Below are 288358 nucleotides of genomic sequence, written 5' to 3' on the forward strand. Positions count from 1 at the left end.
TTTCTTGAACTTTCAAATTATATTGATTTTTTTTGATAGAAATCGGATGCTACTTTTTCAAGTTGTGTGTTTGCTTCTCATCAGGTGATTTTGATTTGTAAATTATGTTAGCACAGATATCCTTTCAAGCCTTCTTTATGACACGGCAAAACATTTTCCTTTGGTCCTGTCTCATTGCTCGTATCATTGTGAGCCCGGCCAATGGATCCTTGCGTTTGTTTCTTTAAGTTTAATGGTATCTGAAGGATCTTTTACTTAAGAGTACATGGTTTTATGATAACTGCCAAAAATACAGCTGAAGTTTAAAAGATCTAAAAGATCAAGATAGCTTTTCTATTTACCTTCACAAAAGTAGCAGATAATATTGTTTTTTCAGCATTTGAAGTGAGTACTGCAAAACCAAGCCAACCCCCAGGAAAGAAAACAAAAACCTGGCAACATCGATCACACTGGATTGACAAACATAACTACTACTGTTGAAAAATCCAAACACCTTTGCTACATTGTAAGTTCTTAAACTATATTTTCAGAATACCGATGAAATATGTCTACATTCCTAAAGTTAGTTTTGGTTCTGCACGAGTGGCTTTTCAGAACTCATCAGCAGAGGAAAAAGTCACAAAAAAAATGCTGTTAAGTAGCACCTCAAAATACTCAGACGTGTGCTTCCAATGGAAGCTTTTGGTCAACAAGCAGTTTTGTCATGTTGCCAACTCTGGTAATCAAGGACATGGGAATATTGATAGTAGTCCTGGGTATTTGTCTATCTGATTGATGAGTTGAAGGAGTAGGAGGCAATATTACTCAAGACTGGGACACATGATACATGTTCAGCTGGCGGCAACATGGCTACTGGTAAGCAAAAAGCAGTGGAAGGTAAGGGTGCCTAACAAAAAAACTACCCTGGTTTGAGGAACTGTCTCCACAGGAGATGGGATGGCACCACTGGGAAGAAATGGAGATGGCAGGAGTGGGATGGAAATGGCAGATAAAATGATAGAATTGGTCAAGTGTGGGAAAATCACAAGGATAATTATCTGATCCAACTTATTCCTTGGATAAGCATATGGATAATGATGGGATGGTGTAGGGGGAGGGGCTTAGATTAGTTCACAGGTTGGCACAACATCGAGGGCCGAAGGGCCTGTTCTGCGCTGTACTATTGTATGTTCTATTCAAAAATGACTCCTTGTTAAACAAAAGAAAATCACTAGATTTGAACTAAAGGAAAGAATTTTCCCATTTTTTGGTGTTTTCAAGTGGGATTCATTACAATTGATTCACCATGACCCTTGGCGTTTTTCATGCAATCTTCTGTTCTGCATCTTATTAATTTGGGAACTGGCCTTTTCGGCATCAACCTTACATGCAGGGAAGGCAGAAGTGCTCGCTGCTGCCAGTACATCCACTGTCCATGCCACTGGCACCACATTTAAGTCTCAGTTGCATAGCACTTCAGTTGCTACAAACAAGGAATTGGCCTTCATAATGGGGTTTTAACATTGATCCCAGGAAAATGGCCCAGTAAAGCAAGTTACCAACATGCTTTGCACACAGGTATCTCAAGATGCCTAGGATGGGGTGGAGGTAAGGACCACCTTCTTATGATGAACAGCAAAGGAGACCAGACCACCAGACTCAGCCAGGCTAGACATGGATCACAGCCTGGATCAGTGCAGTGACTGGGATTAAAAGAAATGCCCAGCAGCGCAGCTATAAGGCTAATATTGGATTTTAGTAAATAGTTAGTGCCATTGTTTTCGGCTACCTCACAAATCAGGGCCACTGCGCCTGCATCTCACAAAGACTGAATGACTTTAACTCTATCTAATGTAGTATGTCCTCACAACCACTCATTCCTTTCATTCTACTCTTTCTTACTATCACTCTTGTGCTCAGTCACCAACATCTCATTTCTTCTGCACCTGCATTACAACTAACTGGCCTTTCATTATATTCAAAACCCTCCGTGTCTCAGTCTAGGTAAAAGTGGTCCAACCTTGAAAGTAATGTCTCCAGAGGACCTTGACTGACCTAGCTGTAATCCCTCCACTGGTTGGTCAGTACTGCAAGAAAAGTGCATTGTCCAATTGGTGGACTGTATGGATACAGATATCCAGACTCTGATCAGACAGAACCCCCTTGACCCAGTTTCGATGATCCTCTTAACTGGCCATATTCCCATTTGACTTTCAGGCATAACCATCAGAGTTGAGCTACTGACCCACGCTGTAGGTATGACATTGATGTTGCTGTAAGACTCAGTGTGACATACCAATCCCAACTAACGTACAGAGCTCTGACCTGTGACAAGCTGCCTGCTTATCTATTTCCCTCTGCACTAAAGAGCAATGCAATTCAGAGCGGCTGGTAACCCCCAAGTAAACATAAAGTGAGTGAATGCTAAGAAAGTAAGCCCAAGAACCCTAAGATGCATGAGATGTGTCTGTCACTGTAGGCAAAATGATCTGTCAGAAGCATGCAAGCCATTTATACCCCTGAACTCTAAAGCGATGTGTTGAAGGTTTTAAAGTAGCTGTGATGAAGCAGTGACACTGGTGGTTTGGCGATGCTACTTGTGTGGACTGAAGCTGGAAGACGACGGTGTCTGTGGACCATGAAGGGACATTGCAGTGGATAGAGTTGGATGGGTACCCAGAGAAGCAAAATGCTAAGTAACCATTCTTGATTTTAATGTTGAGAATTGACACTGCTGGAGGAGAGAATTGAAAGCTGCATAAAATGGGCAAGTCTAGCTAACAATGAGAAGCAAATGTATTGAAATAAGATTGTCATTGTTCATTAGCGAGATTCTGAACTTGGCATTTAAACATTAAGGAGAAAATCAGAATGATTTTTTTCTCAACGTAAAGAATTTTTTCTTGTATATTTGCCATATTGTGTTAACTTTCCGTTGCCAACAACTCCGAGGAGGAAATCATACCCAAAGTTTTAGAAAAGCTGACAGCGAATTGATAATACATCAGCATTGATTCTACAGCAAGGATAATGTTAATATTTTATATCCTGTTGAGTTTCTATACAGTCAGATTCCAATAAGCAGACCACCACACAACTTTAAATCCTGATCATTTTTGTTCACAATTTAGGAATGCAAAGGTGAGATGATTGCCTAGTATGAAAATCCAGCCTTTAAAATGTCCTCTCTGATGAAGGATCTAGGCCCGAAACGTCAGCTTTTGTGCTCCTGAGATGCTGCCTGGCCTGCTGTGTTCATCCAGCTCCACACTTTGTTATCTTGGATTCTACAGCATCTGCACTTCCCATTATCACTTTAAAACGTTTGTTTGCTTTCCCAGTCCTAATCTGGTGGAATGAGCTGGATTGAAGTTGGATGAGGAAGAGCTGGGGAGACTGTCAGTCCCCTGGTAGATTGGGCAAAAAAGCATGCCTTGGGGTGCCACTACTATGGTCAAAGATCAAAATGAAAAAAAAAATGCAAAATATTCCTCCAGCCCTCAGTTTTCACCCCCACACATTGCTCAAGTTCTGTCCATAGCCATTGCTTACACCATCTCTACCCCTCCATTCTGTATACTTTCCTAATTCATCTATCATGCCAAATCACCTGGTATCCACAAGCATCCATGTAATTCACGAGTAAAATTATTTAGAAGTTCCATATTGCAAATTAAGGCAGATAAAATGATAGAATTAGTCAAGTGTGGAAAAATCACAAGGATAATTATCTGATCCAACTTATTCCTTGGATAAGCATATGGATAATGATGGGATGGTGTAGAGGGAGGGGCTTAGATTAGTTCACAGGTTGGCGCTACATCGAGGGCCGAAGGGCCTGTTCTGCACTGTATTGTTCTACGTTCTATTCAAACTCTATCAAAGTAAGCATTCATTAAAAAAAAATGACAGTTCAAGGTCTCAACACTTTTAAGTAGGTCTTTTACACATTTGATCATTCCCAAGGTACCATTTTACACACCATCTTCTTAACAGATAATCCCCCCAAAACAGAACTGAAAGATCCCGCCTAACAGCAACATAAAACATCAGTTCCAAAAACTTTATCAAGCACTGTAGTTAATAATAAAGATTTTAAATAAAGTATTTCTTGTGAGCAATTTTGTTTGCCTTTTATCATATGACTCAAAGTTGCGTTTAACAAGCAATCATGATAGCGAGTTTTGAGAAGATTTGTAGCTCAGGTTGAGGTTCTGGATGTGAGTTTGCTCGCTGAGCTGGAAGGTTAGTTTTCAGACGTTTCATCACCATTCTAGGTAACATCATCAGTGAGTCTCCGACGAAGCGCTGGTGTTATGTTCCGCTTTCTATTTATCTGGTTAGGTTTCCTTGGGTTCCCAACCCAAGGAAACCTAACCAGATAAATAGAAAGCAGGACATAACACCAGCGCTTCGTCGGAGGCTCACTGATGATGTTACCTAGAATGGTGACGAAACGTCCGAAAACCAACCTTCCAGCTCAGCGAGCAAACTCACATCCAGAAGCAATCATGAATTTGAATTCATCTTTTAAACAAATACTCTTGTAAAAGGGAATGAATGTGTATATTTTATGCAACTTGGCTCTCAAATTTCTACATGAAAGTACAAAACAACATTTCATCTTGGCTTTCTCCATTCCAAAGACAATACTCCCTAGCCTTTGACTTTCAATGTAATTATAATTTCCAATTCTAGTTTCATACTAGATTTCATTTTCCCTCTCAATTCTGTATTCAGTTGTGCCATAACGATGCTAGACATTTTCTTAAAATAGCCTTTCCAACCTGCACTCTCCCTTAAGAGTCATGAAGCTCTACAGCACACCTGGCTGTCTCTCTTTTCATACTTTTGCTCCCCCCCCCCAAACTATTAAATCACATATCTGCCACAGGCACAGCTTTCTACACAATAGAATTTCTTTTTTTCAGATAACTATTTTCTATAGTTTCTACCTTTGGACAGTCAACAAATATATTGACTATGCTTCCCAAACCCAAGACATCTATTAATTTGGAAAACACAATTGACCACACCACCGATTTCTTTCACACTTTATTTCTAAATCTTCTCAAATTGGAGCATCCGCATATTGAAGCGCTTTGCTTCCAGTTTGTTCATTCACATTCCCTCTGTTCTTTTGGACAATTCCTTTTTCCTTAAATCCCCGAGCTTTCCAATAAACTACGAGGACTGTCTCATACTGCACCGCAGGATTGGAGTGGGTGGAGGGGGGGTTGATCAAACTTGCTCATCTTCTTAATGCTTTTGCTGATATGATCACAATAAAATGTTAGAAAAACTGCTATGACAGTTAAAGCAGGTGTGGAGTTGGACAACATGTTCCAATTCCTTAATTTGCAATCAACATTTTGCAGGAAATTCCCTTCAATTTTGTCACTGCAGATGTTGATGCTGATGCTGTTTGGGCAATATGTGTCCTTTGTTAAAACAGCGCTTTATTGTTCACTACTTTTGTGTTATTTACAACATGCTGCATTAAGAATGAGATTTTAATTTCTTGAATTATTTTGAGATCTTGTGATGAAAATTCATAAAATTGAAGGCTGGAGAAATTTTAAACTTTTACTTTTGAATAGTTTGGTTTAAAATTACAATATTAATAATCCATTCCACATTGTAAAAACTACAAAAAATTACATTTTAATATTGATTTACAAAGATTCTGCTTTATTTTTATAACATGGTGATAATGTACATCCAAAAGTATTTACAAGACAAGAATTGTTAAAACCATGTACTGTATATAGACCACAATTGGGTAAACAGCTACTGGTGGTCAACTTTATTTAAGAGGTAGTTACCATTACTTAAAATGAGTACATAAAAGAATACCCCTTTATATTTTCATCCAATAATTTACAATACAAATTTGAAAATGTGTCATATGCACAGTATCTACAACCCATTCCTGAAATTTCAGTTTGGAAGTAATTTTTGGCATCTTCTAACCTCCTGAGGAACTACAAGTGATGAATCCGAAAGAATGGTATTCACATTTGTTTATGCTAACTGAGTGGAGCTTCTGTTTATTCTTCAATGCAGGCAAGTGTTAAGTTACTCAGCAGGGAACATGTGAAGAAACAGCAAATACAATCTGGCAGTGAATTTTCCATTAAGAGACACAACTGTAAATATAAGCAAACAGCTACTTTAAAGGACAAAAACACAGCAAAATTGCATGTCTATTAGACAGAATGCACCATAAAAATAGTAGCTATTTTTAAAAAATAAATCTTTCTTGTCAATAAGTTTACAAACACCGTTGTTATATACCAAACACACACACACAAAATTAATCTGTTTGGGCGATTCTCTTTTTGTAAGAACAGATGGCTCAAAATAAAACTGACTGAATGTGATTCCCTTTTCTTTTGACAACTGTCAGATTGAAGAAAAAGTGCTTCCCAGAATAAAAGTTCACACGAGGAAAAGTTAGTTTGTTTCTAAGTGTTCATACATGTACCTTCCTGGCATTTAAGTCTTCTGCAATTAGTCTTTGATCCTTGGGTTATTATACGCATAGTGAACCAAAGGAAATCCCCGGCTTTGATAGAAGCAGGCTCTCCCACAGGCCTGTACTTGGTCGGAACTATCTGAAACAAAGGAGTCTCCCTCATCAGCATATTCTGAATGAGCAGACTGAGTCCCACAGTCTGACCAGTAGCCGTTGGGCCGCTGGCAAGGTACCACAGCCAGGGCTGGGCAGCTATGTGACTTCACTAAGTGTTTGCATGTTGAAGGTTTCGTCAATAACAATGATTCGCAACAGTCACAAACAGTGAGATTACCCTGTAGGTGGGTATACACTCCACAGTCATAGAAGAATTCCGGTGACACACAGCTGCTTTGAGCATTTACTGCGACTGCAACAGATTTGTCTTTTTGTTTTGGGTGCCATTTCAACATATTCCAGTCTTCTCTGAATCGTGGGTTGAAGAAAACATACAGAACAGGGTTCAGACAAGCAGGCAATGGAAAGAAGATTAGTGTTACGGATTTCATTATTTCAGGGCTGATGGAAATTGCACTGATAAGAGGTGCAAATGAAAAAAAAGCAACAGGACAGAAGAAAATGCAGTTGGTGAAAATTAACCAGGCAACATGCTTAATCAGACTTGACTGAGAATTTTCTGCAAGATCCTCTTTTTCCAAGTTGCAGTAGAGCTTTGTGTAGACAACTGCCATTAGCAGGAAGGCTAGTGAGTTTAGCAACACCAGAGTTACTGTATAACCCAGGGAAGGAGACTCACCAGTGGGGAAGGGCAAACAGAGCGGAGATGCTGAAAATTCTCCAATATGAAACCATGGAAGGCAAGCTATCACTGCAGCAACCAAGACAGCAAAGGCAGCAGCTATCTGAAAATGTATCAAACGATGGCTTTTCCCTTTTTTGATTAAGTCACGTGTAGTCAGAGTCCGTTCAAAAGATGCCAGAGTAAGGAAGAAAATGGATGCTTCGGAAGAGAACATGGCGAGGAATCCAGCAACTTTGCAGCCACTTCCTGTCTCCCACCAGGCACCAAATCGAGCAAACTTCCCCCAAGAGACTGAATCTAGAATAGTCAGGGTACCAGTATACACTCCCATTAAGAGATTGGCTGCCGCAATTAGACCCACAAACAGCTTTGCAGAAGATAGTGGCACACGTGATGCAAACGTTGTTAGGACAACAACTATGTTGAAAATTAGTGCCACTAGAAAGATGAACCATACAGTCAGACGAATCATCCAGCTTCCCAACAATTGTTGACATGGCTTGAATGCACCTGGTGGAGATAAAATTAAACTCATTACTAAAGAATAATAGGTTTACAGAAGTAGGTTTGTTGACATATATTCAAATAGAATTGCATCTTTTAGGGAAAAAATTCCATAATTTTCTAAATACAATAATTCTGAAATGCTAGCATATTTATACCATCTTGAAACTACAACGTTCTTTCATGTTCACAAAAATAACCTCAGAAATAATTCCACATCTGTCTGAAGTGGGCCACCTTGTACTCATAGATAAGAGGAGCAGAACTACAGTATTCCAGCTGCGGTCTTTTATCGTACTGGCAGGACTTTATTATTATAACCTATTCTCCTTGAAAAAGGCCAATTTTCTTCCCAATTACATGAACGTGGATGCCTGCATTGTGATTCATCCACGAGGACACCCAAATTCCTTTGTGCCACAACATTCTGCAGTCTTCATTGATTTAAACAATATTTAGCCTTTCTATTCTTCCTGCCACAGTGCACAACATCACATTTTCCCACATTATATTATATTTCCCAAGTATTTTTTCACTCACTGACCCATCCATATCCCTCTATAGTGTCATTCTCAACAACTGCTTTCCAATTTTTGTGTCACCCTCAAATTTGGCGATAATACATTCACTTCTGCCATCCAAGTCATTAATATATATTGTAAATGATTGTAGCTCCAGTAATAATCACTATGGCACTCTACTAGTTACAAGCTGCCACCCTGAAAATGCCCCCTTAAATCAACTCTGTCTTCAATTAGTTAGCCAATCTTCCATCTATACTAATGTACTAGCCACAACACCATGGGCCTTTTAAAAGAAAAAAAAAATCACTGGTGGAATGTGGACATCGTTGGCAGGGCCAGCCTTTACTGCCTGTCCTTAGTAACTCTTGAGAAGGTGGAGGTCATTTGTCTCCTTGAACTGCTATAGTCCATGTGCTGGTCTTACTAAGTAGTCTTATGCATGGTAACTTATTTTTGAAGTCCAAATATATTACGTTTACTGGTTTCTCTCTATTTATCTTATTTATTTGTTGCTTACTCAAATAATTCTCTGATTTGCCAGACGTAACTTCTCCTTCATGGAGCCATGTTGACTCTACTTAATTACCTTATGCATTCCTAGATTTCTAAATTTCTAGACTTCTAAATTTCTATTACTTTCTTTACAATCAACCCTAGTATTTTGCCAATGACAAATGTTAGGCTAACTGGCCTATACCTAGCTGCTTTATCATCTTTTGCCCTGTTTCAATAAGAATATTATTTTTCCAGTACTCTGGGGCTTCCGAATCTACCAATTCCTTGGGGATTATTACTAGTGCATGAGATCAGTTGGCTGAGCAGCTGCTTCGATACAGAGCAATGCCAACAACCTGGGTTCAATTCCTGCATCAGCTGAGGTTATCATGAAGGATTCTCCTTCTCAACCTTTCCCCTTGCCTGAGGTTTTCTGACCCCAAGGTCAAACCACCACCAGTCCTCTCTCTCTGAGATGAATGTAGGCCTATGGTCTGGAAGGATTATGTTGACTTTACTTTTACTACCAGTGATTCCATCAATGTTTCCAGTTCCTTTAAAAAATTTGGTGGATCAAATTTTATTGGAGTGGATGAAAAAGAAATTCAAAACACAAACAAGATAACAAAGTGTGAAGCTGGATGAACACAGCATCTCAGGAGCACAGAAGCTGACGTTTCGGGCCTAGACCCTTCATCTAGGCCCGAAACGTCAGCTTTTGCGCTCCTGAGATGCTGCTTGGCCTGCTGTGTTCATCCAGCTTCACACTTTGTTATCTTGGATTCTCCAGCATCTGCAGTTCCCATTATTTCAAAACACAAACAAACCAGTCATGATTTTACTGAATGGTAGACCAGGCTCCAAGGGTCAAATGGTCTACTTCTGCTTCTATTTCATATGTTTCACTAATGCTGCACCAAAGGGAGCACAAGCACAACAAGGAAATTTTGAACTCAATATGACTGACTGTCCTCAGGTGAATACTTGTAGGTGGATAATCAATGTTCCTCCTTGGATAAGATACATGAACTATTTTAGAAGAATTCAGTGCTTTCTCAACTTCAGACCTAGAAAATTGGTGTTCTTGCTGCATTTTCTTAGCTGAACTGAACAAACAGCAATGGAAGCACAACCGGCTTCAGATTTTGTTGAATTTGACTGAATTAATTGATTACTAGCATTTGACAACAAATGTGCTGTGTTGTAAACAGTATAAAATTCTCAAATGTGGTTAAGATAATTACTCCAGCTGCTGTCTGGAGATGAGCTAATTGAAAGTGTGTTGGATTACTGCTCAGTATCGTTCTTAATTGAGAGTACCATTTCCAACCAGCTCCTTTTAAAATATTCTCCTTATGGCACATGACACCTTCAATTATTTCAGGTCAGACCAGAAAGTGTCACCTAAAAAACAAATCAGCTTCAGAGGAAAATAGTTTTAAGTGATTTAAGTATCTGTTATGAAAGCATGCAAAGAATTTGAATATATAACTTTGTGAACAGTACCTGGAGATGGAGTACAGTGCACTGTGGATGGAATTTTGTCTTCTTCATTTTTAATCTCAACATCCACACTTTGACCTGAAGAAAAGATGAGAAAGTTTCATGATTTTTCATTTCAATACCATAAACACTTGCATAAAGATTAACTGCAATCCATTTTTGCAGGATTGGGCATGCTACTGAAGTCATTTCCCCCACCTTGCAGCTTATGCAAACTTGTGTCATCAATATCTACAATTATGGTAGTTCAAGACTGCCCGTCATCCAGGGACGAAATTTTTAACAGCAAATGGAAAAGATTTGGTAATTGGGGGACCAGTAATTAGACATTATTATTTATGTGAGAACAGAAAACTACAGGCCAGTTAGTTTAGCATCTATCAAAGATGTTACAAGTTGTTATTAAAGAAGTTATAACAAAGCAATTAGAGAAGTGTCACAGTTTTATGAAGGGGAAATCATGATGAAGCAACAAAAACAAAGTTGCTGGAAAAGCTCAGCAGGTCTGGCAGCATCTGTGAAGGAAAAAACACAGAGTTAAACGTTTCGGGTCTGGTGACCTTTCCTCAGAACTGACAAAGTATTAAACAGACTCAAAATATTAACTCTGTTTTTTTCCCCTTCACAGATGCTACCAGACCTGCTGAGCTTTTGCAGCAACTTTGTTTTTTTTTTCCCTGATTTACAGCATCTGCTTAAACATGAAACCCGAAAGAACTGCAATCAATTGTATTCTTTGAGAAGTAACGTTTGCTGTGCATAAGGGGGAAATTGGTGGATGTACTATACTTGGATTTCCAGAAGGTATTTAATAAAGCACATGTTATTGCGAAAGTAAAAGTTTATGCTGTAACAGGCAACATATTGCTTTGATAGAAGGATGAATAAATAATAGGATCTTCTTTCTGCTTATCAGGATGTGACAAAAGGTGCGCTAGAGGATCAACACTGGGACCTCAACTTTTATAATTTATCTAAGTGATTTGGAGGAGGATAGGGAAGCAATGGTTGCCAAATTTGGTGTTGACAAAGATAGATAGAAATGTAAGTTGGGATGAACAGGATAACAAGGAGGCTATAAAGAGACATAAGTTGGTTAAATGAGCAGGCAAAGAACTAGCAAATGAAGTATAATATGGGAAAACGTGACTTTACCCTGGCCAATTTTGGCAGGAAGTATAAATAAGCATTTTATCTAAATGTTGAAAGATTACAGAGATCTGAGATACAGAAGGATCTAGCTGTTCTAATGCATAAACCACACAAGGCTAGTATGCAGGTGCAGCAAATAATAAAGAAAGATAATAGAATGTTATCATTTATTGAGGTGCATTTAATGTGAAAGTAAGGAAGTTATGCTTCAGTTATAGAGGGCGCTTCAGATCATATTTAGTGTATTGTGTATAGTACTAATCACCTCATTTAAAGAAGGATGTAGGTGTGGTAGAAATAGGTCAAATAGATGACTGACTAATACCTGGAATGGGTGGGTTGTCATATAAAAATGTTGGACAGGCGAGGCTTATATCTGTTGGTATTTGGTAGAGCAGGAGATGATTTGATTTACACATAAGATTCTGCGGGGTCTCGTCAAGATAGATGTGGAGAGAATGTTTCCTCAAATGGGCAAATCTAGAGCTAGTGATCACTGTATTAAACATGTGCCACTTTATTTTCAGTGATTTTTTGGGGTGAGTTTGTTTTCTCTCAGTTGCACATTAGTCTTTGGATCTCTTCCTGAAAAAGTGGTAGAAGCAGAATCTTTGAATATTTTTAAAGGGAGAGATGCATAGATAATAACAAGTCAGCGAAAGATCAAGACCAGTAGGTGGAAATATGGATTTCAGATTACAACTAGATTAGTCGTCCTTATTCAATGGCAGAATAGTCTTGAGGGGCTGAATAGCCAACTCTGGTCCACAAACGTTCACACATTTGTATGTCATCATTACCAGGGAAGAGATGCTAGGGAGACTAATAGATCTCAAGTTTGACAAGTCAAGACTGCATGCATCCAAGAGCTTTTAAAGCAGTGGCTAGAGAGATAATACTGCTTAAAATCTTCAAAAATTCCTTAGATTCTGGTAGGGCCCTAGAACATCAGTAAATAGATAACTTATTAGCATTATTCTAAAAGAAGAGACAAAGACAGGAAACCATATGTCAGTTAGCCAAACATATGTCAAAGGGAAATTGTTAGAGTACTGTATAGTAGAATACTTTTTAAAAAAAAATATCAATGTGATCAGGCAGAGTCAATATGGGTTTTGTGAAAGAGAAAGTATGTTTAATTTGACAGCTTTTTGAAGGAAGTAACAGGCAAGGTGGATAATGGAGAATCTAATCAGATGGATGTTGTAGAATTAGTAGGTAGTCATGGTGAGCTTAGTTTACTTATAATCATGCAATCCAAGTCAAGTCATTCATTAACCCAACATATTGCTTAACTGTAATCTATAAAGATTTTAGCACTTAGCGACCATGTGACTGATTAGCCTCACCTGACAAGGAAATGCACGTGATTTCACAAGGTTAAATGGTAAGAACTTTCAACCTTCAAGGCTGAACAAGCTCACACCCTCCGAACTTGTTAATTGATTATGAAAAACCCTGGTGTTATCAATAAAAGGAAGACTAGGAGGGATCTATCGTGGGATGGAAGAGAAAAAATCAGCTGTGCTCTAAATGAGCTTTGTTACAAAGTATAACTTTTAGAAAAGAAGCAATTATATTTAGCTAAATGTCATCTTTGTATTATAGAGATAACTTTGTACTGTGTGTGTTTAAGTTTGTAACTGTATAATCATTTAGAATTCTATCACTCAAGACTATATAATTACTGAATGTATTAGGATATCTTATATACTTTATTATGCACTTATGTTTTATAAACACTCAGTTTAACTTAAGTACTACCTACTTTGTAATCTTTGACATTAGTAGTCTGTGATTTTCCATATCAGTTTCATATAGTTTTAATTTCTGAGCAACTTTCCCCACCATATTCTGTTTTAAAAGTTAAGAAATACATTCCAGGCACAGACAACCATGGAATGAAAAATATCACCAAGCCAATGCCTCCAAAACACATAGGCACTGATAAGGTTTCTCGTACATAAAAGATTCTCACCAATTATGCAAAAACAGAGACAGTGTGCTTATAGTATCAATCACAAGGCAGCATACAAATGGTTGACCTGACAAATTGGGAAGGAAAATATCATAATACCCTTTTATGAAGGCAAGACCATAATGAAAAGGATGGGCCCACACTGAGAAATCAAGCAGAAGATAGTGGGAGATGGCAGTCAATGTCCAATACTTTTGAACCAATTAAAAATAGATCTCATCTCACTGAGTCCAATCAGAATGTTATAATGTTAGGGATCATGCTGTGGGTTGTAGCTTGCAAAGAATTAATAAGCAGCAGTTTTCAGTGACTGAAGTGCAAGCACCAAGATTGAAACCAAAGTTAGTAGAGCAGGCTGTCAAATAAGCAGCAAATGACCCAGAGGTGTTGGAAAGAGACCAAAGACAGACTGTTAACTGCTTGTTCCAAGCTGAACTGGAAAGCAAGAACTCCAGTAAGTCCTAAAGTCACCACACTGCTTTGGTAAATATTGTCTTATAACTTAAGTGAATTTTCCTGAGTTACCTCACCACACCCTCTCCCATTACCTTATTGGTAAAATTTTCAGAAGTACAAATAAATTGGGATGAAGGATTTTTAAAAATTGTAACCTAAAACTTACAACATAGTGCAAAAGGTATTTGACTAAGTGCTACATCAAAGATTGCTTGTTAGTAACACATATGTAAGAGGTAACATTGGCATGGAGAAAGGATTGGTGAGCTAATAGGAAACAGATCGTAGGGATAAACTGGTCTTTTTCAGGATAGCAAGCTATAACAACTAACACTTTTGGAAACGTTAACTCTGTTTCTCTCTCTCCACTGATGCTGCCAGGCTTGCTGTGTTTCTGCAGAAATTTTAGCTTTTATTCAAGCTTTATAAAGCTGAGCTTAGATATCTTTCATCTAGAATTCCTGACCAGTTGGCTTAAAACTGCGAATTCCCACATTGATATTTTCAGCTAATGTTAGATCTCAAAGGGGTGGAAAAGAAATTTTTTAAAGAAAGGTTTCTAGGGAAATCACAAATCTATAGGCCTCATTTTGACTGTGGAAATTGTATCTATGGTGGGGATAAAGCACAGGATCCATTTATTGGGATAGGGTTTTAGGAACAGCACTTGAGACAACTCTGTCGATGCTATATACATGGATTTTATATTTGTTGATTGAATTAGATTTAGAAACAAGTACAGATGGCAATACGTTAGACTGGATTTTCGGTGGTTTTATCAGTGACTTGCTATTATGGATCTTGACATGATTAAGATTCTAAATTTGCATATATTTTCCAGTGCATTCAATTTAATCGTCAATTATGTACAAATCTGAAAGGTAATGGAGAATCTAAACCTGATCTTAATCTAACTGCAGTGTCAGAATATGCAGATTTGGATCAGACGTTCAACTTTATTCTTAGTATCGGTAGGGTAACAAGATTAAGTTTCCTGTTGATATATCAGAGCAGTGAATATTCAGAGGTATCAAAGAGAGGTAAACAGCAATTGTAAGAAGGATGATCTCACACTGTCTAGCTTTCTTTTGATTATCCTGGCTTGTTACAACTGACTAATTGATTTTTACAACATAGGTGGTAGAAGAAACTTGATGTTGGACAGCTTTAGGAACTATATACCCAAAGTTACCTATTTACCCCAAAAATACATTTACTAAACATTATGACTCCAATTATTCATGTGTTATATTCCAAAATGTGATGATCTGAAATGCCAACATTAAACAGTCAAGAAAATTTAACTCAGCCACACAACTCTGATAAATTTTAGCCTGGACACAAGACTGAACAGTTTACAACAATCTCAAATCAGCAAACTACAAATTAACATCTATTCTCAGTGCAACATACATGATATAGCAGGTAATTAAACTTTTGGTTGTTCATTCCTTTAGTGGTCATTAACAGATATGTTATTTAAGCAATTTAAAAAACACACAAAACACCCGAAACATGTAAGAAGTTGCATAATCATAGGATTAAAGCATCTATTTACTAAGTCTATCAAGTTGGATTAATTTTCTTTATAAAGTCCCCATCATCTGGTACTCCGTTATCTGGAATTTTCATGCCATCAGAAATTGCCCTGGGAACTGGCTATGTTGTCATATCTCTCTCTCTCTCTCCTTTTGATGAAACTTCACTGACAATATTTGAGCAGTCCACAAGTGGCAGCCCCCATTCCTGGTGTGTGATAGATACGGGGGAGTTTACTGTATCTGCTTCAAAAAAAAGTCCTATAAAATCAGCAATCCTCTTAACAGAAAGGTTAAGTAGCCTGCTTCACATCCTTTATTAGTCAACAGCCTTGTTTTGCTACTAAGTAGTACTTCTGCAATTGAGCACATCAGTTTCTTTGAATGGTTTCGTGGTTGTTGACCATCTGATAATGGCAATTTGCCATCTAAACACAGGCTATGTAAATCTTTAGCAACTTGTGAATGGCACTTACCAGTCTTCTTTTCTGATGGTGGAATATTTGTTTCCTGGTATTTGATGCCTTCAGGTTTTACAGCTTGATAGGTTTCACAGCTACCAAATGCACAGCACTGATAAGCATATGGAACCATCAATGTCCTGTAAAGAGTTAAGGCAATAAAAACTTATTTCAAGTTAGATGTGAGCACATTTCAATAACATTAACTTTAAACTTACGTACTGGAACCAGAAACTGTGCACTGGGAAGTATCCAATGATAAGGAATCAACTATTACTCTGAGTTTGCACACAAAATGTCTTACTCTTCTAAACTGTACTTATGACAGGCAAGTTAGGTTGCTATGTCATTCTCTAAGAATTATAGGTAAGTTGGTACACTCCGAAAATGGCAAGGAGGAATTGTATGGGTCACTGATACTTAGCTATTGAATTATGTGCTCTTTTAAAGAAACACAAAGTTTATAGTCATTCATGTGATTTTAGCTTTGACAGGGGTACAATGTAAGACAAATGTGTGTTAGTGAGAAGGCATTAATCTATCAGGGACAAATTAAAGATAAAATGTTGTTCTGATCTTACAATTAAGCATTCAATTTTGCAATGCAAGTCACATGGAGACAAGCAGTTTGATATTCAAACTTTCTTCTAAGACAAACCTTTGCAATAAATCACAAGAAAGATTTCAGATTAACTTGGGCATAGACAATAATGTTAACTGAACTATTCTGTAGTTTATATTACACACATGATATACTGTAAGAGCTATGCAGAAATGAGGGACAAAAGGACATTGGTAACAAAAATAATACTGGCCACAAGTTAGTAAGGAACCACTGACCAAGCATTTGCCAATACCACTTGGCAACTATTCAGGTAGTTTTAAAATGTAGCACTAGTTAACATATAATTATGGATTAGAGCATAGTTGGTCCACTGTGTTGGTGCTGGGTCTTCAACAACTTTAGTCCCATTTGCCTGTACCCTTTCATATTATTTTTCAAATATTTGATTCCCTTTTAAATTGGGATGGAATGTATGCTTGAACAGCTATTTCTGATTAAGTGCATCATTTTTTCCTGAAATTTTACAAAAAATTAATTTGGTCTCCCTTTGAGACTCTTGTCAGTATGCATCTCATTACTGGATTCTGAAAACTTCATATCATCTTAAATCACAGGCATTTCAGCAAAAACCAAAAATTCTGAGGAAGGGTCACCAGATCCGAAACGTTAACTGTTTTCTCCTCCGCAGATGCTGCCAGACCTGCTGAGCTTTTCCAGCAACTTTGTTTTTGTTCTTGAAAACCAGAAGTCACGTTGGAATATGGTCACAAATGCACAATTACTTCATGGCAGCATCAATTACCACTATTTTCTTTTTGAAAAACTAAAGTATCGGAAAGTTATACCAATACAAAATCTGGTGTAATGGGCACAGCACAGAGGTAAGAAAATCGAACTGATTTTTAAACCACCACTGTTCCCAGGCCTACAAAAACAGAATAAAGTTCAGGGCGGACTTAAAAACTGAACATGACCATAGGAAAGTGCCCACAAACAAGCGTGGTCTCCACAACTCTGCTACACCATTCAAATTTGATAATGGCTCATCCGCATTTTCACTCAATTCACCTGCCTTGGTTCCACATCTATTACACTTTAGCTAACAAATGCTACCAATCTCAACTTTACATTTTCAACTAACTAGCCTCAATGACTGGTTCTGGACAGCATTTCAGAATTCTTCAAACCTTCACCTGAAGGAGTGCTTCCTAACCTCACCTTTGAACAATTCAGCTCTAATTTTAACATAGTGCTCTGTTGTTCTTGACATTCACCAGACAGCACATTTTCTCTCCATCTACTCCAGCATATTACTTAATCATGTCAGATATGGCACAGACGCAGGCTATTCTACCATGCTGGTAGAAAGAATTAATGTAAATACTTCTAGCATCTCTAATGTTATATACTCAAGAAAAAAAATCTACAACACCATATTAGTTGTTCTCTTCATTTAAGCCTGAGTTCTAATATCATTCTGCTGAATCTAAATATCACTTACTCCAAAGCCAAAGAGACATTTTCCCCCCTTGAACTGTAGCACTCTGAACTGAATGCAGAACTCATTGCTGTTTAACAACTGATCTATACAACTGCAGCATAACTATCACCTGTTTTTAATTCTTAATCCCCTTAAACCACAGTTTAACAAACCTGAGCCGAGGGAGGTCCTCTGGTATCAGCAATTCCTTCAGGCCAGCATTCCCAGAAAGTTTAAGTTGATTTAGACCTATTAGCCCGGCTGTTGGGAAATAACTTAATTGATTGGAACTTAAGTCTCTGAAAACACAGAAAAACATATGAATTAGTGCATCCTAAATCAATGAACAGAGAAAACACAGAAAATAGGATGTGCCATTTGTCCCTTGAGTCTGCTCTACCATTCATCATGATATGATCACCCAAATCCTCCTTTAATCCCTTTAGATATTTCCAACTCCTCCTTAAGAACATAAGAACTAGGAGCAGGAATAGGCCGTCCAGCTCTTTGAACCTGCTCCGCCATTCAATAAGATCATGGTTGATCTTTTCATGGACTCAGATCCATTTTCCTGCGCTCTCACCGTATCCCTTAATTCCTTTATTGTTCAATAAAAATCTACCTTAGCTTTAAAAACGTTTACTGAAGTAGCGTCAACTACTTCACTGGGCAAGGAATTCCATAGATTAACAACCCTCTGGGTGAAGAAGTTCCTTCTCAATTCAGTCCTTAAATCATGCAATGTTTTGTGTCCTTGACTGCTTTCTGTGGTTGTGAATTCCACAAGGTAACCACTTTCTGAAGAAATTTTTCCTCATCTCAGTCCTAAATGGTTTAATCGCGTATTCTTAGACTGTGACCCGTAGTTCTAGACTCACCCACCATTGGGAACATTCTTCCTGCATCTACCCTGTCTAGTCCTGTTAGAATTTTATAGGTTGTGATGAAATTCCCCCTTCATTTTTCCCCAATTTCAGCGAGTATAATCCTAACCAACTCAAGCTTTTCTCATAAGTCAATCTCATCATCCCAAGAATCAGTCTTGTTAAACTTTCACTGTACTCCCTCTATAGCAACAGCAACTTTTCACAGACAGAGACTAAAACAGCACACAATATTCCAGGTGTGGACTCACCAAGGTACTGTACAATTGCAGCAAGACATCCCTGCTCCTGTACTCAAATTCTCTGACTTTGAAGGTCAACATACCATTCTGCCTTCTGTACTGCCTGCTACACCTGCATGCTTGCTTTCAGTGACTGGTGTATAAGAATACCCAGGTCTTGTTGCAGATCCTCCTCTCTCAATTTATAAGCATTCAGATAATAATTGGCCTTCTTGGTTTTGCTACTAAAGTAGATAACCTTACATTTATCTGCCATGCATTTACCCACTCATTCAACTCCAAATCACCCCTGAAGCATCTCTGCACTCTCCTCACAGCTCACCCATCCCACCTAGCTTTGTATTACGTACAAACTTGGGAGATATTGCATTTAGAGACAACAGGAACTGCAGATGCTGGAGAATCTGAGATAACAAAAGTGTAGAGCTAGATGAACACTGCAGGCCAAGCAGCATCAGAAGAGCAGGAGGCTGACGTTTTGGGCCTAGACCCTTCTTCAGAAAAGAAAGATTTTCTGAAGAAGGGTCTAGGCCCAAAACATCATCCTTCCTGCTCCTCTGATGTTGCTTAGCCTGCTGTGTTCATCCAGCTCTACATCTTGTTATCTCAGACACTACATTTAGTTTTCTTACTGAAAATCATTAACATGTTGAGAATAGTTGGGGCCCTAGCACCGATCCTGGCGTACCCTATGAGTCACTGCCTGCCATTTGCGAAAAACAGACCTGTTTATTTCTTCAGAAATGAGCAGATAGAGGCCATTCAACCCATTTCTGAGGAAGGGTCCCGACCTGAAGTATCAGCTTTCCTGCTCCTCTGATGCTGCCTGGCTATCTTCCTTCAGCTCCACAACGTTATCTCAGACTCCAGCACTGGTAGTTTTTTACTATCCCTGTTTGTTTCTACTTGTTGTTTCCCATCTGCCAACCAGTTTTCCATCCAACTCAACACACCACTCCTAATCCTATGTACTTTGATTTTACATGCCAATCTCTTGTATGGGGCTTTGCAGAAAGCCTTCTGGAAGTTCAAATAAATTACACCTACTGGCTCCCCCTCAAACTCCACTCGTTACATTGAAGGAAATCTGTAACAAAAACATCACTGGCCACAAACTCGAATTCCAGTATATTTGTCAAGCATGATCTCCCTTTCATAAATTCATGCTGAATTCGTCCAATTCTGCTACTGTTTTCTAAGTGCTCTGTTAATAATACCTTTACAATGAACTCCAACATTTTCCCCACTAGTGACGTCGGGCTGACTGATCTATAATTCCCACTTTTCTTTCTACTTCCCTTTTTAATTACGGGGTTATTTGAACTCCAGTCCAATCCACAGGAACTGTTCCAGAGTCCATAGAATTCTAGAAGCTGACCAAAGAATCCACTATTTCTAAGGCCACTTCCTTAAATACCGCGGGATGTAGATTATTAGACCCTAGGGATTTATCAGTCTTCAATCTCAATCCTCCCAGCACCATTTCCCTACTAATGCTGATTTCCTTTAGTTTTTCCCTCTCACTAAACCCTGTGCTCCTCAACATTTCTGGCATGTTATTTGTGTCCACCTCCATGAACATTGAACCAAAGTATACATTTAGTCGGTTAGCCATATTTTTGTCTTGCAATATAAAGTCCCCCATTTCTGAGATGCTTTTCAAGCTTATGTTGGGAAGACAAGGTTAAAATTAAAAGCACAATTAACATATCAGTTGTTTAGCACAAAGTTCAACATTTAAACTAATGACCATAATGTAAAAATCAACATGAAGGAAGAGCTTGAGCCTATCTTAGTCACTTACAAGTTAGCAAGTTCAGTCAAAGAAATTAATGCATTCTTGTCAATTGTAGAGATCTGGTTTTTACTTAGGTCACTGTAAAGGAATAATGGGAAGGAGAGAGAGGGGGAGAAAAATTATTATATGCATACAAAAATATACAAAAAGTTCTGATCTTATTTCATCCAACAGTATGTTATTACTTTTAAAATTCAATGACATTACAGCATATTACCCCTACAACTGTAACTCAAGTCATTTTCAGCATCTGCTTTTATTGACATCCTAGAAATTCAATTTTCTTAGATTTCGTAGGAACATTATGCCAGTGTACAGACAGGAAATGCTGCATGATTAGAAATCATCCTCTATACCCAGAGACAACACAGTGTGGAGCTGGAGGAACACAGCAGACCAGGCAGCAGAGGAGCAGGAAAGTTGATTTTTTGGGTCAGGACCCTTCTTCAGACATGGGGAGGCTGAAGGGAGCTGGAAAGGTGAGAGGTGAGTGCAGGTAGGGAGTGCTGAGGTTTGGTCAGTGAGCTGGGAGGAGCGGATAGGTGAAAGAGAAGATGGACAGGTTGTGTTGGTTCAAGGAGGTGGGAGGGAGGATGGGTGGGGCTGGGGAAAGGTAGGTGGGGTGGTGATCAGTTGGATACAAGTAGGGGGCTGTGGGGATTGGTCGATGGGAAGGGAAGGGCGGATGGGTAGGGAAGATGATGGACAGGTTGTCAGGTCAAGGAGACGGGAAGGAGAAGGATGTCTGGACGTGGGATGAGGCTGGGGGTGGGGAGATTTTAAAACTGGTGAATTCTACGGGAAGGCCATCGGGCTGTCGGCTCCCGACGCGGCATACAAGGTGTTGCCCCTCCAGATTGCATGTGGTGTCGCTGTGGTACTGGAGGTGGCCCAGGATAGTCATGTCATCAAGGGACTGGGAGGGGGAGTTAAAATGGTTGGCGGCCGGAAGGCGTTGTCGTTTGTTGCGTACAGAGCACAGAAGCTCCACGCAACGGTCCCAGAGTCTGCACTTGGTCTCACTGACGTAGAGGAGGCCACTTTGGGAGCAGAGGATACAGTAGACCCAGTTTTGAACTTGAGGTTGGGGTGAAAGGTGTTAGTACAGTTGAACTGTTCAAGTCCCTCACAGGAACATGAGGCAGCGCCAATACAATAATCAACATAACGGAGGAAGAGGTGTGGGATGGTGCCAGTGTAACAGCAGAAAAGGGACTATTCCACATATCCAACGAAGAGGGAGGCATAGCTTGGACCCATACGGGTGCCCATTGCCGCCTCTAATTATTTCCCAGTTCCTTTCCCCTCTCCCCATTTCTGAAGAAGGCCCCGACCCGAAACGTCAACTTTTCTGCTCCTCTGACACTGCTTGGCCTGCTGTGTTTCTCCAGATCCACACTGTCTTGTTTCTGGCTCCAGCATCTGCAGTTCTAGCTCTGATCCTCTATACCCATCCCCGTTCAGTTTCCAAACAATAATTTGCATGGGTGCTGAAGTTAAGTTTAATCAAAAAAAGACATTGGATCAATGTTCAGACATTGCAGTAAAAATTTACAGCCATATTCTTCAGTTTACACCCTTTAAGATGTGTAATCTGCCAGATATGACGACTGAAAATCCGGATCTGGCTTTGGCAGAATTATTAATATAACTGGGGAAAAAATACAAAATCTGTACTCACAGCAAATGCAGAGACACCAGTCCCTGAAATGTCTCTGTTTTGATCTCTTTGATTTCATTGTGCTTTAAGGAACTGTAAAGATAATGTAACACAAAAACACTGGGGTTAGTTAAAAAGCTTGATCTGGAAATAAATGTACTTTAATTACACAAGATGATGAGATTTAGTTTCACTGCTCTCAATTTATTCTATGCTTACATCCAACAGGGAGGTGTTGATGGCCCAGTGGTATTATCCAGAGACACAAGTAATGTTCTAGGGGACCCATGTTTGAACCCTGTCACGGCAGATGGTGGGAATTTGGATCCAATAAAAATCTGGAATTAAGAATCTAAACGATGGCCACTAATCCACTGTTGATTGTCGGAAAGATACATCTGGTTGACCAATGTCCATTAGGGAAAGAAATCGTCATCCTTTTCTGGTCTGGACTACAACAAAGTGGTTGACCCCTAATTGTGGGTAATTATGCATGGGCAATAAATGCTGGCCTAGTCAGTGATGCCTTTATCCCATGAATGAATTACCAAAAGACCATTACAGTAGATTAGTATAAATTGCAGACATGGTGGTGGGGGGAGTGGAATAAGAGAAAGGAGCATGATATCTTTACAGGTTATCTCAGGATATCTTGTTAATTGTTCTTGATAATCAAAGTTAAATATTGTTTATTGTAAAGTATTTAGGCAATAATTCAACTGTTCAATATGAACCAGTCATTTAACTTTTACTGTGGGGGAGTTGGTTAACTCAGTTGGCTGGATGGCTGATTGCAATGTAGAATGATACCAATAGCATAGGTTCAATTACCACACTGGCTGAGGTTACTATGAAGGACCCCCATCCTCAACCTTGTCTGACATGGTGACCCTTGCATGAAACCATCGCCAGTTGCCTCCCTTTAATGAGAGAGAAGCTTATGGTGTGCTGGGACTACAGTGATTTTACCTTCATTGTGCCATAAACTCTTGGAAGCTACACGAGAGCCAAAACAATTGTGCATTCAGTAAACATCTTCAAAATATGTCAAATTTGAATCTATTAACTAATATTTATTATGACAAATAGATTTTCTTCATTTCTATACCTGTGTATTCAAGTCCCATTTTATGAAAATGGCAAGTTCCAAGAAGTCAAAAATATATTTTACATTACAGATACAGTTCACACAAATCTGCTGTTAATCAAATCCAAGTTCCACAAATCCTACTCAGAGCAAAAATGTATCCATTTCACAAACAACTGTAAGTAAATGCCTTAGTAATACTGTATAACCATATTTCACCTCATTACCTACCCCTCAAGGTCTGCCTACCATCTACAAAGTACAAGTCAGGAATGTGAATAGAATATTCCCCATTTGCGTGGATAAGTGCAGCTGCAATAGAACTCGAGGAGTTTGATAACACCTATGACAAACCAGACCACGTGATTGGCACCATATTCACAATTCCCCAAACCTCCTTGGATAGTATATCCCAAACCCATGAACACCACCACACAGAAAGACAAAGGCAGATCCATGGAAACATCGCCACCAACAAATTCCTCTCCAAGCCACTCAACATTCTAACTTGGGAATATATTAGCAATCCTTCAGTGTTGCTAGGACAACGTAATGGAACTCTCTTCCTAATGGTATTGTGGGTCTACCTACACCAAATGGACTAGTAGTGTAACAAGGCAGCTCACCACCACATTAAGGACAATTTGGGATGGTCAACAAATGCTGGGCAGCCAGCTATACCCACATCCACTGGGGTAAAAAAAACACTACATATAGCTTGTATCACTTACAAATGTGAGACAAGTCAACAAATGAATGCAAGACCACTAGAACGCTGCGTGCAAGTTGACTCAATGACCCATCACTTCACAGTATTAACTTCATGCATCTTTCTCTGGATTTGTTTTAATCTGGTCAAACAGTAAGGAGAACACATTTCAGAAATGGACATACTGAACACAACTGTTGTTGCAGAGCTGAATAATTGCATATGCCTCAGCTTGCCTCCTATTTCAGCTAAGGGATTTAATAGCTATGTTAGGCTGAACAGTTCTACTTAGCCTACAGCAATGAGTAAACCTACCTTGGCAGAAAACGCAACCAGTTTGTCCCCCTCCCAGCCCAAGAAGAGTTCATAAAAGTTGCACAAAGGATTGACAATGGCCACACAAAACTGTGAACACTTCCAAGTTTGCATCCAGAATGCACAGGAACTACAACTTAAATTATTACACATTTTTTTGTCTAAATTTAAGTTCTGTGATAGAACAACATACATTATATTGCTGCATAAACCTCATTATTACGTTAGTATAAATATATTCACAAGAAAAGTCATCTCAACTCTGGGACTATTATGAAAAAAAATCACTAAACACTTCCACTGGCATTTATTCCCTTTGTATGTATGACTTACACCTGCTTAGAGTGGAACTCGAATGAAAGGTGAAACCAGCTGACCTTTGTAAATCAAGAACATTTTTTAATCTTTCCAAATATGCAACATATAAGCTATCAATCACAACAAAACAGTCAGTTACAAAACCTAGAAGAAAATATATAACTGGCACCACAAAGCATATTGTATATCTATTTGTAAAACCCTACAGGTTCCCAAATGTATGCATAAAAATATCCTCATACAATCCATGACAAGACACAACTAAATGATGTAATAACCACTGTTTAATCTCTAGACTCCAAATGTCTATGACAACCAATTAAGCGGACACTGCTGGTTTCAATGCATTACTCAGTATAATTTGCACTACTTATGATAGGTGTGATGTCAACACTGCAACCACAGTTTCTAATGCATTGACAGAATATTTGTCCTCCTCTCTCCATATTTACACCTTGGTCGTTGAATGACTTGCATAATCAGAATCTACAATCTTTTTGAAAAGATGCCCTTGTTTCAAGCTGCTACAAAATCATTTCAGTCAATAACTACTATGGTACATTGTAGCAGGTGGTGCGTTATAATGCCATGGTTGTGAACCTCAGTCCTTGTGTCAGGCACCTAAATGTGACCTGGAAAGCCAAGGATCAACAGAGATTAGATTCACCTAGAGGGGTCTGGCTCCATACAGCGGGGAACATTGGTACAAATCCTCAATTTCATTGAGCCCTGATGGTGGAAACGATTGTGGGTCTGGTTTAGGGAATCTGCTGCTTGGAGGCACATCTTTTCAAGCCAGGGAAGAATCCGAACACAGAAACCACAGCATCTCTTTCCTGGGATTTGCTTGGCAAGGACACAAACTGTTGTAATTGGTTGACTCACTGAGCTGGTTTGTTGTTCCACAGATATTTCATTACCTTACTGGGTAACGTCATTAGTGCAGCCTCCAATGAAGTGCTGTTATGTTTTCCCGCCTGGTATTTAAACTTGGGGTCCATTGCGTTAAATTGCCTCACTTCCGGTTTTCCTTCACTTCAGCACAGTATATGTAGGGTGTAGCTCTATGTGTTTGATGGCCTTCTTAGTAGAGAACCAGGCCTCTAGAAATTCCTGTGCTTGTCTCTGTTTGGCCTGTCTTAGGATCCTCGTGTTGTCCCAATCGAACTAGCGGTTTTCCTTTATCCATGTGCTTGGAGATGAGTGAGTATCGATCGTGTCTTTTTGTTGCTAGTTGGTGTTAGTGTACTCTTGTGGTGAATTTTGTTCCTGTTTGTCCAATGTAAGGTTTGTCAGTCTTTGCAAGGAATCTTGTGTATAACATTGGTTCTGTCCATAGTGGGTATCAGGTCTTTGGTTTGGGTTAGCAGTTGGTGTAGCGTTGATGTGGGTTTGTGTGTTACTCTATGTCCAGTGGTCGTAGGAGTCTTGTGGTAAGTTCAGATATGTTTTTGACGTATGGTAGCATGATGAGCGTGTTAGGGCATGCAGCATCTTCCTATTGTTATTTGTGCAATAGGCATCATCTGACCCAGTTGTTCAGGTATCCGTTGTCCTTGAATACTTGGTGGAGGTACTCTTCTTCCTTTTGGTGTAGTTCCAGGTTGCTGCAGTGTGTTTTTGCTCCTTTAAATCATGTTTTCACACAACTCTTTGTGGGTGTTAGGGTGTTGCCGTTGAAATTCAGGACTTGGTCAGTGTGTGCGTCTTTCCCGTTTAACTTGGTCAGGAATTCCCCATTGGTCCTGCGTTCTACCATGACGTCCAGGCATGGAAACTGTTGTTCTTTTCTTCTTCACTGGTGAATTTGATCCTGGTAAGTGTGTTGTTTATTAGTTCATGCGTCTCCTCTAGTTTGGTCCATTTAATGCTACCGAAGGTGTCGTCCACGTACTGGATCCGTAGTTTCGGTCGGATTAGCAGAAGGGCCGTGCTTTTGAGTCTTTGCATCACTGCATCAGCTAGTAGTCTGGAGACAGGTGATCTTATGGGTGTCCTGTTGGTCTGATCGTAGATTTGGCCGTTAAAGGTAAAGTGGGCCTTGAAGGATAGGTCCAGTAACTTCAGCATGTTCTCTGTGGAGGTGATGCCACTCAGATCTCGTTCTTGTTTCAGTGTCAATCGATGTGAATAGGGGAGTAACGTCAAATGATACCATGGTCTCGACGTCTATTCTTATGTCCTTGAGGGAACTGAAGAATTCTTGGGCTGAGTGGATTGAGTAGGGTGACTTGCTGACGAGGTGCTTTAGTTTTCATTGTGGGGGGGGGGGGGTTTCCGTCTTTGGTAGTCCATTTTGTTGATCTGTCTGGTCTGTTTGAGTCTCTTTAGTGTGTTAAGAACCTTATTGCCCAGTTGTGGTGTTGGGGTTACCTGCACTTGCCAGTACGTGTTCATGTCTGCTAGCAGTGTCTGTGCTTTGTTGAGGTACTCCCATGCGCCCTTGGTCCGCTAGTAGTATTATGATGTCTTTGTCCTTTTTCAGTCCTTCTAGGGCTTTCCTTTCGGATGTGTTAAGTGTTATGATCGCTGTCTGTCTCATGGCTTGTTGTGTTTCTTCGTTGATGCCCTTGGTCTTCAGTGTGGATTCTAGTGCAGCTAAAAATTCTGCCTTGTCAGCACCTCTGTGGTTGTAGTTGAGTCCATTATTTAGAACAGTTTTCTCTGTGTCTGTCAATTTCCTGTCTGAAATGTTTCTTCTCCGGGTGTCTGCTCTACGGTTGTCATTTTGGTGGGTTAGTTTCGCTAGTTTTTCTTGAAGGATCTGCCTTTTCTTGGTTCTTGTTATCTGTTAATCAGTTTGATTGGGACAACAACCAGGATTCCAGAATAGGCCAAACAGAGACAAGCACGGGAATTGCTAGAGGCCTGGTTCTCCACTAAGGCCATCAACAAACACATAGAGCTACACCCTATACATACTCCACTGCAAAGGAAAACAGGAAGTGAAGTAATCGAACGCAACAGACACCGGAATTTAAATATCAGGCAGGAAAACACAACAGCGCTTCATTGGAGTCTGCACTGATGATGTTACCCAGCCGGGTAATGAAATGTCTTCGGAACAACGAACTAGCTCAGCGAGCGAATCAACCACAGCATCCACAATCTGAGCTACAAATCTACTCAAATATCTCAAGGACACAAACTGTTGCACATTCCTGAATTTCCTACATGCTGGTGGTCAGCCACTTTCTTCAATAGCTAAAAACAATTTGGACCACACTCCTCCAGACAAGTCAAGAACATTCGGGTCACACTCCTGGCATACATCGTGTACTAGAAGATAAATGTTTCTGAACAGAGGCTTTGAGAGAGAGCTTTATTTCAGTTAAGCACACATCATAATACCATCAGCACACTGATTACAAACTCCCCATATTTATACAATAGGCTTACCCAATTAACCATTAACTAATATATCCATCACCTGTTCCCTAAATCCCAGGAATCCCTTCAGACCATACTAAATTGTAATGCCTTGTCGATGATGATCAGGCTTTGAAGGTGTGTTAACTGCCATAGAATTCTCAGTTTCTGACCTGGTTTTGTAGGCCCAATATTTATATGGCTTATCCAGTAAAGCTTCTGATCAGTTGTAATCAGCAACAGATTGGGTAGCCATTGGAGTTGGAGGCTCCATTTCATTGTCAGTAAGACACGCACAGAGATGGCATGACTGAAGGATTTTTCATCCTGAAAGCCCCATCCCTTTCAGACCTTATTTCTCACATTTATAATCAGCAAGAGAAGGTGCAAGCTATCTACTCCAACAGCATCCATCTCAGAGCCATCTATTTGCAATTCTGCCTTGGAACCCAATAGTCTACTCCAGAATGTACAATTTGTCAATTAGAAAATTAGAATAAATTTCAAACATTTCCACCAGATTACAAGACTTAATTGGCTAGATTCAGCAAAACAGAACAATTTTCATTTTCTAGATGAGTTTTTTTCTGGCTAGTCTGGCATTTATTGTACAATTCTAATGCCTCAAAGATGATAATAGTAAGCTGCCTTCTTCATCCGCTGCAGTCCATGTGTATAGGTACACCATTAGGAAAGGAGTTCTAAAATTTGACCAAGTGACAGTGAAGGAAGGTGATACTGTTGCGGTTCAGAGAATGTACATCTTAAAAGGAGATTTTACAGGTGGAAGCATTCCCATGTATCTGCTGCCCTTGCCGTTCTAGGTGGCGGAGATTGCGGGTTTGGAAGGTATTATCAAAGGAGCTGTGGTGAATTTATGCAGTGCACCTTGTAAATGGCACACATTGCATCGATGGTGGAGTAAGTGAACGTTAAATATGGTGAATACAGCGTCAATCAAGTAAGCTGCTTTATTTTGCATTGCACTGAGTTTCTCGGGTGTTATTTGAGTTGCAGTCATCCATGCAAGTAGTGAGTATTCCGTAACACCACTGACTTGTGAGGCTGCCTCATGATCAGAGACGGTGGTAAAACAAACTTGTAGCATTTCCTGAACAAAAGCAGAAGTGGCTGGAATAGCTCAGCAAGTCTGACAGCATCTCTGAAGAAAAAAAATATCAGTTAACATTTCAGGGTCCAGTGGCCCTTCCTCAGAACTGTTGACTGGACTTGAAACATTAACTCTGACTATGTTCCTTACTGATGCTGCCAGACCTGATAAGCTTTTCAGCAACTTCTGTTTTTTGCTCTGATTTACAGCATCCACAGTTCTTTCAGTTGCAACATTCCCTGCCTGATCAACATTTAATACTGAAGCAACAGTACAAAACTCACTTTATACAAAAAAATCTATTGATAGATTTTTGCCATGTTACATTTCCAACTCTGTGTCACAGTTTATTATGCATTCAAAAACTCAATTGTATTTGGTCATTCATATATTCTAACTTTGCTCCCAACATTATTTCATTTAAGCATTTTTCTATGGTCATTCATCTTGTACTTGATTTGGCATGGCTAGGCTAATGGAAAACTTGCTACACAGCAAAACTAAAAGCTACTTAAAATATATTACAAACGTAAACGTGTAGGCTGCATTTGAAATTACAAGTCAACCTTTATTCCTACTAAGTTCAGCATCTTTAATATTAAGAGACAACCTAATGAGTTTGTAAACAGCACGTAGGCAGTGTCAATGAAATTCATTGTTTCAGAACAAGTTCACAGCCAGAATCAGTGATTATTTAATGATCCAAAATCTTGAAAGTGACAATGCCGTTTTTGTTTTTCTTAAAACACACCAAGTATTGTGGGTACAATTGTAGGTACTGTACCAGCAACCTATAGGGTAAACTCAAATTCCACTACGGGCACGCTGTGGAACTGAATTCAATAAATCTGGTATCAAAGATGTACAGGTTTGGTAGATTGGCCATGCTAAACTGCCCCACAATATCCAAAAATATGTATAGTTATTGGGATGGGGTAAGGGAGTGGGTTGGGTGGGATGCTCTTCAGAGGGCCAGTGTACACTCAATGCATCTTTCTGCATTATTGTGATTCTATGATTTTATGAAAGCAAAGTGCTGAAAAAACTCAGCAGATCTGGTAATAGCCATGGAGAGAGAAACAGAATTAACATATCCATTTGAATATCACTCTTCTTGAGAAGTCAGTAACTTCATGGGTTAGTTCAAGTGACCATAACTGGTTCACCTATGTTCTTCAGGGAAGCAACTTGTGCCTATACTTGATCTTGCCCACCTATGATGCTCGTCCCCAATTATAATCAGACACCTTTTTACTCAGAGAAAACGTAATGTTGGCTTTCTTGTCTGCATCTCTCATAAATCAAGAACAAAGACTTAAAAAAAAACACACTCCTTTGGTTACTGGAAGCATGAATTCAAAAATATAGAATGTATTGGTTCTGGGAGTGTTAATTTATTTAACAGAAGGAGGAATTTTCATTTTGAATTTTAAAATCATGAACTTACATTTCTTCCAATGCTGAGCAGCCCTGGAAACTTGGCAGTTCCTCTATCTGATTATATGACAAATCCCTGTGAAGAATAACATATTATGTAATGAAAAGGCTTAAAAAATACATATATTTCCATTTGATGCAAGTCAAATCCAATTTGGCAATTAAGTATACAAAGTCACCAGAACTTTCAGCAAAGTCCAATGTATTTTTCATAGTTCAGGAAAGCTCGGATCAAGTTTTCAATTCATAATCGCATAGTGAGTGCTGGAAATACTCAATTGCTCAGGCAGTATCTGTTAGCCGGAAACAGTTAATATTTCAAGTAGTCTTTGTAACAGGCTGAAGTGTCAACAATTTCTTCCTTTTTTTCCCCTCTTTCTATGTACATTGACTAATCTATCCAGTATTTTCACCTTTTTTTGGTTTCTCTGTTTCAGATTTCCAACATACACAGTAGTTTGCTTTTATCTCAGGTCATTGATGTTGGAGTTACCAGTGCATCATCCTGAGCCATTTTTTATAGCTTTTTTCAGTGACATTTTTGTCATTGTCTCTTTTTTTTTTAAGAGCAGGGTGATAAGGTACCCTGGGGTAAAAAAGTGTGGAGCTGGATGAACACAGCAGGCCAAGCAGCATCTCAGGAGCACAAAAGCTGACGTTTCGGGCCTAGACCCTTCATCAGAGAGGGGATGGGGTGAGGGTTCTGGAATAAATAGGGAGAGAGGGGGAGGCGGATCAAAGATGGAGAGAAAAGAAGATTGGTGGAGAGGAGAGAATAGGTGGGGAGGTAGAGAGGGGATAGGTCAGTCCAGGGAAGACGGACAGGTCAAGGAGGTGGGATGAGGTTAGTAGGTAGGAGATGGAGGTGCGGCTTGGGGTGGGAGGAAGGGATGGGTGAGAGGAAGAACAGGTTAGGGAGGCAAAGACAGGCTGGACTGGTTTTGGGATGCAGTGGGTGGAGGGGAAGAGCTGGGCTAGTTGTGGGATGCGGTGGGGGAAGGGGAGATTTTGAAGCTGGTGAAGACCACATTGATACCATTGGGCTGCAGGGTTCCCAAGCGGAACATGAGTTGCTGTTCCTGCAACCTTCGGGTGGCATCATTGTGGCACTGCAGGAGGCCCATGAGGGACATGTCATCTGAAGAATGGGAGGGGGGAGTGGAAATGGTTTGCGACTGGGAGGTGCAGTTATTTATTGCGAACTGAGCGGAGGTGTTCTGCAAAGCGGTCCCCAAGCCTCCGCTTGGTTTCCCCAATGCAGAGGAAGCCACACTGGGTACAATGGATACAGTATATCACATTGGAAGATGTGCAGGTGAACCTCTGCTTAATATGGAAAGTCATCTTAGGGCCTGGGATGGGGGTGAGGGAGGAGATGTGGGGGCAAGTGTAGCACTTCCTGCAGTTGCAGGGGAAGGTGCCGGGTGTGGTGGGGTTGGAGGGCAGTGTGGAGCAAACAAGGGAATCACGGAGAGAGTGGTCTCTCCGGAAGGCAGACAAGGGTGGGGATGGAAAAATGTCTTGGGTGGTGGGGTCGGATTGTAGATGGCGGAAGTGTCGGAGGATGATGCGTTGTATCTGGAGGTTGGTGGGGTGGTGTGTGAGAACGAGGGGGATCCTCTTTGGGCGGTTGTGGCAGGGGCGGTGTGTGAGGGATGTATTGCAGGAAATGCGGGAGGCGCAGTCAAGGGCGTTCTTGACCACTGTGGGGGGAAAGTTGGGGTCCTTGAAGAACTTGAACATCTGGGATGTGCGGGAGTGAAATGCCTCATCCTGGGAGCAGATGCGGCGGAGGAATTGAGAATAGGGGGTGGAGTTTTTGCAGGAGGGTGGGTGGGAGGAGGTGTATTCTAGGTAGCTGTGGGAGTCGGTAGGCTTGAAATGGACATCAGTTACAAGCTGGTTGCCTGAGATGGAGACTGAGAGGTCCAGGAAGGTGAGGGATGTGCTGGAGATGGCCCAGGTGAACTGAAGGTTGGAGTGGAGGTGGTGTTGGTGAAGTGGATGAACTGTTCGAGCTCCCCTGGGGAGCAAGAGGCGGCGCTGATACAGTCTTCAATGTAACGGAGGAAGAGGTGGGGTTTGGGGCCTGTGTAGGTGCGGAAGAGGGACTGTTTCACGTAACCTACAAAGAGGAAGGCATAGCTGGGGCCCATGCGGGTGCCCATGGCCATCCCCTTGGTCTGTAGGAAGTGGGAGGAATCGAAAGAGAAGTTGTTGACGGTGAGGACGAGTTCGGCTAGGCGGATGAGGGTGTCGGTGGAGGGGGACTGGTCGGGCCTGTGGGACAGGAAGAAGCGGAGGGCATTGAGGCCATCTGCATGCGGAATACAGGTGTATAGGGACTGGACGTCCATGGTGAAAATGAGGTGTTGGGGGCCAGGGAATTGGAAGTCCTGGAGGAGGTGGAGGGAGTGGGTGGTGTCATGGATGTAGGTAGGGAGTTCCTGGACCAAAGGGGAGAAAATGGAGTCCAGATAGGTGGAGATGAGTTCGGTGGGGCAGGAACAGGCTGAGACAATGGGTCGACCAGGGCAGGCAGGTTTGTGGATTTTGGGAAAGAGATAGAAACGGGCCGTGCAGGGTTGGGGAACAATGAGGTTGGAGGCTGTGGGTGGGAGGTCCCCTGAGGTAATGAGTCATGAATGGTGTTGGAGATGATGGTTTGGTGCTCGGGGGTGGGGTCATGATCAAGGAGGCGGTAGGAGGTGGTGTCGGAGAGTTGGCGTTTGGCCTCGGCAATGTAGAAGTCAGTGCGCCATCCTTGTCTGCGGGTTTGATGGTGAGGTTGGGGTTGGAGCGGAGGACTGCCCGTTCTGCGGGGGACAGGTTGGAGTGGGTGAGAGGTTGAGACGGTTAATGTCTCGACGGCAGTTGGAGATGAAGAGGTCGAGGGAAGGTAGGAGCTGTCTGCCTTAGCTGGAATGGGAATCAAATATGAAATAATGGTATTACTCCGAACAACACATCAACCAAACCACCCACAAGCTTGAAAGATATCCTTGCTAAGTATCTATGCAAGTTCTTTTTATTTCAAAAGTAAAAGATTATACAATAAAGTGTTTTACTGTTACTTAGGGGACATGGAACAGTCACTAATGTGGATGACTCAACTACTTGCTAGCTCAACTAGCCACATTATTGAACTGGGTTATGAAGGGGACACCTTTGTTTTGAGTGGTGACCTATCCACTTTCAAATTCTATTCTACACAATATCCGAATTTTAGAGTACTCCATGCCACGAAGAGGCAAATGGCTCAGCTCCTTGACATAATGAGACACTGTAAACTCAACTAACATCAACACTGTGCTCTGTAACTGTGCTCCTGAGATGCTGCTGGGCCTGCTGTCTTCATCCAGACTCACATTTTACTAACTATTAGACAATCTTGGCTTTCATGGCTACTGTTAACTCAAGACACTCTAGCTCTCATTAAATTGTAAGTCTGCAGGAAGAATTAAGCGTTTTACATTATGCAATTGATATGAAAACTATATAAAACATTGGTTAGGCCATAGTTAAAGTAATGTGTGAGTGATAATGGGAACTGCAGATGCTGGAGAATCCAAGTAATGTGTCCAGTTCTGAAATCCATATCACGTATGAGGAATGTGATTACACTGTTGAGGAGATTTAACAGGATGTTGCTGGGCTGGAAAGTTTTAAGTAGGAACAGAGATTAGCTAAGATTAGTGTTGTTTTCTTTGGCGTGGAGGTGGCTAAGTGGGGACATGATTGAGATGTATAAAATTATGGAGGATATACATAAGGGAAGACAGGAAGAGACTTTTCTCCTTAGTGGAGGGATCAATAACCAGGGAACACAGATTCAAGGAAAAGGAGAGGAGGTTCAGAAGAAAGGTGAGGGAATTTATTTTTCACCCAGAGGGTGGTGGGAATCTGGAACTCACTGCATGTAAGGGTGGTAGAGGCAAAACCACTTAAAACATTTAAATATTCAAACAAGCAGTTGCGATGCCAAGGCAGACAAGGCCAGGTGTTGGAAATTAGAATAATTAAGCACTTATTTCTGACCAGTGAAATTTGATGGGCCAAAGGGCCTTTTTCAATGCTGTACATCTCTATGAATCTACAAGTCCCAAAATAAACATATTAAAAGGATTTAACTTTATAAAATGTTAATTTGCTTTTCAAGATATGATGGAAGCCAAACTTACAAAAATCTGAGCATCTTCAGTTGTTGGCACAAATCAGGTGGGATTTTGCTTATTCTGGTTCCTGTCAAGGTGCTGAATCATAGAAATATACCAAAATAAATATGTAAGTATGGCATTTCATTGTAACTATACAACTTGGTATGAGCATTCCAGAGAATAACAAATATTGGTACTTTAGCCTTAAGGTCTTTTTGAACAATTTCAGTATCATTTTTAAGATCAGGTCACTGATCACTCATTAATACTATTTATCTGGATGTGGGAACTCTAAAGTGACAAATACATTTTCATTGTCTATGGTAATCTGAATTACTTTTAATTACAGTTTCAAAGAGGAAATCAAAATATACAAATTTCTATTGATGCTGTAAAGTCTTCAAATTAAAAGATTTCATGTGACAATATAATTGCATGCTATCAAAGACTTATGCACTTAGTCAGATTGTTCCCCGTACCTTTATAACAACTACTTAAATGGAATAGCAGTTTTAAAGTACTGAAATATTCCAACGTGACGATGAAACACACAAGGTGACATTTGTTCAGAGGACGAAAAGTTTGGTCAGAGAGGTTTTACAGAGTGTCACAAGGGCAGAAAAAAGTGAGGTAAAACAATGAGGGAAACATTTTGCAGATTATGGAACCTAGGGAACTTAATGTGTGACCGTCACTGGTGGAGCAATTACAACTGGGTGTGCAGAGGAGTCCAGAGCTAGAGGAGTACAGATATCTCAGAGGGCAGTGGTGCCAGAGGTGTTTATAAAGTTACACAGGTTATGGAAGCACCCGAATGGTCTACATCTGTTTTGCTTTTGTATTCTCAGTATTGCATCAGATGCACTTGGGTTTTTGGTCAATGGTGATTCCCCAGAATATTGTTGGTAAAGAAATTTTTGGATTTGATCTGATTGATTTATTGTCAAGTGCACAAAAGTACAGTGAAAAGCTTTGTTTACTGACAGTACAAGCAGATCATTGGGTGAAAAAAAATTACACAGACATACAAGTTACATTGTATGCACTAGGCAAAATCAACATTAGTAAAATCAACATTCGCAAGTTCAGCATTATTTGAAGTTAGTCAGTTCATCAGATTACTAACAGCAGGGAAGATGCTGTTCTTGAAGTTGCTAAGGGGGCATGTTCAAGCTTCTGTATCTTTGGGTCTTTGATGATGTTGGCAGCCTTTCTGTAGCAATGGGCCTTGCAAACAGAGTCCATGGATGGAAGGTTGGCTTCTGTGATGCTCTGGGCTGTGCACACCACCTTCTGTAGTTTCTTATGATCCTGGGCAGAGCAGTTGCCATACCTAGACAGTATACTTTCAATGGTACATCTGTAAAAGTTGGTGAGGAACCTCACGGACAAACCAAATTTTCTGAGTCACTAGAGGAAGAAGAGGTATTGCTGTGCCTACTTTACTGTTGCATCTATGCGGGAAGGCCAAACTGTCACTCCTAGGAACTTGACAATATCCACCCCCTCAACCTCAGCACCATTTGATGTAGACGGGGGCATGTTCTCCTCCCTTCTTTCTGAAGTCAATGATCAGCTCTTTAGTTCTGCCAGTACAGAGAGGGGGCTGTTCTCATTGCACCATGTCACCAAGCCCTCTTTTTCCTTTCTGTATCCTGTCTTGTCATTGTTTGATATCAATCCTACCATAGTGGTGTTGTCAGTAAACTTGTAGATGGCATTCATTCAGAATTTGGCTACAGTCATGGGTATACATGGAGTACAGTGGGGAGCTGAGAACAGCTTGTGGGGGGGGGGGGGGGGGGGCTTCAGTGTTGATTGTTAGCGTGAAGGAGGTGCAGTTGAAGATAGTAAATGTGCTGAACTTTGGAGGAAGTCACATTCTCTTACTTGTAGATAAGTCTTGCATGGCACTTGAATGGTACAAATGCTATTTATTAACCCAAGCTCGAATGTTGTCTTGGCTTTTCACATGGGGATGTACTGACTGATTAGGTGAGCAATTGTGGGTATAATAGACATTGATCAATTATTAGTGAACAATTTTACTCTGACTTCATGTGCAGTGGCAGCTGAATGAAATGCTAGATTAAATGGCAGTTGTCTCCAGTTGTGTAGTGTGGACTACTTTCTTGCTTCGTTACTAGTGTCCACTTTCTCATACTCTAAGCAGATATGCAACTATCATCATGCATGGAGCTGATTATGAGCAAATAATTGCTACATGTGAAGCAGCTTCAACACATTGAAAAAAATGTTAAAGAAAAATCAACATATACAAGACCGTAACATCAACATTTGTTAATATTTAAATAATTAGACACGGTATCTTACAAATGTCCACAGAATGAGAGTTTAGTTAATACAAAACTTATAATCAAATTTTGGCATCAAAGCACACAGTTTACAACATTTAATGTTTCCTTTCTCAAAGGCCTTTTTTGGCGTAATCAGTGATGCTTCATAATTAGCTAACTTTAACCTAAAGAGTGAAGGGGATAAAAACAGCATTCAAATTTTCCATAAAAAGTGGATTGTCAACAACCTTTATGATCATTGAGTTTCTCCATAAGCTTAGCAGGTTTAGAGTGAGCACATGAGTTAAAATGACAAGAAATGCCAAATACCTAAACTTCAGACTGTGTTCAGTTAACCGATCTTCCCTGATACAGTAATAAAACCACAGGCAACTTCAGAACTCCAGCAAAGGAGGAATAAAGATCAAAGATTCCCACTGCTCACTGCCATGCAACAAGCTACAAGTTGGTGAGGTCAAGATTGTCTTGAGCTGCATCACTTCTGCTAAGTATCTGAAATCTAGTTCAATGATTAGATTTTAAAATGTGCCCTGAAATTGAAAATAAGTACGCTAGCTTTTGGTTAGATACTCAGGACTATACAGGATATCTGCAAAATCTTTCACACTTTACATTTCAGCCCAAATTCTTTACTCCTTTGCTTTTGTATCTAGATTCCTTGGCTGTGTCATCAGTCCCAATCTTTCAACTGCCAAGTTCTAACCTACGGAATTCCTTTTCTAAGATGCCACAACTCTCCCTTTCTTTAAAAATAACCCCTCTATATTCACATTATCATTAAGAGACCAGCCCTTCATAAATCATATCCACGTTTGACATTTATATACTGAATTTTGTACAAATCCAAATTTTATACGTACAGTGACTGGAGCTCAGATAAATTTTGAAAAGCAGAAATCCCCACAGAAGAGATTGGGTTATCATACAGGTGTCTGAAAAGTAAGAAACAGGTCAGTTAGCCATCAGGATAAGAGTATGGAACAAAAATATAAATATAAGTTTGAAACACATAAATGGGGAGAATTCTACTTACACAGTCCGAAGTAAAGGATTCCCACTGAAAGCTTTATCTGGAATTACTGCAATGTTGTTACTGTGGAAACCACTGTATTAAGAAGCAAAACACCAATCAGTTTTAAGGTCATTAAAGTCAAAACAAAATGCCATGCCAAATATTTGTCAGTCTCCAATTTCTAGCTGATTACATTTCATAATTTGGACAACCAGTTTTCTCTTGCTTTTGTTTGACAGGTAAAATGAACCAGAAAACTGACAATTTTGTTTAATTCAGTAATATGATTCGTTTTCAACTCTACATTTTGGTTTGATGTTTTAGGTCATAGACTATCAGACAAGCCTATATTCAGGTTTAAGGGCAGTCCTAAAGTCAATCTGAACATAAGGGTCTAGGCCCGAAACATCAGCCTTCCTGCTCCTGTGATGCTGCTTGGCCTGCTGTGTTCATCCAGCTCTCCATCTTATTCTCTGTGAACATAGCACATCAGGTGGTAAAGACGACACCAGGAATATTTTCCTTAAATCAGATCAGGACTTGAACTCAAGGCCAGAAATGTAACGCTGGAGCTGTAGAAGACACTGTTTAAGCCAAAACTGGAGTTTTGTGCAGAGTTCTGGTCATTACATTACAGAAAGGACATCACTGCTCTAGAGGAAGTGCAGAGGAGCTTTCCAGGAATATTGCCAGGGCTTGAAAATTGCAGTTACGCAGAAGAATGGGATAAGTTAGGGTTGTTATCCCTTGGAATGGATAAGGCCAAGGGTGACTGAGATGTACAAAATAATGAGGAGCTTGGAGACAGGGGACAGCGAAGACCTATTATCCCTAACAGAGATGTCAAATTCCAGGGGACACAGATTTGTGGTGATTGTTAGAAGGATTAAAGGGCATACGAGAAAAAAATCTTTTCACCTAGAGGGTAGTGGGTGTCGGAAATTTGCTGTCCAGTTTGGCAGCTGAAGTAGAAAGTTTCAACTCATTGGAAAGGAACTAGTTTATTCAGTCAGAGCAGACACAGTGGGCTGAATGGTTTATTTCTGTTCTGTAACTTATCTATGAACTACTAGGGATGGGCAATAAATACTGGCCAAGCCAACAACCCCACATCGCATGAATGAACTTAAAAGAATAGAAACTGTTAGATGACAATGTCCACTAATTTGGTTTCTACCAAGCTTTTTATTTGCATAGTACACTGAGAACAAAACATTTCCTTTCATTCTATCAGAGACGTGAAGGAGTTTTCGAAGTTATTTTCAGTCACTTAAAATTGGATCAGTTAAATTCTTAAATCAGTTATAAATCTAATGCCTAGCAGATTGTTTTATGTTGTTCAATAGATTCACAATTAAGTTTATTAGTCAGGATCACAATTTGTGCTTGCTATAAGCTCAACACATTCATGTGCAGAGACCCGTTCTCAGCAGGCCAAAGGATCTGATCCAGGCATTACACGTCTTTTGAGGTGAACAAAAATATAGGAAACAAAACTTCTCCCAATGCATTTGCTATGACAACACTTTGGTCAAAGTTAACTTCTCAACCAATCTGTACCCATTTCACCTGTAGTATAAATTGTTGTTCCCTTTGAAATATGGCATTTTTGCATCAGTGCTGACAAGTGCACTGTGAATAGCTTTGATAGAATGTCTCTTTTTACACAAATACAAAGAACGTTAAACCAATTATTTCTTCAAATGATGTTTTAAATGCTGCCTATTTGCATTGATTCATGACAGATTATGGACGTGAGCTTAGTGGAACCTTATATGGTGGTTGTGGCAGTAAGATGGCAAGACATTTGATGATCTGTAACTATAATGTTGTGACATTTGTTAGCTCTGGCAACATAGATATATGAGATGTGGGTCATGTAGCTCTCAAAGATGGAGTGAACATTTATCACAGCAGCTGGTATTTAGCTATGTATACAACAAGCTCAGATATAGACAGTCTGGGCTGAAGCTGAGCAATTCAGATGTATTGCAGCATGCCTCCCTCAGTATTTCATGCTGCAAGTGAACACTTCTCCAGATGGGAGACAGAGAGCTTTATACATGAGGTAAAATATCGTGCTGACACCACAATCATGCTCCTTAAACATATATTGTAGATCAGCCAGGGGCAGAGGGATAAATCACAGTGCAACAGTCGCAATTTGATTACAACTTTTTCCAGAATCACTGAATGGGCTTAAAGTCTATCCTCAGGCACATTTCTCCTATTACTACAATTTTTTTCTTATTTCCAAAACTTTATGTAACCCTCTTTTACAGATTACTCTTCTTACTAAACTAAATTATTTTTGTTCAGATTTCTGATATCAGCTTTGAATTTGTCAATTTATTTTGCACTTCAATGATAGTTTTCCTAATCTTGTAATATAGTTTTCTAGCCATCATTTTGATGAAATGTCCTAAACAATAGTTTACATGTCTCTAATCCTAAAACTTGTGACAGGAAGCTACATAGATCCTTTGAGGTACAAGTTAGGAGATTTGTTCTGACAATCACACACACTTTGTATTTAACATGCTAATAGTTGGTCACACTGCAAATACTCGAACAGTCTTATTTTGTTAATATAGTACAGAGTCAAAGCAGCAGTCCAACTAATGTAAGAAAGAAACAATTATAACAAGCTATGGAATAAAAATCATGAACAAAAAAGATTGCAGAAGACTATGTAGAACTTCGACATATTCAGATTACATTCTGCTATAATTATAAATCAAGATATTTTAATCCAAATATTTGTTATCAATCATTCTATAACTAACATGTGAACTGCAATTAGAAAAAGGGACAGGCAGCCACTGCAAGTTCAATGCATTGTTCAATATTTCTTTAAGTTAATACGATTAGACAAGGTCACATATACCGGCAAATACGAGATATTAGAGATAAAGGAAATACAGCTCTATCCCCACCTTATCCTTATCCTCTCTTCCTGCCCTTTCTTCTGCATGTAAACCAACACTTTCCTAGTTACAGAGATAATGGGAACTGCAGATGCTGGAGATTCCAAGATAATAAAATGTGAGGCTGGATGAACACAGCAGGCCAAGCAGCATCTCAGGAGCACAAAAGCTGACGTTTCGGGCCTAGACCCTTCATCAGATGAAGGGTCTAGGCCCGAAACGTCAGCTTTTGTGCTCCTGAGATGCTGCTTGGCCTGCTGTGTTCATCCAGCCTCACATTTTACTTTCCTAGTTACCACTAGTGCTGAGGAAGGGACACCGAATCCAAAACATAACTCTCAATTTTTCTTCACAGATGCTGCCGGTCCTGCTGAGCTTTTCCAGCAACTTCTGTTTTTGTTGTTAACGTAATTTAGATTAGTTTCAAAAAGGACCACTCAAGATAGTAAGGAGCTTTTCTTAAAAAAAAACACTAAAATTTCATACGTGCAGCATTCAGGACTTCAGAAACAACTCTGAACTCCAATTCAACAAGTAATTTTCCAAGGACTGAAAATCCCTGTCAGTGAAGACCACCGAATAGTTTACATTCAGTAAATAGCTTCAAGCACTGAAAAATAAATACAGAAATTTTAACTCACAGCTCTTTCAGATTCTGAAGAGACTTGATAGCTTCAGGAAACTCCTTCAGATTATTGTAATTCAAATCCCTAATGAATAAATAAATACATAAGCTAATCAATCAGGCAATAACTTTAATTTTGCAAGCTTTGGGAACAGTAACTAACAAAAAGAAGAAAATCACTTGCAGGCAAATTTTCACTGAGACAGACCAAGTATAAAAGTTTAACCTTCAAACAATTGTAAATATTCCATGATGCATAAATCATCATCCACAGTGCACATTTGGTTTACAGTATAGAGACAGTCCATGTACTGTCACAAATGTATTCATTCCACAAATCTTTTTTACAGTCATAACTGGCTACAAATTTATATTGGTACTTACAAAAATTTTACAAAAATAATCAAACTGAAAACCAGGAAATAAGTACCATTGGGAACATGTAAAATGGGCACAAAAAAAAATCAGACAGGCAAAACTGCTTTGCAGAATACGGAATTCAAAGCACAAATTTACATCAAAATACAACTGAAGTGGAAGTAAATCTCTGCAGAAGATGTGGGAATGTATGAAATTTTAAAATTTAGAAACCTAGATATTGTTGCCGTAATTTCATGGGTAGTGGATCCTACACCTTTCGACAAACTACTCGTAAAAAAAAAAATCGAAAAATCATTAGATAACAAGTGGTGAATTTTGATCACTAAAAGAGACAGAAGTAGCTTCAGCAAAATTTGATTATACAAATCTGCTTGAACTGTATAGGCAGTTCAACTGCAGTTTAATTTCTTATTTAATTAATTAATATGATTCAGACTTATGCTTAAGTAATAGGTCAGAAGTACAAAGGCAAAAAAAATACTTACAGTGTCTCCAGATTGTCAAGCCCAACAAAGCAATGTATATCTACTTTATCAATTTTATTATTGTGAAGATGTCTGGAGAAAAATGGATGAGGAGAAAAGAAAAAAGGTTTGTGTCAGATGAAAAAAAGTTGTGTATTAACAGCATGTTACAAATTACCTTATCACAACCCAGAAAAAGATTCTGAAATGTCCACACGTGCAATAGTTACTTTGACGCACAAAGCCTTTTGATGTAGATAAAACCTTCAGCCATTCTGAAATAGGCAAGATTTCATAAACAGCAACTGGAGTCAAGGTCAGTTCTGTTTTTATTTTGTGATGTTAGAAAAATTACTGGTCAGGACACTGTAACTTACTGCTCTTTAAATATTTCCATCTGAACCAGAGGAACAAGACAACATGGTCATAAAAAGTGCAACACCTGCCACAGTTGGTACTGTAATGGAGTAACCAAACCATGTCAATGCATCTAGAAGTATAAAGCGTGTTAAATATTTTGCAAATATCCATCAGATTAAAGATTATTCTCGGATAAACTCATTTTAAAAGATTTCCATTCATGTGATGTAAAAGTGCATAATAGAATTGGGAGCCCATCATAAACTTGGCAACTTTATTTTTTCCAGCATACAATCCAGCTCTTTCACTTTCAGTCACGATTTGAAATTGTGTTCTATGTTAACCCTTTTTATTTTATATAACGTTATGGTCTACTTTCATTCATGTCATCCTAATACCAGACTTATTAACCCTTCTTACAAAAACTTAATCCATTAACTATAGACTTCAGTCTTGTCGAAAAATTAAAATTGATACCTAAGTTAGAAATGTGCAGTACTTCAGTGGGAGGTCATTCAGAAAGGATTTGATTTTCATTCATTAAGGCGTTTAAATGTAATTTAAACATAAATTGCAGTAAACTTCCACTAGTTCCCAGGGGGCAAAATTCTCAACTTGCATCAAAGAATTTTATTGCCCATCAATTCTTACCAAGTAACATTAATGCACATGGCAGAGAACAAATATATGCACTGTCAAGCAACCAGTTTATAAGATATGATTGTTCCTTTTTAAAGGCCTTTGCAGAGCATTTCTCGGCTGGGGTTGCCAGAAGTGAACATCTCCACCTTGAATTTGCACACTGTTCCAGACTAATCATTTGACACAACAACAGTAGGTTCTGAGGAAGGGTCACCGGACCCAAAATGTTAACTTTGTTTTCTCCTTCACAGATGTTGCCAGACCTGCTGAGCTTTTCCAGCAACTTTGGTTTTGTTCCTGATTTACAGCATCCGCAGTTCTTTCGGTTTTTAGTCATTTGATGCATTCAGCGTCATAAGATTTTTTTATAAATTTGTTCCAAGGGCATTGATTAGGTTACCCACACCAGCATTTATTGCCTAAATCTAATTGCCCTGCAGAAGGGGATAGCAATCTGCTATCTTGAACTGCTGCAATTCTTAGCATGTACAGACATCAGCAACACAGTCCTGAGCAGAGTCCCTCATTTCCAATTTGTTCAGCTGGGAAACAGCTTTTAAATAGTTAAAAAAAATAGCTTTTAGACATGGTTACTTAGCAATGCATATATTTACTCCCTGACGTGCATCCGATGTCACAACACACGGCCGCATCTAAAAGCTATTAAAAAAAAACTTTTAGTTGTAAACAAATACAGGATTACACCTTCAGGAGATAATTGGAAGGTTAATGAAGAAATTTCAAGCGTTTATTTACACAGTGAGATCTCCAAGGGCGGAAGCTTATTACACTAGGCACTGCACAAACAGACAGATATCTACGCCATAAAGAGCTCCAGCACCACTGAAGACTTGGATGCATGAAATTATCCCTAGGCAAATATACTGTATGAATAAAGAAAATCAAGGAGGGTGTACAAAGATATGACATGATGCAAGATGTGTGTTATTTTACTGTTCTTAAGTGATGTTTGAAGGTTAGCTGCAGTTAATAATCTCACCTGAAGCTCTGATTGTGCTACAATCTATAACCACTTCTTAGCAATTGATTTTATTCTCAAACAAAATGTAAACTACAGGCTATTCTGCATGTAGTATTTTACTATTTTCATCCAATAAACTAGAATATTAACAGTGATTCTGCAGAAAAAAATGTACGGTTCTTTTAAGAGAGGTTGGGTTAAAGCAAGTCATAAAGCAACAAAAGACTGTAATGATATACCTCTTTTGTTGCTTGAAAACCATATTTGACTCTTCTATTGGCACTGAAATAAATACAGTTTTAAAATTGCCATGAGAAAGCTACTTACAATACAACAAGACTGGAGAGATTTGCAAAGGCAAAGTTGGGTATGTGTGTAATTTTGTTCAACGCCAGTGTTAGAGCTTGTAGTGAAGGTAGTTTGCTTAGTTGATAGATGGGAACTTCTGTTAGACTGTTATCATCAAGCCAAAGGTGCCGCAGTTGAACTAGACCCTCAAAGCTGTCTTCAGGAACAGATGTGATGTGGTTTGCATCCAAACGCCTAAGGATTAAAGCACAAAACTATTAGAAAACATGCTCAGCCTTGTTACTTGCACTTTCTGTAATGTCCAATCATTTCCTGTTTATAACAGTACTGTCTCCATGAAAATCTTTTTCAGTTGTATGAGAAAGACCTGGAAAATTAAACTTCAACTCCATTGCTTAAAAAGTATGCCATGCCAGGTTATGAGCAGTTCCAACATAGTTAAGCCGTCAAATTTAGAAATAAATGAGGAAAGTTGATGCAACAACTTTTTTTAAAAAAAACAGAAGCCACCGATGAAAAGTTGAATTGTGGGATCTCAGTTTCATTATAATCAATTAAATGCTCCACCTCTCCAAGACGGGGCAATTTGACTCTGAAATCCACTCCCACAAATCTGGAACATGCATCTGCACAGTACATTAAAATAGCCTTTCTCACTTGTAATTTTTAACCCATGGCCCTCTCTTACCTACCATGGCTAGTATTAAAAGGGTTTAATGAAAGCAATTAATTGTCATCAATTATCCTAGAATTAAGAGAACTGAAACTATTTTGCTCCATTATTGAAAATTGATTTTCAGCCAATCTGTGACTTAAATGATTAAAATAGATACAACTGCAATGTCAATACAACTACCATCATTCACACATATCTTTAATGCAATTGGCTTATTTGAATAGATTTGATGAACCTTAAATATCTTATTGCATTCCCTACAAAGCACACTATAGATCCAGAAAAAACACTGGACAGGTGAATATACTGACAACATTAGAACATAGAACAAACACAGAACAGAGAACTGCACAGCACAGGAACAGGCCCCTCGGCCCACAACGTTGTATCAAGCATGACGCCGAATTAAACTAATCCCTTCCGCCTGCTCTTTGCCCATATTCCTCCATTCCTTGCATATTCATGTGCTTATCTAAAAGTGCCTTAAATGCCTCTATTGTATCTGCCTCTAACACCACCCCTGACAGCTCATTCCAGACCCCTACTACTGTGTTAAAAAAACTTGTCCTTCACATCTCCTTTGAACCTTCCCCCTCTCACTTTAAATGCACGCCACCCGGATTGAAAGAAAATTTGAGATTCTGCACTGAAAGTTAGGATACAGAAACCGATCATTTTGTTTACCAAATGTGCATTTACATTTTTCACCACACATCCCCACTAATGTTCTCCCTTTCAGGCAACTCTTAGTTTCCATTTAAATGTATCAATGAGATCGGATTTCACAAATGCTAACCACCTTCTGTAGAAAGATGGTTTTTATGACCTTCAGTTCTGCATGATTACATCTTCAATTGTCATGGTGAACTGTGAAATAAATTCATCAGTCACAGATTGCATATTCAGTTTATTTATGAAAGAAAGGATTTAAATTGTATATGTTCTTTGTTGCCAAATTATTCAAAGGTCTTACCAATCTGTCAGAGTAAATCTAACATTTTCCATATCTTTCAAGAGTAGGTTCTAAAGAATTAATGTACTCAAGCAATTTTTCTTGTATCAAATTATTGTAAAGGCCATAAGTTCTCAATATTTATTCCACAAGTAACTACATGGCACAGATCAGATCGGGGGGGGATCATCATTGGATGAAAAATCCTGCAACTCCTCGCTTAACAGCACAATGGGAATTTTTTTTTTACCACAGAGCGGTGGCTCAGGATGGTGGCTTAATGCCACCATTTCAAGATCAGTTTGAGTGGGTAATAAATGCCAACCTTGCCAACAATGCCCACATCCTACAAAAAATGTAATAAAATAAGGCAATGGAAATAGTGAAGTGGTGAGATGTATTTGTTGTAGGAAGTGCCAAGTAAGTAAATAATAGTGGACAGGGTTATGGTCTGCAATCTTTGCCCCATTACCGAGTATCCTGATATTCACTGTAAACTGTAGTCAGGCAGGATAAGGGCTTCCATATTCTAAGGAAGCATGCCTAATGAGGCATTCATGTTTTGAGGAAAGGAGGACAGGTGAAAAGTAAATGAAAATTAAAGATTACAAAAGAAAGTCTAGATGAATAGACCTACACTTCTATAGAAAATCTGTACAACATAATTCATTTTCTAGACCCACACGAACAAAATCATAGCATGCTAAAAACCAAATCTGAACAAAAGAAATCAAATGAACTGTATGATAACACAGCTCTGTTGAATGATGGCTGGAAGCTACCAGTCTACCTTGTTGACTGAATTCCTTCCCCCGCCCTGATGATCAAAGACATTATTTCCATTGCCTGGATCGGATCTGGCAGAAAAGTACGAACAAATACTTATGCCTATTCTTTGCAAACACTTTGAACAGGCACGCAACATGAGGAAATTAAACTGATTTGACGGGCTGCAGGAAAGGGGGAATCTTTCAGTGATTACTTCAATATATGAACCTTTCAGCCAGACTTTACAAACATAAAAGAAACAGCAGTCCCCATGTGCCTCACAAGTACTGTACTCAGTACACAGCCAACAGTGGCTCTGCAAGTAGGCTTCTTGCCTTCAAGTCAAATTCAAGTTGCATTCCAGAGACTTGAATACAGAAATCAAGGCTGACGTTACAATGTAGCACTAGGGGAAAACTGAATTGGCAACGGTGCTGCCTTTCAGAGAAGGTAATAAACTGAGGATCCATCGGTAGTGTCTCAACTAGGCATTGAAGAACGAGAGGCCAAGCAGCATCGTAGGAGCAGGAAGGTTGACGTTTCGGGCCTGGACCCTAGGCCCGAAGCGTCAGCTTTCCTGCTCCTACGATGCTGCTTGGCCTGCTGTGTTCATTCAACTCTACACCTTGTTATCTTGGATTCTCCAGCATCTGCAGTTCCTATTATCTCTGATACATTAAAGATCTATGCATATTAAAGAAAAGCAGGAGAGTTATTCCCGTGTTTTAATCCATCTTTATCTATCGATCAGAATACAAAAATCCTCAGTCTATTACTACATTGCCATTGATGGCAGCTGGTCAGCAGTGCTGTCTCTCCGAGAACAAGCTTATTTCTTCTTACAGAAGTAGAAGATTCTCTGACACTGTTTCCCCTACTGTCCTACAAATATTTAGTCCTGACCAGCCAAAAACAAACAGATTGGTCACATCACTGTTTACAGGACTTCGTCTTGTGCAACTTGCCTGGTGTACATCCTAAATTACAAAAAATACTCAACTCCAAAAATTACTTGAGGACTACTGACGCTGTGAAAAAACATTGTTAGACTTCTCATTCTCCAGCATCTGCAGTTCCTACTGTTTCTGAATCATTGTTAAACTTTTCAGATTAGAAAATAAAATTGTAACAGAATTTTCATTTACTAATTGGGAAAGCATCATGTGCTCCATTTCCCCACCTATGATAATGTGGAAAAAAAAATGAGTAACACAACGCAGCAATATTCACTCTGGCAGCTGCTGTGAAGCTCTGTGCTTGCCGACTAATGTGCCAACACATCAGCTTCTGCTCTCAGAAACTGTTGCCATGTACAGGTCCAAGTCCTGTGCTTTGGCAAAAAAAAGTACAGAGAATGTTCTCACTTAGTACTTTGCATTTTTTCTCAGCAAATGGATGGTGGCATTTTGCCCTTTTTTTCTGGACAGATTTTCACTGAAAATGAATAGAGCAAGCTAGCGAATACTTAGAATGAGATACTGTGCCAAGAATTGAAGTTTTCTTACAACTATGTTGATGCAACTAATCCATGTTAAGAAAAACAAGTAATACCCAGGCATTGATATCAGTGCGATGACACTACCAAACCTTTTCTTTTGAGTTCAGAAAAGGCCGTTAGACCCATTGAGTCTGCACCAAAAGAAAGCCCAATCCATCACCCATCTGTGCTAATCCCACTTTTCAGTATAATTGCCCATAACCTTGAATGTTATGACATTTCAAGTGCTCAGCTACATATCTTTTAAGGGTTGAGGTTTCCAAACTCTACCGCTCATCCAAACAATGGATTCCAGATTCCCACCACCCCCTAGGTAAATGGTTTTCACCTCAATTCCTTCCTAAGCCTCCACCCTTCAGCTTAAAATTATGCTCCCTCATTACTGAAGATTCAACTAAGGAGAACAGCTGCTTCCTGTCAATGCCCTTCATGATCTTGTCAGTCTCAGATAGGTCCACTAGACTTCTCGACTCTAAGGAAACAACCACAACTTACCCCGTCTCTCTTCATAATTAAAGTGCTCTGACCCAGGCAACATTCCAGTGAATCTCCTCTGCAACTCCTCCAGTACTTCCTAGAGTACTCCAAGTGTGGTCAAACGGAAGTTTGTAGAGTTTTAACATGACCTGTGCGTTTTTATAATCTATGCCACAACTGAGAAGGGCAAGGATCCCATAAACCTTCTGAATCATCTTATTCATAGAATCAGAGAATCTCTACAGTGTGGAAACAGGCCCTTCAGCCCAACAAGTTGACACTGACCCTTGAAGCATCCCACCCAGACCCACCCCCAACCCACCTAATGCACACATTCCTGAACACTATGGGCAATTTAGCATTGTCAATCCAAATAATCTGCACATCTTTGGGCTGTGGGAGGAAATCGGTGCACCCAGAGGAAACCCACTCAGACACAGGGAGCATGTGCAAACTCCACACAGACAGTTGCCCAAGGGTAGAATTGAACCTGGGACTCTGGTGCAGTGAGGCAGTAAGTGCCAACCACTGAGCCCCATGCCACTTTATTAACCTGTCCTGCCACCTTCAGGGATCTGTAGACAAGCATCTCAAGATCCGCCTGTTCCTCCAAGCTTCCTAATATCTTGCTATACTCCCTAGTCTGTTACCCCTTCCAAAGTGCATCATGTCATACTCATCAGTGTTAATTCCATCTGCCACTGAGCTGTTCATCTGATCAACCAGACTTCCTCCTCACTATTAACCACTTAGCCAACCTTCCTGACATCTTCAAACTTACTTAGAAGCCTCCCCACATTCCCATCTACATCATTTAACGTGTATCATGAACAACAAGGAATCCAGCAATGATCCTTGATGTATGCCATCTGAACCAGCCTCCAGTTACAAACAACTTTCTATCACCACTCTCCGTCTCCCACCACTCAGCCAATGTTTGGATCTAACGGTCCATAATCCCCTGTAAATTACCTGACACTATAGAAAAGGGGTTCTATTTAAACACATATCTGCACAACCTCAAGATCTCCCAAAAGATCTTGCAGCAAACCAAGTACTTAGAAGTCTCTGCTGTAATGGTCTGTTTGCCTTGACCTTTTAAAATGCTCTCTTAACCTTTTCGAAATGCAGCATTTCAACTAACTCATCCTCATAAAATATTGCTTTCATATTTGAAGTTCCCCTTTGTTTTATGCTTTGAAACATGCTGCTGCATCAAAACCCTATGCTCATCTTGCCTACAACATTGTGAAATTTCCTTCAATAATGCTTCAGTTTCATGCCATTTGCAAAAGTGGTTCTGATGATCATCATAAACAAGTACTTTTTTTATGACTATAACCCAGATGAACTCTCTCTCCTTACTACTGGTAATGCACTGCAGGCAGTTCAGAAAAGGTTTACTGGGGTTAATACCTGAAAAGAGGGTGTTGTGTTATTGGGAATGGTTGAACAAGCTAGTCTTATATTTAATTGAACTCAGAAGAGCCGAAGGTAACTTGAATGAAACATAAAAGGGCCCGAAGGGTCTTGACAAGATAAATTTAGAGAGGATGATAGCCCTTTATTTGGATTTTTTTTTTGGGGGGGGGGGGGGGGGTAGGTTTGGTGGTTAGTCCGAGTGGTCACTGTTTTAAAAACTAAGGGTCACCTGTTTAAAAAGGAGATGAGGCAAAATATTTTCTCTCAAAAGGGTTAAGTCTTGGGAACTCTTCCTGAAAGAGTCATAGAGAAGTACAGCACAGAGATAGGCCCTTCAGTCAAACTCATCCATGCAGACCAGACATGAAAATGCTGCCTCTTAGGTCCCTTCTATCTTAAACCCATGCCCTCTAGTTGTGCACTTCTACCAACACCGACAACCGGCCCCCACCCCCGTCGAATTTTTGAATATTTTAAGGCAGAAGTAGATAGATTCTTGGCAATTAGATGAAAGGTTATAAAGTGTGGGTGGCAATACAGCTTTGAGATTACAATCAGATTAGCCAAAAATTTGACTGAATTTCACAAAGAGGTAACTAGGTTTGCAGATAAAAATACTATGGTTAGACCCTGGGCGAACTGGATCCAAAATTAGCTGAGTCACAGGAAGCAAAGGTTGACGGGTGTTTTTGCAACTGGAAGCCTGCATCCACAGGGTTTGGTGAGGAATTCCTCGCTGTTAGTAGTGTACATTAATGATATAGACATGAATGTAGGAGGTATTATCAGTAAGTTCACAAACGACATGAGAATTGGTGGTGTGATAAACAGTGAGGAGGAAAACCCTAGACCTGAGGACAACACTGACAAGCCCATAAGGTGGACTGAACAGCAGCAAATGGAATTTAATCCTGACAAGTGCGAGGTGATGCATTTTTGAAGGACTAACAAAGCAAAGTATCAAATGGAGGACCTTAGAAAGCACAGAACCAAAGTGACCTTGGTGTGCACATCTAAAGATTGCTGAACGAAACAGGACGGGCTAATACCGCGGTTAAGGAGGCATATAGGATATTTGTTTTTATTAGGCAAGGCATTCATTACAAGAGCAATGAGGTTATGATAGATCTATGTTTCATGTTAATTCAGCCACTGCTGGAGTATTGAGTGCAATTCTGATCACCACACCACAGAAGGCATGTGATTGCACTAGAGACGGTGCACAGGAGATTCACCAGGATATTACTGGGCTGGAACAATTCAGCAATGAATAGAGACTACATTGGCAGAGGTTTATTCCTCTAAAGCAGAGAAGGCTGATGTGGGACCTGATTGAGGCGTTCAAAGTTATGAAGAACTTAGATAGGGTACATAAGAAGGAAACTTTCCCCTTAGTACAGGGCTCAATAACCAGAGGGCACAATTTTAAGGTTGGCAGCAGAAAGTTTAGAGGGGATTTGAGGAAATATTTGTTCACCTAGATGGCAGTGGTTATCTGAAACTCAGGGCCTCAAAACTGTTACAGAGGCTGGAACTCTCAAGACATTTAAGAAATATTTACATGAGCACTTGAATCACCATAGCAAGACTATGGACCATGTTCTGGAACCTGAACACTGCAACCAATGGCTTTCTCCTGTCACACTTGACAGTAGCTCAAGAGTAGCTTGAGAATACATCCTATATTAATCCCTTTGTTTTTTCTTCCAGAGGCTGCCCTGTGACATCAGCCTCAACAGACATGGACTAAAATTTCACATTCTTAGCTTTAAACTCTCACCACTGTACCTCAGTGCGTCTCCGCTATTAGAACTTGCTGATATCCAGTCCCGGATAAGCAATTTCTCCAGCTAAACATAAAGAAACCAGAAGCCACAATCACTCTAACCTAAAATTCCTCTTTGGCAATGTTTTGGGCTGTTTTAAAACGTTTCTTAGCTCAGAATTCTATTTTGACCTAAAAATGTGTTTCTGATGCTAGTTAAATAGATGTTAACAGGTAGAAAAGTGCCATGCAAGGAAGGTCAACTGGTTAAAACCAGCCTACGAAATTACAAGGGCTGTATTTTGTTTACTTGTTAACAGCTTAAGACAAAATGAATCATTGTGCCCTTCAATCAAAATTGAAAATTATGTAATAGGAAAATGGTCCAATCAAATTCCTCCCTGCTCCAAAATTACTGTTCCTTTGTTTAAATGGAGGGCTGGATATTCAAGGGAACAGATTTCCCAAAGGCTCAGTTTGATTCAATGACACTGTTTCAATGTTCACATGACTAAATAACCAGCCTTCCTTAAAAGGCAAAGATTAATCTATGAAAATGAACAGTGTAGAGCCACCCCGTTGGAAAGATGAGGACAGATGTAAAATGTCGCCGACACTGGCAATCTGTAGCAAACACAACCAGCAGCAGAAAGTCAGCAGATCTAGGAGTGCTTGTGGAGGGAGAAACAGAATAAACACTGTCTTCCTCAGAACTTTTGACAGATATAAGAAACAACGAAAAAAGAACACTGCTCAACATCTTTCCGCTCTGAAGAGGAGTCATGTGGGCCTTGAAACATTAACAGCTTTTTTTCTCTTCACAGATGCTGTATACCCAGCTGTTTAACACAAAATGGGGAGAGGAGTCCAAGCATACTAAATAACTAATTTTCCCTTGTATTACTCACTAGGAATAGTGTATTTAAGCTACATTTAAGCTATGTGTACAAAATGGACACTGAAATCAATGTATTCCTCATGCAGATGGCCTCAAGGCCCTCCGCTTCTTCCTGTCCCGCAGGTCCGACCAGTCCCCCTCCACCGACACCCTCATCTGCCTAGCCGAACTCGTCCTCACCCTCAACAACTTCTCTTTTGATTCCTCCCACTTCCTACAGACAAAGGAGGTGGCCATGGGCACCCGCATGGGCCCCAGCTATGCCTGCCTCTTTGTAGGTTACGCGGAACAGTCCCTCTTCCGCACCTACATTGGCCCCAAACCCCACCTCTTCCACTGTTACATTGATGACTGTATCGGCGCCACCTCTTGCTCCCCAGAGGAGCTCGAACAGTTCATCAACTTCACCAACACCTTCCACCCCAACCTCAAGTTCACTGCGCCTCCCGCATTTCCTGCAACACATCCCTCACACCCCGCCCCTGCCACAACCACCCAAAGAGGATCCCCCTCGTTCTCACACACCACCCCACCAACCTCCAGATACAACGCATCATCCTCCAACACTTCCGCCATCTACAATCCGACCCCACCACCCAAGACATTTTTCCATCCCCACCCTTGTCTGCCTTCCGGAGAGACCACTCTCTCCGTGATTCCCTTGTTTGCTCCACACTGCCCTCCAACCCCACCACACCCGGCACCTTCCCCTGCAACTGCAGGAAGTGCTACACTTGCCCCCACATCTCCTCCCTCACCCCCATCCCAGGCCCTAAGATGACTTTCCATATTAAGCAGAGGTTCACCTGCACATCTTCCAATGTGATATACTGTATCCATTGTACCCAGTGTGGCTTCCTCTGCATTGGGGAAACCAAGCGGAGGCTTGGGGACCGCTTTGCAGAACACCTCCCCTCGGTTCGCAATAAACAACTGCACCTCCCAGTCGTGAACCATTTTAACTCCCCCCTCCCATTCTTTAGAATGACATGTCCATCCTGGGCCTCCTGCACTGCCACAATGATGTCACCCGAAGGTTGCAGGAACAGCAACTCAAATTCCACTTGGGAACCCTGCAGCTCAAATGGTACCAATGTGGACTTCACAAGCTTCAAAATCTCCCCTTCCCCCACCGCATCCCACAACCAGCCCAGCCTGTCTCTGCCTCCCTAACCTGTTCTTCCTCTCACCCATCCCTTCCTCCCACCTCAAGCCGCACCTCCATTTCCTACCTACTAACCTCATCCCACCTCCTTGACCTGTCTGTCTTCCCTGGACTGACCTATCCCCTCCCTACCTCCTCACTTATACTCTCCTCTCCTCCTATCTTCTTTTCTCTCCATCTTCAGTCCGCCTCCCCCTCTCTCCCTATTTATTCCAGAGTCCTCTCCCCATCCCCCTCTCTGATGAAGGGTCTAGGCCCGAAACGTCAGCTTTTGTACTCCTGAGATGCTGCTTAGCCTGCTGTGTTCATCCAGCTCCACACTTTGTTGTCACTGAAATCAATCAATCCTGTCAGAGCAACACAAATGTTTTAATACAGACTACCATAGTGTTGTTATACTATCTTTCAGGGATTGCACCAGTAAGACATACATAATACTTTCATATTAAAAAAACATGGTTTTCACTGGATGACTTAGAAGACCTTCATAATTAATGAGGTAATTTTCAATTGTAGTCACTACTGTAATGAAACCAAAGCCAACTTGTGCATGGAATACCCTGCAAACAGCAATGTAATAGTGACATGCTTGCCTTTGAGATATGGAGGGGTAACCAAAAAAAGCATCCAGAACACGAGAGGCATCATCCTTCCTCTTATTGGAAGTAGTTCTATTCTATCCCTTACATCTACCTGAACAAGCAGATGGGGCCTCGATTCGGCATCTTACCTGAAAAATAGCATTTCCAACAATGTAAGACTGCAGTGGAACGTCAACCTTGATATTTGATCTCAAGCCTCTCAACTAGGACTTGATCCCAGAATTTTGAGATTTAAAAAGTTACCAACTGAGCCATGGCTGACACTATGAAACAATGTCTACCACTGGATAAAATTCCATTAGTTAATTGGCTGAAAACATTTTACCCCAAGACACTCCAATGAAATTCAGATTAACAAAGTAGCAGGAACTTCCATTGACCTGGGAGAATTTGTTTCTTTCAGAGCTCCTCCCTGCAGATATGCCAGAAGGGGAAACAAAAATAATTGTGCATCTTAAAAGTCTGCAAAAAACTGGTGTGGTAAAGATTAGTGATACTATGACCAAGTGTAAACTACAAAACAACCCCGATGTGATTATAGTGGTCAACACCATCACTTCAACGTTGATTAAGGCTTTGCATTAAGCAATGTCTAATGCTGCCAAATAACTATTCAGGACAATAATATTAAATCCAAGAGGGTGAGCTACGGTACGGGTGACCCTTGTTTTCTCTATTGTAAAGACTTCTGAATTACATCTCTGCAGGACTGCAGACTCCTTGTCACTGAACATCTCACCCTAGCATTTGTCATTTCCAGACTCAACTTTTCAAATTAGTAGTGATTGCCCATTCTTCAAAATAACTTTATTCAAACTCTGTTAGCCACATCCTGTGTGTCAATAATTATGTCTTAGTCCCAGGATCTTGTTCTCATTGTACCACGCCAGCACAGCCCACCAGCCATATACATTCAAAAATCTAACCCATGCATTTAAATTGCCTCCCTGATTTTGTAAAATCTGTCAGTACTACAGAAAGATCAACTGACTGGCAATTCTATCCCTTTGAATGCAATTTCTCAAACATCTCCACATCTACATGTTCCACTATTTGGCAGCATATCATCAGCTGGAATTCCTCTGTCTTGGTCCCTTTCATTGTCATTTTATGTTTAAGATATTGTTAACATCTACCACTTTGGCCAATCTATCGATTTTTTTCGCCCGACTCCATAATTCATTTGGTTCAGCAGCGCTTTCACTTTGCTTATGCTTCTGTGAAGCACTTTGTTGTGTTCCTTTCAAGTCAAGGAAAGCTGTAATCATTCCAATTGAAAGTATGCTCGGCTGACACGTTCAAGTTTTCTGTAATAACATACTCATCCATCCCAAATACAAACCTTGCTAGCATTATTTTTTTTTGGGTTCAAAAGTATACATAAGTGCCAAAACATTGCACGTATTCAAGAAGCAACTAGGTATAGCACTTGGGATGAATAGGATCAAAGGGTATGGGGAGAAAGCAGAATTGGGCTATTGAGTTGGATGATCAGCCACGATCATGAAGAATGGTGGAGCAGACTCGAAGGGCCGAATGGCCTCCTCCTGTTCCTATCTTTTATGTTTCCATGTTTCTATAAAACTTCACCATAACTAGCAATATTTGTTAGTATGAGTCACCCCTATACATTGTGAAACACGAGGCTCCATAGACCATACTCGCTTTTTGCTCAGTTCAGGAAACTTTACACTATCCCTTAGGTTTTTTTTTCCCTGAAGTGTAGACTGCTTGTAATTTTTCTATAATTGAAAGTTTCTGACATGGTCAGATGGTGATGTTTCACACTGAAGCACTAAAGCATCCCGGAAAGATTGGAACCTTGGTACTTCATGGAATCAGGAAGAAATGATGAATCAGTGGAATGCTTTGCCAGTGACGGTAATGGAGTCGGCCTCATTAGGGGCATTTAAGTGGCTATTAGATAGGCATATGGACAATAGTACAAGGTCGCGGTAGAGGTTAGATAGGCCTTCGGTTTCAGGTAAAAGTTTGGCACAACATCGTGGACCGAAGGGCCTATACTGTGTTGTACTGTTCTATGTTAAAGAAGTACATGTAAAATAAAAAGAATTAGATATTAGGAGGAATGTGCAAATGTTTAATACAAGGTGGCTTTTAAGGATGGTCCTAACGGACCACGGTCCTCAAGTTGTACAAGTGAAATGTATTAAACAAAAAACTGCTGGTAATGTAAATGCAAGATAAAAACAGAGAATGCTGTACATACTCATCAGATCCAGGAGCATCTGCGTGTAGGAAAACAGAGTTGGCATTTCAGGTCCATGATCCCTCATCAGAACTGGGTTATAATCAAGGCTTATGTTCAGAATAGAATGGAACTATCCATTCCTATGGCAGTCTCATTAAGCACTTCCTCGATTCTAAATTGATGTGACGTCCTACATATTTCAAAGTATATTTGATGTCATCTGAGTAATGGAACCCATAACAAAGACCTATTGGCAGAATCCAGGCATGTAATAAGACAAATAAAAAGCTGCTAACTTGGAAGTTTTCAAACTTTAAGAAAAAACACTGTAGCAGGCCAGGGCTTATACTCAACTCTTCCAGTATAGCATAGATCCCCACGTACTTAAATGACAGCTGACATCAGGGAGACACATACCATGTTGACCATATTTATGCGCACACCCAAAACATGCTAACCACTCATGAACTTTTTGTACATAATTAAAAATAATTACTTCAAACCCTGTTGTTATGAGTATGAAAAATCAGAAAACAGCTGATCTAGTTTCTACCACAATTACTCAGAACGCTAACGCTGTCAATAAACATTAAAATTCGGATGTTCAATGACATTTGATGTGAAAGGCCTATCTCAATTCACAGAATCTTATGTGATGAAACAAGTGCTTTCCATTCTTTAAACAACATATATGCATTGTAAATTAGATGGCACACTCATGGTTAGCAAGTAATACCCACATCTACTTCATTTTGGCTGAATTTGAAAACTAACTAATAAGCAATGATTAACTTCTTCCCTGTTGAGATTGTGATCATAATGCGCTTTGGTTGTGGTTTACAGTAGACCCTGTCTGATAATCAGGTTCAAATTATGGTCATCACCAGAGTCCTGATATAAGCTGCAAATTAGGAACCTCTGCTGTAATTCATTATACTGATGACCTCTGCGAGAAATGATCTGAATAATCTCTCCTCAATTCACTTGAATTCATGGACTTCTTTTTAGAGAAATTGAGATTCTTAAATGTTCGGGAGAACTGCACCATCTGGGTAACCCAGTTCAGTGACTGCAGCCCTTGAACGTTTATTTATTATATTCCATAACTCAGCTACTCAAAGGGCTTTGCAGGCTTTTAAAGAAGTGTAGTTACTAAAGTATTAAAGGTGGAGATTCGATAGCTAATTTTTGCACAGCTAGGTCTCTTGAACAGCAATATATGGAAAGGTTGAACGGACTGAGCAAATAGAGGTTTGACAGATGCAAAGGGGATATTTTCCCCTCACTGGGAAATCAAGAGCAGGACGCAGTTGCAAAATGAGTGATACTGAATTTAACAGAGACAAGGAGAAATTTCTTCTCTCAAGAGGGCTGTTATTGTTTGTAATTCTCTCTCCGACAAGCATTGGAGGGCTGGGGCCTTCAGTCAATTCAAGGCTGATTTAGACAGATTTTTGACCTACAAATATAAAAATGGGGACATTAGGAAAGATTTATTCAGAGGTCTCAACTCAATGAATGAAAGGGCTTTAATCTCAAGGAATATGGACCAAGTAATGAAAAACATGAATAGACTTTGAGTTATGTTTATCGGTGACACACCATGACAGCAAAGTGGCCCATCTAGAATGGGTCCACAACATTGTAGTGTAAAGTTATAGGCGCCATTACTTCAACAAAAATTGTCTTTCAAAAATACAATTGAGGCTCAAATCAAAATTATTCATCACTTTTCTAAATTTTTAGATGCACATGGCTGAGATAAATAGGTAACAAACATTTACAATGTGATGACAGCTGTACATTGATGAAACAACACTGATCAAATTATGAGAAATTAAAAGATACTGCACGTTGGTGCCATTATCTGGATTAGCAATCCAATTAGCACATGCACTGAATACGGTTAGTGCACTTACACTGTTTACATGCACGTGGGAATGAAGATTGCTCAACTTTTATGCAACATAAACACCACTTGCCTCTTTTCAAAAATGAAACAAGCTACAAGCAATGTTTTGCTACTTTGTAAATCTTTATTTCTCTTACATCTGTCTTTAAGAAGAATATGCTGCAGATCATCAGTTCTTTGTATCCATCCAGTAGAAAAAAGGTCAAACTGCATGCAAGTCTTTTGTGTGTTGTATGCTAACAACAGCACAGTTTTTTTGGCAAGTCAGGAGATTCACTATCTGCAGCCTGGATTCACAAATACACTCATTAACAATATTCTCGTATGTGGCCAATTGTTATGAATCCAATCCATGTGCTACCTATTCCTCAATCTTAAACAGACAAAATTGTCAGAATCAAGGCTACAAATGCAAACAAATGGAGTCCTTTGTACTGATTTAAACTTTATAACTTACACAGAAAGATAAAATGGACAGGACTTGCATCTTCAAGATGAAAGGAAGACTTAAAAGTTATTATAGAAACTACTGTCAATGTCAAATGATACATTTTAATGACCATGAAAACAATGATCTGAAACAATCTCGAGTGATTCAGCAGGTGACTAAATAGCTGAAATGCAGCTGCAAAATAACACTTACAGTGACTGTAGTGTAGACAGTCCTTTTAGGGCTTCACTTGGTACAGTTTTTAACTGGTTGTTTTGAAGCATTCTGTAAAAGCAAAAAGGTAGACAACTCAGCATTTTAGCGTAATTTAAGTGCACTGAAATATAACCACAAAACATCTCAAAACAATTTCTTTTTACATGTTAGCACTTGTTCTGAGGTCATACAACATCTATTTTACCATTAAAATGGGGAAAATAACTCATATTTGGCTCAAAGGTGTTGGTATAACTATGATTGTATGACTCTATGAAATACAATAAATACTGATGAGAGACGCCCAAGACTGATACTGTAAGAAAATGATATTTCATGAAAGTAACTATTTTCTAATAGAGTCATACAGCTGTACAGCATGGAAACAGACCTTTTGGTCCAACTCGTCCATGTTGACCAGATATCCTAAATTAATCTAGCCCAATTTGCCAACATTTGGCCCAGATCCCTCTTAATGCTTCCTATTCATATATGCATCCAGATGCCTTTTAAATGTGGTCACTGTATCAGCTTCCACCACCTCCCTTGGCAGTTCAATCCACATATGCACCACCCTCTGCATGAAAAATGGGACCCTTAGGTTTAAGGTGAGAGGGGGAAAGGCTTAAAAAAATAAAAGACCCTTAGGTCCCCTTTAAGTCTTCCCCCTCTCAACTTAAACTGATGCCCTCTAGTTTTGGACTCCCCCCAACCTGGGAAAAAAACCTTGGCTTTTCACCCTATCCATGCCCCTCATGATTTTATAAACTTCTGTGACATCATTCCTTAGCCTCAAACACGAGGGAAAATAGCCCCAGCCTATTCAGCCTCTCCTTATAGCTCAAAACCTTCAACCCTGGAAACATCTTTTAAATTATTTCTGAACACTTTCAAGTTTCAAAACATCTCTCCTAAAGTAGAGAGACCAAAACTGAACACAGTATTCCAAAAGTGGCCTAACCATTGCATGTTAGGATCTGCTGATTGTTCCAATTTTACTTTGAAATATTCAGCAGAAATTTAGAATCATGGAGGTCATCTTGTCAATGTCAGCTTTTTAAGAGAGTTATCCCATTTCACCACCCTGCAAAATATTTAACTTTATTTATTCCTACATGTTAAGTACTTTTTTTTAAGCTTTCTTTTGAAAGTGTCATCAAATTTGTTTAAATAGTTGTTTCAGATACGCAGTGAAATGTGATGGTCTGTTACGTTGTAAAATAATTTATCTTGTCCATATCATTTGCCAAATAATGCAAATCCACATTCTCTGATTATCAAAACCTCTGTCACGGCATCATAAAGATTTTCAAAAACGTGAGGTTTATTAACTTTCTCTCAGCCTCCCAATGCTTATTTAGCCTCTTTCATGTTACTGAAGCCCTACATCCCCCCCCATTCTTGAAAATTTCCACTAAACTCCAAGACTTGACGCTTCCTAAAGTGCCTTGTTTAGAACGGATTACGGTATTTCAGATGGGTTCTAATTAGGCATTTATAAAAGATTTAGTATAATGCCCTTGTATTCATACTCTCCGCTCCATTTATAACATCAAGGGTCTAATATGATTTTTAACAGGCTTCTCAATTTGTCAGTAGATGTAAATCCTGAGATTTCTTTCTATTTCTGTGCCCATTTCAAAATATTGGATTTAGGAACACAGCAGCAGGCCATCAAGCCTCTTGTCCCTGCTCCACCATTTTAGATTATGACTGATCATTTACTGCAATGTCATTACCCCCATAACCCAGACTGATGTTGTCAGTATCCATCAATTTTTATCTTCAACCTATTCAGTAGCTGAGTCACCACAGCGTTCTTGGAGAAAGCATTCCTAAGATTCCCTCTGACTGAAGAGATTCCTCCTCATCTCTCCAATTCTTTGTTTTGGACAGCACAGAGCCTCACAGCATCGGGGCCTGAGTTTGATTCCAGTCTTGGGTGACTGCGTACAGTCTGCACAATCTGTGTGGGTTTCCATTGGGTGCTCTAGTTTCATCCCAAAGATGTGCAGTTTAGGTGGAATGGCCATGCTAAATTGCCCCAAAGGGTTCAGGGATGTGCAAGCTAGGTGGGTTAGCCGTGGCAAGTACAGAGTTACGGAGATATTATGGGGAAGTGGAGCTGGGTGGAATGCTCTTCTGAGAACTGGTACAGACCTGATGGGTTGAATTGACCTTATCTGCACTGTAGGAATTCTATGACCCTATGACTCTATGCACTCCATCCTAAATGGCTTGACTCTTAATCCGAAGTGGTGTTCCACTGTTCAAAATCGTATCATCACCCATATACCCGGCCAGGAGAAAAAAAAATGTTTCTGCATCTACCCATCCCTATCACATCTATAAAAATTTGTTCACAGCAATTAGTTCACCTTTAATTCTTTGAAACTATGAATGCAGACCCAGTCTCTTTAATCTCTCCTCACAGGATTGCGAGTCCATCTCAGGACTGCTCTCCGTCACAGAAGGCAGCTGAAGCCAAAACACTGATTTCTTTTTCAAGGAGGAGTTAGATATTGTTCTTAGGGCTAAACAGATCAAACTGTTTGGTAGAAAGCAAGAATGAGGTACTGAGTCAGATGATCAGCCGTAATCATACTGGATGAAAGAGCAGGCTCAAAAGGGCCAAGTGGTCTACTCCTAATTTCTATTTCTATGTTTGTTTTATTGAAACAGTATGTTCCTAACTATTGGAACCCAGCTCTTTGGCTTTTCAAAAACAGATAATCAATTGTTAAAAACATTCTCAGTCTTTGTTGGTCCTAGTAAAATTGGAATACATCACAACTCTGGTACAAAATCAATTTGAAGGATTCATCATTACAAGAATAAAAATCTCCTAAAAGAAAACACAGTATATCTAAACTTCAACTTTGTTTGGAAAAACTTGTTTTCAGCACAAAAGTCACAATATCCCCTTGACCTACATAGCTTGCAGCTCCCCTTGGAACACAGCCTAGAAAACAAACAAATTGATACACACCATAATACTTTTTAAAATGTCCTAGGAAGAGAACAATCATTGGGAAATCTGGCTCTCCCAAAAGAACAGGCAACGGGGCTTTCACCAAACACTCACCCCCGGCTCCTCACATCACCATCCACCACCACCACCACCACTATTCCCACCCCCCAAAAAAATTAATCTAACTTTTAGGCAGAAAGTTAACAGCTATATCATTGTGACTTTTTTTGAGTAGCCAGAACATTGTCATTCCATGAAGAAGAATTTGGAATCAATAACTAATACAAAGTTTATCGCTCTCAATAAAAACACAAGGGTGCTGAAGCCACTGTCAATGTGCTGTGAAGTTGATGCAAACTTGGATTTAGTTGATGAAAACCATGTTCAATCACTTTACACTTATATGCTCTGATTCTGCCCTGTGGTAAACCAGCAACATTTACATGAAAAGTCCTGTCACTATTTTTGGATGTTTTTGTCCACTTAGTTGTGTTCTTCTAATAGTGGATCTCTCTTGAACATTTGAAAATAAACATTTTGTATCAAAACTCTAAGTATATTCTATTCAAAGATGCCACAGTAAAATGATATTTAATTTCAAATCATGAAAAATTAATATTTCCTTTCATGTTTCCAAAGGTAGAAAAGTACAATTACTTCTTATTTTGAATGAAGTTTTGTTTTGATTAGAGTACATCTACTCAACATGGCGAGGCAAAGTCTACCTACTATTTTCTGATTTTCGTAATACTAATTCACTTCTTTGGTTATAAGTTCTGATGAAGAGTCACTGGTCTCAAAACATTATCTGTTTTAGTTCCTCCACAAATGCTGCCAGACCCACTAAGCTTCTCCAGCACTCTGTTTTTATAAATTAATATTAACATGATTTAAAACTGTGCTTATGGAAGGTATTAGATGGATGGTTCAAGTCTGAAGAAAGAAGATTCAGAGAAGAAATGAGAAAGTACGAAAGTGAAACAAATAGAAAATAAAATAAGAAACTGGCAGCTAACATGTAAGGCGGTGGAGGGAATCCCAATATCTTCTATAATATTGAATATCAGAAATATAGAATCTTGGAGGTCATCTCTGTTAGCTCTTTGAAAGAGCTATCTTGTTAGTTGTACTGCCATCTCCCTTACTTGCCTTTATTTATTCCTGCATATGAACATTTTCCAATTTTCCTTTCAAGTTTATATTGAATTTGTTTTAGCCATTTCAGGCAGAGCATTGTAGATCATTACATCTCAGTGTAAAAAATTTTAATATTAAAACGGTAAGAGGTGTGGAGATAATTAACGAGTAGGACGAGATGCCTCTGAAGTAACTGAGGGCAGTGAGAATGGAATTTGCAGAAGCACTGGGCGTAATTTACCAGTCTTCTTTAGGGTCAGGAATGGTACAAATGTCACACCCTTGTTCAATAAGAGATGTACATATTAGCCCAGTGATGATAGGCCAGTCAATTTTGAGTGGTGGGAAACTTCTACAAACGATAACCAAAAAAACAAAGAACTGCAGATGCTGGAAATCTGAAGTGAAAAAAGAAAGAAGGGTCACCGGACTTGAAATGTTGATTTTGCTTTCTCTGCAGATGCTGCCATACCGACTGAGTTGTTCAGCTATTTCTGATATGGTTTTAAAAACAATAATTAGAGCAAAATTAATAGCACCTTGGACAAAAGTAGCTTAATAAAGGAAAGTCAGCAAGGTTTCATCATGGGCAAGTGATGTTCAACTAATTTACCACAGTTTTTTTCTTACAAGAGATGATAGAGTAACAACGATGATAATGCTGTCGAGGTACTGTACATTAACTTTCAAAAGTAGTTGATACTGTGCTGCACAACAGACTTATGAGCAAAGTTACACCTCATGGATAAAGAGAGACAGTAGCAACATGGATATGAAGTGAGTTTAGAGAAGATTTGTAGCTCAGGTTGAGGTTCTGGATGTGAGTTTGCTCGCTGAGCTGGAAGGTTAGTTTTCAGACATTTCGTCATCATTCTAGGTAACATCATCAGTGAGCCTCCGACGAAGCGCTGGTGTTATGTCCCGCTTTCTATTTATCTGTTTAGGTTTCCTTGGGTTGGTGATGTCATTTCCTGCGTTGGTGAACAGAACAGAAAATGACATCACCAATGCAGGAAATGACATCACCAACCCAAGGAAACCTAAACAGATAAATAGAAAGCGGGACATAACACCAGCGCTTCGTCGGAGGCTCACTGATGATGTTACCTAGAATGGTAACGAAGCGTCTGAAAACTAACCTTCCAGCTCAGCGAGCAAACTCACATCCACAGATATGAAGTGACTGACAGGAACAGGATTATGATTAATACATATTGTTCAGACCAGAAGGAGGTTTGAGATGAGTTCCCCAAGAATCGATACTGGTTGCTCTTCATGATATAGTTTAAAAGACCAAAACTTTGGGTGTAGTTTTGAATACTGCAGATAATACAGAACTTAGCAGTAACATGAACTAGTGGAGCTGGGTAGAATAGAGTAGAAATTCAAGAGGACACTGACATAGAATGGCAGAGAGGTAGCAGATGAAAGTCAATGCAGAGAAGTGTGAAATGATTCACTTGGTATAAAAATGCAGAGAGAATATTTTTTAAAAATGGGTGCAATTTTAAAGGAGGTGGAGGAGCTGCAGAACTGGGTGTTACCAGTCTTTGAAGATAAAAGACAAGTTGAGGAAGGAATTATTATAACATACACTATTCTAGGCCTTATTAATAACAGCATAAAGCACAAAAGTGAAGAGGTTAATGCAAACATGGATAAAACACTCTTTTGGCCTTAACTAAAGTATTGCATCCAGTTCTGCGTGTCACACTTTAAGAGGTGAAGACATTATACAGAGTGCAGAAAAAAGATGAACAAGAATGGGTCGAGAGGAACTTGAGTTATATAATTAACATTTAAAACATTGGGATTGTTTTTGTTGGAGATGACCAAATTGAATTGTGATTTGATATGGATGTGCAAAATCAAACTATTCCAATTCAATTAAGAACAAGAGCTCACAGATGTAAAGGTAACAGACAAAAGTAGTAATGAAAACATGACAGGAACCTTCTTTTACTCAGCCTGTAGTTAGTATCAAGCTAGCACTGCCTGAGAGTGTGGTGGGGGCAAGTTCAATCCTGCCATTCAAGAGGGAATTGGATTAGCTGAAAAGGAAAAAATGTACAGGGCTACAGTGTAATGACAAATGATTCATTCAGAAAGCCAGCAGAGACATCTCGGGCCTGAAGGCCTCCACCTCTTCTGTGACAATTCTGAGATTCTGTAAAATCAACAGGATGGGTAGATAAAGTAAGACTGTTGCCAGCATTTAGGCCTAGATTAAGGGGTCATAGACAGATGATCGAGATGTAAGACATTTTGAACATAACTACAGGAAGTCCTCTACAGAGATTTGTGGAGATGGGAATTCACTTTCAGGGTTAGTGGTTACAGCAGAAAACAGAACAATGTTCAAGATTAGATTATATAGGCAAAATATAGACATAAAATATGAAAACAAGGCAAATAAATGTGATTCAGAATGGTAAAATAGAAGAAACTGATTGGACTGAATAGCCTACTGTAACATTTATCTATTTCCATATAAACTACTTTTAACCTCCTTAAACTTTACAAGATTTTTAGGAACTGTTATTCTCTTTTTCTGTGCTCACAATTCAAACACAGAATGAGAAAAGTTGGTTACAAACATCTGCAGGCTCAAGTACAATCTTGCTGGGCAGACAGTCAAACACACCTTAAGTATTTGTGCAAACAAATGAACATTTTTATCACATGGGTGAAACAGGTTGTCACAAGCTACACCAAATACGTAATACTGTTAGGCAACATCACAGGATGAGGCTACAAGCAATTGCATCAAGCACTGGTGCATCTCAAAATTGATGGTAATTGTTGAAGAACAGAAACAAATCAGAGAACATATTTAAGCAAGGTCCAGCATCTTTACGTAGATGCTACAAATCTAAATTGGAGGAAATTAAGTAAGTTGCTTAAGTATTTTACTCTGCCATGACTCTTCCGCCCCCAACTCCCTGAGAAAAAAACTCTTGATATACACAAACTGGCTCATATTTGCACTTTACATGATAGATCTTGCTTTTAACAAGAATGCAGTGTCATTTCAACCTAAATCTCCACTTCTCATGAGATTAGAAAAGATAGAAAGATGCTTAAATTGAATGATAAGAATTCAAAGAAAACTCACATTCATGATACAAACACTGCAAAAATAACTAAAGTATGAATACAACTTTGAAGTTCTGGTGACATTCACAATCCAATCAACATGTCAAATGTTTCAGGTCATTATAATTCACTTTGACCTAGCCTTACTTTACCATATAATCATAACATTACTATAGGAGATAAAACATTGTTTGGTTTTTAAGTATAGGAAAGGAAATCTATTTGGGGAATTTATTTTGACTTGTATTAATTTGGTATTGCCAGTGCAGTGGAGCACTATGGACCTTTGCTAATGCAAATATTTCTTACAAATAAATCATGCTTTTCCACCTGAATGTATGAATTTGACCTATCTCCCACATTCCAATCCTTGCCTGTGTATGAATGGCCTCTTCTCACAGGCTGCTAAAAGGTGCAAGCAAAAGCTATTTAGATTGACTTGCCTTCTAAACTAGTCCTAAGTATCTATAATCTTGAATCATATTATTTTGAAGCATTATTCATGCATCAATGTACATTTTGACACACTGAGAAAGGAGAAATTACAAAATAAATCAAGCTACATTATGAGATATTCCAGGCAATTAATTGTGCTTGTTCTTTTAAAATCTGTTTACAGATGTTACGACATACATCTGTAGTAGCTGGAACTTGAACCCAAACCTTCCAGCCCAGTGGTTGGGACATTACCACTATGCCAAAAGAGCTCATGGGGAGAGGCTAGTAGTTGAATACGCTCAAGAATTACTAAGCAACTGTGCACATGCACAGACAAATGAAGAAATGCTCGAAGTATTTCAAGGCTGAAATTTCTTCTTTCTCGTTACTGTGGCAAAAAAAAAATTCACGCATCAACATGCCATACTCCTAAATAATATGATCAAGTTTTATACACTTGTTCTGTCCTATTTTAGGAAAATTGTACTAACTGGACTGGTTCAAAAGGCAAGTCAGTCCCAATAGCAGTTGCAGTTTTTACCGGCCACTGGAATATGCCAGAGAGATTTGGGAACACTCACTCGTACATACCTTGTGATTAGAATGCAAAAGACGGTCAAATTATACATTCAGATGGAAAAGCATGATCTATTATAAAGACTATTAGCATTAACGGGCCACACCTGTTCTCCACTACAATGCCTATATCACTGATCTCTAAAATGAGATTTAATTTAGAACTAATAATAATTTAAAACAAAGCGTCATAATAATTTTCTGAAGAAGGGTCCCAACCCAAAACATCAAGCTTTCCTGATCCTCTGATGCTGCTTGGCCCGCTATGTTCATCCAGCTTCACACCGTGTTATCTCAGATTCTCCAGCATCGGCAGTTCCTACTATCTGTCACAATAGGGAGTCACTTTTGGCATGTCCTAACCCATTTTTAGTCGCCAATGATTAATTTTGAACAGCATCATTGACTATATTTTGACATTTTTAAGCTGGAAATAATGGACTAATACTTACAAAACTTTCAGTTGGTACAGACCAGACAAAGCCTCTGGGTGAATGTAAGACAGGTCATTGCCAGCTAACCGCCTGTAAAAGGAAAAGGTGATCATATCAACCAGTTCAAAGACTAGTAATTTTTATCAATATCAGAAGAACAGACATTAATTAACCCAAAATTATAATGCAATCTTGCTTGTTTAAAAGCACTTAAATTTGTATGACAACTCAGTGGATTACAGCCCACATATCACATTCAGGCACTCCATTGTATTTGATATCCTGGAACTGTGATAACCACAAAGATCTGCAAAAAGTGTGAAAAGTTCACTGAAAAATTGTCACAGTATCTGAACTCCAACCGCATCATTGGACTGCTTTGAACTAACTTATAAAGCAGCTATTGTGTGTAGTTTATCGTGATGATAGTGACACGTTGGAAATAAAGGTTGTAGTTAACATTTTAACTTCAAATGAGGACAGAAATTATAGGTTGTTGAATCGATATACCTTATAGCTCTGGGCCACATGGATTCATTTCAAATACAAATCAGGCTGTAGTGTTTTGATCGTGTGTAGTCAGCCTACATATTCAGCGCTACATCTGAAGTTCTGAAGGCGTACAAATTTTGTAGGAAATAACAAAAATTGAGGCATGTATGCTATGGAATTCACCTAAAGGCCATAATGCCAACCAACCCCAGTTACCGGTTGTACCTGACACTGCTACATGTTTCAGTGAATCTTGCAAAATCCCAATCTTGCAGTCATTTCTTGAAACTTGAATTTCTTGCCTAAAGCATGGCAGATGACTTGATTGCTAAGAGCAGAAGCATCAGCATCAGGTAAAGGCAAAGAAGCAGTGACATCCAAGGTTGGATGTATGAATTGTTACAAGGAAAAGGGGGAAACAAAGGTGACCAGTGCACATTAGTACAATCTGAAATAAAGTACCACAGTAAACAGAGTTGAAATCGTGCTGAAGAGTAAGAAAAAAACAATAGGCTCTCCAAGAAACCGAAGCTGAACCAGGCAAATGGAAAAAAAGCAGTTTCATAAGCGGTCATAAAAGCACTAACAATTTTAAAATAAATTTTCAGATTTAGCAGAGTATCAATATATCCTCAACCTAGCCCATTTTGGTTTAGCTGCAGGAAGAGAGATCCAGGTCCCTCATGGTTTATCATTGAAAAGTCTTCTGCAACTTTCCACACTCCTCAGTTCTGGCTAAGAAATGAGAACTTAAAATCAGTGAAGTATTGGGAAACAGCACACAAATCGATGTTTTTGCGGATTGCTTTCTAGTACTGAAAATCGCTTTTAGAAGGACAAACTAATTTAAAGCCTAAGAATCATTATTAAAGCACAGCTATTAAAATAATGAAATATATTTATGAAGATCCTTAACCAAAGTGATTACGAAGCATTCTCTGCAAAAGGTTTAATGCTCATGAGGGGTAGGGGAAAACCTCTGGATAGACTGAAGCAATTTACTTAACGTTTTCTCAAAGCAAGGCTCATAGCATGGGGCATAATAGCAAAGTCACATGAGTATCCTTCTAGTGTGCTAGAGATGGCTGACATAATTCTACATTGCCTCAGAGGGCCATAACAATAGCTCATGCACTGTCTTTAACAACAGAAATGGCAGTCAAAGTTTATGTCCATAGATCAGATGCACCAGAAGTATAGTACCGTCTTTCCTTGCTTCAGAAGTTAAAAGATGATGGGTTGGCATCATCTCAGTGACCTTAAAAGTGAATTTAGTAGTGTTGCCTAGTAACATGAGAAATCTGAATTTTTGTGCCAAGCAAAATACGGAACTATTTACTGACGTTATAAATAAATTCTGCCTTGTATGCTCTCTGTTGGCAGTTATATTGTGTTGTACAATGGCCATGGTAGACTGACCTCAATTTACACAAATACACTTTACCCAACCCAGACATTTATCAGTTTGTACAATGACTCAATTATATATTACCAGTTACATTCTAAAGGTACCATGCAAACACAACATTGTGCAACATAAAATTGTTTTAAAATTACTTGAATTACAAAAGACATACTTTCAGCAATAACAGGAGAGAACTGAAAGTTAATGGCCATGAACTCAACAGATTTCACTTTAACTATGCAATAACAAACTGTAATCTCAGAGCAAACCTTTCTACAGGAGAAGGATATTAACCATACATGTTCAACTTTCCTCACTTTGTTCTCACCCATTCACATTAAGTTCATACTGTATAATCTAATATGTTAGGTTCTTTCAAAAAAATGCTTGAACTGAATACTCAGACTACCCCTTATGGTGCCATTCAATATACTGAGAAAGAAAGTAACAAACCTGTCACATTTTCCTTTGAAGGGACCCAGATTTGGTATGTTTCCAATCAATCAGACCACACACCCTAGAAAACTGTCCACAAACCCTCCTCTTCATCTTCTCCCTGAAGATCACTTTAAAATTCAACTCTAAGCCTCACAGTGACCCCTCTAATAAGTCCTTCTTTAGATCATGTCCGTTCTTTTCTGATTATGCCTCTGAAACTACTTGGCACACAGTTCTATGTTAAAGGTGTAAATGAAAACCATTGTTTAAATATTTGACTAACATGGGATTTCATGCTGAATTTAAATTATGGAATTGTGACATCTTCTAAGTGCAACAAATTAATTTAATGATTCTGTAATCAATTCATATACATGGTGAATAAAAATAATGCCAATCAGCATACTAAAGGCTTTAGGATATAATTGCAATACTTTTTACAATGCCCTTCTGTCCATTAACTCCACCTAGACTGTACTCCTGAAAAAAAGTGAAAAGGGGATAAAGCTAGTATCAATGAAGCTATTTGAAGGAGGGTAGAAACAGATGTCAGTTATTCTGTTAACTTAACACCACAACTTCTCAAGGTTGATGTGCCATAATCTAACTGAAACGCAAACATTTACTATAAAAGCAAAATACCACTGATGCTGGAAATCTGAAACAAACACAGGGGATGTTGGAGAAACTCAGCAAGTTTGGCAGAATCTGTGAATATAATGCTTTGAGTCTGGTATGATTCTTTTCATACTGGACTCAAAACATTAACTCTTCCTTTCTCCACAGATGCTACCAGACCTGTTGAGTTTCTCCAACATTCTGTGTTTGTTTCAGATTTACAAGATGGAAAAATTTATTGATTCATTGTGCCAGCAAGAAGAAAATGGTTAGATTTTTTAAACTGACAGTGTTGATTTATTACAAAGACAGGGCATGTTTTCTCCTCTGTGATCAACATTGGGTATGTTACAATCTATTTTAGTCATTGGTGACAAAATGATTTTGGGAGGAGATTTCTTAACATCAGATAGTTGTTGGGAAGACAAAAATTGTGTTCCTAATCAAGAGCTATCCAATGTACTACCCAGTCACGCTTCAGAGAATGGAAGTTTTGGAGCCAGCATGCCTCTGTGGTTTCTGCCCGAACATAGTTAGATGACTATTAAGATATACATATGCTTCTAATCAGTTTATCAGCCTCTGCAGTTACTTGAAAACCATAAAGTTAGAGACGGTTCCTGGGTGTGGCATAAAAATAACATTTTACACAGTTGCAGACATGATAGTGAAATTATCAGCACATTCCATCTTTGCCTTAAAGTGCTCGAAACAGTTCCAGAGAAAAGCCATTTACATGCGACAGACTGGCAAAAATACATCACCAAATATTGCAGAATTAAAAATACAGAATTGCCCTGTGTTCTTTGACAGGAAATAGAATATTTAATTAGTCAAGTAAAATCCCATATGGATCAATATCAACCTATATTTATTACTGAATTCTATTCTTATATGAACATTTATGAGCCCATAGAATAAATTAAAGATTCAAATTTTAATGCAACCCTACAGTTTTAATTTACAAAGTACTGTTTCAGTATCCATTGATAACATTAAGCAATGAAACAATTGTAACACCTTCCTTCACAGAGAATCCTAAAATAATCCTTCATGAATGCTCTTAGGGGTGCCCTAGTACGTTGATTTGAAATTAACATTTCCCATCACAAGCTTTCCTCAATCAATCTGAATGAGACTGCATTCTTTGCAAATTACTTGTAGTTGCCTTGTTTTAAGTTCTGTCTTCTGGCTGCCATTATTTCTCAACATAGAGGCCTTAGATAGCAAAAAGGCAAAACCTTCTCCTGGAACTGGATTTGAACCTTACTTCTGGTGAAAAGATTCTGCTCTAAAAGCACGTCACAATTCTGAAAAAATACATCTGCTAAGACCAGAAATATGAAAGTCACCAGGAAAAAAAACATTATTTGCATATCAATTGCAAAATGACAAAATAATACAACATATAGAATTTTCGCTCCATCGTTCAAAATGTTCACTGATTTTTTTCCAGAAATGGAGGTTCCTATCTGGGCTTCTAATTTACTGTTCATAGTTAAAAGAAAAGTTTCCTTATTGTAATTTCTGATTTGAAATAGTTTCTCCAAAAAAAGTGCAGTAAACCACAAGCTTTTCAAAGCTATTTTATGTGGTAATTTTGTACTGAGTGGTTCACCAAAACGGATGCATTTAACACATGTAGAAGTGTTGATTACTTACTGAGATCCAATCAACTGCATCAGAACCACACAAAATATATGAACTCTATTGATGTGGGCCATGCTACTAATTCCCAGCACTACAACGACAGGAAACAAAAACTGCCACATTCCCCATCAAATGCTTAATCTTTGAAGCCAATTTCAGGAAACGTATTCTTTGTTCAGTTGAATGCAGTTAATGTGGTTTGCTAAAGGGCAATTTGAACTTAACCTGAACATTAAATTGAATACTGCAGAAGATAAACGTATTGGAAAAGTGAGGGACATCAATATTTTTATAGTGTATCAATTGAAAAGACTAATATTTCCCATCTAATATTTGTGTTATTAGGATAAGACACTTTCATTGGTTCAGCATCACTTATCACTCCTACAACAGAGGTGAAGTTTCCCACCCTCCAAAATGTACCTTTTTTGCCAAGTATCACTGAGCTCCACATATGAAAATGGATAACTCTTGATTGCATGCCAGCAACTGGAATGCATCATGTTTTGCCACATGATTGTCTGCTTTTCAAATCTGAAAATCTAATGTTATCAGATTAATACTTGTATCTTTTAAATCAAAATGTGCTATTTGCTTAAATCTGATGACTGAATAAAATGGAAACATGCACTTCTTGAGCCTCTTCAGCAAATAAAAATATTAAAGATACTGCTTACCTTTGGCCCAAGTATACATTTTGGTTACTTGCTCCAATCTTATCTTGTTAAAACATTTTGGGTGTCTTCCTGCATTAAATGATCTACTTGAACACATCTCTTTTTGTGAAACACGTTATTGTTTGGCAACTAGCTTGCCTCCACTGAGCTAGTCCTGGACTTTTAAGCTAAACACCCTGCACAGGTGTTGTTGAATACAAATATTATCAGTAGCTGGCATTAAAAATAAAACTAACAGATTGTAAATTGGGCTCCAAATATAATTTTGTAATATGACAATTCTGACCACAAATGTTATACGTATAGCCAAAGAATGACTCCGTGTCCTCCATGAGTGTTTCAAACAGCTTTAATTGAAGCCACTTGGGCTAAAGTTTATTGTTTGACACCTGCCCAAGTGACTTTGGACCACCCCAACATCCATCTTGAAAGAAAAACTGCAGATGACTGCATCTCTCAAATACACAAGACCAAAGAGCATTTTATTAGTGCTGAATGCAATGAATCTCTCTTCAACAAGGATCTCCATTGCTTTCCATTAAATGCAAGAGTTTCAATTCACACCTTGAAATATGAACTAATCTCAACTTTATCCATAAACAAAGACTATCTCCTTGTCTGGAACTGATCTGATTAGTTGTAAATGGATTTATTTAACATATATGGCTGTGTTGATTCCTGTCCCAACACTGTGAAGAGTATGATCGAAATGGACATCTTTCTTTTTAATTTGTTTTCCCCTGAAAATTCTTGAAACATTGAGGTTTTAAGCCCTTACAGGCTACTTCTGATCAAATAGAATGAGAATAAAAGCAGATACAAGGGAAAAAAGAACATTTTTGTCTTAACGTCCCTCGTCAAGCTTAGTATTAGGTTATTGTAATTTACTAGGTGATTATTGGTGATGAATTGGTTTTTGGCCTTGCCAAGCTTAAAAAATATCAATTTCTAGTAGCAAGCAGAAGCTGCTACTTCCAATCCTCTGTGTAAACTTATTTTCCTTGAGATTTTATTGTCACTCCTTTGGGTTTATAGTTCCACCCTTTTGCAATAATTTGCTGTCTTTTGGTCCTGTGGCAAATTCAGGGAAACATTACAATCATGAGTAAATGCCAAACTTGACAGGACTTCATATAATGCTTAAAGAGATTCAGATAGTTTACTTTTCATGAGGTGAATCAGAGTTAAGTGGAGATAGTCGTTAACATTTTAGGAAGCAATAATACTAAAATCACTGGAACTAACTGTCAATACTGCACTAAAAAACAAAAAATAGCTGGTCAAAAAATGGAAATAAAAAGATTCATTTGATATATTGCATGCAATTTCAGGTTAGCAAATTATGTAATTTGTAAACTTTTTAATTGCAAGTCTTGAAACACTGCCAGTGGTAAAAAAAATGTATAATTTTAACAATTTTTGGTTGTATTTTTTAATGTTCATTTATGGGATGCAGGAATTACTGGCAAAGCCAGCACTTATTAACCACCTTGAAGTACCCAGAGAAGTGTGTGGTGAAATGTTGCTAGCCGTGCGGCATAGATATCCCCAACGTATTGTTAGGTCGAGGCATTCTCATAACGGTGCAAAAACAGAAGATGCTGGAAAAACTCAGTAGGTCTGGCAGCATCGGTGAGCAAAAATCAGAGATAGTGTTTCGGGTCCAGCAACCTTTCCTCAGAACCAGGTCCTTGGGTCACCGGATACAAAACGTTATCTCTGATTTCTCTTCACCAATGCTGCCAGACCAGTTGAGCTTTTCCAGCAACTTGTGTTTGTTTCTGATTTATATCAGTTCTTTGGGTTTTTATTCTTTTAGGCAGCCGGAAAAGTCGTTAAATCACTTCTGATTTGAAATACAAATTGAGCTCAAACTTTAGGAGTTCAACACTTGTTCAAAACAGTCACTATCCATGTTGCTTCCAGAAAAACAACACTGAAAGGGAGACAGTGATAATGGGAACTGCAGATGCTGGAGAATCCAAGATAACAAAGTGTGGAGCTGGATGAACACAGCAGTCCAAGCAGCATCTCAGGAGCACAAAAGCTGGTGTTTCGGGCCTAGACCCTTCATCAGAGAGGGAGACATTTAGGAATACGCAAATCAGAATGCCTTCATTGCAGATGCATGCCCTAAAAAATATTTTCTAAAATATAATCTAAGAGGCTTTAAGATTAAGATGGTTTAGGATAAAACCATTTTTTACCTAACTGAATGAGCTGAAAAATGTGACTATTAATGGCAAACTATCAAACTTTATAATCCTACAATCAGCAAGACTAAGTAGTAAAATGCAACCACAATTTGGCCTTTTGCTCTTTGCACTTTGCTTGCAAAGCAAATAATGATTTACCATGGAAGCAACAGCAACCGATAAGAGGGCAACATTTCAGGATCTAATGCATTAATGGCAGGGGAAAAATAAGAGATCTCTACTGATTACAAAGGCACAAGCAGTGAATGTAACTATCACCAAAATACTTACCCACAGTTTCAGATTTTAGATATTTTTCCAGATTTTAGATTTTTTTCCAGATTTTCAGTCAGGAACCAAACGGGCCCAATAAACACATGTTTATTTGAAATATAAAATGCTTACAACAAAAAAAAACAGGCATCTGTAAATGGATAACAAAGTGTGGAGCTGGATGAACACAGCAGGCCAAGCAGCATCTCAGGAGCACAAAAGTTGACATTTCGGGCCTAGACCCTTCATCAGAGAGGGGGATGGGGAGAGGGAACTGGAATAAATAGGGAGAGAGGGGGAGGCGGACCGAAGATGGAAAGAAAAGAAGATAGGTGGAGAGGAAAGTATAGGTGAGGAGGTAGGGAGGGGATAGGTCAGTCCAGGGAAGATGGACAGGTCAAGGAGGCGGGATGAGGCGGTAGGTAGGAAATGGAGGTGCGGCTTGAGGTGGGAGGAAGGGATGGGTGAGAGGAAGAACAGGTTAGGGAAGCAGAGACAGGCTGGGCTGGTTTTGGGATGCAGTGGGGGGAGGGGATGAGCTGGGCTGGTTTGTGATGCAGTGGGGGGAGGGCAAGAACTGGGCTGGTTTTGGGATACAGTGGGGGAAGGGGAGATTTTGAAGCTTGTGAAGTCCACATTGATATCATTGGGCTGCAGGGTTCCCAAGCAGAATATGAGATGCTGTTCTTGCAACCTTCGGGTGGCATCATTGTGGCACTGCAGGAGGCCCATGATGGACATGTCGTCTGAGGAATGGGAGGGGGAGTTGAAATGGTTCGCGACTGGGAGATGCAGTTGCTTGTTGCGAAACGAGCGGAGGTGTTCTGCAAAGCGGTCCCCAAACCTCTGCTTGGTTTCCCCAATGTAGAGGAAGCTACACCGGGTGCAATGGATACAATATACCACATTGGCAGATAGGCAGGTGAACATCTGCTTGATATGGAAGGTCATCTTGGGGCCTGGGATGGAGGTGAGGGAGGAGGTGTGGGGGCAAGTGTAGCACTTCCTGCGGTTGCAGGGGAAGGTGCAGGTGTGGTGGGGTTGGAGGGGAGTGTGAAGTGGACAAGGGAGTCACGGAGAGAGTGGTCTCTCCGGAAGTCCTAAGCAAAGGGCTCACCTTTGTCTCCCTCCACCCACACATCAACGAATGCCAGTCATGTTTGGACATCGAGCAGTTTTTCCGCTGCCTTCGCCTCCACGCTTACTTCTCTAACCGGGAGCCTAACCCTCCCTCCACTGACCCCCTTCACCCGCCTCCAACACAAGTCCTCTTCCTGGACACCACCCCCAGGCCTACTACCCTCCCTTGGCCTCATCTCCAACTGCCGTTGAGACATCAACTGCCTCAACCTCTCCCCTGCAGAACGGGCAGCCCTCTGCTCCAACCCCACCCTCACCATCAAATCCGCAGACAAGGGAGGCGCAGTGGTAGTATGGCACACTGACTTCTACATCGCCAAGGACAAACACCAACTCTCCGACACCACCTCCTACCACCCCCTTGATCATGACCACACCCCTGAGCACCAAACCATCATCTCCAACACCATCCATGACCTCATCACCTCAGGGGACCTCCCACCCACAGCCTCCAACCTCATTGTTCCCCAACCCCTCACGGCCCATTTCTATCTCCTTCCCAAAATCCACAAACCTGCCTACCCTGGTCGACCCATTGTCTCAGCCTGTTCCTGCCCCACCGAACTCATCTCCACATATAAAGGACTCCATTTTCTCCCCTTGGGTCCAAGAACTCCCCACCTACGTCTGTGACACCACCCATGCCCTCCAATTCCCTGGACCCCAATACCTCATTTTCACCATGGACGTCCAGTCCCTATACACCTGTATTCCTCATGCAGATGGCTTTGAAGAGGAGTCATATGGGCCTTGAAACATTAACAGCTTTTTTTCTCTTCACAGATGCTGTATACCCAGCTGTTTAACACAAAATGGGGAGAGGAGTCCAAGCATAATAAATAACTAATTTTCCCTTGTATTACTCACTGGGAATAGTGTATTTAAGCTACACTTAAGCTATGTGTACAAAATGGACACTGAAATCAATGTATTCCTCATGCAGATGGCCTCAAGGCCCTCCGCTTCTTCCTGTCCCGCAGGTCCGACCAGTCCCCCTCCACCGACACCCTCATGTGCCTAGCCGAACTCGTCCTCACCCTCAACAACTTCTCTTTCGATTCCTCCCACTTCCTACAGACAAAGGGGGTGGTCATGGGCAACCGCATGGGCCCCAGCTATGCCTGCCTCTTTGTAGGTTACGTGGAACAGACCCTCTTCCACACCTACACTGGCCCCAAACCCCACCTCTTCCTCTGTTACATTGATGACTGTATCGACGCCGCCTCTTGCTCCCCAGAGGAGCTCGAACCGTTCATCCACTTCACCAACACCTTCCACCCCAACCTCAAGTTTACCTGGGCAATCTCCAACACATCCCTCACCTTCCTGGACCCCTCTGTCTCCATCTCAGGTAACCAGCTTGTAACTGATGTCCATTTCAAGCCCACCGACTCCCACAGCTACCTAGAATACACTTCCTCCCACCCACCCTCCTGCAAAAATTCCATCCCCTATTCCCAATTCCTCTGCCTCCGCCGCATCTGCTCCCAGGATGAGGCATTCCACTCCCACACATCCCAGATGTCCACGTTCTTCATGGACCGCAACTTGCCTCCTGCAGTGGTCGAGAACGCCCTTGACCGCGTCTCCCACATTTCCCGCAACACATCCCTCACACCTTGCCCCCGCCACCGTATATTGTATCCATTGCACCTGGTGTAGCTTCCTCTACATTGGGGAAACCAAGCGGAGGCTTGGGGACCGCTTTGCAGAACTCCTCCGCTCGGCTTGCAACAAACAACTGCACCTCCCAGTCGCGAACCATTTCAACTCCCCATCCCATTCCTCACACGACATGTCCATCATGGGCCTCCTGCAGTGCCACAATGATGCCACCCGAAGGTTGCAAGAACAGCAACTCCTATTCAGCTTGGGAACCCTGCAGCCCAATGGTATCAATGTGGACTTCACAAGCTTCAAAATCTCCCCTTCCCCCACTGCATCCCAAAACCAGCCCAGCTCATCCCCTCCACCCACTGCATCCCAAAACCAGCCCAGCCTGTCTCTGCTTCCCTGACCTGTTCTTCATCTCACCCCTCCCTTCCTCCCAACTCAAGCCACACCTCCATTTCCTACCTACTAACCTCATCCCGCCTCCTTGACCTGTCCATCTTCCCTGGACTGACCTATCCCCTCCCTACCTCCTCACATATACTCTCCTCTCCACCTATCTTCTTTTCTCTCCATCTTCGGTCTGCCTCCCCCTCTCTCCCTATTTATTCCAGTTCCCTCTCCCCATCCCCCTCTCTGATGAAGGGTCTAGGCCCAAAATGTCAGCTTTTGTGCTCCTGAGATGATGCTTGGCCTGCTGTGTTCATCCAGCTCCACACTTTGTTATCTCAGAGTCTCCAGCATCTGCAGTTCCCATTATCATCTGTAAATGGATTTTTTAAAAAATTGCTACAAGCATCTTCAGAAAGCAAAACACTAGAGGTTGATGTTCATCATTATCAGTACATCTGACTGACCACCCCAAGCTGTGTACAGCATATTGGGAGTAACAAATTGAAGCACATTGCACTAACATGGATGTATTTTCCTCCATTAAAGTGATATTATTTTTGGCTTAAGTGGGTTTTTTTAATTGGATTGGAGATGAATTTGCAAGTTCATTTATTAATTATTAGGATTTATTTATTAGGTTTAGTCAGTTTTTTTCATAAAAATCAAAGAGTTTAAATATATTGGCATCATTTAAAATTTATCTTAAATTTTGCCTGTCGTTTGTCATGTTTTAAATATTACTGTTATTTATATTGGGTATGCTGTTAATGTAGATTAAACAATGAATGTTAAGTCTAGGAGCAATATTTCTTACGTTCCAATCTTTTCCATAAAATGCCAAATCATACATGAAAATGTGCAAATACATCACAATTAACACAAACTTAAGGTATTTAGATTTAAATCATACAAATGACGTGATGAGCTGTGAGAACATTTAGGTATCTCAAGGCAACTCCTTTACTCAGAATGCTGCAGCCGTCCAATGCTAGAATCTGCTCCATTGAACATCCGTTTCTCTACAATCTGGCAACCCTCCAGAAGACAGGATACAACTAGCTAATGTGGGAGGTTCTTGCAGAGCCGTTCAGCCAGATTCTATTTATCATCATTCAGCACAGCCTAAGGGCCTATATGCTTTTTCAGTGGGGATCCGTAAGGTTTTCATCATGACAAGACTAACTGATTAATTCACTACTGGCAGCACTAGCAAGTTAAACCAACAAGGCTGGCAAAGAGCTTACAACAAGAAACAATTACAGAATCCATCAAGTGTCAAAATGAACCGTCACAGAGGCACCATTTAACCTTCACTATACAGTATAACCACACCCATTTCATTTTATGGTTCTTTAATCATAAAAGTACTTTTCCAACATCAACAGGAATCTATGAAAAGAAGCACGAACAGCAAACTCACTATACTAGACCAGCAACAACTTATATTTATATTTATATGGTGCCCTAAAGGTAATGAAATAACCCAATCTGCTTCACACGAACATTATAGAAGCATGACAACATAAAGGAGTTGTTTCGTCAGAGAAAGCTTAATCAGAAACAGATTTTGAGAAGTGGCTTAAAGGAGCAGCAAGGTAGACAACTGTGGAGGTGTCGGGAAGGTATTGCAAAGCTTGGCAGACAATTAAAGACAGCTATCATTTTTAAAGGAATTATAATTGGGAATACAGAACGGGGCAGAAGTAAAGAGGAGAAGATCAGAGAGAGGGGAAATGCAAGATCACATAGGGTTTTGAAAATTTTTTAATTTAGACATTACTTTCCTAAGAATCAATGTCGGTCAGCAAGCACAGGAGTGATGGGAGAATGGACTTTGTGTGTTTTTAAGGCAAAACTGTCCTTTCATTGCAAGTCCAAGTTTACAGAAGGTAGGATGTGGGAGATAACCAGGAGGTATAATGGAATAGTCAAGTCTAGAGGCAACCAAGGCATGGATGAGAGCCTCCTTATTTAAAGCTAAGATATCCATTACATTGCAGACAAGTCAGAAGTTCACTAGGATGATCCCCGGTACAGAGCTTGTCTCGTGGGTAGAAGTTAAACAGGTTGGAACTCCACTCACTGGAGTTTAGAAGGATGAAAGGTGATCTTATTGTAATATATAGGATTCTTAACAGGCTTGACATGCTGAGAGGATATTTCCCCACAGGAAAGAGCCTAGGACCAGAGGACATAGTCTCAGAATAAAAGGATGTCAATTTAAGACTGAGATGAGGATGAATTTCTTCTCTGAGATGGTCAAGTACCTTTGGAACTCCTTGCCACAGAATCCTGTGGGGACAGAGTCCTTGTGTATATTTAAGTGCGATATAGATAAATTCTTAATCATTAGAGGAATCAAGGGTTATGGGGAATGGGCACGAAATTGGATGCAAGGAATGTTGGATCTACCATGACCCTATTGAAAGGCAGAGCTGACTCAAAGGGTTGAATGGCCTACTTCTGTTCCTACCTCTTATGGTCTTATAGCTTCAGGAGCAGATTAACAATGACAGGGGAGAATTGGAGCAATTATAGAGGTGGGAAAAGGCAATCCTAGAGATGGCAGAGAATGAGGTTAGATGTTCATCTCAAGATCAAAAGTGACACCAATGTTGAAAATAGGTTAAATTAATCTCATACTGTTGTCGGGGGTTGGGGGGGTGACAAAGTCAGTCACTGCAGTCTGAAAGCAACAGCTTCAGTACGTTGGAGCCACATGTAAGCAGTCCCCTAGCTCAGTGCTAATGTAGAAGCTTTGGAGAACGGTGAGGCCAACCATGCCAAAAGGCTGCAGGCAAGTCAAGAAGTACAAGGAGAGAAAATCTTCACAGTCAAATTAAATATTACCAATATTTAATCAGAGAGCATTTATATTTATCAATACTGGATGCTGGATAAGTAATCTGATTATTTAGCATTAGTGGAGGAATCAGGAGTGTAATGTTAATACGTGTGAAAATTACCGCAGTGCCTTCAGAAATATCACAAAGAGAAAATGACAGGGGTAAAGGATCGATTCTTGGGGGCACCAGAGGTTATAGTGTGAGAGCAGTAAGAGAAGCCATTGCAAGTGATTTTCTGGCTAGAATTAGATAGATGAGATAAAAAAAACTAGTTGCTCGGTAGTACACAAATTAAATATTGCTGAAAGAGACATTTTGCTTATGCTTCTCGTCTGGCACTCACCAAGACTATTGCAAGAACACCACAATTCAAATGATTCTGACAATTTATACTACAGAAGAATACACACCATATTCAACGAGCCCATGCTTGCAAAATTCAAACGTTATTGTTAAATGAGATTCTTTAGTTGGGTGGCACTTGCTGAAAATCCAAAGTTTACTAACAGGTACACTGAAAAACAATTTAAGATCATCACCGAGCTTGTGTGTTTCATTTACATAGCTAGAATCAAAATTCATTCATAAGCAAAAACCATTGTGCTCTGCACAAAGGAATATGTTCAAACTTTGTGTTACTTTTACAAAATCCCCATGGTGTGGAAACAAGCCCTTCAGCCCAACCAGTCCAGGCTGACCCTCAGAGCATCCCATCTAGATCCATCCCCTATAACCCACCTAATCTATATATCCCTGAACAGTATGGGCAATTTAGAATGGCCAATCCACCTAGCCTGCACATCTTTGGACTGTGGGAGAAAACTGGAGTGCCCAGAGAAACCCCATGCAGACAATGGGAGAATGTGCAGACAAGTCAAGACAGATAAGGAGATAAAGCTTCATCACAGTCATACAAGATGCCACTTGCAAAGCTCACTTTCTGTGGTACAGGTCGGAACCTGATCAGAAACCAAGAAATTATGAGAAAGGTGGGAATTGATTAATGAGTCAACAGCATGATAAAGGGAAAAAAAAAACAGGAGTAGCTGAAAAAGTTCAGCAGGTCTGGCAGCATCTGTGGAAAGAAAGCAGGATTAATGTTTCAAGTCCAGTGACTCTTCATGTGCTCTGAAGGACGGCCGCACCTGCTGAGTTGCTCCAGCAATTTTTGTTTCAGATCTCCAGCATCCACAGTTCCGTTTTATATGTTAAACGGTGTCAAAGATGATCTCAAAACTGTGTGACCTTAGTCTCAGGTCCGCCTTCTGCAACTAGATCCTCAGCTTTCTAATTCATTGGCGACAATCAGCAAGGGTAGGTAACTGCACCTCCTCCACAATAGCAATCAACACTGGAGCGCCCCCCCCCCCCCCCCCCCCCCCCCACCAAGGATGCATCCTCAGCCCCAGACTACTCCTTGTACACCCACAACTGTGTTACTAAATTCCAAACAAATGCCATCTACAAAAACGCCATCGCTGACAAAACTACCATAGTGGGAAGGATATCTAACAATGACAAGTCAAAATGCAGAAGGGAGATACAGGGCTGGGTGACATGGTGTAATGAAAACAAATCTGTCTCGCAATGTCAGCAAGACTTAAGAATTGATCATCCACTTCACAAAAGAAAGGACGGGAATACATCAATGGAACTGAGGTTGAGAGTAAACAGCATCAAGATCCTCAGAGTGATGAAAACCAACAACCTGTCCTGGAATTCCCATGTAGATGCAATAGTCAAGATGGCACAACAGCATCTCTTCTTCCTCAGGTGGCTCAGGAAATTTGGCATGTCCATCAGGTCCCTCACCAACTTCTACAGAAGCAGCATTGAAAACAAACTGTCTGGGTACATAACAGGCTGGTAAGGCAACTGCTCTGCCCCGGAGCATGAGAAACTACAGACGGTGGTGTGCACAGCCCAGACCAGCACGGAAGCCAACCTTCCATTCATGGACTCTATTTACACCGCTCACTGCCGCGGAAAGATGGCTAAATCAAAGATCCATCACACCCCAGTGATGCAGTCCTACAAACCTCTCTGTCAAGCTGACGATACAGAAGCCTGAACACATGCATAAGCAGGTTCAGGAACAGCTTCTCTCCAGCCGTTATCTGACTGTTGAATGAACTCTAGCCTCAGATAATATAACTTGCAATTTAACCTGTATGCCTCTAAGTCATTTTGATCCATACATCCTTTGCTTGCCATGATCTGCCTGGACCGCATGTAAACAGAACTTTCCACTATATTTTGGTACATGTGACAACTAAAACTAATCAATTAGAATATAGAACATAGAACATTACAGCACAGTACAGGCCCTTCAGCCCTCGATGTTGTGCCGACCTGTCACACCGATCTCAAGCCCATCTAACCTACACTATTCCATGTACGTCCATATGCTTATCCAATGACGACTTAAATGTACCTAAAGTTGGCGAATCTACTACCGTTGCAGGCAAAGCGTTCCATTCCCTTACTACTCTCCGAGTAAAGAAACTACCTCTGACATCTGTCCTATATCTTTCACCCCTCAATTTAAAGCTATGCCCCCTCATGCTCGCCGTCACCATCCTAGGAAAAAGGCTCTCCCTATCCACCCTATCTAACCCTCTGATTATTTTATATGTTTCAATTAAATCACCTCTCAACCTTCTTCTCTCTAACGAAAACAGCCTCAAGTCCCTCAGCCTTTCCTTGTACGATCTTCCCTCCATACCAGGCAACATCAGAGTAAATCTCCTCTGCACCATTTCCAAAGCTTCCAAATCTTTCTTATAATGCGGTGACCAGAACTGTACACAATACTCCAAGTGCAGCCGCACCAGAGTTTTGCACAGCTTCACCATAACCTCTTGGTTCCGGAACTCGATCCCTCTATTAATAAAAGCTAAAACACTGTATGCCGCCTTAACAGCCCTGTCAACCTGGGTGGCAACTTTCAAGGAACTGTGTACATGGACACCGAGATCTCTCTGCTCATCTACACTACTAAGAATCTTACCATTAGCCCTGTACTTTGCCTTCTGGTTACTCCTACCAAAGTGCATCACCTCACACTTGTCTGCATTAAACTCCATTTGCCACCTCTCAGCCCAGCTCTGCAGCTTATCTATGTCTCTCTGCAACCTACAGCATCCTTCGTCACTATCCACAACTCCACCGACCTTAGCGCCGTCTGCAAATTTACTAACCCATCCTTCTACGCCCTCATCCAGGTCATTTATAAAAATGACAAACAGCAGTGGACCCAACACCGACCCTTGCGGTACACCACTAATAACTGGTCTCCAGGATGAACATTTCCCATCAACCACCACCCTCTGTCTTCTTTCAGCAAGCCAAGTTCCGATCCAAACTGCTCTATTTCCCACAATTCCATTCCTCCGCATTTTGTACAATAGCCCATTGTGGGGAACCTTATCGAACACCTTGCTGAAATCCATATACACCACATCAACCGGTTTACTCTCATCTACCTGTTTGGTCACCTTCTCAAAGCACTCAATAAGGTTTGTGAGGCACGACTTTCCCTTCACAAAACCGTGCTGACTATCCCTAATCAATTTATTCTTTTCTAGATGATTATAAATCCTATCCCTTATAACCTTTTCCAACACTTTACCGACAATTGAGGTAAGGCTCACTGGTCTACAATTACCAGGGTTGTCTCTACTCCCCTTCTTGAACAGGGGAACCACATTTGCTATCCTCAATTAAAGGATGTTGGAGTGGAATGGAAAGCTGGAGCTGGGGTGGCACAGTGCAAGGATGGAGGGTGTTGATTTTTTAGAAAGAGAGATAATGACAGATTTCAAGAAGAGTCTGAAGACACTTGAAAAATGGGAACCTTTTTCAATATTGGCTAATTTGAGGCCTAGGAGAGAAAGCTAAAAATAGGGTCAAATGGGACAGAAAGTGGGTCTCATGGCCAAGATGAGACCAGGAGCCAGTGAGTAAATATTGATAGAAGAAAAATCCTGCCCATTAGTTTTTCTGGAGGATTGGAGGAGTTAATTTCAGCCCGAAACATTTGCTGAGGACCACCTAAACATTAGCGCCCATTTGCTCACCAGATTTATATATGGAACCACATGGCCTGGACTTAAGCCAAAACTAACTGCCACACCCTGTAAACCTGTCAACTCAAGAGAGTAGAGAACTTGCACCATGGGACATTTGGACAAAATCCTGTATTCTATTACTCAATGGTATGTTACATCTACCTGATAAACTTCTGATGTGATTCAAAATATAATTTTTATATGAATTGTTGAAGCAAGTTTGTAACATTATCTAAAGTGACTTGCAGCCAACAGGCATTAGAAAGGTACTGTTAATGAAGTACAAATTGTAAAGTTGAAAAGTTACCTAAAAACAACAAACGCAAGAGCAAATTGGTTACATTTAGATGTGCATCACAATCTGCATTATGACAAAATACTTCTCTAACATATATGTTTGTCTTCTCTTTCAAGAGAAAGTTATGACATCCATACCTGTCCAAGCCAAAGTAAATTCATATCAATTTAATGAAGTTACTTAATAATCTGGCATGTTGAAAAAAGTTTTATTTCTTCAAAACCGTTAGTCTTAGTACCAAGAAAAAAATGACCTCATTCCTAATTTCAAGTATTTCAGTTTTATAAAGTTCCGGCCATCCTTCATGTCCAGCATAGTTGAGGCTTAACCTCAACTCCCAGCATTAAATTGAATTGAAAGTAATGAAAACTTCAATGTAATATATTTCAAAGTGCATCCTCAGTTTTTTAATCAAGGGGGCTAGTTAAGTTTTTATTTAATATTTTTATGCTTAATTTTTCAGAAAGTATGGAAAGTTTTTTTCATTTAACTACTATCTATGTTCATCAAGACATCCTTAAATATGCCTTTAAAAGTGTTGGACATGGCAAAATCTACATAAAAGTTTAATTTCAAGAAGACAAAATCTATGTGCTGAACACAGTCTATTTAAAAACCACATTTTTTGAGGTAGTTACTGCAGTGTATGGCATGTATGGTACTAACTGCTACCATAGTACTATGGTGGTGAAGGAAGTGAACACTGAAGTGTTGGATGGGATGCCAAATCAAGCAGGTTGCTTCATTCTGGATGAGTTTTAGCTCGAGTATTGTTGGAACTGCACCCATTCAGGCAAGTGGACAGCATTCCATTACAACCTGTCATGTGCCAAGAAAAAGGTGCATACGCACTGGGAAAACTAGAGGTGAAACCTTTGAAGAGCAGGTGTGCATGCTGGAATGGATAGAGATAGACGAAGCTGATGTGCTGAAAATTTTGTCAAACATTAAGATTGACAAGTCGCCAGGCCCGGATCAGATTTGTCCTCGGCTGCTTTGGGAAGCGAGAAATGCAATTGCTTTGCCACTTGCGAAGATCTTTGCATCCTCGCTCTCCACTGGAGTCGTACCTGAGGACTGGAGAGAGGCAAATGTAATTTCTCTCTTCAAGAAAGGAAATAGGGAAATCCCCGGCAATTATAGACCGGTAAGTCTCACGTCTGTCGCCTGCAAGGTGTTAGAAAGGATTGAGGGATAAGATTTATGACCATCTGGAAGAGCATGGCTTGATCAAATACAGTCAACACGGCTTTGTGAGGGGTAGGTCATGCCTTACAAACCTTAGAGTTTTTTGAGGATGTGACTAGAAAGGTTGATGAGGCTCATTCAGAAGGTCAGGAGGAATGGGATACAGGGGAACTTAGCTGCTTGGATACAGAATTGGCTGGCCAACAGAAGACAGCGAGTGGTAGTAGAAGGAAAATATTCTGCCTGGAAGTCAGTGGTGAGTGGAGTTCCACAGGGCTCTGTCCTTGGGCCTCTACTGTTTGTAATTTTTATTAATGACTTGGACGAGGGAATTGAAGGATGGGTCAGCAAGTGTGCAGACGACACAAAGGTCGGAGGTGTCGTTGACAGTGTAGAGGGCTGTTGTAGGCTGCAGCGGGACATTGACAGGATGCAGAGATGGGCTGAGAGGTGGCAGATGGAGTTCAACCTGGATAAATGCGAGGTGATGCATTTTGGAAGGTCGAATTTGAAAGCTGAGTACAGGATTAAGGATAGGATTCTTGGCAGCGTGGAGGAACAGAGGGATCTTGGTGTGCAGATACATAGATCCCTTAAAATGGCCACCCAAGTGGACAGGGTTGTTAAGAAAGCATATGGTGTTTTGGCTTTCATTAACAGGGGGATTGAGTTTAAGAGTCGTGAGATCTTGTTGCAGCTCTATCAAACTTTGGTTAGACCGCACTTGGAATACTGCGTCCAGTTCTGGGCGCCCTATTATAGGAAAGATGTGGATGCTTTGGAGAGGGTTCAGAGGAGGTTTACCAGGATGCTGCCTGGACTGGAGGGCTTATCTTATGAAGAGAGGTTGACTGAGCTCGGTCTCTTTTCATTGGAGAAAAGGAGGAGGAGAGGGGACCTAATTCAGGTATACAAGATAATGAGAGGCATAGATAGAGTTGATAGCCAGAGACTATTTCCCAGGGCAGAAATGGCTAGCACGAGGTGTCATAGTTTTAAGCTGGTTGGTGGAAAGTATAGAGGGGATGTCAGAAGCAGGTTCTTTACGCAGAGAGTTGTGAGAGCATGGAATGCGTTGCCAGCAGCAGTTGTGGAAGCAAGGTCATTGGGGTCATTTAAGAGACTGCTGGACATGTATATGGTCACAGAAATTTGAGGGTGCATACATGAGGATCAATGGTCGGCACAACATTGTGGGCTGAAGGGCCTGTTCTGTGCTGTACTGTTCTATGTTCTATGAATTACTTCAACAAATTCCTAGCCACTGACCTGCTTTTGTAGTCACTGAGACAAAGAGGAATTTTTTCACTCAGAAGGTATTCACTCTTAGGAAATCTCTACCCCAGAGGGATACGGAGGTATAGCTATCTAGTATATTCAAGACAGACCGATAATCTAAACAGTGGTGATAAAGGTAAATGGGGTAGCATGGGAACCGGTTCTGAGGTAGAAAGTCAGCTTCAGTCTAGTTCAGTAATACAGTAGGCTGGAGTGGAAAACCTTCTGGTCAGCAGGGTGGTTACACGCCAGGCCTCTGTCCCTGTCCTGGCTGTTTTAAAACTGGACGCTAGAGAGTGGATTAATGCTTCAGATTTTAACATTTTAGAATACCATCTGACCTGGAGCCACAAGTTTTGGGATTAAAATATCTCCAACTGTCACAGCGATCTCTGATAGCTTCTGCACTGTGGCCTGCAGTTTCTGCACTGGTTCAGAGTTCTTTCACACTGCTAATTTTCTGACATTTCCTTGTAGCCCTGTATATCTTTAAAAATAGAAACAATCAAATATCCTCTTAAATGCTTCAATGGAAGCCACCTTCACTGCACTCAGGACGTACATTCCAGACCTTAACTACGCACTACTACCAAAAAGATTTTTCTGCCCTCAAATTAATGCTTTTGAAAAACATTTTTAAACTGTACCCTCTGTTTCTTGATCTTTTCCTAAGTGGTAACAATTCCTCCCTATCTACACTGTTCAGGCCTCTCATGATCTTGAAACCTATCAAATCTCCAGTTAGTCAACTTCTCCGACGTCTCCTCTTAACTGAAGTGTCTCATCCATGGAAGCATTCTCATAAAGCCCTTCTGAATTCTCCCCCAATGCAGTTATATCGATTGCATAGTGAGGTGAACAGAACGGTGTATAGGTCTCCAGTTGAGCTCTAATCAGTGTACAAGTGTTATAATCTCCCAGTTCTTGTAGTCTATGCCCTTTTTAATGAAGCCTGGAATAATGTCTTGCCACCTTTAATGACAATGCATATAATCACCCAGGTCTCCCTGCTCTTTTATACATTTTAGATAGTACACTAACTTCACATATCTCTCCATGTTCTTTATGCCATAATGCATGACCTTACACTTCACTGCACTGACCTTCAAATGCCACTTATTCACCCACTGCACCAATTTGTCAATGTCCTTTTTGAAGTTCTACACTGTCCTCTTCAGTTTACAACACTCCCGCGTTTTCCACTATTTTGAAGCTGCACACCAAAATCTAGATTATTAATGCACATCAGGAAAAGCAAGGGTCCCAATGACAACACTTAGGTTATTTGCAGAATCCCCTATTTCCAGCCTGAGAAGTTAATGCAGGCTTAAAATGTTTGGGTCTTGAGATGGTATACATGCAAGTCATCAGCTTTCTCTCCAGTGTCTGCTGTTTCAAAACCTTCTCAGCTAATTCTGCTGATTTACCCGTTGTCTTAGACTCATCTTTCCTTTAGATGCACTAGTCGTGTCTGGCAAGGCATTCTTTTCATTTTTTGATTTAGGCATTAAGTGTCCTTTTTGGTTCTGCAGTCAGACCCTGTGTCATGCCGTTTGTTGATCAGCCTCTCAGTTCTGGCCTCATTACTCTGACAATGTGGAAGGAAGAAAGAGGAGGTGGGGAAAAAACATCCGCCAAAGCTCCTGCTCACTCCTGTTTTATTACGAGTAGAACATAGAAGCTTAAATCAAGCTTCGTTTGCCAAGACAGGCAAGAAAACAGCCATTTTCATTCTGTTTTTGCCCTCTCACATCCATTCTTCAGTCCCATTCCAAAAATCAGTGTGCTGGCTACAGCCTGAGACCAACCAGACAGTTCACAAACGTGAAGTCATATTTGACCCTGAGCTGATCAACCATACACTCATGCCACTAAGAGCACCCATTATTTTCACCACAGTAACATGGCCAAATTTCACTCCAGTCTTAGCTCATTTGCTGCTGAAACTCTCATTCATGTTGCTATTACTTGTAAACTTGAGAATTTCAACATATTATTGGGTAGTCTCCCATCTTCTATCCTCCATAAACCTTAAGTCATCCAAACTTCTGCTGCTGTGACTTTACTTAAGCAATTCCCAATCCCGTATATTTCCTTGCTTCCAGATGGCTCCCATTTAAGCAAAAAAAATTAAAATTCTCTCATCCTGGTTTTTCAAATACTCCTACGACTCTGTTCTATAGCCTCAAGACATTTGCACTTAAGAGATAGTAGGAACTGTCGATGCTGGAGAATCTGAGATAACAAGGTGTAGAGCTGGATAAACACAGCAGGCCATCAGAGGAGCAGGAAAGCCGACGTTTTGGGTCTGGACCCTTCTTCAGAAATGCTGAAATGCTCATAAACTAATTCTGCTATTGTTGGTTGTACCTTCCTTTGCCTAGGCTCTAAGTTTGCAATTCCCTTCTTAGACTACTAAATTACTAACTCATTTTCCTACTTAAAGATATTTTTGAAGATATTCTTGCTCATCTAATATCTCCATATTTGGTTTTGTATTAAAGTTTGCCATATTATTTTCCAAAGAGCACTAACTAGCCTGTTTAGTTTTGCCACAAAACTAGGGGGAACACTTCCAGCATATAGTGTCAGGGTGCAAGCTACGTGTATTAAAAAAAAACAAATAGGCTTGACACAGACCAATAATAAAGTTTAGGTTTCCTTCCTTAGGTCTGTGCAACCCTTAACTAATTGCAAGTTCTTGTTTTGAGTCCACATAATTTATCAACTGTTCCCTCTATAAAACAGTTTCTGAAGATTAAGTCAATCATGAAGATATACAATCAGGAAATATCAATGAATGAGGTTCGTAAATTCCAATATGCAGAATTGATTATAAGCTTAGTTTAATAAATTACTAGATTGCAGAGCTTCAAGAAGTTAGCTCACCACCACCTTCTCTAGGGCAACCATGTCTGGCCAATAAGTATTGGCTTAACCAGTAATACCAACAGCCCATGAATCAAAACGAAATGAGGCCAATAAAATATTACTTTGATGAAAATATTCAAGAAAATCAATTCCAATGCTGACCTTAAAAAGATGACCCTCGATTTAAGAGTCCCAAATCACTGAATAAGTCTCCTGAGCTATTCAGGAAATCCTTGCCCAAAGCCTATCCATAGTGGATCAAGCTTAATTCAGCCACTCACATGAAATCTCATTGAGAATGAATCCCACTACAGATTGGGAACCAGGATGAATTGTTGCTGGCAAATTTTTAACATGTTACAGTGAAATCAATGCCGACTGAAACTTTTGACACTAACGAGAGAAGCAACGGGGATGGTTGCAAAAATGCCAGTGGCTGAAGTGTGGACTGAGCATACATGCACAACTACGCAACTGTTCCTAATGCATTTTTTTGTTTGGAAGCAGAGTTACATTGACGTAAATAAAGTTGTTTCTGATGTTAAGTAATGGAAAGCACAGAACAGGTACAAAGAGCATGGCATACTACCATAAATCACTCACATTTATATATGATTGATAAAGAGCCAAACAAGTTAGACAATACTTCTTTTTAAAATCTACCATTTTTTGTCAAAGGTTTTCTACCACCCAAGGTAACGCTGCAGCCAGTTAACAATGTTGTACTTATATTTCCTGTAGATAGTCTCAGATTCAAACCATCAATTCCCATGGACCCACTGTTGCTGCATCATCAATGTCACATTGGTATTCACTAGTACAGTGCACCAACACTAAAACAGCATTTTTGGAATGGTAAAGTAGTACTGTGACCCAGTTAGGAAGCTGGCACTGAAACCAGAGACTGTAACTGTGTGCCAATTCAAGTCAAAAACAAACTTACACTAATAAAATAACACACTCCAAAACATAAGGCACAGTGGTTAGCACTGTTTCCTCACAGCACCAGGGACCCGTGGTCAACTACACCCTCAGATGACCATCTAGTAGAGTTTGCACATTCTTCTTGTGTCTGCGTGGATCTCCTCCGGTGCTCCAGTTTCCGTCCAAAGTCCATAGATGTGCACATTAGGTGGATTGGCCATGCTAGATTGCTGATAGTGTCTAGGAATGTGCAGGCTAGGTAGATTAGCCATGGGAAATGCAGGGTTACAGGAATAGGGTGGGACTGTGGGTCTGGATGGTACAGTCTTCAGAGGATCAGTGTCGACTCAACGGGTCGAGTGGGCTGCTTCCACACTATAGGTGTTCTATGGTTCTATAAAAGCACCTGAACCCAAATTAAATACATTGTGTTTTAAGTCAGTGAAATAAATACAGCTTTTAATGTTAATACATTCAGTTTTTACTAGTGATTAACTAGGTTTCTATACAAAATGTAGATCTGGGGCAACATTCAATCTGGGAGCCAATGTCAAAGAGAAAACTGCTTGCCAAGCATACGTCGTGGGAGCAAACTCTAAGTATAAAGCAGTCAACCGTTTACTGTATAATGAATTCTCAGTCATTGTGACTCTGCGCCAATTTTTCTCTGGAGAGTAAAGAAACAGTAGGACCCAAAGAAAAGCAAGAAAGTGTTTATAACAGCTATCAATTTAACTCCATTTTAATATTTCAGTAATGTCTTTGACATACTGCAGCAGCCTGAGAAATCAGGCATACTTTACTTACAAAATAATAACAGTTTCAAAATGTTGGCAAAAAACACGTTGAGGTCTTAAATAACCAGCTCAGTGCACAGAGATTGCTTATACGTGTAATGTTTATTTAATGAGGTTAGCCAGGCTTTCAGCTTGAAAAATGCAACCAAGTTTGATTAACAGATTTTTGTCATTGTTGTATGAGGAATTGGGGAAGGTGTTTGGAGTGAGGAGATTTAGAAGTGGACTGGAAGTGCTCAAAGAGCTATTTTTATAATTTCAAACTGGAAATGAAAGAGACTTATTTATAAACCTGGTCACAAGTTACATGGTTTACTTAGTCTCTAAAGATAGATGGTGATGCTGCATATATTGAAGACATAACTAACTCCAGTTGTGTAAACGTGATTTTGAAAATAGTTGGGAGTGTGTCAATGCAAACAAAAAAAAAAATTACTATATATTCCGCTCATCTAAACATCAAATATGCCTGGACATATTTCACATTTTTAAAAAATATCCTTCTTTGGAATGTTTGCCCTTGCATTAACTCATAGAATATCAGTGGACAATTGAAGCCCTTGTCTCTTACTTTAAAATGGCACAAGTAATGTCAACAATTCCATAGGTCCTTGCAAAATACATAATTATTACCGCTGTGTTGAGAAGCAAATTTGTAATTGGTGAGTAGCAAAACAACATTGAACAAAATCACATGTCCAGACAGGTTCACTAACGTCCTTTACAGAAGGAAACTGCCATCCTTACCTGGTATGGCCTATGTGTGACTCCAGGCCCACAGCAATATGGTTGGTTCCTAACTGCTCTCTGGGCAATTGGGTACTGGCAATAAATGCTGTCTAGCCAGTGACGCCCTCATCCCACGAATGAATAAAGAAACTAAAAGGTACATCTTATGAGATAGATGTTCCTCGTATACTTACAGTTCCTCAAGGTATGGGAGATTTTTGAAGGAATCAGGTTGCAGCTCAGTTATGTTGTTCATGCTGGTATCCCTGGAAAGAAAAGTTTACATGACATTATAGATACACGTCAACAAAACTTTACATTTTTAACAAATTGATTTATTTTTCCTCAACATTTATTTTAACATAAGTCTTGCTTTTGAAAATTATGACTCTTTGTTGAGGTTACCAGGTGCCTCACACCATATTTTGCAATAGAAAATAATGGGGAAAGATATGGGGTGGGGTCTCAGCAAAGGTTATTAAAGCTTCCAGAACAAGTAAATCGGGAATGGGAAGGGTCAGGAATCTACCTTCAGGCACAACTATGAAAGATGTGTTGGGGGGCAGTCAATGCAGTATAAAGGGTGTTGTACTTAAATGCGCATAGTGTACAAAACAAGATAAATCACCTTGCAGTGCAGATTCTAATTGGTAAGCATGATGCTGTGGGTATCACAGAAATATGGCTGTAAGGGGATCGGGGGCTGGCATTGTTAGTAAGAAATAAAATTAAATCGATAGCAAATTATAAAGAGGCTGAAGGTGTAGAATCCGTGTGGGCAGAGTTGAGGAACTGTAAAGGGAAAAAAAAATCCTGAGAGTCATGCATAGGCCTCCTAGCAGTGGCTAGGATGTTGGGAAGAAACGAAATTAGGAGATAGAATGGGCACATAAGAAAACCTCTATTACAATAATCATGGGGGGGCTTCAACATGCTGGTGGGCTGGGAAAACACGGTTTGAAGTTGGATGAACACAGCAAGCCAAGCAGCATCAGAGGAGCAGGAAAGTTGACGTTTCGGGTCGAGACCCTTCTTCAAACTGGGAAAATCAAGTTGGTAGCAGATCTAATGTCCACAACATGGTTTTTTTATAGCAACCTGTGTACAGCTGACTAGGGAACAGACAATTTTGGATTCTACAAATACATAGAGGTCAGAACAGTAACTAGGAAGAGATCAACAAGGCTGCCGATGTGTGGAGCAGCAGGAGATGGCTGAAATACTAAATGAGTATTTTACATCAGTGCTTACCATGGAGGAGGGTATGGAAGCTAGAGAAATAAATAGTGCTATCTTGAAAGTCTCCTACAGTGGTGGTGGTGCCGGATTCTTAAAATGCATAAATGTGGATAAATCCCCAGGACCTGATCAGGTGTACACCACAGAATTTTGTGGGAATCTGGGGAAGTGATTGCTGGGCCCCTTGCTGAAATATCTGTGTCATCAGTAGCCATGGGAGGGGTGCCAGAAGACTGGAGGGTGGTGAATGTTGGTGCCTTTATTTAAGACAGGGTGGTTATGGAAAAGCCAGAGGACTTTAGACCAGTGAGCCTGACGTCAGTGGGAGGGATTTTTGAGAAACAGAATTTATATGTATTTGGAAAGGAAAGGACTGATTAGGGATAGTCAACATGGCTTTGTGCATGGGAAACAGTGTCTCACTAACTGGACAGTTTTATTTTGAAGAAGTGACGAAGAAGACAGATGAAGGTAAAGCAGTGGACATTGTCTATATCGACTTCAGCAAGGCGTTCAACAAGATTCCGCATGAACTGGTTAACAAGGTTAGATAGCATGATAAACAGGGAGAACTAGCTATTTGGATACAAAACTGACTCAAAAGGGAGGAGAAAAGACGGTTGTGGTAGAGCGTCGCTTTTTGGACTGGAGGCCTGTAGCACACTGCTGATCACAAGGACTGGTCCACTGCTTTCTGTCATTTATATGGATAATTTGGATGTGAATATAGGAGGCACGGTTAATAAGTTTGCAGATGACACTAAAATTGGTGACGCAGTGGACAGCCAAGAAGTTTACCTGAGAGTACAACAGGACCTTGATTAGATGAGTAAATAGACCGGACAGTGGCAGATGGAGTCTAATTTAGATAAATGTGAGGTGCTGCATTTGGGTGCAACAATTCAGGGTACAATACACCTAATGGAAAGGTCCCGGGGAGTGTTGCCAAACAGGGACCCTGAGTTGCAGGTTCATAGTTCCTCAAATGTAGAGTCGCAGTGTAGAGGTGGTGGTGTTTGGTATGGTTGCCTTTATTGGTCAGTGCTTTGACTATAAAAGAATTGGACGGTCATGTTAGAGCTGTATGGAACATTGGTTAGGCCACTTTTGGAATACTGCATTCAATTCTGGCCTCCATGCAATAGAAAAAGTGTTGTGAAACTTGAAAGGGTGCAGAATAGATTTACAAGGATGTTGCCAGGATTGGAAGGTTTGAGCTATACGGAGAGGCTGAACAGGCTGGGGCTACTTTCCCTGGAGCATTGGAGGCAGAGGAGTGACCTTATAGAGGTTTTTACAATCATGGGAGGCATGGATGGCGTGAATAACCAAGGTCTTTTCCCCAGGCTAGAAGAGTTCAAAATTAGGTGGCATAGGTTAAAGGTGAAAGGGAACAATTTAAAAAGGGATCTAAGGGGTAATCTTTTCACACAGATGGTGATGTGTGTGTGAAATGAACTGCCAGGGGAGGTGATGGACGCTGGTATTATTACATTTAAAAATGCAAATGGAAGGTACACAAGTATGAAGGGTTTACAGGGATAGGGGCCAAATACTGGCAAATGGGACGAGATTAATTTAGGCTACCTGGTCAGCATGGACCAAAGGGTCTGTTTCTGTGCTGTATAACAGAGTAAAGGTTACTACAAAGATAGGAGGGACGAGTTAACTGGAAGGGAATACGGTGAAGCAGCAATGGTAGGTGTTTCTGGGAGTAATTCGGGAGCAAAAATTCAACACAAGGAAGAAGGAAAATACTAAGGGAGGATAAGGCAACGATGGCTGACAAGCAAAGTCAGGCAAAGCATAAAAGCAAAGGGAAGACATACAAATGGTGAAGATCAGTGGGAAGCTACGGGATTGGGAAGCCTTTTAAGAAAAAAATCACAGAATAACTCAAAAAGCAATAAAGGACAAGAAAATGAAATATGAGAGTAAGCTAGCTAGTAATATGAAAGAAGATAGCCAAGGTTTTTTTAAGCTATTGAAAAGGTAACAAAGAGACAAGAGTGGACATTGAAGCACCAGAAAATGAGGCTGGACAAGTAGTAATGTAAAATAAAGAAATGGTAGAATTTGAATAGGTACTTTGCATCAGCCTTCAAAGTTGAAGGCACCAGCACCTTAACAGAACTTAGAGAGAGTCAGGAACAGAGGGGAATGCAGTGACCATCGCAAAAGTGGTAGTACGGGGGAAGCTGAAAGGTCTGAAGTTGGATAAGTCACCCAGACCAGATGGACTACAACCCAGACTTCTGGAGAGGATAGCTGAATAGATTGTGGAATCATTAGTGGTGACCTTTTAGGAATCACTCGAATCAGGAAGGGTGGCACAGGACTGGTGGCACACTAACAGAAGGGAGGGTGGCAGAAGACAAAAAGTTATAGGTCTGTTAGCCTGACCTCAATCGTTGGCAAGATTTCAGTCTATTATTAAGGATGAGATTGCGGAGTACTTGGAAATGCACGGTAAAATAGGGCTGAGTCAGTGCAACTTCATGGTGGCGGGGGGGGGGGGGGGGGGGGGGGGTGCAGGACAGTGTGTGTTGGTTTCATGTCTAACAAATCTGTTAGAATTCTTTGACGAGGTAATGAGCAAGGAGAAGGCAACAAAGGAGAGCCAGTGGACATGACCTATTTGGAATTCTAGAAAACCTTTGGCAAGGTGCCGTACAGGAGTGTTCTAACTAAGGCAATTGGCATAGATAGAGAATTGGCTGAACGGCAGAAGGCAGTTGAGGATGAAGGGGTTTTTCTCAGGGTGGCAGCCAGAGACTAGTGGAGTACCACAGGATTCCATGTTGGGACCATAACGATTCACATTATATATCAACGTTCTGGACAAAACAATTAAGGGCAATGTTGCAAAGTTTGCAGATGACACAAAAATAGGCAGAGGGACAGATAGTGTTGAAAACGTGAGGAGGCTGCAGAAGGACTTGAACATGTGGAAAAGTGTGAGATAATACACCTTAGAAGGTAGAATACAAATGTAGACTATTTTCTAAATGGGAAAGGCTTTGGAAATTTGAAGCCCAAAGGGACTTGAGTGAGTGTCATAGTTCAGGATGCTCTTCACATGCAGGATCAGTTGGCAGTTGGGAATGAAAATGAAATATTAGCATTCATTTCAAGAGAGATAGAATACAAGAGCAGGATGTACTGCTCAGGCTGTATAAGGCTCCTGTCACACTGCATTTAGAATATTGTCACAAGTTTTGGGCCCCGCTTCTAAGATGGAATGTGTTGATTTTGGAGGGTGTCCAGAGGAAGTCGACGAGAATGATCCTGGGGATGAAGGGCTTGCTGTATGAGTAGTAGTTTCTCTGGGTCTCTACTGAATTGAGTTTAGAAAGATGAGGGGAGATCTGGTTGAAACTTACAGAATACTGAGAGGCCTGAATACAGTGGAAGTAGAGAAGATATTTCCACTAGAGAGAGAGAGAGAGAGAGAGAGAGAGAGAGAGAGAGGCTCTGAGCACAGCCTCAAGTGAAGGGACGACTCTTTAGAATGGAGAGGAGGAGGAATTTCTTCCACCAGATGGTAGTTAGCTAGTCCGTGGAACTCACTGCCACAGAGGGCTATGAAGGCCAAATCACTGAGTGTATTTAAGTCAGCAAATAAATGGTTCTTGTTTGGTAAGGGGATCAAAGGTTACCGGGTGAAGACAGAAGAATGGGACAAAGAAATATGGGGAGGGAATTGTTTTCACTCTAATTAAGTGGACACAGATGATGAAGCAAAAAGTCTCAATGGATTTCAAAAAATGAAACAGATTTGGATCAACAAAAAATCAAGGGCTATTAAAAGGACAGCAATGGATTACTGGATAGACGGTCTACATGGCTTAAAAGTCTCCTGCCACCTTCATGAAACTGTTAAAACGTAAAAGATTTTAGACTAACAATTGGTGTCACCAAGCCTCCAAATCCTTAAAATTGGAAATTTACATATCAGCAACAGATAGAATGAGCTATGTGAGCAAAGTTCATGAGTTCCAAGTGAAGCATGGATACAATTTAGAAATCTTTGCTGTTCAGTTCATGGTAGACTCTAGCATTAGGGGAAGGGGAGATTTTGAAACTGGTGAAGTTTCCACATTAAGCAGAGGTTCACCTGCACATCTGCCAATGTGGTATACTGCATCCACTGTACCCGGTGCGGCTTCCTCTACATTGGGGAAACCAAGCGGAGGCTTGGGGACCGCTTTGCAGAACACCTCCGCTCAGTTCGCAACAAACAACTGCACCTCCCAGTCGCAAACCATTTCCACTCCCCCTCCCATTCTCTTGATGACATGTCCATCATGGGCCTCCTGCACTGCCACAATGATGCCACCCGAAGGTTGCAGGAACAGCAACTCATATTCCGCCTGGGAACCCTGCAGCCATATGGTATCAATGTGGACTTCACCAGTTTCAAAATCTCCCCTTCCCCTACTGCATCCCTAAACCAGCCCAGTGCATCCCCTCCCCCCACTGCACCACACAACCAGCCCAGCTCTTCCCCCCCACCCACTGCATCCCAAAACCAGTCCAACCTGTCTCTGCCTCCCTAACCGGTTCTTCCTCTCACCCATCCCTTCCTCCCACCCCAAGCCGCACCCCCAGCTACCTACTAACCTCATCCCACCTCCTTGACCTGTCCGTCTTCCCTGGACTGACCTATCCCCTCCCTACCTCCCCACCTACACCCTCTCCACCTATCTTCTTTACTCTCCATCTTCGGTCCGCCTCCCCCTCTCTCCCTATTTATTCCAGTTCCCTCCCCCCATCCCCCTCTCTGATGAAGGGTCTAGGCCCGAAACGTCAGCTTTTGTGCTCCTGAGATGCTGCTTGGCCTGCTGTGTTCATCCAGCCTCACATTTTATTATCTTAATTACAGAATTTCCTGTGAAGGCTTTTTTTCTAAAAGTAGTCTTACATGAAATCCAACTTTATCAGCTCAAAAACAAAAAGTTCTTCTACTATATTTTTTCTATTTTCTTCTATTTCATGAATTGAATTCTGCAAAGCAAATTTAGAAATAATTTAACCTTAAGAGTTAGCTATTTCTCAGCTCAATTTAAATTTCTATGTTTCAATACATCATGGGGCATTACAGTATTTTGCAAAGAAACAGCAAAATTACCCTGAACATGTCATAACAAATATTAAGTTAATTTACAGAGCCATTCAGATTAATTTGTTGGCCATGAATTTTCCAAGTAGTTACTAAAGTATTCACATTACATTTCAGGCAACTAAACTGTGAAGATTTTCATGTTATACCTTTGAAAACAAAAGCGTTCAAAAGATGATTCTGCTTGGTAAAGGTGAATAGCAATTACAAAGAGACTAATTCACCAAGAAATAACATGGACAAAATAAATCATTTATAATGAAGGCAGTGTCATACAATTTCCGATAGCTGGCCAGACAGTTATTCCAGCTAAGATGACCTTTTCACATTAGGGACCCTGCAGAATCCCCATGATTGCACACTTCAAGAAAATTGTCCAGGAAACTGAAGAATCCACTGGAGAATTGAGAGGATTCTGATTATATTAGATTAATAAATATTCAGGAAAAATTAGATTATTAAACACGCCGTCTAAGTCCCAAGTAACTATTCCACACTTGCTTCATACCAACACTACATCGTTGCATGACTACTTACCCCACAGGGTCCGACACCCTTGCCCTACTCCCAGTTCCTGAGCTCAAGCTGGCACCCATCCTTTATTATAAGATAACAAAGTGTGGGGCTGGATGAACACAGCAGGCCAAGCAGCATCTCAGGAGCTTGTATCAGAGATAATGGGAACTGTAGATGCAGTCGCAAACCATTTTAACTCCCCCTCCCATTCTTCAGACGACATGTCCATCACGGGCCTCCTGCAGTGCCACAAGGATGCCACCCGAAGGTTGCAGGAACAGCAACTCATATTCCGCTTGGGAACCCTGCAGTCCAATGGTATCAATGTGGACTTCACAAGCTTCAAAATCTCCCCTTCCCCCACCGCATCCCAAAACCAGCCCAGTTCATCCCCTCCCCCCACTGCATCACACAACCAGCCCAGCTCATCCCTTCCCCCCAGTGCATCCCAAAATCAGCCCAGCCTGTCTCTGCCTCCCTAACCTGTTCTTCCTCTCATCCATCCCTTCCTCCCATCTCAAGCTGCACCTCCATTTCCTACCTACTAACCTCATCCCACTTTCTTGACCTGTCCGTCTTCCCTGGACTGACCTATCCCCTCCCTACCTCCCCACCTATACTCTCCTCTCAACCTATCTTGTTTTCTCTCCATCTTCGGTCCGCCTCCCCCTCTCTCCCTATTTATTCGAGAACCCTCACCCCATCCCCCTCTCTGATGAAGGGTCTAGGCCCGAAACATCAGCTTTTGTGCTCCTAAGATGCTGCTTGGCCTGCTGTGTTCATCCAGCTTCACACTTTATCATCTTGGATTCTCCAGCATCTGCAGTTCCCATTATCTCTGAGAAGGGGGTGAATTGGCTCCTTTCTTTTTCAACACTTGGTCGGTCACAACAGACCAGGCATTTGCACAAACTCATCGTATATTAACTTACAGGACTCTAATTTATTTGAATTAAGGCAAATATCTTAGAATTATGAATTACTTAAATTGCTTCTTTTTCTTTCGCAGGTTTCTCCTCCCATACATGCATACTTCCTGTCACAGGCTCGAGGAGAGAACAGTAAAATAATTCAATTCAGCTCTGCCTCTTTCCCATTCTTTGGATGAAGGTACGCTTGATACTTTCCGAGCTAAACTTAGCTTGTGCCAAAAAGTAAGTTGTGAAGAGGACACAATGAGGCTCTAGGGGGATATAGATAGATCAAGTGAGAGGCAAAGGTCTGGCAAATGGTGTAAAAATGTACAAAAGTGCGTAATTGTTAATTTCAGTAGGGATAATAAAAAAGCATTATCTAAATAGTGAGAGATAGTAGAGGGATCCGGGTGCCTCAAAATGTGATTTGCAGATGGTTAGTATGCAGGTAGAGGAAATAAGTTAACTGCATGTTATTGTTAGGGGAACTGATTAAAAATGTAAGGAGGTTATGCTTTACTTTATAAGGCTTTTGTGTATAACAAAAGGATATAAATGTATTAGAAGCAGTTCAGAAAAGATTTATCAGACTATAATTGGCGTTGGATGGATAATCTTGTGAGAAATGTCAAACATGTCAAACAGGCTGGGCTTGTGTGAGCTCGTTTAGAAAATAGTATTGAATTACTTGATTGAAACATACTTGTTACTGACAAACCTTGATGGGCAAGATGTGGAAGGGATGTTTCCTCTTGTCAGAGATATCTAGTACTAGGGGTCACCTGTTTAAAATTACACTGCAAGCTATTTTTAAGACTAAAATAAGGAGAAATATTTTCTCAGGGTTCAGAATTTATTGAACTTCATGGGAGCAGAGTTTTTAGCTATTTCTAAGGGGGTTAGGCAGGTTTCAGACAAGCAAAAGGGGTAAAAGAGTACTGGGAAATTTGCAGAAACGTCAAGTAATATGATCGACCATGATCTTACAGAATGGCAGAGAAGGCTCAAGAGATCAAGTGACCTGTTCCTGCTGTTAATATACGCTTTCGTGTATCATCTTCCAGTAAATAAACACTGAAGATCATTATATTCTCCACTGAAGTACTGGCAGTTTTACATTGCCAACTGTGGGCCTAAAAACACTCAACTCTTTTCAAATAGTAGTGTGTGGAGCTGGATGAACACAGCAGGCCAAGCAGCATCTTCGGAGCACAAAAGCTGACGTTTCAGGCCAAGACCCTTCATCCTTTTGTGCTCCTAAGATGCTGCTTGGCCTGCTGTGTTCATCCAGCTCCACACTTTGTTATCTCAGATTCTCCAGCATCTGCAGTTCCCATTATCTCTTTACAAATAGTCCTGACCATTAACATCCCTCAACTGATAGTGCCAGTAACAGACGGTCAGTGATCTTGCTGTTGTTTGTTCAACATTGCAACGTGCAAAACTGCTGCATTTGCTTGAAAAACAAAAACTGAACTTTAAAAACAGCTAACTGCATAATGGAATGTGTTATATAAGAAATATGATTTTACAGCTCATCAATGCTGCTCAAGATAAGCAAACTGTAACAGTTATGACACATGCCTTTGAAAAGTATTGCAATTTTTCTTCTCTCATGAATTGACTGACTCATGCAAAAGGTGTTCATATTAGTCATACTGTTATCACATCCAAGTAGCCACTCTTTTTGTGTGAGCTGACGCAATACTGGCAATCTGCTTGACTACCACAAGGCATCACAATTGACTCTAGTCTTCTCCTGGCACAACATTCAAGTGTGCACCTCATGAAATCAACAATACAAAAGGACTGGGAGCAATTTTTAGTTCTTTCATCTCCAATTTGGGCCTAATCCAACTGTCATACACCAATTGCCAGCTTTGGTGAAATTAGTGAGCGCTAATAAATACTTAATTCCATTAAGGTATTGACAAAATTTGAGGTTACTTTATAAAAAGAAAATGGTCCTGATAGCTGCAACATTTTTTTGAAAAGGCAAAAACTATTCACTGAAGCAATGTAAAGTATTTAAATACTTTACAAAGGCAAATAATTTGTCCCTTCTGCATGATGTGTTAAGTATTCTAATGGAACTGAACTAAATGACATAATATTATGTCTGAAAAGGATGTCACAAATTGACACAAGTGAAACTGCTGAAATCAAAATCAAAATAGAAATTGCTACAAATCAATCTGCAAAGTTGCACACAAGTTAAAATTCTGTTGTATAAAGCAATAAACATTTTCAAAATAACAGGGCAAAACGGACAGCATGGTGGCTCCGTGGTTAGCACTGCTGCCTTTCAGTGCCAGGAACCTGCGTTTGAATCCACCGTTAGGCAACTGTGTGTGGAGTTTAGACATTCTCCCTGTGTCTGTGTGGGTTTCCTCCAAGTGCTCCAGTTTCCTCCCATAGTCCAAAGATGTGCTGGCTAGGTGGATTGGCCATGCTAAACTGTCTATCCTGTCTGGGGATGTGTGGGTTAGGTGGGTCACAGGTGGGATGTTCTGAGGGTCATTGTAGACTTGTTGGGTAGAAGGGCCTGTGTTTCCACACTGTAGGGATTCTATGATCTATGAAAATCTTTGATCGCAGCTGCAATGTTAAATAAAACTAATCATGTATGAAGGTGTTGCTGGAACTTTAGAAGCAGTAACCAGTTCAAACTGGAAAGTCACTCCTTTTTTCCTCCACTCAAGACGTTAATTCATGTTGGGGTACAGTTTCCATGGTTTCAGGAGATACTGAAGGCCTTATCCAAATCGCCACTCTTCAGGCATAAAATCAGATTGCAAGCACAAAGATAATCAATTAATCACTCACATATTACAATGGCCCTTTTGCAACTGATAATGTTATCAGAGTCACTGTCATGACTACGTCATTGCAAAACTCGCAGCAACTTCCTGTGTCCGCACATGCACAGTTAAATGGGGAAATCTGGAATTTGCTATCAGTAACACACTGCTCCTCCACAAGGCATGCTGGTACAGCCTTCTAAGCTGCAAATAACAAATCAGTAGATTCACCTAAAAGCAACATTTTGCTCACAATATAAAGCACTGAAAATGTTAAGTTTTGCTGAATTAATTTTCAATGGGATATCAAGTCATAATTACAAATAAGCAACATGCTCTCCCAAATAAAAAAGTGATTTACGAATGAGGGATACCAGTCCTTTTGAATGGGTTTAAAAATAATTTTTTAAAGCACACAATGTTTCATCTCGAATATGTACTGGAGGCAGGTTCAATTAAGGCATTCAAGAGGAAACTGTTATCTGAGAAGGAGCTTGTGCTGGGCTATGAGGAGGTCGGGAAATGCCACTAAGTAAATTGCTTAGAGAGCTGGTGCAAAGTCAACAGGCAAAAGTAGGTCTTTTTTGTAATCCCTTGAGGTGCGTGATGTTCTCTAGCCATTTGTTTGTCTAAAGTGCAGTTAAGAGTTAATCACAATGTGGGCGTGCAGTAGCATGTACACCAGGTGGGTTTTTACAACAATCAACATGGTTACATAGTTGCCATTAGGATGGCTTTTGACTCCAGATTTTTATTGAATTCAAATTTCACCATGTGCCATGGTGGGATTTGAAACATTGTTCCCAGAACATTAATCTGGGACTCTGAATTATTAGTCTAGTGACGTGACGACATTATCACCACCTCCCCTAAACGAAAAACTCTATGGCTCAAGTTATATGTCCAAATTTTTGTTTTGTGTTATATACATTGATTTAAAAAGTTATTTACAATCTGTGTTTACTACCTGCTTTGCTGGCTAAAAATTCTACCATCTCACCGTTTTATGAAATAAAACGATGTGCTGGGAAACTCATCCAAGTGTTCTCGTGCAACAGTGACACAAAGTTAGTACACAAATACAGGAAGGAATTAAAGATAGCTAGTGGTTGAATAGAAAGGGTGGGAATACGGGCCAAATGCTAGCAAATGGGAGGAGATCAGTTTAGGATATGTGGTTGGTGCGGACAAGTTGGACTGAAAGGTCTGCTTCCATGCTGTATGACTTTATGAATGCTATCCTTCATTACGAGAGGAATTGAACATAGCATCATTCCTTCCATGCTTCAGTTGTACAAGGCACTGGTGAGACTGCATCTTGAATATTAAGTGTAATTTTGGTTTCCTTCTTTAAGGAAGGATGTAAATGTGTTGGAGGCAGTTCAGGCTGTTTACTAGACTGACTAGGTTCTGCTGAAGGGTCACTGGACTCAAAGCGTTAATTGTTTTCACTCTACTCATGCTGTCAAGGCATGCTACATTTCTCTAGCACACACAGCTTTTGTTTCAAATTTCCAGCATTGGCACTTCTGTTTTTGTTTTACTGTATTGATGCCTAGAAAGGGCAGGTGGAGGAAACTGACAGAAACTGGACCAGTTGCCACTGGAATGAAGTTTACAAGATCCTTGAATGGCCTCCATAACACGGATGCAAAAGGGCATTTCCTTTTGTGGATGAGTCCAGAATGAGAGGACAGTGTTTAAACATTAGTGAGAACAAAGTGTGAAGCTGGATGAACACAGCAGGCCAAGCAGAATCTCAGGAGCACAAAAGGTAACGTTTCGGGCCTAGACCCTTCATCAGAGAGGGGGATGGGAGAGGGTTCTGAAATAAATAGGGAGAGGGAGAGGTGGACCGAAGATGGATACGGGAGAAGATAGGTGGAGAGGAGAGTATAGGTGGGGAGGCTGGGATGGGATAGGTCAGTCCGGGGAGGACGGACAGGTCAAGGAGGTGGGATGAGGTTAGTACGTGATAAATGGAGGTGTGGCTTGAGGTGGGAGGAGGGGATAGATGTGAGGAAGAACAGGTTGGGGGGGCAGGGACAAGCTGGGTGGGTTTTGGAATGCAGTGGGGGAGGATTTAAAGCTTGTGAAGTCCACATTGATACCATTGCGGTCCTTGAAGAACGCGGCCATCTGGGATGTGCGGGAGTGGAATGCCTCATCCTGGGAGCAGATGCGGCAGAGGCGAAGGAATTGGGAATAGGAGGTGGAATTTTTGCAGGGGGTTGGGTGGGAGGAGGTGTATTCTAGGTAGCTGTGGGAGTCGGTGGGCTTGAAATGGACATCAGTTTCTGGCTGGTTGCCTGAGATGGAGACTGAGAGGTCCAGGAAGGTGAGGGATGTGTTGGAGATGGCCCAGGTGAACTTGAGGTTGGGGTGGAAGGTGTTGGTGAAGTTGATGAACTGTTCGAGCTCCTCTGGGGAGCAAGAGGCGGCGCCGATACAGTCATCAATGTAACAGAGGAAGAGGTGGGGTTTGGGGCCAATGTAGGTGCGGAAGAGGGACTGTTCCACGGAACCTACAAAGAGGCAGGCATAGCTGGGGCCCATGTGGATGCCCATGGCCACCTCCTTTGTCTGTAGGAAGTGGGAGAAATCGAAAGAGAAGTTGTTGAGGGTGAGGACGAGTACGGCTCGGCGGATGAGGGTGTCGGTGGAGGGAGACTGGTCCGGTCTATGGGACAGGAAGAAGTGGAGGGCTTTAAGGCCATCTGCATGAGGAATACAGGTGTATAGGGACTGGACGTCCATGGTGAAAATGACGTGTTAGGGATCAGGGAATTGGAAGTTCTGGAGGAGGTGGAGGGCGTGGGTGGTGTCATGGACGTAGGTGGGGAGTTCCTGGACCAAGGGGGAGAAAATGGAGTCCAGATAGGTGGAGATGAGTTTGGTGGGGCAGGAGCAGGTGGAGACAATAGGTCGGCCAGGGCAGACGGGTTTGTGGATTTTGGGAAGGCGACAAACAGGCAGTGCGGGGTTGGGGAACAATGAGGTTGGATGCTGTGGGTGGGAGATCACCTGAGGTGACGAGGTCATGGATGGTATTGGAGATGATGGTTTGGTGCTCGGGGGTGGGGTCATGATCCAGGGGGCGGTAGGAGGTGGTGTTGGAGAGTTGGCGTCTGGACTCAGCAACGTAAACGTCAGTACGCCATGCTACCACTGCGCCTCCCTTGTCTGTGGGTTTGATGGTGAGGTTGGGGTTGGAGCGGAGGGAGCGGAGAGCTGCCCGTTCTGCAGGGGAGAGGTTGGAGTGGGTGAGAGGGGTGGAGAGGTTGAGGTAGTTAATGTCTCGGCGGCAGTTGGAGATGAAGAGGTCGAGGGAGGGTAGGAGGCCTGGGGGTGGTGTCCAGGAGGACTTGTGTTGGAAGCGGGTGAAGGGGTCAGTGGAGGGAGGGTTAGGCTCCCGTGAAAGAAGTAAGCGTGGAGGCGAAGGCAGCGGAAAAACTGCTCTATGTCCAAACGTGACTGGTATTCATTGGTGTGTGCGTGGAGGGGGACAAAGGATCTGATCACAATTTTAACTTCACCTGCAAAGCCTCTTCCAGGAATGCCTAACCTGAAGAAGTTACCCTCCTCCCTCCGGACCAACTTTAGGGAATCTCTCTCCCACTGCAACTCTCTTGTCCACACTTCCATTTACCACCTGCTAACCTCATCCCTCCTCCTTGATCTGTCCATCCTCCACGGACTGACCTATCCCCTCCCCACCTATACTCTCCTCTCATCTTCTCCTCTATCCATCTTCGGTCCGCCTCCCCCTCTCTCCCTATTTATTTCAGAACCCTCTCCCCATCCCCCACTCTGAAGGGGCATCTAGGCCCGAAACGTCAGCTTTTGTGCTCCTGAGATGCTGCTTGGCCTGCTGTGTTCATCCAGCTCCACACTTTGGTATCTTGGATTCTCCAGCATCTGCAGTTCCCATTATCTCTGATCACAAGTTTAAAAATTAGTGGCTGTTTTTTTGGGTCAGGGATGAGAAGAACATTTTTCTCTCAGTGAGTTGTACAATTTTGGAATTTTTTGCCTCAGAAGGCAGTGGAAACAAGATCAACAATGTAAAGTTATTTGGGAGTAGGCAGGAAAGTGGAATTGAAAACAGTGATCAGTCAAGATTTTATTGAATAGGCACAGGGTCAAGGGGTTAATGGCTTACTACTGTTCCTAATTTGTATGTTTGTCAGCAGCAAGTTTTGCCCTCTTTTCTGATGGCCTCAAAATTCTATAATGAATCCAATTTAAAATAAATGTGAATGAACACTTGCACCATATAATAACAGTACTTTTGGGGCTTCGATTAACTAATTAACGAGACCTCACCTTTATGGTTGCAGCCTTCCATTGTATAACACAACGGTTTGCAACATAGCAGTGAAATCTGTATTTGGCACTGCCTGTATGGTTGAGGAACCCCAACTCTGACATGGAAGTCTCTGGTGGATTTAATGCAAAGGAAGTCACTGGGCCAAAAATGCGCAGGGTTCACTGCCTTCTGTTTTCCCTGGGTACTGTTCCCCATCATATGGCCTTTTTATTTCTGCTCACCTCTTCCAAGGTCTTTTCAAACAAACAGTCAGCCTCCAAGGGTCACTGCTGTCTGTGACCACTTCCCAGTTATCAATATCAATATCATATCTCACTTGTAGGGGTCCGTATTGCAGAAGTGTGAATATCCCAACTTTGGTGAGTAACTAGTTCATTACAAGGGTGGTTTCTGGGTATAAAGTGTTCTGCCATCTGAAAAGATACAGCTGAGCCAATGCAGAAATTGTTGACTGAGTGATTGCACACTAACTGAATTAGCACAAACCAGGAGCTCAGAGGTCTTGTTCTGCCAGGGAATGCTAAGAATATGTCAGCAAAGATGGAAATTGTTCAGCCTGTCTCCTATCCAGCACAGCTATCCAATTTTCACCAATTTGATGTTCTTGGCCACATTGCTGTTGTTCAAAAGACTTACTCAACCTGGACATAACAGCTGCAGCTTTCCATCATGAGCTGGTTTTAGCATCAATGAATGGCTTGTGGAGCCTAGATACGTGAAGCCACCAACCTCATTCAGCGTCACATTGTCAATGCTGATAGATGGTGGTATAGCAACACCCTGGGCCGTAACAACTGTCTTCCTGATGCCGATAGTCAAACAACCCTTTGCCACTCCAGGTGCTTGTATGGAATGCTAATGTGGCATCATCAGCATTGAGGAATCTCTGAAGAAGACTTGGCACATTTTTGATTTAGGCGAGCAAAGCTAAAAGAGTTTTGCTTCTATTCTTGTATGTGAGTAGTCACCCTCTATTGATGACTTGAAGGCATACGACATCAACAGAGAAACCATGATGAACAATGTTCGTGCCAGAACACAAATGCAAATAACCCCTTGCAGATTTCAAGGTTCTGATGCTTCTTATCATCAGACTTTATCTAGTGTGTTGTGAAAGAAAGAGGAGATCAAATTAAGCAGTTAAAGGAGCCTAACAATCTTCTCCAGCAGCTTACTATCCTTTGCTTACATGGTCAAATGCCTTGATGAGATTGAGAAAGCTAACATAATGGTGTCCTTTGTCCATGCCGTTTCTTGCAGCTGCTGAATAGACGAGAGCAAGTGTCAGTTGTGGATCTTCCACTTCTGATACCCCACTAGGGCTTGAGATAGACATATTCAGCTAGGATTTCCAAAGTCTGTTTCGTGGCTATTAAAATTGGAACCAATATTCTATGTTCACTGGTTCTCATTTTGTAACTGACACACAAAACGAGGATTAATGTTTCACTAGCTCAGCATCACAGCTTTAGTGGGAGAGTTGGCCGATAACTGTGCCCCCGTTCTTCGACAAGCCATCTTAAAACATGTAATGTATAAAATCCCAAAGAGACCATCATAATAATTAATTTGCCTGGCCGACTGCTATTCAGAACAAAACAGTATATATGATTTTAACAAGAGAGAGAAAAGAAAGGCTTTTTCATTTACTAACTGAACCTATATCCTTTCAAAAACCCTAAATACACATACATATGCACTACTATGACAGACAAAAGGCAACAGCTTAACACGGTTCAATTCTGGTCTCCCTGCTAGCTTTATAAGGATGTTGCCAGGGTTGGAGGGTTTGAGCTATAGGGAGAGGCTGAATAGGCTGGGGATATTTTCCACGGTGTGTCAGAGGTTAGGGGATGACTTTATAGAGGTTTGCAAAGTCTGAGGGGCATAGAGAGGGTGTATAGCCAGGGTCTCTACCCCAGAGTAGCAGAGTCCAAAACTAGAATGCACAGTTTAAGGGGAGAAGAGAAAGATTTAAAAGTGACTTAACAGGCAACCTTTTCACGCAGAGGGTGGTATGCGTGTGGAATGAGCTGCCAGAGGAAGTGGAGGAGGCTGGTACAATTACAACATTTAAAAGCCACCTGGATGGGTATATGAATAGGAAGGGTTTAGAGGGATATGGGCCAAATGCTGGCAAATGGGTCTAGATTAGTCAGCATGGATGAGTTGGGCTGAAGGGTCTGTTTCAGTGCTGTACAGATATCTGACTCTATGACATACTACAGAACAAAAAAAGCATATATAGACAGAATAAATGAATTTCTAAAGATCAAAGGTCCAGATTCTGAGGCTGGGTTAAATTGTCTTGCACAGGCCATTATGATTTCTAGCACTGATGACACACCACTGCCTGAAGGAGGATTCTCATTCCTCGATTCAATTGTTGAGCAGGTAGACCTCTGTGACAAAAACAAAGTTGCTGGAAAAGCTCAGAACGTCTGGCAGCATCTGTGGAGGAGAAAACAGTTAACATTTCTGGTCCGGTGATCCTTCCTCAGAACTCAGTTCTGAGGAAGGGTCACCGGACCTGAAACGTTAGCTCTCTTTTCTCCTCCACAGATACTGCCAGACCAGTTGAGCTTTTCCAGCAACTTTGTTTTTGTTCCTGATTTACAGCATCCCTAGTTCTTTTGGTTCTTATTTAGACCTAGAACTCTTCTTGTTTTGTATTCTTTCTTTAAAGAAGTTTTGATTTTCCTGCCTTTTTCCTACTCAAAGGAGGGCACCCAAGTGAGATGGATGCTTTCTGTCCGTAGGCTGTACATGTTTTTCTTCTGTAGCCCTGGTACTTGCAGCTTTTTACATCTTGCAGCATGGCCAGAGGGCTGTTGTCAGGCAGAATTTCTTTAGCTCACAAATCTTTCACTGCCACTTCATCTTGAAATCTTCCTGTCACTGCTACATTGCATCATACAGCAGGGAAAATATGTAGCACTTGATTATTCATATTGTAAAACTCTCATTTATAGCAGTTCTACTCTTGACAAATCAGTCATACTTTGCACTTTAAATCAAACAATTGTACAACACGTCAGCTCATTTTAAACAAACGAATTGTGAAATAGACTAGATTCCAAAGTGAATATATTGCCTTATTCACTCCTCTAAGATAAGGAAATTTATACGCAGTCTCAAATCTGGTCAGTCAAAAACTGGAAAATTTTCATTCAGCTGCCATGCATTAATTTTAATTGTTCCTAAATGAGGAAAGAAACTCAAAAGACCAAATTCAGTTAAGTGGTGTAGTGGCATGCAGCTCGTTCTGATCCCATGCAAACCAGCTTGGCCTGATCCAACTAAATGACCCAATCTGTTAGCTGTACTGACGAACAGACAAACAAGGAACAACAGTAGGCCCTTCAAGCCTGTTCCGCCATTTAATAAGATCATGTCTAACCTGATTTTAACCTCAACTTTAAAATTTCTGCATATCCAGGATAATCTTTTATCCCCTTGGCAATCAAGAATCTATCTAGTAATGACATAGACTCACTATCAATGGATTTGCAGAATAGCGAACTTAAAATAATTGTATTAGCCTCACAATTGCTCAATATTTCCTAACCAGACTTAACAAGTAACAAACCTGGGATACTAAGTTTACAATTTAAGTAGAAGTTAATAATTTATTCAGAATATATAACTTTAGTAGAACAAATGAATAGGAAAACCGAATCAATATCTAAGTCTAAGCTTCTTTCAATATAAACCTTGGGTCTCACACCAACATACAGACTTGTTAAGAGATAATTTTTAAAAAAAATTTAAAATATCCTAATTTGCGAGTTTCATAACTGGATGGGAGTTTGCTCGCTGAGCTGGAAGGTTAGTTTTCAGACGGTTCGTCACCATTCTAGGTAACATCATCAGTGAGCCTCCGACAAAGCGCTGGTGTTATGTCCCGCTTTCTATTTATCTGTTTAGGTTTCCTTGGGTTGGTGATGTCATTTCCTGCGTTGGTGATGTCAGTTTCAAAACTGCTTCAACGACAAATATCAGACCATCATGAAATCTTTGGAATGTTAGGTTGTACAGACACACAGGCCTGCGGACCTTGCTTGAATTTTGAAGTCACCAATCAATACTAACAATTTCTGCAGACCTCTCAATATTTAATACTTATTTTTAAAGGCTAGGGTTCTAGTCTCAACGTTCAACAAGTTGATAACTAGACATAGCAAAACCCAATCCAGCACAAGAGCTTCCAAAGCAAAAGCAGCCTCCTGCCCAAAACCCAGTCAGAACCAGTTCACTATTTATTGTTTTTCTTTCATTTTCAAGATTTTCTGGTTGGCCGGCCAGTACCAGTCCAACATTAACTGGCCAACTCAACATCCAACCAGCTGCCAGTTCCTGAACATAATTTCCTGGTGCCAGCTTGTTTAGTCTTTTTAGAGCAATAATTAAACTGATTCACTTTTTCAGGTCAGGTCCGAACAGCAAACATCAGCCTTTTGTTCGCTTTTCTTTAGCGGAGAAGCAGCTTCTGTTCAAAGCTCAATTTCAATTTCAATTTCAATTTCAACTCACTGTTCCAAGCCAAAAATAAGAAAAATAGTGTTGGCCTCAACACTACATCTGCCTTAAAAATATTTAGTGATTTTGCATCCAGTGAATTCCAACACACACAACCCTCAGAGGAAAAAAAATCTTTCTTCATCTCAGACCTAGATGGATGCCCTCTTATTTTTAAGGCTTCACCCCTAATTATAGATTCTCCCACAAGAGAAAATATTCTTTCCACATGCGCCCAGTTGACTTCTGTCAGGCTCCTATACTGTACATCAATTAAGTCACACCTAACTCTTCAGAGGATACAGGCCTAGTCTGTTTAGCCTTTCCAATATGCCCTCTCCAATTCTAATATTTTTTCAAATGCTTTTTTAAAATTTTTCTTTTATCAATCTTTAACAAAAAGAAGTGTAATGACTTAATTCCACAAATTTCCTTTTGAAATTAAAACCTTAAATTAAATTTTTCTCCAAAATTTGGCCAGATTCAAATTTCCCCACAGACCCGGTTGAGTTTGTTGGTTTTAAGACATGTACCTGTACTTACTTTAATTGTTGTGGATTGCCAAGGTTTCTACAATGGAAGAATTACACTTTTCTCATAAGAACTAACAAAATGTCTACTATCAAACCAAAATGGCAAACCTCAAATGATACCCTTAATAGCCTTTTGACATTACCTCCTTAATGTATCAAATGATCCTCAAATGAGAGAAAGCTGTCCTCGGTGCCATCTCAAGAGTCACTAAACAATGATTTAAGGTGTGTGCTACACAGAATTTTTCAGTCAAAGAGACAGCAGTTGCTGTTGACCTCAAAGGAACCGAACCCCTGTCAGTTTTTGTGGCATGGGCTGCACTACTTTCCTGTTGACAAATTGAGTCTGGTGCCAAGTGAAGAGAATCTTCAAAGTCTAGAAGCAAGGTAATCAGCCCATCATACTGGAATAATTCCACAAAGCATAAGGCAGGAGTAAAATCCCCTTAGCTCTTTCACTTTTTTTAAAATTTTACAGATAAGCAACATAAATGATTAAGTTAACATTGAGGCTAAAATATGAAACAAACATTTAAAAAGTTAATGCGGAATTTATTCTATTGGAGAAGTTTTACCTGGGACATGAAATTATTCTTTTAGGGCCAGCAAGATTGTTTACTACTACTTAGAATGCTCACACAACTTTTAACTCAGTTACACTTCACTCAACAAGGCATAACTTAATCCGAGCTTCTAACTGTTAGACTCTAGAAACCAATGCTCTCATCAGTTCTGTGATTTCTGATTAATTGTCCTCTGGGATACTTCAAAAAGTGCAGCCTCTGGGTTTAGCTGGAATTACTGACACAACTTACAGATTTCTACATTTTATTGTTCATGTACAAGCTGCAGAGGTTGATGTCAGTTTCAGGGGAATAACAACAATAATGCTCATAGATCTGTCATAATTGTGACAAAAGTCTGAAACTTGCGACAAAAATTGTGACTAAATCTAATACCTTGCATGTCAAGTGAACAAATGAAAAGCAAAAGGTCCAGACATCTAACGCATATGAATATAGTGTATTCTGCTATTTACTCCAGCTGCATATGTTCAAATGTGCTTGCACTACCATTTATTTTATAACAAATACACACCATTGTTCAATTCAAACTAGTACAGATACAAATATTGGCCAAAACAGATAACCTATAATTTAATGAAGTTTATACAATTAAGGTTGCAATCAAAGTAACTTGATCATCTTGAATTTTGAATAAGAGTTATCTGCTGACCAAACAAAGAATGAAACAACCAAGTTGGAAATAGAAGGTTAACATGAAAAGGTTATCAAGGGTAGACAGAAATGTAGAGCAATCTGATCGGTTACGAATTGTTAAATGACCGAGCAGGCTTGAAGTGTCCTACTTCTGCTCCAAAATTTGTCTGCTAGTTATTTGGAAGCCAACTACTTAAGAAACTTATGAACATTTTGAATTTGGGAAGATAGAAAACTAAGCTGAAGGTTTAGTTTCAAATATGACAGAAGCAAAAATCACAGAAATCAACAAACTTTAGTCATATCCAGCCACATTTGTATACTCTATCCTAAAAATTATAGCAAATGCAATTACAAGCTCTTCCATCTCACTTTCAAGTATGTAGCACCTTTTCCTCGTAGCATCTTTACACAAATGGGCATAAGGGAAACAGACAGTAAGCCAAAATGAGATTTTGAGGCAAATCATGGTCAACTAGGAGCACTTGCAAGTTTCATTTCAGGAAATTCATGGCACTATTCTCTAGGCTTCAGATTTTGAACAGCAAATGGACAAAACTGTAGATGCACCATTGGTTGAGTTAAACAATTTGATCTTCCCAGAGCTAAATGAAGGTCAAAAATTGTCCAACTAGGCCAAAGCAGAGTCAAACGATCGGTTGTTCAAATATTTGACATGAAACGTTTAATTATGGATTGTGCAAACTTAAGAGGAATATATACTGACTTCACATTGCATTTGGATGCAAGTCAAACCACATTATTAGGAGCATGTTTAACCTCTGATTATATGTATATTAAGTATTTTTCCTCCTGCAAAGAACTGTACTGTTCAATTTCCACTGAAGCTTAGTACAAACTAGTTATGAATTAAAAAATTTGCAGTGCAAAATTACAGTAATTTGATCACATTCCAAGAAAACCCAAGTCAATTAAAACTTTAAGTATCTGTTCTGTCATGCAATGACTAGTAGTATTGTGCAGTTTTAAAATAGCTTCAATGAAAATTTCCATGGCATCAACTTTTATATCCTTGGGAATGAACGCTCAGCTGCAGCAACAAGCCCAGGTATAAGAGGAACTTGTATTTTACCGCTCCTTTTTCACAATGATTTATTTAGGAAAAATGAATTACAAGTTGAGGTAGGCCATTTGACTCTTATGAGCCTGTTCCACACTATTTAATACCATCATAGCTGATATTCCATGGCTGTTTGCATTCTGAATTCTACATTCTCATCTCTCCTCGACAACCTTCAGTTCAACTACCTAAAAAGAACTTACCTTCTCTTTAAGAATATTAATGGTCCCACCTCCAATGCTTTCAGATGATCTGTATTCCAAACACACAACTTCCTTTCTTACTTTTTATCCCAGGTCAACCCCTATTTTTTAAAAGAATTCCCTAGTTCTGGGCTCACCCACAAGAGGTAATGGCCTTTCCACGCCACCTTGTCAAGACTATTCGGATCTTAAGTATCAATCAAATCACCTTTTGCTTTTCCAAACTCTCCTGAAAACAAACCCAACTTGTCCAATATCTCTGAACAAGGGTCTAGGCCTGAAACGTCAACTTTCCTACTCCTATGCTGCTGCTTGGCCTGCTGTGTTCATCCAGCTCTACACCTTGTTATCTCAGATTCTCCAGCATCTGCAGTTCCTACTATCTCTGAAACAAGCAGAACACCCCTGGACTGCTTCTAATGCATTAATATCCTTCATTAAATAAGGAAACTACAACTTCAAAGTGTATTCAAGATGCGTTCTCACCAATGCCCTGTATAACTGAGGCAGAATATCTTTCCTTTTATGTTCAGTTCATCTTATAATAAAAGACACCATTCCCTCGCTTTCTTAATCACTTGCTGAACCGGCATAATACTACATTTTTATTTCAGATTTCCAGCATCCAAATTGCTGGAGAATCTCAGCAGATCTGGCAGCATCTGCAGAGACAGAAACAGGGTCACTGTAGAATCTAGTGTTGCTTCTTTGGTTGTACCTGTATATTAACTTTTGCCACTTATGCACTAGAATAGCTAAATCCCTCTGCACCTCTGAATTCTGCTGTTATGCTCTATTTAAATAATATTTTAATTTCTTTTCCTAACAAAATGAGCAACTTTGTATCGCCCACATTATACTCCACCTACCAATTTTTTTGCCCACTTAACCTCTTTCAGTCCGCACCCTTGTCATCTTCACAGCATACTTTCCTATCTTTGTGTCATTTTCAAATTTATCCAAGACCTGAATTCCCTCATCTACGTCATTGATATAAATCATTCAGATTTGAGGGTACAGCACGGATTCCTGCAGAACCCTGCTCATCACATCCTGCCAATCTGAGAAACAGCCAATTTACACATGCTGTTTGTCTGCCAGCGAGCCAATCTTCTACTGTTGCAAGAATGCTACTCCCTATACCATAATCTGGCTGTGAGCAATAATATTTTATGTGGCACCATTTCAATACACTCTCCTTTCTTCACAGTGCATGCCACACCTCCAAAAGGATCTCTCTAAGTTTGTTAGATGTGAATTGCCTTTCGCAAAGCTATGCTAACTCTCCTAGAATATCTTGACGTGGAAGTGCTGGTGTTGGACTGGGGTGGACAAAGTCAGAAGTCGCACGACACTAGGTTATAGTCAAACAGGTTTATTTGAAATCACAGGCTCTTGGAGTGCATTTCCTTCATCAGGGGACTCACTTCAGCTGATGAAAGGGCTGCACTCCGAAAGCTTGAGATTTCAAATAAACCTATTGGCCTGTAACCTGGTGTTGTATGATTTCTGACTATAGATTGATTATCTTGAGTTTTTCCAAGTTCCCATTTATAGCCTCTTTAACAAACAACTCTAAGACCTTCTCCATGACAGGTGGCAACTTAACTGGTCTATAGTTTCCAGTTTTCTGACCCCCTCCCTTTTGAATAGAAGGATTGTATTTGCTACTTTCCATTCTGATGGAACCTTTCCAGTATCTAACAGCTTTGGAAGATTAACACCAATGCATCGACTTCCTCATTAGCCACCTCTAAGACCCTAAGATGAAGTCTATCGTGACCCAGAGACTTACTAACCTTCAGCACCGTTAATTTCCTCAATGTTGTTTCCCTAGCAATTAGAACTACACAAAATTCTCTCATTTACAGATATAATTGGTAATGTTTTTCTATCCTCTATATTGAAGACAGAAGCAAATATTTATTTATTACATTCACTATTTCTTTATTACCGATAAGCAACTTCCCATTTTCACTTTCTAGACCAATACTTACTTTACTTATCCTTTTCATTTTTTAGGTACCTAAAGAAAATCTTGCTGTTTTCACATTTCTGACTAATTTTCTCACATGCTGTAATAAAGCCAATAACTGGGGATACTGTAACCTGAATCTAACACAAAATGCAAGTGAAACCCAGGAGGTCTTGCAGCATCTCTGGAGAAAGATATAGTGTTAACATTGAGTCTATCCACCCTTTTGGAGTCTACTGAAATCTGCAGCATTTTGAGTTTCTTCCTCTCATGCTACAACTTATTCGTCTTGATTAACTTCTCTGACATTCTAAGTATTCTGATCAGTCATCTGATCTGCCACTCATCTTTATGCAATTATTTTTCTTTTAAGTTTTAGGCTGCCTTAAGAGTTTCTTGAAGTCCAGTCTGAAGATATTTGGTTGTATATCATGCCAACAGTTATTTCTCCCTTTAGGTCGGTCTCCTTACCCTGGAAGGCAGCAATGAGTACTCCCACGAGATGACTGATTTCCTCAACCCTCTGTCCAAATTAAGCAAAAATAACCGTGAGGAACAGTCAATGGAAAGTTATATTTGGCATAGTGCCTTGTTGTGACTCCATCTTTAAAGATGCTTTCAGGGCAGAGCTCAAATAATCCGAGCATGCACTCAATGTGATATTACAGTAATAGTCATACAGCATGGAAACAGAGAGTTCAGTCCAACCGATCCATGTCGAACATAATTCCAAACTAAACTAGTCTCATCTAAACATGCCTGCTCCTGGCCCAAAACCCTCCAACCCCTTCTTATTCATATATCCATCCAAAAGTCTTTTAAAATGAGCAATTGTACCCACATTCACCACCTCATCAGGAAGGTCATTTCACATGCAAACCACCCTGTACAAAAAATTTGCTTTGTGTCTCTTTCGAAATCTTTCTCTTCTCACCTTAAAGACATGCCCCCCGTCTTAAAATTACTCACCTTAGGGGAAAGATAACTACCATCAACTTTATCTATACCTTATTTATAAACTTTTATCTGGTCACCTCTCAACCTCCTGTGCTTCAGTGAAATAAGTCCCAGCCTATCTAGCCTTTACTTATAACTCAAATGTTCCATACCCAGCAACATCCTGGTAAATCTCTTCTGAACCCTCTCCAGGTTGATAATATCCTTTATATAACTGGGCGACCAGAGCTGGATACAGTATTCCAGAAGAGGCCTCACCAATGTCCTGTACATCCTTAACATAACTCCCAACTCCTATACTCAAAGGGCTGAGCATTGAAGGCAAGTGGCCCTAATGCCTTTTTAACGATCCTGCCTGTGTGTGACACTAACTTTAAAGAATTACATACTGAACCCATGCGGTCCCTCGTTCTACAACACTACCCAAAGCCCTACCATTAACTGTATAAGCCCTACCATTGTTTGTTGTACCAAAAGGCAAAACCTCTTATTCATAGAGATTGAATGCCATCTGTCACTTTTTAGGCCATTGACCCATTTGATCAAGATCCCTTTGCAATCCCCGAAAACCTTCATCACTGTCTACAATGCCACCGATTTCGGTGTCATCCATAAATTCACCAAACATGTCTTCTATATTTTCATCAAAAACATTTATATAATTGACAAATAAAAAGGGACCCAGAACCGATCTCTGTGGACACCGGTGGGGACAGGGCTCTAGTCCGAAACGCAACCCTCCACCATTACTCTTTGTCTTCTGCTGTTAATCTAATTATGTATCCAGTTGGCAAGGCCATCCTGAATCCCATTTTGACCTAAGTTTACTAATTAGTCTACCATGAGGAACCTGGTCAAAGGCATTACTAAAATCCAAATAAATGACAAATACTGCTCAAGCATCAGTCAGCATTTTTTGTCAAAAACTCAAGTTTGAGAGACGCTATCTTCCTTGCACAAACACATGCCAACTATCCCTAATCAATTTTTTGCCTCTCTAAATGTCCATAAATCCTATCTTTTATACTGACCTCCAACAATTTATTGATAAATATATGCATAGACAATTTTACTGGTTCAGTAAACAGAAATATAGGTTTAGTACAGAGAAGACAATGTATAGCTGTACTGTAGGATATTTATTCTGCAAGTTAAAAAAAATGCTCCCGTCGCAGGCCACCCACAATTATATATTCAATTCCTCCAGCTGGAGGTCAAAACTGTCTAGACCACAGACATCTTAATAAGTACTTGTAAGATCGCTCCATAACAAACCAAAAGTAGGAGCTAATGTAGCTTTTTGAACGATGCACTTAACTAATTGTAACACTATGACCCCCACACCCACCAGCATTTGAGTGAGTGAACAAAGATACTGTGGCACCAAGCTAAACAATGGAATGTCCCAGGCCAGGGCTGATATAGCTACCTTATTCAACTCACAGTAGGGTAGGGCACAAAAGGATTTCTACACAACCTCTGCTGGATGGACATGCAGGCATAAATAAGCCAAGTGAAGTTAGTTAGACATACACAGCTACGAAGGCCCCATCTATAGTCACATGAGCAGGTGAATAAGCTATCTACTCATTTAACTTAAAAAATGCAGTTTGATATGTCTTTTTTTAAAAGACTCATTAACCATATCTGATACCATATATAAATAAAAATTCAATAAATTTCCACACTATTAAACCTCAAGTGTGACCTTACTGAAAACTGGTAGGGAACTTAATAGTTACACAACAAAAGGTACAACTCTAAATCAACTGATTATAATGAATTCATGCAAATTAATTTCAGAAAAACAAAAAATTCCAAGTATTTTATCAAAAGTTAGTTTAAAATGATGCTATTTCACATTGAACACTTACTTATGGTTTGTTTTAGCCATCTCCAACATTCGACATAACTGAGAAACAAACATAGCTTTGCTAAATTAAGTCACATCCATCTCAGTTATATACGAAGCAACTTTGTATGCTCCTTATATATTTTGAAACCTGTTCATAGATGTTATTAACCTGATGAAAACCACAGCTGTTAAGGAATCTGGAGGTTTTCAGTTCCAGCAAAAAGCTATTGTGCCCCAGTATTGAGCAGAGGCTGTAAAACAAGATTTCTTTTTAAAAATTACTGCAAAATCAAGGGATCCAGCTACAATTTATTTTAAAAAATGCAATAATTAAAGCACTTCAGTAGTTATCAAATTCAAACTAGTTTTGCCGTCTGGGTGTGCTTGTAATGCAATGTAATTGAATGGAGGTAGCAAGAGTGAGTTGCTAGGACAGAAGAACTAGGAGCAACAGGATGCAATTCTGTTCAAACCTATTCACCATTCAAGACAATGATGGTTGATGTCATCGCAGCCTCAACTCCACTTTCCAACCTGCCCCCATAACCTGTAAACCTGTTATTAACTAAAAATCCATTTCCTCCTTAAGTGCACTCAATGTACCGGCCTCTGATACACACTGTGGAGTAGTGAATGCCAGGGATGTCAACTTTCTTACTCCTGAGATGCTGCCTGGCCTGCTGTGTTCCTCCAGCTCCACACTGTGTTAACAATATTCTCTTTATGCCTACTTTGTCAATCCCCCACAGCATCCTGTACACAAGTTAGATCGTCCTCGTTCTTCTAATCTCTAGGGCGTGTCAGCCAAAACTGCTCAATCTCTCTTCATAAGATAAACCCCTCCCCCCCAACTCTGGAAACAATCAAGTGTATCTTTTCTGAACTGCTTCCAATGTAATTATACCCCCCCTCATGTAAGGGGACCAAGACAGCAGGCAATACTTCAGGTATATCAGGTATGTCAAAAAATAAAATCACAATAATATAATGAGTACTGTAAAATTATCTGCAACATATTCTGGTAACACAATCCCATTCTAATTTTCATCAGGCGCAAATACTGGGGATTTGATTTAGATTTAGCTTTTTAAATTCTCAAATGTACAGGCTATATCTCATTTTTTCCAGCCAATTTACTAGCCATACTAAAATTAAGCAAAAGGGTGAGAGAGCAAATCCTTGTTAGTATTTCTGTAATTTGCCTATCTATTCCAGATGACTCCATTTTCCAGTTTGTGATATATCCACATAGCCAAAGCACCCTCTTCGCCCCTTACAATAGCACAACAGTGTTTATTGGAGAAAGGAAGCTAAATTTGCAAACACAAAAACACGTGGAAAGGCCAGGAGTGAGGCGGACACAAAAAGTTTACAGAGAGATATTGATAGATTAGGTAAATGGGCAAGAAGTTGGCAAAGGCAGTATCATGGAGTAAAATGCAAAGTTTGTCATTTTGGAAGGGAGACCAAACTGAATATTATTTAATTAGTGAAACACTGCAGAATGCTACAACACAAAAGGACTTGGTCCCTACTCAGCCGCTATGTAGTCTTGTTTATCAGACAAAATGGCAAAAAAGGCTTGACTAGTCAGCTCTGCTACTTGGTACTTTTTAAACAATCACCTTTATTGAATAATTTGAAAATAATCAACTTATTGTTTTAACATGGTTTCACTTACTTGATTTCTTCATTTCAAATTTTAATAAAATTCATATTGCATATTGTGCCAAACCTCATCTTATTGAAATTTGTTCAACAGTCACTTAATAAAAATAAAAGGCCCGTCACACAAAAAAAGTTGAGAAACCATGTTAATCCACTACCCCAAGTCCAGAATTAACAAAATTGTTTTGGATCAGAACAGCCTTTATATGGTGTAGCTGTCTATTTCACAATCCCCAAAGCACACAAAAGGCAGTGAGTCCCTAAAAAAATCACTTAAACATATCTTCATAATCATGTCTCTACTCATCCAAGTGTAACCCCTAGCTACCACCAAACTAGTGGCTAATGGCAATCCTAATTTTGAGACACAAATTCAGAAATTGCTGGAAAAGCTCAGTAGTCTGGCAGCATCTGTGGACAGAAATCAGAGTTAACATTTTGGGGTCTAGTGAGCATTCTTCAGAACTGATGGTAGCAATGTAAAAGTTGTTTTTTTTAATGCAGAAGATAGGGTGGTAGGTGAGGAGTAAGTGACAGGTGGAGATAGACCCCAAAGAAACAGAAGAAATGGTTGGATAAAGGAGTAGAAAACGGTCAGCCTAAGAGAATGAATGTCTGCCAATGGGGACTATTAGTTACTAACAATAGGCAGTGTGTAACTTTGAGAAACTTGTTTCCAATTCTTTTTCTAAACTTCTCTCTACCCATTCCCACCAAAAGGCACATTAACCATCTTAATTATTATTTACTTTTAGGCAATTTATTTTCCAGTGACCCATTAATGGTATTCAATGCATGCTTAGATTGGATCTCCTAAGATTAATGGCTAACAGCCAGATCCTGAAAGGTTTATAGTTCCAAATGTGACTTTTGTTCTGGTGACTGTATTACAGAATTATGAAAAACTGATCGCATGATTCTGCCACTGGGTAAAAGGAGCCAGATTTGACAGAGTAAACATTAAGCAGCTCACTGATGTCAGATTGCCAGAATCCAACTTAAACAAGCACCATTGTAAGAGTGGCTAAACTCTTCATTTCAATTCCAGGCCTTAGGGTAGTGCATCTGTCAGCAGCTTTTTCAAGGTACCAGGCCAAATCAGACAGTCTGCATTTTACCATTCCATTGTAGAGGATACTGCTGTTTCTTTTTCCCCTTCCCATTAAATTATTTCTGAATACTTTCAAGTGTAAAATGCTGTTAAGTGTGACATTTCCATTTGCCACACTGCACATCCTTTAAAGTAAATAATATGCATATGTAGTCATTGTTAGCATGAGGCTGAAACTCAGTTATGTACCTATTCCATTTACTTCTTTTTTGAATAAATGACAATCTTTACAGAATTTCGTGTACCAAAAATTAAAATGAAAAAGCGAAGGACAAGAAAATACCACAAGATTCACAACTTCCACAAACTGTTTAAAATCTAAAATTCTGGCTGCTTCCCTCCCTCCTTTGTCACTTTCAACACAGATTTGATCATTTCACTCTACGTATTCCTACCTCGTTTCCAAAGTGATAGCTAACTTTGTGAAGCACTTGCATTTTACTTGACTGTTTCGACCTCCCTCCTCCGAAGGCCGTGGACTGCTTGTTGGATTACAAATCCAGAGACCCACTGGAATTTCTTTTGACTTAAAACCCAAAGGCAGAGAATTATTCCTATTGGCCATATTAGCTTTTGTTTGATCTTTGTGAAATTAATGCATCCATCCAGCACATTATATTCTAAACATGGTCTTATTAGTCAATGATCTATACAAGGTGAAAGTAACATGAGACTTATACCAATGCTATTTAATTGTCTATCATTGGTCCAGCATGTTTAATAGTACATAGTAATTTGAAGATTTCATTTATAGATAATCAGCCCATTCCACAAAAGAAATAAGACATTGTACTGCTCTGCATATCTAGGGGCCTGAAATTTGTTTTTAAAAAATTTCATGTTTGGTTATAGGGAGGTTTGTCCTTAAAACACCCTATAGCAGAAGACAGAGCTGAAACTGTTAGGAAGCTGCCAGGACAGGATGTCACCTGTCACCACTAAAAAAAGGGCACATTATGCAAAGACTGAATCCATTAGTTCTTTGACCAACTTTCTCACAAGACTCATATACCAAATTTCTCTCTCTACCCTATTCTGGCCCCACCCTCTTAAGATGATACACTGCCTTGTGTTTATTTTGTTAGAAACCAAAATATAGAAAATGAAATGTGAAATAGATGCTGAAGCCAAATTTCAGAACCTTTCAGACCCAAAATCTTTTAAGAATTCTCTTCCCTCCCAAGTAGAGTTTTTCAGCGCAAAACTGGGCAAGTCTAATGACTGCCACGAATTGTAAATTTTTTTTGTTCCTCTCAAGAAATAGTGTCACCATCCAAGTAGTTAGCGTTCACTTGTTTACTTGAAGAAGTGCTGCAAACATGGTTCAGAATACTTAAATGCAAATACTGTCAGGGATATTCATGACACCTTCCTCATCCATTTCCAAAAAAACCTGTTCTTCTTTAATCGAGAAACAGACTTAATTCAGTAAGGCTGCTGCAAGTGACAAATCTTTTAGATAGCCATCAAAAATACACCCCTTAATGTTGGGCAGAAGTATCTGCCAGTACAAATAATCAAAGATAATGTTTTTGCACAAAAATCATATGAATAATCCAGCATGAAATTAATAGCTCAAGGATGCAGAACAGCTCCTTAAATGGTAAACAGACATAGTAATAGCAGTATAACAGCTCTTTGTTTACCCTCAAACTGGAATCATTTTCTCATCAGTTGTATAATAATCAAGACATTAACAGTCACTTCAGTTTTCAGCCCATTTCTATACATCAAATGGCCTTCCACTGGTCCCTTAACACCGAACTGCACAAAGCTTTACAAGGAAAACATCTTAATGATTCACTCGCATTCCAGACTAAACCTAAAATGGTTGGAAATTTCTATTTACCTTCAGTTTAATCTCCCATGCTTGCAGCTGCCCATAGAAATAAATGCAATAATTGGCTTCTTTCACCTCTGTTAGCCCAGAACAAAAGTGTCATTCAGTTTAAATTTACAAAATGCACCAATGGATGGTCAACTAGCAGAACCAACAGGGTGGAATAACAATAACTCTGTAGCATTTTCTTCCTTCTTTTGTTTAGCCTTTCAAAGCCGTTAATTAAGACTTACACAATGCACCCCCGTAGGTTTTTTATCTGGAGGCATTACACGCTTGTAATTTTTTTTAACAACTAAAAAGAAAGTTGAATCCTGACACAGTCGTGCTAAATTATACAGGTTAAGACTCATATTAAAGAAGAAAAACTCAAATAAACATGCACAGTTTCAGCAAGGAACAGATTGTTTATTTCACACTATGGCGCACTGGGCCTCTATTTATTTAATTAACCTGAAAAAAACTTTGGGTCCTTCCTTACATAAGCAGGTGGAATTAGGAGGCAGCACAAGAGGCCCAGGACAGGAAAAAAAAGTCTATGAAATAAAGACAAATCTGTAATTTAAACTCCAACTTTTGTCTTGACAGATCTTAGACCATTTTGGCAAGAACCTGACTGTTCGTTTTTCTTTTCTTCATGATGAGAGACTGAGTGACAGATTAATGTGATTGCTTCTTTTCATGGTTCACTGGGGGTGGTTTTGGGGGAGGGTGCTAAACAGGAACAAATGCATAACAATGCGCTCATTCTGAGGAGTAATTTTCAATCCGTCAAAGAGTAATCTGGCCCCATTCTATTGTAAATGTGTTTATTCTGTGGCAAACAGCGCTGGACCTGTTTCCATGCAGCAGCATGACAGTAAGATGGAGAATGCAGACGATAAAACTCCCAGGCTCCTTCAAAAGAAGCCAACATAACAATCAACCTCAACATAACCTTTTTTGTATAGGAATTACTCCAACTCTAGATCTAATCGTGCATGGCTTTGACAGGCTTCTGTACGTTTCTTTCCATTGGGTTCACTACCATTTCGGAGTCCATTTAGCAAATTCAGCTATACATACAACTGACACCCCCTGCACACTTTATTCCATTAATTTGTAATGCTCTTTTCAGAAGCAACAAATCCTATTACAGTAACATCTTTAAGAGACTTTAAAATACTCACAAATAAGTTTAGCAAGAGGCTTAGGGAGACTGGCATATAATACAACGAGAGGTCTGTGTGCATGATATCAGTTTCCCTCTGCTTTTTATCTTAACCAACTGTTTTGGCGCTTGCTAAGGGATTCCCAAAAATAAGCTCTCTTCTCGTCTACTCGGCACTGGCTACATGGAAGCTTTTATTACTGCTGTACATTACAGACTTAACAACGAGACATACTGGACAATAGATGTTTTACTACGCTTTCAGCAGAAGGCAGCTCAACATCTAACATCGCAAAAATTACATGACATTTGTGTTTCTGAGAACTGCTACATAATCAACACAATATTTTTCAAGCAGTTTTAGTGCAAGATTCAATAGAGAGGGGAAAAAGTTTACAATCACTCGTTACCATTTGCTAATGGAGTCTGTAACTTGATATACTGCAATTAGTTAGAGCAGTAGAACCTCAGGGCTACTTCAAGGTCTATAATTACTCAGGGAGGGGGTAGCAAAAATGTAATGCTAAACCTATAGTCAAATTATTGACAGGTAGGATTTTCACTTCCTTTATAACAGCTGCCAAGGAGTTAATTCCATCACAATAAATATGATCAATAAGTTGTCATTCTGTAATGTCGTAACATTAGTTATTGAAATAGTTTGAGAGAAGACATTTCAAATAATATTGGATACAGCAGCCAGTTTCTCATGATTCAATGCAGTAAACATGCTACGTGCTGCAGCCTTGAACTGGGCAATGTGGTGCAATAAATCAGGAATACGCCATTCAGGCTGATTTCATTACCTAATGGTTGGACAATGTTGAGTCTTATTCGAGCACACTTTTTTTGCTTACAGCTTCTATATGATGGCTGTAAACTAATTAACACCTACTAAAGAGAAATAAGCAGTTCTGCCCACGGAAAAAAAAGTATTAAAAAGAGGGGAGTGGCTGATCTGATTTTATTTGGTAACCTTTAGTTTCAAAAAATGAATGCACTTTCTAACCAATCATTATTACTATCACCCATGTCTCGTAATCGGCGATTACCTGAATATTTCTGAATTAAATACCAGATATTGTTTACCTTGCGTGCCATTGACTAACCACATATCTTAATGTCTTGATACAGAATATGTTCAGGTAGAAAGCTAATTATACAGATTACAAATTGATGTACCTGGAGGAATATAGTTTTGTTGCATATATAGTATCCACGAGACTGAAAACCTTTAATTAAACTGTTAATTTAAAGTAGTAAGAACAATGTATTAATATCAATATCATTAATTCATAGCAGTAGATCAACAAGTTTAAGCCATTATTAAAATTTAAATAATAAACTACTTAATAGACTTTTAAAATTATTTTGATTGTGCGTTGTTTGTCATAACATGAAATTTTTATTTGCGCCAAGGATTGCCAAAGCACAGCACTCTTCCAGCCAGATACAAAGCAGGTTTCCTCATACAGCAATGAGAGTTACTCTGACATTCTGGAGAAGTGATCTTGAGTTTGAGAGATCTATGGTGGAAAGTATCATCAACAGTGGTGTTACCATCACTATTACCATAATATCAACATCTGTTGGGTTACCATTGACTAGAAACTTAACTGGAGTTGCCACAAAAACAGCGGCTACAAGAGCTGATCAGAGGGTAGGAATACTGCAGCAACTAACTCTGCTCCTGACTCCCCAAAGCCTGTCCACCATCTACAAGGCAAAAATCAGCCATGTGATGGAATACTCACCATTTGCCTGAATGGATGCAGTTCCAACAACACTCAAGAAGCTTGACACCATCCAATGCAAAGCAGCCCCCCGCCTAATTGGTACTACATCCACAAGTATCCCATTCCCTTCACCACCGATGCTTAGTAGCAACAGTGTGTCCGGTCTACAAGATGCACTGCAAAAATTCACCAAAGATTCTTAGACCTCACTTTCTAAACCCACAGAGATAATGAGATAACAAGGTGTAGAGCTGGATGAACACAGCAGGACAGCAGCATCTCAGGAGCAGGAAAGCTGACATTTTAGGCCTAGACCATCTAAACCCACGACTGCTTCCACCCAGCAGATACTTGGAAGCTCCACCAGCTGCAAAATTCCCTCCAAACCACTCACCATCCTGACCTGAAAATATATCACTGTTCCATCACTGTTTCTGGGTCAAAATCCTGGAATTCCCTCCCCAAGGACACTGCAGGACAGCCAATAGCATGTGGACTGCAGAGGTTCAAGATAACAGCTCACCACCACCTTCTCAAAAGGTAACTCGGACGGGCAATAAACTCTGGCCAGCCAGCACCACCCACATCTCGAGTGAATTTTTAAAAACATGCCTGTTTTTACCACACGAGCTGTTGCTCATTTGGTACTGGATTTAGATCAGCAAACTTAATTTACCTCTGACCTCTAAGAGCCAGATAACAACAGGTAAGTCATTCATGAGAGTAAAACAAAACAGTGCAAGTACTGGAGTCAATTAGAGTTCTCATGTTAGTTTTTAATAGCAATAGATTGCCAGAGAGTCACGGCTTTGAATGCCAAGGCTACATGTTACTCAAATACATCTCAGCAAGATACAATCAGTTCTCAGCTACAAAATGAAAAATCTCAAATGTGGATCACTCCAATTTAATGGAGGAAGAAAAGCAATAGACTGTCCTTCTCCACTAATAGTCTTATGAGTAATTCTAGTAAAGTACAGTTGAATGCATTTCACCAGCAAGAAAATAAATTAAATGAATGTGACAGCCACTGTGGGTGGAAAACAAGAAACTAGTCAGTCTAAAGTGACCCATCAACAATATAATTGTAATTTCAAATAGTGATAAAAATGCACTCATGTTAAAGTGCCAAAGGTTATGTCCAATTTAAAATCTGTAGAAAAATATAAACCAGAAGCCTTACAAATTGTACTGACCACATCATTAGATGCTGCTTCTAAGTCATTTTTTAAAAATCCACAATAAATAAAGTTTATGTACAGAAAGTGATCGTGTTGCATTTTGGTTTTAAAAAACCTTTTGACTGAAATATGATTGCAAGTATTGAATGTGAAAAAAGCACCAATATCTTAGCAAATGGCAAGTACATTCTCAAACCAAATCAATTAAATCCTTCAATAAAATCAAAAGATTCAAAAGTAAGGATTAATGCTTTTATTAAAAAAGGATAGCGATTTTAATCTAACTATAAAACAATTTTGAAGAGCAGTATGAACTTTTTGGAACAACAAAAGCTATTAAGATGAGCAGTGCTCCCTGGATTTTGCCCACAGACAGGTACAAGTTATCTAAAAAGGAAGCTTAAGTCACTGCGTGATTTAATTACTTACGAACACTCCCTGAAAAACAAATTAAACATCCAGGCGTTTCCTGGGTGAAAGGGCACAGAACTCAATTACTGGAAGGAAATATCTCACTAGCCAGAGAGAATAATCAACCCTGCATGTCATTAGCCACATCAAGATTTAAAGTCAACTTAATGAGGTGGAAAAGGGGGCAAACAAGGAACAGACAGAGTAACAACTTCTCTAGGCTTTCAGACTATTTATCCTTGACAGATGACTGTTATTCGGAAAGAGAGATGGAAGGATTTGTAGAACACAGAAACAGAACCATTTTCACATTTTGCAAGCAAATGATTTACACCAAAAGAATTCAGGAACTTTTGACACTAACTACTTCTGTGGAACACACTGCACCACTCCACTGGAAAATTGCCCTCAAAACAAATATGCTTGCCTCCACAGAGAACAATTCTGTCAAATATCAACCATTCAGTTAATGTTTACAATTCCAGATCGAGGTGTTAAAACAAAATAGATATCAAAAATTAAAACTCAGTATGTAGAGACATGTTTAGAAGTTCAGAGTGTCAACAATTATCTTCATTTCCAATCATACACCATATAAATTAAGTAAGAAAAATTGTAATGTTACGTAAAAATTTTGCATTTTAAAACATTTAGCGTTATTTTGTTACCTTATTATGTAGTATCAAACACTAGATTCTATTACATTGATTCTTCAAAATACAGATGTGAACAAATATGTTGACCCCGTGTCCTAAAACTGATGGTTATATGCAGCACAAGTCACCAAGCTCTACTACTCTAAAAAGGAAAAGTGAAATATTCCATATGTTTTCTTTGTTGCCAGCAAGGTTCTTGCCATAAAGACCACATCAGCTTCCCTGCAGAGGGACCAGGTCAATGCCCCGTGCAACTATTCATATGCATCCAAGTGGAAGCTAACAACCCATTTCAAAATGGATACTGTGATGCTTGCCAGAAAACATATTTCTCTACACTGCATTTTTGTTACTTCTTAGAGTTTACATTTCAAAAATTGAACCTTAACACATATTGTCCTAGAAAAGATACATATACAGATTTTTTTTTTAAAAATCCACTGTTATTAACTAATGGAAAAGTTTGAAAAGAATGTGTATTTTCCACCTCTATTTAAATCCATGTATTATATTTCCTGGCTGAGACAGCCTAAGGCGTTGTGTTTCCAGGGTCACTTTGCCTTATAGTGGCTGTTACTACAATCATTTGATTTCTAGGTGGAAGTTCTTACTGGTTGTTCTTTGCCCAGACCCCGTCACAGAAAAACACAACCTGCCTGCAGGTCATTTCCCCCTTTCATTCCCCTGCAAATGCCCTGGCCAGGAATATCACTCAACTCAACTTTCTCTATGTAGCACCCTCAGTTGTCTGATGGTTGCTAAGCTTGGCTTTCACTACATTAACTCCAGAAATATTTCTCTGAAGCCATGATATTACAATGCAGCAAGCAGAAGATACAGGCCCCAGTAATGCTCATCTGAGGAGACGGCTGAACATGTGCTTCTACACCTAAGCACTACACTCAAGCTAACAGAACTAACCAGCGTATACAACTCATCAGGTCGATTAAAGGCCACTGTGAAATCACCTCCATTGTCACATTTCATAGATGAAAACTGCATTTAATTTTGTTTTTGTCACCCAGATTGGCAGAATGAATCACTTAGATCTCCTAGACAAGATGCAGCAACAATGTTTACGTGGAATTGTTTTAGTAACTATTCAATTCTGTATTTTACAGCAGCTTACCTTGATCAAATGTCACTTATGGTCTGGAGGTTCTATAGGTTTAGCTGGTGAAACATGAAATATAAAATCCTGAAGCGTTTGACAGAGTGGATGTGGAAAGGATGGTTCCTCCTATAGGGGAATCTAGAATGAGGGGCCACAGTTTAAAAAAGGGGTTGCCCATTTAAGACAGCACCAAGGATTTTTTATCCCCTCAGAGGGTCACGATTCTTTAAAAGTGTTCCTCAGAAGGCAGTTTAATGTTTTAACGAAGATCTCCCTTCCAGGTGGCATCATCAGTGTTGCGTAGCCTCTGCTGAAGCACTGTTTTCTGTCCTGCTCTGAATTTTTATGGTCCAGTCTGTCACGGTATGTAGTCTTGTTTCCAGTTCTGTACCATTGTGGAATGTTGACTGGATCTATTTCAACATGTTTGTTCATCCCAAAGCAGGCTGAAAACCAGGCCTCCAGGAATTCTCAAGCTTGTCTTTCTCTTGCTTGTCCTTGTACTGTAACTTTGTCCCTGTTAAACATCTGTGTCGGAGTGTATTGACCCAGGGAGAGTTGGTTGTGCTGTTTTGCTGCAAGTTGGTGTTAGTGTCTCGTGGTGGCGAGTTTCCTGCCCATCTGTCCTATGTAATGTTGCTCAAAGTAGCTGCATGGTATTTTGTATATCACATTTGTCCTGCTCATTGTGGGTATGGGGTCTTTCGTCTTTGAGAGTAACTGGCGAAGTGTGGCTGTTGGTTTGTGAGCTATCCTTATTTCAAGAGGTCTTAGGAGTCTTGTAGTTGGTACTGATGTGTTTCTTATGTAGGGTAGATGACCAATGTGTTGGGGCATACAGTGTCTTCTTGGCATTGTTTGTTTGCCAGGCATCAATGGACAAAGGTGTTCCTCTTCCTATATAGAGTCTTTGCAAACAATGGTTATCCTAACAGCAAAACAACCAATAACTTCAAAAGACAGTGGAGGTAAAAAAAGTCTTTGAATATTTTTACAATAGGGGTGATTGGATTCTTGGTAAGGAACAGGATGAGAGGTTACCGGGGTAGGTAGGAATGTGCAGCTGAAATTACAATTAAATCAAGCATGATCTTACTAAATAGTGGAGTAGGCTACAGGGACTAAATGGCCTACTTCTACTCCTAACCCATCTGTTTGCAGTTCTGGGTAAAACCAAAGTGTCAAGTGTAACAGAAATGTCAAAAAAGTAATTAATTAAATTCTGGAATTGTGGAATGCATGCTCTGACAAAAAATTAATGCAGAACAAATAGAATTAGAATCTGATTTTCACTGTTGTAGTTTCACAACACGACTTAATATAGTGAAAACAAAATTGTGCAGAATTATGTTACTCATTGTTCATATCCCTTCTCAATGAAGCAGAACTACTGACCAACGTTCAATCATATCATAGAATTGTGCAGCAGAGCGAGACCAGTCAATCCATCACACCAGTGCTGATTCAATAAAGCAATGTTCAACCCTACTCTTCTGCTCTTTCCATTGGCATTGCAAGTTCTCCTTTTCAATATTTATCTCATTCCTCCTTGAAAGCTACTACTGAAACTACTTACGCCACACTCAGACATTTCAGATGTGACAAAGAAATCAGATTTTCATATAAATAGTCACTTAAAAAATGTCAGCTAGAATGTTGTTTGCACACAGAAGCGCAAGCCTTCCATCTACTGTTGACTTAAACATCGAATGATATTTACATAATTATGAAACCCAAAACAAAGTAATTTCCCACTTAAGAGAAATTAGCTCATTAGTAATTCTGTAGTTCCAGATAGAAATAAGATTTTTAAAAATGACTGTTTTGTGGCACAAATGTTCCAAACTGATAGCATGAAAATGTTGTAAATTAACGCCAACCGTCGCTCAAGACACCCCCAAGTCCAGAGAACGTGCAATACAAGGCAGGATTATTCAACACCTGGTCACTGTGGAGACAAACTTTGGGATTTGCAGGACAGATGTAGAGCTTCCTCATTCTCGGAAAAGAATGAGTTAAGAATTCAAGACCTGCGAAGTGTACTTGAGAATTTAAATAATCTATCCACAGTCATCACAAAATTTAAAAATGATTACAAACACAGTTGATCACTGTCGCATATAATAGTCACTGATCAAAGTTATAGTTCTTTGTTTTACTAACCCAAACAAACTAGGTGTTTGGCGATGTAACTCTGAGGGCAAAATACTTTGGCACATAGTTCACCAAATCAGACTTTAAAGATATTCAATTGCATTTTGGTCAGTCAAACCATGCTGCTCATTAACCATCTTAAGCAAAATAACAGCAGTTGTGGAACACATCAGACCAAGTACCAGGCTTACATTTCAAGTTCTTGATTCCAAAAATACCTTGATTCTTTGTAATTACTATGCAGATCTAGTTGGTTTAAAGCAATGTACAAATGTAATTATTTCCAAAAAACTGCAATCTGCAATTAACTACTCTATCATGCTCAGTACGCAGAAACTTAATTACACTTCGACAAACTAGTTAGATTTTATTACATAAAGATCACATAAACAAGAAGTGTTCCAAGTTTGCTAGCACCTGCAACTAAAATGGGAGCAGAGGTATTAAAACAGACCTAAATGCCCCTGGGTTTCAAGAGGAAAAATAACAGTTGGCCAGGCTCTCTATTCCTGGTCAGTAGCCAAGGAATGGTGTTTCTGTGAGAATGTCGGACAAGGATGCAAAAGGGTTTCACTTTGATCCACCTTATCCTCAGAATGAAGTAACCTGTCAACAATCATCAAAGTTCAAACATGATGAACAGTCACTTGAATTAGTTAATGGGGTGGGGGGGACAAACTCTGAATGATACCATATTTTAGCTGCATGCTGTATGTAGCTACAGGATAAGTACAAAAGTAGTTGAAAAATAATATTCAGATTAACAATTTGGCTCTTAATTTTTAGTTCCACTGGCTACAGTTACAATCTAGCACTCATTTAGAAGACAGTTAAGCAAAATCAGACACTTGCAACCTCCCACCTAAATTGGATACAGTCCCAAATTGGATACATATTGTCATTCCTTCATCCTCATTAGAACAAAATCCTGGAACAGCTGACAAAAGGACAAACACCACATGGATGTAGCCAAATCAAAAGGCTCACCACCAATTTCTCAAGCAAAAATATATAATAAATCCTGGCCTCTAGCTAGAGAAAATCTCTCAAAAAACTGACATCCACAAAGAAATAAAATCACTCAACTTTATGTGGCACGACACTTAGATTGAGACAAGATGTTCACTTTCTGCCTTGTTTGCTATGATGCTTTTCAGTGTAGCCAAGCAGTAGCTGAAACACCATTTTACTAAAACAGTTTTGTTTTGTCCCAATTGCAATATGAAAAATTATTGCCAAACGCTTAGTAACAAGGTTGTACGTTTCTGAAATCTCAATCAAGTAAGTGGATTGATTGCCTAGTTCACATAATAGCATCTTGAGCAGCTTATCTGTTCAAGATGACAGAAACACAAATCTTGTTTTACTAACAATGTGTAACTATTCAAGTGTCAATATGGGTAAGCCACAATCTACCCCAATTTATGGCTACCAGGTGCAAACCAAAACTGAATAATATTATTTCAGAGATAGTAGGAATTGCAGATGTTGGACAATCTGAGAGTAACAAGGTGTAAGCTGGACGAACACAGCACATCAAGCAGCATCAGAGCAGCACGAAGGCTGATGTTTCAGGCCCAGACCCCTTTCCTGAAGCGTCTAGGCCCAAAACGTCAGCCTTCCTGCTCGTCTGATGCTGCTTGGCCTGCTGTGTTCATCCAGATCTACACTTTGTTAGCAGTGAATAATATTAGCCATTTTTTGCCTTTGTCCTTTTAGATACAAAGTATGTTCAGACCATACAGATATAAAGGTACATATCAACTTTACAGGAAAAAGGCGGATATCTGTGGAATTATTAAGCAATAAAGTAACTCAGAAACTAAGGCTTGCTTTTAAATATGATCACTATTTACACCTCATGTGTTTAGGCACAAGTAATCCTGGGTTAATTCAAGTGCATAAATGTCGATGTTGGCACCACACAAATGGCTCAGGATTTTGTTAACTAATCAATTTCATAACTTTTGTAAACAACTAATTTATCGTACAGCCTGTTATCAAAGTGTCTGCTAAAGCACATACTTATGACATATGAAAAATTGTCTCAAGGATTTGTCAGTTAGTGACTGATTTCAAATACTCTTAACATGCCCTTTTTCAGCTATAAAATTATTAGGCATACTTACATTTCATTAAAGTAACATTCCAACATGCATCACATGATGCAAGTTGAGCATACAGGTAGCCAACACTGGAACATACTCAGTGTAAGTAATAACTTTTGAATGTATAAATCTTCAGGCAGTTATTCTAGAAAAGATAATACCAAAGTCTCAGTGACTTTGGAAAAACCTGTATTTTGTTTTATCCATGATCGGCACAACCTTTCCATTTGAAAATTACGTTGTTGTCAAATATTTACTGCCAAGGACGAAGTTTCAGGGGAAAATGTAAAGCCAACATCTATATCATAATTAATAGGATTTTTTTCTCCTAAGTCAAAGGAAGTCTGAAAGAACACAACATTGAGTCACTTTGAGACAACATGAAGCATAATCTTTGGAACACTGCACACAATTGACATTTGCTAAACAATAATTTGTTGCAGTGGATAATTTTTCCTGACTATAAGTAAACATTTTTCTGAGCTAAGAAAAATCTATTTGAAAATTATAACTGATTTTCCACTAAAAGAATGAAACATGGTAGTGGTAAAAGCAGATGGCACACTTTCTGAATAGCAAATATCCAATAACTATCATCTCAGATCACTTTGATGAAAACTATAGTAGCTGAAAATATAGCTTTACTATAATTCATGACCATTTACTCAACATATACTGAATCTTTCTAATTTCATACAAATGAAGAAAATATAATTTTGTGTTGTTGCTTTTGTTTTTAAATGCATTGATGTCCAATTCATGCTTCTCCAAGAGTAACGTTTGACAGCACTGTGACTTGGGATTAGAATTACTTTGTCCACTCTCACATTAGGTTAATTGAAGGAACGGGGCTATACTGCATATGCAAGCAGACAGAACATGCATGGAGGTATTGCTAGAAATTCATGAAAAAAACAGAAAATGCTTTAAGTACTCAACAGGTCAGGTTGCATCTGCAGAGAAACATTATGTTCCATAAGAAGCAATTTCTTTAACTATTACTGTTTCTCTCTGTGCAGATACTGCGTTGTCTGATTAGTATTTCCAACATCTTCTGATCTTATTACATTTACCGAGCTAACTAACATCATTTTACTGGTGCAACTTGTGGTACAGAAAAATCAGCTCCAGGTTTCAGAAACTTATATTGTAGCAAAAGAATATATTTTTAAAACCTCATAACATGGCATTCAAACAGCAAATGAAAGTTGCAACAAACCCTTTGTGCAGCTGCATTCATACTGACAAACTAATTTCTACAAAATCAATAATTGGCTGCATGTTGCTGTGTGTGTGGTCCAAATTATCACCTAAATGCCAAAACTAAAACATAACTGAAACAAGCACAAGATTACACAAATTATTTTTAACTGAAACCCAAGTGCTGGTCAGGCAGAATCTGATACATTAGATTTTAAGAAATATGCTCATGTATAAAGCATGACAGAAATCTGTTTATATTATAAAATCTGCAATGGGTCATTTTAAACCACAAGTATGCAATCTGATGGGGCTGGTCAATAGTCTAATTTGCATTGCAAAGCTGAGATTTGACCGCAAATCATCTACATACTTCACTGCACATCGACTGCAGACTCAGTTTCAAACTCGACTACCTAACATGAGATGATTTGTACAAAGGCAGTTTTATTATATTGTTTTTTTATTTAAAAAAACGAAACTCGTCGTGCCACATAAAATCTCTCGTGGCAGTCAAAAGCTGCACCTTGCAGTGGTAATCATCTTTAAAATATTTTATGCCCTGCACTCGACATTTTTGCAAAGTTTCAGCAGGCAAGAAAGTGTTTCTTCAACTGTCCCGAGAGGGCACTTTCTTGCCCTAAACCAACCTGCAAGAGCTGCTTTCCTGCGAAGCAATTAATATTCGTTGCACACACTATTTCCAAATAAAAAATTGCTAGCACTCTCTTAAGCATACCCGCACTTCTCCCTCAAATTTCCTTGGCACTTGCAGGACATGAATCCAAACAAATTTAGATGTACCAGATATTGCGGGCGATTTTCTTTTTATGTCAAAAAAAACAATTAAATTTGATGTTGAAATCCTACGGCTGTGATACTCACAAGAAGAAGGTGAAGATGCTGAGGCCTTGCGGGACGGTGGTCAATCCTCGGCCGGAGCAATCGACCCGGAGCGCGGCTCCACCGTCGCCCTCGCAGCGGCACACGGCCGGGCACGGAGCGGCCACATTCTCCGAGCGGCTGCCGCTCGATCCCAACCCCAGCAGGAGGAGCAGGGCAAGGAGCGGCAGAGAGAGCAAGGCAGGAGCCGGCCAGCGCCGTCCCGAGCCCGGCCACCAACAGCACCGCCGCCGCCGCCTCGCACAACACCAGCGGCACATGAGAGAGAGAGAGAGAGAGAAATACTCGTCTAATTTCAAATATCAAACCACCGGAGCGATTGCAGTAAATCTCTCTATCTAACTAACTATCTCTATCTATCTATCTCTCCCGGGGGCGATCACTGTTCCTTTCCTCTCACTCTCAAGCCCTCAGCTCGGTTCTATTCCCCACCACTGCCCAGACGCACACGAGCTCTCCCTTCCCTCACTCCAACAGCTGGGCCCGACCAGGCTCGGCCAGGGGGCGGGGACAGGATCCGTCACCATGGAGATATGGGCGGGGAAAGCATCCTGATTGACAGCTCTCCCTCTGATTGACAGCTCTCCCTCTGAGTGACAGCTCTCCCCCAATTGACAGCTCTCCCCCAATTGACAGCTCTTGCTCTGAGTGACAGCTCTCCCCCAATTGACAATTCTCCCTCTGAGTGACAGCTCTTCCCAATGACAGCTCTCCCTCTGAGTGACAGCTCTCCCTCTGAGTGACAGCTCTCCCTCTAAGTGACAGCTCTCCCTCTAAGTGACAGCTCTCCCCCAATTGACAGCTCTCCCCCAATTTACAGCTCTCCCTCTGAGTGACAGCTCTCCCCCAATTTACAGCTCTCCCTCAATTGACAGCTCTCCCTCTGAGTGACAGCTCTCCCCCATTGACAGCTCTCCCTCTGAGTGACAGCTCTCCCCCAATTTACAACTCTTCCTCTGAGTGACAGTTCTCCCCCATTGACAGCTCTCCCTCTGAGTGACATCTCTCCTCTGAGTGACAGCTCTCCCTTTGAGTTACCACTCTTCCCCCAATTGACAGCTCTCCCTGAGTGACAGCTCTCCCTCTCTGATTGACAGCCCTCCCTCTGATTGACAACGCTCCCTTGGTGAACAGCTCTCCCCCTGTCGGACAGCACTCCCCCAACAGATGGCCCTCCCCAAATGACAACTCTCCCCGATGATTGCTGCCCTCTCTCAGTGACATCATGTCCCTCTGATTGACAGCCTGACTCAGATTAACAGCTGGTTTCTGACACACAGTTAACTCGCTGATTGACAGCTGACACCCAACTGACAACTGTCACATGATTATCGTCCACTCACCCCGTATTAACTGCTAGCACTTCTGATTGACAGCCTGAACCTGATCAATCCCTGTTTGACAGCCAGCCAAACTACCTGTGAAATCCTTCATGCACGCCCCAACTCTCTGCGCCTCTGCATGCTGGTCTCAGAGCGGCTACAGGGTTGGGTACAGACTATCACATGTCTTCTTCTGAAATCTGCCTTTGCCAAGAAAGTCTGGAGAGAGATGTAATGGTTTTTGACAAGGTTAATCTCAAGCAGTTCTGTGACACAGGACTCTGTGCTCTAAGGGCTGTTCCCTGGGACACACACCAAGCCAAACATTGACTGCACCTGGAGGATCATCAACTCAGTGAAACATGCTCTTCAGTGTTCCCGAAACATATTGGTCTTTGAGAACAAGGAAGTGACCTTGACCAAATGTTGCAGACTGACACAGTCCAAGGTCCAGGACTCTGTGCTGAGGAATGCACTGAAGCTTGGGGCAGCTGCCAAGGCAGAGCAGGGAAAAGACCACCATTTAAGGTCTTTCTGCCAAAGCTGACTGGTGGTCTGTTCAGTTATCCGACCCTCCCGATACCTCAAATGTATCTAAATATAGTCTTGTATAAGTAAGAAATACCCTGGGTTTTGATGTTTTACATACGGAAATGCCATGTGCAGAATCAAGCTGCTCAAGTGACTATGTATCTGTATAAAGATTTTTATGAATAAAGTATACTTTTGAAATATAAAAAGATAGCCAGCTACCCAATTGATAATATGCTCCTCTATTGACAGCTAGTTTGCTGCCTGTTGTGGCAAGCTGTGTGGATCCAGCATTGGATAGATTTAATTCACCATAGCACCCACAACTCCCAAGTGGAAGAAAGACATCCTTGGTTCCAAGGATCTACCTAAGAAGAAAAGAACACAACTAATCCAAAGCACCACTCTGCTGAGGCTGCACTCTGTTTGTTAATCTGATGGACTGAATTTTCTGTTCTTGTTAATGAGAGTTGAGCTTCCGTGGACTTTCCTTGAATTGTGTCATGCTTCTGTGGCTTTGCCATTGTCTTGTCCGCAGGGTGCCAGCTACACTACATGTGAGATCCTTGAGGAGATTCTCCCACTCCTCCTGCCCACTCTCCAGCATATTGGAAAGACGTACAGGCATATTTTCACCTGAGTTTAGTTTAGTGAGGGGTGATTTGAAGTTATAAGATTTTGAATGGTCTCGGCAACGTGGACATGGAGACGATTTTTCCTGTTGTGTCTGAGACCGAACAAGGGAGTACTGTTTCCAAATTAAGTGTCATGTTTTATGACAGATAAGGGGACACATTTTTCTTAGAGGGTAATGTAATTTTGGAACTCTCTGCCTCAGAAACCATTTCATTAAATATTTTTTTCAAGGCGGGGTAGATTCATTCTTATTAAGCAAGAAAATCTAAGCCTATTAGGGACAGATGGGAATATGGAATTTAGAACACAAACAAATTGACTATGATCTGATTGAATGGCACAACAGGTCTGAGGAGTCAAATAGCCTACCACTGTCCATAAATTGTATGCTCATTCCAATCACTCAATAGCAATGGCCAGATGGTGTTATCTAGACCTACTAATCTAGAAACTCAGCTAATGTTTAGGGACATGGGTTCAAATCTCACCCTGGTAAAAGGTGGAATTTGAATTTTTAAAAATGTCTAGAATTAAGAATCTGTTGATCACCATGAAACCATTGTCGATGGTCACCAAAAACCCATCTGATTCAGTGATGTCCTTCAAGGAAGGAAATCTGCCATCCTCGCCTGGTTGGGCCTGCGTGCGGCTCCAAATCCACAGGAATGTTGTTGAGTCTCAGCTGCCCTCTGAGCAATTAGGGATGGGCAATGAATGCTGGCATAGCCAGTGATGCCCACATTGGGTGAATGAAGAAATTAGGTGCAGCAAGTCCTGCCATGGGATTTGCACCCAGGAGTTTGAAGTTTAAAATCGAGAGGGCGGCGCAGCTGATAAATCTGCTGAATCACTTGCAGAATGTGATCTTTCTTTCAGTACCAGTGGATTTCCTAATATTCATATTTGCACAACAACGAAAAATGTTACGATGTAAATGTAAACAAGGGTGGGCACGTAAAGAAGAAAAGGTGCAAAAATAATTGCTCATTGCACAATTCATTTTTGTTGGACCTATATATGGCAAACAATTCAACAAATGTTTAGGAGTAAAATAGAAGTAACAAGATCCTGCAAATTTCTTTGGTTTTATATTGTGCACTTGGAAAAGAAGTGGAGTCCTTAGATAAACATACCTCATATGCTTCTGGTCTAAGTTTTCTTCAGAGCCTGACTAAATTATGTTCATTTCACCCTATAGCATTTACTGAACAGCATTCCTGGTCCAGATGATGGGTCTGTCTACATTGTTCTATTCTCAAGCAAAACGTACTCCATAACTTGTTTTATAAAATGTCAACACTCATTCTACCAAACTGAATCCAGTCCAAGACAAGTAAAATATCTGTTTTAGCTAGATGCATTTAGCTGCATGATTAATTATACTAATTATAATAAGATGTTTTAAAATTTGTTATCATCATGCAATGTATGTTCATGGCACGACTGCCTCTGGGAAAACATCCAACACTTTAGCAACTCTGAACTACAGAAGGAGCTTCACCGTTTCTGGACCACTTTAGCCTATTTGCACAGCTCCTACCTTGCTGCCTTCTAATGTGACCACTTCCTGACAGTCAACATAGCTGCCGTTTTAGTTTGAAAGGATCATCTGCATTCTCGTGGCAATTACACAGCTACATCTGTTCCCTTATCTCATTGGCTATCTCAATAACCAAGTTATTTGCTCCCAGATGTGTCTCTGGTAACAGAAGAAGAACAAAACAAATATAAAAGTGGCTTCAGCTTAGATGTGCTCTGAGGTTCTATATTCAAGACGTGTAGACTACATCTTCAAAATAAATTGCAAAAATTTAGTTGAAGGGTAAAACTGAAAGATTGCAATTTCTAAAAGCCAGCCAGCAGATTTAATGGTTCATAAAATGGCCATTATGTCAGGGATTTTACAAATTTGGAACTTCATATGAGCAGTCAAACATGTATCCCTATATATTAAAGTTCTACATTTTAAAACATGAAAATTGTCATTTATTACCTTGTAGCATCTTTGAAAATACTACTTACATTTTTTCAGGTGTATTCTGTCAGTAGAATGATGCAAAACACAATTGACTAAAATTGACACACTTTTACAGCGTGTAGCTAATATGCCTAAAGCTGATGTATATAGGATTCTGGAGCCGTGCTGATAAACAATACCGTAACTTCATCAGAGATAATGGGAACTGCAGATGCTGGAGAATCCATGATAACCAAGTGTGAAGCTGGATGAACACAGCAGGGCAAGCAGCATCACAGGAGCACAGAAGCTGACATTTCGGGTCTCAATTAGGACAAATCATTTTCTGCGAGTTCATTTGTTTTTATGGGTGGTTGCTGTTTTGAGGTGTGGGTTCTATTTTTCTAAGCATGGGGCCAAGATTCTAAAAGTCTTTAAAATGTAAATGCATTCAATTTGTTTTATTATCCACTTTTCAATATCCTGAATCCATACGATGTGCTATCAAGTGCATCATATATTATGTATTACTTGAATGATTTATCAAAAATCTTTGTTCTGATTTCAAGCTAAGCCTCTACAGCTGACTCAAATAAGATCACTAATATCAGAATCCATACAGTGGTCCCCTTGGTGAAAGTCTTTGGTCTATGATCAATGATTTTCCCTTGTGGTATCCTTTTTTGTTTAGAGAAACTTTCAATAGCTGAATGACGCTGTTTAGATAACTGCAAATCACTACAATATCACTGTTTTGAGATCTAACTTCAGCAACAACGCAATTGAAAAGTTGATTTGCAAAGTTCCAAATTAGGGGGCATATTTTTCTTTACCTAATCCGTCTGGTTGGAAGGCTCAAGTTTTCCTCGGCTATTTTTCAGTCTATCATCAGCTATCCATCCTTTGTAAAAGGTAGACCAGTAGAGAGCGACACTTTTTGAAAATTTTCAAAAGGATTTTTCTCTCAAAGGCCACCATTTGCTTAAGCTTCGGCCCCGTTGGACACACATGATAGTTCAACAATGAATATACTTATTCATGACTAACTGTTTTGCTAACATAATTTTCTCTCCAATCTTGCTCATTGTTTAACTGGTTGGCCAATTTTTAGGAGTTTCATCCATGTTACCCATACATGACAATTTATATCCATTTTGTTGACGTTTTATTATAAACCTTATTAAACTTTAAATAAATGTTATTATAAATTTTTATTACAAATAAAATGCAATATATTGCTATTATATTCTGTTGGCAGATGCTATGAAATTGTTGTCTTCTGTTGCATTACAAACTTGTCTCGCTTCATAAACCTGGGAGACCATCCACGGCTGTTTTTGAAATCTGCATTATTTAGCTTTTTTTTCTGAAGAAGGGTCTAGACCCAAAACGTCAGCTTTCCTGCCCCCCGATGCTGCTTGGCCTGCTGTGTTCATCCAGGTCTACAGCTTGTTATCTTAGATTCTCCAGCTTTGGCAGTTCCTACTATCTCCCTATTAGGGTTATTTGTGTTCTGATATTTGTGTTTGTTTTCTCCTAGTATCTTCATCTATTTCACCCTCCATCTCCTCTAAATGTTCTATGAGTCTGTAACCTTCCTTTATGTCCACCAGTCACATAGCTTCTTTCTTAACTGCCCTCCCATTGGCACTGCTTCCAGATCAATGGGCAAAAGGTCACATAGATTTGTATTTCTTATTATCCAAGACAATTAAATTTACTCCTTTGCAAAGATTCAAGCTCTTAAATGTCTTTCTCTAACATTCTTAAACATGAATAAAATGGCCTTTTAAATAAGTTTTCTTTACAGTTTTATTACCATGTTAAAGGTATTTATTCTGTAGTCAAAAGGTAATACATTAACACATCTTAAAGTGAGTTCAACTACTGAATGTGTTCAGTAGAGTGAATGAAGAGTTGCTGACCCAGAGAAATAACCTTTTATTCAGCTCACACCTCAGTTCACTTGCTGCTGAAACCTTCATCAATACCTCTATTAACACAAAGCTTACTGATTCCCCTTTCCTCCTGACCAGCCTGCCACACCCCACAAATCTTAATTCATCTAAAACTCTGCAATTTGTAAGCTATCTCACACCAAGTTGTTCACATCTATCTTCTCTTTCTTCACTGACCTACACTACCTCCCACTCACTCACTTCTTCCCACTGAAAATGTTCATACTTACGTCTAATTTTAGTTCTTCATTGCCTTTGATCCTCCATATCTCTGTAACTTTACCTGTCACGCCTGGCCTCCACCACTTTTCTGATGCTACTCACTCATATCCCCATCCCATTTTTGATGGCAATATCTTTGATTGCCTAGGATCCATCTCTGGAATTCCCTTTGCAATCAACCAGCCAGCTTGGCCAACCAATAGAACCAAGCGAGTTACAGAGTCTTTTAAAAGCTTTGATGAGACGTGAGTGTCACTGATGTAGGCAGTTAAGAATCAATTGCATTTGAATGGGTTTGGAATCATGTGGATGCCAGACAATTTCTATCCCTAAAGTGCATTAGGAGTTTTACAACAACTGATAATAATTTCATGGCCACTATTACTAAGACTAACTTTCAATTCCTAGCAATTTATTGAATTGATATTCTGCAGCTGCTATCATGAGTTTTGATCCCATGCCCTCGGAGTTTTAGCTTGATCTCTTTCCAGTAACCTCTTCATACATGTATGTATGTATCAGTGTTCTACCTGTGATTGAAGATGTGTGCAGTTTCACCTGGTTATGCTACTGTAGTACCTCAGCAAACAGTTACAATCCTAACACTTCAACCCACCAATCTCAATCCAAGCCTTCTGTCTAAATCAAGTAAGTTCCTACACAGAGAGTGTGTACATTTTGCATTGGGTAAACAGACTCTTCCATGTGAAGTGTTTGCAGAAGCTAGAGTCAGAGACTTATAAATATTTAGCTTTCTTGCTTGTTTCAAGAAGAAAATTTAGTTCAGACCAGAAGTGTTGGGATAAAACTTTGAAGAGGTTACTCAAAACTGAGTACATTTAAGCAGGTGTATGATAGCTTCAGGAAGAAGTTATCTACATCCAGTCTAAAAGTTGTTGACGCGAGTGATTTAGGACTACTGTTGTGTTAAATTCAGGGATTCTGGTGTGAGTATTGATTAGGTGGTATTTTGGTTACTGTACCAGGGAAGTACAAAAACTGTTTTGTTTCTTTTCTGTTGATAAAGGAAGGTTTCGTGACTAACCTTTTTTTTTGGCATTGATATTAATTAGGCTGATTAGATAATTTGCATTTGTAAAAACAACGTAAATATAGACATAATAAAACAGTTCTGAGGAAGTGTCACCCTGAAACATTAATTCTGACTTCTCTTCATATATACTACAAGGCCTGTTAAGCTTTTCCAGCAAGTCCTACTTTAATTTGGAATTACACACTTAGTTACTGTAGACTTTAGCCGTGATATTTTACTCTTCTTTTGAAAGCTTTGATACTGTTCCACTAAGCCAGGCATCTTTTAGTCCCTGATCAAGCAAGTCAGTATTCGCGACGAGTGCGTATTGATATTGGCTATTAGCATTCTATATGACTCCAAGCTCATGCAAATGAAGTTCAATCCTTCCTTATCTGCTGTTAGCACAGGTGTACTTACAGCCAGGTAACTGTATCGTCATCAGAAATTGAAACATAAGCCAACTTTTCCTTTCAAAACCTAGAGAAAGATTTGCATTTGTTGCATTTCATACGTTGTGGACACCTCAAAGAGTGTTTTACTGCACATGAAGTACTTTTTGATACATGGTCACTGTCACAAAGTAGGAAACATGACATTTAATGTGCCCTCAACAAACTCCTAAAAGCAGCAATGTGATAATAATCAGATATTCTATTCTTGTGTTATAGAATGAGGGCAAAATATTGCCCAGGACACCAGGGACAATTCCCCCGCTCTTCTTTGAGATAATATTTTGGAATCTTTACACCAGCTGAGTGAGCAGCTGTCATTTGAAAGGCAGCACCTCTGATAATGTGGAAATCCATCCTTAATATACCTGAGTGATTTTATGTGCTCCATCCCTGGAGAGAGACTTCATCCCTGAATACTGTCATTCAGAGGCAAATATGCTGCCAACTCAGCCATAGGGTCAACATAGTGACCCCAATCTCTACAACTGAAATTATTCAGTATAACTATCAACAGTTCTGTCAAACTTACCTTCGAAATTCCAGTTCTGGTGAAATCTTAACCCAAAATACCTTTTCAGAAAACATTGAAAAACTAGCTTTGTGTTTAAGTGTATTTTCTACGTATTTTATAAACAACAATTATTTTTAAAGTTAATTTTATCATTACTGAAATATAGAGTTATAATCGTTATTCCCAATAGTGTGGCTTACTGATTAGATAGACTGTACAAGTCTATAAATTATATTAATGCAGAGTTTCCTCAATATTTGGAAAGTGGAACCACATAAGTTGTGTTAAATAATTGAACAATTATCCACATCGTTACAAAATGTATAAAGTTTAATAAATTACTAATTACTATTCGCCACTACTTATTTCCAAAAATGTTTTATTGCTCCTCATTTCTTCCTTTTAAAGTGTTGACTGAAGTATTAGGTTTTGCCTCCAAGGACTCCTTGGCATTTTTAACCAGTGGCCCTTTCTCACATTAGCCTGAACTTTACTGAAAAAAGGGATCATTTCTGAATCTTTCCATCATCAGGATTAATGCAAGAATTCCAAATTCCAAACAATCGCAACAATTTATCCTGCAAGTGAAAAGTGTGTTAATTGACTGCCAAGTTGACTCTGGCTGAAAACGCAAGTCAAAAAGATCCATTGGCATGATTCTCTTTTCAGCAATATTCTAGTTACTGCTAAACTTTTTTTTTGTACAGTGGCACTTTATGAAATCTTGTATCTAATATCTGTAGGCAAACATGATTACTTTTATTTTTGAAGAATAATCATTGGACCTGAACCATTAACTTTGCTTTCTCTCTACTCTTGTTGCCAGACCTGCAGAGGCTGTCCAGCAATTTCTCTTTTCGTTTCAAATTCCTAACATCTGTAGTTCTTTGAGTTTTTGTTTATAATTTATTTTTAATTTTAAAAGACAAAATGCTCTTTCTTTTTGTGATTAGATTTGTGTTGGTTTCGGTTTTCAATCTTCTTCTTCATTTTAGTAAAAAACTGGAAATGATAAGCCATAAAAATGATATAATGCTAGCTATCAGTGATTTGATTTTTGCCTTTTATTAATACAGTGATCATTCTTTGTTTGCTAACAGTTAATTCCTGATACCAGATATTGACTGTAATGAGTAATTAAATTGCATTGGATCTGTGGATATGCAATACTTACAACAGTTTAAAGTAGGTTTCTTGGGAAAATGATCTCTAGTTATGGGCAGCTTCACATGGGCACAACCAGAAATTAACTATCTAGAATAGTTTGGAATATTAAAATATTATTTGAAAGAAACATGACATTCAGATCTTTGGTTAGAGTGGAATATTTCACTCTTTGCTTGCCCCTAACTAAAATTGCCAGTAATCTTATTCTTCAGCATTTCATATCAGTTTGATACCAGGTGTATGAAAAATAAACATAGGAACATAAACAAAGTTTCTGGAAAGCTCAGCAGGTCTGGCAGCATCTGTGCAGGAAAAAAACAGAGTTAATATTTGGGTCCAGTCTAAAGTCTATTTTCTTCAGTTCTCCTTGGGCTGAACATCATTAAAGATAGATGCCCCATGAAAGAACAATAATGGCACCCAGACTCCCAGTCACCCTGCAAGTTGTTTGCTGTGTGTTTTTAAACTGTTGCTTAAGGAGCATCCATTTTAAGCAGAATTATTAATCATAAAGTTCAACCACTGACGTTATAGATTTGAACAAATGAAAGTGTTTGCATTTATACGTAGCACCTGGAGAACATGAAGAACATGAGTTCTGGACCTTGTGGTCTCTTTCTGTGTTTAAGTTTCTGTGATTCAATACAAAATAAGAGGTTATGGAAACAATCATAACCACCCCTTCAGTCAAGGCAGTGCAAACATGAGGGGCCGAATGGTCTGTTCCTATGTTGAAGGCTTTTGTGATACGATTCAATTATTTCCCCAATTTGACTTAAATCTAAAATTGTAAGATTAGAAACAGCTCTGGGGAGAACTTTAGAAATGTTCAGGTCTTGGACGTCCAAGCACAGGCCGGAAATGTGTACTCTTCATGAACAAGCGCACTCCAAAAAAAACGTTGTGATTTGATGTCTTCTGATTTACCATGAACAATAGCAAAGGAGCTTGAAACACATTATATCCTGAGGGGACTTGATAAGATAATGTGGTTAAGAAGGCATTTAGCATGCTTGCCTTCATTGCTCAGACCTTTCAATACAGGAGTTGGGACATTATGTTGAAGATGTTGGTGAGCCCTCTTCTGGAACACTGTCTCTGGTCTCCCCATTATAAGATGGATATTATTAAGCTGGAGAGGTTTCAGAAGAGATATGCTGGAATGTTGCGGGAACTGGAAGGCTTGAGTTATAAAGAGATGCTGGACAGGCTGTGACACTTTACACTGTAACGTGGGAAGTTGAGAGGTGGCCTTATTGAGGCTCATAAAATAACGAGGGGTATATATAAGGTGAATAACAGGTGTTTTTTTTTCCCGAGGGTGGTGATTTCAAGACTAAGGGGTATCTTATTAAGGTGCAAGGAGAAAGTTTTTAAGAAAATAAGAACGGCAATTTTTTTACTCAGAGTGGTTCATGTGTGGAATGAACTTCCAGAGGAAGTGGTGGATGCAGTTATCACATTGAAAAGACATTTAGACAAGTACATGAGTAAGAAGTGTTTGAAGAGATATGGGCCAACTGCAGGGAGATGCGTTTTGTTTAGGTTGGGATTATGGTCTGCATGGACCCATTGGGCCAAAGGTATGACACTGTGTTTCTATAAAACGGTGTGGAAGGGATGCCTCTTCTTGTGTGAAAATCTGGAATTAGGGATAATAGTTTGAAAACAAGGAGTTGCTCATTTAAGATGGAAACGGGGAAGAAATTGTTCTCACAGAGGATTGCTAGCCTTTGGTATGCTCTTCCTCAAGAAATGGTAGAGTCCCTTTTTATGTCTAATGGCAGAGGGTAGATAATTTTTGATAAGCAAATGTTATTGGGGTGGGGAAGAAATTGGAGCAATCAGATCAACAGTGAGTAGCTTACTCCTGCTCTTAATTCATGTGAGATTCTATGTGAATGTAGAAAAGCCATGAGTTTATGTCACACACAAGCATACATTTAAAGTGACCCAAGAGAAAACAGAAAGGCAACTGGAGTCTGAGGTGTAGGCATTACACCACATCAGGGACAGAGAAATTTATCTGGACACATTGATTCAGGAGGTGATCAAGCCCCTTAGATTAGGCAGTTCAAACTCTGTCCATTATCAAGGACAGAAGAGTGTGACTGTAACTGAAGCAGGTGCAAGAATCCGAAAGATAGTTCTCAAGGAGCAACTATTTCTTCAATTGTCCAACAATTATGACGTTCTTGCCAGTTGCGCTGATCAGACAGATTGTCAGGAAGGATGACAGAACTGACTACAGCCATGGAACAGGAAGCCATTCAACTGAAAGCAGGGAACAGGTGTGTAATACTGGCAGAGGACGCTATAATTAAGGGGATAGATGCTGTTTTCTGCAACAATGAACATAAATCCCAAAGCCTGCATTTCCTGCCTGGTATCTGGATTAAGGAAATTTCCTCAGGCCTGGAAAGGAACTTTGAGTGGGAGGGCAGGGATCCAGTACTCGATATCTGTGTTAGCACCAACAACATTGGGAGGACCAGAAAGGAGATTCTTTTAAACGATTTGGAACACTTAGGAGCCACACAGAAAAGCTGAACCTCCCAGTTAATAATCTCAGTGTTACTGCCTGAACCATGGGCAAACTGGTTTAGAGTAAATAATGTCAAGAGGTTAAATAGATTGGTGTGAGAGGACAAAGTGTGAAGCTGGATGAACACAGCAGGCCAAGCAGCATCTCAGGAGCACAAAAGCTGACGTTTCGGGCCTAGACCCTTCATCAGAGCCATGAGAGGAACTGGTTTCAGTTCATGGGGTACCTGCACCAGTACTGGGATTGAAGGGAGCTGTTCCAATGGGACAGACTACATCTGAACTATGCTCAGACCAGTGCTGAGACTAGTGTCCTGGTGAATCAAATAATTAGGTCTGTGGAGTGAACTTTAACCTAATTAGATGGGGAGATGGTTAAGGAGGAGTGATTTGTAGGCTGACAAAACAAAAGGATAAGGTGGAATTGCAGGACAACTATTTTCTTAATGATATCCAGAGTGGTACAGGAAGGGTCAGAAAGTATTGGTATTCAAAAAGCAGTAAGTAGATTCAAAGAAGAAAAAAATGTAGTAAAAAGACAAATTGATGGCTCTTTACATAAATGTGTATACAATTCAAGACAAAATAAACAAATCAACAGTACTTATTAATGATAATGAAATGTGAGGCTGGATGAACACAGCAGGCCCAGCAGCATCTCAGGAGCACAAAAGCTGACCTTTCGGGCCTAGACCCTTCATCAGAGAGCATAGGCCCGAAACGTCAGCTTTTGTGCTCCTGAGATGCTCCTGGGCCTGCTGTGTTCATCCAGCCTCACATTTCATTATCTTGGATTCTCCAGCATCTGCAGTTCCCATTATCACTAGTACTTATTAATGACTTGGAGGAAGGAAGTGGAAGTACAGTTGCAGACAACACTAAAATAGGTGGAAAGTTAGGTTGTAAGAGCGGCACAAACTGTTTACAGAGAGGTATTGACAGATTAAGTAAATTGGCAGGGTAGTGGGAAATGGAGGACCTTGTGGGAAAGTGAAAAAATGTTCCTTTTGAAATGGAGAACAAAAGAAAACAGTACTATGTAAATAGGGAAAAACTGCAGTAAGCTGCAACACAAAGGGATTTGGGGACACTGGTACACAAAACACAGAAAGCTCGGTACAGCAGGTAACCAGAAAGGTTAGACATAATGGGAACTGCAGATGCTGGAGAATCCAAGATAACAAAGTGTGGGGCTGGGTGAACACAGCAGCCAAGCAGCATCTCGGGAGCACAAAAGCTGACGTTTCGGGCTTAGACCCTTCATCAGAAAAAGTTGAAGGGTCTAGGCCTGAAGCGTCAGCTTTTGTGCTCCTAAGATGCTGCTTGGCCTGCTGTGTTCATCCAGCCCCACACTTTGTTATCTTAACCAGAAAGGTTAGCCCTTATTAGCCCTTATTTCAATGAGTTGAAGCACAAGAGTAGGGAATGCTTACTTTAACTGTACAGGGTACTGGTGAGACTACATCTAGAGTACTGTAAACAGTTTAGTCCCCTTATCATTTCATTGGAAACAGTTCAGAGAAGGTTCACTAGGATGATCCTCAGTGTTGGGAGGGGATTGCTTTATGAATAAAGGCTAAGCGAGACTTTTGAGATGTTGACATTTCTAGTCACTGGAGTTTAGGAAAATGAGAAGTGATTTCATCAACACATTTTAGATTCTTAGGGAGCTTAACAGGGTAAAGACTGACAGGATGCTTCTCTTCTTGGAATAGTCTAGGGCTGGAAGGCATTGACTCAATATAAGACTGAGATGAGGAGGAATATTTTCTCTCAGAGGGTTATGAGACTTTGGAACTTATTAGTCCTTGCCACGGAGATTGGCAAGAGGAGCAGATTTCTTTTGTATACGTAAAACTGACGTAGATTGATTCTTCATCTGTAGGGGATTCAAGGGTTATGGGGAATAGGCAGGAAGACTCACTTGAGGAATATTGAATTAGCCATAATCCTATTAAATGATGGAGTAGGCTTGATGAGCCAAATAGCCTACTCCTGTTCATATTTCTTCTGGACTTTATGTTCTAATGGTGACAAATAAAGATTAATGGGTATGATCTTACATCCATTACATCAAATCTAGAAACTAAATATTCAGGCGTTTGTGGCTTTTTGTAAGGACAGGTAGGAAGGAAAAAGTGATGCGGTAGTTTTGTTGGTATGCAATGGAATAAGTATAACAGAAAGAAATAACTTGGACTGGATAATGAAGAATCCATATGAATGAAAATAAAAAAAATAACAAGGGGAAGAAGACTCTGTTAGGCACAGCCTATAGGCCCCCTGGCAGTACCTGTTCTATAATACAAAGAATAAATCAGGAGGGATTAGGGCATATAAACATAGCAGTGTATTGATCAGAGGTGATTTCAATTCTTAGATTGATGAAGTAAAACAAACTGGAAAATGTAGCCTCAAGGAACATTTCATACAGTGTATTTGGGACTGTTTCCAAGAACATGTTGTGGATCAGGGAATCAGGCTATTTAGGATCTGGGTAATGTATAATGAGGCAGTTTAATAAATGACCTCAGAATGAAAGATTCCCTGGGGAATAGTGACCATAATATGATAGAATTTAGCATTCAGTTTGAGAGGGAGAATCTTTCATTGCAAATAACTGCTAAACTTAAATACAGGTAATTACATAAGGATGGGGACAGAAGCACTGAAGTGGACTGTAAAAGGGATTTAACCGAAAAGGTTTATAGGAACAATGGCAAACATTTTAAGAAAAAGCTCATGTCTCACGGCAAAGAATATCCCCACACATTATAAGCATATAATACATATATGTGATTTCTAACAAACCTAGAAAAAATTTGCAAACATATCTCAACATGACTTGTGACTGCCTTTTGTCACTTCCTCTAACAGGTTTACCTTTCTAAAGTCTAGCCTCTGACAGGGGCCTCAGGCAGGGTCTTGGCTCTGTGGCCACTATCTGTGCTCATGGTGGACCCTTTAGCAACAAGTTTTTGGAAACCTGCCATGAGCCCACCCACGAGAATACTGTTTTGTGATGCTCTACCCACACTGCGTTCTTCCCATTTCATGCCTGCTGTGGCCCCTCCTGCCCAAACCCAGATCACTCTGCTTTATTCATATTTATTGATTGTTATCATGACAGCAGTCTGCAGCAACAGCAGAACAAGAAAGTCCAAGTTGATGTTTTCATGGGTCAGACAGCCTTGGTGGCCAGCTATAGCATTTAAGCCTATGTTCCCATTAAAATGCATTTGTCTGAAGTTGTGATACTGGGAAGCTTTATTTAGGTTTAGTCTGTTTCACAAACAATGTTAAATGAAGTTTTTCTCAGATCTGCAGGCCAAAAAATTTCAAACTAGCAGATAAGAAACAAAAGCACAGATAGGTTTGTGTTGCCTGCGCTTTGAGTATCAGATTACACACAAAAATGTCAGTCGTTGATGTTCTGTGTCAGTTACTTGGGGCACTCCTTAGAGTGTTAGAGATTTACTTTTGGTCTTATGATGTAGCTGATGCTGATGAGACCTCAGTTATTGCCACACTTTCAGTTTGCTAGGACACTTTTCTTTTACAAATCCACACCTTATGGAATTGGTGTCACAGGCAGGGTATATTAAAAGGATTTCTTTATTTGAAGGAGACATGTGAAATACAGCAGGGCAAATGGGCCTCCTCTTACAGCACCTACCCATTCTCCTACATGTGATTGCTGCCACAAACAATTGGTTCTATTCCTCCTGTTCACGCACTCCCACTGATACTGCCCTGAGCATCCAACTGCATACACTGCATGTGTGAACTCCTGTGATGATATGCATACCAATGAGGTTACTACCTTCTCAACCTCACTTCTCGCATGAGGTATAGTGGCCCCCAGGTTAAACTCACCTCTAGTTCTCTTTCTCTCTCTCTGTTGGTGGAGCAGCCCTGTGGACCTCTGGGCAATCGTGAGTAATGGGAGGTCACAAGTTCACCTGTTCCTTTGGAAGTGTGTAGATGAATGATAGTCAGCACTTGACAATGAGTGACAGGATAACCGAGTAGCAGGGAATTGGGAGTGAGGTGAAGAGAATCAAATCCAGGGAAAAATGAGCAAGGAAGAGCTCTGTTTTCCTTCTCACGCTGTGTCTCTGAGAAAACAATACTTGGATTTTGAATGAACTGGCTGGATTCATGCTGCTGTCAATCCCCTTCTACCTGAACCAACTCCCTCCCAAATCCATTTTTTTTCTTACACTTGTCTTTTCCCCTTTCTTGGAGAGACAAGTAATGAATAATAAAGAACACAGGAACCTTTATAACCAAAGGATTTTGAATCAAATGGAAGTGCCAAAGACCTGTTTTTCATTAAATTAAGTATGTATAACCCTTTTTTATTAGCTTGCTTGACAGGCAATGTAACTGTTTTCTTTTTGATATGCAAATAAAACATTTGAAATTAAAAATAAAGTGGGGTGGGTAAATACTTTGAAAGGGAAAAGAAGGAGTGAATGAGAATAAATTGGACTGGAGGGAAGAACTGAATGAGTCTGTAAATGGAGGAAAGACAGATTACATGGAACAGGGAGGGATACAGAGTGTAATATAAGGAGATGGGGACAGAATGGATAGATCGAGGAGATAGCATCCTGCATTGTAAAAGGAGCAGGGCAGAATCTACAATAAATTGGAAGGAAAGAATTTGAATACCTAAATGGGAAAAGGCAGTATATGTGGCTAGGGGAGGGGGAAAAGTAAGGAAAGAAGGTGCAGAATGCATTTCAAGGGAAGGTGCAGCTTGCACGGCAAGAGGGAAATGGAGGAGGAGTGGGAAAGAGATGAAAGGAAAATGTTGACCATTGGCCAGAAAGCGTAGAAGGAGAACAGGGAAAGTAAAGAGGAGAGGTAATAGAAAAGGTTGGGAAAGGAGGAGAATCCCAAACTGATGAATGAATGTGGTGATGATGAGGGAGGGACAGCAAATGAGATGACAAGCTCAGTTTTTTTTTGGTTGGAGAGGAAGTGACTAAGTGTGATAAGATTGTGAACATGAGGTCAAGATGGGGTAGGGAAGAGTTTGAACTGAACAAGATTAGAGAGAAGATCAGAGTGGCAAGTTAGATTGTTGAGGGAAAGATGGAAGAATGTGAATATGAAAGGGACATTTGAATTAATGGATGTCACCGTGAAAATGTGTGGATTTTTGAAAAATTCGTAGAAGGGATGTGGGTGTTGCTGGGTATGGCCATGTTTGCTGTCTATCCCTAATTGCCCTTGAACTAAATGGTTTTCGAAGCCAACTAAGTGGCAATAATATTTCAGAGTATTTTTTAATTTATTCATTCTGACCCAGTGACAGTGAAGGAGTGGTGATATATTTCCAACTGAGGTTGGTGAGTGGCTTGGAGGGGAACTTGTACGTGGTGGTGTTCACATGTATCTGCTGCCTTTGTCCTTCTAGGTGCAGGTGACCATGGGTTTGGAAGGTGCTGTGTAAGGATATTTGGTGAATTTCTGCAGAGCGTCTTGTAGGTGGTACACTCTGCTGTGACTGAGCATCACTAGTGAAGGGAGTGGATGCTTGTGAATGTAGAGCCAATCAGGTGGACTGCTTTGTCCTGGATGGTGCCAAGCTTCTCGAGTATTATAGGAGCTGCACTCATCCAGGCAAGTGGGGTGTATTCCACACTCCTGGACTTGTGCCTTGTGGATGGTAGACAGGCTTTGAAGAGTCAGGAAGTGAGTTAATTGCTGCAGTTTTCCTAGCCCCTGACCTGTTCCTGTAGCCACTGTGTTTACATGGTGAGTCCAACTGAGTTTCTGGTCAATAGTGACCACTAAGATATTGATAGTGGAGAATTCAGTGATAGTAACACCATTGAATGTCAAGGGGTGGTGGTTAGGTTGTCTCTTATTGGTGATGGTCATAGCCTGGCATCTGTGCTGTGTGAATGTCACTTGCCACTTGTCAGCCCAAGCCTGGATATTGTCCATATCTTGCTGCATTTGAACATGAGCAGCTTCAGTACCTGAGGAGTTGCAACTGGTGCTGAACATTGTGCAATCATTGACAAACATCCCACTTCCAACCTTATGATAGAGGGAAGGTCATTGATGAAGCAGCTGAAGATGGTTGAGTCTAGGACATTACCCTGAGGAACTCCTGTAGAGATGTCCTGGAGCTGAGATGTTTTATCTCCAACTACCATGGCCAACTTCCTAAATGTCAGGTATGATTCCAATCACTGGAGAGTTTGCCCCTGGTAGCCATTGATTCCTGTTTTGCTGGGGCTTCTTGATGTCACACTCAGTCAAATTCAGCCTTGATGTCAAGAGCTGTCACTCTCACCTCACCTGTGGAATTCAGGTCTTTTGTCGTGCTTGAACCAAGGCTGTAATGATGTCAGGAGCTGCATGGCCCTGGCAGAACCGAAACTGGGTATCACTGAGCGGATTATTGCTGAGTAGGTGTTGCATGATAGCACTGTTGATGGCACCTTCCATCACTTTACTGATGATTGAGAGTGGGCTGATAGTGTGGTAATTGGAGTTGGATTTGAACAGATTTTTAGGTACAGGACATACCTGGGCAATCTGGAGTCACATGTAGGCCAGACCAGGTAAGGGCAGCAGACATTCTTCCTTACAGGAATAAGTGAAACTGATAGGATTTATAACAATTGACAATGGTTACATGTTGGTCGTTAGGCTAGCCTATGTCGCCTGGACATTCATTCACACACATGCACACACACGGACACACAGACACACACACACACACACACACACACACACACACACACACACACACACACACACACACACACACACACACACACACACGCTCTATTTCCCCTTTTCACTTTCATTTTCATCCTATTTTACATCTTTATCTTCCCTCAATTCCTCTCCCTCTATTGATAGCTCAAAAATGAGCATTTTCCAAACCCTTTCAATTCTGAGGAAGGAAGAATCATATTGGTCTTAAAAGATTAATTTTACTCCTGTCTTAACACATTGTGCCAGATCTGTTGAGTTTCTCCAGAATTCCCTGTTTTTATTTCACTTTTCCAGCATTTTGTTTTTATTTCCGCAGAATATTAGCTTGGGGCTCTCCATTGCCAGTTCACAGACATTATCACTACAACAATGCCTTCCCTGTTGGGTGAAATACAATCTGGCTGAGTCGATTCTTGGGGTTCAACAGTGCCTTTGTGAATCACTTTGATGGGGGTTCTCAGTATACAGCATAGAAACAGCTTTTTGGCCCATCATGTCTATGTTGACCAACAAACACCACACTACATCAATGTCATTTACCTGCATTTGCTTCAAAGCCTTCTATGTCCTTACACTTAAAGTGCTTGTCCATCTGTTTCTTAAACATTGTGAGAGAATATGCCTTCACCACTCTCTCAGGTGAAAATTATTTCCTCAGATCCCTTCTAAGTTACTTGCTCCTCACCTTAAACTTACGCCTCCCGGTCTTAGGCACATCTGCCCCGGTGAAGTTATTTTCATGATCCACCCTGTCAATGCCTCAACTGGTTTTGTTAACCTCAATCAGATACCCCATCAGGCTCCTCTGCTCCAGGGAAAACATGTCCAGCCTATTCAATCTCTCCTCATATCTGAGGCATTTCATCCCAGGCAACATCCTGGTGAATTCCCTTTGCACTCTCTCCAGGGCAATCATGTCCTCCCAGTAGTGTGGCGACTGGAAGTGCACACTGTATTCCATCCGTGGCCTAACTAATTTTTTGTAATGTTGGAACAAGACTTTCTTGCTCCTACGTTCTATGCACCAGCTAGTGAAGGCAAGCGTCCCGTATGCCTTCTTCACCACTCAACTATTTGTGCTGACACCTTCAGTGATCTTTGGACTTGTACAAGAATCATCAGCACTCCCTAGTAGCCGACCATTCATACTTTCCCATATTAGACCCCTCAAAATCCATCACCTCTTACCCTATCAGGATTAAATTCCATCTACCATTGCTCTGTTCAATTTATCAGTGGATCAATATCAGACTGTTAGCCTGAGACCATCCTCCTCGCTACCAATTTCTGTGTCATGTGCAAACTTACTAATTATATCTTCTACATTCACACCAAGTCATTAATGTACATAACAAACAGAAAGGGGCCCAACACCAATCTCTCTGGTACACTACTAGTCACAGACTTCCAATCACAAAACAACCCTCCACCCTTTGCCTCCTATTTATAAGATAATTTTGGAAATCAGTTTGCCAACTTTTCTTGGGTCCCATGGGCTCTTACTTTTTGGACCAGACTTCCAAAGGTATTTCTACCATAATGTGTGTTTTGTTAACATAAATTGGCTGTAACACGATTGATGAATAGTGGATGCTGTTTGGATAAGGTGAACTTTCTACTCGACAGTACAGCAATTTTCTATAGCATTTCCCTATAATGTGATTTTCTATAGTATGATTTTCTTTGGAATTCCCTATAATGTGATTTTCTATAGTGTGATTTTCTATAGCATTTCCCCATAATGCAATTTTCTATAGCACTATTTTCTGTAGCACAAGGTTGTACACGATTGCAACTATCATGTGATAAGAGAACTACCCACATGTGGGACCTTGACAAAGGCCTCAACAAAGTCCACGAAAACCACATCAACTGCACTACTCTCGTTGATATAATTAGTCATGTTTTCAAAAAAAAATTTCTGCCCGGGCCAGAGCAATATCCTTCCTTACCTCCCACAGCAGCCTGAGATAGAGGTCATCAGGCCCTGGGGATTTACGCACCTTTAAATCCATTAAAACATTTAATACCTCCTCCTTATTAATCTTAATATGGTCCAGAACCTCATCATTAAAACTGAAATCTCCAGCTACAATGTCTTTTTCCTTTATGAAAACAGACAAGAGATATTCATTTAATACTCACCCACATCCTCTGGCTCCATGCACAGATACTCTCTTTGGTCTCAAATAAGCCCCACTCTTTTCCTGTTCATCCTTTTGCTCATAAAAAAACTTAAGAAGTTTTGAGGTTTTTTTTAATCCTATTTGCCAAAGGTATTTCATGCCGCCTCTTTGTTTTCCTAATTTTATCTGAAGGGCCTTCCCTATAATTAATCCTCTGTAGCTAATATACGCTTCCTTCTTTCTCTTTATCAAATTCTTGATATTCCTTGCCATCTCGGGTTCCCTAGAATGCTGCCCTTGCTTTTTATTCTCACAGGAACACACGTGCCCTGAATACTCACTATTATTTACAAAAGACTCCCACCTTTTAAATGTAGACTTCCCTGCAAGTAGCTGCTCCCAGTCTGTTTGCCAGATCCTATATATAATTGTATTGAAATTGGCCTTCTCCCCAGTTTAGATACTCAACTTTTGCACTATCCTAATCCCTTTTCATAATGACTCTGAAACTGACAGAGTCATAGTCACTATCCCCAAAATGCTCACCCACTGGCACTTCAGCCACTTGACTAGCTTCATTCCCTGGGACTGGATCTAGCACTGGTCAATCTTTAGTAGATAGCTGGTATTGTGCCAATACATAGATAGCAGGCCTATCTAAGTATTGGCACAAATAGCTCTGCTGGATGCACTTTAAAAATTCTATCTCATCTAATTCCTTCACAGTACGGTGATCCCAGCTCATTTTAGCATCATTGAAATCCCCTACAACCATAGCCCTCTTCCTCTCATGCCTTTTTGTAACTTGCCTGCTCCTCTGTGTCCCTTTGATTGTTGGCATACTTACAGTATAATCTCAGTAAAATAATTGCACCATTTTTATTTCAAGGCTTTAACTAGGTGGCTTCATTTGGGGCATTCCCCTTCATTACTGCAATGATGGCTTCCTTTATTAATTATGCAATGCCCTGCCTCTCTTACATTCCCCATATTTTGCGCCCGAAATTCTACACTCTGGAATGTTGAGCTGCCACTCCTGCCTTTCCTTCAACTATGTCTCAGTGATTGCTACAATATCATATTCCCTTGTGTTGAGCGTGGTTCGAAGTGCATCTGCCTTACCAATCGAGCTCCTTGTATTAAAATAGATACAATTCAGCTTTCTGGTCTTCCCATTTCATAAATTACATCTTTGCTCATGCATCTGCTGTGCTGTACTTTATCAACTGTCTTTTGGAAGCCCATATACACCACATCTACAGCATAACAAGGGAAGGAATCAGCCTAGCTGTATTATTGCTGGACTGTTAATCCAGAGCCCCAGATAACATTCTGGGGATAATAAAATGTGAGGCTCGATGAACACAGCAGGCCCAGCAGCATCTCAGGAGCACATCATCTCATCACCTCAGGAGACCTCCCACCCACAGCCTCCAACCTCATTGTTCCCCAACCCCGCACGGCCCGTTTCTATCTCCTTCACAAAATCCACAAACCTGCCTGCCCTGGTCGACCCATTGTCTCAGCCTGTTCCTGCCCCACCGAACACATCTCCACCTATCTGGACTCCATTTTCTCCCCTTTGGTCCAGGAACTCCCTACCTACATCCGTGACACCACCCATGCCCTCCACCTCCTCCAGGACTTCCAATTCCCTGGCCCCCAACACCTCATTTTCACCATGGATTTCCAGTCCCTATACACCTGTATTCCTCAGGCAGATGGCCTCAAGGCCCTCCGCTTCTTCCTGTCCCGAAGGCCCAACCAGTCCCCCTCCACCAACACCCTCATCCGCCTAGCCGAACTCGTCCTCACCCTCAACAACTTCTCTTTCGATTCCTCCCACTTCCGACAGACAAAGGGGGTGGCCATGGGCACCCGCATGGGCTCCAGCTATGCCTGCCTCTTTGTAGGTTACGTGGAACAGTCCCTCTTCCGCACCTACACAGGCCCCAAACCCCACTTCTTCCTCTGTTACATTGATGACTGTATCGGCGCCACCTCTTGCTCCCCAGAGGAGCTCGAACAGGTCAACCACTTCACCAACACCTTCCACCCCAACCTTCAGTTCACCTGGGCCATCTCCAGCACATCCCTCACCTTCCTGGACCTCTCAGTCTCCATCTCAGGCGACCAGCTTGTAACTGATGTCCATTTCAAGCCCACCGACTCCCACAGCTACCTAGAATAACCTCCTCCCACCCACCCTCCTGCAAAAATTCCATCCCCTATTCCCAATTCCTCCGCCTCCGCCGCATCTGCTCCCACGATGAGGCATTCCACTCCCACACATCCCAGATGTCCAAGTTCTTCAAGGACTGCAACTTTCTCACCACAGTGGTCGAGAACACCCTTGACCGTGTCTCCCGCATTTCCCGCAACACATCCCTCACACCCCGCCCCCGCCACAACCGCCCAAAGAGGATCACCCTCGTTCTCACACACCACCCCACCAACCTCCGGATACAACGCATCATCCTCCGACACTTCCGCCATCTACAATCCGACCCCACCACCCAAGACATTTTTCCATCCCCACCCCTGTCTGCTTTCCGGAGAGACCACTCTCTCCGTGACTCCCTTGTTCGCTCCACACTGCCCTCCAACCCCACCACACCCGGCTCCTTCCCCTGCAACCGCAGGAAATGCTACACTTGCCCCCACACCTCCTCCCTCACCCCTATCCCAGGCCCCAAGATGACTTTCCATATTAAGCAGAGGGTCACCTGCACATCTGCCAATGTGGTATACTGCATCCACTGTTACCGGTGTGGCTTCCTCTACATTGGGGAAACCAAGCGGAGGCATGGGGACCGCTTTGCAGAACACCTCCGCTCGGTTCGCAATAAACAACTGCACCTCCCAGTCGCAAACCATTTCCACTCCCCCTCCCATTCTTTAGATGACATGTCCATCATGGGCCTCCAGCAGTGCCACAATGATGACACCTGAAGGCTGCAGGAACAGCAACTCATATTCCGCTTGGGAACCCTGCAGCCCAATGGTATCAATGTGGACTTCACCAGCTTCAAAATCTCCCCTTCCCCCACTGCATCCCAAAACCAGCCAAGTTCGTCCCCTCCCCCCACTGCACCACACAACCAGCCCAGCTCTTCCCCTCCACCCACTGCATCCCAAAACCAGTCCAACCTGTCTCTGCTTCCCTAACCTGTTCTTCCTCTCACCCATCCCTTCCTCCCACCCCAAGCCGCACCTCCATTTCCTACCTACTAACCTCATCCCAACTCCTTGACCTGTCCGTCTTTCCTGGACTGACCTATCCCCTCCCTACCTCCCCACCTATACTCTCCTCTCCACCTATCTTCTTTTCTCTCCATCTTTGGTCCGCCTCCCCCTCTCTCCCTATTTATTCCAGAACCCTCACCCCATCCCCCTCTCTGATGAAGGATCTAGGCCCGAAACGTCAGCTTTTGTGCTCCTGAGATGCTGCTGGCCCTGCTGTGTTCATCCAGCCTCACATTTTATTATCTTGGATTCTCCAGCATCTGCAGTCCCCATTATCACTAACATTCTGGGGACACAGGTTCAAATCCTGCCACGGCAGATGGTGGAATTTGAATTCAATAAAGTATCTGGAATTAAGAATCTAATGATGACCATAATTCTATTGCTGATTCACTAATTCCTTTAGGGAAGGAAACTGCCATCCATACCTGGTCTGGTCTATATGTGACTCCAGACCCACAGCAATGTGGTTGATTCTGAACTGCCCTCCGGGCAATTATGGATGGGCAACAAATTCTGCCTAGCCAGCAATGTCCTCACCTATTATCGAATTTTTTAAAAAATCATCTTTAACAACAAACTCTGTTATCTCTTCAAAAACTCTAGCAATTAAGTCAAACATGATTCTCCTTTAACAAATTCAAGCTGACTTTCCCCCAATATCCTGCATTTGCCAAAGGGATTACTAATTTTCTCTTGCATCAACGTTCTTATAAGTTCCCTACTGCCAAGGTTAAACTAGTGGGTCACTTTGTTTTCCTCTTTAAAAAAAGTTTTGAAAAGCTATAAGTTGTGATTTTACTGAGAACTAATCACCCAGTTTTCTGATGAATGGAAACTCCCAGATTTGGGCAGTGGGGCTTGTGCTGAATTAGTTGATCTGCAGGAGCTGTAATGAAGCAGTTGGATTATCACTGAAGTCCAAGAACTAGAAAGGGAGAAACAAGTCAATGTGCTTTGTCAAAACCCCGAAAGAACAGTGGATGATGTAAATCAGGAACAACAAAGGAAATTTTTGAAAAAGCTCAGCAGGTCCGGCAGCATTGAGAAATCAGAATTAACGTTTCAAGTTTGGTGACCCTTCCTCAGTTAGCTCTGATTTCTCTTCACAGAATGCTACCAGAGCTGCTGAGCTTTTCCACCAATTTCTGTTTTTGTACAGGAATAGTACCTGTAGCAAGGATGTTAGCAGCGAGTTTTCAGGAATTGGATCAGCTTATCTGCATTTCTTTCTGTTTGTGAATGAACTTTGTTTTAGGGATCAAATAGTTAAAAAGAAATGCATTAAGGAATGGTATCTCTACTTGGACGTATAGAGTACACAGTTGTTTTGCAAATATTTTAAATCAATCTGTTCCGATATATTCTGACACACCTTTAGAGCAGGTGGGACTTGAACCTAGACCTTCTGGTTCAGAGCTAAGGACATTATCATTAGAAATCTCACATTTGCTTTGTAGAGTAGACAGAACATGTGCGATGTGTAAAGCAAAGGGCCGACAAAATAAAGATCTGGTGAGGCACCGCTTAAATCTTAATATGTTAATAGCACACACATAGATAGCATTTTACTGGGAATGCCAAGGATTGGTTTATATCTCTACTTTACAGAAGTAGTAAGACTAATAACACAATACTATTTGGAGATAGGTTTTGCAAATATATTGCACAAAGATCAACATTGATAAGGAAACCTTAAGATAAGAGAATTTGAGTTGACCTCAGTGAAAACAAAACTGACAAAACCTTTAGCACAATGAAATAAAGCAAGCACAGACTGACCCTGAAATCACAGCACTGACAACATGGGGAAAAAGTCTAAGTAAAAGTTGCATTTGAGTAGGTACCCTCAGAATTATTCTTTCAAATGGGCCACTCTGTTCTATCGCAGCCTTCCACTTGACATCAGCTATGCCATGTTGTTTTTTATAGCATAGAGTTACATTCCTGGCAACCAGGAGAAAAAGCGGCACCACTTGTTTTTTTCTGCCTTGTGTTGGGTAATCATAGACACCAGCCTAGAACACAAGCGAAAGCTGACAAACAGCTTCCATAAAGCTGACATTACCAGACAGAAAAGAAAAAATACGACAATTTGTAAACAGCTCTAAGTATAAGCTTAAGACAGATGAAAACAAATAGTTACTTGGGCTTTGCAATTTGAGTTGTGACTTAATGCTTCCCCACTTATGTTGGATGTAAAAGAAAATTGCACTGAAATCCATAAATGACTCAAGTGGGGCAAGTAAAATTGTTTAAAACCAGAAGAACTGCAGTTGCTGGAAATCAGAGGCAAAAATAGGAGTTGCTGGAAAAGCTCAGCAGGTGTGGCAGCATCTGTGAAGAAAAAAATCAGAGTAAATGTTTTGGGTCGGATGACCCTTCCTCAGAATTCGTAAGATTGTTGTGGGCAGAAATATGATTTTTTAAAATACTAAAACTTTCTGGGCATGTTAAAAGTTTTATCTTTTACAATTGATTGATTTTGAATTGGAAAAACATATTATTTGAATTTTAAACACAAAAACCCGACCATCACTTACTCAAAGGTTACATGAACAATAATTCGCTCACAGCTAACTTTCCTTTCCCATCATATTCCTCTGGGACCATTTGCACAGAAGAACTTTCTACTCTTGTAGAGAGAAATCAGACTTTACGTTTCAGGTCCAATGATTCTTCTTTGAAAGGGGTTCTGAAGAGTGCTCGCTGGGCATGAAACATTATCTCTATTTCTCTCTCCACAGATGCTCCCTGCTAAGTTTTGCAATTATTTCTGCTTTTGTTTCGGATCTCCAGCATCCACAGTTCTTTCCTTACATTTCCCCCTTCCAACACTTCATCTTTTCACTGACACTCTTTCATCCTTCGTGGCACATGATAAGCAGAAAACAAATAAGTAGAGTTTCTTTAGTGCCCCGTCCGTATTGGTAGTCCTGTTTGTACTTCATCTGATGTAAACCTGCTTTTCTCTAAGATGTAGGAGCAGATGTGGACCATTCAGTCTGTTCCAGCCTTCTGCCTGCCAGCTAGTTCAGTTTGTGCTCCTGAGATGCTGCTTGGCCTGCTGTGTTCATCCAGCCTCACATTTCATTATCAGGCTGGAGACCATTGTTTTATCACTTCAAGACAACCCTTCAGTTTAACATGAACTGCCCCTTATCTCAAAAAAGTATTTATGTTACCAGACCCGCTGAGTGGAAACCCTCCAGAGCTTCCTATTCTGATTTTGGATTTCCAGCTTCCCAAGTGTTTTGCTCTTGCATTTTTCACCTTCTTCCTACTTCCCTTTATTGCTGACCCTTGTCATTGCTTCCTTCACACTTGGGTCCTTTCTGTCATTAGCAACTAGAGATTGTGACTGCATCCACATGCCAGCAGGAGTTGCTGTTGTGACGTGTGCCCATACTCACTGCACACAATCACCTCATTTAGGACTGACAGGAGATGTTGGTCAGAAAGGTCTGGCATATAACCAGATGGCTGATACCAAGGCCATGATTTACAGGGCAGCAGGGATCCCTGCATTCCCATGTTCCCAGAGATTTTGATTATATGTAGCAGACACCCCAAAGCTCTGGAGGAGGACCACCAGTGGTGCCTTCACAAGATCCTCTGAATCAGGTACCAAACAAAGGGTGGTCCAATAGTGGTATCCTCTCTCAGCCAACCTGCCCAGTGTCAAGATGCTATTCGCTCAAAGTCTGTTCTGTGCGGTGGTCATTCATGCCAAACATCTGAAGCAACAGCTCGACTCAGAACTCAGGTGCATCTCTCGGGAGAACAGCAGAAATGCCTTAGGACAGCAAACCTGAAGAGGAAAAGGTTCAAGCTGATAAGAGGGAGGCCCTGGCTCATGGCCAACCAAGCCGGAGATGGCTCTTTGGGGAAGGCACGGAACACTATGCAGGAATTCATGAGGCTCGTGCGGATGTAAAGCAAATGGAGTACACAAACGTCCATCGACCTCACAGACCCAACCCTTCCAACATCGCCTGCCCCAAATGTAGCCGAGTCTGCAAATCATGCATTTGCTGAGCAGCGATGTCCAAACTCACTGAATTGGAGTGGGGCCAAGTCGCTCTGGATCCTCAGAGGCTGCTTGAGAACGAGGAGGCAAACATAAAGTGTGGTCAGTACCACTGCAATGAAAATCAAAGTAGCAGGAGAAAGGAAATATACTGAAATGAAAGGGGAAGGACAAACATTTAATTCTTGATCATTTGTAGAGGTGGTGTATATTTCTTCTCTCTATATCATATATACAATATATCTATATATTGTGGGTGGCACGGTGGCTCAGTGGTTAGCACTGCAGCCTCACAGCGCCAGGGACCCGGGTTCGATTCCCCTCTCAGGCGACTGTCTGTGCGGAGTTTGCACATTCGCCCCGTATCTGCGTGGGTTTCCTCCGGGTGCTCCGGTTTCCTCCCACAGTCCAAAGATGTGCAGGCTAGGTGGATTGGCCATGGTAAATTGCCCGTAGTGTTCAGGGGTGGGTGAGTTATAGGGGGATGGGTCTGGGTGGGATGCTTCAAGGGGCGGTGTGGGCTTGTTGGGCCAAAGGGCCTGTTTCTACACTGTAGGGAATCTAATCTAATATCATCACTGCATAGCATTAATAGTGACACATAGCTGGAACTGCTATAGGTTCAGAATCATAGAGATATACAGCACAGAGACAGGCCCTTCAGCCCAACTTGTCCATGCTGCCCGGTTTTCACAATTAATCTAGTTCCATTTGCTTGCATTTAGTCATATCCCTCTATACTTATCCCATCCATGTACTTATCCAAATAATTCTTAAAGGACAAAACTGCACTCACCTCCATCACTACTTCTGGCAGCCCATTCCAGACACTTGGCACTTACTGGGCCTTTCTGTATCTCTCCCCTCTCACCTTAAACCTATGCCTTGTCGGTTTAGACTCCCCAACCATGGAGGAAAGCTGTTGGCTATCTATCTTATCTATGCTTCTCATGATTTCTATAAGGTCACTCCTCAGTCTCCTACACTTGAGGGAAAAAGCCCATCCAGCGTCTTCTTATAACTCAAACCTTTCAGTTCAGGTAGCATCCTAGTAAATATTTTCAGCAGTCTTTCTAGTTTAATAATATCCTTTCCATAGTAGGGCAACCAGAACTGCACGCAGTACTCTAAATGTGGCCTTATCAAAGTGTTGCACAGCTGCAACAAGATGTCCCATATCTTCTAATCAATGCACTGACCATGAAAGCAAGCCAAAAGCCGCCTTCACCACCCTGTCTACGAGTGAGTCCATTTTACCTCGTTATGAACCTGTATCCCTACATCATTTTGTTCTATAACACTCACCTGGGCCCTACCATTGACTTTACCAAAATACAACACCTTGCATTTATCTAAATTAAATTCCGTCTGCCATTCCTCAGCTCACTGGCCTAGTTGATCAAAATCTCATTGTATTCCCAGATAAACTTCTTCACTGTCCATTATATCACCAATCTTGGTGTCATTTGCAAACTCACTAACCATACCTTCTAAATATTCAGCCAAATCATTTATATAAATGATGAATAACAGTTAAGACAGAGAGCATGGATTGATTTTCTTTCTTTATAAGTCTTGTCCTATCTGCGCATGCAGTTGATCAAACTCAGCAATTAAGCTGGAGGATATGAACAACGAACATATTTTGGGGAACTAAAGGAGGGGTTAAATTGCAAAATTCAAACATGAGAAACTAGCTGGAGATTCAGGGTGACTATTGCAGGCAATGTCACCTAAAACACAATACAAACAACATACCCCCCATTACTGACAGGTGAATATGAGCTATCCTATTTCCTGAAGTATCTCTTTAGATTTTCTTTGTAAAATGAAAAGATGGGCAGCACATCTAAATAAAAAACAAAAGAACTGCAGATGCTGTAAATCAGGAACACAAACTAAGTTGCTGGACAAGCTCAGCGGGCCTGGCAGCATCTGTGCCCAATCGTGCTGAGTTTTTCCAGAAACTTTGTTTTTGTCCCAGCACATCTAAATGTTGATGCTGAATGCTGCATGGCAGATCTTAAAGATCACAATTTCCTGAATCCAGAGAGAGAACCAGCAAATGTAACTCGGTGCATTTGTCCATCCCTGAGCACTAAGGGACTTTGATCCCAATGGAACGCCAGAAGAATTTTGGGCATTTGTCAACTTGCACCAAGTTACCTTCAGAAGCTAGAGTGACCAAGAGAAGATGCATGCAGTCACTAGCTCACCAGAAAGTAGTATGAGGCCATTAAGATTTAATAAGGAGAAGTAGGTAATAGTAATGAACTGGTATTAAATGCTGAACCCATGGCTGCCCTGACTGTTAAAAGTTAACCAGAACTTAAGCATTAAAGAAACATCAACTGGGCAAAGTACACGAAGGACCTCATCTCAGAAGAGCTTGTATATTAGGCAGAGTCATAACAATATACAGTATGTCTGTATTCCACACTTTCTGTTCAAGAGATGTGAGTGGCTTGCAGTATTCAATAACTTGCATTCTTTCAGCCTCAGCTGACTTTCAACCATTCTTGTTTCACAGTTGTAAATGAAAACCAGCCTCTTTGTTCCTTTCCCTAGAATCAACATTGGATGAACTACCTTTTTCTTTTGAAAACACTATTTTGCGGTTGCCATCTCAATCACCGAGAATCCAGATATTTACAAAATAATCTTGCAAACATATATCAGTAAAATGTCAAAACAGGCAATCTTTTTAGAAGTACATTTGTTATCATTATCCATTTAAAAATATATACATAATTTATAGCACTTTCTCGCAAACTTTCAATTGTTTTAAAAAGGAAAAAATGCCTTGCGCTAATGGCAATTTGATTCTTATTGACAGAAATACACTTTACAGTTCTTACTTAACTTACTGTCATAGAGTTGTCCATCTGTACAGCATGGAAACAGACCCTTCTCTCCAACTCGTCCATGCTGACCAGATACCCTAAATTAATCTAGTCCCATCGAAATCCACCAAGGGCCAAAGGATTTTACACATTCACTCTATCTCTACAGCTTATAATTTTCTTGTGGAAAAAGGGGAAGTGATAGCCTAGTGGTATTATCACTGGACTATGAATCCAGAGACCCACATAAGGTCCTGGGGACCTGGGTTCAAATCCCACCACAGCAGATGGTGGAATTTGAATTCACTAAATATCTGGAACTAAGAGGCTAATGGTGACTGCAAATCCATTGTTGGTTTTTTTCTTTTTGGAAAATCCCATCTGGCTCACTAATGCACTTTAGGGAAGGAAATTGCCCTCCTTACCTGGTCTGGCCTACATGTGAATCCAGGCACACAGCAATGTGGTTGACTCTTAACTGCCGTCTGGGCAATTAGGGATGGGCATTAAAAGCTGTCTAGCCAGTGACGCCCTCATCCCGTGAATGAATAAAGAAATTGTCCATAATTCACCTTATTAACCGTGCATCAGGTTCCTATGGTTCACCATTGGTCTGGTTCTCCCAAAAGGCCACAGTTGGACGCACTGGTCACCAAGGATCTCCTAAGACCACTGCCACCTTTAAAGCCCAACCCACAGCTGCTCTGCACGATCATTATCATTTCAATTTGGCAGTGGAGAGACTGGGAATCTGCTCATCAATGATGGGATATTATATAATGATTAGGATGTTAATACTATTTTTGTAAATTGGCCTCTCACGGTTTATGAGTGAGAATCTCGTCTTGCCACTCAACTTTGGTTTGAAAAATTGGACAACATGCTCTCGATGTCGGGAAGCTCCTGCCTGCTGAGTATTTCCAGCACTTTCCGTGTTTATTTCAGATTTCCAGAATCTGTTGCAGAAGTTTTGATCATGTTCACTGAATTAGTTCCTCATACACCAACAAGCAGTTCCAAGTGGCACCTGGTGGTCAGAGTCTGAGAATGCAAGAGGACTCAAAGCAAATGTTTAAAATCGAGAACTTCACAGAGCTTCAGGTATTTTATGATTTATAAATGTAATAAAAAGCAGATTGCAGCAAATGGGGAACAGATTAGAGAATCACATAGAAGTATCACATCAGAACTGAATGGAGAATGGATACAAGATAACAAGGTGTAAAGCTGGATGAAGAAAGGTCTAGACCCGAAATGTCAGCCTTCCTGCTCCTCTGATGCTGCTTGGCCTGCTGTGTTCATCCAGCTCTACACCTTGTTATCTCAGATTCTCCAGCATCTGCAGTTCCTACTATCTTGGAGAATGGATACAATTACCTTTGAAACTGCAGAAGACTGTTTTGATTTTGGAAAAGTCTCAATGCATCTTTTATGCTTTTCACAATTGGTGAGGTGACTTAACAGCTCCACTGTCCTGATTAATTTTCAGTTTTCTATCTTACCAAACTCAACAAACAAGCTCGGTGCCAGAAAACCGGACACACCAGAGTGGGTACTGGGTGCACTAATTTTGGTGCTTGCTCCGAATGACTACCGTGTTGGACACTGCGCCGTAACGTCTCAGGGCACACTCCATGGACACTAGTCAAGCACGCCCCACATCTACAGGGTTTAACATTCAATGCATGCCACCATCTAAGAACGCCCATGGCATATCTCTAATCCGCTTACAGTACACTTCTGCAATTCAGCGTTGCATCACCCACTCTCATTTCAATGCTGCTGTAAGGACACTGTGTGCTCAGGGATATGCACCCAGCTCTGACTGTTTCCAATCTGGATCACTGGGCTGTATCACCCACTGTCATGGCATTCACTCATTCTGAGCCAACCTGGATGCTCACAACATGCTTTCCCTGCATTGCCTTGCCCTTTTGCTCATTGAGTCCTCGGCCAGACATACCAGGCTCATACCATTGTCATTTAGTGAAGACACAAAGCCAGGAAGCTTGTCACGGTTGTCAGTGAGTCATGGGAGATAGTCTTTGGTCAGGGGGTCCAGGCACAGTCAGCCTTGGATGCCAGTCGTGGAAACAGTCAATCAGCTGCTCAGGGTGGCCAGAGTCAGCATCCTCTCCACATCAGGAGCAATAAGATGAATGTTGGTCAGTCCACAACCAGTCTTGACTCTTTCCGCCCTGACAGCATTTTTCCTCCCAGAATAAGACCATAAGAGAACAAGACATAGCAGCCGATTTAGGCCATTCAGCCCACCAAGTCTGCTCTGCCATTTGATTATAGCTGATCTGTTTCTCAGCTCCATTTTCTTGCCTTCTCCCTGCATCTCCTTGATCCCTTACTGATTAAGAACTTGTCTATCTCTGCCTTAAATACACTGAATGAGTTGGCCTCCACAGTCCTTGACAGAACTGTGTCCCACAGATTAACTACCATCTGGCTGATGAAATTCCTCCTCATCTCAGTTCTAAAGGGATGTCCCTTCTGAGACTGCGCCCTCGGGTCCTAGTCTCTCCTACCGGTGGAAACATCTTCTCCATGTCAACTCTATCCAGGCCTCTCAGAATTTTGTAAATTTTAATCAGGTCCCACCTCATCCTTCTGAACTCCATTGAGTATAGACCCAGAGTCCACAATTACTGCTCAAATGACAAGGCCTTCATCCCTGGGATTATTCTTATCAACCTCCCCTGCAAGGCCAATACATCCTTATTTAGACCTGGGCCTAAATCTGCTTGCAATATTCTAAATGCAGCTTGACAAGAGCCCTTGATGATTCTATAGGAGATGGAAAGATTTACTAGTGAACACAGTAGGACAGAAATCTGTTGGAAATTGGGTTCCTCTTAAACAAAAAAGCATGGGTTTCCTCTGGGTGTTTCAGTTTCCTTCCATGGTCCAAAGATGAGCAGGTTAGGTGGATTGGCTATCCCAAATTGTCCACAGTGCCCAGGAATGTGCAGGCTAGGTGGGTTAGCCACGGGAAATACAAGGTTATGCGGCAGGGTGGAGGTCTGGGTGGGATACTGTTCAGAGGGTTGGTGCAGACCCAATGGGCTGAATGGCCGATTTGCGCACTGTAGGGATTGGATGATTCTTGTATGATTGTATGATTATTCAGCCTCAGAATTATATTCCTGCTCTTGCATTCTAACACTCTTGAGTTGAATACTAACATTGCTCTTGCCTTCCTAACTGCCAACTGAATCTGCATGAGAAACTGGAGAGAATCTTGACTGGGAGTTCTAAGTCACTTTGTGCTTCAGATTTTTGTAGCCCTTTCACCCTTTTAGAAAATAGTCTATATCTCCATTCATCCTACCAAAATGCATAAACTCACACTTTCCCACATTGTATTTCATCTGACACTTCTTTGTCCACAGTCCCAGCCTGTCCAACTCCTGCAGCCTCCCCACTTCCTCAACACTACCTGTCCTTCCACCTATCTTTATGCCATCTGTAAACTTAACAACAATGCTCTCAGTTCCTTCATCCAAATCATTAATATATACTGTTAATAGCTGTGATCTGAACAATCACCTCTGTAGGGCACCACTAATCACCAGCTGCCATCTTGAAAAAGACCCCTTCCTCCCTGGTCTCTGCCTTCTGCCAGACAGCTAATCCTCTAACCATGCCTGTACCTTGCTCCAACACCATGGACTCATTGAGCAGCCTCCTGTGTGGCAGCTTGTCAAAGGCCTTCTGGAAATCCAACTACATCACAGCCACTGGCTCTCCTTTGTCGGCTTGCTCATTACCTCCGCAAGGGATTCCAACAGATTTGTCAGGCATAACCTCCACTCAATGAAGCTGTGCTGACTCAACCTTATTTTACCACTCACTTTCAAGTGCCCTGCAATCTCGTCCTTTATTATTAACTCTAGCATTTTACCAATGACCAAGGTCAAGCTAACCAGCCTATGGTTTCTAGTCTTCTGCCTCCCTCCCTAAACAGGGGTGTTAAATTAGCCATTTTCCACTCCCTTGGGAGCCTCCCTAACTTCAGTGATTTCTGAAAGATTACCATCAATGTCTCTACAATCTCCTCAGCTATCTCCTTCAGAATTCTGGTGTGTAGTCCATCTGGTCTGGGTGATTTATCCACCCGCAGAACTTTCAGCTTCGTCAGCACCTTCTCCTGAATGATGGCTACTATATTCAACTCTGGCTCCGAGTCTTGAAGTTTTGGTATGCTGCTAGTACGTTCCACTGTGAAAACTGATGCAAAGTAACTATTCAGTTCTCTGCCATTTCTCTGTCCCACATTACTACTTCTCCAGCCTCACCTTCCAGTGGCCCAATGTCCACAGACCAATGTCTTAGCTTTTACCTATCTAAAATTACTCTTTGCAATCTTCTTTTATCTTACCTTCATATTTCATCTTCTAACTCTTATTGCGATTTTTAGTCATCCCCTGCGTTGGTTTTTAAAGGTGTTAAAAATAGTGGGAGGTGGGTGCAGTAGCAGAAATGGTGTGAGTGTAAGATATTGGAGAGAAGATGGTGGTGTGTATTCTGAAGAACGCAGAAGGTAATTGACGTTTTTACTGTGGAGGGCATCCCTTTGGAAGTCACAGACTGCTTTAATCCAGGTGCCAACTTCGGTCCAGGCTGGCATTGTGTGACCTCCACTGCTGGTCCTGGGACGATATCTTGTGGCTGCACTACTTGGTCCAGCAGGTACCTCCAGGACAGCACTCGGAATTTGGGGCTCCAGCCTGCCCCGTCTGGAGGCAATGCCAGGAACCATGCAGGGTAGTTCTGGATTGGCAATGCTTGTCTGAGTGCACAATGGGTATTGGAACAAGGAATACTGGTGATTCCTGGGATATCTGCTGAGCAGCAAGTCATTTTTGGAAAGAGGTATCGTTAGATGGGGCTGAAATCAGATGCGAGGGACACCACAGGAGTGGGGTAGACAGTTAATGAGGCAGGTTTGGGAAGTGAGGGCGAGAGGACTTGCTAGGTCTTGCAGTGACAAACCCTCCAAACAAACTCATAAAGTGAACATAGATATCTCTAAAGGTCTACAGTTAACTGGGTGTAGTAATGTTCACTATTCATCAGAGAATGTGCTATCTGATTGCACATAACCAAGAACTGAAAGGCATGAACCTACTATGGCACGTTCATGAAAGATAGGACTTGAACGTAGACCTTTAAACCCGGAGTTAGAGATACTCCTGCTGCACCACGAGAATGCTCTAATTAGCCCTGCTGTATTTTTTCAGAGTATTCTTCGTGTTCCTGGCATAATTGAGCTCCATTGGAAAGTTCAGTTGAGGCATCTAAGAAGGAATAGGGATATTATCTGAAAAGGAAGAACGTGCAGGGTTACGGGGATTAAACAGGGAACAGCCACTAGGCAAACTGCTCCTACACAGAGTCCACACCGACACAGTGGACTGAATGGCCTCCTTACATGCTGTAACAATTCAGTGATTCTGTGAAATTTGTAGGTTAGGTGTTCACTTTCACGGAAACCATGAATCAGTGGCCTGGGTTATGACCAGATATTCAGTGACCTGTGAAGTTCATATTCAAACTCTCAACTATTCCTTAAAGTCCATGAAACAAAAGACTATGTTGCAAAACAATACTTTTCATTGTATCTCAGTATGTGACAATAATAAATCGAATATCAAAAGGAGAAGTTGCTTCAGGTGATAGATGTCATAGAATCCCTCCCTAACCTGCACATCTTTGGACTGTGAAAGGAAAACTGAGCACCCGGAGAAAACCCACACAGATGTAGGGAAAACATGCAAACTCCACACAGACAGTTGCTTGAGGCTAGAATCAAATCCAGGTCTCTGGCATTGTGAGGCAGCGGTGCTAACCACTGACCCACCATGTCATCTCCAATATGTGTAGGAGGACCAGTGGTTTATTGAACTTATAATTTTAGCACAGTAGTCTCAGGATTGTGGGAGCATTAGAGGAAGCTGGGGCTGCAAGATCTGAGAGCAGGTAGATGGGGTATCTTGAAAGTGGTAGGGGTGAGCTGGCTAAGGTAAAGGTAGCAGCAAAGGTGGTCTCTGTGAAAGAGATGGAGAGGAGTGGTGTGTCAGAAACCTTCACATGGGATTATTGAGTTCCTGAGTAAGAACAATGAGGAGATGCTTCTGAGACAAGGGATTTTTCATACATGGATCAGAGGACATAGAAAAGGTAAGAATGATTCATGTAGAACAAAGGTAGGATTGAACAGAGGTCACAGGAGGGAGTCTGGAGATGGAAAACCATATTCCTGAACATTTCGGACAACTGGCTCCAAGTTAGTTCCAATGCTGTTAAACCACAACATTCAAGTGTAGATAACACTTAACAAGATGACAGGCTACTGAGAACATGTGTTTTCAGAAGACAGGGAAGCCTGGATGCAAGCTTTGGAATGAGTTTGGGAATGAGATATCGTTGGATGGTAGCTTGTGGGTGTTGTACCAGATTCCCAAATCTATTACCTGACTTGGTGTTCAGTCACGGCAGGAGTCTCCCAGGATATACAGCTATCCAAATAGATGTTGAGGTACAGTGGTTAGTACTGCTGCCACATAGCGCCAGGGATCTGGGTTCGGTTCCAGCCTCAGGCAACTGTCTGTGTGGAGTTTGCACATTGTCCCTGTGTCTGCGTGGGTTTCTTCCTGGTGCTCCAGTTTCCTCCCACAGTCCAAAGATATGCAGGCTAGGTGGATTGGCCATGCTAAATTGCCTGTAGTGTTCAGGGATGTGTAGATTAGTGGGTTATAGGGGGATGGGTCTGTAGATTGGTGTGGACTTGTTGGGCCAAAGGGCCTGCTTCCACACAGTAGGGATTCTATGAAGTCAAACATCATCAACCCCCTCCATCCACTGGCACATGGGAGAGCCGGTCTTGTGGCCAATCCAAATAGTAAAGGACCAGTTGGGGAAAGCAATGATTAAACTACTAATTGTTGGCGGGAAAATGCAGACCCAAATTGATGAGCAGAATCTCCTTCTGAAAACCTGCAGTGAAGGTGGTGGCAGGGGAAGATAAACAGGAGATACTCGACACTTTCCTTCCACGACAGGAATGAACTTTTAGGTAGGAAGGCCCAAGTCTGATCTAACTGCTAGAAAGGGAATGGTTTTTCTCCTTCCTGTACCTAAAAAGATCAGACGATTCTCGAATTCCTTTGTTCATCAGTTTATTCGAGCATAAAATGGTGGGACCTGCATACTTCCCAAGAAGTCCTGAAAACAACGAATGCTGGAAATCACAGCAGGTCAAGTAGCATCCATGGAGAAAGAGAGCAAGCTGACATTTCGAATATAGATAACCCTTCATCAGAGCTGACGTGAAGTGTGGAGGGGACAGCAATCAATGTTCTCTCAATTGGGCCTTCACCATTTTGGTTGGACACAAGCTGGGATCTCCTATGTACTGGTGGGTGCAGAACTAGTGTTGTGTGACTTCTGTTCTGATGACTATTTATCCTGGGAGACTCTTGCCATGTCCTGCCTATTATGGCACTTACCATTACACTTTGAAAAAAGCCTTGTCAATGTCTTGGTGCAAATGTACAAGCCTCCAAACAGCTTACTTACCCAACCCTTTGAGCACCATTTTCCACACTTTTGACAAGGGACTGCATTTACTGATCAGGTATCTCAGAACCCATTGGTCTGTAGATGGAGGTAAGTCATTCGTGATCATAAGGGAGTATCTAAGAAGAAGAAGAGAAACTTTTGGTGGGGAAGGTGTAGCAGTAGCTACAGTGTTCAACAGATGAGTATCAAAAGCAGCCAGGTTACAGTAAAGAACAGTTCTGGTAACTCAATCACATGAAGAATTTGCCTTCCCAGAGGGTACAGAGGCACTCAACTAAGATAGTTCCAAATTTCAAGGTGCATGAGGAAAAGCTAAGGAAATTGGGTTAATTTTATGTAGTGAGACACAGTTAAAATATTTGCAATGATCCAATTCAAATACTGAGGCTTGTCAAATTTGAAACAAAAACCGAAATTGCTGGAAAAGCTCAGCAGATCTGGCAGCATCTGTGACGAGAAGTCAGAGTTAACATTTTGTGAACAGTGATCCTCCTTCAGAACCAACCCCTTTCAACATTGGCAAATAAATAATACTCTAGGTGTAAGGAGGGCACTAAGAAAAATGTTTAATTTTAAACAAAGGACAGTGAGGTTATGGGTTGAAAAAAATAACTACACAGTCAACTGGAAGAAAGAAGTGTAGCAATTGGCACTTACAAAGCACCATTATAGGCAAACATCCAAGAATTCCACTGAATAACATCAGTTAACAAAGCAGCTTAAAATTCAAGATAACAAAGTGTGAAGCTGGATGAACACAGCAGGCCAAGCAGCATCTCAGGAGCACAAAAGCTGACGTTTTGGGCCTAGACCCTTCATCCAGCTTCACACTTTATTATCTTGAATTCTCCAGCATCTGCAGTTCCCATTATCTCTGATACAAGCTTAAAATTCATTTTGGTGGAGTTTGGTTGAAGTGTGCCACCTAGTGGCTCAGAGTCAAAATAACAGTCACTGAACCTCACCTGGAATTCAGTAACATGCAGACACATAGGTTAAATATCAGAGATAATGGGAACTGCAGATGCTGGAGATAGATAATAAAATGTGAGGCTGGATGAACACAGCAGGCCAAGCAGCATCTCAGGAGCACAAAAGCTGACGTTTCGGGCCTAGACCCTTCATCAGAGAGGGGGATGGGGGGAGGGAACTGGAATAAATAGGGAGAGAGGGGGAGGCGGACCGAAGATGGAGAGTAAAGAAGATAGGTGGAGAGGGTGTAGGTGGGGAGATAGGGAGGGGATAGGTCAGTCCAGGGAAGACGGACAGGTCAAGGAGGTGGGATGAGGTTAGTAGGTAGCTGGGGGTGCGGCTTGGGGTGGGAGGAAGGGATGGGTGAGAGGAAGAACCGGTTAGGGAGGCAGAGACAGGTTGGACTGGTTTTGGGATGCAGTGGGTGGGGGGGAAGAGCTGGGCTGGTTGTGTGGTGCAGTGGGGGGAGGGGATGAACTGGGCTGGTTTAGGGATGCAGTAGGGGAAGGGGAGATTTTGAAACTGGTGAAGTCCACATTGATACCATATGGCTGCAGGGTTCCCAGGCGGAATATGAGTTGCTGTTCCTGCAACCTTCGGGTGGCATCATTGTGGCAGTGCAGGAGGCCCATGATGGACATGTCATCAAGCAGAGGTTCACCTGCACATCTGCCAATGTGGTATACTGCATCCACTGTACCCGGTGCGGCTTCCTCTACATTGGGGAAACCAAGCGGAGGCTTGGGGACCGCTTTGCAGAACACCTCCGCTCAGTTCGCAACAAACAACTGCACCTCCCAGTCGCAAACCATTTCCACTCCCCCTCCCATTCTCTTGATGACATGTCCATCATGGGCCTCCTGCACTGCCACAATGATGCCACCCGAAGGTTGCAGGAACAGCAATTCATATTCCGCCTGGGAACCCTGCAGCCATATGGTATCAATGTGGACTTCACCAGTTTCAAAATCTCCCCTTCCCCTACTGCATCCCTAAACCAGCCCAGTTCATCCCCTCCCCCCACTGCACCACACAACCAGCCCAGCTCTTCCCCCCCACCCACTGCATCCCAAAACCAGTCCAACCTGTCTCTGCCTCCCTAACCGGTTCTTCCTCTCACCCATCCCTTCCTCCCACCCCAAGCCGCACCCCCAGCTACCTACTAACCTCATCCCACCTCCTTGACCTGTCCGTCTTCCCTGGACTGACCTATCCCCTCCCTACCTCCCCACCTACACCCTCTCCACCTATCTTCTTTACTCTCCATCTTCGGTCCACCTCCCCCTCTCTCCCTATTTATTCCAGTTCCCTCCCCCCATCCCCCTCTCTGATGAAGGGTCTAGGCCCGAAACGTCAGCTTTTGTGCTCCTGAGATGCTGCTTGGCCTGCTGTGTTCATCCAGCCTCACATTTTATTACATAGGTTAAATATGTTAGGTTCTGTAATTGCAATTAAAAAATCATTGCTTTCTTAAAATGCACATTTTAAAGTAAAGTTGCCACAGTCTTACCAGCCCATAGCGCTGCTCTGTCATTACTCAGAGAGATGACTGGTAGGTGGTTTAACCTGAGGGTCACTATGCCATAGGACCATAAGACATAGGAGTGGAAGTAAGGCCATTCGGCCCATCAAGTCCACTCCGCCATTTAAACCATGGCTGATGGGCATTTCAACTCCACTTCCCTGCACTCTCCCCATAGCCCTTGATTCCTTGTGAGATCAAGAATTTGTCGATCTCTGCCTTGAGGGCATCTAACGTCCCAGCCTCCACTGCACTCAGTGGGAATGAATTCCACAAGCCCACCACTCTCTGGCTGAAGAAATGTTGTCTCATTTCCATTTTAAATTTAACCCCTCTAATTTTAAGGCTGTGCCCATGGGTCCTAGTCTCCCCACCTAACGCAAACAACTTCCCAGCATCCACTCCTTAGTCCTTTAACTTTAAGAGCTGTTGGAGTCTGAAGAAGCACTTGGTACGGTCCTTTCCACCTTGGTCCAAGCTTGGGGCGATCCCAGTCCCGGACAAGTACAAAATCTCCAATCTGCGGCCAGATGCCTCAGGCAAGGAGAGAAGTTGAGAAGGAGAGTGCACCATGGTAAACTTAATCAGTGCAGGAATCAAACTCACAGTTATTATCACTCTGTATGTAGCCAACTGAGCTAACTAACCCCTGCTTGTTTATTAATAACATTCAATGACAAACAGAAATTGACCGTGAAGGAAAAAAAAAATGAATCCTAAACAACAAAGTGTGGAGCTGGGTGAACACAGCAGGCCAAGCAGCATCTCAGGAGCACAAAAGCTGACGTTTCGGGCCTAGACCCTTCATCAGAAAATAAATGATTCCTCTTTCTTTAAATAATCGTTAAACAGTTGTCAAAATTTTTGTTTCTTAGAGCTCCTATTAAGGACACAGTCTGTTCAAAAATATTTAAAAAAAGCATTTTGGCATGTTTCAAAACAAGGCTTCAACTCTTAGTTCAGAAATAACCTACAAACGAAGCATGGTATTGCATCCCTCCCAAAACTACACCAGTGCAGATTCATTTTAGGCAAATAGCCCCCTCACCGATTTTTGCAAATATTAATAACTCATGTGTCACAATTAAACAGATACTTACATGCCATGAGATTAAATGCAAGAGTACAATTTTGCAAATAGACACGTGGTGCTCCATCGAGCACTGGTGCTGGCCAGGCAACAGTTTCAGTCATAATCCTTCGAGTCTGGGTAATGTTATGGTTAATATACACTTCCTTCAAGGTCAATATATTCGTCCCAAGGTGCAGTAATCAGAACTGCTCATAGAATACCAGGTGATGGCAAACTAGGTTTGTACAACTAGAAGAAAATTCTGACCCATTCTGAGACACAAGGAAATAGTAGTGCAGTGTGTACAAGAGGTTTCTTTCATCACTTTCACTTGGTCTTTCCAGTACGTCCTGTAACATTTTCCTTCATGTGGATCATCACACAGCAAGGGATCTATTTTTCCATCTGGCAGCAGGTTACTGGCTGGGAGCCAGGTGGGAAATGGAGGAAACATATAAGGTAAGTCTGGAAGGATCATCACAATCCCAGTCTCACTGGCTTCTTCACAACACCCAGCCACTCCTCGCCCCACATATACCATTACAGTAAAAGACTGAGAAAAACATTAAATGCTAAATTTATTTATCAGTCTAACCCATTTAAATTCATCTGGAGAAACACCTCATGGTGAAAAAAAATCCACTCATTTGCACAGTATACATTTTGTTTATGGATACTGTAGAATAAACTTGAGTTAGTAACCACATAGGCGGCAGATAATTGATTTTATACCTGTCAATATTTTTCTGAAGCTTGCAAAAATCACGATCCATATTTCTTGCCAACAGTCAGGATTATAAAGATTTAATTGGATAGATGATGAGCATTTAAATTTAATTATTTTATGTTCTATTCTAGCATAGACATAGGATTGTCAAACATATCACAAGAGTAGGTTTGCTTTGTGCTCTGTGAAGTAACATGGGAAGTTTCACAAAAGCATATTGTCAATATCAAAGCCATTTTGGACACAGTCCAACAAATTCCGGAAGGCGTTTCTGGAACGTGTGTTTTGGACAGCAGTTAGAAAGGGGCAGTGCTCGAGGAAAGAGCAGTAACTATTCATGGGTGCATGCATGAGTGATGGGATACAGCAAGAACATGGAGAGAAAATGTACAGTTCAAACAAGTTTGAAGCATTCAGATCTTACAGAGAAACAAAGGCAGGATCATGAAATGGATAATATCAAAAAAAGAAGAAAACGGGGGTGGGATGAGTTTATTAATTTAGGTAGGAATGGGATTAAATCTTAGCAGCCTAGTTGAATGTCTGATGCTTTGTTGTCTCTCAAGTACCAGATTTAGCCCACTTTGGAAAGATAATGCTGTGGAACTTCAGAAGGAAAAGCAGTCAATCATTATAGCTCTCACGGAATACTATGAGACCTGCTCACTGATACTTAGTTTGGATTCTGGCAGGGTCTCTCAGCTCCTGAGCTTGTTACAGCCTTGGTCCAAAAATGGACAAAAGAACCAAATTCCTTAAGTATGTTGAGTGACTCCTCTGAGTGTGGCATCAAGAAACCCAAGCAAGAGAAGCTATTACACACCTATGGAGCAGGCAGAACTTGCACCTGGACCTCCTAGCTCTGAGGTAGCGACATTATCTTTTCTAGTGCAGTGATAAAGTTCCTCAGGAGAGTGTCATAGTCCCAAACATCTTCAGCCACTTCATCAATGACTTTCCTTTCATCATAATATCAGAAGTGGGATGTCGACTGCTGATCGTACAATGATCACCATCATACAGACACAGCCAGTGTCGACATACAGCAAGACTTGTTTAATATGCAGGATTGGGTTAATAAGCGGCAATAACATTCACACCACAAGTGTCAAGCAATGACTGTCTGCAACATGAGAGAATGTAGTCATCTCCCCTTGATGTTTAACTTATTTGAATTGCCCACTTCCAACATCCTGGATATAGCACTGACCAGAAACTGAAGTGTATTTGCCATATAAGTGCTGGGACCACAAGAACATGTCAGAGCTCAGAAATGTTGCAGAATAACTCATCTCCTGTCTTCTCAGTGCCTGTCCACCATCAAGATCCTAGCCAGGAGTGTGATGGCATACTCCCCACTTGCTTGATGGATGCAACTCCAACGATGTTGAAGTTTGACGTCATCCAGGGCAAAGTAACCCACTTACATTAACATCTTTCACTACTGACATACAGTGGCATCAGTGTGTACATCTACACAATGTAGTACAGCAATCATCCAGGCTCCTTTGAAAGGAACTTCCAAACCCGTGACCTCTACCACCTGGACGGACATAGCTGTTTCTGCAGCAAACCAACACTTGCAATTTCCTCTCCAGGTCATATAACATTCAGACTTGGAACTATGTTGCTCTTTCTCCTCTGTGGCAGGTTCAAAATTCTGGAGTTCCCTCTCTTACAGAATTGTGGGTGTAAGCACACCCCAAAGACTACAGCTATTCAAGGAGGCAGATCACTACCACTTTTTTGTGGACAATTGGGGAAAAGCAACAAATACTGGCCAAGCCAACATTGTCCATTTTCTGTGCGAGAAGGGAAAAATAAATCCAAAAGAACAACAGGAAGTAGAAATATTCAAAAAGAGAATTATTGTAAATATGGGGAAATTGGAACAAAGGAATTTGGGAGACAGGGTAGGAAGCTATTAGTGGGAGGTGGCTTATTTGGAGTGTGAATACTGGCCTGTTTCTTTGCAATGCAAAAGCAGTTATAGCAAGAAAAAGGCTGAGATGAAGGAATGAAATGTGAGGTTGAACAAAAATAGTAATTCAAACAAAACGGACAGAAAAAGACAATAGACAGAAAAATAAAAAGAGCATTTTTGAAGTGATGAGTGAGAAATAAACTGGAGGAATAAGTATTGATGTCACAGGATAATACAGAGTCAATAAAAGTTCTGTTTTCACTACATAAGATCCCACACTTCATATCATAGCTGACCGCAAGGAAATCTCATGTTAAGCTAAAATTACTTCAAAAATTGTGCAGTTTGCAAGAAAGACCATATGATGCAAGGAGAAAATTAACTATAAATAAACTGTTAATTTGAATATCTACCACGAACCATCACTTGTTACTGTTTCCTCATTATGCTTCTGGTGGTGGTGATGATCTGCCTTGGTGTGCCGCAATCTATTTGGTGTAGGTAATCCTATTATCCTGTTAGGGAGACTGTTCACAGATTTTGACTAAGCAGTACTGAAGAAACTGTAATACATTTCCAAGTCAAGATGGTAAGTGGGTTGGAGGGGAACCTCCAGACAGTAGTGGCCCCATGCACCTACTGCCCTTAAGCTGTTAGATGGTAGTGGACATGGGTTTGGAAGGTGCTGTCTAAGAAGCCTTGGTAAATTTCTTCTAGATGATACACATGGTTGTATCTTCTAGATGATACACATGGTGGTATCTTCTAGATGATACACATGGTTGTTCTTGTGCATTGGTGGTGGAAGGAGTGAATGATTATAGACGCGGTGCCAATGAGCAGGTTGCCTTGTTCTCGAAAATGTCAAACTTCTTGGGGTTGTAGCCATTCAGGCAAGTAGAGAGCATTCCATCACACTTCTGATTGTGCTAGTAGGTGGTGCAGACTTTGGGGAATCATGTGGTGAGTTACTGCAAGACTCCTGGCTTCTGAACTGCTCTTGTAGGCACAATATTTATGTAGCTAGTCTAGTTCAGTTTCTGGTCAATGATAAACTCCCAGGATGTTGATAGTGGGGGGGGGGGGGGGGGGGGGGTCTGTCAAGGAAGGCAATGGCCTAGTGATATTATCACTGGACCGTTAATCCAGGGACTCAGGTAATGTTCCTGAGTCCTAGGATCGAATCCTGCCACTGCAGATGGTGGAATCTGAATCCGATAAAAATCTGGGAAATAAGAATGCAATGGCGACTGTGAATCCACCGTCAGGAAAAATCCATCTGCTTCACGAATGCCCTTTCGGGAAAGATGATGCCATCCTTACCTGGTCTAGCCTACATGTAGATTCAGATCCACAGCAATATGGTTGACTCTTCACTTCCCACTGGGTAATTAGGAATAGGAATAAATGATGGTCTGGTCAGTGATGCCCACATCCTGTGAATGCATAAAAAAATCCAGTGATGGCAAGGCCATGGAATGCCAAGGGGTGGTCGTTAGGTTCTCTTGTTGGAGATGGACAATGCCTGGCACAGATGTTCCTTGCCATTTGTCAGCCCAAATCTGGACTCTGTCCAGGTCTTGCTGCATTTGGGCTTGAACTGCTTCAGTGCCTGAGGAGTTGCAAATGGTGCTGAACATGGCACATGAAGATCCCCACTTCTGAACTTACAATGGAGGGAAGGTCATTAATGAAGTAGCTGAAGGTAGATGGGCCTAGGGTGCTACAATAAAGAATACAAGGAAGTATACCATTTGACAATACTTACTGTTACATATATAATTTTATTTTAAGTACAAATTTCAACGTTCACAAATCAAAGTAGACAAAGATTAGATTAAAATAAAGCTACCGAATCTTGACTGGTTACAAACTAGAATCCCAGTGCCTGGCAGATCTACCTTTTGGAAATTATATATTGTACAGAAAATCCATTCAATAATTTTTGGGTTTCAATCACTATCAGCGGCTCTTCGGATCTCTCTATTATTTTACCCACTCATATCAGATATTTTATTTCCCTTCAGTGCTGACAGTTAATTCTAGAAGTAAGAAAATGATAAAATGATAGTAAGGATGATATAATTAATCAAATAGGTTTGAGGCAATATTGTAGCAACAACTTTGCTAACTTTTCTCCAGTCGGACCATCAAATAGCAAGTAGGCACTGTTGTAACACAACTAAGGTTCCAGATTCGATAGGACTCAGGCAGCTCAATGCAAATGGTAAAGTCGATTTCTTTCATTAGATTCTTAACATTTGGTGCCAGACATTTTGAAAAAAGTCTTCAAATGGTCAACAAAATGCATTTTAAATCAAAGTGCAATGTCTGTGCCTGAAGTAAATTAAGTCTTTACATGACATTGGTGCCAGAAAATAAGACTGTAAGATAGAAATACAACTGTTACAAACAACATTTCAGCAATAAAACATGATTGGGATTCTAATTAAAAAAATTGTATAATAATCAGGTTGAAGACTTTCCAAACCCCACCTTGGCCTGAATCAAAACAGTGGCTTTTTCTTTGAACGGCAGCAACAATAAGAAAAAACACCATCATTAAAATTTAGTAAACTTATGAAAAGTTGAGAGATATTTCAGAGATGTTTGCTTCTCATAACTGCACTGATATGTAGGTTGTTGGATTTAAAGGATTGCACTGCTCAGGTACAAATAAGCAATTTGGGCAAACGAGAAACACTTGGTCAAAATGAATAATCATGAACATCAACCACGTCCAATCTGATTTCTATTTTAACACATAGTACAATGTCATATCATTACACAGCATAGCATAAATCAACAAAGTTGTAGGACAAAGAAAAGCACACATTTCTGACAAACAGAATCTCAAAAATATTACAATGTTCTCTTACATTCAGCTGTATAATACTCTAATTAATTGAAGTAGTCCAGTTATGCGGATAAATTTGGAAACAAAACATTTTGTAAGTGAATAGACACAAAACCATTTGTACTTAGTGTAGTACTAGGTCAGTCAAAAGAAGCTAATAGGCAGTAGTGCTAGAAAAAAGGCTTCTTTTAAATAACAATCAGTTCAAACAAGGTAAAATAAATCAGATTTGCTTCAGTCCCTGTCACCATGAGATATTTATGGCCATCAGATCGCAACATATTTGAAGATTTTCAAAGGATCAAGTAGCTACTTTTTTGGTTTCAGATGCCTGACTGATGATTACCTGGTCTAACATGTGTTTTTACCTATTTTTATGCTACTGAATTGCCCTTTTTAAATATAAAAACCAGTACAAAAACTAAGACAGCAGAATACAAAAATTTTGTTCTGTAAAAACTGTTGGCTTTATAAGTGGTAGAAAAACTGAAGCAAGAAGTCAATTAACATAGAAGCCTCATATAAAAGTGTATTCAATTTCAGTTGAACAAACTTTAGTCGTGTCATTGCAGTTTTATTGTGGAAACATGAGTTTGGGGGCAGAAACAAACTATTAATTTTAAACAAAACTGAGCCAAGAGAGAATTTTGAATTCCCACTTAAGCTTGCCCATAAATTGCATGCAGTTTGGTTAGGACAAAGCAGCATGACTGGATACTACTAGTTTTGAGCTCAGAAGTGATTAAATAACGTAAACCAGGCTTGAAGTAAAGTCAAATTGATTCATCTTTTATTCCTTGGAAGTAGTGTTGGGCAGTTCCCAGCAATAAGATGCAGGTACATCACACATTATTTGTTTTTAGACTAACCCACTGACGTCTGTTATCTATTCTCCTGGAATGGAGACCTGAACAAGAGTAGTTCAGTTACTAAAAGGAATGTATCTCTTCTGTTACAAGCAACATAATAGCACAGTACTCATTTCTCAAAGTTGTCCATAAAATGGTCAAGTTAGCTATTTGAAGAGGAAGTCTCACCACTAGTGCATCAAACAACTTAAAAAGAAAGTATTAGGAATCTTATTTTGTTTGCCCTCATTTTTTTGATGGCTTAACTGGCCAGTGCTGAACTCAGTTAGGGAAATTACAAGGACTGTTGCAGCAAAGAAAGACTGTAACAGTTCAAACAACCCTATTTCTGAAATTATAGTCTTGTTCTGATGATTAAGCATTTATGGATTAGGACATGGTCAAAAATGAGTAACTCCTTTCCTACAGGTCTTACAGTTCAATAACAATTAAATGGTGGACCATAACTGGGGTGCTGCTCTCTAGTTATATATATATTATCTACCTAATTCTGAAGGCGGTGCTCATTTTTCAAGTCTCTAATTTTTACTGTTGTAGTCGAACCAGAGGGATAGAGTTTTCCTCAATTACACAAGAATAAACGATAGAGGGAATTCCTGTCACTGATGGTACCCCATCAACTCTGAGGTGCTTCATTGTATTTTCCGCATATGCAAGTTAGGAAAAGTAATAATTCTTTGATTTAGATATATAAATACTTGAAACAGATTTAAACTGACTTCATTGCAAATCTAACACTGAATTAGTAAGCAAAAATGCATTATTGTGATGTACTGTTATGGTGACCAACTAATTTGAGTACGACACTGTCTGATCATGCCACATCAACAGCAAGTACAACATTAAGAAATCCCAGCTGTCATGTAAAATAACACAAACACAGCACCACGAAAATCAATAGTTGATTTGCTGTCGGCGTTTTGCTGACCTCATTTTTTCAAATCGTGATTCCATTTCTTCCAGGACTTTTGGTGTGTATCTGACGACTAACTTAACTGTTCCATGGGCAGCTTTCAGAAGTTCAACTGCTTTTTCATGGTGTTCTCCTTCAACACTCTGCACACAAAAGAACTCATTACTCCACTTGCTCTTTAAAGCTTTCTACAAATCCAATAAATGCTTAGTTAGTTCAGCCTGTAACTTGTGCATATGAGTCAGAAGACTGTGTCAAGCTTCACTTCAGGACTATGATAATTCTTCTTAATTAATCTGTTCAGAGATGTTATGATACACCTCTCGAGAAGGCGAGGCTAGAACTTGGAGCTCCTGGCTCAGAGGTAGGGACATTACCACTGCACCACAAGCACTCCTCTAGTCCACTATGATTCCTGCAGGGGGCCAGGTAAGTCTCAATTGATTGTATCATGAAAGACATAACTGCAAGCAAATTGATTGTGACATCAGCCTAACATTACCATTCAATTTCACTACCAAATGAATCCATTGGCATTAATTCTTTTTGGGACATCCAGAACACATGAATAGCACTGGATAAATGCAATTTTAAAAACAAATCCAGTAAAGCAGTAATGTAGTTATGGAGAACCATTGCTACAGAATTTGCTAGAAGTCATACACTGATTTGCTATTCCAGGATAAGTTCCTCTGAGGTTTAGTGCCTCTGCATTCATATAGACAATAGACAAATTACTCAAAATGTAGAGATCAGATCAAAATTTTAGACATTCTGAAAATTACAGCAAACATTTTAACAGAATTAGGAAAAAGGCCAAAGAGAGTAAACAAGTCATACAGTGTTTTCTACTGCAGATTTGCCATATGTTTCAATATCCTTTGTGCTCTCTTTTCTTTTCAAAGGCCACTAAAAGCGACAAGACAGACTTCAATATGAATCATGTCAAATTTTAAACACTAGCTGACAATCAATGCTGATTGCAACACTAGCTTTGAACAGGAATTCATCAGCACGATGAGGTGTGGCAAACATGCAGGTGTCAGCTCTGCAAACAAGGAGTCAACAGAAATTCCACATCAATGGTAAGGGACAATTCACATGTGGCAGATTTCGTCTTTCTAGAATCAGTTTGCGCAAACATCAAAAGTACAGTACAGGCAGTGCTCAGCTTGCAAACATGTTCCTTACTTGAGTCCATTCACAAATCGATTTGTAACATAAATCAATACACAATACAGGACAATATAAAATAGCTGTTTGTAAGTACGAGGAAATATTCGCATGTCAGGCATTTAAAATTACAGGCCTGTATGGGATCACGTCTGTAAGCTGGACTTTCGTAAACTGGGGACTCCACAGTAAATCATCTCCTCTGCTTTCACTAAAGTGCTCGAGGATGTATTTGCTATCACAGATAGAAAGATGTTAATCAGCTAATAGACTAAAGATTTTAGCTTTTAATGTTTGCTGTGAACAAGGGCCCTTTACTTAAATGTTGCCCAATCTTTTCTCTCCAGAGGTTCAAACTTACGTGCGCATTTGCAACAATTTTTTTGTTTCCAGCATTTGCAGTTGTGCACTTTTATCAGGGCAGTCAATACAGGGAAAATTAATTGCTTTCTGAGCTAATGACCAAATCAGTCTGAATGTAATTAATTTCTTATAGCACTGAGGCTGCTCAACTTTAAAATGTATCCCAGTTACAGATCAACTTCAAAAAGGCACTGATTAATCTCTACAGAGCTCTCTTCTCATGACTCACCGAGTGCATCTAATGACTGGTTGAACCATAATAAGGACAGGTAATTTGTCAGAGTTAAACCTGTTGATGGCAAGTTAATCTCAGTTCGATGACTGTACCAAAGTTAATATTGGCTTCAGTCATTTACATTTGGTAGAAATAATTGGATACATGAGGCTTCTGCTTGCATTTGCTATCCAGTGGCCCTGTTGTAAATACGTGTGAAGATGTCAGGTAATTGTTACCTGTATATCAAAAAAGGTACATCTTCAGGAAATAAAGGACAAAAAATTGCAGAAGAAAGAAAATCTTGTTTAAAATGAGGAGAATGTTAATAGTTTAAGTATTCACTCATATGGCAGATTGTTCAGCTCAATTGTTCAGATTTCACAGGGCCACAGAACTAAATTAAGTATTATTCTTCTCTTAAACCACTGTTTTCAAAGATGCACAAAACCAGTATGAGAGAGATAATGGGAACTATAGATGCTGGAAAATCCAAGATAATAAAGTGTGAAGCTGGAGTTCTCTGATGAAGGGTCTAGGCCCGAAACGTCAGCTTTTGTGCTCCTGAGATGCTGCTTGGCCTGCTGTGTTCATCCAGCTTCACACTTTATTATCTCAAAACCAGTACGTAGCAGGTTTTAAAATTTCTTAAAGATAAAGACACAATCATAAATCTAAATACTAAAGTACATATAATGGTAAAAAGGTAAAAATAATGCATAGCAGCAACTACACCAGGTCTTTCTAAATCCGCTTGATTCTGTTTAGCATGTTCCTCAGAAGACATATTCCCATGTGCCTTTGCTTCATCCACAAACATGGAAATATTACACTTGTTCTCCACACCCAAATTACTGATATATGTTGTGAACATCACACTAGTGAAAGGTGACCAATGCAAGGCTAATTATTTATTCCCATTGTTTCTGTCTGTTAGCTGATCCTTAATTTGTGCCAATATATTATCTCGTACACAAGTGCTTTAATTTTGCTAACCAACTTCTTGTGCAGGGCATTTTTTTTCAACAGTCTTCCAAAAACCCAAACATACCGTGTCCACTGACTCCCTATATCAAGCATCCTAAAAAAATCCAACAGGTTTGTCAAACACAATATAAATTCATGCTGTTTACACCCAATCAAGCTATTGCCACCAATATGCCCATTTATCATACCATCTATAAACAAATTCTAACAATTTCCCAACTACTGATATAAAGATCCCAAGCCTGTAGTTCCCAGTTTTCTCTCTCCACTTCTATGAGTAAATTGACCTTATTAATAGATTTTAAATCCCATCACCTAAAATGGTGGGATTTGACCCCTTGCATGAGCCTGTTTCTCTGTATTACTCATTACTGCTACGCTGCCATCTTCCTGACAACAGAGATTTCCTTCCTCTGCTAAAAACATTACTTTGCAAAATTTATTTTCATTTCAACATTTTCATTGAAAGCTTTCACAGCCAGTGTGGAATTTCAACTCTCATCAGATAAAGAGAAATCCAGCCACTGGCACAGTGAATCCAACATCCTGTCAACAACTCTGCCATCTGCAGCAAAGATGCATTCAAGACTTACTCTTTACCCAAGATCGTCTTACATTGGAGTTGAAATTAACAACTCATTTTTCAGGTTGCTGGTTGCTAAATTGATGTGTTCATAAATTCTTCCATGAAATCACTGTGCAGAAGCAGGCCATTCAGTCCTCAAGCCTGCCCTGCCATTCAACACAATTATGGTGAGTCTGATAATCCTCAGTTTCACGTTCCTGTTGTATCCCATTATCTTTGCTTCCCTGACTGATTAAAAATCTGTCAGTCTGGAATATACTTAATGATCCAGCCTTGACAGCCCTCTATGGTAAAGATTTTCATAGATACAATAACCTCAAAAAACTTTTCATCTCTGTCTTAAAAGGGCCAGCACTTATACTAACATTAGAGGCATGATCTCAGAATTTCTTTCTTGAGACAAAAACCCAACACTGTTCACAGTATTACTGCTAAGATCTGGAAGGTATGCTATTTAGTTGTAACAAGACTTCCTTATTTTTATACTCTGCTCCCCGAGAAGCAAAAGTTAGCTTACTATTTCATGCAAAGAGTTATTCACAGCAAGGTCGACATTTGTTGCCTCTTCCCAAATGCCTTTGAGATGTCAGTAAGCTTGCTTGACTTTCTACAGTCTGTCTAGTGAAACAAGATGCCTGTTTGCATAATTACACCTATAGTGCTGTTGGCAAGGGAGTTCTAGGGTTTTGGCCTACTGACAATGAAGCAATGGCAATAGTTCCCAATTAGGATGATATGTGGGTTGGATGGGGACATGAAGGTGGTGAGGTTCCAAGTGATTATTGTGCTTGTCTTTCTAGATTGTAACTTTTGAAGCTGCTGCCAAACAGCCTTGGTGAGAAGTTGCAGTACATCTTTTACATGGTTAAAAACACAAACCTGCCATTATGGATCAGTGGTGGGCAGAGTAAATGTTTAAAATGGTGGGCAAGGTGCTGATTAAGTCATGCTTTGTTCTACAAGGTGTTGAACTTCTTGAGCGCTACTGGAGCTGCAGTAATCCAGACAAGTGAAGAATATTCTATCACGCTCCTAACTTTCATCGTGCTGAAGGTCAAAAAGCTATGGGGAGTTAGGGGGCAAGTTACTATTTAAGAAACCCTGAGCCTCCAATCTGTTCTTGTAATCCCAGTACTTCTGTGGCTGGTACAGCTGGTCAAGGGCAAGCACCCAAAATGTTGACAATGCACAACTCAGCGATGACAAGCTTGGAAAACCCTGCTTTGCACAATTAAAAGTACTGGAGTAATTCTCAAAGTAAACATTTAAATATGTTTTGGTCTATATGTGTAACTGCACCTCAATTGGCTGCAAAGTAAGTTAGGGTGTAAAAGGTGAAATATAAATGCAAGTTCTTGCAAAAGAATATCAAAGATACCTACCACTCCATTGACAGACAGGAGCTGGTCTCCACGTTTCAGACCTCCGTGTCGATCCGCAATGCCAGCTGGGATAATACGGGATATGTATATGGGAGAGTTTTGCTCCTTACCACCCATGATATTGAATCCTAGCCCTTCATCTGTTTTGGGCAATTCCACAACTCTTGGATGCGAGTGACCTTCGCTGGCAGCAAATGCTGCCACAGTTGCCTGATGAGACAAATTACTCATTAACAATCACATCAAATTCTGTAAAACAAGCTGACGCACAACACAGACACAATAGTACACAATCATTCCAAACACTATAAAGGCAATGCTAACAGGCACCAAGGGCCAAGTAGCATACTCCTGTTCCTCAGACATAAGTAATCAATATTCAGGGGAGAATTATCCTAACTCAACAGACTCTCCCTCACACCGTGAAGAGGCAAGAAAGGGTGCTCTAACTCCCTTAAATATACTCCATATCTCTTTTCCTCTCATCAGTCTCCTTCCTACTGTGCCCTAGTCCAATTCACCTATCCCATGCTCTACTGTTCCTTCACCTGAAAGTTGCTTTTGTTCTCAATTGGCGATGCCATGGAACCAGTTTAACATAAAAAACAGGAGCTGTAGGCAACTTAACTCTGTGCCTACTCAACCATTCATCATAATCGTGGCTGATCCTCTATCTCGATGTCATATTCCTACTTTCTTGCCTTTAAAAGTAACATACACTATCAATTTCATCTTAAACTAGTGATACAAATTTGCTTTTTTCCATCCATATCCTTTTCCTATCTTTTTAACCATGACACCTGCAGTCAAACAGTGAGTTATATTTAGACAATTCGAATGTCACATTTCCTCAATAAAGGTTTTAAAAAGCGTCATTACATATACAGCAAACTTTTATTAATTGACACCTATGGGACCGGGAATGTACTCCTTGATCAAATGGTCCACATAATCAATGCAAAAACACACAGTAAGTAATAGAAATGCAATGCGGGGGGATAAAAATCACTATTAGACTTTATTTACAGCATAAATCATTTAAATAATAATGCAACTTTGCCTTAAGTAAAATTACTGGCAAAGAACCATCTCACTTGCACCCTCAGCTGACGACTAGGACATCTCAGAAATCAAGATTACACAGTAAACTTCTCGCATTTCAGGAATATCATTTTTGCTGGTTTCCTGAGTGTCAGTTCACAAGGTGCTGGTTAAAACAACTTTTGCTTTATCATTACAATTCTTATAGGTTCAAAGATAAGTTTGCATTTAGTAGACTTAAAGAAATCAAGATTTTCCACACTGAAAACTCTAACTCTAGTGACTCTCAATATCTTATCATCTACTCTTCCTAATAACCTCTTTCTCGGCATGCCAATCAGACCTTTCTCACCATGGCCATCTGTTTCAATTTTGTTGGTGTCACACAGAGGGAGGCAATGGCTTAGCGGTATTAATCACTGGACTGTTAATCCAGAGACTCAAATAATGTTCTGGGGACCTATGTTCAAATCTGCCAGAGCAAATGGTGGAATTCAAATTCAATAAATATCTGGAATTCAGAATCTAACGATGACTGTGAATCCATTGTCGATTGTCAGAAAAACCCATCATGTTCACTAATGTCCTATAGGGAAGGAAACTGCCATCTTTACTCAGTCTGGCCTACAGGCTCTTAGTAATGTGGCTGACTCCTAACTGCCCTCTGGAAAATTAGGGATGGGCAATAAATACTGCATAGCTAGTAATGCCCTCATCCCATGAATGAATAAAGAAAAAGAAAGATCTTTTGCTACATCACCTTTGAGTCGTTTTGTCTTTCAATTATCTACTCATTTTCTATGGCCATTTTTGTCTAAGTACTGTTTAGGTGATAAGACTGCGGGCAATATATAGGTCTGGAAGTGAACAATGGGTTCAGGAAAAGAAAACCTTCCAGGAGGTAGTAGAGAGTGTGCAAGTAAAAGAATGCAAGGTTCTGGAAAGTCTGGCATGGAGCAAGGGTACTGAGGTTTGCGGCCTAGAGTCAGGTTGGAATTGTTGCTGCTTTCCTGCCTGCCAACCTATGTGGAGGAGAAGAGATATTGAAGCTCAGGCATGCTAAAAGTGCTCATGAGAAACTTGAGATGAACAATTCTTGAAGCACTGCTGGTGGCACTAAATTTGGCAGAATGACATACAGGAGAGGGGTCTTGGGCTTGTTAAACACTCTAATGCCAAGTAGAGTAAGTTTGATCCTGACAGTAATTTAAGAAAATGCATAAACTAAAACTGCACAAATAACTGTGGTTATACAGAGTGTAAAAGCTTTATGTTCTTACTTGATAATAAAATGTGAGGCTGGATGAACACAGCAGGCCAAGCAGCATCTCAGGAGCACAAAAGCTGACGTTTCGGGCCTAGACCCTTCATCAGAGAGGGGGATGGGGGGAGGGAACTGGAATAAATAGGGTGAGAGGGGGAGGCGGACCGAAGATGGAGAGTAAAGAAGATAGGTGGAGAGAGTGTAGGTGGGGAGGTAGGGAGGGGATAGGTCAGTCCAGGGAAGACGGACAGGTCAAGGAGGTGGGATGAGGTTAGTAGGTAGCGGGGGGTGCGGCTTGGGGTGGGAGGAAGGGATGGGTGAGAGGAAGAACCGGTTAGGGAGGCAGAGACAGGTTGGACTGGTTTTGGGATGCAGTGGGTGGAGGGGAAGAGCTGGGCTGGTTGTGTGGTGCAGTGGGGGGAGGGGACGAACTGGGCTGGTTGAGGGGTGCAGTAGGGGAAGGGGAGATTTTGAAACTGGTGAAGTCCATATTGATACCATATGGCTGCAGGGTTCCCAGGCGGAATATGAGTTGCTGTTCCTGCAACCTTCGGGTGGCATCATTGTGGCAGTGCAGGAGGCCCATGATGGACATGTCATCAAGAGAATGGGAGGGGGAGTGGAAATGGTTTGCAACTGGGAGGTGCAGTTGTTTTTTGCGAACTGAGCGGAGGTGTTCTGCAAAGCGGTCCCCAAGCCTCCGCTTGGTTTCCTCAATGTAGAGGAAGCCGCACCGGGTACAGTGGATGCAGTATACCACATTGGCAGATGTGCAGGTGAACCTCTGCTTGATGTGGAATGTCATCTTGGGGCCTGGGATGGGGGTGAGGGAGGAGGTGTGGGGACAAGTGTAGCATTTCCTGCGGTTGCAGGGGAAGGTGCCGGGTGTGGTGGGGTTGGAGGGCAGTGTGGAGCGAACAAGGGAGTCACGGAGAGAGTGGTCTCTCCGGAAAGCAGACAGGGGAGGGGATGGAAAAATGTCTTGGGTGGTGGGGTCGGATTGTAAATGGCGGAAGTGTCGGAGGATAATGCGTAGTATTTACTTGTCTATTTTCAAACAGATTTCTACAGTTAATTCTTTTGCTCAATCCGTTGCAAAGTATAGTGCACACATCCAATGCATTATGGGCATGTGGCAGATGCAATATATTTAACTACATATATGCCACAAAATCACACGTTCTTCTTTCATGCAAGCATTTACGTGCATGAAAACAGAGAAATTGATACACATCAGCTAAACTAACATTTTGAGCAAAAAATCCAGTATGGTCAAAGAACACTCTCAGTCTATTTTGCTCTGAGAAATCTAAAAGTTACCCAACTAATTATGAAGCAAAAAAAAAAGAACTTTGTGTCAAGTCCAATTTATTTGCCAAAATTCAAACAATATCATAATTTCATTGTGTTGTGTTGAGGAAGGGCTAAGCAAAACTGCAAACTGCATTATCATGGATCTAGTTTCCTACTCTCCAACAGAAGAATTATTTTTTGTCAGCAATAAATATAAACTGGTTGGAGCTTCAACTATACATTCCAAATCCTAACTTTTAAGAAAATGGTTATATAGAAACTAGGATAATAAAATGTGAGGCTGGATGAACACAGCAGGCCCAGCAGCATCTCAGGAGCACAAAAGCTGATGTTTCGGGCCTAGACACTTCATCAGAGCCTCTGATGAAGGGTCTAGGCCCGAAACGTCAGCTTTTGTGCTCCTGAGATGCTGCTTGGCCTGCTGTGTTCATCCAGCCTCACATTTTATTATCTTGGATTCTCCAGCATCTGCAGTTCCCATTGTCACATATAGAAACTAGCATAGTTCGCATGGATATATCTCCCCTCAAATCCCAGCAATGAGACAAAAATTTCAAGATACATCTTTTTCATACCGAGCAAGTCAGCAATTCCGCATTCAAGAAAAAGATGATTCCAAAATGTTGCCAGGTGGCAATACTCAATTTAGACGAGCAGCATGGACGGGGTTTATTAAAAGCTTTTTAAAAGGGTAATTCAGGACGTGAGGGTCACTGATAAAAGATTATTGAAAGAGACTGAAAGTCACTGAGTTGGGATGGAGACAACTGGGAGATTCCACGCTAGAAGTGCTGTTTTTTTTTAGCTGTCCTGTAGGAAAGGCAGATGAATCACTCAGGTTCTCCGCAGTGGACACTGAGTTAAGTTCCAACTGCAGTTTAATACCTCTGCTCTGTTGGAACTCATGCCAAGTTTGAGGAGTTGTTAAGCAGTTGGGTTTTGAAAAAATCGTAGAAGTCATGGTGGCTCACAAGAAGCGAGGTGCACCTCATAGGTCAGTACAGCCAAGTTGGCCGGGGTGGGGGGTGTGCAGTTGCAGCTTTGAAAAACCACAAGCATTGTTACATGACATAGCTGAGTAAGGTAGGAAAATCACGAGTAAAGATCTAGTTTAGTGAAGCTGGCTGAAGGGGGAAAGCTGGACTTGTGCCTGCAAACAAGTCTTGGGAGAGCTATTCTTAGTACTGTATTGTATTACTGCACTAAACTTGTAAAAGAATTGCTGCTTGGTCAAAGTAATGGGATCCTGAGAGTTTATTCTCTCATTAAGCCTTCTGTATCTCACCTTTTGCAGATAGTGTAAGTATTGTAATAAGCCTTGCATCAGGGCTCAAAACATTACTTGGTTGTAACACATGAAAATCTCTCTCAAAGACAAAGACAACACTGCTACTTTAACACAGCAACAAAGAGCCCAACTGAGGCTGAACAAAAGCACAAGCAGGTACCTATAATGCGCCAGGGCTCCCCTGCCTTGTTCCCATTAAGGTAATGAAATGACAAGAAAATGGTGGAATAGGGGAACAAAGGAAATCAGAAGATATCCATGTTGCGATGGACCCTGGCACCTTTCAGAAGCTCGAGCAAACAGTTGATACTGCAGTAAAAGGTACTGTGCCATGAGCACAAAAAAAATCAAAAAATTTCCAGAAATATATTCCAAGAACTTGCCTGAGTTTGCCTTTCACTCAGAATCATGTGTGACAGATTTTGCCAATTTCTTGAGGAAAATACATAAAGAACTGACTCCCCTTTACTTGTGTTTTTTTCTCAGATTACACAACATTCCCAACATACAAATTGTCTGTAGGTGAATAATGAATGAATGAATGCCTTATTTTCTTCCTTTATAGAAAGTGCATTATTTCTACCTGGTATCTTGCCATAGTGACACAGTTCAGAAAGAGAACTGAGCAAGTAATGGATCACAGGAATGAACCTACCATTCAACCAGCAGGCAGCATGCTATGGCAGTAACATACCAAGCTCATCTGTTGCAACTTTTTTTTAAAATCGAAAAGGAAAAAAAACTCAATCTACTATTTTCAGCTTATTCCAAATAAAGAATTAAAAATCTGTGAAACGAATAAAATTACAAACTATTTGAAGTCAAGCTTATCAAATAACTAATCATGTCCCTTATCACAATATGGTGTTGGCTTAACTAAAGTTTTAGAAATTTTATACCAACAATGAAGTTCAACCAATGATTCAAATGACCACGGTGCCAAATATGAATCCTGGTAATGACAGCAAGGCATGATGAAAAAAAACTTCTGCTGAACTTGCCAACCTGGCCATTCAACAGACCCCACTTTTAAGAGTAAATGGGATATACAATTTGGTATTAAAAAGTGGAAGCTCATTGAACATACACCCAAGCAAAGCACATGCTGACAGAAAACAAAATCATGTCATAAGTTTACCTGCTCTAAATATATTTAAAGTAAAATTATGAATGAGGTTGCAGGGAAAAATACTACAGAGGGATATAAGAGTGGAGGGACACAGTGAAGTTCATACAATAAAATTTAATTCATCATAAAAGTTGTGGTACTTTTACAGCCTAATTGTGCAATGCCAGCCTTTTCAGAAATATTCTGCTGCAAGTCTCCTTACCATAAAGCATTGTCCAATTAAGTAATTCTGAGGAATTTAGGTCAATAAACATAACATGAGCCATTAATTTATTTACAACAGTTTCCTACCTTAGCAGTAGCATTGGCTCTCACTTCTGGACTACTATTAATATCCACAGTTTCATACACATGCTCGTAAACCTGTGGGCAACACAGTGGATGTTACTACTGGAGAGCTAACTAATTTCCAGGTTTACAGCATTCATTCACAATAAACCTTCCAACAAGTTGGCAGAAAAGAACTGGACAAAACCAGCTGTAAGCAAAATGGATATTCAAAAGTTAAAATAAAACAATAGATTAGATTAGATTTAATGGGAAAATTCCAGCTAGGTAATCATGGTATTCAAAAGACCAGGTTTTAAGAATCTGTTGTTTATGGTGGCGAGAGGTGGGATAATTTTTATTAAAGATATTTTCATATTAAGATCTGCATACACCATTTTATTTTATGCAGTTCAGCATTTAACTATCATCTTAAAATCATAAAGCACTGAACATTCCAGTATTCTATTCTACAATTAAGACCAATTTGGATTATTCTACATTAGACTGACATAACCATTTTACAGCCTTTGAAAGTACATGATATTTCTCAAATGTTTGCTTGTATTTTTGCATAAAAGTAATTATTAAGTGCAATAGTCTTTAAACAGCTTTCTTACTTTATTCTACATCATATAGAGGGGAAAATGTACAGGGACATACTTCGCGCACGGCAATGCAGAATTCACTCTGAAGTACCCTTTGCAAAGCCTGCAGCTTCTGCGGTGGCACCTCTCCACTCCTTTGCAACTTCTCCAGCAGTTCAATAGCCCGGGAAACATCTGGAAAGTCAAGCACAAATTCAAATGCAGTCAGATACACAGCCCAAACCAACTCTTTGCAATTAGTTCACATACGTAACAAAAGCCTGTCCTATTCAGTTGTGGTAGTTTATCCACACACAATAGTGCTAATCGGAAAATCTTGCTGTCCTCTATTGGTCAGTGTTCCAGTGTTTTAATTTCAGGCATCTGGCCCTATCTGAAGGTCCTCCCTCTGCTACTTTCAGAGCTGGAGACTTGATTTGCACTTCTGTTTGAAATTCTGCTTTTATGCAGAAGTGCTTGCTGACTGTCAATCTCAAACAAATGATTCCTCAAATTTATAGATACATTTAAAAAATACAGGCAAGATATGTTTCCTATCTTCATGCGATGTTAGCTCCATGCTATAAAACCAAAAAAAATTGATGATTCCTTTGTCAGATCAAAGTACAAAGTAAGTTGAAAAGTGGGTAGTGAGCTAATTAGCCACAAGGGGTTGTAGGTAGTTGTCTCTTTCTTGTAGAGATATGTGCCAAGTGGTTAGATGCTTGAGGTGCATCACTCTACAACCAGCATGGGGCAGGCAAGGAGCAGGTCCCAAGTCTACCTAAGTCAGAACAGGAACTGAACTTGTTTTGAACATGCTAGTCATCGATCCAACTGTGCTAACCGGCCCATTCAACCATAAAATAAAGCCACAAGTTTAAAGAGAGTGTCTTCTGATTTCGAGTTTAACATAAATTTATTATTATTTACATTTTAACCATGTCCAAAAATAATGATTCAAGCAACTGAATTTTGGTTACTGCAAAAAAGCTTTTTCTGTGGGTGTATGTGCGATTCATGAGAAAAGTCTGACTTTTCAATGAACAATTGTAGTGAAACAGTACACGTCTGGGTGACAGACAGTCGAAAATGTCTTTATACACAAGTTTTATATTGTATGGTCATGTCAATACTACCAGAATAATACCAACACTATTGTTGTTGTCAATTCAGTGGATAACTACCTTTATGAACGAGAGTACAGTAATCTCCATTTGCTACAGTAATCAGTGTTTCAGTATCCGTGCTTGGTTGTTGTTATGACGTACACATCTTCCAAAGCCGCTGAAAAATAGTGTGACTGCTACACATTATTTTGGAAATGAAGCGTGCTTTCAAATTTTATGACACTACTTTTAGTTTTTTATTCTAGCAATCTTTATTTTAAAATCTGAAACAAACTGGTTATTGTCCCCATTGGGATTATTTCCAGTTCTTTTGCTAACCCTAATTCCATTAGTCTCCTTTTGGAATTAGAAGTAGCTGTCCACCCATTTCCTACATTTGGTTAAATTAGCACAGACAATACACCAGGGGCATTGCTTCCTCACTCACTTGCAGCCAAATTGATTTCAAATAATGAAATGGTATTTCTGCATCAAAGAAAGAAAGAATTTGATTTATATAGCAGCTTTAACATCCTCCTGTTGTCCCATGGCACCTCACAACCAATTAAGTAGTTTGAGAAGCAAAATAAGAAAGACATCTGCTAATTTGCGCATAGCAATGAGCCATGAATAGAAACATAAATAGCCAGCCTTAATTATGTTGATTTACAGACAAACGTTACCCAGGACACAGAATTCCCAACTCTCATCTGAAATACATTATGGGGTCTCAAGGTTCTAGACAGTCAGTTTAAAGCTCATCTTGAAGCCAGTATGTCTGATAGATGTTCCCGTCCACTCTACAGATTCACAATCCAAGATGTTCATCAAATTCAGTCAAACTTTACAAAATTACAGAACAAAATGAACATTTTAAAATCTACTCTCCCCTATTACATTAATGTTTCCTTCCGGAAAGTTGCCATGCCCGCAAAGTCATCCTCTGCCCCGTGTAAAGTAACCACTTTATTGTAACTTTCATGTCGAACAAACACAGGTTCACCCCAAATTTAACTTACAAATACAACTTTTATTATTTATTCATGGGATATGGGCATTGCCCATCATTAATTTCCATTTCACAGGGCAGTTAGGAGTCAACCATGTTGCTGTGTGTACAGTATGAGATTTGATCAGACCAGGTAAGGATAACAAATTTCCTTCCTTCTCTCTACAGGTGCTGCCAAACCTGCTGAGTTTCTCCAGCACTGTTTTTGTTTCAGATTTCCAGCATCTACAATTCTGTTTTAAAATTCCTTCCCTGCTGATCTATGCATTCCTAATTTTACACTAAAAACAAACCAGATATGATCAGCAATATTTCTGCTACAACTTTGTACCTTAAATTTTACTCCAAAGAAACTACTTTTTTCCATTAAAATAAAGTCCAGTGCACCGACAGACTGTTGCAATACCAAAGCTGCAAATTTTAAGAAAGACAGCTTAAGTGTCTGTCTCAGTGGAAGTTTTAAAAAAACCTGAATGCAAGAACTTTTTTTAGACAAGAATCCTTTCTGAACAGATATTCAACAACTGCAGTACCATTGAGATCTGAACACATCCTGAAATACTTTACAACAGCATGAAATAAAATTTGACATTGAGCAACCAAAGGATATGAGGAGAGTTAATCATAAGTTCATTGGTTAAAGGCAAAAGGTTTTAAGGAATTTGTTAAGCAAAGATGTCACACTTGTTCCTTTTCCTTAAGGATGGGGAATGGAGAGGTTGAGGAAGGGAATTAGCAGCTTAGCATCTGAAGGCACTGGCGCTTGAGCCATTTACAATCAGGTGTGCACAAGAGACTACAATTACGGAGTCCAAATATCTCAGACTTTTTCAGGGTGGGGGCAGAAAAAAGCAAGTGGAGGTGTTCACAGAGGGGGAATGGCATGGAGGGATTTGAAAACAATCATGGGAATTTTTAAACAAACAAAACAGAAATTGTTGGAGAGATTCCACAGGTCTGGTAGCATCAGTGGAGTATAAAACAGGGTTAACATTTCAAGACCCATGACCCTCTTTCAGAACTAGTTGTCTGTTTTCTCTATCTACAGATGCTGCCGGACCTAGAGAGTTTCTCCAACAACAACATCAACAACGCTGCTGGAAAAGCTCAGCAGGTCTGGCAGCATGAGTGAAGAAAAAAAAAATCAGACTTAACATCTCGGGTCCAGTGACCCTTCCTCAGAACTGGGTTTCTCCAACAGTTGCTGGTTTTACTTGTTTCAGATCTCCAGTCTCTCAGTTCGATTTGAAAATTGTAAAAGCCTGACTTGTCATTTACCCCTTGGTTTGGGGGAGGGGAGGGAAAGAGGAGGTAGTGCTGGTTCCCTGAGGAAGGAAGAGCTTGCTTCCCCAAAAACCTGTCTCGCCAGCTTCCAGCTGCAAAAGCCTTTCTGAGAAACACTCCTGAGGCGTAACCAAGGGTCTAGGTAACCCAGGAGCCAGAAGGTCCACCTTTGTACCAGCAGCCTGGCTCAGGCACCTTATAGCTCGTTCGACTCAATTTGATTTATGCCTTCGCAGTGACCGGAACTCTCCCCCACCCCGAGATGGCAGCTTGGCGAAAGGACAGTGAGGGCGGAGGCCTACCTCTGTCCAGTCTGATGGGCTCCATCACCAACGCCATTCCACAACAAAACGACAGAATAAACGGACACTCCGGAAGTGACGTCTCCAGACGAGCCACAAACGTTTTATTCGTCGCTACGCTCCGGTAACGACAGCGCCACCGGCAGGCTGGGAGGACGCATTGAACCCACTCAGAGCCCTGAACTCAACCTTCGGTCACATTTCGTACCAAGTGAGCCACCCGGATTGCAACTGCTGTGTTTTTCCACATATAGCTTTTCTTTTGGGTCCTATCTATGTTTCTACGGTTTCCCGTTTAAACTCTAGGATTGTTTTTTCACAAGCCTCTGTTGCATATATAAAAAATAAATCGAAAGAACTGCAGATACTGGAAACAAAAACATAAATTGCTGGGTAATCTCAGCACCTTTGTGCAGAGAAAGCAGAATTAATGATTAGGCTCCTGTGACCCTTCAGAACTCCTTCTTCTGAAGAAGGCTCACTAGACCTAAGTGTTAACTCTGAATTCTGCACAGATGCTACCAGACCAGTTGAGATTTTCCAGCAACTTCAGTTTTTGTTCTGTTACCTGTACGTTTATTTGTTAAATTTGGAGCAAATCTATGCCTTTAAATGTTAGATTTTGTAATTTTTCTGTATTATTGCCATTAACCAAATCTGCTTCCATCTCACAGTGATCATGCCAAAACTGCATAGAATGATTTTATCATTGGATTTGGCACCAGACCCAGTCCATGCGTGTGCATGGGTAGATATCGCCATTTTGGTTTGGAAATTGAGTCATCGTTGTGTTGCATTTGTGTAGGTTTTTTCACGACGTAAAAGTATAGCTGTAAAAGGGTGGTGGTATGTTTTAGTTGCTCATATGACATTGTCCTGAAAAACAACTTGTATTGTTTCACAATGTCAAGGACAAGTTAGGTAATATAATCATGTAAATATCTAGGGATTGCTGAGATTAAAATGGTCTATACACAGCAACGAAAGCAAAGTTGCTGGAAAAGCTCAGTAGGTCTGGCAGCATGTGTGGAGGAGAAAACAGAGTTCATGTTTCAGGTCCGGTGACCTTTCCTCAGAACCCTTCGGGTCACCAGACCGGAAACGTTAACTCTGTCTTCTCCTCCACACATGCTGCCAGACCTGCTGAGCTTTTCCACAAACTTTGTTTTTGTTCCTAATTTAAGGCATCCGCAGTTCTTTTGGGATTTTTTTTAAAGCACTGTATGTTTTTCTAAGTTTATCTTGAAGGCACTGTCTAGGTTTTTACCAAAACATATTGGTGGCAACTCTAGTGAAACTTTATAAAGCTCTAGTTAGGCCCCATTTAGAATGCTGTGTCCAATTTTGGGCCCCACACGTCAGGAAGGACATACTAGCCCTGGAGTGTGTCCAGCGGAGATTCACACGGATGATTCCTGGAATGGTAGGCTTAATGTATGATGAATGGCTAAGGATCCTGGGATTGTATTCATTAGAGTTAAGAAGGTCAAGGGGAGATCTAGTCGAAACTTAAAAGATAATGTATGGCTTAGAAGGGGTGGACACTGGGAAGTTGTTTCCGTTAGGTGGGGAGACTAGGACCCATGGGCACAGCCTTAGAATTAGAGGGGGTAAATTTAAAATGGAAATGAGGAGACATTTCTTCAGCCAGAGAGTGGTGGGCTTGTGGAATTCATTGCCACGGAGTGCAGTGGAGGCCGGGACGTTAGACTTCTTCAAGGCAGAGATCAATAAATTCTTGATCTCACAAGGAATCAAGGGCTACGGGGAGAGTGCGGGGAAGTGGAGTTGAAATGCCCATTAGCCATGATTTAAATGGGAGAGTGGGCACGATGGGCCGAATGGCCTTACTTCCACTCCTATGTCTTATGGTCTTATGGTGTTACAGTGGTGCGAGAGTGAGCGGAGAAAAAGCCTGGCTTTAAAATCATAGTAAACAAAACAAATAACTAAAAAAAACAAGTTTCTCTCGCAATTTCTGTTTTTGTTTAAAATATAATGTTTTCTTTGATTGTCCAGGGTGGTTTTTCCTTATGGAATTAGGTCAGAAACAGGCTTGGAACTTCTGTGGCATTGCACAGATGTCCAGAGGATGGAATTGAACCTGGGTTCCTGGCACTGTAAGGCAGCAGTGCTAACCACTGAGTCCCATGCTGCCCCAATTATGTTACAACCATTGAATTATGGAAGGTGAATGCTCAGAAACAGGCCAAAAACTATTTGGAAACTGGATATGAGAGTTCCATCATTCCATGGTCAAAATGAATAGTAGCAATGTTAGTAAAACTCCACATTTTTAACAAGTAGCTTCTCACTATGTCATTCACAAGGAATTCATGATTTGTGCTGTCGATTTCACAAGAGCACAAAGCCATATCGATCAGCCGCCTGTCATCAGATGGGCTCATTCAAGTCCTCTCTTTTTAACCCTGTCAGTCACAACAAATATTTTTATTCTGCTTTTATTACAAAGCTATTTATTATTACATAATTTGTAATACAATTACAGACCCAATTATCAACAATTTCTTGAATTAAAGAAAAGGATTTTATTATCGACTAACCCTGAGGAAATAAAGTGAAAATATGATATTAAATAAACACACACACAAGCACAGGAATAAAATTTACAAGGGATATAGTCTGGTACAGACAAGAAGAAATAAGGCTAATTTTATGAAGATTCATCAAAAATAAGTTATTAGCTGGTGTTTGACAGTACGGGACTTAGATATTGCTGAAAAAGAGACACTTTGTCAGCCGTTTTCTCCATGTGCTCATTTTGCAGAAAGGAGTGTGTTAAGATAGATGGAATATTGTATTTTACTGTGTGTTTCAAAATTTTAAAAATGGTGTTATATATAAATAGTTTGACTTATTTTGTTTTATTTTATTTTATTTTACACAATAAACTTCTATTTTATTGTTAAACTAAATATTAAACATTGTGCACTTGTGTTCTCTGAGGCGGCTGTGTTTCTCTGGAACTCCTTGCCACAGAGAGCTATCTGGGCAGAATCATTATGTGTATTTAAGGCTCAGACAGATAGATTTTTGAGCAGTCAGGGAATCAAGGGTTACGGGGAAAATGTAGGAAAGCAGATGTGAGGAATGTTGGATTGGCCGTGATCTTACTGAATGATGGAGCAACCTCAACAGCTCCTGTTCCTATTTCTTATGGTCTTAAAATATGATCTATAAAGCCAGATTTCAATCTGGGATCTGACTTCTCCAGTAATAACATCAGCTCCGATCATAACAATTTGTTGACTTGTTTTTTAAGATGCAGAGACAAATACACAAGGTGTCAGAGCAGGTGCATACAGACAGAAGAGATCTATAGCAGCAAAGGTGCTTTTCTGATGAATTTCTAAGCAGCCAGGGCTTTGGAGAAGTCTCAAGATTCTTAAAGGTTGGTAAGAAGACAGCTCCAGATGCAAAAAGCTGTGAATGTAAAGATCAGGGAATCCATGGTAAATACTAATTGTGAGCTGAGTTAGCAGCTTGTTTCAAAGGTCTTTGGAAAAGATATATCTGAAGAAAACGACATTTAATGAAAATGCAGCAACTTGTAAAAACAGAAAATGATTATAAGCCATTCCAAGTGAGCAAGAAGCATTAGAATGAAAATTGGGGTTACCTTACACTGAGATTTGAGTCCCTGTAAGGGTATTGCTGAAGTAAAATGGATGAATCTTTCTTTCTGATTTTTGAGAGAAAGAAAAATCAAACTTATGGTCTATGAAGCCAGGTCTAACTCTGGGATCTGATTTGTCTAATATTACCATCAGCTGGAACCATAAAATAGTGGTGGCTACTTGTAGTAGCAGATATATTGAAATTTAAGTGCTTTATGTGAATCTTTAAAAATTAGACCACGGAGGCACTGAGCATAGAAACAGAAGAGTTGTCATGAAGCATATTATAAATGAGCAGAATTTTTAAATAGCTTTGAAAGTTGCAACAATTTCTTTGGGAATAGAAGATGAAACAATGGATTATTTGAAATCTTTAGAGATTAGGCAAATCTAAGAAAGTAGGCATATAAACTGGAGGTAGGGGAAATAAAATAAATTAGTTATTTATTGTCACATATATCTAGAAAGAAAAAGTGAGAAGTGTTTTGTTGCTACAATCCGGCAGCATTTTGAGTTACGAAAAGAATAAAGATAAATTACATAAAGAGAGCACATCTTCTGTACAAAGTGTCGCCAGACACAACTTCAGAGCTTCTGCAAGGTGTCCCAGGCCTCAAGGAGTCCCTGTACTGCAGGCCTACCACAGCCAGGAGTCCCCATTCCGGGTACTGTTTCTGCCATAGCGACCTGCTGCCACCAAGAGACCCCGCACTGGGGCACCACCACCATTGCAGACGATGGCCCGCTGAGTTCACGAGTCCATAGTCTGGGCCCACTGCAGCCAAAAGTCCTTGCACCAAGCACCTCCACCGCCACAGCCAATGACCCGCTGAGTACTGTTCCGGCTTCCCCCAGACATCTGAAGGTGAAGAAAAGAAAATAAAGAGAAAGGAAAGGATAAGAAAGAAGAGAAAGAGGAGGATGTAGCCGGCCTAAAGCGGATTGGCTCAGGAGCCTGAACACTGCCCAATGTGCTGATGCCGCCATCTTGGGGTGTCTATGTGAACAGGATATCATAAAGATGATACTCTGAAAGTGATTGCCCATTGCTTGAAATTAAAAGGAGCAAAACCTGAACGTGATGCGTGGTCATTAAAATGCAGTAAGATTCACTTAGAAATGAAAAACTTCAATTCAAGAAATTAAGGGAGAGAAGGAGCAATATAATAAGTCGATTTGAAAGAAAAAATAATAAATGGAAAGAGTATAGAAAGAAAAATGACGACAACTGGAAAGAGATGAGGTAGAAATAGGAAAGCTTGAATTGGCAAGAGGGAACAAGGATCAAGGCAGGGAAAAAATAGAGTGAGATCTCACACAACATGAATTGACTAAAGAAACAGGGTAAAGGAAGAAAGAAGAGGTAGATTAGAGGATGATAACGATTCTACTGAGGGAATTGATTTAAATGGAAATTCATATTTAGAGCCAAATTTTGCAGAGGATGGAGTTGAAAGATATTTCACTTAATTTGAAACAAAAATAACCATGAAATTGAATGCTGAAACCAAACAGATCACATTGTGTAAAGATTGTCTCTGTGAAAATGTAGCAACAAAGGCACAATTAGAGGATTGTATTGAGAGGACTGGACGAGTACAGTTCATTAGTGAAAAATGTTTTTGTAAAGGGATATCAGTAAGTTCCATTGACTGACACAGCCAAAGAAGTATCAGCTTTTATAAAGCTGGATGGACGTTATCTTTATAGAGTTAAGCTTTTCAGAATGAAAAATGCATCAGCGATGAATCAATGATTATCTAACAAGGTCACTGCAGCTTTGTCATGTAATGCATATAGGAGAGAGAGAGGATGTGGTTGTGTTCAGTCAAACCTGAGAAGAACATTTACAAAACTAGAATGAATTGTTTGATAATAAAATGTGAGGCTGGATGAACACAGCAGGCCCAGCAGCATCTCAGGAGCACAAAAGCTGACGTTTCAGGCCTAGACCCTTCATCAGAGGCTCTCTTTTGTACTCCTGAGATGCTGCCGGGCCTGCTGTGTTCATCCAGCCTCACATTTTATTATCTTGGATTCTCCAGCATCTGCAGTTCCCATTATCAATGAATTGTTTGATGGCTTATTATAGGAAGGCAATGACTTATTGGTGTCATCAATAGACTACTAGTCCAGAGACCCAGGTAATGTTCTGGGGTCTTGGGTTCAGATCTTGCCATGGCAGAGATGCTGGAATAAAGAGTCTGGAATTAAGAGTCCAATGACGAACATGAAGCCATTGTCGATTATCAGGAAAAACCCATCCAGTTCACTAATGTCCTTCAGGGAAGGAAACTGTCATCCTCACCTGGTCTGGTTTATCTGTGACTCCAGACCCACAGTAATGTGGTTGCTTAGAGATGTGATCACCCTCTGGGTGATTAGGCATGGTCAAAAAACGCTGGTCTAGCCAGTGACACCCACATTCTGTGAATGCATTTATAAAAAAGAGACAATCTGGTAATAAACTTGGCCAAAAGTGAATTTACCAAAGCAAAATGAACTTAGTTGGGCCACAAGAGATGGCTCAACCCTTTTTAACATATTAGCAAAATCTTAGGGGTAATTGATACGTGAAGTGTTCTCTATGCAATTCCTTAGCCATCAAAGACTAATTGCCAACCAATCAGCACACTTTTTCTCATGCAGTATTAATTGTTGGCCATCAGTTCGTCCCTTTGAAATTTGGTATTCTTGCATCTATCCTGATGAATGTGAAATGAAAACCATTGGAAGCATATCTTTTCTTAAGCAATATTTTGTTTATATGGACACATTTTGAAACCAAGTTGTGTTAAAAACTCACAATTACATTTTTAGTAGTCTATTTTCTATTATTTTACCCTTTTTGGTTAAGCAGACAAATATCTGATTATACAACTATATGATTACTCTGAGTTGATCTTTATATGTCTCATACATTTCACAAACAAATTGTGAATTCATTGAAAAAATAAGAATTCACTTATCTTCAGTTGCTTCCAGTTAAGTTACTTAGCTTTCAATTTGTTTTGCTTTGGACAAAAATACTAGTGAGTAGCCAGCATAAATGCTTTTACAATTTCCTAGCAGTTTTTAGAAGATTACTTTGAAGAGGCATTATTGTTTTATATCCAATGAAGTTTTTCATTTTGTGTATCCATTTAAATTTGCACTCATTTTCAGCACCCATATGGTGCATTCTTGCTTTAGGAGCTGAGTATGCTAACCAGCCAAGTCCAAGATGATGCCATCTGACCAGCAGACATGACGAGTCCAAACAGCAGCAGGCTAAACTAAGGATGGCATGTAAGTTGCTCTGTAGCTGCAAATTGTCTGTGTGTCTCGGGATCTGAGTATCAATGGCAAGGCCAGCATTTATTTCCTATCTTTAATTGCCCACAGGACAATTAAAAGTCGATCACAGGGTGCTATGGTGGCTCGATGGTTAACACTGCTGCCTCACTGTGCCAGGGACCTGGGTTCCATTCCAACCTTGGGTGATTGTCTGTGTGGAGTTTGCATGTTGTCCCCATGTCTGCCTGGATTTCCACTGGGTGTTCCTGTTTCCTCTCACAGTCCAAAGATGTGCATGTTAGTTGGATTGGCCTTGCTAAATTGTCCATAGAGTCCGGGGATGGGCTGGTTAGGTGGATTAGCCATAGTAAAATGTGGAGTAATGGGAATGGAGTGGGAGGGTGGAGAGGTGTGGTTAGTGGGTCTGGATGGTATGCTCTGTGGAGGGTCAGTGTAGATTCAATTGGCCAAATGGCCTCCTTTCACACTGTAGGGATCCTATGATTCTCAGTATTGCTGTGGACCAGATCAGGCAAGGATGGCATATTTCCTTCTGTAAAGGGCATAGTGAGCCATACAAGATGTTACACCAATTGACAGTGGTTACATGATCATTGTTAGGCTCTTTTTTTCTGCATTCCATATTTCTGCCATGATACGATTCAACCCCATGACCCCAGAACATTAGTTTGGGCTCTTGGATTACTAGTTTTGGAACATTATCACTTTGTCACTGGTCCTCAAAACCACTTGGAGAACTTCAAGTAAATTGAACCTGAACTACTTTGGAACTCAGCATGAGGATGGTAATTCTATGTTAAGGAAAACAGCAAAAAAACCCAGCATAATGACACAAAGAGTTGAATATGCACAATAGTAAATGCAAAGGGGTCTGTGTAATTGTAAAATATCTGAATGTGACATAGAAATGATAATATTTAGTGCTATTTGGAATGGGTCACTCTATATTTGCTACCAAGGGATTGCGATAGGTTTCAAATCAAATGTTTAAAAAAGAAGCAAATGAATGGCAACCAAACAGATGTATTTATGTGTTAAAATAGCCGATACAAGTTTAGGGCAGCACGGTGGCTCAGTGTTTAGCACTGCTTCCTCACAGCACTAGGGGCCCATGGTTCAATTTTACCCTTGGGCAACTGTCTGTGTGGAGTTTACATGTTATCCCCATGTCTGCATGTGGAGGAAGAATCATAGAATCATAGAATCCCTACAGTGTGGAAACAGGCCCTTCGGCCCAACAAGTTCACACTGAACCTCAGAGCATCCCACCCAGACCCATCCCCCTACAATCCACCTAATCTACACCTCCCTGAACACTACGGGCAATTTAGCAAGGCCAATTTCCCCAACCTGCACATCTTTGGACTGTGGGAGGAAAGCGGAGCAACCGGAGGAAACCCACGCAGACACAGGGAGAATGTGCAAACTCGATACAGACAGTGGCCCGAGGCCACTATTGAACCTAGGTCTCTGGCGCTGTGAGGCATCAGTGCTAACCACTGTGCTGCCCTTAAATGTAAATGTGATTAGCAGCATCATTGCCACAGTTGAACATAAAATATAGAACATACAACAATATAGCACAGGAACAGCCCTTTCAACCCATCATGTCTACACCTATCTCAATGAAATTCTAAACTAATTCCACCCGACTTCACATGATATGGATCCCTCTATTCCATGTCTGACCTATATGCTTCTGCCAGGTGCTCCAGTTTCCTCCCACAGTCCAAGGATGTATAGGTTAGGTGGAATGGCCATGCTAAATTGTCTATAGTGTTCATAGATGTATAGGTTAGGTGCGTTAGCTAAGGGAAATTTTGGGTTACAGGGAAAGTGTAGGGAGATGTGCCTGGGTGTGGTGCTCTTCGGAGGGTTGGTGTGAACTTGTTGAATCAAATGGCCTGTTTCCACACTGTGCATGGGTGTGAGAGAAGTTAAATATATCACATAAAGAAAATATTATATCATATGTGATTCAAATTAACCTAAGCCAAACAAACTGAAGTTGATATTGAGCATTGATTCATGGAAAAAATACAGTTTCTAATACCAATGGCTTTACAAGATGGTAAATACATGCACTACATTTTTAAAAAATCATCAATTTGTAAGCAATTTTTTACTCTGTTGTATTGAAAAAGCAGCTGAACTTCAAATCGTGTCACATTGTTCCAACAAAGCTCGAGAAACAGCACCTCATTTCTCAATGAGATATTTGACAGACTTCTGGACTCCAGATTGAGATCAACAATTTCAAATCTTTAACTTCTTCCACGAGTTTTTCAAACAAGAAGTGTTATGAGAGGCAACAGTAGGGTTGAAGTCTTTGTCCTGGGGTGGGGATGTTAAATACTGTAGGGACAAGTTTAAGACAGGAGGGGGAAGTTTAAAGTTTGTGAGACACGTTGTTTTACACAGAGGGTGGTGCAGTACTGGACTGTGCTGCCAGGGATTTGGTAGAAACATGTGTAATAGCAAATTTTAAGAGGTACTTAGACAGACACAGGTCAGACATAGAATAGAGGGATGCATATCATGTGAGGGCAGGTGGGATTGGTTTAGGATTTCATTGAGATTGGTGCAGTCATGATGGGTTGAAAGGGCTGTTCCTGTGCTATACTGTTGTATGTTCTATGTTTTATGTTCGAATCTGGCAATGATGCTGCTAATCACATTTACATGTTGTCTGCACCCATTTCTGAATTATTCATTGTCCCATTGCCTCCCGTTTTGCCTTGTTCATTTGTCTACCTCTTGTCTACCACCCCTTTCACTTCATCACAGAGCTTTCATTTTTTATCACCCTTCCCTGCCCAAGCTTTCCACGTTTTTGCCAATGTTGCACATGCTCAAATCCTGCCAAATCTAACCTTTGTTGGTTCCAGTAAAATGTCATTGACTTGAGGTATTAACTCTGCCTCACTCTCCACAGATGCTGCTTTATGAATTTGTGGCATATTCTGATTTTATTAAAGTTGTTTCCATATGCTGAATTCAGTGCCACATTGACATCCCTTCATGGCCGTGACCGTTCCTTTCTTAGTAATTTTCCTTTGAACAATAACCCATTGGGAACACTGTGTTGGTCTAACTTTGAAACAAAAACAGAAATGGTGGAAAAGCTCAGGTGGTCTGGCAGCATCTGTGGACAGAAATCAGAGTTAACGTTTCAGATCAAGTGACCCTTTCTCAGTTCTGTTTTTGTTTTTGATTTACTGTATCTGCAGTCCTTTCAAATTTTATATCCTCTAACTTTGTCCATTTTCTTTAAATTTATTCTTTCATGGATTTGCAGATCACTGGCAAGGTCAGCATTGTCACCTATCCCTTATTGTCTTTGCATTTTGAAGTTTATAGGCCTAGAGCATGACTGGGAGTCAACCATATTACTGTGGATCTGGAGCCATCTGGAGGCCAGACCAGGTGGCTTTCCTTCTCTGAATGACATTAGTGAGCCAGATTTTTTCTAGCCTAAAACAATGAATGACATTACTGAAACCAGTTTTCAATTTCCAATTTTATTGTTTGAATTTAAATTCCACCTGCTGCCATATTAGAATTTGAACCTACAGCCCCAGAGCATTAGCCTTGATATTACGACTGCATTGCTGTCTTTTTGTCTTATGCATTTCCTGCTCCCTTTGATCTGTGTTTTCAGCTGCTCCTTTGTTGAGTTCCCTCATTAAACTTCTCTCCCTTCCTTTAACATTGTCCTTAAAACCTGTCTCAATGACTGAGCTTCTAGTCACTTTTCTTAATGACTCTATTGCTGGCTCGGTTTTTGTCTGATCACAGTAGTGACAGTGCAGATTGATTTACCTTCAATAAATTCACGAGTCAAACAGTTTATAAATCTGCTTGAGGATGCCATGGAGTTTAGATATGTACAGAGAAATGAAGTTAATCCATATTAGTCCTACACTCAGATTATAAACTCATTGTTCCCAGCTCAGGCCCAAGGAAGAACTAGTTAATATTGCTGACAAAAGACACGTTTTATCAACACTTTTCTTCTTGCATTCATCAGGACATTCCACAAGAACGCTAATTCAAGGGGAAAACCAACAGTTATACTGCAAGAGAGGATGGTGTTAATTGGTTGGCAAGTGAGTTGGTAGAGGCATTGCTATGGAGAATTCAGCCATTCATCCTCCTTTCACCCCACTTATTAGTAGTGCTTATTAGTTATGCTTATTAAGCCTTATTAGTAGTAACTTATAGCTTGGTGGCTTGCCACTGCTACCAATTCTCCTACTCATAGAATCAGGGCCTATTTAATTTTCAACAGTTGAGAATGGACTGCTATTGAACCTTAGCAAGAAGAAGCACTTATCCTGCATAATAAGGCATTTGATAAGGTTCCCCATGGTAGGCTCATTCAGAAGGTCAGGAGGAATGGGATACAGGGGAACTTAGCTGCTTGGATACAGAATTGGCTGGCCAACAGAAGACAGCGAGTGGTAGTAGAAGGAAAATATTCTGCCTGGAAGTCAGTGGTGAGTGGAGTTCCACAGGGCTCTGTCCTTGGGCCTCTACTGTTTGTAATTTTTATTAATGACTTGGACGAGGGAATTGAAGGATGGGTCAGCAAGTTTGCAGACGACACAAAGGTCGGAGGTGTCGTTGACAGTGTAGAGGGCTGTTGTAGGCTGCAGCGGGACATTGACAGGATGCAGAGACGGGCTGAGAGGTGGCAGATGGAGTTCAACCTGGATAAATGCGAGGTGATGCATTTTGGAAGGTCGAATTTGAAAGCTGAGTACAGGATTAAGGATAGGATTCTTGGCAGCGTGGAGGAACAGAGGGATCTTGGTGTGCAGATACATAGATCCCTTAAAATGGCCACCCAAGTGGACAGGGTTGTTAAGAAAGCATATGGTGTTTTGGCTTTCATTAACAGGGGGATTGAGTTTAAGAGTCGTGAGATCTTGTTGCAGCTCTATCAAACTTTGGTTAGACCGCACTTGGAATACTGCATCCAGTTCTGGGCGCCCTATTATAGGAAAGATGTGGATGCTTTGGAGAGGGTTCAGAGGAGGTTTACCAGGATGCTGCCTGGACTGGAGGGCTTATCTTATGAAGAGAGGTTGACTGAGCTCGGTCTCTTTTCATTGGAGAAAAGGAGGAGGAGAGGGGACCTAATTGAGGTATACAAGGTAATGAGAGGCATAGATAGAGTTGATAGCCAGAGACTATTTCCCAGGGCAGAAATGGCTAGCACGAGGGGTCATAGTTTTAAGCTGGTTGGTGGAAAGTATCGAGGGGATGTCAGAGGCAGGTTCTTTACGCAGAGAGTTGTGAGAGCATGGAATGCGTTGCCAGCAGCAGTTGTGGAAGCAAGGTCATTGGGGTCATTTAAGAGACTGCTGGACATGTATATGGTCACAGAAATTTGAGGGTGCATACATGAGGATCAATGATCGGCACAACATTGTGGGCTGAAGGGCCTGTTCTGTGCTGTACTGTTCTATGTTCTATAATGTTGTTTATTGTGTGGCAGCAATAAGTACAATTAAGATTAGTTAATTAGGTGTAATCATACTTATAAGAAGCCAGGTATTCCACATCTATCTCCATCAAAACATCATACAGGACTAAACTCTTTCTTCACCCAAAGACAGTGTGAAAACATCAGGTTCTGTAAAGATAACATAGCTTCTACATAACTCTTTCAGTGTCATTTCATCATCCCCCCCCTTGCTTTATTCTGCTTGGTTAACAATTATGAACTGAAGTACATTAGCCCGTCTCTGCCCCAGGTTTCTGCCTTCACAAATGCACATGCACAGTTCTCAAAGAACACATTCCCATCTGAAGTGGAAGATTGATCTTTTATTTGAGGGATGGTGAACTCAGTTGAAATTATTTTTCTGGCGCTGATTCTGTCCTTTGCATGTGTGCCTCATGAAGGCTGTGTGTGAAAGTAGTGATGCTTGATTTTAGATGTGGGAACTGTGTTTTTTTTCCTCCTTCCAATCCTTCTCAGTCTGGTTTTTGTGCAGTTTCCCCCTAAGGATCTCTAATTTTACATCTGGAGCATTCGATCACTTTCCACAGAATCTTTACCTCTAAGATCTCTCTTTCTCTCTCTCTTCCCAATGTGGCTAACTTTGACTCTTTTCACAGTTCACAATGTTTTCCATGCAGCTGTTAGCTCAGTTGGCTGGACAACTGGTTTGTAGCTGAAATAACTGCACCGAGGCTGGCATCCCCTGTCCAAGTCACCCTTTACTTACAGGTGCACAGTACATGGGCTCTGACCCAAGCCCACTCAGAGCCATTTGGAAACAGAGAGGACTGCAGAAGCTGGAAGCTAGAGTCAATAGATGTGGAGCTAGAAAAGCAAAGCAGGAGAGACAACATCCGAGGAACAGGAAAGTCAACGTTTTGGGCTGAAACCTGTTGTCAGTTTTTTGTCAACCTTCTATCCCAGAGGTAGGTGCATTACAGTGTCACAAGATCCTTCTGTTCTGCTGTATATAAGTGCGAGCTGATTGAATAAATATTGTAGCTCCTCTCAGCTGTAAAGCTGTTTCTGTTACTTGTACAAATCCAAATCCATATTAAGAGACACATGGCTTTTTACAATCCTTCTTAGAAGTCTGCAGACGGTGTTGTTAAATTTACATGGATTTGCGGAAAATTTGCAGAAGATCCTTAAATTTAATTGGGCACATTTTTAGAAGTATTAAAAGCACGAGATTTAAAATAAAATGCTAATCACAATTTTTATAGTTAAAGATCTTAAGATGACTTTGATTAGGAACAGTGCGAACACTGACTGTAATTTTAAAAACTAACCTGGAAGGATAATTGTGCCAGAGGACAGAAGGGTGAAAAATCAAAAAATTGTTTGCTTTGTTTTTGGGTTTTAGGTCCAGATGGACAGTTTACTCAGTTTCAGCATTTCAGATCCCTAATGGAATTACCTCTCAAGAATCTCTGATAAGAGAACTCAATATTCAATGGAAAAACAATCAGGATAACTCAACAAGGATTTCTAAAATCTAAATTCTAAAAATAATACTTGGCCAGCTTTATGGGATTCCCTGGAGAAAATGAGAAATGAGAAATGGACCTCAGTAACCTGTAAAATTGGCAAATGGAACATATTTACCCGATTCCTCTTGTATTCTTCAAAATGGAGCTCAACTACAATCAGCTCTTTCACTTTCAAGTATTACTATGTTTTACTGTTTGTTATCTCTAGGTAGGCAGCAACTTTGGGATCAACTTTATAAGATAGAAGAGAAGTAGGGCTGTGTAGATTCACTAAGATAAGGTCTCAAATGGCTGATGTTTCAAAGAGGGCAAAGAAAAGATACCCTGATATTCTCCTTGAAGTGTAGCAGCATTGATCTTAATTCCTGGGAGCAACTTGTAATCAATCAGTGAGAATGGTGACAACTTGGCACATCGAGCTCCAGCATGCTTGGACCCAAAAGGTCAATGTTGAGGCAGTGAAGGAACAAAACCCACAAGCCCAATCTGGCACTCTGGATCCCAGTATCCCAGCAGAATCCATGCTCCATGCGTCAGAGATCTACTGATGAAAGTTGGCCTTTTCCAGCCATGAGAAGGGTCACAGGCCTTCGTTGTCCTCATCTGGTGCCACATTGTGAGCCAGGTACGTTTTAATGACAAACAATGACAGTTTCATGATCACCTACTGGCAACTGCTTTCGTTAATATTCATTGAATTCAAATTCCACCAGCTGCCATGGTAGGATTTGAGCACACATGTACCAAATAAAAATACGACCACAATGCCAACTCTGAAATGTCTAACTTTTTTTATTTTCATTGGCAATATCTCCATTATCAGTTTTATAAGACCCATGCTTTTTCTTGCAAATGCAACAACTGACTCGGAAAAGTTCATTGATTCTCAAAGCCCCATCACTCATAGGGTCACTACAAAAATTAATGATTTACTCAAAACATTCAAAACCCATAATTTAGTGTTGTTTGAATCGAAACATCAATCAGTTTCCTGTACTTAACAAGAACTACTGTTATTACAAATAAGTAAATTCCAATCATGAGTGAGCAGTCATGCACTATCAGCACATGGTCTACTTGTTAAAACTCACCTTTAAAAGCCCACACACTCACATAACAATGCAGACAAACAAATTTGGGTAGATGGAAAAAGACTGGGAAACACACCTAAATAGTGGCAGTCCACGAGGTTCTTTGAGATATTCCCTCAGCTTGTCAAGACTTTCTATTCTTTGAACTTCATTTTCTGGGTTCTTTCACTTCTCAATTGGCACAGGCGATGTAGTACATTTACTGCAAAGACATTTAGTTACTGACTAAGTAACAGTTTAAAGGAAAAGAAATTCAGCAATTGTTTGGAGAAAATTATGAACTTTTGTAGGTTTCTAACAGTCTGAAAGCTTCTTATTGTATTGTTCATATCCACAAGCTGTTCAGCCACCCAGGAACTAATCAGAATTTTCCCCAGCCTAGTGATCTTTGGTATCCATGACTGGTCACAATTGCACAAACCAATCAGCAACTTGTTTGCTGGCCAAATTGCACTCAGCACTCCTTTCTAGTGCCATCCCATCAACAACACACACTGCTGGAACAAAGCAGCAGTGTTTACACCGCACAGAACAATTTTCAGTAACTTGTTTTTTAAAGTACAGTAACTGTGTTTGATTTTAAAATAGCCTTTTTCCATTTTAGTCCACAACCAATAATAAAGAAATAAAAGACAGTCTTTACAGAACAATTATAATCTCCAAGAGAGCATGATGTTTTTATAAGGGAAATTAATTTCCCAGAGACTGACAGAATTTAAGGACAAGATGTTTATAGTTGAAGATTTTTACTGTGCAAACCAAAATTGATTTAGCTGAAACATTACTTTCTTTATAGGCAACTTTTACACCAAGTTAGAGAGGAGATATTTTCATATTAACAAATTAATGCAATTGAAATATGCCTTATGCAAGAGTTTTATTTTGTTCCATGCTCTTGGCAGGTATGTCCAATTACAAGACTAAGTTCAAGTTAATCTCAGATTCCCAACAGGTTCACTCTCCCTGGCACTCAATTTGAGTATTCCAGAAAAGGTTACCTCAGCAAGCCCCACCTCAGCCCCATCCCATTTTTTAAACCTTCAAATATCCTCTTGGTACTTCAAGACAGTCATTTTGAAACACAAGCTGCAATACTGCACTCTCAACAAATGTGAAGCAAAAGTTTTAAATGCAGACAATTTCAAGGCTAACATTATTGTGATACACTAATAATGGGATTTGCTGGAGAAACTCAGCAGGCCTGGCAGCATTTGTGCAGAGAAAGCAAAGTTAAAATTTCGGTCCAGCGACCTTTCTTCAGAACTGAGTTTCTCCAGCAATTTCTGTTTTTGTTTCAGAATTCCAGCATCCGCAGTTCTTTGTTTTATTAAGTCTCTGCGATGGAACCTGTCATTAATCCAAATGATGTACTCTGGCTAGTTACAAGAAGGCACAAGTTTAAGGTGAGGACCAAATGGTTCAGAGTTGAATGAGGAAAAGCTTTTGCAACCAGAGGGTTTTAGGAACATGGAGCATGATACCTGAGAGGATGGCGGAGGCAGGTACTCTGACAACATTTAAGAAGTACCTGGTCAAGATGTAAAATACCAAAATGTAATGGACTATAGACTAAGTGCAAGTAAATGGGATTGATGCAGTTTGGTGGTTGCTGGTCAGCCTGGCTATGGTGAGCTGAAGGGCCTGTTTCTGTGCTGTGTATCTCTATGACTATGACAAGAGAAAGCAAAGTGAGAAGATCCTGACTGCACTGAAAGTTACTCAAAGTAGTGTCCACAGACTGCCCAATGGTACATCATTGCTGGTTACAACTTTGCCAGGATATCCATATGTCCTTCAACACAGAGAATGCTTGAGTTATGTATGTAGGAACCAAAAAGACAAGAGGCCCATCGCAAAGAAAATGGCTCCATTGTAAGCAAAGGCAGGGAGAGGTTGACTGCTTTAAACATTTGGACAAGAGATGGAAAACTATCTTGAATTGTACAGTAGGGAAAATGTTGTCTCTGAAGAAGCTCTAAACCTGTCATGACAGAGTTGGATAATGAGCTCACAGAGGTGGAGCTTCTCAAAGCCATTGACTTGCTTGACATTAGCAAATCCCTGAATGCTGATGCTTTACCACCTGAAGGCAGGAAGCACTGGAATGTCCACTCCTGCAGCATCTGTACAATTTTCTGTGTCTGCTGGAGGGAGAGGGCAGTGCCTCAGGATATGTGAGGTGCATAGATTTTGACGCTGAACAAGAACAAATATGACTATAGGGATTGTTGCCTGAATGCCTCATTTGACCAGCACTTTCGCAAATCCCAGTGTAGGGTTCAGAACAAGAGGATCCACAGTTGATATTATCTTCTCATTCTGACAACAGCATGAGTAATATCATGAAAAATGGAAGGCACTGCATGTAGCCTACATCAATATGACAAAAGCATATGGCCATGCAAATGGAGGTTATCTATTTAAGCTGCTGCATTAAGTTGCAACTGTTCAATGTGTTTGCCTTGTCCCATGACAAGATGATGGGTAACGTCAGCTGTCATGAGGCAGCATCATTATTAGTTATTGATGGAAGAAAAATGGGTATCGTCTTCTGCCTGGGGCTGAGCAGGCCCCTGCTGTCTAGCAGTCCTCTGAATTTCAGAAACCTGGTGTGGTTCTTCCTCACCCAGTTAAAGAGATGTGTCAATGAAGTATTCATTAGATTGTGCTTCCACATCCAATCTGGATAGACTACCATTGAGATGAAAGCCTCTAAACTGATGAGAGACACAGAAGAAAACTTTTACAGAGCATTCTTTGAAGGCTCAGTATCTTCCCCCTCAGGCTTTATGGTGGAGCTCAGGGCCTCTGGCTCTTTGTATAGTTCCTCCAGGGCCTGCCTAAGAGAAGAAAGGGAATTATTAGTTGAAGATCAATAGAAGCTTGTGTGGACTATTAATGATTGGCAGTAGTGGTAGTGAAGGGGCAGTGCAGCACAGCACTTTGACCCTCATTGGCTTGATTGGCTATTGGGTTCTCCCTATCTCGGCTTAAGTAGTCATGGTGTCCCATGGCCAGACCAAAAATTTTCTCTTTGTAAGGAGTGGAGAGCCAGATCTCTGCCACACCACCGCCACTGTTCGCACTGTCTGCCAGAACCTTTGGGCAATATTTCCTGCAAAGAAACAAAGGGAGGGGTTTAATATGATGGAAGTGCACGGGAGAGAACTGAGCAGTGATGCAGGAGCAGGAGAGGTGGTAAGGTGTCCCCACTGAATGAATAGGAAAGACAGAGGACAGGAATTGTTAGCAGTTTGAGTGATTGAAGTGAGCGAGTGCTGCTGAGTGGGCATGATACATGCAATCATGAGACTTGTAGCCCATGAGCTTTGGTGAGATATGTGTGCAGTAGTAGCATTAGAGTGAGTGTGAGGTAGTAGAGAGAAGATGTTGGAACTTGTCTTGGCAGAGCACAGAAGATCATTGATCTTCCTACACTGCTGGATATCCAACTTCTCACCAGGACTCTGTGCCAACATGGGTTTCAGTTTGTTTCCAAGTTTGGTGGCACAGTCTCTTGTGGTAATCTGGAGGAAACATATTGCCCTCCTGTCCACGAGCCCATCCACGAACACCTCAGGCCTCTGTCTGCAAAGCAGGGAGTGAGGTTTCCTTTCCTGTGGGTCATGTCCTCAGCAAAAAAAGCCAAATACCACACTGTTAGGGCCAACACCTGCAATGTCCAATGGGCTATGTTGCTGCCTTTCACTTTGGAGGCAGTAATGTGAAAGCCACATTGGTGAACACTTCGGCCTCTCTAGCCACTGATTAGAGATGAGGGCGCCCCACAACCTGGTGATGTAATTGATGAGGGGTAGATTGCATGAGTAAAGTAGATCCAAGCCATGGTAGGCCGGACACCATGGATCTTCTCTGAGAAAGCATTTGAACTGAAAACAGGATATTTCCACCCATAAAATCTCAAAAAATAACAGTTTTCATTAATTCCCTCATCATTGCTGTGCTTAGTTCCTCCCAAACTCTGGAATAGTCACCCTGTTTTTACCTGGTGGTTTGTTGGTACTCAGTTGTTTGAGCATATCTGGGACTTTGTTACAGTTCTATTCAAAGCATAGCCTTCTCTACTCGGAGGGTGGTGGGAGAATACTCAAGGCAGGAAACCTCAGGACCTTTAAAAACACTTGGACCAGCACTTGAAATGCCATAACATTCAAGGGCCTAGTGTGGGAAAGTGAGACGAGTAGGAAAACTTCGGCAGTACAGAGTTAATGGGCCAAATGGCCTCTTCTGTATTGTATGAATCCATAATACTAAAGTTTAATTGCAAAATCTATTCCAAAGGGTATTATTCTGCAACATTTTTCTAATAAGTACTTCTTAGAAGCATTTATTTGTCATTTCTTTTCTCTTTACTTCTTTAAGTCCTTAATTTCAGTCCTGTTTGCATCTTTAAGTTGTTTTTGATGATATTCCTGCTTTTACAGCACTGAAGGGATTGCTTCCTGCCTGCCCTCTGCGGCAGTGATCATTCTTAATCCATCTCTGCTCCTGCTCTTTCTTGTTAGAACTTAGAGATTCCTATATTCTTCCCCAATGTTATTCTAACATTTTCCATACGTGTTTTTCATTGTTATTTTTCTATACCTGCTGAATTTTATGTTTTTTTTATCAATTTATTTAGACTATTATTGTTTAGTCTGCACGTACATTCTTCACAATCATTGTGTCTTTTTAAGTTGTTCCAGTTGTCTTAATTTGTGCTTTCTCTTGTGTATTATCCCAGCCTTGTTCAACTTGCTTAAGCTCTTTCACCATTCCCTTGAAGTTGGTCCTTATAAAGTTGTAAACCCGAGTATTGGGTTGCAGTATCAGCTTATCCCTGATCGTGTTAAATTTAATTTTGTTATGGTTGCTGTCAGCAGGGCTGCCACAACTTTCATCACTGGTGTGTTATTTCACTCACATCCCGTTACCAAAGTGAGATATATGCTGCCTCTCGCAGAAATCAATATTTTACTGAGTCAGAATACAGTCATGCAGAACCCTTAGAACACTCCCAATTTATTCCATGTCAGTCAAAGTTCCCCATTAATATGATCATTCTGTTTACACGGACATTGTTTATCTCCCCAAAATGGCATGTGTGCTTTTTTTACATTTTAATTTAGTAGCTTTAGAGCAAGACTTGTAGATACACATTTAAGTGTTGTAACTCTGACCAAATTAGTTCAATGAAAAGCTTACCCTGTAATGATGGGCTTATTGCTTCACTTTCTTTCAATGTCTCCTTGATATTGCAAACTTCTCCACCTCCTTTTTAATTCTTTCCACACAGTTTCAGCAATTAAAGCTGTAAATATTTTATTTGCTGCCTCAGTAGGGTCTAACTGCTGGTTCCCATCTACAACTACAGCCTTGATTTCAGTATCTTTCTGCCACTGCTTCTATCATTTACATATATAGACATCTTCTTCTATAAGTCAAAGTTTGTAAATTGCTTCTTTAATTCCTTCTTTCACTGAATTACTCCGTTAATTTGCTTCCTTATTTTGATCGATTGTGTCACTTATTCTCCCATCTTAAATACTTTAATCTTCCCTCAACTATTTACCCTTTTCTTGCTGCAGAGCCAATGGTGAAGAACCCAGGCGTGTCAGGATAGCTTCATCCTGATCAAAGCCTGTTTAAACACTCCTTTCAGAAACTGGTTGTCCCCACGTGTCAGAGTACAACTAACTGGCACTCCTGCTCTGTGTTTCTCTGCTCAAGCAATGCAATTTTTAAAGTCTCAATGCAGATGCACACCTCTGAATTCTGGAGGTTACACATTGTACAAACCATACACGTCAGAAATCTTCATTCCAATCTCATGATTTCTAAAATTATAAAATTTGACACATTTCAACCTCCTCTGTTCTTTAACAGATTTGCAACCATTCCCCCATAATTACCCATTCTGTTTAACTTCTATTAATTCTCAGCTTTTCTCCAACTTCCTTTTCAGAGCTACAGTAGTTTCTGTTTTTGTCATTGTTTCTGGTAGTGTGTTCAATGTTATAGCAACACACTGCTTACAAAATTCCTGCAATATCTCCCTTTGTACTTTTCATAATGATTGTATACTGAAGTCCATTCATTACTGACTCATTAACCATTCACCGGAAATAGTTTTCCATTGTTTGATGTCAAAGACCTTCATAATTTTGATCATTTTTATCAGATTTCCTGTTAGCCTCTTTGAGAATTACGTTTAAAAAAGAGCCTTAGTTTCTTCTCTTAATCCTGACGTCATCTGCAATCAACACTTGCATATCTTCACTTCCCATACTCCCAGCTTCTGAGCTGATCAAAATAAGTCTTCTCACTTATCTGCTTTAATGTTGTAGGATCAGATCCTACTCAGCTCAGCAGTAAACCCTCACTCAAGCAAAATTTCCCCTCCTATTTTTGTTAAGTATTACCTTACCTGTCAGCATATCTGGTTGTAGTACATTCATTTTCTTCATCCAAGTAATCAATATGAGGAGGGAACAAGCAGGGTAGATATAGGCAAATCAGTAGATCAGAAGGTGTCTGATTGGGTGTCACATATTAGGTTACTTAACAAGACATAACCCCAAGATATTGGGAGTAGTATCTTGGCATGGATAGAGGATTGGCTCACCAATAGAAAACAGAGAGTTGGGGTAAGGGGAAGCATTTTCAGAATGTCAGCCTGTAACTAGTAGTGTGCCAACTGGGATCAGTGCTGGACCCATAATTATTTGTGATATATATTAATGAATTGGGTGTGAAAAGTGAATATACTACAGCTGGGTTTGCTGATGACATAAAAACAGATGGGAAGGCAAGAGATGAGGATGACACAATGTGTCTGACGAGAGATATAGATAGGTTAACTTACAGGCAAAAACTCAGCAGATGGAATGTAATGTGGGAAAACATGAGGCTGTGAACTTTGGCAGGTAGGATAGAGTTGCTGAATATTATTAAAATGGAGAAAGGCTACAGATAACTCCAGAACATAGAGATTTCAGAGTCCTTGACCATGAATCACAAAAAAGCCAGCATCCAAGGTCAGCAGGCAATAGGGTGTGACAACGTACTATTTATTTGAAAGGGAATGGAGTATAAAAGTAGGGAGATTTTGCTAAAATCAAGGCACTAGTCACACCATAGAAGAAAAACAGAGAACAGTTCGGTCCTCTTATCTAATGAAAGGCATTCTGGCATTACAGACAGTCCAGAGAAGATTCATTAAGCTGATAGAAGGTGTGGAGGGGCTGTCTTATGAGGAAAGGTGGACTTAGTTAGGCTAGTACTCATGTGAATTTAGAAGAATATGAGGCGTACTTATTGAAACACATTTGATTCTTAGGAAACTTTACAGGATAGATGTCGAAAGATTGTTTCCCCTTAAGGGAACATCCGCGGCCAGGGACAAAGTCTCAGAATAAGGGTTCGTTTATTTAAAACAGGGATGAAGAAGAATTTCTTCTCTCAGAAGGTAGTGAGTCAATGAGATTCTTCATTGCAGACGGCTATCGTGGCTGGTTCATTAACCAAGGAAGAAACAGACAATTTTTTTAATCTGTAAAGAAATCAAGGATTATTGCCAAAAGAAAGGAAATTGTTGAGGATTATCAGATTAGCCATGATCTCACTAAATAGCTGAGAAGATTTGATGGGCTGAATGACCCACTTCCGCTCCTATGTCTTATGATCGAAAGACAGACCAGTGAGCCCAACAATTTTTCACCTAATCTATTCCAATCTGGCTCTAACTATTCCTCATTTTCAAGCAATTGCTTAAATCCAATTTAAAATAATTTGCAGACTCTCGGCAGAATCTTGTTGAGCACTGGGGGTCTTGCCAGCTGACTAAAGGGTCATCATAAGAGGCACTCTGCATCTCCATAGCGAGGCCCACTTCACAAGTGGCAAAGGCATCCACAGACCAGCCTTTCCCTGCTGGTAAGAACCTCAGGTGTCACATGTAGAGAGGAAACGCCAGCTCATCAGAGGCGAGCAACTCAGCAGCACCATGGAAGATCCCCAGAGTCCAAGGTGTGCAGAGCATTCAGTACAATAGTAATGATGTGGGACGGCTCTTAGACTGGCTTCACAGGGAGAGGGAGGCATGGAATTTGAACATAAGAGTAGGGTAAGTGTGGCTCCTAGCAGATATTCCCTGCTCAATGTCCAATCCTTCCATCGGGCAAGGGACGGCTAATGAAATTCTGGCCTTTGTATCCAGAGGACTGGAGTATAAGGATTCAGAAGTTATGCTGCAGATATACAAACCCAGGCTATGTGGACTTAGAGTTTAAGTTATGAAGAGAGATTATACAACTTAATTCTATTTTCTCTAGAGTTTAGAGGATTACCAGGGTGATCTGAGAAAGCCTTCAAGGTATTAACAGGAAAAGACGTGGTAGATAAAGTTAAACTGGTGGGGATTCTAGATTTAGAAGACACTATCTGAGAATTAGGGCTACACTATTCAGGAGAGATGTTAGGAAGCACTTCTACACACAAAGGGTGGTAGATGTTTGGAACTGTCTTCCACAAATGGCAATGGCTCTGGATCATTTGTTAGTTTTAAATTTCAGATAAATTTTTGTTTGGCAAAGGCAGTAAGGGATATGGGTTAAAGGCAGGCAAATGGAGTTAGGTCACAGATCGGTCATGATCTCATTGAATGTAAAACAAGCTTAAGGGACTGAATAGCCTATTCCTGTTCCTATGCCCCTTTAACTGGGCCATTCAGCCTGTCGAGTCTGCTCGATTTAATGAGATTGTGGGTGATCAGATAACCCTCAAATTCACTTTCTTGTCTTTTCACTATAACACTTGATACCCTTAATGATTAAAAATCTATCTCATACTTGAATGTACTTCACTTACTGCTTAACTTAGTGGTGGCCCAGAAATAGTCTTTCATTAGCTACTTAAAGGCCTTGATAGTGGGACAGGAAAGTCATCAATTGACCTTCCTTCCCCAAACGTAAGCTGGAAAACAGCCACGTTGAGGGACACTTTCATCCCACCTAATTAGATGCATTTCTTGCCTCCAACCAGTGAGACCAGCAGAATTAAGAATAGTTAAGCAAGAATTAGTGGACATCCAAAGGAAAGTGGAGGTCCTGGCACACAGATCATGTTATGATTAGGTACCGAGATTATCGAAAAGACTAATAGAATGTTGCCCTGTAATTCTGGAGGGCTAGCATAGATCAGGATAAAAAGCTATCCAAAGATCTGCTTTGACCTGAAGAATTGTAAGCCTTTAGGGACACCAAACTTTAGAAAGGATAGGTTGGCCCCGTGGTGAGGCAGCGCAGGTTTACTGGAATGCAAGTTGGATTCCAAGTCTTAGATTAAAGTTTGGAACTGTCTTTGACGAATAGCAATTGATGTTAGATCTATTGTCATTTTTAAATCTGAGATTGATAGAATTTTATTAACTAAAGGCACTAATGGATAAGGGGCAAAGGTGGATTTACAGAGTAAGTCTGCAGATCAGGCACGATCTCATTACATGGAAAAGTAGCCTTCAGGGACTGAATGGTCTCCTCTCATTCTTGTATCTTCATTAACAATGGCAGTCGTAGCATGTGGTCAAATCCATGACCTGTATCACATTTTTCCCCGACTTGTAAGAATGTGAAGTTGAAGATACGAGCCAGGAAACGTGGGATCTTTGTCATGCAGATTTCTGAAGCCATGGAACCATTCTGAGTGTTGGTGGATGGATTGCGGCAATGCTGCTTCAAAGCTGAATTCAATAGCTGAAAAATTATTTCTATATTCCACCAGCTTTGGTTTGCTGGAATAATGACGGAACTCATCACAAACGGCGTAAAAGGGATAAAGTTGCTTTCCACCTCACAACTGGTGAAGTGATGCTGGTGAATGAGGAACAGCTCAGATGAATTCATCAGAGTATGAGTTCCCCATTATGAGTGTGAAATTGAATCTTTATCCACTGCATGGTCATGCAAAGATTGATAATCATTTTAATCATAATTTCATGAAATAAAACAAAATGTGACCATAATTAGGAGATTAAGCTGGCTGTTTGTGCAAGGGAAGGTTACAGACTGAAATTGCAAGCTGCATTAGTTGATCAAGTAAATCAGAGGAACAATAGATGTCATGGCATTAGTGCAAGGTTTTAGACCATTGTAATTCACTGGGAAACATAGCATGTAAAACCGTTGTGGGTGTCTTTTGGCACAGAAAGAAGCCAATCGGTCTACTGTGTTGGCATCATCTCTTCAAATGATTATCATTACCTACTGTCAACCGATGCTTTTCTTCATAGTCCTGCACACTATTTCTATCCAGTAAACATCCAATGCCCTCTTGAATGCCTTGATTAAACTTGCCTCCACCATGTTTCCAGGCAATACATTCCATTTCCTAACTGCACGATGGGAGAAAACGTTGTTTTCTCATATCACCTTTGTTTCGATGGTAAACCACTTTAAATCTGCACTCTGGTCCTTGTTCATTTAATGGGCAGGAACCAACATCACCTTGTATACTCCATCCACCCACTCATGATTTTGAAAACCTCTATCAAATCTCCTTTTAGTCTGATTGAAACATGGAGGATTCCTTAGGGGCTTGACAGCGTAAATGTTGAGAGGGGGCCACATGGGTTAGAGTTATGCCTGTCTCTTCATGGGTACGTGGAACATTCTTTGTTCCAGTCCTATTCTGGCCCCCACCCACAACTCTTTCTCTGATACATCAATGATATTATCGCTGCTGCTTCCCTCTCTTGTCAAGAATTGGAAAGCTTCATCAATTTTGCCTCCAATTTCCACCCTGCCCTTACTTTCACCTGGTCTATCTCTGGCTCCTTCCTTCCCTTCCTTGACATTTCAGCTTTCATTTCTGGGGATAGACTGGCCACTAATATCCATTACAAAGTCACCGACTCCCACAGCTACCTGGCCTATACATCCTCACACCCCACTTTCTGTAACGACTCCATCCCATTCTCTCAGTTCTTTCGTCTCCGTCACATATGTTCAGATGAGGCCAACTTTGACAAGGGAGCCTCCGAAATGTCCACATTCTTCCTCAACCGAGGATTCCCTAGCTCTGTTGTTGACAGGGCTCTCAATAGGGTTCGACCCATCTCCCGCACTTCTGCCCTCACCCGCAACAGCGATAGCATCCCCCTTATCCTCAACTACCATTTCCACCAGCATCCACATCCAGAAGATCATCAGATGCCACTTCTGCCACCTCCAGCAAGATGCCACCACCAGACACATATACCCCTCTCCTCCCTTGTCGGCTTTCCGCAGGGACCATTCCCTCTGGAACACCCTGGTCCATACCTCCTTCACTCCCAACACCTCCCCACAGCCCTACAGCACCTTCGCCTGTAACCAGCGAAGGTGCAACACCTGCCCATTTACCTCCGCCCTCCCCAGAATCCAAGGGCCCAAACATACCTTCCAGGTGAAGCAACACTTCACCTGCACTTCCAAGAATCTGGTCTACTGCATTCACTGCTCGCAATGTGGTCTCCTCTACAATGGGGAAATGAAGCATACACTTGGCGACCACTTCACAGAACATCTACGTTCTGCTCTCAAAAAAGACCCTGAGCTACCTGTTGCCTGCCACTTCAATGCACCACCTTGCTCCCTGGTCAATATCTCTCTCTCCGGCTTGCTACAGTGTTCTAGTGAAGCCCAGCGCAAGCTGGAGGAACAACACCTCATTTTCCGCTGGGGACCCTACAGACCTCTGGATTCAATATTGAGTTCAATAATTTTAGGGCCTAAACTGCCACATGTCCCAGCCCCCCACCCCACACATCCGGCCTAGTTACCACATAGCCTGCTATTACACACTCCCTGTTGTTAGTCACTAACAGTCCCCTTTAACAACTATTCACCCTCCCAGCCTGATTGTTAGCAAATACTTTGTCTGTCCAACCGTCTTTCTCTCTCTTTGGGATCTATCCTATTGTTTACTCCCTCCCCCACCCACCTCCCTATTTTTCTGCATATAAACTGACATTTTCCCAGCCAACATCAGTTCTAAGGGTCACCGGACTCAAAATGTTAACTCTGTTTTCTCCGCCGCAGATGCTCCCAGACCTGCTGAGCTTTTCCAGCAACTTTGTTTTTGCTCCTAAATGTTGAGACGATGCTTCACCTTATGGAATTGTCTAGGACCAGAAGGCAGAATCTCAAAATAAGTGGGCATTAATAAAATGATTACATTCAGTTTCTGATAAAGAGCAATTTAATATAGGTGGAGCTGTAACTAAGTAACTAAGAACAAGATAGTACATTTGCACTGAAGTCAGCCTGAATAATTTCAGATTTATCATCTAAAGATCACTGGGTATAATTGAATACTCCTCAACTATAAGTATTCTCTGATGATCATACTATTTTCTTATCTTAAACCAAGTCTAATGATTAAGTATAAAGACTTAAAAATATTTATTATTAGTGGCAAAGTAGATGCATGTACCAGATGTATAATATTCATGATTATAAATTCTGTGTCCCTTTTTTTTGAATATACCTGAGAGTATGCCAGTATGTAGGATAACAGCTGCAAAATTTCTCTATCATTGGTAAGACTTACCACGTTAAGTCTGAGTTTCAGAAATGTGCAGAGTGCAACCAAAGTCTGTTTATTATAGACTGGTAACAATGTGAGGACACCATAACAAGAAATGTATATTTGAGATCATTAATTCAGTTTGAGTTTTGATAACTGAGATACAGCTGTGCAGTCTGGAATTTCTTTCAGTAGCTGAGACAATCTTCATGTAAACTGTTAGGAAATGGGACAGGCATGGAGGTGAGAAACAAGCTAGCTGTAGTTTAATAAAATTGTTGAACTGTTCTTAGGGTTCACTCCTGCTGGTGTGTTCCTATGAGCACTAGGCTAAGAGCAACCACACTATTCCTGGCACATTTGTTTATCAAATACGTGAAACCTAAAATAATTATGTTATATTTAGAATAAGAGCTTGGGTAAAACAAACTGCATTTTTATATTATTTTTAATGTTATTGTGTTCCAATTTTTATAGGCCATGATTTGAAGAAGGATAAAACTCAGGAGACCCGAAACGTCAGCCATCCTGCTACTCTGATGCTGCTTGGCCTGCTGTATTCATCCAACTCTACACCTTATTATATCACTCAGCATACTTTTTTTCAATTAATTCAGAGAATGTAGGTGCCACCGGCTGGGCCAACATTTATTAGTCATCCTTGGTTCCGTTTGAGAATGTAGTGGTGAGCTGCCTTCTTAAAGCTCTGCAGTCCATTTCTGCCGGAGTACTTACCACATGCAAACAGAGTTTTATGATGCTACATGTTGCAAGACTGGCTGTATTTTAGCTGTTGTATGTGAAGGTTCATGCACAACATAGGTGCAATAGTCAAAAAGGCAAAACAATGCCTCTTCTTCCTCAGGAGGCTTAAGAAATTTGGCATGTCCATAAGGACCCTCACCAACGTTTATAGATGCACCATAGAAAGCATTCTATCTGAGTGCATAATGGCTTGGTACAGCAACTGCTCTGCCCAGGAAACTACATAAAGTTGTGTATACAGCACAGGCCATTATGGAAGCAAACCTCCCATCCATGGACTCCATTTACACTCCCAGTTGCTGCAGAAAGGCTGCCAGCATCACCAAAGACCCCTCCCAACCCAATATTACTCTGTCCCAACCTCTTCCATCAGGCAGAAGATACAGAACCTTGAACACATGCACCAACAGGTTCAAAAATAGCTTCTTCCCTGCTGTTATCAGATTGCTGAATGGACCTCTCTAATTTCAGATCTAATATTGAGCTTGCTTTTGTGTACCTCCTGTGCAGTCGCATCTTGTAGCCTCAGTCTGTCTAAACATCCTATGATCTGTATGTCTTTGTGTGCTTTGATCTACTTGTAATGCCCGCAGCACAACACTTTTCACTGTACTCAGGTACATGTGATAACAATAAATGAAATGAAATCAAATCAAACAAGTCAGGCATATCAATACGTGGTCATTTTGACCATTATCTCAGGTGATCAATTCAAAAGTGTCCAAATGATCCTGTGAGTTGGTCACCTGACTAATACCTGTCATCTAAGGTGGACGTACCAGAGTCATGGTGGTGGAAGATTCAGAAAATAACAATATTGAAGCAGAGGGGAGGGGGATGTGGAAAGACAGAAAATTAATTGGCACAGAGAGCACTTGGTTTTAAGTGTATTCTGAATCTCTCTCTCACACACACACACACACACACACACACACACACCAAAAAAGGGGAGGCAAGCTGGACTGTTAATCCAGAGACCCAGGTAATATTCTGGGGGCCCGGGTTTGAATCCCACCACAGCAGATGGTGGGATTTGAATTCAATAAATACCTGGAATTAAATCTAATGGTGACCATGAATCCATTGTTAATTGTCAGAAAAACCCATCTCATTCACTAATACTCTTTAAGGAAGGAAACTATCATCCTTACCTGGTCTGGCCTACATGTGATTCCAGACCCACAGCAATGTGGTTGACTATTAACTGCCCTCTCGGCAATTAGGGATGAGCAATAAATGCTGCCTAGCCAGTGACACCCTCATCCCATGAACGAATGAGAAAGCACATGCACACGCGCAATCATGTAAGCACAATATAAGCATACATTTTGGTTGCTGATGACAAGCTGGTCAGAAAAAGATAAGTGAAATGCAAGCTGATCTGTACCTAACTGTCAGAATTTAAGAAATTTCTATTTTGAGTTAATTTTTAAAAGTCAAAGTAGACAGAAGATCTGTAGATGTTCATTCATGAAACAGATCTTATGCATTAATGTATTTTTCTTTTGCTTTGTTCTAATTTATACCAAATTGATTTGCCTTGCATATTTATAATGTAGCATCTAAATGTGAATGAACTCTGGCATATAATTTATAATTTTACTTTAAAGGCATCGGTTGATTTATCTGGATATGTAATATCTAAGTGAACTGCTATAGTTTTTCAAGCTTGTACTAACAAACATGATGTGCTCCTAAGAGTCTTATCTTGATTTTGGCATCAAGAGTCATACCACTTAGCTTGTATTTTCAATATACCTTTACCAGATACCAACCTTTTATTCCAAATTAGCAAAGCTGTCAGACAAAAGCAAGAGATGCATTATTTATTACCATATTTTAATTCAGGCAATTCCATGAGAATTTAGGGTCTGTGGCCCAAAATGAAACAACCACAAGACAAGCGCTTTAAATACCTCTGGCAGCTGGGACATCTTGTGCCTAAGCACCAGCAATAACAGATGTTCACAGAAACTTACAGGAAATCTCACTAATTGGCCAGAAATTTTGAAAAATGTTTTAAATGTTAGGTGTAAAGGTCTTCAAGACAGTGATGCAACTAGGCAATTGTTGACCTCATCATTTTCTGTTTACTTCTCCAGTTTTTAAAGCATGTTGATTTCTTTCTTTGCATGACAAAAAGAATGGACTATGTTAGTTTAGCAAAAAGAAGGTAAAGCAAAAACAACCATATTTAATTCTTAAAAGGAATTTACCAAACTATTTTGTATAATAGAGATGCAGTGGTCGTGGTAACAAATTAGAACATGAAGCATTGAAGGTAATATAAGCTGTTAATTCTACACTCTGTAAATCATGGCTGTTTGACACACCTCTATCTCTGCAAACTATTTCTTCTCTGGCGAATTACATTATAGAACAGATTACCAGCAAAACCCATTGGAAATTCCATCACTGCAACTTCAGAACTGAGTAAAGCTTAATTACTTTTCCCATGTGTCTGAGATTATTTAATTCTACAGGAGGGAAAATCTCACTTCTTCAAAAGTGTTTGAGTCCCACAATGACACTTCTGGGTGTCTGGAAAGACACTTCAGTATTAAAGTGGAATGTCATTGTTGCACTATTGCACAGATCTCGGAAACGCACTGTCTTTAAAACAGCTAGATGACATTATGACATGTGATGCTGTCATATAAAAGGTCTCCACGCTACTCTTATTTCAGTTCATTGCAGTATAGTCAGTCAGTGACTTGATCTGAGGCAGTCAATGACAGTCGGTGACAGTCAGTTAGACATCCAGTCAGTTATATGTATAACAGCAAGCATAGGACACAGACTATAAATGTATGATATATATAAATAAAATATATAGGAGTGAGATGTATATTCAGTGTGCATAGTGTTGTTAATAAACTTCAAGTCATCAAACTCAATGGGAACCTAGTAATTAAGGTATATTTACATTGGCAAACATATTGGGAAGCACTGATACCATATCAGATCGACAGTGGTATTTTACCAAAGGGAAATGCATCACATCGATAATGATGTCTCATACTGATATTATTGATACATTGTGGCCATTTGATGGCCTTTGAGAGCTTAGTGAAACAGCTTTCACCCACACTCTCCTTACTGAGGCTTTATCATAATCTGGTAACCCCCTTTGTGGATCTTGGGATTTCCATAGCCTGGGGAAGCAACTTCCATTAGTTTTGGAACATTTAAAGAAACAAAAAAATTGAATTTATGTCGTGTCTTTCATGACCATAGGATGTCCTAATATGCTATACACTCAATGACATGCTTTTGAAATGCAATCACTGTTGCTATGCAGAAACATGGCAGCCAATTCACATGTTCCTACAAACATCAATGTGATAATGACTGGATAGTCTGGTTTGGTTTGTATAATGTATAAATATTTACCGGGGCACTAACTCTAACCCTCTTCTTTGAAAGAGTACCATGGAAAGATTAATATCCACCTGAGAGGGCAGACAGGCCCTCAGTTTAACATCTCAAGAAAAAGTAACACTTCCAACAGTGCAGCACTGCGTCAGTCCGGCACTGGAGTATCAACTTCCATTTTTGTGTTCAAGGTCTAGTGCAGAACTTGAGCTCGAAACCTTCTGACTGAAAGGAATGAATGCTACAAATTCTTCCTTTACTAACTCCACAATACCCTCACTTTGTAGACGTGCCAATGGCTGTCCCATACATGTTCTTTAACTAAACCTCTCTGTAATATTCACTTGCGCAATTAATTTGGTGGCACTTCAGAACCCTCCCCATATTTAAGCTCTTGAATGCCAACCTGACACTGAGTAAAGTATTCATTTTGGATCTAATTCTGTTGCTGTGGAAGTTGCAGATCTTCATTCTTAATGTGCCTGACCTTTAAATTGGTTGTGATATACAAAATGCAACTTGTACTTTCACACTGTACAAACATTCATCAATCCATTTTTAGAGTGTTTGAAATTCTCGTGACAGTACTTGAAATGAATGAATGAATAGCGTTTCACACCAGCATTGCATTGCTTTTCATTCACATTTCCTTCTCCTAAAGATAAATTTGTTAAGCACAGCAATTGCTTCCCATTAATCTGGAATGAAAAGCTAGTCTTAATAAAGGTGATCATGAAACCTCTGTTGATTGTTGTAAAAGGAAGGAAATCCTTTGTTCTATTCTGCTTTGATCTGCATACAAATCTATACCCACATAATGCGATTAACTCTGAAATGTGTCCCTGCTCTGAACTGACCTAGCAGGAATTCAGTTGTGTCAATTGCTAGAAAAATATCTAAAAGGGGTGAAACTTGATCGACTACCAGCATTTATCTAAACACAAGAAACAATGACGGCAAAGCCAGACCAAAGCAACATACTGCAGATCTAGAAATCTGAAATATGAACAGAAAGTGCTGGAGAAACTCACCAGGTCTGACAGCATTGGTGGAGAGAGAAAAAAAGTATGACTCTACTTCGGAGCAGCAAACCCAGTCTATTGACCCTTTTTCAAAGTCCTCCTTGTTAATATCAGGGGCATTGTGCTAACAACCTGATATAGCAATCATCCCAGAATCATATATTACAGACAATGCCCCAGACACTACCATCACCATTCCTGGGCATGTCCTAACCCACTGGACATGACAGACCCACCTTTGGATGTGACACGGTCATATAGACTAATTCTGGGAGTCTTCAATATTGGCTGTGGACCCTATGTCTCATGGTGTCATCTCAAACATGGAGACGGAAAGGTCCTTTTGAGCAGCACCGATAGTTGCCCCTCAACTGATGAATCCAAACTCCCTCACATTGAACACCATTTGAACACTGGGCTGCGAACTTCATTGTTCGTTACAAAGAGTGGCTAGGTAGCAGCATTGTTGATGGAGTGGGTGGATCCTCGATGATGTAGCAGCTGAACTGGTTGTCCCTAGCACAGTGCCCTGAGGAACTCCTACACGAATGCCCTGTGGCTGAATTGAACTGAATGTCAACCATCACATTCAATTTCCCTTGAGTTTGTATGATTCCAACAACAGGGCAGTTCTCCCCTTGATGACCAATGATTCCAATTTTGCTAGTGCTGTTTGATGCCACATTTGATCAATTTTTGCCTTAATGTCAAGTGAAGCCACATCACCTCACCTCTGAAGTTTAACTCTTTTGTGCACATTTGGAGGAACGCTGTATAGGGGTCAGAGCCCAACTGAGCATCAGTGAGTGTGTTATTCATTTGCAGGTGTTGCTTGATAACAATGTTGTTAATCCCATTACTTTGCTGATGATAGAAGGTTGATTGATAGGGTGGTGATATTGGTTGTGTTGGATTTGTCCTACCTTATGTGCACAGGACATGCCTGGAAAATATTTCACATTGTCATGCAGATGCCAGTGTTGTGGTTGAACTGGAGCAGCTTGGATGAGGGTGTGGCTAGTTCTGACTTACATCTTCTGTACTGTCGTCGGAATGTTGTCAGTATCCTTTGCCTTCAGCCATTTCATGATATTGAATTGACCTGGCTGAAGATTGGCTTCTAACCCTAACCCTATCACTGGAGACCTTTGGAGAAGGCCAAGATGGATCATCCACTGGAAACTTTGGTTGAAGATGATCATAAGACCCTAAGAACATTAGATATAGGGACAGGGTTAGACCATTCTGCTCTGCAATTCTCAACTCTATTCTTCTGCCTTCTCCCCATAACCTTGGATCCCTTACCAGTGAAGAGCTTATCTCTTTCTGTTTTAAACGCACTCAATGACTTGGCCTTTCCAGCCTTCTGCAGCACTGAATTCCACAGGTATAATACTATCTGGCTGAAGAAATTCCTCATCATCTCAGTTCTAAAGGGTCGTTTGTTCAACCTGAGGCTGTGTCCTCAGGTCTTAATCTCTCCTACTGTTGGAAACATCTTCTCCATATCCATTCTATCCAGGACTCTCAGTATTCCGTAAGTTTTAATGAGATCAACCCTCATTCTTCTAAACACCATTGAGTCCAGATCCAGAGTCCTGAACTGCTTCTCATACGACAAGCCCTTCATCTCTGGATCATTCTTGTAAATCTCCTCTGGACTGCCTCACTGCCAGCATATGCTCCACTGGATATGGGATCCATAACTTCTCACAATATTCTTAATTTGGTCTGAGCAGAGCATTAGAAACAAAAACAGAAGTTGCTGGAAAATCTCAGCAGGCAGGCAGCATCTGTGAAGAGAAATCAGAGTTAATATTTCGGATCCGGTGACCCTTCCCTAGTTCTGATGGTCATTGCAGTGATGTGGACTGGACTTCACAGAATAACAAAATAATTAAGGAGCAGAAGGAGACCATTCAGCGCATTGTGCCTGTACTGAGTTTCATGTTGGGACCATGCAAAAATCTCAACATAGCTGATCCCAAATGACTTGTATCGAAGTGGAAAGTTTTGATGGACAGTTCCTTTTTTCTGCTCGAGGAAAATGCTCTGAACATTCTAGATTATTTTTAATGGTAAGTTATAACTTCCTGTGCTCATCCTCACTCTTGTAGTTTTAACTCACTGCCTCAAATCATCTAGCCCCTCTTTGCTGATTTCCATGTCTTTCTCGCCACCCTCTATCTTACTGTCCACACTGGCACCGCCTCGGTCATGGTTTTACATGTGTCCCTGAGGTCTCCATAACTAACATCATCAACTTTGATAATACTTCCTTGTCTTCCAGTACATTCTCCTTCCTACCTCTCATACTCCACCACTACTTACCATCCAAGGTTCACTAACTTCAGCCACTAAGCAGAATTTCGTCAATAATTAATTTCCTTCTAAGCCATCTCATCTTTTTTTGGATGCAGCCAACATCAGTTGATCTTAGACAGTCTCATATAATGTATGGTACAATATTTATCTGCACCATGTCAAATCCACCGGCCATAAATTTCACTGTGCTTGCTGAATGGATGGTCTGTCTCCAGGTATGTCCTGAAGATCTCAAGATCTGCCATTGCAACAACTCCTGGCATGACAGCTCCAAAAACAGTGCCCCTCTCCTCCATCTGGCTACCAATCCAATCTGACTAGGATACTGCAATGCTGCATTTATGAATGTTTGCTACTGGCACGAAAGCTTGCAAATACTGGCCAAGCATGCAGTAAGTTGCAGGCATGCTGCCCACGTATTTTTGGCCACTCATTCATTTTTAGTGAATAGTTAATGGCCATCACATTTGTTAGATGTGTATGACCTACTGCTCGTAGCACACATTCATCATATTAACCTGCAATTTGATAGACATTTGTGCATTTCCTACAGACTGCTTCTGAATGTTTTAGCTCCCATAGTGAAGATCATTCTCCTAGTTGAGTCATACCTTCCACTACCCTTGAGATTATCTTCATTAGCCTTGGTATCTTAACAAACTTTCCATATTATGGCTGAGATAATGAACAGAACAACCTAATTGCTTTAGCTACTGGAATTATTCAATACATATCATTTTCTTTTGGGGATATGTTTGACTATTTTGCCCACAGAAAGGATGTAGAAAATGACTTACATTTATTAACAGAGGTTTAAAAAGTTGGAAACTTGCCCCTCTCCTACTCATTATTTATGTCCAAAATTCACAATCTACCCTGTGATTTCCTGGGGAAGTGGGGAAGTACTCCATGTCAGATTCTGGAATCATGGGGCTCAGAGCCACATTGAAGACAAACATGAGCAAAAATGCAAAGTCTACAATTCAAATTTCTTAATCTCTCGCTGTCCTGGTTACTATTTGGATTTTTACAGAGGAAGGGAGGCTATAATTATGTGCCAGTATCACTGCTACACCATTTAGTGAAAAAATGAATGAGATAGATGTTAGTTAACAGAATAATATAGATCACCAAATACAAGTCAGGCAGTCGGCAAATTGCGTGTACTCTGGCATAGTTTGTTATCGAGAAGATTTTCTGAGTGGAAATAGAAACTCAACGTCACATTGGGACGAAAGAGGTGATGTTCAGATGCAAGTTGGAATGGTAAAGCAGTGAATAACACTGCTGTGTTCACTAACATTATCTAAATGATAGGTAACTACCAATAATGAGCTGTGACAGAATTTCAACATTGCTGCCAGCAAGCCATGCCTTCAGCATAAAAATGTGATACATTGTGAAAGCTTGATACTCACTTACTTAAAATCAGACTGTTTATTGTAAATGCTTTCTTTAGCTCTTATTCAAGCTGAACCCTGAACTTTTCTGAAACAAAACACAACGGTTCTTCAAAGGACTAAAGACTAAAATCTATTTTCCTCCACTTTGCAACCTAACTTTCCAGATAACCATGATATATTATTAGCTTTCATCACATTCCAGAAGATAGAGGTCACAGGTTTAGTAGAATGTAAAGCATTAAAGTAAAAAAGGCATTTTGTGGGTTGCTAAAATCTGGGAACAGTCTGTGCTGAAACACTTTCATGATAGTGACCAGGGAACAATTTTCTCTGCAACTGTTACAGTGTGAAAGTTTCACTGCTAATTTTCACAAAGATAAATTGATTTTTGTTTAGTTCACCAAACAAGTTCACACATGAGCTGATGTGAAGATGTTCTTCCCTGTCTGATGACGCAATTTCACTACCTGTGGGCATCTTTTAAAACATTTTGAAGGGCAAAGTCATTCTGTCACTGGGAGCATATAAAGCATGCTATGTTGCATGTTTTCATAAAGCTGAGATCCCCTTGAACAATACGTATTTTACATGAAAGTCAATGAAATATTTCAAAGTTTATATCAAGGAGGAATGCATGGGCAAGGCAAAGCAAACCACAGTCGGAATTTGGTGACTTGAATTTGATTCATAGAACCATGAATATCCTTCCTTTCAAAACAAAATTGCAACCCACTAAATGGATTCTCACTTTGCTTTCTGATAAGCCCAAACCTAAACATCAATTTCATATAATATTGTAGTTAAGCTTAGCAAATTGATTAATTTGTTTAAAAATGAAGCATTTCAGAATCACAAATCCTTGCTAATTTTGTACTTTCGTGAGTTAACAGCTGTTGTATGTGCAGATAACAAACATGGCAATGTATATATCTTTCAACCAAACTCATAAAATAGCTCTCTAGCCAGATGGATTAATGTGAAATGATTGCTCCTCTATTGCTAATGTCCTAATGATGTTTGGTCTGCTGGTGGATCAGGTATTCAGTCTGAATGTAGCAAAGGCAAATGCATGCAGTATTTCACAGTTCAGGCCACACTGGTGAAAAACAAATAAATACATTTCCATTAGATTAAAGTTCAAAGCTGGTCCTTAAACCTGAATGGATTTGCTTATTATTTCTTTGATTGAAGACATCTGCCATCTTTTAAAACTCACGAGATTTAGTTTACCATCCAACCTCCTGACCTTAAGCACAAATTAATCTCAAAAAGCGTCATCTTCTGCATTCCAGATGTTAACCTGCTGTGTCTAAAACTAGGCAAATTCACAAAAATCAGGTACCAAAAAAAACACTATAAATTGAAGAATGCAGTCGGGACCATGGTAAAGTAAAGCAGATTGGGACAAAGACTATAACACAGACTTATTTTGTAATAGATACAGTGACATAATGACGCTAATTAATTTTTTTTCCCGTATCTTAATTTTCTCATACCTTTCTCTCCAACTGGATGTCATGCAGTGGTTATAGTCCAGAGAGCATGTGGATATTTTTATCCAAGGTGCAATTATATTGGACTTGAAATGTTAAGCTCTGTTTCTGTTCCCACAGTTGCTGCCAGACCAAATGAGTTCCTCTAGCGCTTTCCATTTTTTTTGGGTGTTTCTGCAGTTGGCTCCTTCTAATTTAACGTGGAAAGCAATTTGTTAAATGTGAATAAAAGCAGCTTAATAATGGCTTGTCCCTTCACATCTCCTGCTTGTGTTCTGCGGAGAATAAACTTAGCCTCAATGCTACATCCCTGTCCGAACAGGATAAAACTAATAAACTAGCTTGGGAATAGGCACAGACTCACATTTCGTGGTCCAAGATACTGTACTAGCCTAACCATTCATAACATATAAATAAAACCAAGGGACCACAAAATAGCATTAGATGATGTGTGTATTTTTAGTACTGAGATACAAGTGCATGTTTGGATTATAAACAGATACTTGTCTGGTGCTGGCTGCAATAGAAGCCATTTTGATCAGGGTATTAGTTCACCTGGACACAAGGAATATGAGGCAGTAGTATGTAGAACAGACTCACTGTGATTTCAGAAGCATGTAACACTGCTTTGATGTACTGTGCCCGTTTTGACCTCAGCATTACTTTGAGGCTGAATGTGCATTGAGCAGCCAACGTAGGCTCCCAGCAATGTTCTTGGATAAAAATCATCTTTCAGGTCAGTTGCTATTTGATTTCTAATTTGAAGTTGGCAGCAGCTTAGGTCAGTCGAAGAGTTTGATAGTCTCTCCTGATATTTAATGTTGCTGATGTCCGCCAGGCGTGGAGTAGACTCATGGTAAAGATCTTAGTTCTAATTTCAAGGATTCCGCTCAGTCTTTTATGTTATGACTAGAATATTTCATGCTGAAGATGATGCATTGCTATTATTGCCTCTGCAGGGTGAACCTCTGAAAGTGAAATTCAATAGTTCATAGAAGGTCATTAGGTGGGTACATAAAGTGACTCATATGATCACAGGAAGAAGATTTGGTTATGTCACATAAGCATGATGATGAAATATCATCACAGGAAAGCAGATAAGAAGGAGCAAAGTGGTGAGACTAGTGTGGATGACAGAGACTGTAAAAGTGAGGTGGAAGGGAGGACAGGCAGTTCTCCAAACCAATAGGAAAATGCTGGGCTGGTTATAAACTGGCTTTCTGTATTTGAAGGAAAGAAAATGGGATGATCTAGTAAATTTACTTAGGGAGTATGAAGAAAGATGTACCCAGATGTACTCTTCTAGCTAGACAACTTGTGAATATAGAAGACATCCTGCCAGGAAAACAAAAGCCTTATTGGTTGAGTCCAGAGAACCAAACTCAGGTAGAAACAAAGGCTCAAAACATTGCTAGACAATCACTTGGCTGAATCTAACCAATGCAGCTAGCACTCACCAGTGGTGTTAGTTCCTAAACCAGCTGAATCAACTGGATTTTGCATTGTCTAGAGAGAGAAAATAGGTTCCTTCACCACTTCCTTTTTTCAGTTAAAAGATCCTATCGACAGGGCTGGGATTGTCTCACTTCTTTCTGAAAGGAAGAGCTACTGGTAAGTGCCATTAACAACAAAGTCTAAACAGAAATCTGTCTAGGTGACACAAAATGGGTTTTATCAATACTGAGTCATGCTATTTAGGTTTAAAAATGCCCAATTGAATCATGTTGTGGTCGAAATCTCAAGCTAATAGTTTATTGGGATGATGTCATAATGTACAGTAAAACAAGGGAAGAACATTTTAAGCTTTTCGAGGACCTATTGAGCCTGTTCAGCCAATTGCAATTAGCTGAGTGGTAATAAATTTAGCCAGAAGTGAGTTCACAAAAGCAGGAGCAACTTATGTAGGACTTATCATGGGACAATGGCCAGTGCTGCCTAGAATAGGGAAAGTAAAAGCTCTGATAGAATTCCCAGTGACCAAAACACAAAATCAAATTTGTTCAGATACAGTCTATTGAGCCAATCATTCAAAGTAAACATTGTTCTTATTGAGGGAAACAATAGTGAGATTTAAAAAGAAACTAAAGATTTGAGATGTTATAAGTTTGTAAAAGATTTACATGAAGGGTAAATAAGGATGAATGAGTTTAAGTGTTGCGTTTTATTTTCCCTATGTCACATACAATGTAATGAATGGCATTTTTAAAAAATCACGTTTTATCTTTCCAAAGGGTGGGGGCACATATAGACCACAGCGGCCTTTTTTCATTAGTTTTGACTGAGGGCCAAAAAAAAAGGAAGATGTTCCTTTGAAGCAACAAGACTGTGCAAAGAGATGGCTGTAGTTTTGAAGGTCATCTTTACTGGAGTGCATTGTAGGTTGCATACAATGTTGTGTTTTCATTGAGCAGTGAAAACAGAAGTAAACACCACTGAGCCAATGGGTTCTGAGCTAAAGGAAACTGCTTGACAACAATATTCTGATTGGTTCCTGACCAGATGACTATTGGCTTGTATGGGGCAGTGCAGCAGAGAATCATCTCGCCAACAAACAGAAGCATCAGAAGGATCTCACTGTCTGTCTGTCTTTCTGTCTAGTTGGAGGTCCTAGAATGTTTACTTTAAAGCTATCTATTTTCTAATCATTTTTCTCTGCAAATCCCTGGTTAAAGGAGGGCTAAAACAACTTTGAAGACAGTCCAAGGATGAATTCTCAACCAGTGAATGAATGAGAGCATCGGTGAGCAAATAGCCTTATGTCAACAACAAAGAACTAAGAAAGAAAATTGAAAAGAATAGAAAGAAAACAACTTAATAAATCCTATGTTCCAAACTGGTACTATTGGCCTGTTCCCTGAATATTTTTCTTTTTCCCGCACTTCATTTCCATGTCTTGTCTGTCATTGTGCATCTCTCTGTGAAGGGGGTAATTTAAGAAATAGGGTGTCTCAGCGGTTAGCACTGCTGCCTCACAGCACCATGGACCCGGGTTTGATTCCACCCTTGGACATCTATCTGTGTGGAGTTTGTACATTCTCCCCACGTCTGCGTGGGTTTCTCTGGGTATCAGCTTTCCTCCAGAGTTCAAAGATGTTGATTGGAACCTCCTTAATGCCGATGGTTTGGATGGAGCTGTTTTTGTCAGGTGTGTTCAGGGGTGTTTCCTTACTCAGTATGTGGACAGGCCGACGAGGGGGGAGGCCATTTTGGATTTGGTGCTCGGCAATGAGCCAGGGCAAGTGTCAGATCTTGTGGTGGGAGAACACTTTGGCGACAGTGACCCCAACAACCTCACATTTACCATAGCCATGGAAAGGGAAAGGAGCAGTTACCAGGGGAAGATATTTAACTGGGGAAAAGGAAACTATGACGCTATCAGGTAGGAGTTGGGAAGTACAGATTGGAAGCAATTGTTCCACAGAAAGGGCACAGCAGACATGTGGAGGCTGCTTAAGGAGCAGTTGTTGCGAGTGATGCATAAATTTGTTCCTCTGAGACAGGTAAGAAGGGGTAAGATTAAGGAGCCTTGGATGACGGGAACAGAGGTGCTTCTCATCAAAAAGAAAAAGGCAGCGTATGTAAGGTAGAGGAAGCAAGGGTCTAGCACAGCTTTAGAGGATTACAGGCTTGTTCAGAAGGAGCTCAAAAGTGGACTGAGGAGGGCCAGGAGGGGGCACGAAAAAGGCTTGGCCGGAAGGATTAGGGAGAACCCGAAGGCATTTTACTCATACATGAGGAATAAGAGAATGATCAGGGAGAAGGTAGGGCTGATCAAGGATAGCGTAGGGAACTTGTGTGTGGAGCCTGAGCAGATAGGGGAAGCCCTAAATGAGTTTTTTGCTTTGGTTTTCACGATGGAAAGGGACCTGGTTGTGAATGAGAACTTTGAGGAGCAGGAAAACAGGCTTGAACAGATCAAGATTGAGGAAGTTGATGTGCTGGAAATTTTGGCAAACATTAAGATTGATAAGTCCCCAGGGCCAGACCAGATTTATCCTAGGTTGCTCCGGGAAGCAAGAAAAGAGGTTGCTAAGCTGCTGGCGAAGATCTTTTCTTCCTCACTCTCCACGGGAGTCGTACCGGAAGATTGGAGGGAGGCAAATGTTGTTCCTCTTTTCAAGGAAGTTAATAGGGAAATCCCTGGAAATTACAGACCAGTCAGTCTTATGTCTGTGGTCAGCAAGGTTCTGGAAAGAATTCTGAGGGATAGGATTTATGACTATTTGGAAAAGCATAGCGTGATTAAAGGGAGCCAGCATGGCTTTGTGAGGGGCAGGTCATGCCTTACAAATCTTATTGAGTTCTTTGAGGAAGTCACGAGACAAGTTGATGAGGGTCGAGCAGTGGATGTGGTGTATATGGACTTCAGCAAGGCATTTGATAAGGTTCCCCACGGCAGGCTCATTCATAAAGTCAGGAGGTATGGGATACAGGGTGATTTGGCTGTCTGGATTCAGAATTGGTTGGCTGACGGGAGGCAGAAAGTGGTTGTAGATGATAAGTATTCTGCCTGGAGGTCAGTGCGGAGTGGTGTCCCGCAGGGCCCTGTTCTTGGGCCTCTGCTCTTTGTAGTTTTTATAAATGACTTGGATGAGGAGGTTGAGAGGTGGGTTGTATGTTTGCTGATGACACAAATGTTGGAGGTGCCATTGATAGTATCGAGGGCTATTGCAGGCTTCAGCAAGACATTGACAGAATGCAGAGCTGGGCTCTGAGAAATGGCAGATGGAGTTCAACCTGGATAAATGCGAAGTGATGCATTTTGGAAGGTCGAACTTAAAGGCTGAATATAGGATTAAAGGCAGGATGCTCGGCAGTGTGGAGGAACAGCGGGATCTTGGTGTTCAAGTGCATAACTCCCTCAAAGTTGCCACCCAAGTGAATAAGGTTATTAGGAAAGCTTATGGTGTTTTGGCTTTCATTAACAGGGGGATTGAGTTTAAGAGCCGCGAGGTTATGCTGCAGCTCTACAAAACCCTGGTGAGACCACACTTGGAATATTGTGTCCAGTTCTGGTCGCCCTATTATAGGAAAGATGTGGAGGCTTTAGAGAGAGTGCAATGGAGGTTTACCAGGATGCTGCCTGGACTGGAGGGCTTGTCTTACAAGGAGAGGTTGACTGAGCTCGGACTTTTTTCTCTGGAGAGAAGGAGGAAGAGAGGTGACCTGATCGAGGTGTACAAGGTAATGAGAGGCATTGATAGAGTCGATAGCCAGAGACTTTTCCCCAGGGCAGGATTGACTGCCACGAGGGGTCATAGTTTTAAGGTGTTAGGAGGAAGGTATATAGGAGACATCAGAGGGAGATTCTTCACCCAGAGAGTTGTGAGCTCATGGAATCGTTTACCAGTGGTAGTCGTGGAAGCGGAGTCCTTAGTGACATTTAAGCGACTGCTGGACATGCACATGGACAGCAGTGAATTGAGGGGAATGTAGGTTAGGTTATTTTATTTTTGGATTATGATTATTCCACGGCACAGCATCATGGGCTGAAAGGCCTGTACTGTGCTGTACTTTTCTATGTTCTATGTTCTATGTGCTAATTAGGTGGGAAATGCAGGGTTATAGCATAGGGAGGTGGATCTAGGTGGGATGTTCTTCAGAGGGTCAGTGCAAACTTAATAGTCTAAATGGCCTGCTCCCACTTTGTATGGATTCTATGGAGAACAGATAGAATTGTATACAGTTACAAGTCAGCAACTTATCTTAATGTGTAATTTTTGTGTCTTCCTATGTGGTAGATAAACCATTTTTTTAGGCTGATAAAGTGTTACGTTCTCCAATGCTAAATTGCCCCTTTACTAAAAACAGCTGGGATAAGTGTTAAATTTGTTGTTCATTCTATTCTCTCTGCAGCGCTGTGCCCTCTGTCTTATGGATTTTCTTTCCAAAATTGCACATCTGCTATGTTTCATGCCTAAAAGCTACAAGCCACCCCCACCTGATTCCTTCGACCCCTGTATTACTCATAGTCAGAATAATTAACCTACAGAAGTCTGTCAAAATTTAAAGGTTATAGCAACACAGTTCATGGTTAAAGAAGTTTACTGGTTACTCTACTTCGCAAGAAAATAATTGTTGATTACAAATTGAGTTGCTAACTTGTAACTGTATATAATTCTATCTGTTCTCCATAGAATCCATACAAAGTGGGAGCAGGCCATTTAGACTATTAAGTTTGCACTGACCCCAAAAGAACATCCCACCTTGATCCACCTCCCTATGCTATAACCCTGCGTTTCCCACCTAAGCAGCACATAGAACATAAAACATACAGCCTTTCTGTATTTATGAAATACATCATAATCCTGTGATGACAGTGCTTGAAGCTGTTTCAGAAGTGAAATAAAATTTGATAATGGCAAAGCAGCCCTGCATTTAAATAACAAATACTTCAATGTTTAATATTTTGTCAAGTTTTACTGAATCTGATATGAGCTTAAGTATTAAATGTTTATGGAAAAAAGACAATCTTGAAATTTCCCAGAGGTAAGTAACTACCAGGAAGCTTAGTTACCAGTTGCTTAGTCTTAATGGCTGCAGAACATGTTTTAGCAGACTCATCTAGGAGAATGTTTCAGAGATAGCAGGAACTTCAGATTCTGGAGAATCTGAGATAACAAAGTGTGGAGCTAGCCCAGCTCTACACCTTGTTATCTCATCTAGGAGAATATCGTGTTGATTTTCTCAGATGCGTTAATGTGTTTTAAGAGAAAAAGTTAGAGAAAAAATGTTGACCATAGAATTATAGAATGGTTACAGCACAGAATATGACCATTTGGTCTATTGTATCTATTCAAGCTCTAAGATCCACTCACCCTATCCTACTCATCTTTTCTACCATTTACCATGGACCTGGGCATTTTTCTGGTTAGGATAACGATCCAAGAGATCAGAGATAATGGGAACCGCAGATGCTGGAGAATCGGACTTAACAAAGTGTAAGCTGGATGAACACAGCAGGCCAAGCAGCATCTTAGGAGCAGAAAAGCTGACGTTTCGGCCCTAGACCCTTCATCCTGAAACATCAGCTTTTGTGCTCCTAAGATGCTGCTTTGCCTGCTGTGTTCATCCAGCCCCACACTTTCTTATCTTAGATAAAGATCCACTTGTTTTTTGAAAGTTATGGCTGAATATGCTTGCACTGTCCTCTCACTCAGTGCATTCCAGATCCTAATGTAAAGAAGGCTTTCTTCACGTCACCATTGCTTCTTTCTTTCACAGCTTCAAGGCAGCACCCTCTTGATTTTGATCCTTCCATCAGTGGGAACAGTTTCTTTGTCTTTATTCCGTTTATCCCCTTTATTTATTTCTTGGGACTTTTAACAGCTCTAACAAATTTCCTCAACTTTTCATGTTCAAGGTGAAGAGTTTGTCGATATAACTAGTGTTCCTCCTCCTTGGAATTACACTTGTGAATGTTTTCTGTGCCCAACTTGATTTCTTCCCTGGACTGACCTATCCCCTCCCTACCTATCTAGTTACATATGATTTGTCCTTTACCAGCCCATGCTGACTTTCATTCATTAGTCCACATCAGATTAAGTGACCTAATTTTGAATGAGTTATCTTTTCTAGGGACCTCCCCTGGGAGAAATGGGGCCAATCTTAATTATATCCTTCCACTATTTATGTTCTGACAGAAAATTTTTAGGTTTCTTTTTTAACTTTGCTGCCAGTGTGTTCTTATACTCTCTCTATGTTTCTCTTGTTAGCTTTATCAATTTTCTTGTGAACCTTCTATATTCAGCCTGGTTCTCACTTGTATTAACTATCTGTCATCTGTCAAATGGACCATTTTTTCTGCTCCACCTTACTTTCCATCTGTAATGGTCATTCAGGGATCTGGTTTTATTTCACCTACTTTCTTCCCTTCGGGGATTGCACCTGGACTGTACCCAAACTGTCTTCCTTTAAACACCACTCTAATGGCAATGGTTTAGTTACAGCTTTCCTGGCCTTGATTCCAATTTGCCTGGGCCAGATCTAGTGAAATTAGACCTCCCTCAATGAACTGTTCTTACTCTTGACTGTTTCTTGCACATTTCCTTGGTCAGTTTAAATGTTATGCTACAATGTTCTCCAGGTTTAAGTGTTCCCCTACTGATGTCAGCCGACTGATGCCTAACATGCTGCATTTTTCACCATTTTCAGACTGAACAGGTGCTGGGAGCCCTGAGCAGTGAGAGTGGGGAATCTCGACCCAGATCTGTAATGTTGACAATTTTGGCCTCTTTTAAAACTAAAACTTCTGTAATATTTCTGATTATGTTCTGAAGTAGCACAAGATTTTATAAGCTTACAGCAGTTATCTTCATACTCTAGATATAAACAACCCCTGACAAAGACAAAAGGAAGGTGACAGTAAAGACCACCAGGGCCATTAAGTCCACAATGTTTCATGGAACTGACATTCTAAAGGACTCTCTAGAGTCAGGTGTACTCTACTGTGAATGCAGTGCTGAGGAAAATAAAAGTTCAGTTTCCATAATGAAAGAAAATTAAACTGAAGATGAAAAAAGCAAAGAAGATAATGGCTCTTCGGATTTTTTTTTTATTTGTTCATGGGATGAGGGTATCACTGTCTAAGCCAGCATTTATTATTGCTAATTGCCCAGAGAAAGTTAAGAGTAAACTACATTGCTGTGGGCCTTAGGCCCAATCAGGTAAAGATGGCAGTTTCCTCCCTAAAGGGTATCAGTGAATCAGGTGGGTTTTTCGTACCAGTTGATTCACGGTCATCACTAGACTCTTAATTCAGATTTTTTTAAAATCAAATTCAAATTCCACCATCTGCCATGGCGGGATTTGAACTCAGGTCCCTGGAACATTTTCTGGGTCTCTTGATTAACAGTCCAGCAATAACATCACCAGGCCATCATCTCCCCATGTGGGTATTTGTCTTGTGTCAATTGGCTAGAAGTATTTAAATGGGTTTTTGACATAGCATAAACTACCAACCCCTAGGAAAGGGTCTGTCAACAAATGGTTAGGGTTAGAGGGTAGACCTTATCAAGTGGCAGTGCTCACCAGGCAGTGGCCGTCTTCAAGATAATAAAATGTGAGGCTGGATGAACACAGCAGGCCCAGCAGCATCTCAGGAGCACAAAAGCTGACGTTTCGGGCCTAGACCCTTCATCAGAGAGGGGGATGGGGTGAGGGTTCTGGAATAAATAGGGAGAGAGGGGGAGGCGGACTGAAGATGGAGAGAAAAGAAGATAGGTGGAGAGGAGAGTATAGGTGGGGAGGTAGGGAGGGGAAAGGTCAGTCCAGGAAAGACGGACAGGTCAAGGAGGTGGGATGAGGTTAGTAGGTAGGAGATGGAGGTGCGGCTTGGGGTGGGAGGAAGGGATGGGTGAGAGGAAGAACAGGTTAGGGAGGCAGAGACAGGTTGGACTGGTTTTGGGATGCAGTGGGTGGAGGGGAAGAGCTGGGCTGGTTGTGTGGTGCAGTGGGGGGAGGGGACGAGCTGGGCTGGTTTTGGGATGCGGTGGGGGAAGGGGAGATTTTGAAGCTGGTGAAGTCCACATTGATACCATTAGGCTGCAGGGTTCCCAGGCGGAATATGAGTTGCTGTTGCTGCAACCTTCGGGTGGCATCATTGTGGCACTGCAGGAGGCCCATGACGGACATGTCATCTAAAGACTGGGAGGGGGAGTGGAAATGGTTTGAAACTGGGAGGTGCAGTTGTTTATTGCGAACCGAGCGGAGGTGTACTGCAAAGCGGTCCCCAAGCCTCCGCTTGGTTTCCCCAATGTAGAGGAAGCCACACCGGGTACAGTGGATGCAGTATACCACATTGGCAGATATGCAGGTAAACCTCTGCTTAATATGGACAGTCATCTTAGGGCCTGGGATGGGGGTGAGGGAGGAGGTGTGGGGGCAAGTGTAGCATTTCCTGCGGTTGCAGGGGAAGGTGCCGGGTGTGGTGGGGTTGGAGGGCAGTGTGGAGCGAACAAGGGAGTCACGGAGAGAGTGGTCTCTCCGGAAAGCAGACAAGGGTGGGGATGGAAAAATGTCTTGGGTGGTGGGGTCGGATTGTAGATGGCGGAAGTGTCGGAGGATGATGCGTTGCATCCGGACGTTGGTGGTGTGGTGTGTGAGAACGAGGGGGATCTATTAAAAGAGGAGCAGGAAGACCATGGAAGACTTCCCTAAAACACTTCAGCTAGAGACCAAGATGCTGCTTTTGTAATTTTGATCTGATTGACACATTATGTGCCAACTGCCTATTCATCCTCTGGTATCAATGGACCATCCACAATTTAGTCAAAAATTACTTTGTCAGGCTGTGGTCCAAAAGATTGTGATTTCAAATAACTTGTTGGACTATAATCTGATGTAGTATGATTTTTCACTTTATCTACCCCAGTCCAATACTAGCACCTCCATGTCATTACTTCATCCAAGATTGTTGTGGGTGTTACATTTGTTTAAATTAACTAAAGTATCATCAAAACTGCTGATTCATAACAAATTTAATGAACCATCTGAAAATTCTTTTTGAAACGTTGACTGTTGGTATTAAGCATCTGTGGTCCTGAATGCCCAAATCCTACACTAATGATAATATTAGTTGCAAGGTATTATGTGAGGGGTTAGTTTGCATGTCTGATATTGTTGCACATAGTAAGTTAATGTGGAGCCCCGTGAGCAGAGCATATTTAAAGGGGTAACATGATAAGCACATATTCCAATGCAGAACTCTGTGAAGCTCGATAACATTTCTCTGGGTATGTTCAACAACTGTGAACTATTCTTCAACTAGCAGGTCAGGCTTCTCTTTAATGTCCATGAATAGCTCCCATCTGTTAGCAACCCAATCCAATTTACACCATTGATGCTTTTCAAAGAGGTCAGTTTGATATGATTGATTGAACGATTATTGTAAGAATCAAGATGACGAGGCATGATTTTAACATTATTTCATCACATTTGTCTTTAGTTAGAAAAAATCAGGAACCCAGTGAGGAATGGGAACAGATGATATTTTTGATACTGATAAGTGTAGAAAAAGAGAGTTTTTGGGCTATAGCTTCACTGATGTCAATGGTAGCTTCAGGAAACAGCAAATTCTTTGTTGCATCTTTATCCAGGTGCAATGAAGAGGTAACTGTGATGGAGGTCCCGGGTGCCAGATTCATCTCAATTTTAGACGTTCAAAGCTTGTTAACTTGGTGATATTGGAGCTGTGCTTGGAATCAGTATAAACTAACTCTGAAAAAGCAACAGTAGAAATGAGAGAACGTGCTCCTCCTTGTGATGTAGTAATTTTCTGTGATTTTGAATGTTGGTATCCAGACAATGTGACACCCAATTAAATAGGATTTTCACCAAAGTACTTTGTGCATGATCCCAGAAGGAACCCAAGGATGATGAAGTTGAAATAGTGACACAAATGATTTATCCACTTCTAATACGATATTCTGGGCTGATGGTGAGTGCACATATTATCGGACAGCATAAACTTGAGGTTCAAGCTAATGTTCTAGAGTCTGGATATAAACCTACCATTGATTGTTGTAAAAAGGTAAAAACACATAAAAAAGGAACAGATGAAGGCCATTCAGCCCCTGGAGTCTGTTCCACCATTCAGCATGATCATGGCTGATCATCAAACTTAGTACCCTCACTTTCTCGAAAGCACATTGATCCCATTAGCTGCAAGAAGTATATCTATCTTCTTCTGGAAAATACATCTGGTCCATTAATTGTTGCTAAAAACAGACAAAAGATTGAAAGTCACTCAGAGGTAGTAGGAACTGCCGATGCTGGAGTCTCAGATAACAAGGTATAGAGCTGGATGGACACAGCAGGCCAAGCAGCATCAGAGGATCAGGAGCAGGATTTCCGAAGAAGAGTCTAGACCTGCAACATCAGCTTTCCTGCTCCTCTGATGCTGCCTGGACTGCTGTGTTCATCCAGCTCCATATCTTGTTATATCAAAAGATTGAAACATTTGTTTTGTATTCATCAGGACTAATACCCACGAGACCACCAGAAAGGGTGTACCAATTCATGCAGAATAAGCCCATGACACCTTAAGATATAGAAGCAGAATTAGGTCATTCAGCCCATCAGGTTTGCTTCACCACTCAGTGGTGGATAATATGTTTCTCAACCCCATTTTCCTGCCTTCTCCCTGTAACCTTTGATTCCTTACTATCAAGAGTCTGTCTGTCTCTGTCTTAAAGACACTAAATAACTTAACCTCCACAGTCCTCAATAACAATAGATAGATTCACCAGGCTCTGGCTGAAGAAATTCCTCCTCATCTCAGTTTGAAATGGTTTGTCCCTTCATTCTGAGTCTGTGCCCTTGGGTCCTTGTCTCTCCTATTAGTGGAAGCATTTTCTCCATGTCTTTTCCACCCAGGCCTCTCAGCATGAGAAGAGGGTGCTGATTGTTTGGGTCATGGTTGGTACGATGCTGTAGGAATGTCTTTTAACTGGTGATTGAATAAAGAACTGGAACAAAAAAGAGTCAGACTTTGCAGGTAAACTCTTAGGAGTCATACTGTTTCCATGGGAAATGCAATAGGGAGTGGCACTTTCCATGGTAGGTTTCTCAATGGAAAAAAATGTAAAAATTCCAGTGATGCTCACAGCACATGAAAGATTAAAAAGTATCTTCCACCTGCAACTATTCAGCAACAGCTAAAAGCCACAGTTACTGGCAGCAGGAGATAATCTCTCATGCCTGCAGTGGAGATTCTGTTGTTGGTCTATGATTTTCAACAATGCCTCGTCTTCCACAGGAGGTTTAGGAAATTTGTTAAGTACATAAAGACCTTCACCAACTGTACAGATGCACCCTGGAAAGCATTCTATAGGGATACATCACAGATTGGTATAGCAACTGCCCTGTCCAGGGCTGTAAGAAACTATAGAATATTGTGAATAAAGCCCAAACCATCACCTCCCATTCAGTGATTCCATGTACACGTCTTGTTTCAACAGAAAGGCAGCCAACATCATCAAAGACCCCTCCCATCCCAGTTATAATCGCTTCCAACCTCTTCCATCAGGCAGAAGACAAAAATCTTAAACACATGTACCAAGAGATTCAGGAACAGCTTCTTCCCTGTATTATTAGACAGTTGGATGAACTTTTCAAATTCCAAATCTAATGTTGATTTTGCTTTTGCACACCTCTTGTGCCTAACTTTGTATGCCTCGCTCTGTTCAATCACCCTATGATCTGTACGTCCTTGTATGTCATGATCTGCCTGTTCCTCACGCAAAACAAAGCTTTTCACTATACTTAGGTCCATGTGGCAACAATAAAGCAAATGAAATGAAATCAAATTCTCTTGATGCCCCTCTTTCTCTCTAAATTCCAAAATTATCATTTCCTTGGAAGGTTCTACATGGACTAGGTCAAGAAAATAGTGAGCACTAGTCCCCTGATAGGTGCATTTATCTTCAGTTCACTGAGCTTGCTGAGTCTAGTGATGATCTATAGAGAAAATTTGGCTCTGGTTTGTAGATCTGACAATGTTCAGAAGCATGTTGGAATGAATGTAGTGAGTGGTGTACGGTTTGTGATTTATATAGTACAAAACATAGCTATTTTAGAGTTTAGATTTTGAACTAACAGCTTGGGGATTTTTGTCTCCATCTAATGGGTGACTAACTTGTCAGTTTTTTTGGAGCCTTTTTTTAAAAAAACCAGTATGAAAGAGAGAGCTGCCAGACCTGCTGAGCTTTACCAGCAAATTTGTTTTTGTTCCTGATTTACAGCATCCACAGTTCTTTCGGTTTTTATGAAAGAGACAATCCTAGAGTGATAATGGGAATTTATATTCATAGTAAGATTATTACAATCAGAGTAAACATTGTAAAGCATTACCTTGCTTTAATTCAGAAGAATCTGGAAATGATATGTTTTTCTTGAGGGAAAAGCCTGTGGATTGAAAGCTTTTGGTTTTAGTTTTCAGAAGTTCGTGTTGAAATGATTTGTAAGAACAATGTTGCCTGGAGAAAGAAATTAGCTCAAAACAGTTAGGAAATTGGCTACCTCAGTTTAGTTTGAACGTTCCAGGCCTAAAGTGTTTGGTTTGAACCCTGAATGTGTTATTTGAAGCTGAAAAATAATTGAACTCAATTTTGTGAATAATAAATGAAAAAACTATCAAATTCTCGACACTGGGAATTGAAAGTAATGGATAAGTCAAACTGATAGATATGATAGCAAAGAGAGCTCTCTAATATTTGGGTACTGTAAAGTGATATGTTGTGATAGATTGGAAAGCAATTTACAGTACGTTTGAAATCTTTCAGACTGTTTTTTATTTATACCTTTGTTCCTTTTGAATCATTACGACTTATGTTATTGTTAAAACCAAATCTACAATATTACATACTTGAGTTTCTGTGGAAGACTGCTTTGTCAAATTAAAAGACACAAAATATGATCCATCAAGCGAGGTTTCTGTCTGGGATTTGACTTGTCCAGTAGTAACATCAGCTGAGATCTTAACATTTATTTCCATTCTTTGCATGGCTGGTGTGATATGCCTCTTTGTACTTGTAAATTATTGCTGTTAACCTTATAATTATGTCAAATGAATAATGGTCCTAGCTGGCTGTAGTGTTTCTATGCAAGCCAATTGGTGAATCAGGATTTCTGGTGATGTAAATTGCAAAGATTGCAAAGATTGTAAATTGCAAAGAACTGCACCCAAGTTGGTGAAATCCATACTGTAACTGCTATCAGGTTCTTCAACTTTCTGGAAACACACTGTGGCTTCCCATATATGTTCAATGGTGTCGATGTGGATCTAGCCTGATCTAGTCCATTGTGGGTGGGCAGTCTTGCAAGCAGCATATAAATTCCAATGCCTTCCATTCCTTTTCTCTCTTTTCTTGCCAGCATACCTGGATATTGTTGAGATCTGCCACAATGATGATTTTGTATCTTTCCTCATTTTTAGGAATTCTCTGTATATTTCAACCTATCCTCTGGTGTTTTCGATAATAAGTCTAATTGTTTGACTGATTCCTTCTTATCTTTCCCTCTATCTATTTGAATTCTGGTTTCACCTCTTTATTAGGAGCGCTGCTTTTTTATTAACACCAACATCCTTTCACCTCTTCCACCCTTTCTTTACTTTCTAAATACATCATAGCCTGCAAAATTTAAATCTCAATTTTGCCCTGTTTGTTATTTTCATTGCATAATACATCTGCTTCTTCACGCCTACTTACTGCACCCAATTTCCCTTGTTGCAGATACTCTGCATGTTGACATAAAGGGTCTTTAATATACCTTTTCTTTTGTTACTTCGGCTTTATTTTTAACCAGCGCTTTTACTAATACTTCCTATAATTATTTTTGTGGATGTGAGTTTGCACGCTGAGCTGGAAGGTTAGTTTTCAGACGTTTTGTCACTTGTTTTTATTTGAAAAAATATACTTTGTTCATAGAATGTACAAAAAAAAACATATTTATACACCTACCCAGTCATGCAAGCCGCTCCGGGTTACCCGGGGGTACGTACACCAACTAAAGGCAAAAACAAAACAAAGAAGAAAAAAAAACAAAGCAAAGAAAATACCCCAGCGGTCGTCTCGCCGCACAGTTCCTGTTGGCCCCCTGACCAGTTGGGGAAGGCGCCAGCTGGGCCCAGTTACCAGATACGGCCCTTTTATCTATTCTGGAAGAGGGGTTTCATACGGTGGTCTTTCCCCACCGCACCTTGGCGGCAGCTGCCCCAAGCTTTAGCGCGTCCCTCAGCACGTAGTCCTGGACCTTGGAGTGTGCCAGACTGCAACACTCGGTTGGGGTCAGTTCTTTCAGCTGGCAGACCAGCAAATTGCGGGCAGACCAAAGAGCGTCTTTCACTGCATTGATGGTCCTCCAGGCGCAGTTGATGTTGGTCTCGGTGTGCGTCCCAGGAAACAGCCCGCAGAGCACGGAGTCCGGCGTCACGGAGCTGCTCGGGACGAACCTCGACAAATACCACTGCATCCCCCTCCAGACCTCCTGCGCATAGGCACACTCCAGAAGGAGGTGATCAACAGTCTCCTGCCCCCCGCAGCCACCTCGAGGGCAGCGTGCGGTGGCGCAGAGATTCCGGGCATGCATAAAGGATCTCACTGGCAGAGCCCCTCTCACTGCCAGCCAAGCAATGTCCTTGTGCTTGTTTGAAAGTTCTGGCAATGAGGCATTCTGCCAAACGACTTTGGCAGTCTGCGTGGGGAACCACACGACAGGATCCACCCTCTCCTTTTCCCGAAGGGTCTCGAGGATACTACGTGCTGACCACTGCCTGACGGCCTTGTGGTCAAAGGTGTTTCCTTTCAAAAATTTCTCCATGAAGGACAGGTGGTACGGGACGGTCCAACTACTCAGAGCGTTCCGCGGCAACGAGGCCAGGCCCATCCTTCGCAACACCGGGGACAGGTAGAACCTCAGTAAGTAGTGACACTTGGTGTTTGCGTACTGAGGATCTACGCACAGCTTGATGCAGCCGCACACAAAGGGAGCCATCAGGGCGAGGGTGGCGTTCGGTCCACCCTTTCCCCCATTTTCCAGGTCTTTGTACATGGTGCCCCTGCGGACCCGGTCCATCCACGACCCCCAAATGAAGTGGAAGATGGCTCGGGCGACCGGGGCGCAGGTCCAGGGAATAGGCCAGGCCTGCGCCGCATACAACAGTACTGAAAGCCCCTCGCACCTGACAACCAGGTTCTTACCCGCGATGGAGAGGGACCGGAGCGTCCACATTCAATAGTGAAATGGGACGCCAATTCTTAATTTCTTCCCTCTCCCCCTTCCTCTTGTAAATGAGGGTGATGATGCCCTTCCTCATGGACTTGCACATTTCCCCTGCCCGAAGCGCACTATCGCACACCTCCAGCAGGTCCTGGCCGACCAGGTCCCACTGAGTGGAATACAGCTCGACTGGTAAGCCATTGTTCCCGGGAGTCTTATTCCTCTCCAAGGACTTGAGGGCTCCGGTCAGCTCATCCAGGGATATCGGCCGGTCCAGCCACTCCCTCATGCCATCGTCTAAGACCTCCAAGATAGACGACAGGAACGACTTGGAGGCCGTGCTGTCCGTGGGCTTCGCGTCGTACAGTCCAGCATAGAAGGATCTGCTGATACTAAAAATGTCGGGCCGAGACGACGTCACCGAGCCGTCGTCCTCCTTCAGCCGGCTAAGCACAGAGCTCTCTTTGTGCACCTTCAGAAAGAAGAAATGCGAGCATGTCTCGTCCTGCTCCACGGAGCGGACTCTGGACCGGAAGATTATCCTGGAGGCCTCCGTGGTGAAGAGCGAGACTTGCTGGCCCCTCACCTCACGGAGGTCCTCCGTGACATCGACCCCCATCAACTGCAGAAGGAGCAGGTTCTGCACCCTTTTCTGGAGTCGCGACAGCTTTCCCTGCCTCTCTCTCGCCTTCCGAACACCCTTGAGGACAAAGAACCTCTTGATGTTCTCCTTCACCGTCTCCCACCAGTCGCCCGGAGACTCAAAGAGGGGTTTCAAGGTTCTCCAACCAGCGTACTCCCTCTTAAGCTCCTCGACGTTCTCAGGGGTCAACAGAGTCATTTTGAGCTTCCTCGTCCCCTTGCCCGCCTACTGGTCGTCCTGTAAGTGACAGTCGGCCAGCAGGAGGCAGTGGTCAGAGAAGAACACTGGCTCGATGCCGGTGGACCTGACCGAGAACGCCCGTGACACAAACAGGAAGTCTATCCTTGAGCGGATAGACCCGTCTGGCTGCGGCCAGGTGTATCTCCGCTGCGCTCCATCCGCAGGGGTGCTGAAGATGTCGAGCAGCTTGGCGTCCTGCACCGTGCCCATCAGGAATCTGGACGTGATGTCCAGTTGACTCCCCCCACTCACTGTCCCCACGCCGGATCTTCCATCTGCATCAATGATGCAGTTGAAGTCTCCGCCTAGGATGACCGACCTGGACGTAGCCAACAGGGGTGGAAGCCGCTTCAGGATGGCCAACCGCTCACTCCGTACCACTGGGGCATACACGTTGATCAGCCTCAGGGGAGTGTTCCTGTAGATGACATCAGCCACTAGGAGGTGCCCCCCCACCACCTCCTGAACTTGAGAGATGGTGAAGTTGTGCCCCCGCAGCAGAATAGCCAGGCCCAAGGAGCGACAGTCGTTACCCCCCGACCAGATCGAAGGCCCACAGGCCCAGGCGCCGGACCATTTCCTGTACCTGCTGAGGTGCGGTATCCCGCACTCCTGCAGAAACAGGAGGTCTGCCTTTATGGTGGTCAGGTAGGCCAACGTGGACACACATCTTGTGGTGGACTTGACGCTGCGCACATTAATGCTCGCAACCCGTACCCCCATTGTGGGCAGTGACTGCAATACCCTCCCCAAGTCCAAGGTCCGGCCCCACCATCTGTCCCTTCATGCCCATTGCTCGGGCTAACTGCTGGACGCTCTCTGGGCTCAGGAAACCATCTGTGCTGCCTTCCGGGTGGCATCCCCCCGTCGAGGGTACGGAGGCAGGAGAGTCCGGCTCTGGGTCAGGCTTGGGACACGCTGTTTCCTCCTTCCCGCCTGGAAGTTCCGGGGGGCCCCCCAGGGCCCCAGAGGCGGGTGGCTGGGTGTCGGAGACTGTCGTCCACTCCCCTGGGTCACCTGTCGCCGCCTCCATCGACTCCGGGTTGTTGGGGTGGGAGCGGAGCCTGCAGGGGCGCTTTGCTGGCCTCGGGGCTGGGCCCTCCTGCACGACCTGGACCTCCTGTACATTAGGGGGGTCCTTGCAGGGCCCTGGTGCCTTCCTCTCCTCCGGGGGGGCTTGCCCCACATTGCCCCTGCCGGCGACCTGGGCGTAGGTGGTCCCCCCGCCGTGGGCTTGCCCTATGGAGGTGGCCCGCTTCCCCGCAAAGGTTGCAGCTTTTTTCTTGTGGGCAATCCTTTGCAAGGTGTCCCTCCTCCCTGCAGTTCCTGCAGATGGTGGCTTTGCAGTCGGCCGTCACGTGACCTGACCTACCACAGGCATGGCAGACTCTAGGTTGCCCTGTGTAGGTCAGGTAGCCCTTGCTCCCGCCAATCGTGAAGCTGGATGGTGGGTGTACGACATTCCCGTTCACGCCCATCCTCAGCGTCACCTTGACCTGCCTCTTACTGGTCCAGATGCTGAAGGGGTCCATGATGTTGGTTAGGTCCCCTTCCACCTTCACGTACCTTCCAAGGAAGGTCAGGACATCAACTGCTGGCACATGCGGGTTGTACATGTGTACAGTCACCATACGGCTCCTCTGCGCTGGCATCACGAACAGCGGGACAGCGGTCAATACAGAGAGGGGGCCCTCACCTCCTTTCTCCTTGAAAACCTCCAGGAAGCGCTCGCAAAGCTTGGCACTCCTGAAGGTCACGTCGTAGAAACCTCCTCCGGGGAAATCCTGCAGGCAGTAAATGTCCACAGCAGCGAACCCACAACAGTGCAACAGGACCCTCTTCACGAAGAAGGTGCGGTCCACAAGTGCACCTTCATCCACCTTCCTCAAGGAAACGCGGATGGTGTTCCGGACCCCCTGACCTGGGGCACAAGCACTCGCTGCAGCCATCGTTGCAGGTTGGCTGCTCCCCTGAACCAGCGTTAGGGCGAAGCCAGCAGTAAGATCCATCGGTTGCAAGGGTGCACAGCCAACCCGACGTCTTCCTTCCACCTCCAACACAGTCGTGCTGTCCTCCTCTCAGTCCACAAAAGAGTGGGTCTTTATTTTGTTCCAGATGTAAGCTGGTTCACTGAGCTGGAAGGCTCGTTCCCAGACGTTTTGTCACCATTCTAGGTAACATCATCAGTGAGCCTCCGACGAAGCGCCGGTGTTATGTCCCGCTTTCTATTTATCTGGTTAGGTTTCCTTGGGTTGGTGATGTCATTTCCTGTTCTTTTTCTCAGAGGACGGTAGATTGGCTCCAAATCAATGCGTTTGTTGATGGAGTTCCGGTTGGAATGCCATGCTTCTAGGAATTCTCGTGCGTGTCTCTGTTTGGCTTGTCCTAGGATGGATTATTTTTTGAAATTATTTTTGCACCCTGAATACTTTTATTATCTTTGACTCATTTTTATACCACTACTCTAGCTTTTATTTCTACATTTCCTTAACCTTTTGTTATTAAATTACGGTTACTTCCACCTGAATACTCCCCAATTTACCTCCTTGAAGTATTTTATGTGGTCATTCAACCTTTTTGCCAGGACCTAGCTCCTTGCCCAGCGGAAAGTCTCCATTCCCAATGATGCAGCTCCCTCATGTTCCATGAAGTGGAAGCTCTCTCTCTCATGACCAATTATCTCTATCATTAGGCATCCATTTTTCTATTCTGTCTATCTCTACGCCAAGTAGCGCAAAACTAATATAGTAACCCAAAGATTACAAGTCAAAGCCTCTACTTTTTAACCGAGTCCCAGACCTCTGACTTGTTCTCTGCCTATTTCATTGTGAGACACAATGAGTTATGTCTCACAGTCAGTATGTCAGTATGCCTCTTAGAGATACGCTCATGACAACATCACTGCACCCTAGTTTCTGACCAGGGTGTAAAACTTAAATGCCATTTTAACTTGACCACTTGAAGCCTTAGTAGAAACATGCTACTGGTTATAACTGAAAAGCTCAATGTTGGCCCAGATACTTATATGCCCTTGGGTGTAATATTTGTATACATCAGTGAACTGCAATAGAGGTCTGCTGAGTCTTTCAATACTGCATTATCCAAGCTAAGTCTCTTCTGTTATGAGGGATAACATAAGCATTACTGAATAAAGGAAAGCAAAATACTGTGAATGTTGGAGATCTGAAATATTCTGACACTTACTCTGACGTTTATTTTATTTACTTGTGAGATGCGGGCATCACTTACTGAACTCGTATTTATTGTTGATCCCCTAGTTGTCTTTGAGAGGTGGTGGTGAGCTGTCTTCATGATTCATGTGCTGTAGGTAGGCCCACAATGCCTTTATGGAGAGAATTCCAAGATTTTGACCCAGTGACTGTGAAGGATGGCCAATACATGACCAAGTCAGGATGGTGAGTGGCTTGGAGGGGAACTTACAGGCGGTGGTGTTCCCATGTATCTGCTGCCCTTGTCCTTGCAGAAGGAATTGGTCATGGGACGAGAAGGTGCTGCCTATATACCTTGTAGACAGTGCATGCTGCTGCTACTGAGTATTGGGGTAAGGTCACTGAATGTTTGTGATGTTTAGGTGAGACAAAACCTACAACATCAAGACCAATTCTTCCACCATCTCCTTTTCTTGGCAGATACTTTGGGAAATATCTCTTACCCAGCACTGTGTAGGCAGCACACGAGAAGGCCATAAGATTTGGAGACATGGAGAAGATGTTTCCACGTGTAAGAGAGACTAGGGCCCAAGGGCACAGTCTCAGCATAAAGGGGCAGCCCTTTAGGACTGAGATGAGGAGGAATTTCTTCAGTCAGAGAATGGTGAATCTTTGAAACTCATTGCTGTAGAGGGCTGTGGAGGTCTAGTCATTGAGTATACTTAAGGCAGGGCTAGATAGATTATTGATTGGTAAGGGCATCAAGAGTTCTGGGGAGAAGGCAAGAGAATGGTGTTGAGAAAGATATCAACCATGATTGAAAGCAAAGCAGACTTAATGTGCTGAATGGCCTAATTCTGCTCTATATCTTATTGACTTAGGTATTCTTTGAAAAATGGCAAGACAGGTCTATTTCGTGTGCTAGATAGTTAGTGCAGATTGTGACAGGTGTCTGTTGGTGTTAAAACCTTGAATGGTTGATGTTCAGTAGCTCAGAAAGCCATTAATTTCCAGGAAAGGACAGAGGATAAACCACAGAGGGGTCTTTGGAGGCAGTTGAGGATCTATCTGATATTCTTGATGAATATGTTTAACAAGATATCAATCAGGATGTTGCTACAGGCTTCAGAGGTGAAAATGCCTACCTCACTGCAGCAGACAGTTTCCTGTTTCACATGTTGAAGCAATATTGTATCAGTTATATTTTTGGCATTGTTGTTCTTAACATTGCAGATGTTAAAATTTAGAATGCAAATAAAAAAGAATCAGCATTGAATTACAATATAAACTATTTCACACTGCAGGCAGACTTCTGGAACTCTGCAACAGAAGACATTTCATGCCAAAATGCTTCTATATAAATGGGATAAAATCATAATTCATAATAAAAATGCTCAATTAAAAAGGCAGCAACTTGACACTGTTCCAGAATGACTGTGCCACATTTGGCCATCTCCAGCACATCCCTCACCTTCCTGGACCTATCTGTCTCCATCTCAGGCAACCAGCTAGAAACTGCTGTCCCTTTCAAGCCCACCAACTCCCACAGCTACCTAGAATACACCTCCTCCCACCCACCCTCCTGCAAAAATTCCATCCCCTATTCCCAATTCCTCCGCCTCCGCCGCATCTGCTCCCAGGATGAAGCATTCCACTCCCGCACATCCCAGATGTACAAGTTCTTCAAGGACCGCAACATCCCCCCACAGTGGTCGAGAACGCCCTTGACCGCGTCTCCCGCATTTCCCGCAACACATCCCTCACACCCCGCCCCCGCCACAACTGCCCCAAGAGGATCCCCCTCGTTCTCACACACCACCCCACCAACCTCCGGATACAACGCATCATCCTCCGACACTTCCGCCATCTACAATCCAACCCCACCACCCAAGACATTTTTCCATCCCCACCCTTGTCTGCCTTCCGGAGAGACCAATCTCTCCATGACTCCCTTGTCCGCTCCACACTGCCCTCCAACCCCACCACACCTGGCACCTTCCCCTGCAACCACAGGAAATACTACACTTGCCCCCACACCTCCTCCCTCACCCCCATCCCAGGCACAAGATGACTTTCCATATTAAGCAGAGGTTCACCTGCACATCTGCCAATGTGGTATACTGTATCCATTGTACCCGGTGTGGCTTCCTCTACATTGGGGGAACCAAGCGGAGGCATGGGGACCGCATTGCAGAACACCTCCCCTCGGTTCGCAATAAACAACTGCACCTCCTAGTCGCGAACCATTTTAACTCCCCCTCCCATTCTTTACATGACATGTCCATCATGAGCCTCCTGCAGTGCCACAAGGATGCCACCCGAAGGTTGCAGGAACAGCAACTCATATTCCGCTTGGGAACCCTGCAGCCCAATGGTATCAATGTGGACTTCACCAGCTTCAAAATCTCCCCTTCTCCCACTGCATCCCACAACCAGCCCAGCTCATCCCCTCCCCCCACTGCATCCCAAAACCAGCCCAGCCTGTCTCTGCCTCCCTAACCTGTTCTTCCTCTCACCCATTCCTTCCTCCCATCTCAAGCCGCACCTCCATCTCCTACCTACTAACCTCATCCCACCTCCTTGACCTGTCCGTCTTCCCTGGACTGACCTATCCCCTCCCTACCTCCGCACCTATACTCTCCTCTCCACCTATCTTCTTTTCTCTCCATCTTTGGTCCGCCTCCCCCTCTCTCCCTATTTATTCCAGAACCCTCTCCTCATCCCTCTCTCCGATGAAGGGTCTAGGCCTGAAACGTCAGCTTTTTTGCTCCTGAGATGCTGCTTGGCCTGCTGTGTTCATCCAGCTCCACACTTTGTTATCTTGGATTCTCCAGCATCTGCAGTTCCCATTATCCATGGCTCAAACCTCTGCCTCATATATCCAATAAGAGTCTCAAGTGATTGTGAATTATGCAGTTCCAGAAGGCAGTACAGTGGCTCAGTAGTTTGCGCTGCTGCCTCACAGTACCAGCAACCTGGGTTCAATTCCATCCTCAGGTGACTGTTGTGTAGAGTTTGCATGTTCTCCCTGAGTCTGCATAGGTTTCCTTCCACAGTCTAAAGATATGCAGCCTAGGTGAATTGACCATGCTATATTGTCCATAGTGTTCAGGGATTTATGGGTTAGGTGGCTTATAAGGGCATGGGTCTGGGTGGGATTTCTGAGGGTCGGTGTGGACTCATCAGGCCAAAGGGCCTGTTTCCACACTGTAGGGATTCTATTTTAAAAAAAGATATGCTTTGGTTTTCCAGACAAGGGCTTCCCAAACTATGGGTCACAACCCCCAGGAAGGGTCACAAGATGGAATTTTAGGATTACAAGCTCCAAGGTGGCAATGGCTGCTATGATGTTTAGCCTGAATGCTAAGAGCTGTGAGGCTCCTTTAAATTCTCACAACGTTTTTCCTCTAATTGTGAGTGTGACCTCCCAAATAGAACTTTGAAACCTAAATGCCGCTGCAAGAAAATAGCCTGTTTAAAGCCATGTTATTTTTTGTTTAACACTCTAACTGTTAAATAGTTCACACCCTGCTGAACTTTACTCACCCACTCCACTTCCACGCAGCTCGTAAAGCCCGACCACCCCAATTCCTCCCAACAAACCCCCCAAATTTTCACCAGTCATGCATAATCTGAGGTGTTGAGATAGGGTCACACTGGGTTAAGTTCGGGAAGTGCTCTTCTAAGCAGTCTGCCTTATGACACTCACTTTGGTCCCTGATGACAGGAACAAAATATTCTTTTAAAAATAGAGATACAGCATGTATTTTTGCACATCGATTTAAGGAAACATTACATGCTGTGATAGCAAGATTGTGGGATCCTCTTGGATATATGAACCAGAATGTAGGGTGAGCCAATTGACTTGACCTATATTTTTAAGAAGGAAGTGTGCATCAGTGAGAGTGCTCTTCATTTCTGAAGTCCAGGAGTCTTTTTTGTCCAGTCAGTGATGTAAGTGACAAAGAAGTTTCAAACCTCCAGAACATTCTGACTAATTTACAGTATTTGAGACTTCTTTGCAGTAACATTGAATGATGAATTCTTCAGTTGTTGAATTCCAGAACCTTCATGATTATGTTTCTCAAAACTGCCACAGACTATTCAAGAAACATTTGTTAAAACTAAATATGAATGAAGAACAGAACATTCACCTTTTTTCTGAATTAGTGGTGCTAAAATCTCAACCTTCTGGTGTCTCAAGAAAAGTGAAAGTTCAAAAGGAGTTCAGGATAAGTCCAGACATCAGAAAGTATTTATTAGATATAACCTATAAATAGATACCTTCACTTAATCTAAAAGGTGAATGAAGCATTGGAAGAGTAAGTAAGTAAGAGAGCAGAATGAAGCAGAATGAACTCCAAATCAATCCGATGAAATGAATGCTAGTTTAGAAGAAGACCTGGAACCACTTACACAAAAATAGATCAGGCTCAGCAAGAGTAGCTACAGAAATGTTGGCTTGACTTGAAGCAATGCTGGAGAAAATGTAACTGATGCAGAAGAGCAGCTCAGATGCACAACACAGAGCAAAGAAATGCAAATAATTTATGAGACAGTTCTTTTGAAACTAAATGCCTCAATAATGTTTGAGTGAAAGAACTCAAGCGGAACTTAAACGAAACCAAACAAAAACAAAATCAAGCGTCAAGTAAGACAGGTCCAGGATTCAAAAAAAATAGAGAAAACACACAATGAAGATGCTAGACAGTTATTAGAGTAGATTATAAAAGGGAAAACACATTGGACCAACAGAAAGTAAAAATTTGATTGAACTGTGAAGAATCCAGGGTGTAAAGCCAGAGGTTTCAAAATGAGTTGGAAGCTCTGAAGGTAAAAAACAGCTAATGCCAAGAAAATTTGAAAGATTTGAAACAACTTGAGGAGCAAAGTCAATCAGTGGTTAACCTGGAGCAGAACTTGGCTATAGTGTGTCAGGATAAAGAAGTTCTGAAACAGCAACACCAGTTCATTCAATAAGAACTTGACAATGCAAATACAAATGACAGACTGTCATCAGCGAGAAAACTCAGTGACACACCCAGACAAAGTCACCATCATGAGACCTCAATGTATCAGCAAATTATCTATGCACTGTCGAGGTTCATGGGTTCACCTGTTATTGTAAATAGTTACATTTACATTTGGGAAGGGGAGGATATTTTATGTATACATTGCTTTGAAGTGACTTCATCATTAAGGATTGCATTTACTGTGTGTATACAATGTTGTACTCAGCCTGGCAGTTAGTCTGCTTTGTGCATCCAATGTGTGCCACTTAGAAATCAATTTACTGCTTCATAATCCATAATATGAGATACTGATTTAAATAAACTGACACACAGCGTTAACTAGTCCTTCACTGAGACTTTGGGCCTCGGCCCGAAACGTCAGCTCTTGTGCTCCTCTGATGCTGCTTGGCCTGCTGAGTTCATCCAGCTCCACACTTTGCTATCTCAGATTCTCCAGCATCTGCAGTTCCCATTATCTCTCTTCACTGAAACTGATCTGGCCTTTAACAATAATCTAACAATTTCAACTAAAAATTTCCTGTTTTTTTTATTCTCTTGTGGGGGTCGCTGACTGGCCGGCATTTATTGCCCATCCCTAGTTGCCCTTCAGAAGGTGGTTGTAACTTGCCTTTTTGAACCACTGCAGTCCATGTGCTGGAGTTAGATCCACAATGCCCTTAGGGAGGGAATTCAAGAATTTTGACCTAGTGATAGTGAAGCAATGGTGACCTATTTCCGAGTCAGGATGGTGTGTAGCTTGGAAGGAAACTTGCAGGTGGTTTTCCCATGTAACTTTTACCCTTGTCCTTTGAGAAAGAGGTAGTCATGGGTTTGGAACCCATTATCCAAGGATTCCTGGTAAATTTCGTAATGCATCCTGTGGATAATACATAGTGTTGCTACTGAATGTCAGTGGTGAAGGGAGTGGATGTTTGTGGGTGTGGTGCCAATCAAGTGGGCTACTTTCTCTCGGATGCTATGAAGCTTCTTGAGTGTTGTTAGAACTGAACTCATTCAGGGAAATGGGGAGATTTCCGTCATACTCCTGACTTGTGCCTTGTAGATTATGGACAGACTCTGGGGGAATCAGGAGGTGAATTACTCACTGCAGTGTTCCTGACCTTTGACTGCTCTTGTAGCCACCATTTTGTTTATGTGGTCAACTTCTGGTCAACAGTAACCCTGAGGATTTCTCCAACAATGTCTCAAAAATTGCAACAGACGACAGTAGAAAGTTAGATGATGATGATAAAATATAACCAACGCTTAGGGTTGCTTATATGTTATGAAGTCAATCTACCTATGGGGTCAGGACTAACCACAGTCAAAGCAAGAATCACATTAATTCCTTCGAAATTATGCTATTAAAGCTGCATGAAATATATTGTAGGGAAGGGAACATTCTGAATGGCCAGTTCCACCAATTGTTTGCAAAGTAAGAATCGCATAATTTACTGTTATTATGCAGGAGTGGGTTTGGCAGAATTAATGACTGTTATAAGATAGAATGATAATTGAAATAAGGAACATTTGTTTCATTTTAATCCATACATCCAGAAGTATCCAGAAGCCCCCTTACTGCAGCATCCAATAGGCTCTCAAATGTGAGATTTTCAACCTCATTACTGTACCAGAGAGTCCATTCCAAATGTTGTCTCTACTGGAGGAAGACATCATTGATCTCACCCCAAAAATGGACTTTTCATCAGATATAAGGCTGAGAATAGGTAAGAAATGAACAAAGAGCACTTAGAACAATAATACATAATTCAAGGAGTGTCTGTTCCACTGGGTTGAGAACAGATTTGGCCTGAGTAAGTTGCAATCAAAGATTGGTTGGCAAACGTGCAATCAGAAAAGGCAATGTTTTAAGAGAAAACAGCTCAACTATGGCGCAGGCACATTGTCACATGAAGAGACAAAAAGTCAATACTCCGCTTGTCGACTTTTCTTGATCATTTCACAAAGATACCAGGTGACTGTGAATTCAACTACTTTACCACTCTTGCCATTCAAAATATATTTAACCTTTTCATTTTCTTCAGCAACATTTTAAATGGTGAATTTCATCTGACATGTTCTTGCCCACTCACCTAAGCTGCCTTTATCCCTCAGAAGCGTCTTTGTAATCTCCTCATGAGCTCCATTCCTTCTAGTTACTTTTTCCAGTGGGGCATATCCCCAAGATCTGTGCCCAGCAGCACCTTCTGAAGTCAGAAGCCAATGTGTCAGCGCACTGATTAGTGTGTACACACCCTCCATGCGGCTGCCCATTGTCACTTTCTTACTTATGAACCTGGGCATATTACACTCATCTCCATCATTTAAATCCCTGTGCAGTCTTGAAGCCTAAACGTTGATCTTTACTGCTCTTAATGCACAGCTGGGTACAGCCTGCCAACCTGCAAATGCCCCTTTCATTCCTACTGTCTGTTTTCGTGCATTAAGCAATCCTCAACCTATGCCAATGCATTACCACAATGTCTAAAACCGTCATCTCTTGTAGGACCTCTTCTGTGGCATTTTATTGAAACCATCACTTTTTTGAAAATCCAAGTCCAAACCTGACCATTCTGAGGAAAAGTCGCACCGGACTTGAAGCATTAACTCTGTTTCTGTCTTCACAGATGCTACCAGAGCTGGTGAGCTTCTCAGCATTTCCTGTTTTTAATATGAGGAACTCTGTAAGTAGAGGTAGAGTGGGAAATTAAGGAAAACCTTACTAAAATTTTGATTCAGCCTCAAATACAGTGTGTTTGTGCAAATAAGACAAAAGAACACAAATTCAAAATAATGAAGAAAAGGTTAAGGCTGCATTCAGCAAGCAAGGATCAATACTTGGAATGGCCTACCAAAGACAGTAGGTGGAATTCTGCTCTCATTGACTTTGCTTCTTTGCTTCCTAAATTATTGTCAGATATTTTAAATTAACCTGTTCAAATGTGTTATGGCGCATGTCTGGACAAAGGGAGTTGAACCCAGGCCTCCTGGCTCAGACATAGGAACACTACCATTGCATCTCAAGATGTTGCCCAAGATTTTGTTCAGATATTTTCTAACCAACCTAACCAGAGGAGGCATTACACACCTCTGTAGCAGGTAGGGCTAGAACCTGGGCCTCTTAGCTCAGTGTAGGGACACTACCGTTGCTCTACAAGAACCCTCCAAATTGTCATTTTTAAGTAACAGTTAATTAAGGCTCATGTGTTAATACAACTGGGTCCTCCTGTCGTCTCTGGACATTAAAATCAACCCCAAACTAGGAAAACTGCTATATACTGTATTTTGTCATAATTCCTTTGCTGCAAGTTTAGATAAAATTTATTGTTTCACTAACAAGAGTAGTAGATGATTAAGGTGCATTGCTATCTGTAATGAAATTAATTTTAGTGTACTGTGCATTTCATTTTTAATAACCCATTACATCAAATATGATTAAAAGAGTGCTCCCACCACAAAATTCCACATTAATTACAGTCTCCCTGAATCCATCCAGGCCTGGCTCTGTTATTTTCATACATTGCCTCAAGTTAGTTGTAATAATATTTAGCTAATTATATGTTGAAAGTATTTAAAATATTGCAAATAATTGTACACACTGTTGATTGCCAGAGCTTTCTAAAAACTCTACAACAAATTTTAAGCACACTCTGTACTTGCAAATGACATTCTCAAATTTATTTTGCCATTTGATAAGCGTGCTACACCTACATAATTGGCATAAATCTTGCAGAATAGCTCCCTCACACTCATAAAAAATAATCAATCAATGCATTATAGAGAATGTCTGTTGACTAAAAATTATTTACTGGTTGTATATTGCCTATTAAAGAAAACAGAAACTGGCTGATGATGTGGTCATCGATGCATTTTTTTTGCCTACAAAACAACTTGTAAATCCACCCCAGTTCTGGGCACAAAGCCTGTATGGCACTCAGTCTCCAAATTGTACATGTCACTTACCAACTCTAGGTTATCTTTAAAGGTGTGGTAGAAGCTGAGGATTGTAGGAGTGATAATGGGAACTGCAGATGCTGGAGAATCCAAGATAATGAAATGTGAGGCTGGATGAACACAGCAGGCCCAGCAGCATCTCAGGAGCTCAAAAGCTGATGTTTCGGGCCTAGACCCTTCATCAGAGAGGGGAACGGGGTGCGGGTTCTGGAATAAATAGGGAGAGAGGGGGAGGCGGACCGAAGATGGAGAGAAAAGAAGATAGGTGGAGAGGAGAGTATAGGTGGGGAGGTAGGGAGGGGATAGGTCAGTCCAGGGAAGACGGACAGGTCAAGGAGGTGGGATGAGGTTAGTAGGTAGATGGGGGTGCGGCTTGGGGTGGGAGGAAGGGATGGGTGAGAGGAAGAACAGGTTAGGGAGGCAGAGACAGGTTGGACTGGTTTTGGGATGCAGTGGGTGGGGGGGAAGAGCTGGGCTGGTTGTTGTAGGAGGTAGGTGGAGACCTGAGGCATCACATGTTCACACTGTCAGACTTGCTTCCTTTGGTAGTCGCAGGGCGGAGCAAAAATACTGATAGCGTTCTGTACTTCCTGTCCTTCAGTACACCTTCTTGGAGCTGGCTAAAAATTATTTGTTTTTGTTATTCCACGCAACAGGGCATGGAGGTCAGCAACATGATGAGGTATGCCTTCTTGTTTTTAGGTGTCTAAAAACGCTCCTAGATCAGAGGTACCTTTGGCATTTATTTTGTAATAAATACTGAGAATGTTGGAGAAACTCAGCAGGTCTGACAGCATCTGCGGAGAGAGAAACAGAGTTAACATTTCAAGTCTAGTATGACTCTTCTACAGAAGTACCTTTATGTGTTTTGAATGCCTATCGAGCGGCAATGCAGGCAATTAGAGCCGGCTCTAATCTGCATTAGCAAATTTATCATGGATTTATCCTTGGTGAATTGAATGATATATATTGTTCTGTCAAATCTGGTGTTAAGATTGGGGTGAATAATAACATCACTTAGGCTTGCAGGAAGAAAGCACTGAAGAAGGATTACAAGAACTGGTGGATAGACGAGTAACAATGGGTATGAACTTTGGAATAGAAGCGAATACTGACAAAATCAAGATGAGGCATACCTCAAAATCACCAATAAAAATTAATCTATTCACAGAAGGAGGACCTCTTAATAAGACATAAGAATTTTCATTTCAAACCAAAAAAACTGTGGATGCTGGAAATCAGAAAACAGAAACAAATCTTGCTGGAAAAGCTCAGCAGGTGTGGCCCCATCTGTGGAGACAAAGCAGAATTAATGTTTTAGGTCCAGTCACGCTTCTTTAGAGCTGGAATAAGAACGTTACGATTTAGAAGGTATGACATAGGTAGATGGAAGATGCAACAAAGATGTAGGAACAAAAATATCAATGGGGAAGTAGTATTTGGTAAGATGAGTTAATTGCTGATCAGAAAGCTAATTAAACAGTACAAGGAACTTGATTAGGAGTGTTGTTTTCTATGGATATGAGACATGGATGATCCAGAAGAAGGAGAACAACTTACTAGCTACTTTTGAAATGTGGGTTTGCAGGAGAATGAGTAGAACTAATTGGGCTGCAAAAGTATCAAATGATGATGTGTTGTGGACACATGGATGAACAAAGAAATTTGCTGAGTGGGGCATGTTTTAAGAGGAAAAGGACTATCAAGGGATATTATGGAGGGAAGAATTGTAGAAAAAAAGGTGGATGTGAGTGGAGGAGAATATCAAAGCTGCACAGCTTGCAAATTGAAAAATAAAATGACTGGCACAAGACAGCGAATAGAGGAAATTGTGAGCCCCAGACTTGTCTTTTGGGGGATTACACAGGATGATGATGAGAATGACATTCTTTTATAACATCCGGTCTTATTCATAGAATTCCCAACATATTCTTCTTGACTTTAATGGAGAAATATTCATACTGAACTGTTTTCTTATGGTAGAAAATCTAAATGTTTTAAATCAGAGATCACCAGAATTGACCATTTCACCTGGAGATATTTCAAAATGTAGAATGCTTGTCTTTTAGGTTCCAGATCAAAATTGTACAGAATTTAGTAATTTTAGCCCTTGTTTCCCAGTTTTTAAGTCCAAATTCACCGATAAAGGAAGTGTGGTACCTGGAGTATAATATCTAGAGTATGTCATGAAGGAGGCTGAACTCAAGTCCCTGGTCTCTGTGTAAGAAATAGATCATCAAGGAACATCTTTAAATACAGAAATGAGACAGTTAACTTAAGTGTTCAAAATCCACACTTCATATACATTTGTGTGTGAATGCCATTGCCATTTTCTTTCTTTATTCTCTCATAACATGCGAGTGTTGTTGGAAAGACCAATTGCCCATCCTTAGTTGAAGTGGCACGGTGGCTCAGTGGTTAACACTGCTGCCTCACAGCATTAGGGGTCATGGTTCGATTCCACCCTTGAGCAACTGTCTGTGTGGAGTTTGCACATTTTCCCCATGTCTGTGTTTTTTACCCCTGGGTCCTCCGGTTTCATCCCAGAGCCCAAAGATGTGCATGTTATGTGGATTGGCCATGCTGAATTGCCCACAGTGTACAGGTATGTGCAGATTGGTGGGTTAGCCATAGAAAATGTAGGGTTACAGAGATAATGTAGGGGGATGGATGTGGGTAGGATGTTCTTCGGAGGTTCAGTATGAACTTGATGGGTTGAATGGCCTGTTTCCACAATTGTAGGGATTCTATGATTCTAGTTGCCCTTGAGGAGGTGGTGGCAAGGTACCTTCTTGAACCACTGCAGTCCAGGTGCTAAAGTACACCCACAATGCGCATGGGAGGCAAGTCTAGGATTTTGCCCTAATAACATTGAAGGAATAGTGATATACTTCCAAATCAGAATGCTGAATGGCTTGGAGGAAAGCTTGTAGGTGGTGTTCCCATGGAATGACTGCACTTGCCTTCTGGACTGAAGTGGTCATGGATTTAGAATATGCTGTGTAAGGAGCTTTGGTGAATTTCAGCATCTTGTAGACAGCACATAAAACTACCACTGAGTGTTGGTCATGAATAGAGTGTTGAGGTAGTGCCAATAAAGTGGCCTGCTTTATTCTGAATGGTGTCAAGCTTCTTGAGTGTTGTCGGAGCTGCACCCATCCAAGCATCCATCACACTCCTGACTTGGGCCTTGTAGGTAGTGGACAGGCTTTGGGGAGTCAGGAGGTGAATCACTTAGTGCACGTTTTTAGCCTCTGACCTTCTTGTGTGGCCATTTTGTTTGTATGGCTAATCCAGTTCAGTTTCTGGTCAATGGCAACTCCGAGGATGTAGTTGGAGGGTTGTGTGGTGATATTAACATTGACTGTCAAGAGATGAGGCTTAAATTGTCTCCTCTTGAACACAGTCATTACCTAGCCTTTGTGTAACATGAATGTTATTTGACACTGTTCAGCCCAAGCCTAGATTTTGACCACTCCTTGTTTGATTTGAACATGGACTGCTTCAGTATCTGAGGAGTCATGAACGGCACTAGCACCAGTGGTTTAATACAGTCAAGTGTAAATGGTGCACAAACATTTTCGAAGCAGGAAATCGACATTAGTTCTTTCAGCAAGATTTCCATCATTTTATCACTTCCACCAATTCCCTTTGCCCTTTTTGAATGATCCTCCAATCAGCCACAAATTCTCAGCTAAGCAAAGCTGTATGTTTCAAAGTGAGAGTCGCTGATACAGTTGCTCTAGTGTTCTTAATTCAGCACTTCTGCGCTCTGCGTCAGTCTGATTTGGGGGATTCATGTTAAATCATGTTGGTTATTTAATTCTAATACTATTTGCTGAACCTACATTCTAATTTAAGTGCCTCCTCTAAAGCAAGAATGGTAAATTAATCTCTTTATTTCACAAAATAAATGCAGCAGAGGCATTGACCTGGTAAGTAAACTTTATTCCATTCTCCACATAAGTTGCTGGATTTGATCAGTAATTCCAGAAACTTCTGTTGCTTCTTCCACTTTTATGGGTCTGGAATTTTTTTTTTTACAGTCATAGCATCATTCAGCATGGGAATAGACCTTTTGGTTCAACTTGCCTGTGCTGACCAGACATCCCAATTTGACCCAGCCCCATTTGTCAACATTTGGCTCATACCCCTCTAAACCCTTCCTATTCATATACTCATTCAGATGCCTTTGAAATGTTGTATTTGTACCAGCCTTCACTGCTTCCTCTGGCAGCTCGTTCCACATACGCACCAGCCTCTGCATGAAAAAGTTACTGCTGAGGTCTGTTTTAAATCTGACACCTTCACCCTAAACCTATCCCTCTAGTTTTGGACTCGCCCACCCTAGGAAATGTAGTTTTGGGTCAATTTGAATAATATTTTTACAAAGAAGTAGTAATGAACTTTGATACTTGAACAAACAGTTGTGATGGATAAAAACTATTTCACTCTCTCTCCCTTGATACTGCCAGATAAGTCTCCCTCTCTCTCATTCCAGCTGATTCCTCTCGATATTTAGTGTTGGAATCTCAGAGTGATACCCGTTCAGATATTTTCCTACTTTAATTGGGAGTGGGTGAGGGAATGGAGATCTGGATGGGGGAAGGAGTTTGGATAGAGTGCATTATCGCTCCTATCCTCACACTCTCATCCCTACCCATTGTCACCACCAATTTGTCCCCTCCTAAAATACTATATCCAGTTCTGGTTGACCAGTTATCGGAAGGATGTTATCTAGCTGGAGAGAGTGCAGAGGAGGTTAACTAGGATGTTGCCAGGCATGGAAGGTTTGAGTTATAAGGAAATGCTGGATAGCCTGGGACTTTTTTCATTGGAGCATAGAAGTGTGAGGGGTGAGCTTATACAAGTTTATAAAATAATGAAGGACATATGTAAATTATAGTTGTCTTTTCTCTAGGATGGGGGATTTCAAGGCTAGGGGCCACATTTTTAAGGTGAGAGGAGAGAGTTTTAAAAAAGACATAAGAGGCAAACTTTTTACCTAGAGGGTGGTTTGTGTTTGGAACGAACTTCCTGAGGAAGCGGTGGATGTGGGTACAATTACAACATGTAAAAGACATTTGGAAGGATATATGAATGGGAAGGGTCTGGAGGGATATGGCCCAGCAGCAGACAGGTGGGACTAGTTTAGTTTGGGATTACGTTCGGCATGGACTGGTTGGACCAAACTCTCTGTTTCCGTGCTGCATAACTATATGTCTCTACGAACTATTGGGTTTCTCCAGCACTTTCGGTTTAATTTCAGATTTACAACTTCTGCAGATTGTAACTGTATTTTTCTCCACCAGGTGGCAGACCACGCTATTCCCTCAATGCGACATGGATATTTTCAAGCAACCTGTTCAAAACTGTTATGACATACTTGTTCCCAAGCTTTCTAGCCAAGAGTTTGGGACTCTACTGCAAGAGCCTTTTCAAACTAAAGATGAGCAGAATGTTGTGGGAGTTATACACATCTCTCTGAATGTCTTTAACTAATCTGTCAGATATGTTAGAATGCATTTCTTTGGCAAATGGCACTTGAACCCAAATCCTCTGGCCAAAGGTAAGCAGGCACAACGCCCTTCCTCAGTGCAATGCATTATTTGAAAGATCACTTAGGTAAAGCCTCGACTTCCCTTAAACCTGTAGCTGAGAACATTTGAGACAGTTTTAATTTATAAATATGACAGACATCAGTTTTGTTTATAAACCACGTCATCTGGAAAATTTTAATAGATAACTACAGATGACAAAATGCTTTCAATTTGTTTTGGAGATTATATTGCAATGTAGGGAAAACCAATTGTTTTCTACTGGTGCTGAGAAAATTACTATGTTACTCTGTGTATTTTACCTAACATGCAGACAATATGAGTCAAAACACGAGCTGCAATCTCAAGTTGGTGGTAAATAGTTAAAATGTGTGATTTGTTCTTTAATTGTCTTCTATTGTAGACATTGGACATTGAGATTTGGCTTGATCTTCAGAGAGGAACTTGAATGAGTAAGCAAGATATGTGCGTTCTGAATAATCATTCAGATCAGATACGTGAAATTAAAAATACCACTTTGCAATGAAAATGCTTATTTCATTTAAAAGTAATTTTTGCATCTGTGCATCCGTTCAAATTTTAGTTTCAGAGCAATGTTCACTATTACCATTGTATAATCTGGACAGCGATTCCTAGAGGTCACGTGTGTGCTGTTAGCATGGAAATCTGGACATTATGTTCTGAATTACCCTGCTCCTTTAGAGACAACACTGCTGTAGTAACCTGCTGACAGAACCAGCATTGAATTAAATGTAGTAGTGTACAGTTATGTTACCTTTCAACTAGTTTCCCACTAAACATGGGAGACGGTGCTGGTGCATTCAGGTGTGAGCTATTTTTAAATGAAGTGATCAGGTATAATTATTGTCAAATTGCCTCTTTGGTCCTGAATATGTAATTTTACAAGTTGCAGAGTCTCATTCCATCAGAATTTAATGAGCACTGAAGACGCAATTACTATTTATTTCTCTTTGTTTCTTGTAATCCCAGATTTATTTCCTTATCTTCATTTTGAGGAGGCAAAGGCTTAGTGGTAATATCACTGGTCTATTAATCCAGAGACTCAGATAATGTTCTGGGATCTGGTTTCAAATCCTACCACAGCAGATGGTGGAATTTGAATTCAATAAATATCTGGAATTAAGAGCCTAATGATGACCATGAATCCATTGCCAGTTGTCAGAAAAATCCATCTGGTTCACGAATGTCCTTTAGGGAAGGAAACTGCCATCCTTACCTGGTCTGGCCTACATGTGACACCAGACCCACAGCAATGTGGTTGACTCTGAACTGCCCTCTGGGCAACTAGGGATGGACCAGTGATGCCATGATCCCGTGTACGTATTTAAAAAATTGTCTTACACTTGTAATTTCATCTAATTTATCCTTTTCTGGTTATAACGCTTGGTTTAGACTTTGCTTGACCCTCTGTTAAACTGGTTGGTTGAAGAGTAGCTCTGTTTCTTGCCCAGCTCATACAGTCCAAGGATGCTGAGATGACCACACTGGATCAAGTGCCCTTTAACAGCTATTATATGTTCAAAAACCAGTGAAAACTCGACAGCAATTGTCAATGCAGTGTATGGTGAGCATGATTTTTTTTCTTGTTGATCACAATATCTCACCCATTATGTTTTCCTCCCCATTGGCTTTTCTTTTAGCTTGTATGGCCTTGATGTTTTATTTTTCAGAACTTGGATGTTGTATTTGCCTTTTTTGATGATGGTGTCTACGGCTGTGAAATTCTGTATCATGATTGAACATCGAGTGCATAACTTGTAAATACTGTAAAACTGGAAGAAAAATGATTGCAATTTTTGTAAGAGCACGGGGAGTCTATAATTGTTTTTAGAATGTTTGAAAATCACTTTCAGGAATTTGCATAAATTGTAAATAGACACATCGAGTCATACAGCATGGAGACAGGCTCTTTGATCAACTGCAATTTTGTCAGATGAAAGGAAATACATCTGCAATTGACCTTGCAATATGACTCCATACAAACTGGAAGAACAGTGGCAAGTAAGTAGGAAGTCATTCACACACAAAGGAGGGATACAGACATAAAAGAGATGTGCAGTCATAAATGACAGCTACTAACACAAGGAAAAGTTGTGGACACAGATGAGAGCTACAAGTAGAGAAGCTGCAAATTGAGTATGATTAATGTGCAATTTTGGAAAGCTACCCTATCATCCTTATATACCCTAAGGAAGAATTAGATTATAGAGGTCTGTCTTGCTGACGATAACCAGATCTGTGAAACTCACAGAGGAAGCTATTGTTGGCTGGAACTCTTGACGCACCCTGCTCGAGCAAAGAACAACCTGTTGTGGAATTGTGTAGCTGTGTAGTGCACACCCGAGCAGGGAATGATTTGAATGCATACAGTTGTGCATGACCTGTCTTTGTTGTATCAACTTACTAACATAAAATGCTGGATTTGCTGTTCATTCATATGTATTGGTTCTGAATTGTGATCGAACAAAAACATGGAATATTGTTGGAATTTCTTAATTTAGGTTTTACTCAGTAAATTTGGCTTTTTGGCTTTTGGCTTCTGTACCATTCTGTAGCGTGAGAACAATGCAAAATCTCCAAAAGAACCGAACATGAACTGTTCAGTTTCAGTTCACCTGAACATTTCTTAATATTCCTCGTGAAGTTTTAGCACCATATTAATGTATCAAAATATCATTTAAAATGACTGAGTTTCTTCCAAGGTAGGAAATATAAGGAAGGTAGTGCAACTCATCTGAAACACACAGGTTCTCAGTGTTCTTGAGTTGTTTGATGTTTGCGTGTCTCTTCACATTTACAATTAAGGTAATAGTTGGAAGATGCTCTACAGAATGAAACCCTTTCTTGGAGCAGGCATTGGTATTGTGCCATTGTCACTAGGTTAGTAATCCTGAGACCCAGGCTTATGCTCTGGGGGCTTGTGTTCAAATCCTGCCATAGTAGATGGTGGATTCAATGAAAGTCTGGAATGGAAGCTTATCTAATGGTAACCATCTAATTGTTTTTGGTAACCCATTTGCTCACTAATGTATATAGAGAAGGGCATCTCCTGTCATAAAGGCCATGTCTAGCCTAACATGTAACTCCAGGCCCACAGCAATGTGTTTTTTTTAAATGAGCTTTGGGATGTATGCTTTTCGTTTTGTAGTTTTTGAAACCTTCATAAAGTTTGGGCCTTCTGGTGGAACAGTATTTATTTGACACATCCAGGAAGGAAACTCCCAGGTTCAATTTCTGATTGTGATCCATTATTGATCTTGGTAGAGGTATCAGTTAACAAATAGTTCCAGAAGCAGATAGGAATCAGCCAAGTGGGCAAGAGCAGGAATGGGCTCTGTTGTAATGCCTTGACCAGTCCATTGACTCTCCCCTGAAGAACAGCCTCTGGTTGAGTGTACTTGAGGTTGATCAGAGCCTACGGTGCTTTTTTGATTCAGCAGGAATCAAATGCATTCAAAAACAGGTTATCAAATTGACAAAAATGACCCAAATGGTGTTTACTAGGATGCAAATATGGAACATTATATTTAATATGACGATTCATCACAGAGAATTTCCGTGCTTCTCATCATTATTTCAATACAAGAAAAATATTAAATTGCAGTCCAGGCACGTGTTGAAAAGTATTTTAAAATTTACATATTTTTCAGGGGGAACTAGAGCAAACAATGAAGCAGTCCCTTGGTATTTTAAATTATTTTAATTCACAATATACTACAGTTACTGGGCAGAGAGCACAATGTGGTAGTGACAATGCTTTCGATCCTTCAGAAGTCTAGTCTTGATTAAACAATTATGAAGTATTCTATTGATTATCGAAACAGTTATTTGACCATCCTGCAGTGTCAAGTATAAACATTATCAATTAGTGGTAAAATAGCCGTCTATTCTTGCACAACATGATGCTGATGTTGTACTAAATGAATGTCACAGGTGAACCTGATACTGTTCTCATTCCAATAACTACTTTCTGACAGGAATTACTGGATAGCAATGAAGAAACCAAACCCTGCTTGATTGTTCCCTTTTCAGCCAAAGATGCTGAGATTACTTTTAGTGGTTTTAGGTCAATCCTAACTCAGCACAGTGCATTGATCAAACCTGGCTTCATAGCACAGTAGTGAATCTGTGTATCTAAAATTCAAGTTGAATAAACAAAAAAAAATTGGACTAAAGTCATTCCATGTACCAGAATCATATTGATGACTAATCATTTAATAGCGTGTGTATTTTTTTTCTCAGTAATGTGTAGAATTAGATGCAAAGCATACTGGATACTAAACTTATTATAAAGATTTGAAGGTGTTTCAAGACAGCAAATCAGCTTTTGTACAGAATAAACTATAGAAATATTTCAAATATAACCGTTGTCATCTGAACCTAATGTTATGTTAGAGGTTGGCAGTTTTTTGCAGTACGTTTTCCTCCACCATATACATAAATTTACTTCCCAAAGTTTGTAGTCAATAGCCAAAAAGTCATTTCTTCAACAGTAGGTATTTATGACCAAATACCATTCTGGAAGTTGAAATGATATTCTGTAATGTAAGTTATCATGCAATTATGCAGTAATGAAATTTACTGGAATACACCTCATCCTACATACAGATTAGAAATGTTTCTAACACAGTCATTAACCCTTGAAATACATAGGCCAGCCATTAGGCAGCCAGGAAATTAAATAAAAATGCTTGAGAAAGGAAACTGAAGAATGAAAAATAGTTGTATTTGCATCTTTTTTATTAGTTTATGTCTATTAAAGTGACTACGCCACTCCTGTCAACTGAGTGATATTAGAATTTATTTTAACATACCACTATGACTGCTAAAGGAATATTGGAGTTCAGCAGAACTGTTAGCCAAGTGCCTAACTTGTGAAATATTAGACTTTAAAAATGTGTAGAAATACACGTCATCTATGGGTCAGTCAATCCTCAATATTAAAATTTTAAAGTGAAATAATTTATTATCGTATGGTACGTTCTGTGAAATGTCATCCGTACCATGCATTGGAGCATTCCATGTTTGCAGCCATGCTAAAACTTTGTCATCATTTATTTATAATTTTATTGTTGAAGTTTGATATAACATTTGTGTTATTCTAATGAACAATGGTCAATTTTAATTTATTTGAAGGTAACAATGTTTGCAATAGTCATCTGTCAATGGAACATAGCATTTTCAAACAATTTAGTTCTTCCAATGGCCTTAAGTAGAACCAAAGTAATTGTGGGACTCTGTTCTGAAGTGATGTCTCAAGTTACCTTCATATTATATTTCACGAAACAAAACTTTTCCTCTTTTTTGCAAGATTTGTATTCAAATTCAATGTGTATAATTTAAAATATAAACTGTAATAAACACTGAAATTATTTCCTATCCATTCTTTTGAAAATATACATAGAGAGTATACATTATACTATCATGAAGAGATTGTTGGATTAGAAAATGATGGTCCCTGAGCTTTAAAGAGATTAACTTTGAACATTTAAATATTAGATGCTGTCACACTATGTTGCCAGTTGTTATCACTAGTAAGTGCTTGCATATATAAGTCATGACTCCAACATGACGTTACCAATGATGGTTCAAACAGATATACTTTTGGTCTGACATGTTTCTGTTAAACAGAGATTATATTATTGAAAGGCTTAACAAACTTTACCGTGAATCAACTGATAGCACTGTATTCAATGATGATGAGTAAATGAACCAATTTATTTGACTTGCAATTTATTTTCTTTAAATATAAATTCATAAGGAATTTATGAATTGTGTTTGTTTTTTTAAATTCTCATTTGTTGTCCAGGTATGGTTTCCTCAAATATTAGACAGGCAGGTAGTCTAAAGATCATATTGCTCTTATGAAAAAAGAACAAATTGTTGATGCTTTTTGTCTTGCACTGATCATGGCAGAAGTGCAAGCATAGCAAATCTGAAAGGAAACAACAATTTATGCCATTGTTCTATTTGAGATTTGGTATTCTTACAGTTCTGACCTGATGAGTGCAATACAAAAAACTTCAACACCATGTTTCTTTTTCTCAGCACTACTGCAGTACTTTGCGACCAAATGATTACAATGTAAGTCTTCAATTGGCCATTTAACAGTGCACAAGAGTTACACAGGTTCACTCAAATCAAAGGTTTACTAATTCACTGGAAATTATTATATCTCGCCTGCACCTACTGTATCTGTAATCCTCAAACCTTTGCAAATGTGGCTGAGAGCAAAAATGGGAAATGCTAGAATCTCCTACTTGACAACTGTTTTGATATAGTATATTGGATCAACTTGGTATGTCATCAACATATATGACCGCTACAGAGAATTAGAACAGACGGTTATAGTTGCAAAATATGTTGAAAATCAAATAATATTTATGTTCAAATGAAATGTTGAAATTTTTTTGTCATTTCAAAACAGAACTCAAACTGCCAAGATACAACTTTGCTGCAACGTCAGATGATGGAAGAATAGCTTCAGTTAAGATGTTGTCTGTTTATTGTTACTATGGTAAGTTGTATTATGGCCTGAAAATATGAAAGTGTATAAATTGTTGAATTACCTAATATTTTTTGAAGAACAAAACCCTAGATTTTTTTTAAATTTTCAGTCATTTGGGTTAATATTTGCACTAAAAATAATGAAGTTTAGTCAGTGTTCCATCTACACACGATAATCAGTCTCAATTTTGAACAGAGATAATTTCTATTGGATAGCATAGTTCTGCAAGGGTTCATCTTGAGCTATCTTGAGCAGCAGTGATAAAACTGGAATGGCTGATATGAGAGACATACCATGTAAAATGATACTAAGACTGAAAACTCTACTGTCAGATGTAGATTACAGATTAGTTTCCCTGCTACTTACATTTCCAAGTCCAAGAGGCTTGTTTTGATGAGCATAACTTTTAGACTGTCTTGCAATGAAGAGACCCTGTAACCCAAGGCTGAAGAGACAGTCAAGTTATACAGCCAGGTTTGCTGGGAGGTCTGTGCTGATTTAGGTTGAAGCTCGTCATTGATTCCATTTGATATACAATTTAGCTTGATGCTTTCTAACAAATGATATATGTTCAGAACAAACATCGTAAAGTGCATATGTTTTGTATTTTGGGATTGTCTTCCTGGTAACTGCCAGGGAACTTACTGGTCATTGATAAACAGGCCTTTAGGTCTCCCTTAGGTAGAAAGTCTGCATTTAGGTGCACTCGGGGGCAAGGTAAAATGTATAGGAATTTACCAATCCACTTCCCAACCCCCGGAGTTCCACTGTTGCCTCCCCAACAAAATACCCATTGCTCACAGCGCTATCATGCCCCTCTCCCAAACTGTGAATACTTGACTGTCCTTTCAATCGACACTAGTGTCCAAATTTCTGCATGACTTCACGTTTTGAAAGGTTTCCACGCTGGTATTCCTGAACCCCACCTCCCGCCCGCCCCCATGATGGACACTCGTGTTCTCCACTGAAATTCTGTTATTTCTGAATCAGTCTTTAGCGTCTGCTTGTAGAAGTAGTTTATGAATGGGGCGGGGGAGGGGGGAGGGGGGTTTGGAAATAATCGCGTCCAATGATCTAATCCATTCCAACACCATCCGTATCCCATTCTCTAAGGCAGTACAACCGACAAGAAAATAAAACGAAGCCGACAATCGATTTGGTTTCACGCTGGCGCTAATGTACTGCACGAAAGCGTTGAGATGACAATCCTTTCACCAGGGAAATAAAAGAAAAACTAGTAAAGATTCACGTCAGCACCTTGACTTTTTTTTAATTCCAACACCATCGGTAGAAGGTAAAGCAGTCAACAAATATAATACTAACGAGGAATAAAGCCACTTACTGTCTAACGGGACGGAATGTTGAGTTTGGACTTTCCAATGGACAGATTCTTGATCAAACTGAAGCAGCATGCATTTTTTTAAAAAAACTGTTTCATTTCTTGGCAACGTCATTCAACAAACCGCGATGTTTTGAGGAATGTAATACAGGCTTATTGTTTTTTTTGTTTGAAATTGTGCGCAAATAATTGTTTTCTTTCTTTCTGAAGTCATGGAAATGTTCAATAAATAGACATAAAGCCACCTCTTATACTGTATAAACTTCATTTATACATGCAGTCCATAAAGTTTTCTGTATCGCTTCCACGGAATAATTTACGCTGTATGTAATATTTATATACAAATAGATAACTTCTCAATAAAATCTATATACAACTAATTCACTATCTCCCCCTCTTAAAGGTCAATGTACATACACAGGAAGTGTCTATCCTTATAAATCTCCACCCAATCTTTCTCCTGCTATCCATGGTGAGAGCTCGGACGTAAGATTGGCTGGTTTTGCATTGAGAGTTCCAATGTTTCTTGTCTATCCCCCTGCAGCCTTCGTTAGTGAACCCTTTGGGATTGCATTTGGTCTCGTAAAAGTACTGCTTGAGCTGACCGTTCTGGACCAGGATCTTCTCCAGGACGCTGACCGTTTGGCCCGACATATCCACTGCTGTCTTTTTCTTGTCTGCCGTCACCCATTGGCTGATACTGTCACAGACACTGAGCTCCCCCCTGCGGGCTGGGTCTGAGTGGCGCCTCACCCTGGCCGACATGTTCGCTGCCTCTAAGTAATTCCGGTACTCCTCCATCAGGAAGAGCAAAGGCGGTTCCAAAGGCACCTGGCCGCTCAGCATTACCCGTGACGAGTACAAGTCGCCGTCCTTGTCCGAGCCTCCCTGTCCACCTCCGCCGTCGCTCGGCCGAGCCTCCCTGTCCACCTCCAGCAGCTCTTCCAGCACATGGCCCATCGTGTTGGCCAAAGCCCCGAGTCCCCGGGAAGGGGCGACCCCTGGCCCCCCTCCGCCGGCCAGTGTCCCGTAAGGCCGCAGCCCCGGATAGAGCGAGGCGCCTCGGTCCATAGCTTCATTCATCGGGGCAGCTTGCAGGCAACCACAGGATGAGATAACCATAGCAAGGAACAAGATGTTCATTACTCTCCTCAACTCGTGTGCCTGTGGGAGGGGGGAACAGAAGGAGAGGGGGAGGGGGGAGGGGGGAGGGGAGAGGGGAAAGGGGAGAGGGGGATGGGGGGAGGGGAGAGGGTTGGGGGGAGAGGGGGAGAGGGGAAAAGGGGAGTGGGAGGGGGGAAGGGGAGGGAGAGGGGAGAGAGGGGGGAGGGGAGGGGAGGGAGGGGGAGGAGAGGAAGGGGGAGAGGAGGGGGAGACAGAGGTGGGAGGGGGAGGGGGAGAGAGAGGTGGGGGAGAGGGGAGGGAGAGGGGGAGGAGGGAGGGAGGGGGAGGGGGAGGAGGGAGGGAGGGGGAGGGAGAGGAGGAAGGGGGGAGAGAGAGGTGGGAGGGGGGAGAGAGAGGTGGGAGGGGGAGAGGAGGGGAGAGAGAGGTGGGAGGGGGAGGGGAGTGGGAGAGAGGTGGGAGGGGGAGAGAGAGGTGGGAGGGGGAGGGGAGGGGGAGAGAGGTGGGAGGAGGAGAGAGAGGTGGGAGGGGGAGGGGAGGGGGAGAGAGGTGGGAGGAGGAGAGAGAGGTGGGAGGGGGAGGGGGAGGAGGAGGGAGGGAGGGAGGGGAGGGGGAGGGGAGGGAGGGAGGTGGGAGGGGAGGGGGAGAGAAAGGGGGGGGAGAGAGGTGGGGGGGGAGAGGGGGAGGAGGGAGGGGGAGGAGGGAGGAGGGAGGGAGGTGGGAGGGAGGGCGGGGGAGGGAGAGGAGGAAGGGGAGGGGAGGGGGAGAGAAAGGGGGAGGGGGAGAGAAAGGGGGGAGGGGGGAGAGAGAGGTGGGGGGAGAGAGAGGAGGAAGGGGGAGATGAGGGGGAGAGAAACGGGGGAGGGGGGAGAGAGAGGTGGGAGGGGGAGATAGAGGTGGGAGGGGGAGGGGAGGGGGAGAGAGAGGTGGGAGGGGGAAGTGAAGAAAGGGAGGAGGAAGAAGAAAGGAAATGGAAAAAGCACCAAGAACATGATTATTCTGATGGTTAGCACACCATAGAGAAATTCAGTTCACAAACTATTAACTTATGCTGACTGGTGATCTACTGTGGCTTAGTGTCTCCAAGTAACAACATAGCTGGCCCCCTGTCCTTTCTTAAAGAACAACTTGATCTCTTCCGGGTGTTTAACGACGATGAGACTGTCCTAGACGTACAGACCCCAACCCACTGTCACCACCAAGAAACGTAACGCTGCCTTCACTTCAATCCTTTGCAGACCTCAAAATGCCAGGGATTAACTTCTGTTTCTCTCTTTCTCAATTTCTCCGAGTTTTCCCAAATTTTGTTTTACCAATTTGGTCCGCGTTTACAAATCACGCTGGGTTTTAGAGCCCAGGGAATCGCTTTGACTTTGTTGTCTTCCGGGGCCCGTTAGACAGTCGCATTCATCCAACTTTGAAATCGCGACGTGCATGTGTTTTGGTTTTGGCCAACTGGCAGCGCGTTCAGTCTGAGCCCGTCCCCTGACACGGCAATTCTTCGAGCTCTTAACGTTCAGTCCTCTCTGAAACCCTGAACCATTCCCCACACGTTTGTCACATTGTACAAGCTGAGTACACCAGCTAACGGAGCAACGTCCCGGGCTTCTACATACTTGGCAATTACAAGGAATGAAAGGAGCCGATATTAGACATTGCCGTTGAACACACACACACGCACACACACACACACACACACAGTATTTTGATTCGGCGAAATTTGCAGCGATTAAAAGTTCTTGTATTTAGACATAACGACATTTAAAAAATGAAACTGATTTCATATCTGGTTAAACACCCCTTTCAAATAGCTTGGAAATATCCTACGCAGGACAGCACTTCACGCAAGATCACAGCTACATTTCTAAACCGTCAGAAGACCAAAAATGACTTTACAATCACAGAAACTCAGCAGGTCTGGCAGCATCAAAGCAGGGTCAATGTTTGAAGCACAGTGATCCT

At 40.9% G+C, this 288358-nt stretch overlaps 3 protein-coding genes across 23 annotated transcripts in view; all 3 read right to left on the reverse strand.

The window, feature by feature from the left end:
• Window positions 1-5649: 5649 nt before the first annotated feature.
• On the reverse strand, window positions 5650-139564 carry lgr4 (leucine-rich repeat containing G protein-coupled receptor 4). Its single transcript, XM_048545579.2, has 17 exons — window positions 139039-139564; window positions 94755-94826; window positions 68686-68757; window positions 60013-60084; window positions 45041-45256; window positions 42751-42822; window positions 41901-41969; window positions 38354-38425; window positions 38181-38252; window positions 35027-35098; window positions 30856-30921; window positions 22521-22592; window positions 20846-20917; window positions 18089-18214; window positions 15886-16010; window positions 10289-10363; window positions 5650-7769 (listed from the first exon to the last, which is right to left on the reverse strand). Exons 1-17 carry the CDS (start codon window positions 139314-139316, stop codon window positions 6493-6495), a joined length of 2880 nt encoding a protein of 959 aa, XP_048401536.1. The 5' UTR covers window positions 139317-139564; the 3' UTR covers window positions 5650-6492.
• A 46394-nt stretch (window positions 139565-185958) lies between these two features.
• lin7c (lin-7 homolog C (C. elegans)) lies at window positions 185959-204247 on the reverse strand. 2 transcript variants are annotated; one of them, XM_048545769.2, is made up of 5 exons: window positions 204133-204247; window positions 200541-200623; window positions 199866-199937; window positions 193539-193748; window positions 185959-188976 (listed from the first exon to the last, which is right to left on the reverse strand). In XM_048545769.2, exons 1-5 carry the CDS (start codon window positions 204167-204169, stop codon window positions 188815-188817), a joined length of 564 nt encoding a protein of 187 aa, XP_048401726.1. In that variant the 5' UTR covers window positions 204170-204247; the 3' UTR covers window positions 185959-188814. The 2 variants fall into 2 exon arrangements, with proteins under 2 accessions (XP_048401726.1, XP_048401725.1); XM_048545768.2 differs by having other exon boundaries at window positions 200505-200623.
• A 76866-nt stretch (window positions 204248-281113) lies between these two features.
• bdnf (brain-derived neurotrophic factor) overlaps window positions 281114-288358 on the reverse strand; it is a 20250-nt gene continuing 13005 nt past the window's right edge. For 19 of the 20 annotated variants that reach the window (XM_048545154.2, XM_048545144.2, XM_048545161.2 and 16 more), the window contains one exon: window positions 281114-286438. In XM_048545154.2, the coding sequence (XP_048401111.1) occupies window positions 285659-286417 (759 nt within the window). In that variant the 5' untranslated portion in view covers window positions 286418-286438 and the 3' untranslated portion in view covers window positions 281114-285658. Of the gene's footprint in view, window positions 286439-287709; window positions 287825-288358 lie in introns of those variants that run through there. The other variant, XM_048545156.2, reaches the window with a different exon arrangement.

The sequence above is a fragment of the Stegostoma tigrinum genome, chromosome 17 (assembly GCF_030684315.1).
Source record: "Stegostoma tigrinum isolate sSteTig4 chromosome 17, sSteTig4.hap1, whole genome shotgun sequence".
In the NCBI taxonomy this organism is placed as follows: Eukaryota; Metazoa; Chordata; class Chondrichthyes; order Orectolobiformes; family Stegostomatidae; genus Stegostoma; species Stegostoma tigrinum.

Bases quoted from the DNA above. Each gene is read 5' to 3' on its own strand.
- lin7c (XM_048545768.2), bottom strand. From the start codon at position 204,169: ATGGCGTTGGTGATGGAGCCCATCAGACTGGACAGAG. The intron at 199,938-200,504 runs GTATGTCCCTGT...TGTTGCCCACAG, and splicing joins TCTGCATTGCCGTGCGCGAA to GTTTACGAGCATGTGTATGA. The intron at 188,977-193,538 runs GTAGGTATCTTT...TTTTGTGTGCAG, and splicing joins TCCTGTCTGTCAATGGAGTG to AGTGTTGAAGGAGAACACCA.
- lgr4 (XM_048545579.2), bottom strand. From the start codon at position 139,316: ATGTGCCGCTGGTGTTGTGCGAGGCGGCGGCGGCGGTGCTGTTGGTGG. The intron at 94,827-139,038 runs GTGAGTATCACA...TTTTCTTTCCAG, and splicing joins AGCATCTTCACCTTCTTCTT to GGATACCAGCATGAACAACA. The intron at 41,970-42,750 runs GTAAGTATTTTT...TTTATTCATTAG, and splicing joins CTTGACAATCTGGAGACACT to GGATTTGAATTACAATAATC.